The 288,358-nt window shown below is 43.2% G+C and overlaps 2 protein-coding genes, 2 long non-coding RNA genes and 1 pseudogene across 7 annotated transcripts; 3 read left to right on the top strand and 2 right to left on the bottom strand.

Annotated features, from left to right (window-relative positions):
• Positions 1-44,279: 44,279 nt before the first annotated feature.
• CLDN23 (claudin 23) lies at positions 44,280-46,481 on the top strand. The gene has a single exon (XM_003902445.4). It carries the CDS (start codon positions 44,763-44,765, stop codon positions 45,630-45,632), a length of 870 nt encoding a protein of 289 aa, XP_003902494.3. The 5' UTR covers positions 44,280-44,762; the 3' UTR covers positions 45,633-46,481.
• Positions 46,482-82,515: 36,034 nt separating this feature from the next.
• LOC116276325 lies at positions 82,516-98,613 on the top strand. Its single transcript, XR_004185735.1, has 4 exons — positions 82,516-82,581; positions 89,132-89,204; positions 97,912-98,074; positions 98,281-98,613. It is a non-coding gene; the product is annotated as an uncharacterized LOC116276325 (long non-coding RNA).
• Positions 98,614-125,762: 27,149 nt separating this feature from the next.
• On the bottom strand, positions 125,763-234,795 carry MFHAS1 (malignant fibrous histiocytoma amplified sequence 1). Of its 4 annotated transcripts, none has more exons than XR_004185734.1 (4): positions 231,241-234,315; positions 207,821-207,931; positions 139,144-139,270; positions 125,763-128,444 (listed from the first exon to the last, which is right to left on the bottom strand). XR_004185734.1 is itself a non-coding variant. In XM_031669357.1 (3 exons), exons 1-3 carry the CDS (start codon positions 234,236-234,238, stop codon positions 128,411-128,413), a joined length of 3,159 nt encoding a protein of 1,052 aa, XP_031525217.1. In that variant the 5' UTR covers positions 234,239-234,795; the 3' UTR covers positions 125,763-128,410. The 4 variants fall into 4 exon arrangements, 2 of the variants coding, with proteins under 2 accessions (XP_031525217.1, XP_031525219.1); XR_004185733.1 differs by lacking the exon at positions 207,821-207,931 and adding an exon at positions 132,356-132,467; XM_031669357.1 differs by lacking the exon at positions 207,821-207,931 and having other exon boundaries at positions 231,241-234,795.
• A 2,207-nt stretch (positions 234,796-237,002) lies between these two features.
• Positions 237,003-237,101, top strand: LOC116268707 (annotated as a pseudogene).
• A 13,616-nt stretch (positions 237,102-250,717) lies between these two features.
• On the bottom strand, positions 250,718-265,902 carry LOC110743908. Its single transcript, XR_002523696.2, has 3 exons — positions 265,627-265,902; positions 259,170-260,085; positions 250,718-250,933 (listed from the first exon to the last, which is right to left on the bottom strand). It is a non-coding gene; the product is annotated as an uncharacterized LOC110743908 (long non-coding RNA).
• Positions 265,903-288,358: the final 22,456 nt, after the last annotated feature.

Raw genomic sequence — 288,358 nt, 5'->3', positions numbered from 1 at the left:
CCAACACTAAGGATGTCTTCCAAGAAAATGATGTAGTCAGATCACCCTACAAATGAAGGCCACAGTTAGAAACCCACTCAACAGCACAGAGCTCTAGCAATCAACTTTTTAGAGCCTCAAGTATAAATAAAAGCAGAAAGCCAAGGATCACCAGACATTTGAGGAAAGCACAGAGTAGAATAGAAAGACTTAAACCAGTTTTTAGAAGTAACTTAGGAAACAAAGACTACACAGGGGATAAGAAAAAAATTATTTAATTTTTTTTTTCTTTTTTTTGAGACAGGGTCTCACTCTGTCACCCAGGTTGGAAAGCAGTGGTGTTATCATAGCTCACCGCAGGCTCGAACCCCTTGGCTCAAGTGATCCTCCCTCCTCAGGCCCTCTGAGTAGCTGGGACTACATTTATGTCCCACTATGCCTGGCTAATTTATTTTCATTTTTGTAGAGATGGAGTCTTGCTTTGTTGCCCAGGCTAGTCTTGAACTCCTGGCTCCAAACTATCCTGTTGCCTCGGCCTCCCAAAGTGTTGGGATTATAGGCATGAGCTATCATGCCTACCTTAATTATATTAATATTCTCAGAGAGACAAGACAATATGTTGAATCCATAAAACAAAAATGTGATACACACAATGGACATTTGGAATGCAGACATTGTACTTTATTCTACAATTGCTTTTTTTTTTTTTTGAGATGGAGTCTTGCTCTGTCTGTCGCCCAGGCTGGAGTACAATGGCATGATCTCGGTTCACTGCAAACTCCGCCTCCTGGGCTCAAGCAATTTTCCTGCCTCACCATCCTGAGTAGCTGGGATTACAGGCACCCGCCACCATGCCTGGCTAATTTTTGTATTTGGTAAAGATGGGGTTTCACCATGTTAGCCAGGCTGGTCTCGAACTCCTGACCTTGTGGTCCACTCACCTCAGCCTCCCAAAGTGCTAGGATTACAGGCGTGAGCCACCATTGAGCCACCATGCCCAGCCTACAATAGATCTTCATACCACAATGAGACTGAGTAGTCACTGCTGTGCATTGTGATGCATCTAACAGACAGGGTGATAAGTGAAGGAAGCCAGGCACAAAAGGGCACATACCCTGTGATTCCACCATAAAACATTCACCAAGGCCACAGAAACTGAGAGAGAAGGTCACATGTTGGTAGATGCCAGCCTCCACTGTAATAAGTCCTGCTAGACACCCCAAGGTGAGTCCTGGGAAGCTCAGGTCAGCGTCAGATCCTGGAGCCTAGAGTTGGTGATCAGAAAATTATCAACTCCTGGAAAAAGCAGAGGCCCTCAAGACTATCTCAGTTACAGTTCTCCTTTTACCAATGAGAAAAAATGACACTTTAGAATCTTGCCTGTCTATTTCTATATCCATTTAGCCTATCTGCTTTTGATGGACTCCCAGATAAATGCATGAAACGTAAATATAAAGAGACCATGTGTGTGTTTACCTTCCTGTCCTAATTGTCTTCCACTGCCTACACAGGCTGCCAAGTCTCTTATTTTGCTGCCATTTGGGATGTGAGGTTTCTGCTCATCAATTCCTCTACAGTTCCTGTGAGAGCTCTGAGCCAGAGCTGGGCAGTTTCTCCAGAAAACATTCCCTGAAATATTTTTAAAGAACTTCACAGAGCCCTTGTTATCTAACAGATAGGCCAAAACATTGACTCCAGGCATATTTTCCTTTCTGTTTCATCAAAGGAAAATAAAGATGAAAAGCCTTTTTATAAGTACTTATGCCCTATTAGGAAATTGTTTAAGTAAATCACTTTAGTCAAAAATGTTAGAGGCAGTCTGCCTAAAACAGTATCTTTCAGTGGCTAACTTTAATAAATGCTAACTTACAAATTGAGCTCACTGGTCATAATTGCTTGCAACGGTAGGCACTAAACACAGAGATTAGCATAATTGTGATTATAACTCCCATTAGCATTTGTAATGTAATTATCGCCAAGTAACGTGCCAGGATGGAAAGATTCTACTAAAACTTCTCTCGCAAAAACATGAAAAGTGCATGCCCTTCCTCCAGGAGGTAGCATCATGGGGAGAGGATGGACTGGCTCTGCGGTGAAGCCTTTAACCTCCCAGCATCTCACTTTTGCACCAGCAAAATACTTTGTGATTATTCAATACACGTGGCAAGGATACACTGGTGGAAGAATGCTGTTTCTGCTTACGATGGAGTCAGATTTTGACTGAAGGTGGATACATTTTACCATCTGCCTGAAACCAGTATGAACGTACACAAACAAAAACAGTCAACTGTATTAAAAGACAGTTTGCAAGACGTTGGTTATCAGGCAATGAAGGGCAGTGATCTCCAAGGGATGGGAAACAAATTAAGGGAGCCCTATTCTTGCCCCAGTTCACTGTCTTGACAGACTTTCCAGACTGTGGCACAGGAAGGGGGAACCCAGGTAGAAGCTGGTGGACTCCTTTAGATAAGAAGATGGGAATGAGAGCCCAGGGATAGCAAGGCAGCTGGAGTTTACAGGACAGACAACCAGCAGAGACAGCTGTACAGAGAGAGAACCTGGGATCTGGACGGGGTGCTGTCAAATATTCAGCACAGTATTGACCATGACAGCATGCGAAGATACGACTCAATGCCAGAGGGGAGAAAACATCTGAAACGATTAGAGAACAGCACCCAGTGTTCACCAACCGTCAAGACTTGTTCCCTCCCACCAGCCAGCCGGGGAGAAAACAAATTTTTGAACACTGGGCAGAATACTCATGAACATTGTGTCTTAGTGGTGGGAAATAATTAGCCCCGGACCAAACACTGCTCCAGATTCACCTCAAAAATTATGAAATCTAAACCTGAAGGGCTCCAACTATACCCAAGCAACTTAATTGCATCCCAGAGAAAAGCTTAAGAAAAGCTATAGGAAAGCAAAAAGTATCACGTATCCAAAAAGGGTAGTAACCACAATGGGTGGTATCTGATAAGGATTATGAAACATTGAAAGTATAAGGAAAATATAACCCACGATGGGGGAAATAATTCAAAACTGACTCGGAACTGACCCAGATGTTATCATTAGTAGACAAGGACATTGAGCAGTTATTATAACCATATTCCAGGTGTTCAAAAAGTTAAGTAGAGAAAAATAATTTAACAAAAACACTCAAATTGAACTTCCATGAATGAAAAACTACAATATCTAAAATAAAACAATTAATTGATGGGACTAATAGTAGATTAGACATAGCAAAAAAATAGATTTGTAAATTTGAAAACACGGCAATGGAAACTATCCAAAATAAAACACTGAGAGGAAAACAATTTTCTTTTTTTTTTTTTTTTGAGATGAAATCTCACTCTATTGCCAAGGCTGGATTACAGTGGTGCAGTCTTGGCTCACTGCAACCTCCGGCTCCCAGGTTCAAGCAATTATCCTGCCTCAGCCTCCTGAGTAGCTGGGTTTATAGGTGTGTGCCATCACGCCTGGCTAACTTTTTTTTTTTTTGTATTTTTTTAGTAGAGACAGGGTTTCACCATGTTGACCAGGCTGGTCTTGAACTCCTGAGCTCATGTGATCCACCTGCCTCGGCCTCCCAAAGTCTGGGATTACACGTGTGAGCCACCACGCCCATCTGGAAAAAACATTTTTTTAATTAAAAGAATATCAGTGAATTGTGAGACAACGTCAAGTGGCCTAATATACGTGCAGTAGAGTTGCCAAAGGAGAGGAGAGGCAACAGAACAAATATTTGAAGAAATAACAGTTGAAAATATTGCAAACTTAATTGAAACTAAAAACCCACAGATCCAAGAAGTTCAACAAACCCCCAAGCAAAAGAAGCATGAAAAAAAAGACACCAAGACATATCATAATCAAATTGTTAAGGAAATCAATAATAAACACAAAATATTACAGCAGCCGGAGGAAAATAATAAGATGTTACATAAAGAGGAAACAAAAATAAAGATGAGAATAGATTTTTTATAGGAAACAATGTAAGCAAAAAGACATCTTTAAAACATTGAAAGATAAAAACTATCAAGCTAGAATTTTACACCAAGCAAGAATATCTCTCAGAAACAAAGATGAAATAAAGATGTTTCCAAACATAGAAAAACTGAAAGAATTCACTAGCAAATCCACACTGCAAGGCATTTTAGAGTCTTTTAGGCAGAAGGAAGTAAGGGGTTTCACAAATAAGGAACACCAGAAATTGTAACTATATGTGATTTTTCTTATTAAATCTATTTACAAGATAACTGAATATTTAAACAAAAATAAGAACAATGTAGTTAAACTTTATATGTATAAGTAAAATATATTACAGTGTTAGCAGAGCAACCGGGGGCGGGGGGAAGAGAAATAGAAATATTCTATCTTATGATTCTTTTTTTTTTTTTTTTTGAGATGGAGTCTAGCTCTATCGCCCAGGCTGGAGTGCAGTGGCGCCATCTTGGCTCACGGCAAGCTCCGCCTCCCGTGTTCACGCCATTCTCCTGCCTCAGCCTCCTGAGTATCTGGGACTACAGGCGCCTGCCACCACGCCCGGCTGATTTTTTGTGGAGAGGGGGTTTCACCGTGTTAGCCAGGATGGTCTCGATCTCCTGACCTCAGCTCTCTCACTCAGGATGGAGTACAGTGGCACAATCTTGGCTCTGCAACCTCCACCTCCTGGGTTCAAGTGATTCTCCTGCCTCAGCCTCCCAAGTAGCAGGGATTACAGTTGCCCACCACTATGCCCAGCTAATTTTTTTTTTAGTATTTTTAGTAGAGGTGGGGTTTCACTGTGTTGCCCAGGCTGGTCGCAAACTCCTGACCTCGTGATCCACCCACCTTGACCTCCTAAAGTGCTAGAATTACAAACGTGAGCCACCACACCCAGCCTCTGTTGTATGATTCTTACACATAAAGTGGTAGATCACATAAAAGAAGACAGTGAAAAATTAGAATTATATGCTCTACACTATAAACTATATACACTATATTTTTCTACTAAAATGACAAAAAGATTTATAGCTAGTAAGCCAGTAATAAAAAATAAAATTATTTTAAAAATCAGTTAATTCAAAAGATGGCAAAAATAGAAAAAAGTGAATAAAGAACAAATAGGACATCTAGAAAACAAACAGCAAGATGACAGATTTAAAACTAGTCATATCAATAATCACATTAAATGTAAATGAGCTAAACATTCTTGATTAACTGCAGAAATGGTCAGATTGGATTAAAAATCTAGACCCAAATAAATACTGTCGATAAGACATGCTCTTCTTGCTCTCCTGGCCCCCACCCACACTGGCACCAGGGAAAGGCCACGTAAGCACATAGTAAGAAGGTGGCTGTTGGCAAGCCAAGAAGAGAGCCCTCACCAGAACCCAAACATGCTGGCACCCTGATCTCAGACTTCTAGCCTCCAGAACTGTGAAAAAATAAATTTCCGTTGTTAAGTCAAAAGAAGAATAAAAAGAAAAAGAAGAGGAAATGTTCTTTATATATTAAAACATGGGTAAAGTAAAATAATTTAAAAATTATTTTTAATGATACTCCATACTAATACTAATCAAAAGAAAATTAGAGTGGCAAATTAGTAACAGTGGCACATAATAACAGAGCTTCAAACTACATAAAGCAAAAATTGTTAGAACTACAAAGAGAACAAAATAAATCCAAAATTATACTTGGCGACTTCAATAATTAGCTCCCTGATTGACAGAAGTAAAAAGAAAGTCATCAAGCTTATCAAAGATTTGAAAGTCACTATTAAGCAACTTGACATAATTGACATTTATAAAACACTCCACCTAGCAACAGCAAAACACACATTATTTTCAAGGGCACACAGAGCATTTGCCAAGATAGACAATATTCTGGGCTATAAAACAAGTTACAATAAATTTGAAAGTGTTCATATCATACAAAGTATGTTCTCTGACCACAATGGAAGTAAATTCAAAATCGATTATGAAAAGATCTCTGGAAAATCCCAATTATTTGGATGATGGAAACTAAATAATACTAAATTATATACTTGTAAATACTAAATAGATTAAAGAAGAAATCAAAAGAGAAATTAGAAAGTATTTTCAGTTAAACGAAAATGAACATATTGACATTTTCAGAAGGCTGTTAAAGCAGTTCTTACAGTAAATATGTAACTCTATATGCCTACACTAGAAAGAAGAACGTCCTGAAATCAATTACCTCATCTTCAATCTTAAGAAACTAGAAAAAGGAAGACCAAATTAAATCCAAAGTTACAAGTGTTTGGACGTGCTCTTTAATAATAGCTTCTTTAACGTCCTTCTAGAATATTCTATTATCTGTGTCATCTAATCATTGGTGTCTGTTGATTTTCTTTTCCCATGCAAATGATATAGGAGTTAGAAATAAATTATTTAGGCAAATAGTGAGGGCAAAGAGTCTTCAGCAAGGCTTCCCTTCTAACAAAAAGTAGCCCAAGAAATTATTTTTTCTATCAAGGAGTAGCCTGAAAAATTAAGCTGCAAAGATAGATAAGCAAGCTGGAAGCTTGCATGCATGAATGCCAGCAGTGTACCAACAGAAAAGGGCTACCCGGGGGCCAGGCACATCCAACATGCAGGCTCCATCTTCCCTTCTCTTTATTACCACGTGTACAGTAAAAAAACAGGCAACTTGGCTGCGGCCAGGTAGAGAACCCATCCATAATACAAGATTAGGGTGGGAGAAGCCAGCTTTTCACACCCTATGCAAATGGCACACCTAGCCCTAACCAGTTTTTTTGTGCCTTATGCAAATGGCACACCTGGTCCGACCAATCTTTCGTGCCCTGTGTAAATCAGACACCACCGCCTCAAGCTCTGCACTTCGCCGTGGACTGGCCACCCGTTCAGGACCCCTCTCTCTGCAGGGAGAGCTCTTCTCTTTCTCACTTGTTAAACTTCTGCTCTTAAGCTCACTCTTTATGCCTTCATGTCCTAGTTTTCTGTGGCTGTGAGACAACGAACCTCGGGTATTTACCCCAGACAACGATGCTGCTTCACAATTAGAGGTTTTTTATATCACAAGTAATTTTGGTTTTTATCCTGAACATTTTCAGTATTATGCTGGGTCTTGTTTCTATCTGCCGGTTCTATGGCTGTTAGAATTCTGGTGGTGTTCCCTGATTTCCTACTGCAGAGTTTTCAAATAGCTGTCCTTGTACCCTGTCCCGGTTTCAGAGTTGGGCTTAGTGGGAGGTAAATGGAGGTGTGTTTTCATTTCACATGGCAGGCAGAATTCTAAGCCGGGTCCCAAGAGTCCTACCCCTTGGTTACATGCTCAGTATGAGCCCCTTCCCTTGACTGTGAGAAGGATTTGTGGGTACAGTGGAATGCCACTCCCATCATTATTTTGCTTTATATGCAGAAGAGATCTTGCAGATGTAATTAAGATCCCTAATCAGTTAACTTTGAATTAATTTAACAAAAAGAGAGATTATTCTAGATGAACCTGATCTAATCGCATGAGCCCTTAAAAGAAGTCAGAGAAATTCAAAGCCAGATAGATTTTCCAGTCAGCCTTGATGATGCAGCCTCTGTGAGTTCTCTAGTTGCAAGGAAATGGATTCTGCCAATAGCCACATGAGCTTGGAAGAGAACCCTGAGCCTCAAATGTGACCCCAATTGACACCTGATTGCAGACTTGTAAGAACTGGGGCAGAAAATCAAGCCATGTGCAGTGGCTCACGCCTATAATCCCAGCACTTTGGAAGGCCGAGGCGGGTGGATCACTTGAGGTCAGGAGTTCTAGACCAGCCTGACCAGCATGGTGAAACTCCCATCTCTACTAAAAACAAAAATTAGCCAGGCATGGTGGTGCATGCCTGTAATCCCAGCTACTTGGGAGGCTGAGGCAGGAGAATTGCTCTAACCTGGGAGGTGGAGGTTGCAGTGAGCTGGAATTGTGCCACTGCACTCCAGCCTGGGTGACAGAGCAAGACTCTGTATCAAAAAAAAAAAAAAAAAAAAAGCAATAACAGAGAACTGAGGCATAAAAGTCCCTGAAGCCTGCCGGGACTTCTGACTTAAAGAAACTGTGGCTCAAGCAATGATGTTGCATTAAACTCCTTTTTTTTTTTTTTTTTTTTAAAAGACAAGGTCTCACTCTGTTTCACCCAGCCTGGAGTGCAGTGGTACAATCTCAGCTCACGGCAACCTTCCAGGTTCAAGCGATTCTCCCACCTTAGCCTCTGGAGTAGCTGGGACTACAGGTGCACCCCACCCCAACCAGCCATTTTTTGTATTTTCTGGTAGACACAGGGTTTCACTGTGTTGGCCAGGCTGGTCTCGAACTCCTGACCTCAAGTGATCCACCTGCCTTGGCCTCCCAAAGTGCTGGGATTACTGGTGTGAGCCACCCTGCCCAGCCAATCTTCTATTTTTATAGCAGTTTATTACACTGCAAAATTTAATAGACTTTATCCTACGTGAAACTGTCTTAAAAAAGAAATTCTGCGTACTTTATGTCTGAGCAAACGTTATCCTCGAAGTGTTGATTAATACTCAATATGCTTTCTAACAAAGCTCTTTGTTGATTTTCCTTCCTCTGTGTTCCCAATATAGAATTAGGGAAATAACTCAGATTCAGATCTCCTCAGCGTCAACTTTCCAGCAGTGTTGAATCTAGCCGCTCGTCTCTGTGCAATTATAAGCTGCTTCATTACTTCTTTTCCTTTGCCCTCTTGGTTCATCAAGCTCACTGAGTTTTATGAAAGAAAAGCTAATCTTGCTATATAATTGCATTAATTATTGCCACATGAGCCACTCAGCAGGGACAAATAGCAAGCCTGGTATAATTAGTAAATTACAAGAAGTAACCATTTATAGCCACTCATCAGATAGGCCAAGTCAAAGTCACCATGAACTGATAGGTTGTTTTCTCCGAAACGTGACAGCTATCAAAAGAAAGTGTAACTTTCATTTAAGATATGCAAGGTGGCCAGGCATGGTGGCTCATGCCTATAATCCCAGCACTTTGGGAGGCCAAGGCAGGAGGATCACTTGAGCCCATCAGTTCAAGGCCAGCCTGGGCAACATAGTGAGACCCTTGTCTCTACAAAAAATACAAAAATTAGCCGGGCATGGTGGCAAATGCCTGTAGTCCCAGCTACTCGGGAGGCTGAGGTGGGAGAATCACCTGAGCCCAGGCAGTCAAGACTGTGGTGAGCTGTGATCACACGCCTGCACTCCAGCCTAGGCAACAGAGTGAGATTCTGTCTTAAAAACAATAACAAAAAGTATGCAAAGTGTCATATCCATTGAATCTGCATGTGGGGACATAGACAACATTGAAACAATGCAGCTTTTTTTTTTTTTTTTAGATGGAGTCTTGCTTTGTCGCCCAGGCTGGAATGCAGGGGCACGATCTCGGCTCACTGCAACCCCCGCCTCCCAGGTTCGAGCGATTCTTCTGCCTCAGCCTCCCGAGTAGCAGGGATGACAGGCACCTGCCATCATGCCTGGCTAAGTTTTGTATTTTTGTAGAGATGGGGTTTCACCATGTTGGCCAGACTGGTCTTGAACTCCTGACCTCAGGTGGTCCACCAGCCTTGGCCTCCCAAAGTGCTGGGATTACAGGCGCGAGCCACCGTGCCTGGCCACGAAGCAGCATATCTCTTGTGATGCTTCTTGAGGGAAAAACAATCTGTAATGAAATTGTTTGAGAAATGTTAATTACAAATAAACCCCTTCTTACAGATGCACACTTAATAAAGATGACCCAGGTGTGTGCAGGAAAGAAAACTGTTTCACTTGCATTTCAATTTCATTCCGGAATTTCTGAACTTTGTTTGATACATATTCTGTGCAGGTTTTAGAGTTGAGTTCATTGGAAGACAAGTGGAGATGTGTGCTGACTTCACACAGCAGGCAGAGTCATTTTGGAAGCACACCTATCGAAATCCCTGGAGACTCAAATGTTTCTTCCTGGAAGATATTTCGGGAAATGTGGAGCTAGAGATTTAAATTCTTTCCATGTTTGTTTATCCTGTCCCCTCTTTCGGGTGATATTCCACTCTAGGTCAAGGGTTGATAATATGGCAAGTGGTGAGAAAAATTCCAAACATAACTAATGGCAATTGCCACCCCAACCTCACCCCCAGCTGATGTGAAGCGCTCATGCAGTCCGTGGTCTCTGCAGATAAAAATACATCCTCAGGGACTCAAGAATTCCAGGCATTCTGATCAGTTGAGTCCTATCTCTCCAAAGCATTCAACAGACATTCTCTAAGCACCTATCTTGCGCTAGGCTCAGTGCATTACTAGCAAGCATCCCAGGCAGGGCACTCATTTTGCAAGCTCGCAGAAAGCGCGCTCATGTCAAGTAAGAGTCCAGGAGGGATTATCACTCATGGGCTTCTGGGAAAGAGGATGTGCAGCCAGGCTGGAAGGTGACAGAGGGTCCCAGCACAAAAACCCTCCAACAAGGTCATGGGGTAAGAGCTACCATCTCCCACGCAGGGCTCTGGATGGGCCCGGATGGATGGGGTAGCAAACTCACTCCCTAAAAGCAAAGGAAATTTGTGACAGGCATCAGTCCCTGAAAAAAAATGCCTTCAAGTTGACAGCAGAGCAGGAAGTAGGAAAGGGAGAAATGGAAGAAACTGAAAGAATAAATAACTTTCCACTTTCCATTGATTCTAAGATGTAGATGTTTTTCACCTGTTAACAGCTCTGAATTCTCTGACATTGGAATAGATCGAAAGCATCTTACAATCACGGCCCTCCAGGTGCCCACGTGACCTCGTTGTCATTACCGCATGTGCAAACTTGTTCACAGCTGTGGCTGTTGTCATCACTTCAGCGGGATTATGTACACTGTTGGCACTTCATGTGCCGGGTTTAATTGCCATGTAAAATGCCTTCGGAAAGATTACACTATGATTCAGCATTGAAAGGAAAACTTACGGTGTATTCAGAAAGGTGAGGAGACAGAGTAGGGGGGAGGCATAGATTGGTTATTTGTGAAGTGAAGATTCATGACGGGAGGAATGCTTGCAATTCCATATTCTCTTGAAGAACAAACCAAGTGCTTTACCACCTTGCTACTCAAAGTGTAGTCCACAGACCAGCAGCATCACCTGGGAGATTGATCGAAATGCCGAATTTCAGGCTCTGCCCCAAACCCACTGAATCAGGACCTGCATTTTAACAAAGTCCCGTTGATTTGTACGCGCGTTAAAGTCTGAGTGCACCGCTTTAGTGAACATAAAGTGAGGCTAAGTCACACCAAGTTATCGAGCTATAAAAAGGGAATGCCCAGCAGAAGCCAAGCAGTGCAGCTGAAGGCAGGGAAAATTGTCAAGCCCTTGGTAGAATCCAGGAAAGAAATTCCAGGGCAACAAGAGGTTGGTGTGGCCAATTCACTCATCAGGCAGGCCTGTCATTAAGACACCGTGTGGTAGTCTCATTGACAACGATGTTTCCTCTCTTTGTGGTACACCAGCTAATGGTGGAGCTTAAAATGAAGAACATTTTAGATTCAATTAAATATGGCAAGTGGTATTTCTCCAGGGCACTATAAGAGATTAAAATAAAGGCATCTCCATCAGTCAGGTGGAGCTGGGAGGCAGCAGAAGAGGGACAATGGCACTGCAGTCTTGGTAGGCGCTTCTACCAAGTGGGAGAAGCAAGGACACTAGGAAAGTTCATGAGTCACCCAAGACCTGGCCAGGAGAAGGGAGGGACACATGGGGGCTGAAGTCCCTGTGACATTGCTGGTCATGAACCATCCTGCCTTCATACTGCAGGTTCTAGGGCTACCTAAGACCCTCAACTAAAAATAATAATGATAATACTCAATTCCCTATTCTTTTCAAATAATCGTTAAAATTATTATTATTATGTTGAGGCACAGTCTCACTCTGTCGCCCAGGCTGGAGTGCAGTGGAACTATCTCGACTCACTGCAACCTCCACCTCCCGCTCAGTGATTCTCGATTCTCGTGCCTCAGCCTCCCGAGGAGCTGGAACTACAGGCCTGCACCACCACGCTCGACTCATTTTTGCATTGTTAGTAGAGACGGGGTTTTACCATGCTGGCCAGGCTGCTCTCGAACTCCTGACCTCAAGTGATCTGCCGGCCTCAGCCTCCCAAAGTGCTGGGATGACTAGCGTGAGCCACTGCACCTACCCTCAAATCATTTTTATAGCCATTATTTTATACTTCTTCCTTCAATAACTCTTACTGTGTTTTAATCCCTCATCATCTCAGTGAGCCCCACGACAAACCCTAGGGAGAAGCAGTGTGGACTGCAGTCTGAAGTGTGGGCGATGCTGTCGCTTTCCCTGTAGAGATGGGGAAATAAGTCTGGGATTATCCTGTTGGTAAATGGTGGAATTGGGACTAGAATCCCAGAATTCTGACACCACTTTCATTTTTTAATTAACTAGTTAATTAATTTTTTGAGATGGAGTCTCCCTCGGTCACCCAGGCTGGCATGCAGTGGCACAATCTCAGCTCCCTGCCTCCCGGTTTCAAGTGGTTCTCCTGCCTCACCCTCCCGAGTAGCTGGGACCACAGGAGTGTGCCACCACACCCAATTTTTATATTTTTAGTAGAGACGGGGTTTTGCCATGTTGGCCAGGCTGGTCTTGAACTCCTGATCTCAGGTGATCCGCCCGCCTTAGTCTCTCAAAGTCCTAGGATTCAGGCATGAGCCACCACGCCCAGGCTCTGACTATACTTTCGAAGTTCTAACTAGGAAGACATCTGGGGCAACTTCATCACCACCAGGTAATGGCAGAAGCCCTGACTCTTCCCTGGACCTCCTCTGATACCATCCTAGCGGGGAAGTAGAGGGACGTGTCATTTCTTCCCGTGGAGGCAGGAATCTGGGCTCCCCATGTGGCCTCTGCTGGCACTGCAGGGATGGAGCTCATTACGGGAGGGAAGAGAATGTCCCTGTTCCCTACTGAAACTTCTGCGACCCCACCTTGGCTGGGAAGTCAGGATGCCTCATTCCAGTGTCATGAGGATGGAAGCCCAGCCTCCCCATTCAGCCATGCAAGGAGGGAGTTTTTGGTGGGGTTTGTCTGGAAAAGAGCAATGATTTTCTAAAAGTTTCCCATCTTACTAGCTTGTCTCTTTCCTTGTCCTTTAGCTAGAGAGAGCAGGGTTTTGTCGATGCTTTCTTGCCTGTACAGCTTGGGACTTCTGGGTTACTGGCCTCATCAGCTCCAAATCTGAGATATATGAGGCAGAGAGAGAGAGAGAAAGAAAGAGAAGAGAGAAACGAGGGCATCCTAATTAAGAGGGTGAAACCCCGTCTCTACTAAAAAATACAAAAAATTAGCTGGGCGTGCTGGCGGGCGCCTGTAGTCCCAGCTACTCGGGAGGCTGAGGCAGGAGAATGGCCTGAATCCAGGAGGCGGAGCTTGCAGTGAACCGAGATCACGCCACAGCACTCCAGCCTGGGAGACAGCGAGACTCCGTCTCAAAAAAAAAAAAAAAAGAGAGAGAGAGAGAGAAACCAGGGCATTCACTACTGTGTTGTTCCTCGGATCCTGGGGTTTCAGGCTGGTCTGCCTTCTTCTCTTCACCTCTCAGAGTTTTACTATCTTTGACATGCAATGCCCATGATGCCCAGCTGTATTTAGTGGGAGGTATGGGAAACAGTGTGTCTACTCCATCTGCCCAGAAGCAGAAATCCTGTTTTCGCAAAAGTTTAACTGGAGTGGAGCCTTGGCCCTTTCTTTACATGTTGTCTGCAGCCGTTTCCCTGCTACAACGCAGAGGTGAGCAACTGAAGGAAATCTGTGTTGAGTCCTCCTCCACAGCCTACTTCTCTGTGAACTGCAGGTTTTGGTTGCCTCCATGTAAAGCTATTCCATTACAGCAATTCTCCATACTTCTAACGCTTCTGCTAATTTCTCATCTTCTGGGCCAGAAAGTTTCTTGCAGCTCCTTGAGGATATCCTGTCTTGGAGCACAGGAGAGATTACAGCAGAATCTCTGCTTAAGTAACTTCATTTCCTGCCCCCTGGGTTCCATCCTTAGCAACAAATGGCAGACTCTCTAATCCCCTCTGCAGTGGGTAGAAAACGGTTGCCCAAAGACGTCAGGTCTGTGAAACCTGTAAATGATGCCTTACAAAGAAAAGTCTTTGCAGACATGAGTGAGTGAAGGATCTTAAAATGTGGAGATTGTCTTGGATTATCTGAGTGTGTCCTAAATGCCATCATTGTGGTGGTGGTTGTTGTTTTTGAGACGGAGTCTCGCTCTGTCGCCCAGGCCGGAGTGCAGTGGTGCCATCTCGGCTCACAGCAACCTCCGCCTCCAGGATTTAAGCAATTCTACTTCAGCCTCGAGAGTCCCTGGGTTTACAGGTGCCTGCAACCACGCCCAGCTAATTTTTGTATTTTTTGGTAGAGATGGGGGTTTGCCACATTGGCCAGGCTGGTCTCGAACTCCTGACCTCAGGTAATCTGCCCACCTCGGCTTCCCAAAGTACAGGATTACAGGCGTGAGCCACTGTGCCCTGCCAAGTTGTGTGGGTTTTTTTTTTTTTTAAGAGGGAGATTCAACACACAGAAGAGGGAGAACAACTCCACCAGATTTCAGACTTCCTCCCTCTAGAACTGTGAAACACGTTTCTGTTGTTTTTAAGCCTCTGAATTTGTGTAAAATTACGAAGAAATTCACCACCAACCCTCTGTTCATTTCAACACCAATAGAGCAGACACCTTCATAGAATTCCCTCATCCCACACAAGACACAAGTCAGAAAAAACAAATCTCTACGCAGTTGTCCTGCTTCTGTCGCCTGGAACAAGAGACTCTCTGAGGGATGAGCTGGGTCTCATGTAACTGCAACAAAGTGAATGTCCCCGGATTCTCTAAAAGACCCTTCTCAGAGGACCCAGGAACCTTCCTGCAAACCAAGTCTTCCCTCTAGGCACCTTCTTTACCCCAATATGACCAATTCTATCTGTGCAGAAGCTGCCTATCCAGTTTTTAATATAAGTTGGGCTGATGTCAGCTCAAGAAGAAGCAATGAGGGGAGGCACTCAAAGGTGACTCTCACCAAAAAGGATTTCTTAGTATTCTGACTTCCAGAGTACAGTCGCTACCTATAAAAAGTTCGCATGTTTTATCATGCTTCACTCTAGGATGTGGGTGCAGTATTGTTCTCAGTTTTGCAGATGAGGACACTGTGGCTTGGAGAGCTTAGGGTATTTAAGTAGCAAAAATGGCAGAGGCCCTGAAAGATGTGCCCTGGTATTTAGATCACATCTTAAGGGATTTCTCAGAGATGACACTGCCTTTCTAAAGGAAGTCTAGGCAAACTCAGTTGGAGGCATTGCTTCTAAATCACTGTCAATTTTCTTTATTCCCCTCTCCTGCCCATCTCTGCCACAATGCAGTGACAAAAGACGGTGTCTTGGTACACTGCATTTCACTCCCTGAGATTTGCTGACACCTGCAGACAAATGAGAGGATTGCACTGAGTTTGCATTAAAAGGTATTAGAGGCCAAGCGCAAGTGGCTCACGCCTGTAATCCTAACACTTTGGGAGGCCAAGGTGAATGGGGATCACTTGAGCTCAGGAGTTTGAGACCAGCCTGGCCAACATGGTGAAACCCCATCTCTACTAACAATACAAAAATTAGCCAGGCCTGGTGGTGCGTGCCTGTAGTCCCAGCTACTTGGGAGGCTGAGGCAGGAGAATTACTTGAACCTGGGAGGTGGAGGTTGCAGGGAACCGAGATTGCGCCACCACACTCCAGCTTGAGCGAGACTCTGTCTGAGAAAAAAAAAAAAAAAGTATTAGAGTTGCTTGCAGGAACCCCCAGACCCAGGAAAGGCCAACCACCTCTGGAGAAGATGATGAAGACCAGGACAGAGAGCACTAGGAGTAGGTCTCCAGAGATCCGAGCAGCCCCTCCGGTCCAGGCCATGCGGTCAGGTGCACGGACTCCCACTGCACCTTATTGCCCCGAGGGTGGGCTGATGAGCGGCCTCAGGTGTTCTTTGTTCTGGGCAACGTGTAATCAGTGATTATTTCTAACAATGCAAATAGTAAAACTACCTTAGCCACTCACTGGGTAACCCTGAGCAACTCCTTTAGTTAGGAGTCAGTCTAACTAAATTCTTATTGATATAATGTATATTTGTATTAATTTTTTTAAAACCGTAAACCCATACACAAAACCAAAATCTCTTTGATAACAATTGGGCCTGAAGTCGACTATGAGGTCTGGGCTTTTAAGAGAATGAAGTACCAACTCTTTCCGGCAGGTGGAGCCAAAAGATCAGACCTGAAGCGTATTTCAGTTCGGCCTTCCCAGGCAAGGATACCAGCATTTTCTAGCTCTTAACAAGCTTTACGTTGTGGGGGGATCAGTGAAGAAGGTTATAAAGAGCTTGTATTCATCCACCCTATTCATATGTCCCCCACATTAGCAGTCCTTTTATTCATAATGTACTACCACCTGCAGCGCCTTGCCTTTCTTCCTGTAGCCATCACCTCTCCAATCTTTCTCCAATCTCAGGCCTATAATTGTCAAATCGAGGTATCCAAATGCCAAAATGTTCCCCCTCACAGATGCTACTTCTCTCTCAACATTGCTTATGAAAAAGGGAAGAAGCTAATGTCCATTGAGAATGACTGTATTTCAGGCATTTCCACATGTCACTTGATCCCAATCATAGTGGTAATCATCGTAAGAGTTGCTGTTTTGGGACATTTACTATGAACCAAGTGCCATGCTAAGTGCTTTCATATATTATCTCATTTAATTCTCTTAGGATGCCTGTAAAATGGCATTATCATACCCATTTCACAGTTCTGGAAACTGAAATTCAGAGAGCTTTGTAAGCACAGGATAGCATATGTTGGAAGGCACATCCAGATTAATTTATATTTTATGAGCATCACGCCTCTACTGCTGTTGTTTTATAGTCTCTCACTTACACCAGGGCTTTCTCTCTGGGAACATAGGGACAAGAGGGGGAGGGCAGTTGTTGGGGAAGAGGAAGGGAAGAGGACTGGCACTCCTTCCAATATGAAGGGGAGATATGATCAGGGTACCTTGTTCTAGACCCTATCTAGATGAGACCGCTGATCTGCAACACCTTATCTCCCTCCTCCTTACCAAAATAACCTAAAACTTTTCCCATAGAAACAATAGTTTTGTTTTTTTGCTATAACCCTATTAATATCATTATTCAACTACTTTATAGGTTAAATAGGATTTTTCAACTACACTGGGAATTGATCTTCACCAATAAAACTATTTTTACAGGAATGCCATTTAGGCTCCAAGTAAATGTCTTGCAATATTTTAGATTATTACATTGCATGTACTTTGAATATTCGCATCCCAGAGTCAATAGACTTTGCAATTATTTTCTGTTAGAACTTAAATGGATGGTTATGTGAATGGATAGGTGGATGGATGGATAGACGGGTGGATGAATGGATAGATGGGTGGATGAATGGATGCATAGATGGATAGATGAATGGATGGATGAACAGATGGGTGGATGGGTAGATAGATGGGTGGGTGCATGGATGGATAGATGGGTGGATAGATGGATGAATGATGGATAGATGGGTGGATGAATGGATGGGTGAGAATCTGGGCAATAAATACAGTGAGTTAAGATGTGGTGCTTATGAGACTAAGGATTTGTTCCCATGTAGACCAATCAATTTCATTCATTCCTGGAGCAATTTACATGTATTCCTATTCTACTAACCCATCTCAGAAATGTATACTATCAGTTGCAAAGGGAATTATGTGACAGTACACAGATAGAGTAAAACAGCTCATCTCTACTACTATAAAAGTAGCTGAAAATGTATACCTTATTATGATGGATCAGTAGCATCTCTTTACATTCTAGTTTTCAGAACTTCCATAGCATCCAATTCACTCCTCTGTTAGTTCATCTACAGCACAAAATGAATTGTAAACATCTATTTATCCACTGTACACCAACTTGAATGGCTATCATTTTTTAAAATGGGAAACAAGTGCTGGTGAGGAAGTGGAAGAATTGGAACCTTTGAACAGGGCTGGTAGAAATGTAAAATGGTGTTACTTCTCTGGAAAATAGTTTGGTTCCTCAAAAAGTTCAACATAGAATTGCCATATAACCTAGCAATTCCAATCCTTGATATATATCCAAAAGAATTAGAAGCGGGGTCTAAACAGATACCTGTATAACAATATTCACAGCAGCTTATTTACAGTAGCCAAAAGATAGAAGCAACTCAAGTGCCCATCGACACATAAATGGATAAACAAAATGTGGTATACACGTACAATGAAATATTATACAGCCACAAAAATGGATGAAATTTCATATATGCCACAGGGATGACCCTTGAGAACATTAGACGTAGTGAAATAAGTCAGACACAGAAGGATAGAAGGAACTGTATGATTCCACTTATATGAGGTACCAATAAATAGTATACTTACAAATGGCTGAAATGATAAATTTTATAGTATGTACATTTCATAATACTACAATTTTAAAAAATCTATTTGTGTGCCTCACTTACTCATTGGACTGTAATTTCCCAAAGTATCGGATCTAATTCATTTTTGTATCCTCAACTTCAAACACAGAACCTAACATATAGGAACTAAAATAAATGACATTGGCCGGGCACGGTGGCTCATGCCTGTAATCCCAGCACTTTGGGAGGCAGACATGGGAAGATCACTTGAGGTCAGGAGTTCAAGACCAGCCTGGCCAACATAGTGAAACCCCATCTCTACTAAAAATACAAAAATTAGCCAGGCGTGGTGGCAGTTGCCTGTAATCCCAGCTACTCAGGAGGCTGAGGCAGGAGAATCGCTTGAACCCAGGAGGCAGAGGTTGCAGTGAGCGAGATCATGCCATTGCACTCCAGCCTGGGCAACAAGAGTGAAATTCCGTCTCAAATAAATAAATGACATCAAATTAAAAATACAAAAATACACAGAGAAATCGTCAATTTGAAATTCCTTATAAACACATGCATATGTAAACTCAAACAAGAACAGGAGAAACGCAATCTATTGGATGTCTTACTGTCTGCATTTTTAAAATTTCATTCACTCCACACATACATAATGAGCATGCCCGCTCTGCCAGGCTCTGGGATATGTCATTGAAGAAGACAAAGCTTCTATCCTTACAGAGTACACACACATTGTACAGATGGGAAACATTCTAAATGACATAAATCATAAGTATAGGCCAGGCACGGTGGCTCATGTTTATAATCCCTGTGAAATCGCCTTTGCAAAAATTACAACTGAGGAAATTATGACAGTGAAAGCGATCAGACCTAACCAACTCCATCTTGCTTCTAACCTTTAAGCTGTGCTTGTTCATTCCTGTACATAGGCTGAACTAACTTTGGGAAGGAATTCAGTTCGTGGGTTGACTCTGAAACAACATTGATAACAGCCCTTTCCCGAAAAGACCCCCTTCTTGCCTGGGATCCAGTCTGCCTTTGCAGCACTAACAAATTAGCTACGAGATTGGAAATCATGGTTTATGGATCATGCAGTGTCTGGCTTCAAGAGTCTGAACCTCCCCACATTGCTCCTGGGGATAACATCACTATTGGGAAACCTAAGATCAGTGCTGGAGAGATTTGGCAGACCCCGCACTCCACCAAGACCGGTAATCTGGCTCCACCAGTCCTGCCGTCCCACCCAGGAACAGAAGACAGCAAGAAACACTCACTTCGACCCCCTATGATTCCATCTCCAACCTGACCAATCAGCACTCCCCACTTACCAAGCCCCTATCCACCAAATTATCTTTAAAAACTCTGATCTTTGAGTAATAATAAAACTGCTATCTCCTGCACAGCCTGCTCTGTGTGAATTACTCTTTCCCCATTGCAATTCCTATGTCTTTTTTTGTTTTTTTCTCTTTGAGACGGAGTTTCACTCCTGTTGCCCAGGCTGGAGTGCAGTGGTGTGGTCTCAACTCACTGCAACCTCCATCTCCCGGGTTCAAGTGATTTTCCTGCCTCAATCTTCCAAGTAGCTGGGATTACAGGCACATGCCCCCGACCTGGCTAATTTTGTGTTTTTAGTAGAGACAGGGTTTCACTATGTTGGCCAGGATGGTCTCAAACTCCTGACCTCAGGTGAACCACCTGCCTCGGCCACCCAAAGTGCTGGGATTACAGGCATGAACCACCATGCCCAGCACTCCCGTCTTGACAAATTGGCTCTGTCTAGGCAGCAAGCAAGGTAAACCCATTGGGCTGCTACACCAGCACTTTGGAAGCCTGAGGCAGGAAGATGGCTTGAGCTCAGGCATTCAAGACCAGCCTGGACAACACGGCAAAACCCCGTCTCTATTTAAAATGCAACAAAAAAGTAGCCAGGCTTGGTAGTGTGTGCCTGCGGTCCCAGCTACCCAGGAGGTTGTGGTGGGAGGATCACTTGAACTTGGGAGGTGGAAGTTGCAGTGAACTGCACTCCAGCCTAGGTGACAGAGCAAGACCCTGTCTCAAATGAAAACAGAGAAAAAAAAAGTAAATATAACCCCAGGTTCTAGAGGGCCATAGGGAAGTGCTGGAATGGTGTGAGAGACTCCTTTTGCAAAGTACAATAGGGAAAGTCTCTGAGAAGAGAACATCTGAGCTCTAAATGATGAGACAGGACCTCAGTGTGACAACCTCAGGGAGCAAATTCTAGAAGAGGGATGAGCGTCTGCAAAGGCTCTAAGGGAAGAAGAAGAAGCACAGCATGTGAAAGAGACAGAAAAACCGTCACTGAGGCCAGACCATGGTGGGTGAGGAGGAAAATGAGAAAGATATATGTGCAGAACAAGTCGGGGGGCCAGGTCATGTTGGACCGCAGGCCGGGCCAAAGAGTTGGTATTCTATTCTAAGAGTAATAAGAGCTTTCAGGCTTTTCAAGCCTGATCTGACTTATGCTTTCAGGAGATAACTATACCTTCTCTATGGCTACTGGGCCATCAAGGTACAAGACACTGGCAGGAACCCAGATGAACGGTGATGGTGGCTTGGAATACAGCTTTAGTCATGGAGATGATAAAGAGTGGCTGGGTTCAAGATAGATTTTGGAAGCTGCCCAGATAGAACCTGTTGATGCATTGGACTTGAAAAGAAAAAGAAAGAAGTCAACGGTGACTTCTAGGCCCGGTGTAGTGGCTCACGCCTGTAATCCCAGCTACTTGGGAAACTGAGGCAGAAGAATCACTTGAACCCAAGAGATGAAGATTGCGGTGAGCTGAGATCATACCATTGCACTCCAGCCTGGGCAACAAGCATAAAACTCCATCTCAAAAAAAAAAAAAAAAAAAAAAAAAGGACGACTTCTAGTTTTTTGCCTGAGCAGCTAAATAAAAGAGAGGTTCATGGCGTAAGAAAAGGAAGACTAGGCAAGAAGTGGGTGGGATGAAGACAGGGAAGAAGTTCAGATGGATAGTTTGCTTTGGATCATGTTAAGCTTGAGATGCCTCTTAGAAATCCAAGTGGACAATTCCATATGTAATTCTGGAGCTCAGATGAGAGGCTAAGGGTCTTCAACATATACATAAGATGACTTAATGGTCTTAGCAGCAGGGAGAGACAGAGGAGAAGATGTCCCAGATCAAAATCCTGCAGCACCCCCAGATTTAGAAATCCACCAAGGAGAAGTACGCTAAGGAGTAAGTAAAAGAGTTGCGTCAGTGGAGGAATTCCAGGCAACGGTGCAGTCCTGGAAGCCTGGAGAAAACTGCATTTCCAGAAAAGCAGGGTGTTCAGCTGTGTCAGATGCTACTCTGAGGACAGGAAATTGACAGGAATTGACCAAGAGATTTAACAGATATGGAGGTCATTGTGGAACTTGATGGGCTAGAGCCAAAGAACTAATTGTAGCAGGATGATGACAAGAGTCTGTGAGAATGGAGGCCTAATATCAAGTCTTTTGAGAGGACATGCTTTGTTCAGAAGCAGAGCCCTAGAGCAGTAGCAGAAAGGGGATGTGAGATCCACAGAAGAACTTTTAAAGATGGCACCACGTACAATACTGTATTATCTCAATTTTTACAATCTCACCATGCTACAGCTATTATTGTCCTCATTTTATGCATGAGAAACCTGAAACAGAAAAGTGAATTCCCCATGCATCAAAATTTTTAAAACCTAAAGAACAGCAAATGTTATTACTACACGAGACCTGAACTGTTTCCACTGGACCCTCATGACTCCCGATAAAATACAAAAGCAAAGGTTAAGTAGTTTTGTTTTCCTGTTTAACAGAATGATGCAGTCGTATGCCAAGCAGCATGAGTGGCCTTGTTTTTATCTTTCTGTTACTTGTTGACTTCGAATCTTTAATTAAACACAGGAAGCTCTCTGTCACTTTTGAGTCACTGGTCGGTGTCTGCGTTGATCGAGCCTGAATTTGGTTTCCAAGCTGGCAGTCTTTCTTCTAGCTCTACCTCTCAAATCTTTCCTATGAAATGGCACAACAAGTTTTTAGGTCATCAAAAGTTATTTTGCTGTTATTGTTGCTTTAACTCTTAAAATTGGTAACTTGGTAACTCAAGATTTCAAGATTTATCAAAGTTGGCAGTCTCTAGAAAGTTCAATTTTGTCTTAAACCATGACAGATTACCCTTAAAAGGAATAAACTCAATCATTTATTTTACTGAGGTTAAAAGACATATATGTACTAAGTGTCTGCTCTATGCCAGGAATGGTGTTAGAGGGAGGCTGGTAGAAAACACAAAATAGGCTGGGCACAGTGGCTCATGCCTGTAATCCCAGCACTTTGGGAGGCTAAGGCAGGTGGATCACCTGAGGTCGGGAGTTTGAGACCAGCCTGGCCCACATGGCAAAACCCCGTCTCTACTAAAACTTCAAAAATTAGCCAGGCGTGGTGGTGCACACCTGTAGTCCCAGCTACTCGGGAGGCTAAAGCAGGAGAATCGCTCGAACCCAAGAGGCAGAGGTTGCAGTGACCTGAGATTGCGCCACTGCACTCCAGCCTGGATGACAGCCCAAGACTCTGTCAAAAAAGAAGAAAAGAAAACACAAAGTTGCTAGTGCCCTTTCAGTGGTGTGACAGAGCAACCACTGGAGACCCTGGGAAAACAAGCCCAGAGAAATCTGCCAAGGGGCGAATAGTAACCTATTTGGTATGAGCTGAGAAAACTCTATTATTGAATTTATATGCAAAACAATCGATTCATTAAATACACTGAAGGCGATAGCATTTTTATTCATTTGCAATTGTCCTAGAATTACAGTTTTTAAAAAGCGTGTTGAAAGTTCCTGTATTTATAACTATTTTATATTAAATAATATATAGCTATTTAGAATAAAATATACACATATGCTGTGAATAGAACTAGTTACAGTAAATCATTTTAATTTTAGATAAAATTATATTATTATGTAAATGATGTAACACAATAGCATACATAATCATACTACATGTAATATTCTATTTATATTAAAGTTTTAATTTTAGATAATAAACCTAATCTGTTACTCTTAGAAAAATACACTATGCCAAAAACTGTTCGTGCTAGAATTGCAGCTGACCACGACTGCCAAATTCAGGTCCCTCTCAGCTGGTCTCTGGCTGAGGAGGGCAGTTCTTTTTTTGGGATAGAGTCTCGCTCTGTTTGCCCAGGCTGGAGTGCAGTGGCACAATCTTGGCTCGCTTCAACCTCCACCTCCCAGGCTCAAGCAATTCTCCTGCCTCAGCCTCTTGAGTAGCTGGAATTACAGGTGTCCACCACCACGCCTGACTAATTTTTGCATTCTTTTTTTAATAGAGACAGGGCTTCACCATGTTGGCCAGGCTGGTCTCAAACTCCTGACCTCAAGTGATCCACCTGCCTCCGTCTCCCAAAGTGCTGGGATTACAGGTGCCCAGCTGAGAAGGGCAGTCCTTAATTGCTCTGCACAACTTGCTGGTGTGCACTCAGAAATAGTCAACAGAGGTAGAATATGACAGCCAGGAGGCGTTTTACACTCCTGGTGCTTCAGAGTGGTTGCTGGTTCTGTAAGAAGCAGTGTACAGAAAGCTGAAGTCATTGGCTCCATGTTCCTGATTTGTTCTTATGGCATATTCATATCCAAGGAAGCTTCCTCAAGGTCAGCTTCTTTCTCCCTTTCTCTATCTCTGCTTTAACCGGAATTTTTTTTCCTTCAGCTCAAATTACCAACATTTAAAAGGGAAAGATTCTAGGAGGGATAACCATAAAATAATTTAGGGCTAGCAATGTATGTATGTATTAGTCTGCTTTCACACTGCCGATGAAGACATACCCGAGACTGAGTAATTTACAAAGAAAAAGAGGTTTAATGGACTCACAGTTTCACGCAGCTGGGGAGGTCTCCCAATCATGGTGCAAAGGGAAAGGCTCATCTTACAGGGAGGCAAACAAGAGAGAAAGAGGACCAAGTGAAAGGGTTTCCCCTCATAAAACCAAAAGATCTTGAGAGACTTACTCACTACCACGAGAACAGTATGGGAGAAACCGCCCCCGTGATTCAATTATCTCCCACCGTGTCCCCCCACAACACATGGGAATTATGGGAGCTACAATTCAAGATGAGATTTGAGTGGGGACACAGTCAAACCAATGTACCTTGGATGCATGAATGTATAAAAGTCCTCGTGTCCCAAACGGAGGGCTTTGAGAATGCTAAGATGCTGAGCTGACTGGTGGAAGTTTTCCTCTGCCCTTGGGAAAAGGAGGCAGGCTTCAAAGACAACCTTAGCTTTTTCACAAAAATGCCCTTTGTAGCTCCTGTTTCCACGGGGATGGAAATATATAACTGAGAGATGTGACGGGTAGAATTGTGTCCCCCTAGAAAGGTATGCTGAAGTTCTAACTCCCAGTACAGCTGAATGTGACCTTACTTGGAAATAGTGTCCTTGCAGATGTAATGAGCTAAATGAAGATGAAGTCAGACTGGAGTGGAGTGGGTCCTTAGTCAAATATCACTGGTGTTCTTCTAAGAGCAGGAAAATTTGGACCCAGACACAGAAGGAAAAGGCCACGCAATGAAGGAGGCAGAGATTGGAGTTATGCCACTGCAAACCAAAAATTGCCTGAGGCCAAAAGAAGCTGGAAGACACAAGGAAGGATCCTCCCTTAGAGGCTCAGGGGAAGCACAGCCCTGCTGACACCTTGATTTCAGACTTAGCCTCCAGAACTGCAGGAGCATTCATTTCTGTTGTTCTAAGCCACTCTGTGTTGCTCTGCGACAGCAGCCCTAGGAAACAAACACAGTGCTAACCAAAAAATAAACAAACTTTGAATGCCAACATTACACAAAAGCAATGTGAGAAGTAAAAGGAAAACAAAAGTCCTAAGCTATTATACAACATCCTCGTGTTTCTTATTCTAGAGAGACGTTAAAAATTGTTCTTATTTTCCACCACCTAAATGGACCCTACTTATCGGTTCAGATGGAAAAATGGACTTTGGAGATTGTGGGGTCAGTCTCCTGACTGTTTGTTCTAAACTCTGGGAACCAAAAAGGATTCACCTACAGTCCACATGGCCTCGGTTTTTATAAGAAATAAAATTTTAGCTAAACTCGGAACCATACGACAGATCGGTTGCAGTTGTTAAGCTGTTTTTTAGAGTATGGTTTTCTGTTACATGACTAGCAGTAAAACTGCTGAGTAAGAAACTGAAGCCATGCTCTCCTAACCCCATCCCGGGCTTTGTAAACACTCACTGGATTCTGGGAAATCACGAGACAGCAGTAAGCAGAATTCCATTTTACCATTTCTTAGTCATGCGAACTTGGGCAACTTATTTAACCTTTCTGAGTCTTAGTTTCAACATTTGTAAAAAGGACATGTGTAAACTCCTAATCCGCAGATTAAGTGTCAACAGAGTTTGGACCAAGGACCCAAAACTGAAAACAAGAAGCGTCAAGCACCCCCACGTTTTCAGGCAGGCTTTTGGCCATTTCCACAAGACTTGCAGAGTTATCCCCAAACCCGTTTGCTAACGTTGCAGAATAAGCCAATTACTCCTCTCAAGATATAAAAGAGAATATTAAAGATGTGCTAGAGAGGCTGCCAGGGACAGTGTCCTTGTGGAGGATTGCTGGGGTGCCATGCAGTTCACCCAAATGGGAGGAGGGAGGTAGAAAAGGGGTGCCCTTCTGCAACCCACCTGCTTCAGATCAGAGAGAAACCAGAAAATATTAGAAAATGTTGGAAAACTTGAAGTGTGGAGAGTATGCATGGACTGGGGTCTCATTGGTGGTTTTTTGTTTTGCTTTGTTTTTTAGAGACAGGGTCTCACTCTGTCGCCCAGGCTGGAGTACAGTGGCATGATCATAGCTCACTGCAGCCTTGAACTTCTGGGCTCAAGCTATCTTCCTGCCTCAGTTTCCTGAGGAACTAGGACCAGAGGTGTGCACCACTGTGCCTGGCTAATTGAAAAAAAAAAAAAATTTAGAGAGGGGGTCTTGCCATGTTGCCCAGGCTGGTCTCAAACTCCTGGCCTCAAGCGATCCTCCCACCTCAGCCTTCCAAAGTGCTGGGATTACAGGTAAGCCACCGTGCCCAGCCTCGCTTGCATTTCATAAAAAGGCTGAAAGTCAGAGGCTGTGACTGAGCTTCCCTGGAGGCAGGGGGAGGAGTGGGCTCTAGGAGGAGCTGGAAGCACCACACCAGGGGCATCACAGGGGTGATGACTTCCACGGGCCAGAGTCACCTTGATCTGGGCCAAAGAAAGAAAGAAGGAGACTCCATCTGAGAAGACCGTCTGGGGAGGAGGGGAGGTGGCAGCAGTAATCCCCACCTACAGGGTGTCAGAGTGGATAGAAGATGAAGGGGCCAACCCAGGAATGATCGTTGGTTGTGCCCAGTGGGACTGTCCAAGATCCCCACAAGAGGGACCTAGGAGACACACAGTCCATATGTGGCCATGCGCCACACTTGCATGGGCAGATTAGCACTGCCCCAGTCAGAGACAGCCTTTTCAGCCCCTCAGCACTTCTCCCCTCTTCCCTTGAATCCCAAAGGAGCACAGTAAGTTCGGGGAAAGGACTAGTGGAAGACAGATGAAGGGATAGGAAGGAAGTTAACTGTGGCCTGGCCACACTGTAGACCTCCTAGCTGGAGGCAGGATGCGTCTAAGGAGAGGAAACACTGTGGTGAATTGGATGTGGGTTGAGGCTGGGCACGGTGGCACATGCCCATAATCCCAACAATTCGGGAGGCCAGAGCAAGAGGATCGCTCAGGGCTGAGAATTTGAGACCAGCCTGGCCAACATAGCAAGATCCTGTCTTCATGTATTTACTTTTAAAATATTTTTTTAAATAAAAATAAAAAATAAATGTGTGTTGGGATTTCAACTATGTATTAGATTTTTAAATATCTGAAAGTGATAGGTAAATCAACGAACTCAGAAATTCATCCAAGGACAGACAAGAACAATTCTTGGAAAAATACATGACATGGTGTTGAGGAAGAATCAGGTTGGTTTTTAGCATCTCTCTGCAGAGCCCACCTTGTACACAGGGCCCTGGGAGATAGTGGGAAAACGGGGAGGCCACACCGTGGCAGAAGACTCTCTAGAGGGATGTCTCTGGCCTGCTCTTCCTAGGGAATTTTTGCACTTTTTCTTATGGAGCCTGGAGGTGGCTGATGAGTGATGGTGGCTGAACTGGTTCTGCAGAGATGGTCTGGCACCTGCGGTTGTTGAGCTTTGAAGCCTCTGCCAAATGCAAGGAGGGCACAGGAAAAGTCACATTTCATGCCCCATTGCAAAAGAATAGGATGAGTTGATGTGAGCTAAGTACTATGCACAATGCCTGGCACCCAGGAAACGGTATATGGAAGGTACAGCATCTTCATTTTACTACAGACAGAATGGATGCTAAAATTCATCCAAATCTTTCATTGTCTCTACAATCTGAAATTCCACTCTCTGATTAATAAAGTTGTCTTTAAGAAAGTGGTTTTTCATTATGGAAATGAAAATTGTGAATAACACACTCAAGTCCAGCCTCAGTCCCGGGCGGATCCATTATGCAAAGGGACCCTGCCTTTTGCAACATACGACACACAAACCCACAGCGGGTTCCCGTCCCAGTGGTGCACTTGTGTGACAGGATCTTCGCTCAGAAAGAAACAGTTGTCAGGTTCATGTTGTGGCCTAGCAGGAGTTTGGAAAGTTCCGTAAGGGAAAATAATGTAGACAAACTTTGAACCTGTCCCAGGTGTGTTGATTTGATGCCAAACCATGGATAGGTAACTTGATTCAGCTGAACCTCGTTAAAATAATGCTGGAAAACATTAACATTACCGCAACGTTCTCTTTTTTTTTTTTTTTTTTTTTGAGAAGGAGTCTTGCCCTGTTGCCCAGGCTACAGTGCAGTGGCGCAGTCTTAGTTCACTACAACTTCCGCCTCCTGGGTTCAAGTGATTCTCCCACTTCAGCCTCCTGAGTAGCTGAGATTACAGGTGTGCACCACTACGCCTGGCCAATTTTTGTATTTTTAGTAGAGATGGGGTTTCACCATGTTGGCCAGGCTGCTCTCAAACTCCTGACCTCGGGTGATCCACCAGCCACGGCCTCCCAAAGTGCTGGGATTACAGGCGTGAGCCACCACGTTCGGCCCATTACTGCAACACGCTAAGAAATCACTAATAACCATGTCATTATGGAGAAGCCCAAATCTTCCTATTCTATTTAACATGTACTAATTAGAAAAAGGCACTTTGATTGCTGTAACATAAGCCTATCACCCACTGAAGGTACAGTCCATCATTACTGGAATCTATTTTGATGAGCACCTGCTTTGGGGGATGGAATCCTCTATGTGAGGCCTCTTTCTATCTAATACAGGGCTCTTTACCTTTTTATATGGTGATTTGGTGGCAGATGACAGTCAACATGTCTCTGAATCATCATGAATTTTTAGCATTATACAGAACTGGTTTGGAGATCAAAACTAACATCATTTTGTTACGTACGATAGGGGTGCTGTGTAATAAAAAGGAGTCATTTGTAGAGCTGAGAAACCTTTTTTTAATGTTAGATTTTAGTCCAGGCATGGTGGCTCACTCCTGTAATCCCAGCACTTTGGGAGGCTGAAGCAGGAGAATCGCTTGAACCCAGGAGGCGGAGGTTGCAGTGAGGTGGTATCACACCACCGCACTCCAATCTAGGAGGTTGCAATAAGCTGAGATTGTGCCACTGCACTCCAGCCTGGGCAACAGAGTGAGACTCCATCTCAAAAATAATAATAATAAAATAGTGAATAATTTAGATTTTAATTCGTTCAACAAATATTCATCAAGGGCTATTACATGCCCATAGATAAGTGTTGCAATAAAAAGCAGAAATTTTTACATTTCTATTTTTTAAAGAAGGCATTTTCTGACATTTACAGGTAAGGATATCCCAAGAATATTTTCACGTATCTTGTTGTTTCACAGCTCAAGCTATGGGAATGAAAATCTGAGTTTCTAAGTATTTCCCCGAGACAGCTTGAGAGAGGCGGAGGTAACTTCCACCATCTCCTAGGTAGGCAGTAGGTAACTAACCATGCAGTGCAGAACCAATGCTCTGAAAATGATCAGGAAAAATACCCCAATATCTACTGCTTCCTTCTAAGTGGGAAGATGGGAAAAGAATATTAGAAGAAAAAATCAAAGTGGATAATTATGAGAAAATTATAACGGTAAAAATAAAACATGAAAGATAGGAAAAGCAGCAGTTCTATATTATTAAGTCTTGTTATGGCAGTTGGTTCCTTTTATTTTCAAGTGGGTTGACCTGACATTCTATTCATTTTGACTTTAAATGCTAGAAGAGTACATTTCAGTCAAAAAAAAAAAAAAAAAAAGGCAATGTGAAATTTTCATTGTTATAATTGAAAAGTTGGCCAGGCGTGGTGGCTTATGCCTGTAATTCCAGAACTTTGGGAGGCCGAGGCGGGAGAATCACCTGAGTTCAGGAGTTCGAGACCAGCCTGGCCAACATGGTGAAACCTATCTCTACTAAAAATACAAAAATTAGCTGGGTGTGGTGGCACGTGCCTATAATCCCAGCTACTTGGGAGGCTGAGGCAGGAGAATCATTTGAACCTGGGAGGTAGAGGTTGCAGTGAACCAAGATCATGCCACTGCACTCCAGCCTGGGCAACAAAGCAAGACTCTGTCTCTCTCTCTCTCTCTCTCTCTCTATATATATATATGTGAAATATGTATATGAAATAGGCATATTTTATATATGTATATATTTCATCTACGTATATGTGTATATATTCATACATGTATATATTTCATATACATATATAAATCTATATATTTCATGTACGTATATGTGTGTGTGTGTGTATATATATATGAAAAGTAACCGTAAACATCTAGCAAGCTGCAGGTGGAAAGATAGAACACCTAAACAGATAAACAAGTGTCTAAAAATGTTGGCAATTGAGCAACCAAACAAAAGGCATCAGACCTCACCCTGATCCATATCAGAGCTCAGAGTCATCTATGGAATCTTCCTCCCTGAACTTTTTAAACATCCAATGTCAAATTCCTCCCCTCCCACATCCCCGTCCCTGCCCTCCCCATTCACGCACACCCTCTTTTCCCTGTCTTGCTGTGAAACTTGGCTTTTGCCATGCACCCAGTCCCCAGGCTAACCGCCGCCCCCAACACCACATTACTTTTGCTCTTCTCTTCTGGAATACTGACGTCCAAGCCTAACATCTGTCACGTGAAACACTGCAATTAAATAGCCTCCTAACCAGCCCCCCTTTCTCTCTGTTCTGCTACAGAGTGATGGCTCAAAACCAAATCAGGGCATGGCATTACCTGGCTTTAAAACCACTCACAGTTCTCTCACCTGCAGAATAAAGACCACACCCTCCAGCATGACATTCAAGTTTTTTCTGAACCTGCCTCAGCAGCGTCACAGTGATGGCGATGGTGAGATCACACACACACATTTATACATTTATAGTGGGACACACTTCGTGATCCTCCGGAGTTCCTTTCATGTTTTAGCTCCCACCGTTGCCTCTGCCTGGATCGCTTTTCTCCTTTATCTGCCTGGTGAAGTCTCATCCTTCAAGTACCAGCTCCCCAGCTCCATTACTTCCTGGAAGAGAGCTCACGTCGAGCTAGAGTTGGGAATGGTTCCTCCTGATGGCCCAACACAACAAGGCTGAGTAAGTGTGTGTGTCTACGGGCAGGAATGGCTTCTGCTACTCAAGAAAATCAAAGAAACAAGAGGAATATTTTTAAAATAACAGAAATGGAAACAAACTGAATGAATTTTTTAAAGGTCGCTGGAATGAAAAGAATGAAATGTGTCACAAAATAAAGAGACAAGATGATTTCAGGTCCTTTTTTATTTTCAAGTGGCTTCACATGACATTCAATTTCACTTTAAGCACTGCAACAGCACAAGCCAACCTTTTATTAAAAAGAGAGAGAGAAAGCCATTTATTTCCATATTAACCAGAAACAAGTAATGCGTCAGGTGTTTAAAAAAGAACCTGATTGCCTTAATATCATCAACAGTGCAACCTCTGAATGAGGGTGCCGGCTAGTAAAAATAGAAACAATGATTGATACTTTTTTTCTATTTTCGTATCTACAGGGATTAAAAGGATTAGCTAGCTGATGGATTGGAATGTTAAAACTCTCAGAAAACATATTTCCCTAGTTACAGATACAAACAATGAAGAACACTTGTCTTTGTGTCAAATTCTAGAAAATGATATTCAGGTATATTACGAGGAAGTTAAAAGGTTTATTTCAATGCCAAAGGGGGAGCTGGTGAAGGAAACTGGTTGTAAACTATTAGAGCTCTCCTTTCCCATCTTCTGCAGGGAAGAAAGCACATCAGTTCATTTTCCAAGCACAGATCATGTCCAAACGTCATGTGCAAAATTATGCTTACCTGTCTATTAAGATAAAATGAATCGGCAGTGAAACTTACACTATGTTAAAGAGAGAACAGCAAAGATGAGACAAGGTATAAATTCTGAACCCTCTAGCTAAATATTACAGGAGGGTGTCCTTTTCACTTTGTAGGTCCTAGCGGAAACCTGTTGCAAAAAGGGTGGTGGAGAGTTAGCTGAAATCAAGATTCCTTGGAAGTCAATCCAAAATGGATTTGCAGAATGAGGTCTGCAAGGACAAAAGTCAAATTGAATCATGTCCTTTTATCACCTGGCTAGAGACTGGTCCATACCCTGACTCACCATTCCCTTGCTTCTGTTTACACTAAGACATTTCTGGGCCTTTGCTCTCCTGACTCTGCCTGAAATGTCCTTCCCCAACCTTCTCTGACTCATAAAATCTTACAGATCCTTTATGATCCAGTCCAAATGTCACTTCAGTGACCCTCCCACTTTGGCCCCATGTCCCTGGAAACAGCCCTCTGCGTATACTTTTATTACACTGTTTATCTCTTGATATCATGGCTGTTTCCTCCTATGCCTGTCTCTCCCTCTGAACTCAGCCTGTTCCATCTTTCTGAGCACCAAGCTCAGCGAGCACTCAAAGAATGCTTAATGAAAGAATGAGTAAATTAATGCATCAATGGAGATGAAATTGCTGGCCTCAGACCTGCCCATGTCACCCCCTGTCTTAAACTCTCTAGTCCCAGTTTCCAGTATCCCTTTGTTATAAGGCAAGGCCATTAGATGATTTCTAAAATAACTACAACTTCAGGATTCTAAAGCAGTTTTCTTCTGTATCAGTTAATTATTGCTGCATGACAGTCCATCCCCGAAGTTAATGATTGACTATTTATTATTTTGCTATCATTTGATGTTCTTGTCTGGGCTCATTCATGAGACTACATTCAGCTGGCTGCAAATCAGGGACCAAGATGGACTTGTCAGGAGCCTTGGATCGAGCTGGCAGCTGGGTGCCTTGGTCCTCTTCCAAGCATCCTTTCATCCTCCACACACTAAACTAGTTTTTTCACTTGGACAAGCTCCCATGCACAAGCAACTCTCAAGTCTCTGCTATGTCATACTTACTGGTGTCCCATTGACCAAGGCAAGTCACACGGCCAAGCCTAGTCATTGAGGGGTGAATTAGATTCAACCTCTTTCTAAGCAAAGTGGCAAAGAATTTGTAGTCATTTTTAGTCTACCAGAACTTCATAGAAATCCTATTAATTTTCTTGTCACCACCATTGTAAATGGGATTTTTTTTGCCTCTTCCTGTCAATATTTTTACCCTTACATTTAGGCCCTTATTTAATTTTATTGGTTAGCCCTTCCAGCTCAATGCTTAAAACATAGTTCTGAACTTGTCGGGAATGCTTGTGCTATTAAACTACTTATAATGTTGGCCATTGATTTAAGTAGATATTCTTTACCACTGAGGGAAATATCCCTCTATTTTATTTCACCATGTGTTTTTGTGGTGGTTGTTTAAATTAGTCATTCATGTTGAGTGTTAACAAAATAGAATCTCAGAGGATCGAAAAACTGTCTGTTGGGTACTATGCTTACTACCTGGGTGATTAAATAACCTGTACACCAAACCCCCATGACATGCGATTTACACATATAATAACCTCCACATGTATCCCTGAACCTAAATAAAAGTTTAAAAATTGATTTTGGCCAGGCACGGTGGCTCACGCCTGTAATCCCAGCACTTTGGGAGGCCAAGGCGGGCGGATCACGAGGTCAGGAGATCGAGACATCCTGGCTAACACGATGAAACCTTGTCTCTTCTAAAAAATACAAAATATTAGCCAGGCATGGTGGTGGGCGCCTGCAGTCCCAGCTACTTGGGAGGCTGAGGCAGGAGAATGGTGAGAACCCAGGAGGTGGAGCTTGCAGTGAGGTGAGATCACGCCACTGCACTCCAGCCTGGGCGACAGAGCGAGAGTCCATTTCAAAAAAAAAAAAAGATTTTAAATTTTACAGAAAGAATCTGTTAGTATTTTTAAATTTATTAATATAACAGGTATTATGAATAGATTTCTTACTACCGAGCATTCATTCTGTTTTTTATACAGATCCTTCCTCTCCTGCCTCCTACCCTTAGCTGTCAAGAAATGATTATTCTGCATACAGACTGTCAATGGATTTCAGCCTTCCAGTTCCAATTCTTCCCCTTCCCCAGCTGTTGGCATCTAGTTCTGTGCGGTCCTGTCCAATGACAACATACCACCTGACGCTACTGAACACTCTGAATATGGTGAGCCTGAATTGAGGTGTGACACAGTGTAAAAGACATAGACTTTGAAGGCTTAGCACCAAAAAGAGAATATAGACCTCTCAGTAATAATTTTAATATGAGTACATGTTGAAATGAAATCATTTTAGATATACTGGATTAAATAAAATATAGTATGAAAATTAATTTCACATTTTTTACCTTTTTTAATGTCACTACTAGAAAATTTTAAATTATATTACCTACATAACTATATATATCTCTATTGGACATCACTGATCTAGAGGAATTCTACTCTTTGGTTATAGATATTCCTAAGATATTTTGATATTCCTATTTAAAGATAGTTGACCAGGGATGTTGGCTCAAACCTGTAATCCCAACACTTTGGGAGGCCAAGACGGGTAGATCGCTTGAGGCCAGGAGTTCAAGACCAGCCTGGCCAACATGGTGAGACCCCCTCTCTACTAAAAATGCAAAAAAATGAGCTGAGCATGGTGGCATGGTGGCATATGCCTGTGGTCCCAGCTACACGGGAGGCTGAGGCACAGAATTGCTTGAACTTCAGAGGCAGAGGTTGCAGTGAGCTGTGCCCCTGTACCCAGTCTGGGCAACAGAGCAAGACTCTGTCTCAAAAAAATAAAATAAAATAGAGATAGTTGAACATACTTGTTTTCCATAGTCAGAGTTTCATCCTGGCTTTGTTCTCACCTCTTTCTATACATGCCCCAGATAATCTCCTCTCCTCTGGGTTTGATCACGAGACTTAGCAAATGCAAGCAGAGGGTTAAAAAGTGTTTGTGTATTAGAGTTGCCTTCTCTTGCTGTTGGAACCCTGAACTGCCAAGCGAAGAAGCCAGGCCAGCCTTTTAGAGGATGAGAGGCCATAAAGAAAGAGAGGCCGTGCTGTCTCACACATCTATTCCAGCCAAGCCCAGATCCCAGCCCATAGCTGACATCAGCCCCATGACTAAGCCCAGGCAAGACCAGCAGAAGTGTTACCCAGCCCAGCCAGAGAATCGAAAGAAAAAACAAACCGTTGTTGGTTTGTCACAAAATGTGGATGTAATTTTTATGCAGCACAGGCCAACTGACTCAACGCTCTATGTCTTTGAGATGGAAATCATGCTACATGTATGGTGAGCACTGGCCATCCTCAATTTAATTAGTGAAACTGATTGCCAACTTCTCTAGTCTCTTGCGATTTTATTTTAAACTAGTCAAACCTGTCACTGGTATGTCATTTCTTACCCATGTCCTCTCCCTTACTTTCTGTCTTCCTTATCATACAGTTCAAAATTCACATATTTGTAGGTTTCTTTCAAGTAACTTCCTTCTCTGCCAGCCAGTGATAGATAGGCACTCTTGCCTCCATGAGGTAACTTTTATTGCCTGAACAATAAATAACTTTTCACAGGTAATGTGACTAACAGGTGACACAGGTCATTACCTCTCCCACGTATCTTTCAGCTGACGAATCCTCCAAATACAGTCCACCTCCTCCCAATGGGATCAGCAAGTATTCCCCAGGCAAGAGAGGGAGCACATATCTTCCAATTAATTAAATCTGATATTTAGAGCAGAGTCAGCAACCAAGCAACATCATCACTAGAATTTACTGTTCATGAATTACTCTCTAATAGAATCAATCGTCTAAGAGATTTAAAACCTATTTAAATCAAAACACAAATAACATGTGGCTGGGGGCGGATAACAGAATAGGGCGTTGACTGGCCACTCTAGGTTTCTTAAAGAAGGCTGCCAATTCCTAATGTGTTTGCTTTCTTTTGATTTTCTATCTTCCCCATTCTATCCACTGTAATGTGTACCCTTTTCACAGCTTCATTTTATCATTCCAGTTTGAAATTTCACATTCAAATCATCCAATTACATATAAATATTCTGCTGGGTGCAGTAGCATGCACCTGCAGTCCTAGCTACTCGGGAAGTGGAGGTGGAAAAATCCTTTGAGCCCAGGAGTTTGAGGCTAGCCAGGGCAACATAGCAAGATCTCATCTCTAAAATAAATAAGTAAAATTTAAATTTAAAAATTCTACTTTCAGAAATATTCAATTACAATTTCAATGACTGAGAAAAATATTTTTGGCCTGGCGCAGTGGCTTATGCCTGTAATCCCGGCACTTTGGGAGGCCTAGGTGGGCAGGTCACTGGAGGCCAGGAGTTCAAGACCAGCCTGGCCAACATAGTGAAACCCCATCTCTACTAAAAATGCAATAATTAGCCAGGTGTGGTGGTGTGCACCTGTCTTCCCAGCTACTCGGGAGGCTGAATGATGAGAATCACTTGAACTTGGGAGGAGAAGGCTGTAGTGAGCTGAGATGGTGCCACTGCATTCCAGCCTAGGCAATAGAGAGAGACTCTGCCTCAAATGAAAATGTTGCATTGTATGTTGACTCTTTAGCTTATATTCCATAGGCACAGAAAACTAGATATACCTAAATATTGCCTTCTCAAGTCACTATAAACGTCATCAATACAAACGTACTGCTCTCTGCTATACTCTCATAGTATATATACTCTCGTTCCCATTTTTATTATAAATTTTGGAAACACTAGATGGTGAGTATAAGGAGGCTGAAATTCAATATTACTCAAATATAGATTAATCCAGCTTTGCTAATATTAATAAAAAATATGATTTTTGGCTGGGTGTCGTGGCTCACACCTGTAATCCCAGCATTTTGGGAGGCCAAGGCAAGTGGATCACAAGGTCAGGAGATCGAGACCATTCTGGCCAACATGGTGAAGCCTCGTCTCTAGTAAAATACAAAAAATTAGCCGGGCACGGTGGCACGATACCATAGTCCCAGCTACTCGGGAGGCTGAGGCAGGAGAATCGCTTGAACCCAGGAGGTGGAGGTTGCAGTAAGCCGAGATCACGCCACTGCACTCCAGCCTGAGTGACAGATCAAGACTCCATCCAAAAAAAAAAAAAATTATTTTTATGTGTTACGTGTTTTATAAAGGTTTCCTCACTCATCCTTACAGAAATCCTACTGAGTAGAAACTAATCATTTCATTTTACTTTTTTTTTTTTTTTTGAGACAGGGTCTTGCTCTGTCACCCAGGCTGGCACACAGTGGTGCCACCTCAGCTCACTGTAGCCTTGACCTTCTGGGCTGAAGCAATCCTCCTTTTTCAGCCTCACAAGTAGCTGAGACTACAGGCGCCCAACATTAGACCCAACTAGTTGTTTTTTTTTTTTTAATTTTTGGTAAAGACAGATTCTCACTTTTTTGCCCAGGCTGGTCTTGAACTCTTAGCCTGAAGGTATCCTCCCATCTTGGCTTCCCAAAGTGCTGGGATGATAGGTGTGAGCTACCGCACCTGGCTTTCATTTTACTGTTGAAGAAAAAAGGCTACCAGAGTTGGCGCTAATTACCTTCACGTCATCAGTTCGAAAGTCACTTCTGTCTGCACCGGGGTACTTACATTAGGAAAGTAAGATGTTAGAGTACATGCTCTCTAATGTCCTTCCGGCCTCAACGTTGGTTTATTTGCACATACCATAGTAGGTGTGCCCAGTTCCCTATTGCTGGGCATTTTTCCCAGGTCTTTCTGACACGTAACAGGGTCAGGAACGAAAGTAGAACTGTCCAATTGTTAACATTATATGTTGTTATTGATCCAAATGAACTGAAAACCTGATAAAATGCCTAACCCATGGCATCAAGCTTCGCAAACAAATGACAAGTTTGGCAAGTTTAACAGGTTCCGTTTTGAATGGCATCTATAAGGTAGAGGTGGCAGAGAAGGCTGAGCTGATGACAAAATGGTCTTTCTCAAAAGCTTATGCTTAGAAATGTCTCTATTTTACGACATTCACTTTATATTTACTAGACTTTAAACAACTCTTATGTCAACCATAAAGCAAGCAATATGCATATCTGCGTGTGTCTATATGATGTACTTTTGAAATCAGTATGTATTAATCAATTTTAATAATGAGTAACTCCGCTATTTCTCATATTGTAGCTGTTTCAGTGGAATTTGTCCTTTTCTGTCTGGGTAAAAGATAACTGAGAGCAGCAGTGAGACAGGATAAAGAACTTTCCAGTGCAGGTTTGCAGTGTGTTCCACTCTTAGCAATGACTGGTGAAAAATCAACTTGTCTGTCCTGCTACTCAGAGTATGACAATGTATTACTGTTCAGGGAAGGGGGGCTATTATGCCCTGAAAATATGGAAGGAGCCACTTGCTTTTATACTCCTTTTTCTTTCCCAAGTCCAGGGGATTCATCAGTCAAAACGGCTTGTTAAATTAATTAGTTTTTACTTCATCCAAAATAATAAGTCCTATGGGATGGGGCAATATTTCTCTTACAAACCACCACAGTTTTATTTGACATCTTTTGGCTAAAATTTTCCCTTTTATATAAATTAAACTTTCTTTTATTTATTTATTTATTATTATTATTATTATTATTATTATTATTATTATTGTTTTGGAGACAGAGTTTCACTCTTGTCACCCAGGCTGGAATGCAGTGGTGCGATCTCAGCTCACTGCAACCTCTGCCTCCTGGGTTCAAGTGATTCTCGTGCCTCAGCCTCCCATGTAGCTGGAACTACAGGGATGCACCACCATGAAATTTAAGCATATTTTTTGAAACAGTGGCATAGTATCACAGGATGCCTTCTGATTTGTGTGAGAGGGTGGCAAGCTGATTCCTGTTTTAGTCGCCATCTAAAGTTGCCACACAGAAAACAAAATAAGACAATTTCAAAATGTTGTATACTCTCACGCCTGTAATCCCAGCAGTTTGGGAGGCCGAGGTGGGTGGATCACTTGAGGTCAGGAGTTTGAGACCAGCCTGGCCAACATGGCAAAACTCTGTCTCTACAAAAAAATACAAAAATTAGCCGTGCATGGTGGTGTGCGCCTGTTAATCCCAGCTACTCAGGAGGCTGAGGCAGGAGAATCACTTGAACCCGGGAGGTGGAAGTTGTAATGAGCCAAGATTGCTCCACCGCAGTTCATCCTGGACAACAGAGCGAGATTCCATCTAAAAAAAAAAAAAAAAGATATATACATCACAGCAGCATTCACAATAGCCAAAAAAGGGTCCCAAGGGTCCATTGGTGGATGACTGGATAAACAAAATCTGGAATATACTGACAATAGGGTATTATTTCTTGCCATAATAAGAAGGAAGGAAATTCTGACGTATGCTACAACATGGATGAACCTTGAGCACATCACACTAAGTGAAGTAAGCCAGTCACAAGATAACAAATATTGTATGAGTTCACTTAAATAAGATATCTAGAGTAGTCAAATTCACAGTGACAGAAAGTAGAGAGGTGATTGCTAGGGGCTTGGGGGATAGCGAGGATGGATAGTTGATGAATGGGTGTAGAATTCCAGTTGTGCAAATTGGAAAGAGTTCTGCAGATTGGTTGCACAACAAGGTGAATGAACCTGACACTACTGACCTGTACCTAGGTAACCTGTACACGTAACATGGTTAAGATGGTAAGTTTTATGTGTATGTTACTATAAGTTTTTAAAAAGCAATGTATGCTATATTCTTCTATTGTGTTACTATGTAGGAACTTCACAAAAATTCTTTCATTTATTTAATAGATATGTATCAAGTACCCACTAAGAGCTAGGCACTATTCCAGCAGCTGAGATACAGCCACAAGCAACATCTCTAGTCTTTGAAACTTATAATGCAGGGTAGGAAACAATATAGATAAGTCAGTACACAAATATTAGAAAACACCTGGCAGTGATAAATTCTATAGAGAGAACAAATTAGAGTGAAATGATACCCAGCTAACAGGAGGGCTACTTTAAACTGGATGTGAAGAGTTATTGATTTATTTTCTACAACATTAGGCACTCTACAACATTAGGCACTCTCCAAAACAGCAGTTGGACTACTGGCCAGCAAGAAAAACTAATACAATATTGAAGGGGCTTGGTTCCATTCAGGCGGTTTTAATGCTATTTAAAAATAAAGATCATAGTTTAAGTTTTTTCATAGTTTAAATTTTATTCTATAACCCACTGTAGTGGATTTACCATAGGATGATTATCAGTGGTGTTCATTTCTCACTCATATTCAGAATTCTCATAGCATAACATTGTAAACAAAATTATCTTATCGCTTAGCAAACACAGGAAAGGGTGTTCAGAGTTCCAGGAAGAAAAGAGAAAATAGACTTTGGAGAAAGTAAGATAAAGACCTGGTAGAGGGACTCTGAGGATATCTTATCCTGGCACAGTGATCTAGTGCAGAGGTCCCCAACCCCTGGGCCACCAACCAGTACCAGTCTGTGGCCTGTTAGGAACTGGGCCGCACAGTGGGCAGTGAGCCGCGGGTGAGCAAGTATTACTGCCTGGGCTCCACCTCCTGTCAGATGAGCGTTGGCATTAGATTCTCACGGGAGTGTGAATCCCATTGTGACCTGCACATGCGAGGGATCTAGGCTGCCTGATGATCCGAGGTGGGACAGTTTCATCCCGAAGCCATCTTTCCCCCCATAACCCCATGGAAAAATTACCTCCCATGAAACCTGTCTCTGGTGCCAAAGAGTTTGGGGACCGATGATCTAGTGGACCTCTGTCCTGGCCAAAGTTGGTAATGTGACTTTCCAAGATGAAGCTGTTGCAGAAGGTTGCACCTCTGTGCGAGTTGGTAGCAGAGGCCCAGCTTGTGCAGGCAAACAGGGGACTCAGCATTACTCCCTTTAGACTTAATTGCTGGGGGCTCACTATTCATTTCAAAACCTGCAGCATAGTCAACAGATTCTTGCATTACCACCGGGCCCTTCTTCAGAAAAGAAATCTATGGTAGAACCTGGGTATCCACTTACACAGCCCAGGTCTTAATCTCAGCAATCATTCATTCATTCCTGCCACACAGTGACTCATGCTTTATTTCTCCCTCAGACTTCAGATGAACTCAGAAGGCCAGGGAACAGAGGTCAGCTCTATCCCCAGATGCGATGCTTAGCACAGTCACTTCTTTCCTTATTGCCGCAGAAAGTGACTCCCCACAGGCCTATGCTTATTTGTCGTAAATATCTGGAGTTATCCCATACCCATTTTTTCTATGCTGAGGAAAAAGAAACATTCAAACAAATCCACCTGCTTACGGAGATGTATGTTACAATCTGTTTTGGCCAGATGGTCATTTGTTGGAAAATTCTGTTGGTACTGTGTGGAAGAACACAGGGCAGAAAGACATAAAATTGATTTGTTGAGTGGCTGTGGTGGCCCAGGCACAAAGATGTGTTTGGAGGACAGAACAGAACAAGATCTATGTGGTCCCTGCCCTCAGAGAACTCCCAGACCAGCTAGAAAACAAGATGATTCAAGGACTAAGGAGTTGTGGTGAGTGCTGTGATAGAAGGGGGTCATGGAAGTACATGAAAGGGAAATAAACTTAATCTAGGGGATGAGGAAACCCTCCCAGAGAAAATGGCACTTAAGCAAAGATCTAAGGATGCATTGGAGTGGGGAAGTGATAGGCAGGACACTAGGAAAAGAGGAGGGCATTTGCAAAGGTCTAGAAGCAAAAGGGCACACAATGCTTGGGGAAAATGTGGGGAAAAATCCAGTTTCTTTGGGTTATAATGTGAGGAGATGAGGGGGAAGGGAGGGAGAGACAGGGCTGGAATGCAGGGCTGGGTGGGACTGGGAATGGTCTTGTAAAGCGTTGATGGAGACCAGCTGTGAGGGTGGTGTGGCTAATAAAAAGGGAGCCACAAAGCCCAGTGTAGGAGACCAGGTAGCAGCTTAAGGAGAAAGATGGGAGAATGGCCTGTACTGGGAAGAGGCAGTAGAGAAGAAAGAGATGTGGAAGGACGAAAGACAGATTTAGGAGGTAGAACACCCAGGATTCCCTTTCTCCCCACAGGTAAATAACACCTGGGCTTCACTCATTCCACAGAGATCTAAGCAAAAAGGAAACTATTTTGGAAGAGGATTCAAATCACATGAAGTGTTTATGAAGTGGCAGTGTCGCATATGATACCTTCTGTATAAGAGGGTTGGCAAATTGATTCCTGCTTTGGATAGTTCATCACCAAACAGATAGTGAAACAAGACAAATTTTAAATGATGTATAGACCAGGCACGATGGCTCACACCTGTAATCCCAGCACTTTGGGAAGCCAAGGTTGGCAGATGACTTGAGGTCAGGAGTTCGAGACCAGCCTGGGCAACAAGGTGAAATCCCGTGTCTACTAAAAATACAAAAATTATCTGGGCGTGGTGGTGGGTGCCTATAATCTCAGCTTCTAGGGAGGCTGAGGCAGAGTTGCTTACTTGAACCCGGGAACCGGAAGTTGCACTGGGCCGAGATTTCGCCATTGCACTCTAGGCTGGGCAGCAGAGCAAGACTCCATCTCGAAAAACACTTTTTTAATTAAAAAAATTTAAAATGATGTATATATCACTATTACATGAATGATGCAACAGCATTATTCACAATAGCCAAAAGGTAAAAGCAATGTAAGTGTCCATGGGTGGATGACTGGATAAACAAAATGTGGTATTTATGTACAATGGAATATCATTCAACCTTCAAAAGGAAGGACATTCTGACACATGCTACAGTACGGATGAACCTGGAGGCCATCATGCTCAGTGAAATAAGCCAGTCACGGAAGGACAAATACTGTCCGATTCCAGTTATATGAGGTACCTAAAGTAGTTAAAGTTATAGAGAGAAAAAGTAGAATGGTGATCACCAGGGCCTGTGGGGGAGGGAGGAAAGGGGAGTTAGTGTTTAATGGGTACAGTGTCAGTTTGGGAAGAGGAAAAAGCCCCAGGAGTGGATGGTGGTGAGGGTATCAGCAAAGTGAATGTACGTTGAGCTGTACACTTAAAGATGGTTACAATGGTCAACAGTATGTTACATGTATGTTACCACAGGTTTTTTTAATTTAAAAATATTCTTTTTAAAAAGGCAGTCATTGCCATTCCTAGTGTTGTCCACTCTGGAATATTCAAAATTATTTCAAACCAACGCTAAATTAACTTCAATTTTTAAAATAGTTTTAATTTTAAACAATGATAAAGGTAATACATTTTCATTGTAAAAATATAGAAAATACAAAAAAGTGTCGTTAAAGGATAATTTTTAGAAAAAATGTAAACATCGTGACTTTCACACAAATATAAAATGAATATGTGTGAAAGATGTTATTTAACTCCTTATTGAATAAGGAAACCAGTATGATGTTAAAACCAAAGAAGCTGGCCACTTGCCTGCAGTCCTAGCTACTCCAGAGGCTGAGGCGGGATACTCACCTGAGCCCAGGAGTTTGCAACCTGCCTGGGCAACACAGCGAAACTCCCCAACCCTGTTTAAAATAAATAAATAAACAAAAGAAAAAGAAAAAAAAATGCAAAGAACAAAAGGACACATATACACAGGCAAACAGGAATGCTAAAATGAATTTACAAATCAATGCCATACTGGTCAGTATCCACTGGGCAATAATCATTCCACTGGGACAAACTCATTAGCTTTGATGTTGACAAAAGTCATTTGCAATACTACCGGCTTTCCATAATGTATAGAGTTGTAAAAGAACCTACAGAGGAGGAAAGGCCACAGGACCCTGTAAAATTAAATAAACCTGCAAAAAGTGCTAAGCAGGACACCCAGGAATACCCGTCCCTCCTCTAGTCCCCTTGAAAGTCTTTCACAAGGCGGAAAAAGGAAAGGAAAATCCTCATGTAACCCTTCTGCCCAAAAATACACTGGCACGGATTCTTTAGAGACGGATTTAATCCAGAATGTGGAGCCTTTATTAAGGAAATCAATCAGGTGCAACGTTCTGGGACACGCTCCTGGACTGGGTGGGCTGCGGCGAACTGACCCAGCGCACCTCCAACCCCCGGGAGCGCTCGGCACCGCCCACTTCTCTGCGAGTGGCTGCAAGTTGCTGAGCAAACCTGGGGGCCATCGGGAACCTTCTGGGAGTGGAGGGCGAAGCTATAAGCGCAGGGTCGAAGGGCAGGCACGGGAAAAAAAATTTTAGGAACCGAGATCCGCTGCGCGGCAGGGCTGCGCAGCCACCGCGTCCCGGCAGCGCCGCCTCCTTCCCTCCCCGCCCACCGCCCGCCTGGCCGCTCTGGGCGGTGCGAGGAGCCAGGGGCGGGGCGACCTTTGCTCCGGCCTGGAGCAGTCCAGGCCAGGCGTGGCCCAGCCGCCCGGCTGCAAGTTGGGGCGTCCCCGCCGCTCGGATCCCCATCTCGCCTGACGCGCGCGAGGTGGCCCCGCTGCTTCCTGCGCACACCTCGGGTCCCTCCCTCCCGGGCCGGGTTTGGCCGCTGCGGCCGCCCCTGGGCGCCCGCGCCCAGACCCGCGGTTTCGGTCAGACCCGCCCGCGGGCTGGTTTCGATTAGGGCCAGTAGGAGGGCGGAGCGGCCGGGACGCAAGGAGGGAACTAGCCTGAGTGGGGACGGTCCCCGCGCAGGAGACAAAGAGCGTCCCTGGAGCGATCTGGGCACAGGAACCCGACCCGGAGCCCGGGGCGTCCGCGCTGACTTCGGGTCCCCGGAGCCCGGGGCACGGCAGGGAGAAGAAGACGGCGGAGAAGGCGACAGCAGAGAAAGAAGGCAGGCTGCAGGGGCGCCGTCGGCGCGGCGGGCCGGGATGCGGACGCCGGTGGTGATGACGCTGGGCATGGTGTTCGCGCCCTGCGGGCTGCTGTTCAACCTGACCAGCACGCTGGCGCCCGGCTGGCGGCTGGTGAAGGGCTTCCTGGACCAGCCAGTGGACGTGGAGTTGTACCAGGGCCTGTGGGACATGTGTCGCGAGCAGAGCAGCAGCGAGCGCGAGTGCGGCCAGCAGGACAAGTCGGGCTACTTCGAGGCCCAGCCCGTGTTGGTGGCGCGGGCACTCATGGTCACCTCGCTGGCCGTCACGGTCCTGGGGCTGCTGCTGGCGTCGTTGGGCGTGCGCTGCTGGCAGGACGTGCCCAACTTCGTGCTGGCCGGACTCTCGGGCGTCGTGCTCTTCGTCGCCGGCCTCCTCAGCCTCATACCCGTGTCCTGGTACAACCACTTCTTGAGGGACCGCGACGTCCTGCCCGCCCCGGCCAGCCAGGTCACGGTGCAGGTCAGCTACAGCCTGGTGCTGGGCTACCTGGGCAGCTGCCTGCTGCTGCTGGGCGGCTTCTCGCTGGCGCTCAGCTTCGCGCCCTGGTGCAAGGAGCGCCCCAAGGCGCCCTCCGCCGGGCCTCGCCGCAGCAGCGTCAGCACCATCCGAGTGGAGTGGCCCGAGCCCGAGCTGACGCCCGCCATCAAGTACTACAGCGACGGCCAGCACCGACCGCCGCCTGCCCAGCACCGCAAGCCCAAGCCCAAGGTCGGCTTCCCAATGCCCCGGCCGCCGCCCAAGGCCTACACCAACTCGGTGGACGTCCTCGCCGGGGAGGGGTGGGAGGCGGCCCAGTCCCAGGACTCTACCTCGTGCAGCAGCCACCCCTACGACAGCACGCTGCCCTGCGACTCCGACCTCTAGACGCCTGTAGAGCCTGGGGGGCGCCGGGTGGCAAAGGACTCACCCCCGCACAGGCGCGCCTGGCTCCGAATTGGAACCCGGACACTTGCCCCTCACTGGTGTGGATGGAAATCTTCCTTTCGTGGGACCAAACAGGACTCCTTGGACGATTAGTTGAGGGTGGGTTTGGTTTTCTTCTTAAAGAGTTTAGTTTTCCTCTCCAGAGGGATCAGGGTCCTCTTAGGGAGTGACGGGCTTTTCATATTTTTTTTGCTGAAGCATATATGAAAAGGGTGGCATTTGGGTCACGTGGACCAGAGACAGTAACAAGTGTTGAAATCAGCAGTGCTCAGAAACAATTTAACACCTTGAAACGACAATATTCTAAAGTACTGATGAATCTTGCATCAATATAATCATTGGGGTTTTTTTTTCTTTTTCCTGCTGTATAACTCGTTGCCATGCAAACTCTCAAGAGGCCAATATATTCCTGGCCATGTTTGAATGAGCCTCTTAAAATAAACTTAGAGCCATGCAAATGCCAGCAGTTTAATAGATTTCATGGAATGAAATAACGTGATTAACTCATAGCTACATATCATTGCATAAATGGGATTAATCTTTTTTCTCACTTATTTTTGCTGTGAAAGTTGAGGGCATGCAAGAGTTTCTCTTCCAGAAGCCGGGAGGAGAATGAAGGTCCTAATGCTGTACTATTCCACCCTTTGGACGCCTCGTCCAGGACACAGACGACTCTAGGTTTAACATTTTGTACAAAATGGAACCTGTTAATCACATTAAAGCACATATGTATATATCTTTTATTTATAAATTAAATTTTAGAACAATAGTTTCAGTATATCCACAAAAGCTCTCTTGTCTTCAGTACAACCTTTGGGAGTTTAAACATTCATTACTGACAATTTCCTGGCTGCCTGGGCACTTGTGTCTGAAATCTAGCACTCAAATCTTTGCACCTCTTAGCATAAGGTTACTAAAAAAAAAAAAAAAAAAAAAAAAAAAAAAAAAGCCAACGGGCCCCACTTAAGTCCCTGATTACTTTGTTTTCAGGTTCATGCTATTTCTGTGCAAAGCCAAGTCTATTGTTGAGAGAACAAGAAGCACCAGTTTCCACTTGAGGTGAGACTGGAAATCTTTTCCTTTGTAGCAGTGGTGCTTAGAATCACAGGAAGGCAGCTATGTGTTCCATGACGGGGACTGGGTCTCCAGCAGGGCTGGCTTCAATTCCAAGTGGTTAATTTAAGGGTGCCTTTAACTGAACTGAATCTCATCTTTAAAACCTGCCGGTCAGAGGTAGGAACATTCAGTTCAGCAAGCCCTGATAATAGCTATGATGGGGCTAACTTAATAGCCCATGCTGCCTGTTAGAGTGGAAGGGATGATAGAGATTCACTTCCCTTGCCATTCGGTACTAGAATCACTTGTTTCTCTCTTTCTGAAGCCAGGCTTTCATGTGTAGGCTCTATCACTTTGGAACATCTTTCAAATGCAGATTCTGCTTGGGTAGATCTGGAGTGAGGCCCTGAAATGATTTCCTAACTAGCTCCCGGGAGATGCCAATGCTGCCGGCTCATGGGCCACACTAGGAGTTGCAAGGCTTTCGCTGGGACTATGTCTCACTCGAATTTCAATCCCAACTGATGGCTGGTATTCAGACCTTTGAGTGCCTGCCACCGAGATGAGCTTGGGGACTTGCTCGAGGGTACAGAGCCAGAATGGAGAAAGTGCAACAGGGCCCTTTTCCACTAACACCTCCGAAGGCAGCAGTTAGGGTCCTGAGAAGTCAGCACCTAGCAGACACCATGCAGGTACCGGACTCCCGGGAAATGCGGAGTCTAGGCTGCGTGGTAATTCTGTCTCCAGGGAAGCTTTAGTAAAAACAAACAAAACTCATGTTTTGTGTGTTTTGCTTTTCTCCCCATCCCAATGATTCTCCACTGCCTTATATGCAAAATATTTCCACCTGAGGATTAGGATTCGGTTGCTGAGAGTGAAAACTCTACTTTTTCCCTATCAAGACAAAAAAGCTCAAACTCCCCCTTTAAAAATACAAACTGCTTTTTGCTATAGAAATGTTCAACACAGCCTGTAATCCCAGTGCTTTGGGAGGCCAAGTGGAAGGAATGCTTTGAGGCCAGGAGTTCGAGACCAGCCTGGGCAACATAGCTAGACCCCGTGTCTACAAAAAAAAATTTTTTTTTAATTAGGCATAGTGGCAACATGCCTAGAGTCCTAGATACTTAGGAGGCTGAGGCAGCAGGATCACTTAAGCCCAGGAGTTCAAGGCGGTAGTGAACTAAAGCACACTACTGGAGTCCAGCCTGGGCAACAGAGCAAGACTGTCTGTTAAAAAAAAAAAAAAAAAAAAAAATTCAGGACAGCCTGAAAAGACTCCTGCATCACTCCAGGATCCACGTTTGGCCTGAGGGTCATTCTCTGCCACAGCAAGTCTCAGGAGTTGCTGCTGTGGGTAAGAATTGATCCTAAACTTGTCCTAAACTTACCACTGACCAGCCCAGCAACTGCCCCGCAGAGAACACACTGAAAGCATTTCTGTCTTGCATCAAGCCCTTCTGACCTGCCAGACTCATGTTTAATCCTCCCCATCCCCATAGGAAGTGGGAGTCCCCATCGTAATGGATGAAGTCTTTTTCAAGATCACTCAAGCGATGCTGAGAGGACGGTGAGATCTGTGAAGGTAGGGCAGAAGCTGCTTTAACGCACCCCTGCTCTACCCGTTCACCAGTCTGGCTCTCATCTAGACACACGCCCTCACCAAGGAGGGGTGTGGCTTTGAGCACACAGCTGGTTCTCTACTGTGGAGGCTGCAGGAGGAGCTGTCAGGGTGCTTTGGCAACCATCCTCCCCTTCATTGTGTAGATCGTTCACTCAGTATGTTTTTGGGCATCTGACATTTTGCCAGCACATTTGTGGGCACCGCAGAAAACAATACTATCCAGGCCCATTCTGTGTGGAACTTAAATACTCTCCAGTGATCGTGTACAAATAAAATGAAAAAGATTAAGCCGGAAATCAAGGAATGGAGGAAGAAAGGTGTTTTTTTGTTTTTGTTTTGTTTTGTTTTTTGGAGACAGGGTCTCACTCTGTCGCCCAGGCTGAAGTGCAGTGACATGATGAGGGCTCACTGCAGTCTCAACCTCCCAGCCTCAATGCATCCTCCAGCCTCAGCCTTCCAAGTAGCTGGGACCACAGATATGCATCACATCACACAGCTAATGTTTTTGTTTTGTTTTTGGTTTTGGTTTTGGTTTTGTATAGACAGAATCTCACTATGTCACCTAGGCTGGTCTCAAACTCCTGAGCTCAAGTGATCCTCTCACCTTGGCCTCCCAAAATGCTGGAATTAGAGGTGAAAGCTCCCACACCTGGCCACAGGTGATATTTTAGGAAAAGTGGTCAGGAAGAAGGAGGTAATTGGGCAGAGAACTGAAAGAAGAGAGAGAGGAGCCTTTTAGGCAGAAGGAACAACTTCAAGTTTCCACTAGAGAAAATGTGAAAACAGGTGGGCGTCTCAGTCTCACTACAGCTAGTTTTGCTTCTCCTTCATTCTAGAATCGGGTGGGAAGGCCAAGAAGCAGCTGCTGGTACAATGAAGTAACCCTGAGTCAACCTTGTCATCTACTCTTTGTCAGGCTAACAGAATCTTTCACAGGGAATACCATCTGGAACAAATTCACCCTGTCTTCTAGAATATTTCTGTAAGCAGACAGGGAGGGTCTCTGGGGATTCTAGGAATTTAATCAACTTGAGCAATCAGCCTGTTTTGCAGCCTCGTGCCCTGCAGTCTGTTTCTTCCTAGACCCTGTGTGGTCACCCAGCTGGTTAAAAGCAGCTCCTGACAGGTCCCAGCAACTTAGAGATGAACTGAGTGAACTTTCCTCATGGCCATTCTATAGTCTCCACCCCAGGGAGCAGCAGCTTCACGAGCAACCACATGCAACCTATGTGCTGGCATGAGGACTCACTGCATTGGCGCCACTGGGACCCCTCCTCTGCATGCGATGCACCCCCTCCCCTCTCCATCACCCCTTAAAACCCTCCTGTCACTTTCCCTCTGGGAGACACTGCTTTGGAGAATTATCCCAGAGCCCTTCTTACTTGTGCCAAGGAATAAAACTCCTATTGATCACACACCTGCATTCTCAAGGAGCATGGTTTGTTATTCATCAGACCTACCCCTTTTTGGGGGTAACATTTCCAGAATCAAAAATAAGCAATTTCTTTTTCTTTTCTTTTCTTTTTTTTTTTTTTTTTTTTTGAGACAGGATCTCCCTCTGTCACCCAGGCTGGAGTGCAGTGGCATGATCTTGGCTCATTGCAGCTTTAATCTCCCGGGTTCAAGTGATTCTCCCACATCAGCCTCCCAAGTAGTTGGGACCACAGGCACACATCACCATGCCTGGCTAATTTTTTGCATATTTTTGTAGAGATAGGGTTTCTCCATGTTGCCCAGACTGGTCTCAAACTCCTGAGCTCAGGAGATTCACCTGCCTCAGCCTCCCAAAATGCTGGGATTACAGGCGTGAGCCACTATGTAAGCAAAAAGTAAGCAACTTCATGTGTGAATAGTCCTCCACTAAGTAGGACTGAACATGTGAAAACAAGGTTTCATTTGTTCAAATCAAGGAAAATATAGACAGAGCTTAGCAGGGGGAACAGTGCTGACAAGGGGACTTGATTCTTCAGTGGCATGTGGAGAGAATGGCTTAAGACTTGACTGAACCCATTTAACTCTTGTCCTACTGGTGGCCCAAGTTATACCGAGGCTCTGACAAGGTGAGCCAGCAGCACCTCTTGTAAAGCAATGTGACCAGTGGGTTGAGAGCCTGGGAGGGCAGGAGATGCCTTTCACAGGTACCAAATGCCTCTCTATTGTTTTGCATAGAGAAAGTGACATGGAGCCTGAGGCCACTGACACTTTTCCCCTACCACCATGTTTGCTATTCACAATGACTCTCAAAGAGCTGCCTCTCACCACCGGGCTAAGGGAGGCTAGACAAGATCACTGCAATTTTTCTAGAACTTTGATGATACCTGCCTCCAAAGAGGGTAAGCCTTGCCCTTGCTGGGCTTCTGTTTCCTCATCCGTAAAACTGGGGAGACTGAATTAGATATTTTCAAGGGCATCTCTAACTTTATTCTGAGGGTGACAGTTAAGAAAGGAGATTGAGAGGAGAGAAACAAAATTTGAATAGTGGCGCCTGAGGAAGCTGACTGATGTGTAAAATGTTTTTTATGGTAATTTTTTTTTAAGTTCCAGGGTACATATGCAGGATGTGTAGGTTTGTTACACAGGTAAGCGTGAGCCATGGTGGTTTGCTCCACAGATCAACCCATCATCTAGGTATTAAGCCCAGGATGCATTAGCTCTTTTCCCTAATGCTCTCCTCTCACCATTCTCCCCCGACACACCCCAGGGAGTATTGTTCCCTCCCTGTGTCCAGGTGTTCTCATTGTTCAGTTCCCACTTTGAGTGACAACATGTGGTGTTTGGTTTTCCTGTTCCTGTGTTAGTTTGCTGAAAATAATGGTTTCCAGCTCTATCCATGTCCCTGCAAAGGACGTGATCTCATTCCTTTTTATGACTGCATAGTATTTCATGGTGTATATGTACCACATTTTCTTTATCCAGTCTATCATGGGCATTTGGGTTGATTCCATGTCTTTGCTATTGTGAATAGTGCTGCAATGAACATGCATGTACATGTATCTTTAAAACAGAATGATTTATATTCCTTTGGGTATATACCCAGTAATGGAATTCCTGGGTCAAATGGTATTTCCGGTTCTAAATTTGTGAGGAATCACCATACTGTCTTCCACAATGGTTGAACTAATTTACACTCCCACAAACAGTGTAAAAGTGTTCCTATTTCTATGCAACTTCACCATTCGCCAGCATCTGTTGTTTCTTGACTTTTTTTTTTTTTTTTTTTTTTTTTGAGACAGAGTCTCACTCTGTCGCCCAGGCTGTAGTGCAGTGGCCCCATCTCAGCTCACTGCAACCTCTGCCTCCCAGGTTCAAGCAATTCTCTTGCCTCAGCCTCCTGAGTACCTGGGATTATAGGTGACCGCCACCACACCTGGCTAATTTTTGTGTTTTTAAGTAAAGACAGAGTTTCACCATGTTGGCCAGGCCAGTCTCAAACTCTTGACCTCAGGTGATCCACCTACCTCAGCCTCCCAAAGTGCTGGGATTACAGGCGTGAGCCACAGTGCCCCGCCTTGCTTCTTGACTTTTTAATAATCACCATTCTGACTGGCATGAGATGGTGTCTCATTGTGGTTTTGATTTGCATTTCGTTAATGATCAGTGATGTTGAGCCATTTTTCATGTTTATTGACCACATATATGTCTTTTTTTTTTAGAAGTGTCTGTTCATACCCTTTAAATTAGCTAGGTGTGGTGGCTCACACCTGTAGTCCCAACTACTCAGGAGGCTGAGGGGAGGATTGCCTGAGGCGAGGAGGTCAAAGCTGCACAGACAGCCATGATTGCACCACTGCACTCCAGCCTGAGCTGGACCAAGTGAAACCCTGTCTCAAAAACAAAAGATAATAAAAACAAACAAAAGCTAATTATTAGTCTGAACCCAACAAACTCTATATTCTAGTTCCTGGTTTCTCTGAATTCCATCAGTATTCCTCGGGAGTTAACATAGTAGAAACTTAGTACTACCTTCTCACCGTCCATGACTGACACCCATTTGCTTCCTAAAAAGAATGAATGTAAAGTGCTTAACCTAACTCTTAATTGCTAGAGATAGACACAGAAAGTCAAGCGTTGTGCAGAGCTCTTTAAGCTTAATGCACGAACCAATTAACTTTTCTAAAGCGTCTTGTTTTTCCAGAAGAAAACCCAGACCTATTACTGTATTACAGAACTTGAGTTTCTAGAAGGAATTTCAGATTTTACATCTGCCACAGGCTCACTGCTCCAACTATTGGGTGTAGAGAAATTGAGTAAGAAACTAACACGTAATGTAGAGATGATCACAATAGAAGACTCTTAGAGTTGATAACAAAACATTTCTACAAATAGATACAGTTACAAAACTGATGTATGAAACTCTATTTAGGGGACACGGATGGCTAGGAATTGTTAAATATAAAATATTGAGTATCTGTCTATAAGATCAAGTATTTCTGATAAAACAGACATTTGGATGTGTTTTGTAAATTCTTGAATGGAGAAAGCATAACAGGATATATTAAACTAGATTCTGGTAGGGTAATACCTAGGCATACACTCCTAGAAGACCAAAGATAGGAAAAAAAGGTATAGTATAAATAAGCCAGGGACAGAGCAAGGGGAACAGGGTACTTATCTGATATACAGGGATGTGGCTACATATCGTCAGCAACCTTCCCAGGAAAAGGAAATGGCAGGTGTTTCTTGGATCCAAGTAGGGAATGAGACCTGCAGAGTACAAGAGTGGGGCTGAGGGTGACATTTTCCACAGAGCCTGGGGAAGTCAGCTGAGCTAGCTGGAACACAAGCCCTGAAAGGCTGGTGGAAGGCTTAAGGTCCAAAGGAGGCCAAGGCACTAACTTAAACCTGTCCACAGAAAGTGATCATCCTGTAGTACATCATTTGTACATGTTTTTGAGCCCGATTCTTTCATGACATTTTATGCATTTCGTGTATAGGGAGAGACTTGCCAAGAGCAAAATGATCAGTGAGCTTGGCTCTTGGGAGAAGATAGTAAGATTCATTCTGTGCATGACAGGTTGAGAGTTCTGTGAGGCTGACGTGGTTTCTCTGACATACAGGGGAGCCTCTGGGGCAACTTAATGATGCTTGCTCTGTCCGCCGGCCACAGAGACAGAGCCCAGCCTCCTCAGGGAAGGTGGAGCCCCAGTCTTTGTTCTTCAGGCCAAATTGATCTTGATTTGGAATTTTTAATACTTGATCGCAAAGCGCAATTTATTTTGTATACGATATCCATAGCAATAAGCCTAGGACTTCTAATTATGCTTAACAATTTACACAAATTCATTCTGCAAAAAATATATATATATACATGAATAGTCTAGAAAAGATCTAGCAAGAAAAGTCTTCCAAGACCACTTAGATTTATTATAATTTGGACTCATGTTATTGAACTCAGGTACTGTGCTAAGCAGTATACAAGCATTTTCATTCAATGCTCAATTGGCCTGATGTAGGTTCTGTTAATCCTACTTTCATCACTTGGGAAACAGGATTAAGTGACTTGCACAAGGTCGTTACTACTGGATTTTAGAGCGTACTCCAGCTTCGTTACCCTGTCTCCCATCAGAGATTGAAGGCCCTTGATTCCCTATGTGGGTGTGGATAAAGCAGCAATCTGGGAAGACAACCAGAGGTGTCACTAGTCCAAGCATCTGTATGTTCCCCCAGCGAGCAAGACCAGTTGAGAGAAATCCTGGTCCACACCTATACTCTATGTTGCAGACTACAGGATACACATAATTTATTTTAAATAAGCCTTTGGCACATTACTTCTTTGAGCTTCTACATTGGTAAAGTATATTTATCAGTTCTATGAATTTTGGAATCAAATGAGAGCACAAAAAACACTTTTTATAAATTTTAAGCAAAAGGACTAGCTTAGCAGTGAAATATTTCTGCCTAAGAGAAATATACCTAAGTAGGAAACTAACATTTGAACATTTTTCTATGCTGCAGAAATTTGATCTTTATCCCAAAAGGCATAGAGATCATTACCTTTTGTAAAATGGGGGAATAGGTTCAGAACAAAACTAGCTCAAAGTTAGCGTCAAAGCCAACATTCAAATCCAGCACTTCTGACTGGTATGGAACCTGGGATTCCCAGGGTTAGCTTTGGGATTGAAAGGCTTCTATGGCTAAGCCATAACCTAAAATTTCTGGAGATTGAACTGAAATCTGACTGCACCTATGAATATTCAGCTTTTTTAAACCCTGTAAGAAAACCAGATGACTTCATTCAATTAACAAAGTTGTTATTTTAATAAGCAATTTCACTTACCACAAACCAGGAAGGAAGCTAAAACAATATACCATGAAATGTCTAAACAATTTTTATTGAAATGTTTCAGCTCCTTTTTTTATAAGATCAGTTTGTAAAGAAGTTAACAATTCCTGTGGGAGAAGAGACTTGAAGTTACAGAATGCATCTACATTAAAACAAAGTAAAAATACAGAGATGGTTTGGATTTCACAAAAGTTAGCAGATTTCACAAAAGTTAGCAGAGCAGACATATGTTTTTGTTTTTTGTTTGTTTGTTTGTTTCATTTTGTTTTGTTTTTTGAGACAGAATCTCACTCTGTTGCCCAGGCTGGAGTACAACGGCACCATCTCGGCTCACTGCAGTCTCTGCCTCCCTGGTTCAAGCGATTCTCCTGCCTCAGCCTCTCAAGTAGCTGGGACTACAGGTGCCCGCCACCACGCCCGGCTAATTTTTGTATTTTTAGTAGAGACGGGGTTTCACCATATTGACCAGGATGGTCTCGAACTCCTGATTTTGTGATCCACCCGCCTCAGCCTCCCAAAGTGCTGGGATTACAGGCATGAGCCACTGCGCCTGGTCGGGGACATAAGTTTTAAGGGTAACTCCAACCAAAACCCTAACAACATCCAAGCCCACCCCACCATAGGATTGGACCCTTTGTGGAAGTCCACCAAAAGCAAAATTTGATCACTATTTCATGCATGTTTCACTTTGCTCAATGCTTAATTGCTCAAACTGGAGTCTAAAGACAGAGTGGTTAGTGTTTTCCAGACAGAATATCACATCTCTTGTCAACCTACATATCCAGTCTTGGTGGATTTGGTAGCCTGGAGAGGCTGAAGTCAATCTTTTTCCAGGCTCTGGCTTTTTAGGTGTTAGTGTTAAATGAACAGGTACGCACAAACACAAGTAGTGAGGTATGCATATATATGCATACATATTTGTTAGTTAAGAACCATTTCAGGCTGAGTGCAGTGGCTCATGCCTGTAATTCCAGCACTTTGGGTGACTGAGGCAGGCAGATCACTGGAGTCGGGAGTTTGAGACCAACCTGGCCAACACAGTGAAACCCGATTTCTACTGAAAATACAAAAAAATTAGCCAGATGTGGTGGTGTGTGCCTGTAATCCCAGCTACTCAGGAGGCTGAGGCAGGAGAATTGCCTGAACCCAAGAGGCAGAGGTTGCAGTGAGCTGAGATTGCCCCACTGCACTCCAGTCTGGGCAACAGAGCAAGATACTGTCTCAAAAACCAAAAAACAAAACAAAACAAAAAAGAACCATTTCAGAACAAGAATTCTGGTAAGCTTAACTAGATAAGTTTGAATTTATGAAATCATTATCACTACCATTACTTTTGGTAAAACAGAAAAACAATAAAAAGTTTATATATATTTTTAAAACTGTATAACTTAAGACACTTAAAATGTTTGGTTTCAGGACCACTGCAGTCTATTTATCATACCAATCTATTTTTAAATGACCATATGCATAGTTTTAACCAAAGTTATATTCTATAAGGATTCATGTTGTAGATCAAAGTGGTGAGTAAATGGACTAGGAATACTTTCCCCATGTAAGTAGGTGTATCTGGAATTATTTTAATATTTTGAGTCCAAGTAAATTGTAGGTTCAGCAAATCTACAAATGGCAGATAGGGAACTGGATCTGGTGGAAGTGATAGAAGGTGCACACATAAGGCAGGAAGTAGCCAACAGGGTACTTCTAACAAAGAGAAACCCAAAAATTAAATTTGTGTTTAAGTTATTTCACCATATTCTTTATTATTGTTGGCACAAGAATTACTCCCCCTCGTGAACGCTAAAGGCAAAAGGACTGGGTAGGAAGACAGCAGTATTAGCAATAAAACTACATCTTGCCTCTGCCTTAAGCTATTATTACAGGGCTATTTCCACTCCTGTGCAGCTGGGGGACCACTGCGGCAGGGTATATCCAGAGGAAGCCAGCCTAACTTTATACACCCACTACCCTTCCCCTCTACTCACTCAAAGCTTTATGTAAAACTCAGGGTGACCTAATTATTAAGGAGCAGAGCCAACTCTTTCGCCTAGGCCATCAGGAATGAAAAAGCAAGTGGAAGTGCATCAGATTTCTGGTTTAGTTTTAAAACCAAGTGGTGAAGGTAACAATTCCCCACTCAATGACCCTCCTCGGGAGACAGCAACACAGGGTCTTCAACAAAAGCACCTTCATTTGCTAGCATCTAGATTCAACTCTGGGAGTCAAAATTCATTTTCTTTCCTATTTAAGATGAAGTGACTGGGGTCATAACTGCTTGGTCTTCCAGCTAGTGAAGTTTTAGGAATAAGAGAATTTAAATTGTGAAGTCAATGAGAACTATTGAGTGTAAGATTCCCATTCCAAATCTTTTTCTTTACAAGTTATGATCAGATTCAATAATGAGCTCACTGTCTCTTCTATTCTATAGCTTATAAATCTTAGACACCATTGGAGCTGGAGCTGTAGAATTAGAGGATGGTGGTTACAGAAGAATTGGATATTACAGTCGCTCAACTGACTGCCCATTACAACACCTTTCCATGAAGATGCTATTTGGCAGCGTATTTATTTTATGTTTGTTTGTTTTTGAGACGGAGGCTTGCTCTGTTGCCAGGCAGGCTGGAGTGCAGTGGCGCAATCTCAACTCACTGAAACCTCCGACTCCCTGGTTCAAGCGATTCTCCTTGGCAGGGTATTTCTGTAACCATCTGCAACTAGTATTTGAGTACGAACATGACAGTATCAAGTTGTAACAGGACAGCTTTCTCCACATTCTTTGTGTTCCTTAACAACCCTACAAGGCAGAAAGTACTGTTTCCACTTTTAAAAGGTGGAACACCAAGGCGGGTCAGTTTGTCCAACCTCCTTCACCCCGGCTGTCGTCACAATGTGATGTATTTAAATTGACTGAATCAAATCTAGATCAAAAGCATGTTCTCTGAGACAACATACAAATAGTCTAGCCCTTTGGAACTCACTATCCTATTGCCTGCTCTAAAATAGAATCAAGGCCGGGCACAGTGTCTCATGCCTGTAATCCCAGAACTTTGGGAAGGCAAGGCAGGCAGATCACTTTTGAGGTCAGGAGTTCAAGACCAGCCTGGCCAACATGGTGAAACCCCATCACTACTAAAAATACAAAAATTAGCTGGGTGTGGTGGCACGTGCCTGTAATCCCAGTTGCTCTGGAGGCTGAGGCAGGAGAATCACTTGAACCCAGGAGGCAGAGGTTGTGGTGAGCAGAGATTGCACCACTGCACTCCAGCCTGAGTCAGAGTGAGACTCTGTCTCAAAAAATAAATTAATTAATTAATTTAATTTAATGGAATCAGAGCGCACATGAATTTTCTAGAGTCCTCATAGTCTATATCTGTTGCTGATCGTTAGATATTTCATATTGTTCAGTTTAAAGAACTCATGGTGATAATGAGGTAATAATTTATAGGATGAAAATTTGAGGAATATTGCAGAATTAGATATTAGTAAAAATAAGTCATGTGTGGTGATGAATAAATTACTCCAGCCCATGTTACCAGATGCCTCCAGACAGTCAGCAGCACTATCATAAACTTGTTCCATGGAAATGCATGTCTGAGCATCCTTACAGGATGTGATGGTGCCAAGCAGCCAACAGCTCCAGTGCGTGTATTTGCCATAAGCCTTGTAGTACTCCCTGGGACATCTAAGAATCTGTCCTTCAGGGTTCGGGAAACAAATATGGCCACATCCTCCATGGTCTTTTGAGCAGCTGTTACTACCTACAGAATATCCCCACCACCCCCATGAAAAGCTTACTGAGTTAGATTAGGTTTCTTAAAGGTCTTCTGCAAACATTTTTTACAAATACATTATCAGAGTTATGGGACCCAAATGTTTTCCCCAAATTAGATGGCTCTTCAATTTAATTCCTTTTACTCAACTGGATACTGAATGACTGGCAATTCTTCCTTCATGGAAAAGGATGGTTTTAGAAGCCTAGGAGTTCAGATGTTGGATGGCTTAAGAAAAACTGAGGGGAATTCTGACTCATTCAGGGCCACATTGTGAGTTCTCTTTGCCCCTCAAGTTACACCTGGTAAAACACTTAACTTAATTATGATAAAACAAACACTCACAGATTCAGTATTCTGACATGTGATGGCTTTCATCCACATTAATTTGTCTAGGGACAGTTGGTATGATCATAGTAAACACTCAGGAAATTCATGCCATGCACTCAGAGGTGAGTCAGTGTGCCTGGACAGAAGCCTGAGAAGAGAAGACGGTGGCAGACCTGTCTGTGGCAGGACTGGGAGGATCGCTCTTTATCTGAGCCATCCTGACGGGTGCATGTGCCATCATGGAGGTGCTCCCAAGAAACATGTTCCTCCCCATTCCCACAGGGAACAGAAGATGGATGCAAAGCAGATGTGGTGGTGGAGGACAAGTGGGAGGAGCGGGAGGAGCAGGAGGGGTGGTTGGGGCTGCTCCTTCAACCCTGGGATCTGGAGCAAACAGCTGCTTCAGCAAGTCAGTCCAGTAGGTTCCAGCAATGGGCATGTGCCCCTACTGTCCCCCTCCTTCAGAAAACCACGTCATGGCTGTGTACGTACATTTTTCTATCTCACAGGAAGAAAGTGTGCAACTGACCCAAAGCCTGGATCCTTAGGTTAAGTGTGGTACATTAGCCTATCAGCAACCCACAGTAATTTGGGCAAGGTGTTTTTTCCTTTCCATCCTACTAACTTTAATCTTTGGGAAATTTCCAGAACATGGACAACTTAGAGAGAATCTCTGAAGAACTGTGGGTTGGGATCACTGCCAGTGCAAACATAAAGATGCCCAGGATTTTATCCTAGAAAAACACACTGAAAAGAGTCAGGTAAAGTGGATCTCAAAGAATAACCCCACAGAGGAAGGCTAGCTGGCCACCTCCTGGTTCTCTGCCAAGATGATCGTTTTCTTTATATATGGCCCTTTCAATACTGAGAAGGCTGCTGTCTCCTCTTGTTCCACAGCACAAGTGCGGCTTTGTCCATAGTCACCAGGTAGGACTCGTAGGTTGCTCTAATCCCATTGCTCCAGGATTTGTTTAAAGAGTATGTTCTATTTCTTAGAAGACTCAGACTACTCAAGCATGGTGGCTCACACCTGTAATCCCAGCACTTTGGGAGGCCGAGGCGGGCGGATCACCAGGTCAAAAGATCAAGATCATCCTGGCCAACATGATGAAACCCCGTCTCTACTAAAAATACAAAAATTAACTGTGTGTGGTGGCGGGCGCCCGTAGTCCCAGCTACTTGGGAGGCTGAGACAGGAGAATCACTTGAACCCTGGAGGCGGAGGTTGCAGTGAGCCGATATCCTGCCACTGCACTCCAGTGTGAGTGACAGAGTGAGACTCCATCTCCAAAAAAAAAAAAAAAAAAAGAAGAAGAAGACGACTCAGACTTTTCAACCCTAAGGTCAAGTTCTTATGAACTGATACTGAACAAGTTACCGATGATAGGGGAAAGCATGGGTACCATTTAATTGTGTCTTTTGTGTTCATATGGTGGAAATACCATGTAAGGGTTTGCTACTGCACATCCCTTCCCAACTGTATGTTTAATGATGTTACATTGGTAGCTTGAAATCTGGCATTGTGGGAGATTTGCACCCTGATAATTGGCAAACACTACAAATGGGGAGTTCACTTGGTTTTTTCATTTTGTTTTCTAGACCAGGAACTGACAAACAATGGCTCTTGAGCCAAACTCAGCCTGTTGCCTGTTTTTGTAAAATTTTAGCAGAATGAAGCTATGGCCATTCACTCACATGTTATCAATCGCTAATTCCATGAAACAATGGCAGAGCATCCACCAAGCCTAACATATTTACTATCTGGCCTTTTGGAGAAAAAGTTTGCCAATCTCTAGTCTAGACTTAAAGAAAGTGATGAAGTATTAATGAAGCAGACAAAATCTGCATGTATCGTGTCTACAACCATTAAAATTTAAATACCATAAAAATTGAGGAAATATCTCCATAGCATTTGAAATCTATTATCCAGTTCAGCAAAGAAGTCATTTATGTCACTGATGGACTAATCCCCACAAGTCTTCATTGCTTCACTTTCACCTCACTTGTTTATGGGGATAAAATCATCAAAAAACATTCATGTCAAGAATACTCACTCACTGACTTCTTTCCCTAATCAGATAGTAATCAAGCATTTATTCACAGTTTTTGTCAAATCTTGAATTGTAACCATAGATTGGCTTCTGATCTAAGAATTCCAAATAAAAAAGCAGTCCGTGAAAATCAGTTAGCTATATGAAATTTGTAATAAAAAATATCATGGCCAGGTGTAGTGGCTTGCACCTGTAAACCCAGTACTTTGGGAAGTTGAAGCAGGAGGATTGCTTGAGCCTAGGATTTGGAGATCAGACTGGGAAATATAGTGAGGCTTCATTTCTACAAAAAATAAAAAATAGAAAAATTAGCCAGGCATGGTGGCATGTACCTGTGGTCCCAGCTACTCAGGAGACTAAGGCGGGAAGATTGCCTGAGCCCAGGAGGTCAAGGCTGCAGTGAGCCATGATTGTGCCGCTGCAGTGAGCCATGATTGTGCCACTGCACTCTAGCCTGGGCAACAGAGTCAGACTCTGTCTCAAAAAGAAAATAAAACAGGCCGGGCGCAGTGGCTCACGCCTGTAATCCCAGCACTTTGGGAAGCCAAGGCGGGCAGATCACCTGGGGTCAGGAGTTCGAGACCAGCCTGGATAACATGGTGAAACCCCATCTCTACAAAAATACAAAAATTAGCTGGGCGTGGTGGCATGTGTCTGTAATCCCAGCTACTCGGGAGGCTGAGGCAGGAGAATCGCTTGAATTTGGGAGATGGAGGGTGCAGTGAGCTGAGATTGCACCATTGCATTCCAGTCTGGGTGACAGGAGTGAAACGCCATCTCAAAAAAAAAAGAAAGAAAGAAAGAAGAAAACAAAACAAAAGGCAAAGAAAAGAATATCATGTATTTTATTATTTGTACATTGTGTTACAGATCAGTAAGCTTAATTATAAACAGATGTAGGTATATATGTGCACACATTTGTTTCCCAGAGGGCTGATTGTTAAACATTTTCCAGCACACCACTAGGTATTATAGTAAGAACTCAAATATTAACTACCAGGGATGTTGACAAACAGGCAAAACATGAAAGTGGGGCTGGAGTAGAAGAATGAGGAAGCTGGTACCCCTAGGGCTTGATGTGCTGTAAAATTCTTCCTACACACTGGGTGTTAGAGTGGGAGAATTTCTTTACCTTTTTCTCACACTTGAATATGGAGGAACTTTCGTAAAATGACATTTCTGCATTCTCCCACATCCATGAAGTTACTCCTACCCAGGAAAGGAGAAGTGACTTACAAATTATGGGAAATTGTTAAGATGAGGCTGGCCATATTTGGTTTGACCCCTTTGTTGGGCTCTGCCACCTGCAGAGAACATGCGCCTTCCTCTGGAATTGTAAATTTAACCTTGGCACTGCACAGATTCAAGGTTGAAAGCTCAGGGTCACAGAATGTTCCTTGAGCAATGCTACACTGGTTCTTAAAGGCACGCACTCTAATTCTAAAACAGAATTTTGGAAGCCTCCCATTTTTCACTAGAAATTTCATCTGCATTTTCTAGCCTCAATTTTCAATATGAAGACAAGATTAACATGCTCAGGAAAAAACAACACTGACACTGGCACACTCAGTGTAAAGATGAGCTGAAAACTACATGCTGATGGCTTGTCAGAAACCCTGCCATCTACAAACGGGCCTGGATAGCAGAGAGCACAACTTTTCTACATTTTCTAATTTCACATACTACAGCGAGGGAAATAGGACACAAGGAATAATGGCCAGAGATGTGCTAAGGTGTTTCCAACATACAGAGGGCCATTAGGAAGGAGGAGGACCTTAGCAGAAACATAACCAAGGAATCCAAGAGAATCTGACCTCAGTTTTAGACAATATTTATTATAGAAGTCTCAAATCAAAATTATATATACATTTATGCTTCAGGACAGGTGAGTCACAGAAGAAGATTGTCCGGATAAATATATATGCTTCTTAGACTATGGTTATGGGGCCTGAAGAAGGTAAGGCTCTTCCTACCAGGAAATATACTTGGATAGAGGAGAATAGAGTTCAACTTCTCAAGGACAAACACATTTAAGACTTCATCCAGGCCGGGCACTCTGGCTCACGCCTGTAATCCCAGCATTTTCGGAGGCCGAGGTAGGTGGATCATGAGGTCAACAGTTCGAGACCACCCTGGCCAACATGGTGAAACCCCGTCTCTACTAAAAATACAAAAATTAGCCAGGCGTGGTGGTGGGTGCCTGTAATTCCAGCTACTTGGGAGGCTGAGGCAGGAGCATTGCTTGAACCCAGGAGTCGGAGGTTGCAGTGAGCCAAGACGACACCATTGTGCTAGAGCCTAGGCGACAGAGCAAGACTCCGTCTCAAAGAAAAAAAAAAAAAAATCCACCCAGAAGTATATACATGCTTCTATCAAGATCATATGCAATCAATCTTGCCCTTGAATTTAAAGATATGAGAATCTCACAGATGCCTGTTTGTTGATCCAAGACACTAAGCTTTCGATCTGCTGCTATAAGAATTTTAATATTATCAGCTGTACTAGAAGTAGAAGAAAAGTAGTGACACATTACTTTGAAGCTTTACTTCACACTTTTTCCTTTAACTAAAGGTGTTTTCCCATCTCCTATGTCAAAATCTACCTAGCCCTGAAGTCTGGACTGTATGTGCAGAAGAAAGCTAGTTGATCACCTTAGTACCCCCTCCTTCTTCTGAACCCCAACACACTAAAACTCATCTTTGGAACTTTATTGCCTTACTTGGTTTCAGAGTCAGCTCCTCTCCACCTCAACAGAAGTCCTCTCCATGCTTCATACACAGTACCTGAATGTAATTAAGTGCCCCAGTGGTAAAGAAACCCAGGCCAAGGTGAGATTATGTTGATTGGGTCTCTGGAGCACCTAGTTCTATAGTTTATAGATTACGTCATTTTAAAGACATTGAATAGCATCTGACACTCAAACAGGGCAAGGAATGTTATAATAGCAGCTTCCTATGGAAAGAATAAAGTCATTTCTATACTAGACTTTCACATGAATCATCTATATCACTTGTATCTAGTACTGCTAAGAACAGAGCAGGAGCTGGGCTTTGCCTCGGGTATTGAAACTTACTTGTAACTTGACAGCTGGTGCCATTGTAGAGCTGGTGACCTTGAATACAGTCACAGGAGTGACAGCCTGGGGTATCATGACATAGTTGGTTACTAGGACCACATGCCAGAGAGCACTCGTCTACATCTGATGATAGAGAGCCCTAAGTTAGAGATGACCCAGGAACAATCTCTTCAGTATGTTTGTTCTCTGGAGCCACTTCCCAGATGCTCACTGAATATGTACTATGTGAAAGTCACTGAGCCAGGGGCCGGAATAGATAGTCTCTTTCTCTATAGAGTTCCCACTCACATGAATGTAATTTAACAGACACATCAGTAGAGGGACCCCAGAAGTTTGACTGGTACAGAATATTGATTTATGTTACTTTAGCAACATTTCTTGGATGTGTCACATGTCAAGCTGGCCAGAGTCTAACTCAGAATGACAAATGTTACAGCCCGGACTTCACTACTGGTGCCATAGCACAATGTGTCCAAGATGATGGAAACAACTTAAGCTTCCCAGGTGTAACTGGTGAAATTTAGATCAAGTGTTGTCATTTCTGAAAGCTCAGTGGCAGGGACCCTTTAGAATATGAGTCACAGGACCAGGAATGATTTATTTTGGTGTTTGTTGTTTGTTTGTTTGTTTGGCAGAAAGAAATGTGGTTCCTTGGGGCATTACCAGAAAAAAAATCATTTCTCCAAAACCACTGGGTTCTAAAATAGAATGATGCTTTCCCATCCCAGGAGAATAATCAATGTATGGCTACAAGTCAAGTTCAGTGGTCAGTCAAGTCCTGCAGTGGGCCAGGAATGCTGCAGGATGCCTGCAGAAGGATGCCCCAGGAGCCCGGGCATATGCATAATACAAAACCCAGACCCCTCCAGGGTCAGGACCAGAAATCGACTTCAGACTCCTAATGAAGAATGAATAAATACATTGTTTTATCCAAAATAGGCTTCAATAATTATTCATAATGTGATGAACACTGATTGATGAATTCTCAATATAAAAATCATCATTGAGTATAACTCTCATGTTAATAAACCAGGGCCTTTTCTCTTGTATCCTTCTGATATGGCTTGATTTTGTTCCCACCCAAATCTCATCTCAAATTGTAGCTCCCATAATTCTCACATGTCATGAGAGGGACCCTGTGGGAGGTAATTGAATCATGGGGCGAGTCTTTCCCGTGCTGTTCTGGAGATAGTGAATAAGTCATGAGATCTGATGGTTTTAAAAAGGGGATTTCCCCTGCACACGCTCCCTTGCCTGCCACTATGTAAAATATGACTTTGCTCCTTGCCTTCTGCCATGATTGTGAGGCCTCCGCAGCCATGTGGAACTGTGAGTCCATTAAACCTCTTTTACTTTATAAATTACTCAGTCTTGAGTGTGTCTTTATTAGCAATGTGAGAACAGACTAATACACCTTCCCACCTAAATGGGTAAGGATGCAGGTAGAGCCCTTGTAAACAGAGTGAACTATTGATTAAGGGTAACTGATATTAAGGCTCAGGGTGACAAGACTGATCTACCCAACAGGCCAAAGCAAAGACAATAAATCCTTTAACCTCCTAAACACATTTTAACCTAAAATACCATCCTGTATTTTTGTGGACAAGTGCTACAATACAGCCATAACCTTTACACATTATTAATGAATGGTGAAGATATATGAGATTTATTTCAACCATTCTGGCACAAGAATCCCATTATACAAACAGGAGAGATGAGACTCAAAGATTTGGAGAAGCTCAGCCAGCAGAAACAAGCAAGGATAAACATACAATGGGTTCTAATTTCAGAATCTGTTCTGATGCCCAGGTGTGGACTTCAGACATGGCCATAAAGTAATAAACATCTATTTTTTTCCATGACAGAAACGCTTCAATTCCATAAGAGAAATATGCTAAATTTAATGTTTTCTCATTAGGCTACAGTTGACCAGCAGTTCCCAAAAAAAGGATGACAACAGTCATTGGTGAGGATGTGGAGACATTAGAACCCTTAAGTATTGCTTGTGAGACTGTCAATGGTACAAGCAGTACAGAAAACAGTTTGGCGGTCCCTCAAAAAGTTAAACACAGAATTATCATATGACTTAGCAATTCCACTTCTGGTTTATATCTAGAGAACTGAAAGCAGAAATTCAAACAGATTCTTGAACACCAATGTTCAAGTATCTTGGTATGGGATCATGTCTCAGTTGTACTTAGTTGTACTTGTACTAAATACTTAGTGGTACTTAGTATAGTATCACTAAGCACTTAGTACTTAGTACTTACTAAGTTGTACTTAGTAGAGTTACTCATTTATTTTTAAAAGTCTGGCTTATAAAAACCAGTACTTAATTCTTACTAAGTTGTACTTAGTATAGATACTCATTTGATTTTAAAAGTCTGGCTTATAAAAACCATTAAAAATAAAATACGTAGGCAATATTAGTTTTTAATGGATAGCTAACAACTTCGCCATCTACTCACATTCCATTCCTACCTCACATGACTTGAAGAAAACTATTAAATTGAGAGCAGTCGATGTCAGTAACTAACACAGGAGCTCAGGCTCAGTCAGCAGGCCATTTGGGTCGAAGTTTCAGTTGGATCACTTACTAGAAGCACGACCTTGGGAGAGTTCTCTGGACTTCAGTTTTCTTGTTTATAAAATGAGGCTAGTAAATAAGTGATGCTAAGAGGATTCAGGAATTAAGTTAGCACAAAACCGTTTGGTACAATACCCACCACATAAATGCTCACAAACTAGTAACTCTTTTGCTCCCTCTTCCCACAGATTCTTCCAGAAGGATCACAAGGTTGCAGTCAGCCCTCAAAGACTCACATCAGGTGAGTGACAACTTGGACAATGATGATTCTCAGTCCAGGGACCAAAAGTGCATGTGGATTCTACACATTATCTGCAGACAAGTCTCAAACCTTACTTTCCAAATTTAGGTAAATGCTTGCTGTGAATACATAAGCAATTTACTTATGAATGTATTTATTTTCATATTAAATTCCTGGTAGCTTTCTCATAGTCTGTCAACATACCAAGTACAGTGACTATGTGCTGTTCTAAAACAGACATCATAAAGGTATCTTCACACTGGAAGGTGTTAGAAATCACTGCTTAGTAGAAGCAAGAAAGATAAGTAACTTTGACTCCTGTTTCAGAACTGGTGTGGGCAGATCAGCTTCAACAGAGAGGCTGGACCAGGTTAGGCAAAAATTCTGAAGCAAAATCGGAGGGTTCGAATCCTTCCTGAAAGAGATGCAACTCACAAACCTGCACATATACCCCAGAATCTAAAATAAAAGTTAAAAGAAATACAAAAAGATGCATCAGCTACTAACACCCATTCTTCGCTATGTGGTATTAGAAGGTAGAGAGATGACTAATATTTTTGTATACTCCAAGACACTTGAAAAAAGGATATGTTCTAATCTTGTAATATTTTTAAGCAATACGATAAAAATGTGAAAATTAAAAAAATGAGTATGAGAAGAAAACCTGTTGCTCAACTTGACCTCTGAGAGCGCTCCTGCACTCTTTTGACATACCTCCATTAACGTCATTGTTATTGCTGTTCTTTGAGCATTTCCTCACTTTCTGATGCTACAGGATACTCTATGCTCATCTCCTTTTTTTCTTTTTTTTTTAGACAGAGTCTCACTCTGTCACCTAGGCTGGAGTGCAGTGGCGTGATCTTGGCTCACTGCAACCTCCACCTCCCAGGTTCAAGCAATTCTCCTGCCTCAGCCTCCCAAGTAGCTGAGATTACAAGAGCCTACCTTTTTTTTTTTATTATTTTTTTTTATTTTCAGTAGAGATTGGGTTTCACCATGTTGTCCAGGCTAGTCTCGAACTCCTGACCTCAGGTGATCCACACACCTCGGCCTCTCAAAGTGCTGGGGTTACAGGCATGAGCCACCACGCCCAGCCTCCAGGCTCATCTTATATATTTCCTGCTCAGGCCCTTAGAATCAGCCATTTCTCAAGAAGCCCTAGTTCCTTTTATTGGAGAATGAGACTAGAAATCAAGATCTGGATGCAACGTATGCCCATTGCCACTGGCAGGTTATTGCTTACAGGCCGCCTCAGCTGACAGAGCAAAGAAACATATGTGTGTATACTAACCCCTATATATACACGTATCTATCAATGTTTCCATCTACAACCATCTGTATCTGTATTAAGCTAAATGAGTTCATACTGATGTCATGTCTGCAACTCTAATCCATTACCATATGGACCATCCTAGCATTTTCCCCTTGCTTATCTGTAACATCTCACTCCAACAGTGAGAAAACTAGCTCCCACCATCTGCCATGCATTTACTTAATTGCTCAACTTCCCTGCACATGTATCGTGGTTTACGTGTTTATTAACCTTCACCCCTGCCAGGGTTTTTCTTTTTTTCAGATAAAGCAAACAGGAAACAAATAATAAAATGGTAGACCTAAGTTTAGCCACATAAATAATTACAGTAAATTATACTAATTTGCTATAGTCTGAATATCTGCATCTCCCCAAAATTAATATGTTGAGCCCTAATCACCAAAGTGATGATATTAGGAGGTGGGGCCTTTGGAAGGTGATTGGGTCATGAAAACCAGAGCCCTCATGAATGGGATTAATACCCTTATAAAAGAGGTCCCAGACAGCTGCCCTGCCCCTCCCACCATGTGAGCCGGAAAATGGGCTCTCACCAGACTTTGGATCTGCCAGCACCTGGATCTTGGACTTCCCAGCCACTAGAACTCTTAAGAATAAATTTGTGTTGTTTATAAGTCACCTAGTTTACTGTATTTTGTTATAAAAACCCAGAAGACTAAGATGTGAGCTAAACAAACTAATTAAAAGTCAGAAATGGACAAACGTGCATTTTACAAAAAGTCTGAACTATACGCTGTCTGTAAGTAATCCACTTTAAATACAACGATATTGATAGGTTAAAACGTGACAAATGTAATAAAAGTATGGAAAGCATATATTTTGCAAATACTAATTAAAAGAAAGCTAGAATGGCTACATTCATTCAGATAAATATCAGAAACAATTAAAATGATCAGGGACACAACCTGCGTAGGTGATCAAAATTAACATGGTTCATGAAGGGCAGCGGATACTGCACGTCTCCAGATAGAATGTTCTGACGAAGACACAAAATCCCTTCATGAGAATGTGTAACCTGAATCCAGTCACAATAGAATCATCAGAAAAATGCAAAAGAAACAACATTCTATTTTTAAAATGTCAGAGGGGAATGTACGCCTAAAAACTATTGATGTCATAAAAGACTAAGAAAAACTGTGGGGAGTTCCAGGTCAAAGGAGGCTAAAGAGACATGACAACTAAATGTGATACTTAACCCTGGCCTGGATCCTCCCTGGAGAGGAGTGGGGAGTCCCGTGAAAGACGTTATTAGGTCAAGCAACAAGACATGAATATGGACCTTAGATTAGATAAAAGTATGACATTAATAGAAACTTATGAAATTTGCAACTATACTATGGATATGTAAGAGAATGTCACTCTTCTTAGGAAGTACATACTAAGTGTTTAGGGATAATGGCCATGATTTATGTACCTTACCCTCAAATGGTTTTGAAAATAATCATACATGTTTGCATGTGTGTGTGCATTGTGTATATGTACACAGAGAGAAAGCAAATGAATAGAGAAAATGGTATAACATGTTAATAACAGGTAAATCTGAGTAAAGGGCATTACCAATATTCTTTGTACTATTTTATTCTACTAATTATAAAATGTTTTGAAAAAGTTATAAAAATTGACCAGGTGTGGCTCACACCAGTAATTCCAACACTTTGGGAGGCTGAGGCGGGTGGATCACTTGAGGCCAGGAGTTCAAGACCAGCCTGGCCAACATGGTGAAACCCCATCTCTACTAAAAATACAAAAGTTAGCCAGGTGTGGTGGCATGCACCTGTAATCCCAGCTACTCCGGAGGCTGAGGCAGGAGAATTATTTGAACCCGGGAGGTAGAAGCTGCAGTGAGCCGAGATCGTGCCACTGCACTCCAACCTGAGTGACAGAGTGAGACTCCATCTCAGAAAAGAAAAAAGTTATGAAAATTATCCATAACTCAATTCTTAACTTCATTAATAAAATGTGGAGATTAGGAATGGAAGACTCAATGGGAAACTGAATTCTCAATGTCTCAGTTGGTGGGGGAGTAGGAATGACGCTGAGTCTTTAGAGAGTCAGAGTGACTATTTTAGTATAGTCGCATATCCACAGAGACTTCTAACCCTATGGGTTAAAAATATACAAGATATATAGTAAAATTTATATTGCTTTATATTTTAGAAGGAGGACACCGAGAATTTTTTAAATTAATGTCCTGATTAATCTGGAAGAAATTTGAAAAGGAGAAAAGCATGAACAACAATATATATGATAAATAGTAAAATACAAAGTAAGAAGAAGATGTGAACTCAAACCCATGAGATACTGCGAGAACTGTGAATGGATTGAACACCAGTACTAGATGATAAGGACTCTCAGAACGGATTAAGACATAATATCAAACTATATGCTTCCTACAAGACACACACTTGAAACTTCACAGAAAATTAGAAACTTAAGGCATACGCAGAGATAAATCAAGCACAGGCAAACCAAATAATTTAAATAAAATGAAATTCAAAAGCAGTGACTTTTATATCAGCTGTAGGAGAGTCACATGAGTTTGCAGGTGATGAGAAATCATTTGATACCTCCCTATTTTCTTTCTACCCCGAGGAGGGTGTGCCATGTTTCCTTAGCAACCCAGTCCACCTCTTTGTTCCAGCATAAAGGGTATTAACGATGGTTTCATTGGTCATCATGTGGGGACGGTATCTCACTAACAGCCTAATAATTTCCCATTGCCGAGAAGGCAGTTCTGATTTTTTTTTAACGTATAGAAACGTGCATACGTGATTTTTTGAAGATTGTTCTAATGATCTGAGATATCTCTACTCACGCTGGAGAAAAGACTACAGCTGCGAATGGTGTGTTGAATTCACTAAAATTACAGCTGCTTCCAGCTTCCAGGTCCTTTCCATAAACCACTGAAAGCCGAACCCTCCAGGGAACAGCTGGAGCTTTGTGGGCTGGCTTTCCAAGTCTGAGTTTTTGCTGCCACCTACAGGCTCCATCTGGGCAGCACACGTTGCCCTCAATGCCACTTTTGACTCATACCAAAAGGTGCCTTAAATCGTGTCTACATTGCATTTTGCACAAGGAACCAAAGTGAGTATCCAGCCTCCATGAATATGGCAAGTATCCCCAGACAGGAGCTACAGGGACACGTCTTCTACATATCAGGGACAGCGGTAAGGCAATTAATTCTCACCAGGAATACCTTCCCTTGCCAGACCCTGAGATGACCACCGAGCATGGAATCCCAGAATCATGCCATCTTTCCAGCCTGGAAATTCATCACTTCAACTCAGTCAATCCTGCTTTTCCTCCGGAGTTAGCAAGGGCCTGAGATGCGCCCTCCCACAGCCTGAACTGGATGATACGATATGATTTCCACATGGAAATCGCAGTGACCATCACTGCAAACACCCACCTTGATTCCATGCATCCCACGTGCCCAGCATCTTCCCCATGCATTGTGTCATTTATTAGTCACAACAATACTATGAAATAATGACTCTCGTCATCGCTTTTTACAGACAAGGAAACAAACCGAGTTTCAGAGAAACCAAATAGCTTGTCCAAAAAAATACAACTAGTAAATGATAGATCCTGGGTTTAAACCCGTATCTTGCAGTGCAAACTCAACAGCTCTTTGGAGTGTGACATCCTTGATTTATTCATGGAAAAATCAACCCCATTGCCGAGCAACCCTTGAAGAAGGGTAAAATGTGTTACTTTCATGCTGTATTTTCCTGTTGCTATCAATGTCCAACTCCCAAAAAATCTACAGCAACTGAACACATGAAACTACTAAATTCTTCGGAAGAAAACTTAGTAAGAGCCCATACTAAATGGCCACAATAGCTTCAATGAGCTCTTCTGCCTGGTAAAGATACTTTCATTCGTTCATTCATTCATTTATTCCAACATGCTCCTGCAACTATGCAAGCCGCCCAAACCATCTCTCGATACAATGGAGTAGCTGTATCCACAGTGATGTAAGTGGAACCTGGGGTGTGCTATGGGTTTGATATCACCTAACAGCACTAATCCAAAGTCAGTTTCTGTTTTTTCTTCTTTGGAATCCTTTTTCACAAAAACTACAAAGAATATATCCACTGACGATGAAAGCCTTTCTTTTCATTGCTGTTTCTATTTCTTTCAAGTTTATGTTTTCAATTTCATTTAAATAATGTAACTTGAAATGCATTAATTTGATGGTATCATACATCACTGAGGGAAGGTTCAAGGCAGTTTTTTTTTCTTTTCCTTTGCTTGTCTTCACCCCGTCTTTGTTTTTTCTTCACATCCCTCACAGTAACCCCACTTATCAAAGTAAAACACATTATAAATATTATATTTTGTACTACACGTTTACACAGCCCTGTAGAGTCATATAAATACATACACATTTGGAGAGGAAAGCCCCTCCCCAAATCCACTTTATATGTGTACCCATACAATTTTCAAGGCTATTGTTTGATAACCCTTTGGCCACTCCGAATCCATAGACTGAAATCCAGGTGCAGTGGTTCATGCCTGTAGTCCCAGCTACTTGAGCAGCTGAGGCAGGAGGATTGCTTGAGTCCAGTGAGCCATGGTCATGCCCGGGAACACCCGCTGCACTCAGCCTGAGCAGCGCAACATGGCCCGTTCACTGTGATGTCTGTGAGTTTCTCGTAGATGGATGGCTTGTAACATTTTGAGGTATATTCCTTTGAGTGAACTCCCAGACTCCATAGACTCAGCCAAAAGAAATTAGAGCCCTCTTACTTCAGCCTCTGCCTCATGGCAAGTGATTGAATAAACCTCTAAGTCAGATTATTCTCCCTTAAAGATCTTCCAGACCAAAGACGTAGTGATGACTCTAGGCAGGTAAAAAACATTTCTGTGTTTTGTCTTCTAGGATAGGTAAAAAGATGTTTTCTTAAGTCCAGATAATCTCTCTCCAGCTTCTATATAAACTTTACAGAGTAAATAAATACTTACTGGATCATCTGTTCCTAAAATTGTTAAAAGTTAATTGAGGAAACAAAGTCTACCCTAAAAAAGAAAGTCAATGATGATTCCAAGGAGTGGATAAGAGTGTAATTTCTAAGGCCAGGTGCAGTAGCTCACGCCTGTAATCCCAGCACTTTGGGAGACCGAGGTGGGCAGATCACTTGAGGTCAGGTGTTCGTGGCCAGCCCGGCCCACATAGTTAAACCCTGTCTTTATTAAAAATACAAAAACTAGCCAGGCGTGGTGGCAGGTGCCTGTAATCTTAGCTACTCGGGAGGCTAAGGCAGGAGAATCGCTTGAACCTGGGAGGTGGAGGTTTCAGTGAGCCAAGATCATGCCACTGCACTCCAGCCTCAGTGACAGAGCAGACTCTATTTCAAAAAAAAAAAAAAAGTATAATTTCTGAAGTGTGATCAAGTACATTCAAATTCCAGCTCCACACTTACAGGCTATGTGGCATTTAGCAAGCCAGTTAATCTTTCTGTGCCTTTGTTTCTGTATTATAGACTTCTAAGAATTGAGGTAATACAAACAAAGCACTTAGCAAAAGCCAAAGCTCTGGTATGAGTAATAGATTTTAGAAAAATGCTACTGACCCGGTTTTCAACCCCAGGAGAGATGATTCCTTTGGCTTGACAGATAGAAGCAGAGGGCATGATTAAAAACAAACAAACAAACAAACAAACAAAAAAACCCTCCACAAACTGGGTATCAAAGGAATATACTTCAAAATAATAGGAGCCATCCATCTATGACAAACCCAGAGCCAGCATCACAGTGAACGGGCAAAAGCCAGAGGCATTCCTCTTAAGAACAGGTGTAAGACAGGGTTGCCTACTCTCGCTGCTCCTATTCAACATAGTACTGGAAATTCTATCCAGAGCAATCAGGCAAGAGAAAGACATAAAAGGCATCCAAATAAGAAGTCAAATTATCTCTCTTCACAGATTTAATGATTCTATGCCTAGAAAACCCTGAAGACTCCACCAAAAGGCTCCTAGAACCAATAAACAACTTCAGTAAAGTCTCAGGATACAAAATTAATGTACAAAAATTTAGTAGCATTTCTATATACCAGTAACATTCAAGCTGAGAGCCAAATCAAGAATACAATCCCATTTATAGTAGCCACCAAAAAAACCCAAAATACCTAGGAATACATCTAACCAACGAGGTAAAAAATCTCTACAAGGAGAACTACAAAATACTGCTGAAAGAAATCATAGATGACACAAACAAATTGAAAAAATTCTATGATCATGGATTGAAAGAATCAATATCACTAAAATGGCCATACTGTCCAAAGCAATTTACAGATTCAATACTATTCCTACCAAATTACCAATGTCATTATTCATAAAATTAGAAAAACCTATTTTAAAATTCATAGAGCCTCCCCCTAAAAAAGAAAAAAAAAAGCCTGATTAGCCAAAGTAAGCGTAAGCAAAAAAAGTGGAGACATCGTATTACCCAACTTCATACTATACTATAGGCCACAATAACGAAAACAGTATGGTACTGGTATAAAAACAGACATACAGACCAATGAAACAGAATAGAGAATCCAGAAATAAAGCTGCACATCTACAACCATTTGATCTTTGACAAAGTCAACAAAAATAAGCAATGTGGAAGGGACTCCCTATTTAATAAATGGTGCCAGAATAACTGGCTAGCCATATAAAGAAGAATGAAACAGGTCCCCTTATCTTTCCCCATACAAAAAAATTAACTCAAGACAGATTGAAGATTTAAAGGTAAGACCTCAAACTACAAAATTCCTAGGGGAAAACCTAGGAAACATCATTCTGGACATCAAGCTTGGAGAAGAATTTATTTCAGAAAACTTCTGGTTTTCTCAGTCCTCCATATGTCCTCAAAAGCAATTGCAACAAAAAAATTGACAAGAGGGACCTAATTAAACACAAGAGCTACACACCAAAAGAAACTATCAACAGAGTACACAGACAACCTACAGAATGGGAGAAAATATTTGCAAACGATGCATCTGACAAAGATCTCACATTTAGAATCTATAAGGGACTTAAACAGTTCAACAAGCAAAAACCAACCTCATTAACAAAGGGCAAAGGATGTGAACAGACGCTTCTGAAAAGAAGACAAACATGAAAAAATTCTCAACATCATTAATCATCAGAGAAAGGCAAATCAAAACCACAATGAGATACCATCTCATACCAGTTAGAACGGCAATTATTAAAAAGTGAAAAAAATAACAGATGTTGGCAAGGCTGCAGAAAAAAAGGGAATGTTTATACACTGTTGATGGGAATGTAAATTAGTTCAGCCACTATGGAAAGCAGTTTGGAGATTTCTCAAAAAACTTGAAATAGAACTACCATTCAACCCAGCAATCCCATTACCGGGTATATTTTCAAAGGAAAATAAATCATTCTTCCAAAAAGACACATGCACTCATATGTTCATTGAAGCACCATTCACAATAGCAATGACATAGAATCAATCTATTTGCCCATCAACAGTGGATTGGATAAAGAAAAGGTGATACATATACACATGGAATACTACACAGCCATAAAAACAGAATGAAATTATGTCCTTTGCAGCTATGTGGATGCAGCTGGAGGCCATTATTCCAAGGAAATTAACACAGAAACAGAAAACCAAATACCACATGTTCTCACTTCTAAGTGGGAGCTAAGCATTGGGTACTCATGGACATAAATATGGGAACTGTGAACCACTAGAGGAGAGAGGTCAGGAGGGCCTCAGGGGTTTACCTTTTAGGTACTATACTCATTACCTGGGTGATGGAATCATTCATATCCCAAACCTCAGTGTCACACGATATACCTAGGTAACCAACCTGTACATGTACCTCTTGAATCTAAAATAAAAGTTGAAATTATTTAAGAACTAAAAATACATTTCTGTTGCTTATAAGCTTAAAAAAATCCAGTCCACTGTTGATGGGCACCTAAGTTGATTTCATGTCTTTGCTATTGTAAATAGTACAGTGATGGACATAAAAGTACATGTGTCTTTTTGATAGAATGATTTATATTTTGGGGGGTATATACCCAGTAATGGGATTGCTGGGTCAAATGGTAGTTCTATTTTAAGTTCTCTGAGAAATCTCTAAACTGCTTTCTACAGTGGTTGATTTAATTTACATCCCCATCCATACCAAGAGTGTGGAAGAGTTCCCTTTTCTCTGCAGCCTCACCAACATCTTTTTTTTTTTTAACTACTTATTTATTTATTTATTTAGAGAGGGAGTCTCGCTCTGTCACCCAGGCTGGAGCAATTCTCCTGCCTCAGCCTCCTGAGTAGCTGGGACTACAGGCGCACGCCACCATGCCCAGCTAATTTTTGTATTTTTAGTAGAGATAGGGTTTCACCATGATGGCCAGGCTGGTCCCAAATTTTTGTCCTCAAATGATCTGCCTGCCTTGGCCTCCCAAAGTGCTGGGATTACAGGCATGAGCCACCACGCCCAGCCCTTTTGACTTTGTAATAGCCACTGGTGTCAGAAGGGAAGCAAACAGGAAAATGCTGCTGAGTGAACCACAGACAGGGGTATTTGGGCAAAGCAAGGACACAGCACTCAGAGAAGGCTGAGAATCTGCACATAGAAGGAGCCTGGGCCCTATTTCCTGGGTGGCCCCCTGGGAAAGCAGCAGGACCCAGCATCGTCTCCCCTAAATGAAGGAGATGTCATGAGGGTCAAACATAAATGGCAGGCCAGGCACGGTGGCTCACGCCTATAATCCCAGCACTTTGGGAGGCCGAGATGGGCGGATCACTATGTCAGCAGTTTGAGACCAACCTGGCCAACATAGTGAAACCCTGTTTCTACTAAAACTACCAAAAAAAAAAAAAATTAATTGGGCGTGGTGGTGGGCGCCTGTAATTCTAGCTACTCGGGAGGCTGAGGCAGGAGAATTGCTTGAACCTGGGAGGCGGAGGTTGCAATGAGCCAAGATCCCACCATTGCACACCAGCCTGGGCGACTGGGCAAGACTCCGTCTAAAACAACAACAAAAAAAGAAAGAAAGAAAGAAAAACAGCATCTATGTTGTAAAAAGGTATGTAACATTTAATTATGAGGAACAGTCAATTTATGTACCACTCTGAAACTCAGTCTCCTTCTCATAAAAAGAGGCAATGATACCAGATGGACCCTAAGATCCGCTGCAGCTCTCCTGGCCTATGGTTTTCAGAGTCATTGAACCATGAGCAGTGGCGTCATTTCAAACTTTACTTTCAACAACTAGAAGATGCCAGACTACTTTTATTTGCTGTGCTTGACACTTTTTTTGTCACCAAAAAAAGATTTCTAAACAGATTTATCTTTCTCATGCCATGAGACTTTTAATATCATCTGTTATAAATAATTGCTGTTGACAGCTTATACTGACAGGTGTTTGAGCAGTTGTCAATAATATGTTCATTTTATTGATTCTTTTCTCCCTTATATATCATGACTGAAATTTAAGTAGCTCAGAGTATAAATATTAATTCAGCCATTACTCTTATCTGCCTGACACATGATCACAGAACCAACAGCTGTGCCTCTGATGTCCACATGGACTAAAAGTCACAAGATAGTGAGAGAAAAGAAAAGGGCAACAATGCAGACAGGCTAAATTAGTATTAGGTTGGTGCAAATGTAATTGCAGGCCAGGCGTGGTGGGTCACACCTGTAATCCCAGCACTTTGGGAGACCGAAGTGGGTGGATCACTTAAGGGTCAGGAATTCAAAACCGGCCTGGCCAACATGGCGAAACCCCACCTCTACTAAAAATACAAAAATTAGCCAGTCGTGGTGGTGGGCACCTGTAACCCTAGCTACTCGGAAGGCTGAGGCTCAAAAATCACTTGAACCCGGGCAGTGGAGGTTGCAGTGAGCTGAGATGGCGCCACTGCACTCCAGCCTGGATGACAGACCGAAACTCCATCTCAAAAAAAAAAAAAAAAAAGTAATTGCGGTTTTTGTCATTAAAATTGTGAAAACTGCAATTACTTTTGCACCAGCCTAATAACTCAGTGTCATCAAGAAACCCGCAAGAACAGCCACACGTTTCTTTAGAGATGATTCTCAAGATTTCTCCAAAAATAGAGTGAGATGCCAGATCTAAAAATACAAGGAGTACGTGAGAGTCTACCTACCTTTCTCCACCCAGCCTCCTCCTCTGCCCGGGTCCATCACACTCGCACCCAAGCTTACACTCTCCCGACAGGAAACAGGGGCATGCTTCCTTCTCTGGGGATATTAACACTTAGGGTCACCCAATAAAGCAGCACAGTCACTTCCCAACCCTGTTATAGTAAAGACCACTAGACACACACCTCATGAGATATACAACCTACAATCAGCTCAAAAGTATGCCTCGCTCATAAATGGCTGGGCCAAACTTGCCAGATTGGGGGAAACTTGGGGAAAATGAGAGCTAAAATAAAAGTAAAGTGAAAGAGGCTGGGCACGGTGCCTCATGCCCGTAATCCCAGCACTTTAGGAGCCAGAGTGGGTGGATCACTTGAGGTCAAGAGTTCAAGACCAGCCTAGAAAACATGGGGAAACCCCATCTCCACTAAAAATAAAAAATTAGCCAGCTGCGGTCAAATGGTCCAGATAGTTTTTGATAAAGACAATAGGAGGGGCTGGGTGCAGTGGCACACACCTGTAATCCCAGCACTTTGGGAGGCCAAGGTGGGTGGATCATCTGAGGTCAGGAGTTCAAGACCAGCCTGGCCAATATGGCAAAACAAAAATTAGCTGGGCATGGTGGTGCACACCTGTAATCCCAGCTACTTGGGGGGCTGAGGCAGGAGAATCGTCTGAACCCGGGTAGTGGAGGTTGCAGTGAGCCAAGATCATGCCATTGTACTCAGCCTGTGCAACAGAGTGAGACTCTGTCTCAAGAAGAAGAAAAAAAGACAACAGGAGGTGAAAGGTAAGTAAATTAGAAGATCATTGCAGGTGTGTGAAAGGTGTCAGAATCAAAATTCAGTCACATGTTTAAAATTCTAAAATATAGAGCCAGAGAAGGTCATAAAAGGAGAATTCTCACTAAAAACATATCGTACTTTTTGGTATACTCTATATGCAGAATTATATATATTTGTTCGAATTTTTAACTCTTAATAACTTTAATTTCTAGTGAAAACCTAGGAAATAAGATGCTTTTTAGTATCTGTCACATCTCAGTATTTTGTAGATGTGAACCATTTTATCATTTTAAAAACATTTCCCCAAAACATAATTTTTGTGTGTATTAATAAACCGAAATATATTTAGTCTTTATATAAAACTCAAAAATCCAAGAACAAACTTACATATTTATGTTCAGCAATTTATGTTTCAGTATTTTAACTTACTTATAAATGGCTCGGACATTTTATGAATATCTATTACCCAATTTAACATAACTTTAAGATTTCACAAGTTTATAAATGTTTATCCCATTACATTTTCCTAATGTATTTATTTTTAACAATTTACCTGAATTACCATAGCCAAGCTATCAGTCAAGTGTGAGGCTAGGCTGAAGACTGTCTGTGACCTCAGGCAAGGGTCATAACATGTCTGCACTTCCTGTTCCTCCACACAAAAGCAATGAAGATGGTAGCACTGCCTTGCCCGTCTCACAGGATCCTTACCAAGATGAGATAAAGCATAACTTCCATCCATAGAGTACTAATTCCCTTGTAAGTCATAAGCTCCTCTGGGGCAGCGTGTAATTGTGATTTATCTTTGGACTCTCTAAATTACCCAGACCAGTGACTTACACGTAGTAAATATCAATAAATACTCTTTGAATGAATAAATAAGATTTGTACAGCAACTTACTAAATGTTGAAAGATAGAGCACTTTGTATATAACAATAAAAATTTAGAAACCTAATTATATATATTATATATATTTATATATTCATATATATTTATATATTCGTATATATTTATATATTCATATATATTTTAATATACTTATATATTCATATATATTTATATATATATATAAAAAATACTGCATTCTAGAAGAATAAAGTATGACATGGCCATGTAGTAGAATCTTGTGTATTCATTAGACTGAGTTGTTGTTGTTGTTGTTGTGTTTTGACCAAGGAAATTGTTCATGATGTAATGCTGCAGTGTTTAAGATGGGTTGTAGATCATTGAGAAATGACATTCCCCCTCAGAAACACACATTCCCATACACCTGCTATATTTCCCAATTAGGTGAAAAGAGGGAAATTAACAGAAACAAGGAGGCTCCCAGAGAGAGTGAGTGAGAGACCTGGAGAGGTTTGTCCTGGCCCCTGACTTGCCTGTAGTATTCAAGGGGCTGGTGTCATTTTCTGTCCAGGTAAGGCCTCGTCAACGTTGAGAAAACAGCTAAACCCTTGTAGTGCAACAACCCTTTTAGACTCAGGCGGGCATTGCCAATCTGGAATAATATACACTGGTAATCCATGCGCTTCCATTTGAGGAAGTATTGGAAAGCATCGGCCTCTCCTTGTTCCTGAACCTGCCTCACAATCTACGAGGCCACCTCCATTTCCAGGTAGAAAGCAGAGGCTGTGCCTAGATGGCCCTGAATGACAGCTCCGCCTGCCACTCTCTGCTGTCCTAGAAAGCCTGCTTCCCCACTGTCTACCCTACTCTGATTTCATCCTCTGTTTCCCAGATGAATCTCAAGCTGTGTTACTTTGAGACCTAATATTACAAATCCATGGAGTCTATGATCTCAAATATTCAAAAATGTGGAAGAATCACTGAGGCAGGAGCATCGCCTAAGCCCAGGAGCTTGAGGCTGAGAGTGGGAGGACAAAAGGGCAGGTGGGGAGAAGATCCTCCCTGGTGGCCCTGCAGCGCCTCTGTGGATGGATTTCACGAAATAGTACAAAGGGAAACTGAGGGTCAATAAACGAATGCCCTGAAAACCACCTGGCAAGAAACCCTTGTAAAGTTTCTCGGTAACCTCAGGGGGATGCAGGCCGCAGTTTAAAAACCACTCACTCAGAACTCCAGGACTGCAGGTGCTTGCTTAGCATCCAGGCTGCTGACAGAAGCGCTGTTTAGGCAAGATGCCAGGGGGATTTGGGAGCAACCCACCTCTCTAGGTCGATGCTTTTCAAAATGGGTTTCCTAGACCACCTGCATCAAATATTATCTGGGTGTTTATTTAATATGTTTAATATGAAGATTCCTAGGCTGTGTCTCGAATCAGCTGAAAAGGAATCTTTAGGAAGAGGGACATGTGAAACTGTTTGTTGAAGTAATTTATAGCAACGAATGTGCTTTGTTGTTGTTGTTTGTTTGTTTGTTTGTTTGGACAGGGTCTCACTCTGTCCCAGGCTGGAGTGCAGTAGCCCCTCATCATCACACCCACAGCATTCTGCTTTGTCTAAGGCTTCCAAATGTATTCCCTAGTTTCCACCACACCATGGCAGCCCCTCAAGTGCAGGGGCTGGATCTATGTCTAATTCATCGTTGTGGCCACATCCTAGCCACGTGACTAGCACATAGCTGTGCTCAATAGATACTTGTTATATGAATAAATTCGTAGTAAGTAGAAGACAGAGAAATGAAGAAGGTGGCCGGGTGCAGTGGCTCACGCCGTAATCCCAGCACTTTGGGAGGCCGAGGTAGGAGGATTGCTTGAGTTGAGGAGTTCAAGACCAGCCTGGGCAACATGGTGAAACCCTGTCTCTACAAAAAATAAAATAAAATAAAATAAAACAAAATAAAATAAAATAAAATAAGAAGGGAAGAATGTTTGAGGACCTCCCAAATATAGGATTAGTACTCAGTCACTAATACACTAAGGAGCAGATTGGCGGTATGGATCACCACAACCAAAAGGTAACCTCCAAACCACTTCTATCAGACCATCACCCATCTATCTACCATCTCTCTATATATGTAATCTATATGTGTATATATAATCTATATAGGTAGATAATTTATATATATATCTATATATAATCTTTAAATTATGCAGTGATAGAAAGGGCAGGATTATGCGATGGCAGAGGGGATTCTGCCTTGAGCTTTTGGAACTATGGAATATCAACGTGGAAGACTTGAAGACCTATTTGCTGGGGACCCTCTAAACCTCCTAGAAAACAGTGACAAGAACTTTGGGACATCTGCGGGGACACCGGATGTTCTGGCGTTTATGAACCAAGCCTGGGGGTGCTGTGAAGTTGTGGTGGTGTTTTCAGCGAGGACAACAAGGCTGCTGATTTGTCATTCAAGTGCCCTTTGGCCCGTTGCCTGGGAATTCATCTTAAAGGTCTCAGTGAAGGAGACTGTCCATTAAAGAGCCCGATTACCCACCAGAAGCCTAATTAGTAACTGAACTTGCCCCTGGGCAAAGAAGAACCCTGAAGCCTGAATTCAAGACAGCGGCAGGGAAAACAGCAATGGTCAGTTACAGCCACCAGGTGGCGCAAGAGAATGCCAAACTCCCAGGAGCGCAAGGCAAATCCACATCCTGGTTCTTCTCCCCTAGGAGACTTCCGGTAACCTCAGAAATTTGTCTGGAGGAGTGCGTGGAGCCAGACGCCGTTGAAACGGTAACCCAAGACCTTCATTTCACGCTTGCCTCAGTTTTACCCTGAAAATTACACCCAGAAAATGAACTGTCTGATAGAGCTGGCTCTTGAGAGCCAATTGCTAAATTTTTAGTCCGTCTTTTCTCAACCTCATGGTCAGTGACACCAAGTGGGTAACTTGAAATTGGCCATGGAGGAATATTTACACCATGGAAATCGGCAAATGCTATAAATTAGTTCTTAGGAGGGTTGGTTGTTAAACATTTACCCAACACTCCTGGGTGAGGAGAGACCGCCCATAAATTGTGCTGGGAGGCAAAAGAGGAAAGTTTGGCGTTACAATTTGCTTCTGATAATAACTCGGACAAAGTCAAATGTAGCAGCTAAAAACGTGGACTCTGTATTCAGGATTTAGGACTTAAATGTGTACTTTGCCATTTATTAGCTGTGTAGACTTGAGCAATCCATTCTTGGTGCCTGTCTCTTCATCTGTAAAAAAGATATAATTGTACCTACTTAGTAAGGCTACTGGAAGGGTTAAAGGAATCCCTACGTATAAGTCACCTTAAATAACTATACGTGTTAGATATTACTATTATGAAAAGGTGATGAAATTATTAATACCATTAATACAGAAATCATTACAATGTAAACAACAGAGACACACTTGAATTTTAAGACCTTAAAGCCATTCACCAATCTTGTTATATTTGTGTATTTAATTTCACATCCTGAATTAAATTTATTTTCTGGAAAGTAACTAAACACATTGCCTGATTTTAATCCAGAACAATAAGCTTTTCACTCTCATACGTTCTCTTTTGAATATTTGGGAAGTAAATTATATATTTCCAGGGTTTTGCTCTAAAGGCTTTTTATTCTCTTTCTTTAAATATTTTGTAAATATCAGAAAGTCAGGTGGGTTTCCCGAAGAGCATGCCATTTAACATGAGTATATCTTAAATTGTCTGAGTCCAACAGAGGTTGCTCAGAAATTGGGTTAATAGAGACTCCAAGTCTCATTCCTCTAATGAAAGGCGAAGGGTTTTTCTCCATGTTTTGGATGGTGGCAGCCTTTGAGAATAAATAGAGGAAATGATCTCTCATAGCAACAGAAGGAAAGTAGAACAATCTAGAACAACTAGACATGTGACTTTCTCTGAAACCACAAAGTAAATAAAAGACTCAGCTTTATGATTTAAAGAGCTTCATCAATTAGGTCTGGATTTTGATTGATAAAAAATTCAGGAGGTCTGCTTACATAAAATTGTGAAAGACTTTTCTAGAAGTTTTGAAGAAAATTGGGTTGCGACCTATCCTCTGACATCCTGACATTAAGAATCACCTGGCCTGAGGTCAGAGGAATGAATATTCAGTGACCCACCTATGTCACTTCTAACTGGCAGAAATTAGAAAGCTGTGAAATAAATTGGTCAAAGAAGCTGTCGAACTCATCGCATCATCTATACTTTAAGGCCCAGAACTGCAGTGCTTTCTGCTCCCTCCAGCCACTTACCTTTTTGACTCACTTATTATATTTTCATCAGCCAATCAGACTCGTATGTATTGATTTTCTGTTATTTCTACCCAATACTATAAGATGTGCTGTTGAAAAAATTATTTTAAAAACTACAACTACAGGGAAAATAACACTTTTTCAAGGCACAACAATTAACAGGGCATGCACTATAAATCTGTAATAAATAATAATTTTCTACAAATCAGGCCAGGCATGGTGGCTCATGCCTGTAATCCCAGCACTTTGGGAGGCTGAGGCGGGTAGATCACCTGAGGTCAAGAGTTCGAGACCAGCCTCGCCAACATGGCGAAACCCTGTCTCTACTAAAAACACACAAAAAATTAGCTGGGCATGGTGGTGGGCACCTGTAATCCCAACTACTCAGGAGGCTGAGGCAGAAGAATTGTTTGAACCCAGGGGGCGGAGGTTGCAGTGAACCGAGATTCAGCCACTGCACTCCACTGTACTCCAGCCTAGGTGACAAGAGTGAAACTGTCTCAAAAAAAAAAAAAATCCAAGGACATTTTAACGATGCAGACACACTCCAAGTTTCTCACTCTGGAATGCTTGGGACACAAGAAAGTGACAGGGTGCTTCCGCAGCAAAAAGGATGCACACTGCTGTTTTTAGAATTCCTTCTGGTGTAGGGTCTACTCAGCCCCTCAGGGGAAAAGCATGTGACACTCTCAGTAATATGAGATGACAGCTGTCTTGCTGTCATGGTCATACCCAGAACTATTCTGCCACCACCACAGCTGCTGGTGGAGCCCAGATGGGTGTGTCCATGCATAGACAAGCAGCAACAAAGACAAACAACCGTCATCACAAAGGTGCCTTTCGTGACAGGCAGAGCAAGAGCCACAGGCCCTGCTGGAGCTTTTTAAAATTTAAATAAATGGATATTTTTAAAATAAATACACATGATTGAGCATGTGTAGTATGTAAAAACATAAAGATTAATTTCAAATGTAATGTTTTTATTACTATGTAATCTCACCATCCAGATATAAATCTTATAAACACTTTTGCTCAATTTCCTTCAGTCATGTTTTTGCATGTGTATGTCTCTGTGTGTGTTTGTGGAGAGACTTTTTTAAAAAATTCTCACTGTCTCTATCATTTACTTTGAAATAATTTCAGGCTTATAGAAAGATTGCAAGAATAGAACAAAGAATTCCAATATAGTCTTACCCAGATTCCCCAAATACAAACATTGTCATATTTGCTTCATATCTCTCTAGCTTTCTCTCTCTCTCCTACATACATTACTTTTTTTGAACTATCTGATGGTAAATTGCCAACCTCATGCCCGCTTCCCTTTAAATACTTCCATGTGGCTGGGCAGAGTGGCTCATGTCTACAATCCCAATACTCTGGGAGGCCAAGGAGGGAGGATTGCTTGGGGCCAGGAATTTGAGAACAGCCTGGGCAACATAACAAAACCCCATCTCTACCAAAAAAAAAAAAAATTTAATTAGCTGAGGTGTGGTGGTGCACACCTGTAGTCCCAGATACTCAGGAGGCTGAGGTGGGAGGATCCCTTGAGCCCGGGAGTTTGAGGCTGCAGTGAGCCATGATCACACATCGAGCTACGAGGTGCACTCCAGCCTGGAGACAGAGCAAGACCCTGAGTCAAAATAAAGAAATAAATACTTCTGTGTGTATTCTCTAAAAACAAGACCAGTCTTACATATACCCCCAGATTTGATTTATCAAAATCAGAAAGTTAACATTGAGATTATAGTAGAATTTAATCTACACAGAATTTGTTTAATTTCACTAATTGGCTCACCATTGCTCTTTTAGCAAAATAAAAGATTCTGGTCCAGGATCTAATCCAAGAAAACTTATGACATTTGTACCCTTGGTATCCTTTAATCCGGGTAGTTCTTCAGTCTTTCTTGTCTGGCTTTGACACTTTTGAAGAGTAAGGGTCAATTATGTTATAAAAGAGTTTTGAGTTTTTTGGTGTTTCCTCTTGATTAGGTTCATGTTATGCATCTTGGCTGGAATATTGCAGAAGTGATGCAGTGTTTTTCTTAGTGCAGGAGGCACGTGCTGTGGTTCTGACACACTACTGATATTGTTAACTCTCATCATTTGATTAAGGTCATTTCTACCAACATATTCTACTGTAAAAGTTGCCATTTTACCCTTTGAAATTAAAAGCTATCTAACAGGGAGCAACTAGATACTATATAAATATCCTGTTAAATCCTTAAAATTGTACTTGTGGCTGGGCATGGTGGCTCACACCTGTAATCCCAGCACTTTGGGAGGCCAAGGCAGGCAGATCTCTTGAGCCCAGGAGTTCAAGACCAGCCTGGGCACCATGGCAAAACCCTGTCTCTACAAAAAAAATACAAAAATTAGCTGGTTGTGGTGGTGTGTGCCTGTAGTCCCAGCTACTCGGGAGGCTGAGGTAGGAGGATTGCTTGAGCCTAGGAGGTTGAGGCTGCAGTGAGCCAAGATTGCACCACTGCACTCCAGCTTGGGTGACAGAGCGAGACCTTGTCTCAAAACTAAAATAACATTTTACTTGCTGTTTTTACCATCCTTTGATGATTCTTGCTGCATCAGTTATTATTATGATGGTATCGAAAGGCAGTTCTCTCATTCCAACATTCCTTGTTTATTAGTTTGAATCCTGCTCTAAGGAAGCACTTTTTATTCTCTCCATCCATTTATTTATGTATTTATTCATTCATTTATATCAATGTAGATACTCATGGATTGTAATTTTATTCGATGAATGATAATCTGCTGCGCTTTTATTTTGATGCTCAAATTGTTCCAGAGTTGGTCAGTGGGAGCCTCTTGGACCTGGTTCCTATGTCTTTGTGACATGTCCCTATTATTCTTTGAGCATTTCTTTACTTACTTGCACAGCAAAATGTTTCATTTTTGGAATCAGCCAACTCTCCAAGGAGCTCTGGTTCCTTTCAGTGGAGGGTAGTGTTTAAAAACCATGCCTGGGCACTAAATGTGCTCACTGCTACCAAATGTCATTGCTTTTAGACACTCTCAGCAAACAGAGCCAGGTATTTGTCTGTGTCCTGAGATTCATATTGATTTCTATAACTACATATTTAAAGCTATGTATTTAGACTGATACCTCCAATTCCAATCCAACACTACAAGATGCTTTGTAGCTTTCTCCCTTCATGTATTTGTAATTCCATTCTTTGATAGTACAAAACCCTGGATTCCATTATTTTGTCAATCCTAGAATATACATAGTTTCAGAACTGCTAACACATAACACTGTAAAAACAAACCTACAAACCTACTAGCTACAATAATTACTTACAGTTTTTGTCTTTAACCTGAGGATATAAAGTCAAATTCTTCTGTTCAAAAATACTTGGTTACTTCCCCATGCTCCCTTTCAGGTGGTGATTGTTTAGTTTAATTTTTTTTATTATTACTTTTTAATTTGAGACAGAGTATAGCTCTTGTTGCCCAGGCTGGAGTGCAATGGCTCGACCTCGGCTCACTGCAACCCCCACCTCCCCAGTTCAAGCTATTCTCGTGCCTCAGCTTCCCAAGTAGCTGGGGCTACAGGCATGCACCATGACACCAGGCTAATTTTTGTATATTTAGTAGAGACAGGATTTCACCATGTTGGCCAGGCTGGTCTCTAACTCCTGACCTCAAATAATCCACCCACCTTGGCCTCCCAAAGTGCTGGGATTACAGGCGTGAACCACTGCATCTGGCCCTAATTTTTAAAATTTCTTTTTGTAGCACACCATCTCTCTATTCATGTATGTTGCAAATATTTCTTTAAACTTATTTTCCACATTTATATTTTGTTTTCAGTACTGTTAAATGGAACTTTTAAAAGATGCATATTATCAAAAGAAGTAATTTTTTTCATGGCTTTTGTTAGAAAATTCTACTATATTTGAAATTAGGTAAATATTCATTCTATTCATCTAGTAGTTTTGTATTTTCGATATTTACAGTTAATCTCCTTATTCTCTTCTGGAATTTACTTAGGTATGTGCTAAGAAGAAAAATCTAACTTTTTTCCCACATGTAGTCAAGCATATTTCCCAGGACATTTTTGCTATTTAAAAACTAAATGGCCATTTAAAAAAAAAAGAAAAACAAATATTTCTATTTTTATCATCTGTGTTTTCCTATCTGTAAACTGGGTATAACAATTTCCACCTCATCATTGCATTGCACACAGAAAACATGAACTCAGCTGGGTGCGGTGGCTCATGCCTGTAATCCTAACACTTTGGGAGGCCGAGGCAGGTGGATCACTTGAGGCCGGGAGTTCAAGACCAGCCTCGCCAATATGGTGAAACCCTGGCTCTACTAAAAATACAAAAATTAGCTGGGCGTGGTGGTGCGCATTTGTACTCCCAGCTGCTTGGGAGGTTGAGGCAGGATAATTGCTTGAGCCCAGGCGGTAGAGGTTGCAGTGAGCCAAGATCATGCCACTGTATTCCAGCCTGGGCAACAAAGCGAGACCCTGTCTCAAAAAAGGAAAGAAAACATGAACTCAAGTCCTGCCAGACTAGTGTTTTTTTGTTTTGTTTCGTTTTTGTTTTTGTTTTTTAGACACGGAGTCTCTCTCTGTCGCCCAGGCTGGAGTGCAGTGGCACGATCTTGGCTCACTGCCAACCTCTGCCGCCCAGGTTCAAGCGATTCTCCTGCCTCAGTCTCCTGAGTAGCTGGGATTATAGGCACTCACCACCATACCCAGCTAATTTTTGTATTTTTAGTAGAGACAGGGTTTCACCATGTTGGCCAGGCTGTTCTCAAACTCCTGACCTCAGGTGATCTGCCCGTCTTGGCCTCTCAAATTGCTGGGATTACAGGCGTGAGCCACCGTGCCTGGCCTAGTGTATTCTTACATGCAAGGAAAGCACTTTGAAATACAGATTTTGACACCTGACACCCTGAATTAATGTACCAAAGAGAGCTTCAGTTGATTATAACTTACCTGGAGCCGAAATGAAGCACTTTGGGGGAACTGTTCTCACTGGGATATTCTCGGTCTCATTCCTCTGCATCTTGTTTTTCTCCTTTTGCCAGTCCCTGGATAGGCCATTCCTCAGATACAGAGGAAGAAAAATGAGATCAACTGCAAGACAAGAAAGGGAAGGAAGTAAGTGACGAGCAAAATGTACTAGATTAAAAGAGAAACCTGCGAAGAATTTTACCCCAAATTTCTTCTCTATATGCCTTTCTTTTTTTTTTTTTAAACGGAGTTTTGCTCTTGTTGCCCAGGCTGGAGTGCAATGGCACTATCTCAGCTCACTGCAACCTCTGCTTCCCAGGTTCAAGCGATTCTCCTGTCTCAGCCTCCTGAGTAGCTGGGATTACAGGTGCCCATCACCATGCCCAGCTAATTTTTTCTATTTTTAGTAGAGATGGGGTTTCACTATGTTGGCCAGGCTGGTCTTGAACTCCTGACCTCAGAGGGTGATCCACACGCCTCGGCCTCCCTAAGTGCTGGGATTATAGGTGTGAGCCACCGTACCTGGCCTCTCTATATGCTATTTTTATTCTCACATTTATTCCTTACACACACACATTTGTTCAAGAAAGAAATACAATATTGTGGTGTACTGACTCTCGCCTTTATAGACTTATTAAAAATTGCAGACATAACCCCTCGCATGCAATACATAAAACTCCAAGTTGATATTAAATACAGACTAGAGAATGAGTATACTACTGCAAGATTATCTATTCTGTGGGTCACTTTAAAGGACTAGCTCTCCTGGTACATTTAAATCTACCCAGCTGACAAAATACAAGGTTCACAGTTGCAGAAATTAAAGCTCATGCCACTTCTGTTTGACAGCTGAAAGTCCACTCAGGGAACACTGTAATCATCTAGTTGACCTTCATCCAGAAGATATTTTATATGTGGCCTTACTAAATAATATAGCAATGCTTTACAACATTTTATGATTACACAGACTTAGGAAAAACCACTGGTTACATTAGGTACTCACAGAGTCACTAAATGGGGGTCACTGCAGCTACAGCAAAGGATCTATCCCACACAGTCAACGTTACAGGCATTTTCAGCCGCAGGGATGTAGGCCCTTTTCTTCCCTCCCATCTCCACCTACACAAGCATTTGGAAGAGTCTCTGCCAGGGCCGATGATGCTATTATTAGTGAAGCCTCCTTCTTGAAGGGCCTTGTGGTTCGGTGCCTGACTCAAGAGTGGTGAGGTTATGTTCCTTGTATGTCTAATGGCATCAGAACTGTTTTAATGATGTGGGGTCCTTTTGGTTTTGAGGCCAGTTCCTAGCCACCTACAGCCTGCAGTCTAACCTCTTCCGAGGATGTAGAACCCCTTCTGATTTCTTTGGAGTTTAAAGAGATTCTTGAGAGGAGGCAGGAGAGAAATGGAGTTGGCGGAATTCTGCCCCAGAGCGTAGCAGGGAAGGAGGTGATAGCTGTTGCCAGGCCTGAAAGAGAAGAGCTACCTAGTAACTAAGGCTTCCAGGATTCTAAGGGGCTGAGTGCAAATCCTGCCTTGTGGGCCCATGCTCTCTGCCATCTCACTTCCACTTTCACAGCTTTCAACACGAATACACCATTGGAGGTGGTCACACTGCACCCTATATACCTCTCTTTCAAGCACTAATATCGCAGTGGTTCTCCAAGTGTGAGCCCTAGGCCAGCCATAGCAGCATTTCCTGGGATTCCCAGACTGGCTGAAGACTGAGTCAGTAACTCTGGGGTATAGCCCCCCAATCTGTGATTTAAAAAGCCCTCCTGATGATTCTCATGCATACGTAAATACGTAATTTTTTTTTTTTAGATGGAGCCTCCCTCTGTCACCCAGGCTGGAGTGCAGTGGCACAATCTTGGCTCACTGCAACCTCTGCCTCCCCAGTTCAAGCAATTCTCCTGCCTCAGCCTCCCAAGTAGCTGGGACTACAGGCGCATGTCACCATGTCCGGCTAGCTTTTGTATTTTTAGTAGAGGCGGGGTTTCGCCATATTGGCCAGGCTGGTCTCGAACTCCTGACCTCAAGTGATCCACCCACCTCACTCTGAAAGTGCTGGGATTACAGACGTGAGCTGCTGTGCCTGGCCTGATGTATGCTTAATTTTAAGAACCACTGCTGAACTATAATTGTTGATTAATTAGTCTATATTCTCAGCAAGACAGAAAGTTCCTTCAGCATACAGACAAACGTATTTATCAATACACTTAAAGTAAAGACTATTATGGCTGAGTGCAGTGGCCCATACCTGTAATCCCAGCACTTTGGGAGGATGAAGTGGGAAGATACTTGAAGCCTGGAGGTTGAGACCAGCCTGGGCAACATAGTGAGCCCCCTTCTCTTCAGAACATAAATAAATGAAATAAATAAAGTAAAATAAAAAATTAGCCAGGTGTGATGGAGCACACCTGTAGTCCCAGCTACTTGGGAGGCTGAGGCAGGAGCATGGCTTAAGCTCAGGAGTTTGAGGCTGTAGTCAGCTATGATCATGCCACTGTATTCCAGCCTGGGTAACAGAGCAAGACTCCATCTCAATTTTTTTTTAAGCATAGAATATACAAAATGTATGTTGCACGAATAAATGAGTGAAACAAATAGACTAGTGCAGTCCTAGGTAAAATGCTCAGTAAATTCTTAAGACAGCATCCAGCTTGAGTTATGTGGATGTCTAATGATCTGGAGCCAATGAATTCCTCCTCCTACCCCAGAAATAAAAGAATATCCATCAGTGAAAATAAACATTTCTCTAGAGTTCATTTGGAACTTTAGGACTCAGTTACGTTTAAATAAATGTGTATTTTTCTGATGGGAAATGGAATGTAGTTCCATTAAAAAGCAATTAGGAAATGCAAAGAAAGTATTATATATATAATTTATTATAAATAAGTATATATATAAAATCTTACTTCACCACCTTCTGAGTCTTCTTTCCTATGCACCTTTTTTACATATTGCCCTCAATTATGATGTTAAAAATAAAAATTATTCTTTTCCTTATAAAAGCAACACAAACTCACTCAGATTAGAAAATACAGAAAAGCATCAAAAGGAAAGTAACACTGCCAATAACTTCATTACTGAGAGATGTAACTACCCTGGGAAATATCACTTCAAAGCACACTCGCTGTTACCCCTCAAGACAAACTTGTGGAAAAAGCTCATATGCTGGATGTGGCCCCAAAATCCAAAGCTTAAAGTCTGCTCTCTGATTTTCCTTGGCTCCACCTTGACTATTTTAGGATGGGTTAATTTAGGGGGGAAACATTGGAATCTTCCAAGAGTTTGGAGCTCCCACAGAAAAGCCTGTTTCAAAAAAGTGTGAAACCATCCTTGCCTTCCTGTAGGATCAAGTTGTGCTGGCACTGGTCTGCTCTCTCTGGTCCTTGACTTTGCTCAGGGATTCAGAGCCAGAGTTATCCATGAATGCCCATCTTGCAGTGTTTCTTTCTGTTATCCTTAAATAATCATTTGAAAATAAATAGGCTGTTGTCCTCACCATCTTGGGATTTTCCATTAAACCTGGCTTTATGGGTTGTGAGATTTGCAGTCATCACCAGCAGAAGTCAATTCTGTGGCTTTGATGTTCTGCAGGGAGAGAAGAAGCAGGTGATGAACTGAGAGACAAGGCAATCTCAAATAAGGAACAAGTAATTAAAGGATGAACAGCAGCTGTTTTTCTTAAATGACTTCTATAATTTTACAAATTTATTATTATAAAAACTTTAAGGTAAAGCTTATTGTGGGTATTTGTGAAACGGAGTGAAGTATTAAGGAGAAGGGAAAAATCACGCATCCTCCCAAATCTAAAGTAATCTCTGTTAGCTTTTTACCTTATTTTATTTTATTTTATTTTATTTTTATTGAGGTGAAGTCTTGCTTTGTCACCCAGGCTGGAGTGCAGTGGCATGATCTCTACTCACTGCAACCTCCACTTCCCAAATTCAAGTGATTCTCTTGCCTCAGCCCCCTGACTAGCTGGGACTATGGCACATGCCACCAAAGCCCATCTAATTTTTGTATTTTAAGTAGAAATGGGGTATCATCATGTTGGCCAGGCTGGTCTCAAACTCCTGACCTCAAGTGATCTGCCCACCTCAGCCTCCCAAAATGCTGGGATTACAAGCATGAGTCACTGCACCCAGCCTTATTTTTCTGAGACAGGGTCTCACTCCATCACCTAGTCTGGAGTGCAGTGGCCCGATCTCAGCACTCCACCTCCCGGGTTCAAGGGATCTTCCCACCACGGCCTCCAGAGTAGCTGGGACTACAGATGTGCACCAGCATACCTGGCTAACTTTTTTATTTTTTGTAGAGACAGGGTTTTGCCATGTTGCCCAAGGTGGTCTCGAACTCCTGGGCTCAAGCAATCCTCCCACCTTCGCCTCCCAAAGTGCTGGGATTACAGGTGTCAGCCACTGTGCCTGGCCCCTCTGTTAACTTTTTGTCTTGCATTTGTCTTCATGTGTGTTGAAAAATATTGTACATAAAACTCACAACCTCATTTCTTTACTAAGACTGCATACAAATTTCTGTATCTTATGAGAACAGTCTTCAGGAGCATCATTTTAGTGACATTTTCTATCACATACTGTACTGAATCATTTTCCTGTTGCTTTTAATTTTTGTTGGAAACATCTCTTATACATACATTTTTGACCATCTCTTTATAATGTTGGGATAGATTTCTGAGAGTAGAGTTACTTGATGAAGAGATTTGGATGCATTAATGACTTTCAATAGATATTGCTAATTGCTTTCCACAGCGCTCCACCTTCCACTGCTGCGACCTCAGTGTGCTGTGACCTGTGACTCCAAAAAAGGCAACCTTTAAAGGGATAGCGTTTGAAAGCATCTATAGCACTAGATGTCAAAAATAAAGTAGGTTTACTGACACAATCCCTCTTAGCATCTGTATCTTATAATCCTTTTTTTTTTTTTTTTTTTTATGAGACAAGATCTTGCTATGTTGCCCAGGCTGTTCTTGAACTCCTGGGCTCAAGCGATCCTCCTACCTCAGCCTCCCAAGTAGCTGAGGTTATAGGCATGCAGCGCCATTCCCAGCTACAGTCTTCCCAATGCATTGCAAATCTGTTTTGGATTCCATCTGGGCAGTTTGGTCTCAGGAATGCTGCACTTCATAGTCTCGTTGGTCCATGTTTCAAAGACATGGATTCCAAGAAGAGCATTTTAGAGATGCCCAAGGGGTAAACATTTCTGAAGGCAGATTTACCATTTTCCTATAATTGTGTCAAATCTCCTTATTTTTACAAGTGATCACCCCTGCACAGAAAATGTATCCCTCAACCAACCTCTCAGCTTAAATACTTGAACATTTAGTTCGTTTGAGTTTAAAAATAATACTGTGATAAAATCCTTGAAGGCCGATGATCACATGAATGAACTATGTATTCGAATATGCTGCTAGGGAGATAATAGCAATCCTGGAAGCTGTGCCCCTAATACCATGTATGGACACAGTGTCACAGTCCCAGCCAAATCGCATTACCCCAGGACACCATTTGAAAGATGCAGCGTTAGTCACAAAAGGAGCCAGGTCAGAACATGTGTATGAATCGGTGTAATTAGAAGAATAACACTAATGTTGATGGGTCAGCTGCAGTAATTTTGTAGATGTGGGACAACAGTCAAACCAACTGACATAGATTCAGTTCAAAACTATGGAAGGGACCTTAACCATTATTGAGCATACAGATGAACAATCTAAGATTTAAAGAAGTCCAGCAAGATGCCCAGGATCCCCTGACTGCTCAGTGCCTGAGTCTTTAATTAGGTCTTCCAATTGCGAGTTCAATGCTCCTTCTAGTACTGCATTAGCTCATCTCTGGCCCATGTCCAGGAGGTCTTGGCAAGGTCCGTGGGGCTCCACAGAAGAAGTGGTTGAAAAAAATCCTGGACACACATACAAAAGGCACAGAAGGTATCTTTTATTATTCTCCACGTTGCTGCCACCTGCACATCAGTAGTGGAATTTTCTGGTGCATCCCAGAAGCTAAATCCATTTATCATATTCACCTCTCAGGAAGAAATAAAATTCACTTAAGAATTTATTTCCCCAGCCCCTTATTTGTAGCAAGCCCCATGCATGAAGGGCTAACTCCAAAGTGAGATTCTTTTCTGATGAGATGCAAACCACTCTGCAGTAAAACATAGAACCAGGGAACTGTAATTTCCTGACCCCAACATCATTAAATGTCCGCAGTGCCATCACATTAGCTTGTTTTCATGTAATTGTATAAACACAGTTTTGCCAGTTCAAAGAACTTGGAAGTGTTTTATTATGCTTTCTTCCTAGCTGTGCAATTCTGACCACATGCCAAGGCTGAAAAACAACTAGCTTATCCATGAGCTGGTGATAATTTAGATTTGTAGGAGGGCAGCTAGACTGAAGCCTTTCATTATGCATCACCATTTCATTTTACTTTAGGAGACAGGGTGGGTCATATTCTTGGATATGGAAGCTGGGAATAAGGGACGAAGGTCAATGTCCTGCTCACTTTCTCCCTCACTGGCTCCTCATAGGTTGAACTTAATTTTAACCGATATTCATTGAATGGGTCATATGGGGAAGGTTCCATGAGAAGCCCTAGGAAGAGGGGGAATCAGGCTCATTTCTGGTTCTTTAGGAGTTTACATTGCTGAAGATGATTAGGCATGTAAATAACTTGAACTCTAAGGCCAAATGGCATAGAGCCACGATGGCCACAGAAGTGTTAAGTGATGTAGGAAAGAGGGAAATTAACCTTGTCTGAGACATTCTAGAAAGCTATAAGGAAGAAGTAGCATTTGAGCTGGACTAGGAAATCGGGTAGGATTTTAGCTGGTGAAGGGAATTCTATGATGAGAAAATACTGTGAACAGTGTGAGTGAAAAGCTTGTGGCCAGGATGGGCCAGTGCGGGGCATGGAGCTGTGGTGAGTAATCCAATAGTGAGTATCGAACATTACCATCTACGACCACAAGCAAATCAGCTCTATGCAAGGGTCTTATCTAGTATTGAATCTTCATTGCCCCAAATAGCACCTAGCACATGAGTGCCTGTCTCAGTCCATTCAGGCTGCCATGGCCAAATACCTTAGACTGAGTCGTTTAATAAACAACAGAAAGTTATTTCTTACAGTACTAGATTGTGCAAAGTCTAAGATCAGTACAAGCAGATACAGTGTCTGATGAGGGCTTGCTCTTTGCTTTATAGATGGCACTTTCCTGTTGTGATCTCGCATGATGCAAGGGGCAAACAATTTCCTCAGGCCTTTTTTATAAGGGCACTAATCCCGTTCATGAGGGCTCCACCCTCATGACCTAATCGCCTCCTAAAGGTCTCTCCTCTTAATACTAGTGCACTGGGGATTAGGTCTCCACATATGAATTTTGGGGGGACACAAGCATTGAGACCGTGGCAGTATCCAATAATGGAATGAAGGAATTCTTAGGAAAGGAGCATTGCTTCAACTGGGTATTGTCATTGCAAATAAAAGGATCCATTCAAATTCTTGCAGTCAGTGGGTTTCTGGGGAAGATGGTTCCTTTTAAGAATATATTTGGACTGGGGAGATGGATGTGACTCTGGAGACCCCTGATCGTCTTCAGATCCACTCACAGAATCTATAGTCTCTGGCATGCTTTTCTGCATTGTTCAGTTCTCTTTCAGCCAGCTTCTTCTGCCTTATCCAGGTCTGTTCCATCTTAGCTTTGACCTGGAAGTGGCCTAGTGGCCACTCTGACCCCTGTCTCCGAATCACATTCCCTCTGCTCCTACTTTTTGTTGTCTTGCCCATTTCTAGTCCTAAAAGTAGGAGTCTTGTTGGACTGGTCCATTTTTGCATGTCAGGCCAGCAGATGCCCGTGCCTACTTCAACCAGCAATGCTGGACTCAGGGAGAGAAGCAGGGGCTATGGGCAAGGGTGTCTCCCTTGGAAGCAGAGGTATGCTTGTACTCACCATCTTAAGTACACCTGTACAGGGAATAGAGTTAAGTTAGATTTAAGCCAATTGACTAAGAAATTTGAGCTGTATTCAGTAGGCACAATGTTGTGAAATGCTTTCATCAGACCATAGACTGCTGGCTCGACATTCCTTCATGACCTCAGACTCTACCAGGCCACCGGCCAGCAGCCTAACCACTTGTGACTCCAAATCTTTTCCTTTATTTCAGTCTTGTGTTTCACCTGAAAACATCATCACTCCATCCTCAATATGTCTTCATCACTCTCTGCCTATGTTCCCCAGGACTTTCTCATAGAAACCTGTGCTCTTACCTCTTCTAACAGCAGGGAAGGGGATGTATAATAATAACAGTACCTGCCTGTTGTGAGCTGAATTATTTCTCTCCTAAAAAAAATTCTTATGTAGGTCGGGCATGGTGGTTCAGGCCTGTAATCCCAGCGCTCTGGGAGGCCAAGGTGGGTGGATCACCTGAGGTCAGGATTTCGAGACCAGCCTGGCTGACATGATGAAACTCCATCTCTACTAAAAATACAAAAAATTTAACTGGGCGTGGTGGCGCACACCTGTAGTCCCAGCTACTTGGGAGGCTGAGGCAGGAGAATCGCTTGAACCTCGGAAGCAGAGGTTGCAGTGAGCTGAGACTCGGAAGCAGAGGTTGCAGTGAGCTGAGACCATGCCATTGCACACCCAGGCTGGGCGACAGAGGGAGACTCCATCTCAAAAATAAAAATAAAAATAAAAATCATATGTTGCACTTCTGACCCAAAGTACCTTAGAATGTGGCCTTATTTGAAGACAGGGTCTTTAAAGGAGTAATTAAGTTTAAATGAGATCATTAGGGTGGGCCCTAAACCTGATATGACTGGTGTTCTTATAAGATCAGGATATCTGGATACAGATGTACAGAGAGAAGACTGTGTGAAGACACAGGAAGAAGACAGCCGTCTACAAGCCACGGAGAGAGTGACGCCTTCGCTCACAGTCCTCGGAAGAAATCAACCCTGCCAACACTTTGATCTCAGAGTTTGGGCCTCAAGAACTGTGAGAAAATACATTTCTGTTGGTTAGGTCACCCAGACTGTGGTACTTTGCTATGGCATTCCCAGCAGAATAACACACTACCTCATGCAGTTACTGGAAAGATAAAATTGGTTAAGGCCCTTAAAACACTTGAATCAGTACAAGAAGGATTAGCAATTAATTTCCAAACCTCTTAATCCTCCATCTTTCTCTTATTATTATTGCAGAACTCCTATTTGTGCTGCTATATGTGACCTGACATCAAGCTGACTTTTCCAAACCTCCTCAATGTTCAAAACAAAGAAATGGAGAGCAGTGTTTACCTGCTACCTCTTTCCAGCAACATTCACACAGGAAAGAACTTCAGGAACTAAGTTCAAAGGAGTTGCCTAACAAAAGTTAAATATAAACTCTTAGAATAAATTCAAGGCAGTGTTAACAATTAAAAGTAAAATTTACTCTTTCTTCCCATGACCATATAGGATGGAAATTCTTTTTTATTTTATTTTTTATTTTTTATTTTTATTTTTTGAGACAGAGTTTTACTCTTGTCGCCCAGGTTGGAGTGCAATGGCACAATCTCAGCTCACTGCAACCTCTGCCTCCTGGGTTGAAGCAATTCTCCTGCCTCAGCCTCCCGAGTAGCTGGGATTACAGGCATACGCCACCATGTCCGGCTAATTGTGTATTTTTAGTAGAGACGGGGTTTCGCCATGTTGGTCAGGCTGGTCTCAAACTCCCAACCTCAGATGATCCACCCTCCCCAGCCTCCCAAAGTGCTGGGATTACAGGCGTGAGTCATCGCGCCCACCCAGGATAGAAATTCTTAAACAAAGTGTTTATAACACACAGAAGTTCCCCAGTGAGTTTTCAGATATGTCCAGTAATCTGTTGTAAGTAATAAACTAAAGACTATATGCAGTTTACCTTCTCATATAGTGGCAATCTTGCTCATCTATCATTTTTAAAAATAATTTTACTGCTTTTACCATATAATCTACCCTTTTAAAGTGTACAATTCAGTGATTTTTTTAGTATAATTACAGGATTGTCCACCTGTCATTACGTCATTACAATCTAATTTTAGAACATTTTTGTTCCCCCCAAAGAAATTCTGTACCCATGCAGTCATTCTCTATTCCTTCTCGCTCTATCTGCAAGCAACCACTAATCTTTCTGTCTCTAGCTATTTGCCTATTCTAGATATGTATTTATTTATTTTTGAGACAGGGTCTTGCTCTGTCATTCAGGCTGTAGTGTAGTGGTGTGATCATAGCTCACAGCTCACTGCACTGCAGCCTCAACCTCCTGAGCTCAAGTGATCCTCCCACCTAAGCCTCCCAAGTAGCTGGGACTACCAACACGTGCCACCATGCCCTACTAATTTTTTTAAAAATTTTTTTGTGGAGATGGAGTCTCCCTACGTTGCCCGGGCTGGTCTCTGACTCCCGGGCTCAAGAGATCCTCCTGCCTCAGCCTCCCAAAGTGCTATGATTACAAGCGTGAGCCACCATGCCTGGCCTATTCTGGATATTTTCTAGAAATGAAATCATACGGTGTGGTCTTCTATGACTGGCTTTTTTTTTTTTTTTTTAAACCTAGCATAATGTTTTCTGGATCATCCAAGGGATAGCATGTCATTCCTTTTTATTGCCAAATAATATTCCATTGTGTGAATACACCACATTTTATTTATCCATTCATCGGTATATGTATGAGGGTTTCTACCTTTTAGCTAGTATAAATAATGATGCCATGAATGTTTGTTGACAAGTGTTTGGATGGATATGTATTTTCAGTTCTCTTGGAACTGGAGGAGTGGAATTGCCCAGTCGTCATAAGGTAACTCTATGTTTAACATTTTAAGGAACTGCCAAACTGTTTTGCAAGTGTCTGTGCCATTTTACCAGCGATTTATCAGGATTCCAATTTCTCTACATTCTCATAAACAGTTGTTATATTTTACATTATAGTCATTATTATACCATTATTATGGGTGCAAAGTAGTATCTCATTGTGGTTTTGATTTGCATTACCTGAATGGCTAATGATTTTTAGTATCTCTCCATGTGCTCATTAGCCATTTGATATCTTCTTTGGAGAAATGTATATTCAAATCCTTTGCCCATTTTTCCACTGAATTATTTGTCTTTTATTGAATGATAAATGCTCTTTATATATTCTGGATTCCAGTTTCTTATCAGATGTATGATTTGTAAATATTTTCTCCCATTCTGTGTGTCGTTTTCATTTTCTTGACAGCTTTGTTTGTAGCACAAGAGTTTTAACTTTTAGATACAGTTCAGTTCAATGTATCTATTTTTTCTTTTGTCACTTGTGCTTTTGGTTTTGAATCTTAAGAAAACATTATCTGACCTCAGGTCACAAAGATTGACTACTGTATGTTCTTCAAAGAGTTTGATCATTTTTGGCTCTTACATTTAGGTTTATAATCTATTTTGAGTTAAACGTGTGTGGTATGAGGCAGGGGTCCAAATTCATTCTTTTCCATGTTGATTCCAGTTGTCCCAACACTATTTGTTGAAACTATTCTTTCTCACATTGAGTTGTCTTGTCACCTTTGTCAAAAATCAATAAACATAATTAAATGTAAGGGTTAATTTTGGGAATCTCAATTCTATTCTATTGGTCTATGTGTTTTTCTCCTTATACCAGTACTATAATACATTGTTTTGATTACTGTAGCTGTGTTACAATTTTTGAGTTTGGGAAGTGAGAATCCTCCAATTTTTTTTTTTTTTAAGATTTTTTGGATATTCTGGGTCTTTAGCATTTCCCAATGAATTTTAGGATCATCTTGTCAACTTCTACAAAAAAAGACAACTGGAATTTTGACAGGCATTGTGTTGAATCTGGAGATAAATTTAAAGAGTATTGCCAGCTGGGCAGAGTGGCTCATGCCTGTAATCCCAGCACTTTGTGAGTCCGAGGTAGGTGGATCACTTGAGGTCAGAAGTTTGAGACTCGCCTGGCCAACATGGTGAAACCCCGTGTCTACTGAAAATACAAAAATTAGCCGGGCATGGTGGCACGTGCCTGTAGTTCCAGCTAATTTGGAGGCTGAGGCAGGCGAAACAGTTGAGCCTGGGAGTTGGTGGTTGCAGTGAGCCAAGATTGCACCACTGCACTCTAACCTGGGCAAGAGAGAAAGACTCCGTCTCAAAAAAAAAAAAGAGTATTGCCATCTTAGCATCTTGTGATCCATGAATATGAATTGTTTTTCCATTTATTTGACTTATTTCAACAATGTTTTGTAGTTTTCAGTATACAAGTCTTACACTCATTTTATTAACTTTGTTCCAAAGCATTTTATTCTTTTCGATACTATTGAAAATTGAATTGTTTTCTTAATTTTTGGAATGTTCATTGCTAGTGTGTAGAAACACAACTGATTTTTGTATGGTCTTGTATCCTGTAACCTTACTGAACTCATAGTTAGTTCTAATGCCTTTTTTTTTGGTGGATTGTTTAGGATTTTTTATGTACAAGGTCATGGTATATGGAAACAGAGGTACTTTGTTTCTTTTTTCCAATCTGGGTGCCTTTATTTCTTTTTCTTGCCTGGCTAGAATCTCCATGATTCTATGTGCCAGTCCATGAGAACAAACACGCTTATCTTATACCTGAACTTAAAAGAAAAGCTTTTAGTCTTTCTGAAATATTATCATGTTATTAAATATTATGTCAGCTGTGGGTTTTTAATAGATATTCTTTATCAGATTGATGAAGTTCCCTTCCCTTCCTACTTTGTTGGATGGTTAGTTTTTTTTTTTTTAATTATTACTGCGTTTTAAAATCATGAATGGGTTTTAGCTTTTTTTTTTCCTGAAATCTTTGGTTTTTGTCTTTTATTCCATTGATATAGTATATTACATAAATTAATTTTCAAACGTTAAGCCAACATTGAATTTCTGTGATAAATCCCATTTTGGTTATGGTGTATACTTCTTTTCATGTGTGGCTGGATTCAGTTTTCTAGCTTTTTTTTTTTTTTTTTGAGACAGAGTCTCGCTCTGTCGCCCAGGCTGGAGTGCAGTGGCTGGATCTCAGCTCACTGCAAGCTCCGCTTCCTGGGTTTACGCCATTCTCCTGCCTCAGCCTCCCGAGTAGCTGGGACTACAGGCGCCTGCCACCTTGCCCGGCTAGTTTTTTGTATTTTTTAGTGGAAACGGGGTTTCACCATGTTAGCCAGGATGGCCTCGATCTCCTGACCTCGTGATCCGCCCGTCTCGGCCTCCCAAAGTGCTGGGATTACAGGCTTGAGCCACCGCGCCCAGCCCTTTTTTTTTTTTTTTTTTCCAGAAATTTCATCTCTATATTCGCCTCTATATTCTTTGGGGATATTGGTCTATAGATTTCTCGTAATGTCACTGTCTGGTTTTGATAATATTAGCCTCATATGACAAGTTAGGAAGTGCTCTCGTTTTTGGAAAAATTGAGAAGAACTGGTCTTAGTTCTTTTAATGTTTGGTAGATTTCACTAGTGAAGTGAAGTGAAGTGATCTGGTCCCAGTCTTTTTTTTTTTTTTTTTTTTGCAAGAAGTTTTAAAATGACCAACTCAATCTCTTTGTTTCATACAGGTCTATTCAGATTTTCTATTTCTTTTTGAGCCAGTTTTGGTAACATTTGTCTTTATAGAAATTTGCCCAGTTTCATCTAGGTTATCTAACTTTTTGGCGTACAATAGTGTTTCCATATAACCCTTTTTATTTCCGTGAGGTCATTAGAGATGTTCTCTCTTTTCTTCACATTTGAGTCTTCTCTCCTTTTTTCCTGATCAATCTTGTTAAAGGTTTTCCAAATTTTGTGGATCTTTTCGAAGAACCAACTTTTAATTTTGTTGCTGTTATCAGTTTTTCTATTCTCTGTTTCATTTATTTCTGTTCTTTATCTTTCCTTCTACTTGTTTTGCATTTAGTTTGCTTTTCTTCTTCAAGCATCTTAAGGTCAAGTTTAGATTATTGATTTGAGATCTTTCTTCTTTTTAATATAGGCATTTACAGCTCTAAATTTCCCCTGTGCACTTTTTTAGCTAGATCCCACAGGTTTTGGTATGTTGTGGTTTTAATTTGTATCTATCTCAAAATATTTTCTAGTTTCCCTTGTGCTTTCTTCTTTGATTCAGTTATTTAGGAGTGTGTGATTTAACTGATACCATCTTGTGTATTTCCTTACACCAATACAGCTTGGTTCCACCTGGCTCTTTTGTGCTCTTATTGTCAAATATATTACATTTCTGTATGTTATAGGACCAACACCACAATTAGATACCTATTGTTTTGTGCAATTGCTTTTTTAAATCAGTCAAGAGAAGAAAAATGAAGACATGTAATTATGCAGCTTTTATCATTACCTACATAATTTCCTTTATTGAAGCTCTTTGATGTCCCTGCTCATATATTTCCCCTTCTTGGCTCTGCATAGGTTACTGGTTAGTCAAAGGTTGTGTTTAAGCCGCTTAGTTAGATTTTCATCGTTTACTTTTGGATGTGTGTGTAGTTCAGAGGTTGCTATCACACATTGGGGAATTTACATTTTGTTTGGCTCTACATTCAGCCAGGGACTAGTAACTCGGAGTCCCTCTTTAATCACTCCTGAGATGTCTCAGCCTCAAACATGCACACAGTCTTCCAGACAGTCAGGAATGAGAGCAATTTTAGTTTTAAGCCTGGCTTCCTAGGCCTCACCCCTGGGTTGGAGTAGCTTATTGTTCTGCCAGTGTTTGCTCAGAGGTTGTGTTCACACCTCTTGTGCCAGTGAGACTGTAAACGACTACCCCATTTTCCTAAAACTTATCTTTATCTTTTCTCTTTTCCCTGCGTGTTCACCTCTTACTTAGCTCTTTAGGAATGCAATTCTAACCTTTACCTTCTCTCCACCAGGCACTCCCTGCACTGAGAGGTTATCTAACTACATGTTTCCTTAGAAATTCTAAGGACCAAATGTTGAACCAAACCAGGCACTCTCTGGGATTCTCCCCCACCAGGAAATTACCTCAAGATGACAATTTACGGCCGGGCGCGGTGGCTCAAGCCTGTAATCCCAGCACTTTGGGAGGCCGAGACGGGTGGATCATGAGGTCAGGAGATCGAGACCATCCTGGCTAACACAGTGAAACCCCGTCTCTACTAAAAAATACAAAAAAAAAAAAAAACTAGCCGGGTGAGGTGGCGGGCGCCTGTAGTCCCAGCTACTCGGGAGGCTGAGGCAGGAGAATGGCGTAAACCCCGAAGGCGGAGCTTGCAGTGAGCTGAGATCCGGCCACTGCACTCCAGCCTGGGAGACAGAGCGAGACTCCGTCTCAAAAAAAAAAAAAAAAAAAGATGACAATTTACAACCCAGCTCTGCCCTCGATGGTAGCAGCCAGCGAGTCGCAAGTCACGCAGACCCCGCGCCTCCTCCTCTCCATAGCACTCACTCCAAGTCCCCCTTAAAGGCTCTGCTTTCTGCCACCAAAGCTGAAGCGGTTCCCTGAAGGCAGAAGCCTGTACCTCTTCCCCTCAGCTGAGCTCTGGAATAAAAGTCGCTTTCTTTCCATCAGCCCTCACTCTTATGAACTGGACTGTGCAGGCAATGAGCAGCTGGACTTGCATTTGGTTACAAGCCTTCTGCCTTGTGTTGATTGGTGTGTGCACAGCTTGGGGAAAGCTTTCAGGTCTGCCCAACATCCTGCTCTGACTGGCCTTGAGTGGGTGAAACCTAGTGCACGTGCATAGCCTCCCCAACTCGCAGAATTGACTGGGATCCCGGAATTCATTGGGATCCCAGCAGCGCTGTTCTGGGCTCTTGCCCTGGTTCTATGAAGCTGCTCTGCCGTTCCACTCAGATTCTGGAGCTCCAGCCTCCTTCGCTGCTCTCCACGCGGTCTCCACCGTTTTGACAACACCCTTAGGCATGCAGTTCTCCAGGTGCTGTTTCAGATAAAGTCAGTTCCCTCAGGCAGAGCTGCAAAGCTCTTTAGGCTGAAGGCATGCCCTCCCCCAACCCCACCACCACAGGGCCTTTTTCTTGGAATGACATCCCTGCTCTACAGCGGGGCACTGAGGATAATGTGGCAGCCCTGGTCTTCTTGGTTTGCCTTCCCTGGTATAGAATCTCTGCCCTGTGAGAGAGCTGGCAGGGGCAATCAGGCGTCTTATTCGTGGCCTGCTGCAGAGCTTCTGCCCTTTAAGTGCAAGGAGGCCCTAGTCCTGTTAGCTCCCCTTGCTTGGAATAGATCTTCCGCAATAAGGAGCTGCGCTGGATGAGAAATGCCAGCAGCCCCTCCCTCCTGGTAAAAGAAAAACTTCAGCTGAATTCAATGTAAAGGAGTTTAATTGAGCAGCGAACGATTCGCAAATCGGGCAGCCCCCAGAATCACAGCGGATTCACTGAGACTCCAGCACAGCCACGCGGTGGAAGATTTACAGACGAAACAAGGGAAATGATGTACAGAAACCGGCAGTGAGGTACGGAACAGCTGGATTGGTAGCAGGTTGGTGTTTGCCTTATTTCAACAGTTTCAACACTTAGCGGTTTATGAGTGGTTGAAGTATGGCCGCTGGGATTGGCTCAGCCTCCCAAAGTAATTTGTGTATTTTTAGTAGAGACGGGGGTTTCACCACGTTGGCTAGGCTAGTCTTGAACTCCTGACGTCAGGTAATCCACCTCAGTCTCCCAAAGTGCTGGGATTACAGGCATGACAACAGGGCATACTCCTAAATTAGGTTTTCAATCTTGTGTATTAAGCTAAGTTGCAGTTCATCCACAGGGACTCATATATAGAAGTACGGAGGCCTTCTCAGGCCATATTGAGTTTGCTTTAACACTCCCAAGGTGAAATTGCAGCCCCAGACAGGGTGTTAAGTGGAGCGGGAATCTCTGTCTTCTTGATCGCATCTCTTGGTCACATATGCCAGAGCATGGGGCCCAGAATAGAGCTTCTGGAGCTGTAGGGGAGGAGGGGTAGGCAAGGTCGTGGCTCAAAGGCCACAGACTTTGGCTATTCCTCTTACCAGTGTTTAGTACCTTTTTTTTCTTTCTTTCTTTCTTTTTTTTTTTTTTTTGAGACAGGGTCTCACTCTGTTGCCCAGGCTGGTGATCTCCGCTGACTGCAACCTCTGCCTCCTAGGTTCAAGAGATTCTCCTGCCTCAGCCTCCCAAATAGCTGTGATTACAAGTGCCTACCACCATGCCTGGCTAATTTTTGTATTTTTAGTAGAGACAGGGTTTCGTCATGTTGGCCAGGCTGGTCTCAAACCCCTGACCTCAGGTGAGCTGCCCACCTCAAGCTCCCAAAGTTCTGGGATTCATGCCTGGCTGTTTATACATTTTCTCAAAGACTGTTTCTCCATCTGCTGTGTGTTTTAGGACAATTTCTGGAGACTTTATGACTTGTTTGTATTTTGCTTTTTACAATACTTTTCAGCTGGGCGCAGTGGCTCACACCTGTAATCCCAGCACTTTGGGAGGCCCAGGTGGGCAGATCACTTGAGGTCAGGAGATTGCGACCAGCCTGGCCAACTTGGCGAAACCACGTATCTACTAAAAATACAAAAATTAGCTGGGTGTGGTGGTGCACACCTGTAGTCTGAGCTAATCAGGAGACTGAGGCAGGAGAAACGCTTGAACCCGGGAGGCAGAGATTGCATGAGCTGATACCATGCCACTGCACTCCAGCCTGGATGACAGAATGAGACTCTGTCTCAAAAATAAAAATTAATTAATTAATTAATTTAATTAAATGTTTTTCCCCAGTGAAATGGCTGTTTTGCCGGGGAGAATTTCAATGGAGCTGCATTCTGTGTCCCTTCCATTCTGGAAGTCCTGCTCATTCGCCAGCGAGGGATGTTTTCTGGAGTAGGAAAGAGTGGCTGCATTTCTAGTTGGCAGGACATTACATAAACCCCTTGACACACACACTGGGTATGTGGCCTGTACCCAACTTCATTTCATGCCGTGATTTCTCAAGCACCGAGCATAAAATAAACCCAAGCAATTTGTTCTGTTCTATGCGTACCGAATCGGTTAGCAAGACTTGGCTTTTATTTCTAATGAGGGAAACATGCGGGTTCACTTTTTCAATTTGGCGTCAGTAAAACATTCCAAGAGAAAGTATTCTACCCATAAGGACCTCCTGAAAAACGTGAAAGTTTTCACAAATCCAATACATTTTCCCAAGTTTCAGAGTTACACTGATGTGAAAAGGCTGTGCTGAAACAAATGTTAAGAATGCACAACTTCCTTTACTTTTCAAATTTTAAAAATATTAGTTTTATAATATAATAATTGTTCTATAATCTCCCAATAAGTCTTTCTGGCAGAAATTTTAAAACTGGAGGAAGTATCCTTTTATTTATGATTTCATTTATTTATTTATTTATTTTGAGACAGGGTCTCACCCTGTTTCCCAGGCTGGACTGCAGTGGCCCAATCACAGCTCACTGCAGCCTTGACCTCCCAAGGCTCAGGTGATCCTCTGGCCTCAGCCTCCCAAGTAGCTGGGACTGTGCCACCGTGCCTGGCTAATTTTTGTATTTTTAGTAGATATGGGTTTTTGACATGTTGCCTAGACTGGTCTCGAACTCCTGGGCTGAAATGATCCACCCACATCAGCCTCCCAAAGTTCTCCCGCAGGCATTAGCCACTGCACTTGGCCATCTTTAAAAGCTTCTGTGTTCCTTCAGACTTAGGCAAATCACCTGGTTTCTCCCATGGGTTGCATTCATCAGTCAGATCACATTAGACCAGGAGTCCTGGACAGTCTAGTTTCATTATATTATGCAGACTTTCACATACCACTTTCATCATTTTTACCATATCTTCACATTTTTTTCTATACCTGTGTATCGTCTGCACTTATTAAAACTTTTTTGTAATACACTTTTAAGTATTTCTTTCTTCTTTTTTTTTTTTTTTTTTTTGAGACGGAGTCTCTCTCTGTCCAGGCTGGAGTGCAGTGGCACAATCTCGGCTCATTGCAAGCTCCGCCTCCCGGGTTCCCACCATTCTCCTGCCTCAGCCTCCCCAGTAGCTGGGACTATAGGCGCCCGCCACCACGCCTGGCTAATTTTTTGTATTTTTAGTAGAGACGGGGTTTCACCGTGTTAGCCAGGATGGTCTCGATCTCCTGACCTCATGATCTGCCCACCTTGGCCTCCCAAAGTGCTGGGATTACAGGCGTGAACCACTGTGCCCACCCAAGTATTTCTTTCTAAATGCGTTCATTTTTAAAGCAAATGTTTTATCACTCGTGCAAATAGCCAATTAATAAATATAATGAAAACAAAAATTAAACATTCTAGCTAGATACTGTTAAAAGCTCTGAACTTGAGGCCTGCTTTCTCTGTATAAAGAGAGCTATGCAATAGAATAGCTGTATTTGATTAGTGCTTACTGTCAGAAGCACTTTATACATGGTACCTCATTTAATATTTATAACCATTGTATGAGGTAGATTGTTTCCCCATTTTACACAAGAGGAAGCTAAGTGATACTGGGTCTGTGTCCCCCCTGAAATCTCATGTCAAATTATAGTACCCGAGGTTGGAGGTGGGTTCTGGCGGGTGGTGACTGGATTATGGGGGTGGATTTCCCCTTTGGTGCTGTTCTTGCCATAGTGAGTGAGTTATTTCGAAATCTGGTTGTTTAAGTGTGTAGCCCCGCGCCCCCCGCCCCGCTTCTTCCTACTCCAGTCCTATAAGACGTGTCTGGTTCCCTTTCATCTTCTGCCATGATTGAAAGTTTCATGAGGTCTCAGAAGCCATCATGCTTCCTGTACAGCCTGCAAAACGGTGAGCCAGTTAAACCTCCTTTCTTTATAAATTACCCAGTCTTAAGCATTTCTTTTTCTTTTTCTTTTTTTGAGATAGTCTCTCTCTGTCGCCCAGGCTGGAGTGCAGTAGCATGATCTTGGCTCACTGCAACCTCTGCCTCCTGGGTTCCAGCGGTTCGCCCACCTCAGCCTCCCGAGTAGCTGGGATCACAGTTACCCACCATCATGTCTGGCTAATTTTTGTAGAGACAGGGTTTCACCATGTTGGCCAGGCTGGTCTTGAACTCCTGACCTCAGGCAATCCACCTGCCTTGACCTCCCAAAATGCTGGGATTACAGGCGTAAGCCACTGCACCCAGCCACGTATTTCTTTATAGCAGTGTGAGAACGGACTAATACTCTGAGGTACAAGATAGAATAAATGGCAGAGGCAGTGGGTCAAGCAGCATTAACATAAGCAACTTCATCTTAGAAAAAGACTCCATCTTACATTTTAAAAGGCATCATGCCGACAGGGACCAGATGTTCACCTAATCAACAAACACTGCACCCAACCAGATAAGGACAAAACCAGACATACTTTTCCACTATCAGTCCTCACAGAGTACTCTGGAAAGCAGGACTTCGCCAGCTCAAAACAGCCATCTTAACAGACACTGTCTTGCTGTCACTTGTGATAAGCACCTGGCATCCACCTCTGAAGTCTGTGCCCACATAAAAGACTCTTCCTTGCAAGATCTTGATGGACAGCCTGGACAAAGCCAGGACATTCTTTTTGTCTACATTGCTCTTCCTGAACTAGTTAACCCTTTCCCTCATCCCTTTTCTCTTGATTTTTTTTTTGTTGTTGTTGTTGCTGAGACGGAGTCTCACTCTGCCGCCCAGGCTGGAGTGCAGTGGCACCATCTCGGCTCACTGCAACCTCTGCCTCTCAGGTTCAAGCAATTCTCCAGCTTCAGCCTCCAAAGTAGCTGGGGTTACAGGCGTACACCACCACACCTGGCTAATTTTTGTATTTTTAGTAGAGACAGGGTTTCACTACATTGGCCAGGCTGGTCTCAAACTCCTGACCTCAAGCGATCTGCCCGCCTTGGCTTCCCAATGTGCTCGGATTACAGACGTGAGCCCCTGCACCCGGCCTCTCTTGATGTAAAATTTACTTTATTTGATGTGGAATGTTTAATCTATAACATTTATATATCAATAAGCATACCACACTATGTATGGTTTGCAATGTTGACTGACTTGTGGAATGGTTTGACCCTCACAGCTTGACTACTGAGTGAATGGGTTATAGTAAGGAGACTCGCCTCCTTGGTAATTCTATGTAGCTCGTGGCTTCTGTGATTGAAATAGCATCAATACCAGTCTGACACTGTGGAAAGACACAAACGTGTGGACCTGGTTGTCTGACCTTGAGAGGCTCAGGATAGCCAGGATTCAAATAGAGGCAGGCAGGAGTCAGGGTACCTAGCTGCCTCCTACATAATGCAAAAGACAAGTGATTCTCTATGATTTGATGCCATCTGTGCCTCAATTACGAATGCCTGAGAAATATCTGTGAAATATTTTTAAGAGCGGGAGGGTGGGTTATAGGGTAAACACAGGTCCTATTTCAAAGATTTTTAGTGGGATTAGTTCTGCGACGATTGGTATGAAGCTGTGGTTTGCGCTACAGATTTCTGAGCATTGTCCATAATAGACGCCCGGTCGTGTGGCGGTGAATATAGTTTGGTTTAAGCATCCAGGCACTGCATCTGTTTTTAGGCCTAGTGTAGGGATAGTTCATGAATGTAATACATCTTGAGATGTGATTATTATACGGACGGGGGCTTCAATTGGGAGGACTACTCGATTGTCAACTTCTAGAAGTCGAAGGTCACCTGGGTTTAAGAATAGTGGGGGTAGTATGTAAGAGTTAAAGATTAAGCCCCCGTAGTCTGTGTATTCGTAGGTTCAGTATCATTGGTGTCCGATTGATTTAATAGTAAAGGAAGGGTTATTGATTTCGTCTGTTATATACAGGATGCGCAAAGATGGAAGGACGATTAGGACTAAGATAATTGCGGGTAAAATGGTTCAGATGGTTTCTATTTCTTGGGCGTCCGTGATGTTGATGTTGGTTAGTTTTGTTGTGAGTGTTGCGGATAGGGCATATAAGACCAGAAAGCTAATTAAAAATATAGCTATAAGGGCATGATCGTGAAAAGTGACTAGTTCTTCTATGACAGGGGACGTGGCATCTTGTAGGCCTAGTTGAACTGGGTGAGCCATATAAGATACATAGGACTTGACCTACAATTTAGCCTTGACAAAGCTATGAAATAATTTTTCTAGTACCTTATTGAAAAAGTTATAGGGGCTATAAGATTGGCTTGAAACCAGTTTTAGGGGGTTCGACTCTCTCCTTTTTCATTTAGTTTAATATAGGTTGGTTCTTCAAATGTGTGGTAGGGTGGAGGACAGCCATTTAATCACTCTAGGCTAGTGGAGGGTTGTTTGATAAGTAGTACTTTACGTTTTGAGGCAAAGGCTTCTCAGATCATATAGATTATTAAGATTACTGCTACTAGTGAGATAAAGGAGCCTATAGATGATAGGATATTTCATGTGGTATAGGCATCGGGATAATCGGAGTAGCGTCGGGGTATTCCGGATAGGCCAAGGAAGTGTTGTGGAAAAAAGGTTAAATTTACACCTACAAATATAATGATAAAATGGGCTTTGGCATAAGTCTGGTCTAATGTATAGCCTGAAAATAAAGGAAATCAATGAATAAAGCCCCCTATAATGGCGAAGACAGCTCCTATTGATAAAACATAGTGAAAGTGGGCGACAACGTAGTATGTGTCGTGTAATACAATGTCTAGGGATGAATTTGCTAAGATAATGCCGGTTAGGCCTCCTACGGTAAATAGAAAAATAAAGCCCAGGGCTCAGAGTATTGCGGGGGATCATTTAATATTGCCCCCGTGGAGTGTGGCAAGTCAGCTAAAAACTTTGACACCAGTAGGGATTGCAATAATTATAGTGGCAGAAGTGAAATAGGCCCGTGTATCCACGTCTATACCAACCGTAAACATATGATGAGCCCATACAATAAAACCTAAAAACCCAATTGATACTATAGCTCAGACTATACCCATGTACCCAAATGGTTCTTTTTTCCCAGAGTAATGAGTTACAATGTGGGAAATTATTCCGAATCCAGGAAGAATAAGGATATAGACTTCGGGGTGGCCGAAGAATCAAAATAAGTGTTGGTATAGGATAGGGTCTCCTCCCCCAAAAGGGTCAAAGAAAGTAGTGTTGAGGTTGCGATCTGTTAGTAGTATAGTGATGCCGGTGGCTAAGACTGGCAGAGAGAGGAGTAGGAGGATTGCTGTGATTAAGATTGATCAGACAAACAAGGGAGTTTGATACTGGGATATTGCGGGGGGTTTTATGTTAATGATGGTGGTAATGAAGTTGATGGCTCCTAGGATGGAGGAAATGCCTGCCAGGTGAAGAGAGAAGATGACTAGGTCCACAGAGGCTCCTGGGTGAGAGAAGTTTCCTGCTAGAGGAGGATATACTGTTCAACCTGTCCCAGCACCGGCCTCTACTACGGTTGATGCCATTAGTAGTAGGAAAGAAGGGGGAAGGAGTCAGAAGCTTATGTTATTTAGACGGGGAAATGCCATATCAGGAGCGCCAATTATTAGGGGCACTAGTCAATTTCCGAAGCCTCCGATTATAATGGGTATGACTATGAAGAAGATTATGATGAACGCATGGGCTGTTACAATGACGTTGTAAATATGGTCATTGCCCAGCAGATTGCCGGGTTGACCCAGCTCAGCTCAAATGAGAAGGCTTAGGGCCGTACCTATGACTCCAGCTCATGCACCAAATAGCAAGTATAGGGTCCCAATGTCTTTATGGTTTGTTGAGAATAGTCAACGATTGATGAGCATAGGTAGGAATAGAAAGGAGGGAGGGGTAAGATAGCTGAGTAGGCATTAGGCTGTAAACCTAAAGACAGAGGTCTAACCCTCTTTTTACCAGCCCTGAGGTGATTTTCATATTGGATTGCAAGTTCAAAGGAGCAGCTTTAAGTTTCTGCCGGAGCTTCTCCCGCCTTTTTTTCCCCGCGGCGGGAGAAGTGGGTCAAAGCCAGTTGGTTAGGGTGTTTAGCTGTTAACTAAATTTTTGTGGGTTCGAGTCCCATTGATCTAGTGAGGGCTTAGCTTAATTAAAGCGATTGATTTGCGTTCAGTTGATGCAGAGTAGGTGTTTGCAGTCCTTATGTATTTCAGAAATTAAGTAACTTTACTTGCTGAGGGCTTTAAAGGCCCTTGGTCTTGCTTAACCTAAATTTCTAGGGAATAGACAAGATTAGGGGGGAGATTGGTAGTAGGAGAGTGGAGGCAATAATAAGTGGGGGAATAAGGAGTGTAGGTTTTGTGTTTTCGAATTGTCATGTTATTTTTGTGTTGTTAGACGTGGGGAGTAGTGTTAGGGAGATGGTGTAGATTAAGCGTATGTAGAAATATAGGTTGAGTAGGGTTATAGTAATTATGATGGAGGGGATGACAAAGTTATTATTTATTGTGAGTTCTTGAATGGTGATTCACTTGGGTAGGAAGCCGGTTAGAGGGGGTAAGCCTCCTAAGGATAGGAGGGTAGATGTTATTAGTGGTATTAGACAGGTTGATTTATTTCAGGTGTGAAATAGTATGAGAGTTGTAGTGTTTGAGTTTAGGTTGAGGGTTAGGAATATGGTAGTTGTTAGGGTGATATATATAGTTAAGTAGAGGATTGTGATAGTTGGGTTATATACTAGTGTTATTGTTATTCAGCCCATGTGAGTGATTGAAGAATATCCTAGGATCTTGCGTAATTGTGTTTGGTTGAGACCTCCTCAACTGCCTACTATGATAGATAGGGTTGAGAGGGTTAGGAGAATGCAGGTGTTGATTGATGGGTGGATCTGGTATATGATTGAGATTGGAGCTAGTTTTTGCCATGTGAGGAGGAGTAAGCCAGAGGTTAGGGGTGTTCCTTGGGTAACTTCTGGGACTCAAAAGTGGAAAGGAGCTATTCCTAGTTTTATGGCAAGGGCGGTTGTTATTATTAAGGATGAGAGTTGATTGGTGTGACTTGTTATTGTTCAGTACCCTGATAGTAGGTTGTTGGAAATAATTGCTATTATGAGGATTATGGATGCGGTAGATTGTGCTAGAAAGTACTTGGTAGCGGCTTCTGTGGAGCGAGCATTTGTTTTTTTGATTAGGGTTGGGATGAAGGCTAATACGTTTATTTCTAGACCTGCTCAGGCGAGGAATCAGTGTGAGCTTAGTGTTGTAATGAGTGTGCCTGTGACTACTGTGGTGTAGATAATAAGTTGAGCTAGTGGGTTGATTAGTACGGGAAGGGTGTGACCAACATTTTCGGGGTATGGGCCCAATAGCTTATTTAGCTGACCTTACTCTAGGATAGAGTGTGAGGGGTAGCACGGAGAAGTTTGGTTTCTCAGGGGTGGGTTCGATGCCTGCAATCCTAGAAATAAGAGGGTTGGGGCCTCTATTGTTTACTCTATCAAAGTAACTCTTTTGTCAGACATATTTCTAGGTTTGAGGGGGGATGCTGGAGATTGCGATGGGCATTGAGGTACTTCATATGAGGAGTGCTAGTGTAAGTGGGAGGAAGTTTTTTATAGTAAGTGTATAAGTTGATCGTAACGGAATCGGGGACATGCTGCTCAGATTCATAGAAATAGGGAAGTTAGGAGGAGTGTTTTAATGGTAAAGCATGTTGTGAATAGTTCTGGTGAATGGATGGAGTAGGATGTGCCCAGGAAGATTGTAGTTGTTAGGGCATTTATTATGATGATGTTTATGTATTCGGCCATGAAGAATAGGGCGAATGGACCTGGGGAATATTCAGTGTTGAAGCCTGATACTAGTTCTGATTCGCCTTCTATGAGGTCGAAGGGGGTTTGGTTTGTTTCTGCTAGTGTGGAGGTAAATCATATTATGGCCAGTGGTCATGATGGTAGGAGAAGTCAGAGGTGTTCTTGTGTTGTAATAAGCATGTTGAGGTTGAATGAGCCACTTATTAGTAAGACTGATAGTAGAATGATAGCGAGGGTAACCTCGTATGAGATCATTTGGGCGACGGCTCGTAGGGCTCCGATTAGTGCCTAGTTTGAATTTGATGCTCATCCGGATCATAGGAAGGAGTAGACAGTTAGGCTGGATGTGGCTAGGATAAATAGGAGTCCTAGGTTGAAGTTAATTAGGGGGTTGGGTATGGGGAGGGGGGTTCATAGGAGGAGGGCAATGGAGAAGGCTAGAGCGGGTGTGGTAATATAGAGAGTAGTGGTGGATGTTGAGGGTTTTAGAGGCTCTTTGGTAAAGAGTTTTATTGCATCAGTGAAGGGTTGTAGTAGTCCGTAGGGACCTACAACGTTAGGTCCCTTACGTAGTTGTATATAGCCTAGTAATTTTCGTTCAACGAGCGTAAGGAACGCCATGGCGGCTAGTGTAGGTATAATAAGGAGTAGAAGATTTATTGTGGTCATGATGTTAAGAAGAGGGGTTGAACCTCTGATTATAAAGTTTTAAGTTTTATGCAATTACCGGGCTCTGCCATCTTAACAAACCCTGTTTTTGGGTAGGGTATATAATATTTTGCTAAATTGAGACTAAGTCATTTATATAATGAAGGCGCTTTGTGAAGTGGGCCTCATTTCTCTTGTCCTTTCGTACAGGGAGAAATGTAGAATAGATAGAAACCGACCTGGATTGCTCCGGTCTGAACTCAGATCACGTAGGACTTTAATCGTTGAACAAATGAACCCTTGATAGCTGCTGCACCATTAGGATGTCCTGATCCAACATCGAGGTCTTAAACCCTATTGTCGATATGGACTCTAGAATAGAATTGCGCTCTTATCCCTAGGGTAACTTGTTCCGCTGATCAAATTATTGGATCAATTGTGAATGTTAGTTCGCTTTGGCTTGTGTGGTCTCAGCATGGATTATTCGGAGGTTTAGTTGTGCTCCGAGGTCGCCCCAACCAAAATTTTTAATGCAGGTATAGGGGTTTAAAAGTCCGTAGGTTTGTATGATTCCTGGTTGCATTGGTAAATTAAAGCGCCATAGGGTCTTCTCCTCTTATTGTTTTATATCCGCCTCTTCACAGACAGGTCAATTTCACTGGTTGAAAGTAAGAGACAGTTAAACCCTCGTGTTGCCATTCATGCGAGTCCCTATTTAAAGAACAAGTGATTATGCTACCTTTGCACGGTCAGGGTACCGCGGCCGTTAAACGTATGTCACTGGGCAGGCAGTGCCTCTAATACTAGTAATGCTAGAGGTGATGTTTTTGGTAAACAGGCAGGGGTTAAGTTTGCCGAGTTCCTTTTACTTTTTTTAACCTTTCCTTGAAAGCATGCCTGTGTTGGATTAACAGTGAAAGTAGTATGGGCTTGTTTGTGTTTATCAATACTAGGCTGTTAAGTATCGGTGAGGCTTTCGGTCTGATTTAGGCTTATGCAGTGGAGAGAGTATTCATGTTACTTATACTAGCATTATTACTTCTGTGGGGTGATAGATTAATCCAATGTAATGTGAGGAGTTCAGTTATGTGTTTGGGATTTTTCAGGTAGTTGATGTTGAGCTTGAACGCTTTCTTAATTGATGGGTGCTTTTAGGCCAACTATGGTAACTGGGGTTTTTACTCTCTATATAAGGTTTTTTCCTAATGTCTAAAGAGCTGTCCCTCTTTAGACTAACAATTAAGTTTACAGGAGGATTAGGTTATTCTGTAGGTAAACTTAAGGTTGAACTAAGATTCTATCTTGGATAACCAGCTATCACCAGGCTCGGTAGGCTTATCACCTCTACCCAGAAATCTTCCCACTATTTTGCCACATAGACGGGTGCGCTCTTTTAGCTGTTTTTGGGTAGCTCGTCTGGTTTCGGGGAATTTGGCTTTAGTTCTCTTTGTGAAATTATTCCTAGCTAATTCATTATGCAAAAGGTACAGGGGTTAACCCTTGCTATTTTGTGCTTGGGTGGTTTTCTATCTTTCCCTTACGGTACTGTATCTATAGCGCCAGGTTAAAATTTCTATCGCCTATACTTTATGTAGGTGAATGGTTTGGTGTACATATAGGTCTGATGTTATTGTTGATTATGCTTAGAGCTAGTGTTAGCTCAAGGTCGTCAAGTGGTGTTGAGATCTTCTGGGTGTAAGCCAGATGCTTTATGTTAAGCTATACCTTGATTTATCCAAGTGCACCTTCCAGTACACTTACCGTGTTACGACTTATCCCCTCTATATAAATATTAGGGTGTTTAGTTAAGATGTTCCTTAAGTATATTTGAGGGGAGTGACGGGCGGTGTGTGCGTGCTTTATGGCCTAGTTCAATTAAGCACTCTATTCTTAATTTACTGCTAAATCCTCCTTGGGCTCTTAGGTTTCATAAGAGCTATCGTGGGGTTTTCTGAGGTAGAAAATGTAGCCCATTTTTTACCGTCTCATAGGTTACACCTTGACCTAACGTTTTTGCGGGAGAGGGCATTTGCGCTCACTTCGTAACCTTCATCAGGGTTTGCTGAAGATGGCGGTATATAGACTGAGCAAGAGAGGGTGGGGTGGATCGGGGTTTATCGATTACAGAACAGGCTCCTCTAGGGGGATGTGAAGCACCGCCAAGTCCTTTGAGTTTTAAGCTGTTGCTTGTAGTATTCTGGCGGGTAGTTTTGTTGTTTTAACTACTGAGGTTTAAGGCTAAGCATAGTGGGGTATCTAATCCCAGTTTGGGCCTTGGCTGTTGTGTGTTCAGAAATTATAAAGCCACTTTCGTAGTTTATTTTACATCAGCTAGGGTTTTACAGTTTAGATGGAGTTTAGCTTTATTGTATCAGATCTAAAACACCCTCTACGCCGATCTCTGTTGGCTAGGGTTAATTGTATGACCACGGTGGCTGGCACGAAATTAACCAACCCTTAATATAGCATAGCTTAGTTAAACTTTCGTTTATTGCTAAAGATTTGTCACTGCTGTCTCCCGTGCGGGTGTGGCTAGGCAAAGTGTTTTGAGCTGCGTGTGCGTGCTTGATACTTGCTCCTCTTGGTCATGGTGATTTGGAGGGCGTCTTCACCAGAGCGGGGATACTTGCATGTGTAATCTTGCTAAGAGTCAATAGAAAGGCCAGGACCAAACCTATTTGTTTATGGGGTGTGCAAGCCCATCTAGGCATTTTCAGTGTCTTGCTTTAGGTAGGTTTAAGCTACATAAACGGGGATGTGGGTGTGATTGTGGGGTGATTTCTTTGGGGTTGTGGTGGGGGTATGGATTTGGTAGTGGGCGGGGGGAGGGGTCGTGAGTTGGTGCCAAGAGTGTTTGGTGAAGTAAATTTATATTAGTTGAGGGGATGGCAGTTGAAGTCATGCATACCTAAAAGATGAAAATACGAGCTCTGGCTGGGCAAATTGAGGCTTTTGTTTTTGGGGTTTGGCAAAAGTGGGTTTTAGGTGAAGGTCAGAGATGGGGGTGGGGGGGTTTGATGGAATTTTTATTGCGGTTTTGTGGCGTGGTGGGGAGGGTTGTGGAGTTGGTTATTGGTATGTCCTACAAGCATGAATTAAATAACACCTTGCTGATGGCCGCGGGGGGCTAGAATATTGAACGTAGGTGCGATTAATAATGGCATGGACTAGGAATCAAAGGCAGGCGCGGCAGGACGGGATGTGGTGGGAGTCAGCATTCTGCGATGGGGTTGCGTGCGGACCAGAGATAAAAGATACCAAATGCATGGAGAGCTCCCGTGACTGGTTAATAGGGTGATAGACCCGTGATCCATCGAGATGTCTTATTTAAGGGGAACGTGTGGGCGATCTTAGTTGTTATGGCCCTGAGGTAAGAACCAGATGCCGGATACAATTCAATTTATAGCTACCCCCACAAGTTATGGGCCCGGAGCGAGGAGAGTAGCATTCCTGAGCGGGATATTGATTTCACGGAGGATGGTGAACAAGGGACTCCTAAGTGAGGGGGGGCATCCGTGGTGAGGAGGACTTTTCGGGAAGTATGTGCTATGTCCAGTGAACGATGTAATGTACTATGTACGATTAATGTAGAGCTGGTTCTGTTGGTATGTGTAGGGGTAATGCATGAACTTTGGAGAGATGTGTCATGTACTACTGTTGGGGTGTTCATTAGAGTCGTTGCTTGTAAGCATGTTTTTCAGGAAAGTTGGGTAAATATGTAAGAATATGTACTATGTACAGTCAAGCATGTGTAGTACTATATATTATACGTGTTGGCTAGCAGTAATGCACGAATTACATAGTGACATTAAAGATAGGTTAATACTAAAGTTGTGCTGTGAGGTTTGTACAACATAAAATACAGAAAGTAGTTTAAGTTAGAACGCCGGTTTTGGGTGTTGGTAGTAGAGTTAAGTACTTTCTTTCTGATTGCCCTGGGGAGAGTATTCCATTTCTGGTTTACAAGGCCAGTGTATTAAATTTATACTACGAGGGCAGGTTCATTTGAGCAGGTTGTTCTCGATTAGGGAGGCCAGTGGTATTAAGATTAGGATTGTGATAAAGTATATTGTAGATGCTATTTGGCCAATAATGATGAAAGGTTGTATTACTGGTTGGCTTCCAACTCAGGTAAGGGTTAGTAGAATTGTGATTAGGAATCAGAATAGGAATTGGCTGAGTGGGCGGAATATTATGCTTTGTTGTTTAGATTTGTGGAGTATGGGGATAATTGCTAGAATGAGAATTGATAGGAAAAGTGCTAGTACGCCTCCCAACTTGTTGGGGATAGATCGTAGAATTGTGTATGTGAATAGGAAGTATCATTCTGGTTTAATATGTGGAGGGGTGTTTAGTGGGTTGGCTGGGGTATAGTTAACTGGGTCGCTTAGGAGGTCGGGTGAAAATAATGTTAGTATTGTTAGGGTAAAGGGGAGGAGGACTAGGCCTAGAATATCTTTAATTGTGTAGTAGGGGTGAAAGGTGATTTTGTCTGAGTCAGAGGAGATTCCACAGGGGTTATTCGACCCTGTTTCATGTAGGAATAGTAAATGTACGGTTGTGAGAGCGACGATGATGAATGGTAGGATGAAGTGTAGGGTGGAGAATCGTATCAGAGTAGGGTTGTCAATGGCGTACCCACCTCAGACTCATTGAACAAGGTTGGTTCCGATGTATGGTACTGCTGAAAGTAGGTTTGTGATTACTGTTGCCCCCCAGAATGATATTTGGCCTCATGGGAGTACGTAGCCCATGAAGGCTGTTGCTATAGTTATGAGTAGAAGTATAATGCCAATGTTTCAGGTTTCTAGGAGAAGGTATGAGCCATAATAGAGGCCTCGGCCTACGTGTAGGAAGAGGCAGATGAAGAGTATGGAGGCGCCGTTAGCGTGGAGATAGCGGATGGTTCAGCCGTAATTTACATCTCGGGTGATATGTGCGATTGAGGAGAAAGCAGAGGAGGTGTCTGGTGAGTAGTGTATTGCTAAGAATTGGCCTGTGATAATTTGTAGAATTAGGCAAGTTGCAAGAAGTGAGCTGAAATTTCATCACATGGAAATGTTGGATGGGGTAGGTAGATCAATGAGGGAGTGGTTGATTATTTTTATGATAGGGTTGGATTTGCGTATTGGGGTCATTTGGCGCTTTTGTAGTTGAAATACAACGATGGTTTTTCGTATCATTGGTTATGGTTGGAGTCCATATGGAAGCAATGACGTAGGTTTTATTCACATGAAGTGTATTATTGGTTATGGGGTTTGTGGGTTTTTCTTCTAAGCCCTCTCCCATTTATGGGGGTTTAGCGTTGATTATTAGTGGTGTAATTGGTTGTGTAATTATTTTAAATTATGGGGGGGCTTACATAGGTTTAATGATATTTTTAGTTTATCTGGGGGGTATGATAGTTGTCTTTGGTTATACTACAGCAATGGCCATTGAAGAGTATCCTGAGACATGGGGCTCAGGGCTTGAGGTTCTAGGGGGTCTTTTGGTAGGATTAATGATGGAGGTAGGGTTGGTTTTATGGGTTTTAAGTTTGGATGAAGTAGTGGTGGTGGTTAATTTTAATAATATGGGTAACTGGGTGATTTTTGAGGGGGAGGGGTCGGGGTTAATTCGAGGTGACTGTATTGGTGCGGGTGCCTTGTATGATTATGGGCGTTGGTTAGTGGTGGTTGCTGGTTGGACGTTGTTTGTTGGTGTATATATTATGATTGAGATTACCTGGGGTAACAGGCTATATTATTAAAAGTAGGGTTAGGATAAGGGGGATGAGGAAAGAGAGGAAGTAGAGTTTGATTATGCCTTTCTGGGTGGTTCCAGCTGTGGAAGCCGTAATATGTGTTTGTGAGATTATTTTGGGTATAGATTTTTCTAGCCATGTTGAGTCTAATAAGAGGAGGGCTAAGTTTTGACTTCTAAGTAGATTTGATAGGAGGCCATACGATGGACAGTGGTGGGAAAATATCCTAATATGTTGGAGAATTTGAATATTTGTGATGGATTTTTTACTTTTAGTTTGTTGGCTATAAGGGCGAGGTCTAGGGCTGTTAGGAAGCCTAGGGTGGTTGCGCATAGGGCTGAGAGTTTGAGATAGAAGGGTATTGTTGGTTGGGGGAGTGAGGTAGGGGGGATATTACTGGTGATAGGGAATCCCGTGATTCTACTGCCTATTGTGAGGCGTTTAATTGGGTTTAGTAGGGCGGGGTTGTTTTCGTTGATGTTTGTTAGGGCTGGGAAGCGGGGTTGTCCTGTTAGGGTAAGGAGAATGGTTCGAGTACTGTAGGCGCTTGTTAGGGAGGTGGCGATGAGAGTAATAAATAGGGCTCAGGCGTTGGTATACGACGTATTTGTGGCTTCGATAATGAGATCTTTGGAGTAGAAGCCTGTGAGGAAAGGCATTCCTGTGAGTGCTAGGTTGCCAATAACTAGGGAAGTTGAGGTGAGGGGTAGTGTTTTAAACAGACCTCCTATTTTTCGAATGTCTTGTTCGTTGTTTAGGTTATGAATAATGGATCCGGAGCACATAAAAAGTATAGCTTTGAAGAAGGCATGGGTGCAGATGTGTAGGAATGCTAGGTATGGTTGGTTAATACCAATGGTGACTATTATCAGGCCTAGTTGACTTGAGGTGGAGAAGGCCATGATTTTTTTGATATCGTTTTGTGTGAGGGCGCAGATGGCTATGAACAGGGTAGTGGTGGCTCCCAGACATAGTGTGAGGTTTTGGATTAATGTGTTGTTTTCTATTAAAGGGTGAAAGCGAATAAGTAGGAATACCCCGGCAACAACTATGGTGCTGGAGTGAAGTAGAGCTGAGACTGGAGTTGGGCCTTCTATGGCAGAGGGTAGTCAGGGGTGAAGGCCAAATTGGGCTGATTTTCCTGTTGCTGCTAGGAGAAGGCCTATTAGTGGAAGGAGGTTTGAGTTGGAGTTTAGGGCTAATATTTGTTGAAAGTCTCATGAGTTGTAATGTAGGAGGAATCATGTTGAAAGTCTCATGAGTTGTAATGCAGGAGGAATCATGTCATAGCTAGGATAAGACCAATGTCGCCAATACGGTGGTATAGGACTGCTTGGATGGCTGCTGTGTTGGCGTCCGCTCGAGCGTGTCATCAGCTAATTAGGAGGAAGGATATAATTCCTACACCTTCCCAACCGATGAAGAGTTGGAAAAGGTTGTTGGCAGTAACTAGAATTAGTATGGCAGCTAGAAAAATGAGGAGATATTTGAAGAATTGATTGATGTTTGGGTCTGAGTTTATGTATCATAGTGAGAATTCTATAATGGATCAGGTGATGAATAGTGCGACTGGAATAAATATTATGGAAAAGTAGTCTAGTTTAAAGCTTAGTGTTAGATCTAATGTTTGGGTTGTTATTCAATGTCAGCTTCAGATGGTTGTTTCTTGGTTTAAGAAAATATATAGGGTTGTTGGAAGAAGACTAGTAATAAAGGCATATAGTATAGTTGTCTTTACATAGTTTGGATATGAGTGTTTTTTGTTAGGGCTAATGAGGGTGGCAAAAATTGGGAGAGTTAGGGAGGCGAGGGTTGTTATCATAATAGAGGTGCACATGATTATTACTTTTATTTGGAGTTGCACCAGTGTTTTTGGCTCCTAAGACCAATGGATAGCTGTCATCCTTTAAAAGTTGAGAAAGCCGTAATTTTAAGTACGGGAGCATGGGTTAGCAGTCCTTGCAGGTTTTCTCGGTAAATAAGAAGTGGTAGGCTTCTATAGTTAGACTCACAATCTAATGTTTTGATTAAACTATATTTACAGGGAGTAAGCCCTAGGATGGCACTAGGATTGAGGGATAGAAGAATGGCTGGGGCAAGATGTATAAATATTAATGTGTTTTCTCGTGTGAAGGAGGGTTTTATGTTGATTATATGGTGTGTGAGTGTCCCTCGTTGCATTGTGACGAACATGTGGAGAGAGTAGAGGGCTGTAATTAGTATATTGAGTCCTGTTAGAATGATAGTAATATGAGACCAAGAAAATGAAGCTGCGACTACAAAGAGCTCACCGAGTAGGTTAATAGTAGGGGGTATGGCAAGATTAGTAAGGTTTGCTATGAGCCATCAAAAGGTTATTAATGGGAGTAGGGTTTGAAGTCCTCGGGATAGTAGTATGATGCGGCTGTGGGTACGTTCATAGTTTGAGTTAGCTAGGCAGAAATATATGGAGGAGGTGAATCCGTGGGCAACTATAAGGATAGTTGCACCGGAGAAGCTTCAGAGGGTTTGGATGAGGGAGGCTACGATTACTAGGGCTATATGGCTTACGGAAGAGTATGCGATGAGCGATTTCAGGTCTGTTTGTCAAAGACAGATTGAGCTTGTTGTGATTATGCCCCATAGAGATAGTATGAGGAATGGGTAGGCTATGAACTCTGTTAAAGGATTAAGGATAGAAGTGAGTCGTATTATGCCATAGCCACCTAGTTTTAGGAGTACTGCGGCAAGGACTATTGATCCTGCAATGTGGGCTTCGACATGAGCCTTAGGGAGTCACAAGTGTAGGCCATATAGGGGTATTTTTGTCATAAAGGCTATTATGCACGCTAGTCAAGTAAGGTTGTGAGATCAGGTGGTTGTTAGTTTATGGTCTGTGAGTGTTAGTAGCGTGATATTCAATGAGCCTGTGCTATTGTAGGTGTAGATTAGTATAATGAGTAGGGGTAGAGAGCCGGTTAGAGTGTAAAATAGGAAGTATGTGCTTGCGTTGAGACGTTCTGCTTGATTGCCTCATTTAGTGATGATAATTAGGGTAGGGATGAGGGTGGTTTCAAATAAAATATAGAATATAATTAGTTCTGTGGCCATGAATGTCAGAATTAAGGTGATTTGTAGGAAAATTATTATAGAAAGGTAGAGTTTTTTTTTGTGAAAGCCCAAATTGATGTGTGCTAATTGCACGACCTTCACCAGGAGGAGGGAGGCAGTGGCATAGAGTGAGTGCTTGGGGTTGCTGGATGCAGCCGTAGAGCCACACCTCTTCCACGTGGGATGCACCTCTTGTGACACTTCTCTTTTGGAAATTCTAACTGCCTCATGGTTTCCTCTGTACTGTTGGCAGAAGGGGCTTTGAATTCTCGCACCCCACGGCTCTACCTGCCTTGTCAGGAGTCTTGCAGCGAGGCCCTCCCGGTCTGAGGCAATCCCTTCTTCCCTGTATTGGTCTGTCTTCAGGGCAGGGCTCCTCTTGTTACAGTAGGTAGCCAGACAGACATGAGCAGGGCAGAAGAAACACCCCCAGCAACCATCAGGTGAGAAGGTCAGGTGGTTGTTACACTGTGTTTCTAAAATAATAATTGGTTACAGCCAGTGCCAGGGAAAGGCAGGCTCCCAATACACAGAAAACACCTAAAACTGGTGATCAGCTGCTTTCAGATAAGTGGTCAGGAGCTGGGTGAGTGGGCTCAAGCATGCGCATTAAGAAGCAAAATGGCGGCGCTTAACTGGTATAGGACCTTCTAGGTCCTATACCTTCAACTAGTAAGGGAAGAAAACCTCAGGTGAGCATGCGCACAACTCCAGTGACACACTGCGCATGCGTCCCCTCCCAAGCGCTGGCAGGCAACTGCACATGTGGACAGCCCACCCCAGGGGAAGAATCAGGGGAGGCCTCGGAAAAATGCCAACGTATAAAACCCCAGGTCAAAGGTCAGACTCTGCACCTGATCTCTCAGGCCGCCTGCTTGGCCCTCTTCCAAGTGTACTTCCTTTCGTTCCTGTTCTAAAGCTTTTTAATAAACTTTCCCTCCTGCCCTAAAACTTGCCTCGGTCTCTCCCGCTGTCTTGTGCCCCTCGGTTGAATTCTTTCTTCTGACAAGGCAAGAATTGAGGTTGCTGTAGACCTGTTATGGATTCACTGCTGTTAACACCCTGGCCTTGGTCCTTCCTTCTCTTTGCCTTTTAAACAATATGGAGGACTAAATCCTCTGACGGGTACCTGAGGGGCCTGCTCTTCCAGTTTGCAAATAGGGCACCCTGGGGCAATATGTAGCAGGTGGTGGTAGGACTTCTGCTAAGAGCCTTTGAAAGAAAAATCAGGGGAACTTCCAAACCTACCATAAATTTAACAGCTGTGACTTAGGAATATAGTGAATCATTGGAAAAAAAAAAAAAAAAGAAACTGATTTAAGAGAGCGGATATTCAAGAGTTATATCCTCAGCCTTAAAACAGAGGCAGTTTTAAAACAGGGACTCTTTCGGGGACCAATTACCAAACAGATGAGAGCTACCACCACCCACCTCCCACAGCTCCAACAGTACCACTAAGAACTAAAACTATAAAACAGTCATTCCTTAACTGACAGAATTAAAAGTAAAACAAAATGAACAAAATCAGAAATAATGAAGCTCTGGGAATACAACTGCTTAACCATTTCTTTGTATTTTTATTGATTTTTTTTTTTTTTTTTTCTGCCCAGTTACGACAACGAAATGGGAAACCACAATTACAATTCACAAATCATGGCATGAAAAACCACACACACCCCATCAGGAATTACACCAAACCCTTTCCTTTTTATTCATTCAAAAGAGAGTCCAATACACAAGTGTCAAATATGAGCACTATTTTTTTTTTTTCTTAGAAGGGGGAAAAACATTTATTTTGGCAGTGCTTTACAATTCCTGGAAGTGGTTTTGATACCACAAGTTGCAGGAATAGAAACCCTAACAAACTTGGAGGGCATTTGTTTGAGAGGCAAGGGACGCCTTGCTTAGAAAACATTCCTCTTGTGCTTAGTGAATGGCCTGTCGCCTCGGTGGGCTGCTGTGTCTTTCCAGGTGTTGAAAGAGAAAACAGAATTTCTTGCATAGACAGCTGAAGAGTCCTGTAGAGCAGAGTGATTTTTCTATCTCCAACCCTCCTCCCACCCTGAAACAAATTCGCAAGCTTCTCTGGAGCATCTTTTGGTCACATGACCCTCTATCATGGTAACCCTTTTGCTAAGACACGTGTGACACCAAGGTTTCTTCTGACACTGCTTCTCTAGGGTTCAGATGACAGCACAAAACATCACTTGTCAAAAATATTAGATATTATGAAGGTGGGCGTTTATGTTCATAACAGCAAATACTTTGCAGGGTGTGTCACCAAAAGGAGCATTTTCGTCATTCAATATGGTCCCTCGGGAGTTAGCCCAAAATCATACAAATAAGTCTTTTTCTAAAGACGGGTCAAAGTTGGTTAATTGGACAGTTGAGGAACTGTCTCATGCCAATTAAAAAACTCTTACTGCCCAACTATTCAGTGGTCCAAAAAGCAATAACATGTTACCATTCAGTTTTACACACATGCACACGCACACACAGACGCGCACACACACACGAGAACTGTGACAAAAGGATTCACCAGATTGATCGTGTGACTGTGTTCTAAAAGAAAACAAACTCTCAAACTTCAGGTGTCCTATTCAAGTACTAAAAAAATGCAAACATAGTCTGATCCCGTTTGATTTTTATGATCACAATAAATCATTCTCTGAACTGCAGGTTCTGGAGTCAGTGACATTAACGCCTGGGGCACAAAATATTCTACAAAAATCGGTGTGTGATTTCTAGCAGGGCAGCCGCTTGCTCGTTATTTCTTTTAAAAAACATGTTGAGCCTGTGGCCTTCCAAGAGTCAATACTTTACGAAAGAAGTAAAAGAGTAGTGAGTACCAGCAACTCACTCTTTTTGTCTGACGCTGGCGAGAAGCAGTCAGTTTTATACATTTTCAATCAACCCACGGAGGAGGCAAATGTAAACAGAGTTTTTTACACTCTCCGAAAAACGTGTTACTACTGTAGCATATGCTGTTTGGCCCAATTAAAAGGAGAATGGAGAGCAATTTGTTTGGTTTGCTTTTTAAGTTTTACCTCGTGAAGATTTTAAAACGAGGGTTTTACTAGTTCTTGGCAGGAGACTGTCCAATCAGAGGTTCTGTATTTATAAATAACCCATGTGGGATTATGCTCTCCAGTGAGCATAACTGGAGTCTAAATTCACAACCTTAAGGTCTGACAGCCAGATGTGAAAGGTCTGCAAAGAGCTCTGCTAATAAGTAATATGTTTGCAAAGTGCTCTGCTAAGTAAGGTACTTATTAGGCAGAGCACTTTGTAAGATTCAGAACTGACTCCTGATTATCTTAAGCCATTAAAAGACTCAAGTTTTGCATGGACTTTTTGTCCTCTTTGGCCCCTGAGTGTGCCCCATCTCTGCCCGGCACTAATAACGTGTGGAAAGCAAGGATTTCCCACCAGCGTGCCCGATCATTTATATAGGCAGGACCTTTATTGAAAAGAAGGGAAGGGACACGGTCTTAAATGCACATTTAAGGTTCTTTCTGATTACTGGCAATCTCTATGAACCAACACTTAATCCATGGGCTAACACAGTTTTTTTTTTTTTTTTAAGCTGAGGAGGATTAAAGAATAAAGAAAAAACAAAAAAGTCTTATACTAAAATAAGAAATCAGCCCCATCTTGGCACAGTTCTCATGCAGAATATTGCACCCAGTGTGAACTAACGCTAGAAGCTTCAAACTGTATAAATTTAAATGTATTTGCATATTATAAAAATAAAGATAAACATATACATATTTTACACTAGTTATGGAACAGCAATGAACGTCAGTCGATCCCTCTTTCACATTTAACAGAACTGAAATCTGAGTGCTCTAAATACTGCCACCTGTACTGTAACTATGGCTTATATGTGCACGGAAAACAAAATCCCTGAGAAGCCATTCGACTTTTTTTTTTTTTTTTTCTTTTCTTCAAGTAGCACGCTCCTTGGAGGATCACAGTTCTGAGGTTCAGGTTGTAAAACATTTGCTCCATCTTCTCGCCCATGCTTCCCCCCCACCCCCTCCCCACCTCTTCCCCAATCTTCCAAAAGGCATCCTGCAAGCACACGTTGTCACTCAAGTTCACAGAACACGCTGGGGGGAGTGCAGAGGGTCTGCCAGGTGCAAAAAATGGTCCAGGTGTTCAGATGCTCTCTTTTCTCCATGGAAATTCCACAGCCACAAACATCACTGGTTTCTGTGCTTTTCACCAACGTTCTTCCTGTATGGGTGAACAAGAAGAAAGCACAGAGATGACAAAAAGGTACTGGACAATGCTACCCTCAATAAGAAAAGGAAGTGATGATAGAAATCTATTTTCTCACATATTTTCATTTCTACTTCTAGGACTCATTATAAATATGTAAATGTCAGGCAACTAATGTCCCCACAAAGGAAAGAGTCATTTTAGCAGTCTATTTGCCAAACATTTCTGTTAGTGTGTTAAGCTCAGTTCAGCTATAAAGAGGGAACTGTACTAATTGGCTGTCACCACTTATTCCACTGTAATTTTATAGCTTAACTAGACCTCTAATTAACAACCCAAAACTCTAACCACGGAACTGTTTCTTTTCAATAAACACGCACAGTCACACATAGACACACACCAAATAATCCTCTAGGAGAAGGAATATATACTAAAAAGTGAGATGTCTGTCCACCTAAAATGCATGATTTTACTTAAAATGTTATATGTTAAGTTGTCCACGAAAATCTGGAGTCTGATCAATATAGAATGAAGAGACTACTGCAGCCTCAGCAAATAAACAAAGCAGCATTCAGTTCCAGTAAAATGGTTAGAGGAAAAATATCAAGTGTTTTTCTCATTTTTGCTTCCCTACAATGACACGTGATGGAATGTTTTGTAAAGTGTGTGTGTGTGTTTTTTAAGCAACTTTTAATAAAATATACAAAGACATTGAAAGGAAAGGAAAAAGGAGTTACGATTCGTTTCCCCCAATCCCCCATCTCTCGTTAGAAGAGACAGTGATTTCATGGACACTGATAATTCAGCATCTGCCTAAACACTTCTCCAGTCCCTACAAGATTCAGCCATGGGCTCGTTCTTAATAATGACATCACCAAAACAAACAAACAAAGAAAAACAAAAACCTCTCATTTACTAACTACATGCCAGGAGTTAGGTTGTTCACTCTAGCGCATTATATATCTTGAACTCCTGACAATCCCACCATGTAAGCTCCGTCTTATCAGCATCTTACTAAGAAGGGAACTAAGGTTCCAAAAGGTGAAATAACTTCCCCAAGGGTGCATACTAGCGAGTGGCAGAGCCAGGCCTTTCACTAGGGTGATCTGACTCCAAAGCTAAAAGAGAAGTTGGATATTTGGAGCCCTAGGGAAGAATTTCACATTTCTACGGCACTCTGCCACGAGAATTTTTTTAATGCCTATTCATATAGTAAACTCCCAGAAGACAGGGTTTTGAAAACTGCCTCAAATTCAACCAATAATATAATCAACCTAACTGTAAGGACGGCAGTGTAAAAACACACGTTTCAACCCAGCAGCTAACTTTGGTGGTATGAGTTTTGGGTTCACGTAGAGATGTGCTACATAAACATTTTCCCACTGAATCTAACAGACCTTCGGAAATGCAGACAGTGTGCTCCCCGGCCCAGACGTAAGACTGAGAAACACAAGAATACCTAATCAAGGGCACCTAGACGGAATATCCCACTGTTCAACCAGCTTGAAAATTGTTTCACATCTATGCCTTTTTCCACATTTGGGACCTAGAGAAAACCACCATCAAAATCACCAGCCTTCTTTGTTTCTCCCCACCTCTCTATCTCCATAAACTTGTCGTCCTCCTTCAAGACCCACCTCAAATACGACTTCCTAGAACTTTTTCTCTTTCTTCCTGGTAGAGTTCCTTCTTCCCTGTGCTTATGGGACTCTATTCATACACCTATCATGGCAGGTACCATGTTTCAATTATAATTAGACTCTGACAAGTTTGTCTGATTATGGCTTTGATTCTCATCTTCTCCAAAGAGGCTATTAGGTTCTGGAGGGCAGGATCTGATTTAGTGCTTTATGTATCCTCAACACCCGGCCCAATGCCTACTAGAGGACAATTACTCAACAAAGATCTGTTGAACGGATGGGTCAGATGTGATGAAAAAGCCACAGGTAAAAAGTAGCCAAGATACTATGAGATTATTACCAAAAGAGGTATATAAAAAGTATTGAGGAGAGCCAGGTGCAGCAGCTCATGCCTGTAATCCCAGTGTTTGGAAGACTGAGGCAGACGATCAACTGAGATCAAGAGTTTGAGATCAGCCTGGCCAAGATGGCAAAACCCTGTCTCTACTAAAAATGCAAAAATGAGCCAGGTGTGGTGGTGCATGCCTGTAGTCCCAGCTACTCGGGGAGCTGAGGCAGGATAATCACTTGAACCCGGGAGGCGGAGGTTGCAGTGAACCAAGATTGTGCTACTACACCACAGCCTGGGTGACAGACTGAGACTCTGTCTGAAACAAACAAACAAAAAAGTATTGAGGAAACGTGAAGAACAGAGTGACTGGTTACAGTGAGGATGATTAGCGGCGGCTTCCCGGAGGAGCTGACCTATGACCTTGGCCTCAGCAACCAATGGGCCTTCACTGGTAGGAGAGAAGGGCAGCAGCCAGCCAGGGGACTGAGAGGTAGCCAGGGCCCACCATGGTTGACCTCCCACAGAAAGGAAGTGTCCTGTGTGTTGGCAGAGTGCCTGGGGTCTGATTGTGCAGGGCCTTGTGAGCCACGGCCAGGAGGTTTGAACTTGAGCCTGTTATCACCAGGAAGCCATCCAAGGCTTTTGAAGAGGGAGAGACATGATGGGGTCTGATGTTAAAAGATAATTAATGTTGGTTTGAAGGACAAAAAGATAAGAGAGCAGGCAGCCAGCTGAGACTCAGTCACAGGAACCTTGGCAGAGATGGGGGAAGTGGTGGCTGGGGGGGGCGGGGTCAGGCCCTAGAAAGAAGCCCGAGGCTGGAGCTGAAGATATGGGTCAAATTCATTCATGTCAGGACACCGATGGGATGGGATAAAAGGTGTTGGAGAATTACTACACACAGGGGACAAAGCAGAGGAAAGCATTGAGGCTCACGGACTCCTAGCTTGGGGCCGATGGTGCAAAGCTAGCCGTTGCCAAAGACAGGTCACAGATTGAGGAAGAACTTTGGGGGAGGAAGGCAATAAATTCAGCTGCACACCTGTGAAGCCTACAGGACATCCAGGGATGATGCCAGGTGAGACACTGGAAACAGGTCTGGAGTTGAAGGGAGGGGCCAGCCTGGGGGGCGCCCAGCCCCCGAGTCCTCCCAGGTTAGGGAATCGAAATCTGCCCTTTCAGGATGCAACAAAGAACTTATGACTCAAGGTACTGAGATGCTTAGGCTGAAACTGAAGCCATGGCGTGCTGTATTAACTATGTCTTTTATTTTCTGTATTCTGGTGCTTTCCTATCCTGGGCCTTGCAGACTCTGGAGGGACTGTCTCTCCCAGGATTAGCCAATTCCTAGAGATGGTAAAACAACTTGCCCGGAGTACACTCTTCAAATACAAACCAACCAATCCTGAACCCACACCCAGAACACCTCCTTTACTGGCTCTCACTCTGTAGGCCACCATCCACCTGCCCCTGAGCCAGGTGCCAGACAACTAAGGCAACCCCTCTGCCCCAGGGCCACTGAGATTATTCAGATGAGCCTGTCCTAGACCTGCCTACCCGGTCTTGCCCATTCTTCCCCTCATGCCCCCAGTCCCTTCCTCTCCCTCCGTGTGACCATCCCGGTACTTCCCTGTGTAGTTCCTGAAGATGTGGACCCACCTGATGTTTTATTTCTGCATAATAGTAAAATTTTTTAAAAATGACTTCCTTTTTTGAACAAGGATCTAAGATCACTGTCTATGCAATATCATAGTAAATTAAGCAAAAGAATCAAGCAGTTCCCTTCTTCCTAATTCCCATTAGCAACTTGATTCTAGAGAAGTATAAGGTTTGTCTAGGATTCCTGCTCTCCAAAATCTCTTCATCCCAACACCCCCATATCCCCTCTAATCTCTCTGAGTCCTCAAGAGGGCCTTACCTATTTAAGAAATTCTCTCTGCTTCACGGAGACTTACCCTTAAAAATTGGTGCTCCTAAAGTCACAGTTTGGGTACAGTAATAAATGATGGCATAAGGAAAAGAAGCACTATCTTTTCCACTTAATTTTCCAAGAAAGTATGAAGATACCTAAGCAGAGAGGGAAAAATTCCAGTATCAATGTGGCTGATGGGAGACTAAATAATTAAAGAAACACAATTCCTCCCAGCTTGTTAAAAGAGCAAGGCAAAGAGCTGTCTCACTCCTTGCATAGAACAAAACAAATCAATGCAAATCAATGTGAAATGCCCCACAGGCAACGTCCACAAGCGGCCTTTTCTTATCAAACACCATCCCTTCCTCACCCTCTGTATTTTAAAATTCTGCGGTCAGTGAAAAATTCTCCATTGTGACGAAGCCTAATTCATCTCAGGCCATTGCTTTTTAAAAATCTTTTATCAAGTTCATACTAATTTGTGTGCTAGTAGACATACATGGCCTGTTTATTTCGTGATATAAAGGCTACAAACTTCATCCTGCTTTTTATGAAAGGCAACTGGAACTGGTCTTAAATGTCTTTATGTCAAAACGATGTTACTGCCGAAATTCCCGTGCAAAGTCATCACGGTACTTTTGAGAATAGTTACAAACAGCAAGTAACTGGAATTTAGTGGGGATCTTGCTTGAATGGGAACTCTACAGTATATAGGCAATAATCCAAGATTTTAAAAGGGAATTTTGAAATGCAATAACTCAGCCTTCCCCTCTATTATTATTAGTACTTCCTAAAAAAGGAGAAAGCTTAGCTCAACAATTTTCAAACCACCCCCACCTTTATTTTTTTTTTTTTGGTAATTCTATAATACATGATCAGCCAAAATCAGAATCAACTTCCTTCTTCAGTCTCAGAACTCCCACCACTCCCCACATATCGGAGCACAGACAGATACGGTATCGCTGCAGGAGAAACGTCAACCATCAGGAAACGAGAGTGACACATGCCCACTTCCCGTACATTCAAGGGTCAGTCCATTAAGAAACCACATGTCAGAATGTGGGTCGCATTCCAGTAATGCCTCAAGGTAAAACATTGTCGTACGATGACCTGTTGAATTTTCTTGGTCTTTTACACAAAAATCAGTAGATAAACTGGGTAATCTGGCAGGTTATCGAAGAGTCTTCAGTTTGGTGGAGGAGGGAGTTGCTCTAAAGCTCTTTGGAAGGAGAAAGAGAAGCATTCTGTAGGATCCCTGTGAATGAAACGCAACCAGCAAGCTGTCATTTGTCCAGAGAAGCTAACACTCCCTGGGAACTGGAATATTCGGTCTCACCCTGAAGAGTAGCTGGACAGAGACAGGAATTCATGAATAAAAGCTTTAGAAGATTATGCGTTCTACTTGCTTCCTACCTTGCCCACCGGAAGTATATGTTTGCCCTCTGTTTTGACTCCTAATGTCAAGGCTCAGTACCCCTGAAATATCTAGGGTCTAATTAGGCTGCCATGAAGAAGGTCTAAAGGAGGAGCTCTCCAAGCAGCTCCAGCTCCTCTCCACCATCCAGGAAATAGGGGGCTGGCAGTGGGAGGAGCAAGACAAGCCACTGTCTTTAGACTGAACTGTGCCAAGGATAACGTGTTTATGAGAACCTCTTTAAAACTCAGAAATTGGCGGGATGCAATGGCTCATGCCTGTAATCCCAGCACTTTGGGAGGCTGTGGCGGGCGGATCACGAGGTCAGGAGATCGAGACCATCCTGGCTAACATGGTGAAACCCCGTCTCTACTAAAAATACAAAAATTAGTTGGGCATGGTGGCATGCGCCTGTAGTCCCAGCTACTCGGGGGCTAACAGGAGAATCACTTGAACCCAGGGGGCAGAGGTTGCAGTGAGCCGAGATCACGCCACTGTACTCCAGCCTGGGTGAAGGAGTGAGACTCTGTCTCAAAACAAAACAAAACAAAACAAAAACAAAACAAAGCAAAAAGCAAACAAAAAACTGAGAAATCTGCTTCATACTAACACACCAGCCAGCAAAACCATTCCTGAAAGTGACACTAAAAATATTTATTGGCCGGGTGTGTGGCTCACGCCTGTGATCCTAGCACTTTGGGAGGCCAAGGCGGGTGTATTACCTGAGGTCGGGAGTTCAAGACCAGCCTGGCCAACATGGTGAAACCCCGTCTCATACTAAGAATACAAAAAATAAAAAATTAGCCAGGTGCAGTGGCGCGTGCCTGTAATCCCAGATACTCTGGAGGCTGAGGCAAGAGAATTGCTCGAACCCAGGAGGTGGAGGTTGTGGTGAGCCGAGATCATGCCACTGCACTCCAGCCTGGGCTACAGAGTGAGACTTCATCTCAAAAAACAAAACAAAACAAAAAAAACTTACTGACTGCATGAACTAGGTGTTGGATAAGACACAAGTTAACTGAAAATAGGCAGGAGATTTCTTTTTGGGGTGAAGAAAACGTTCTAAAATTAGATTGTGGTGATGGTTGTATAAGTACAACTCTGTAAATACATCAGTAATCATTGCACGGGCGAGTTTTCTGGTATGGAAATTATACATCAATAAAGCTTTTAAAAATGTATCTGTCACAATCGGTATCCTGGAGAAGGTCAGAATTTTTCAGAGCAACCCAGGCAAATCTGCTACTAGGTGAATGTTCACCTCATCTTAAATGCAGATATCCTTGAAAATCAACTCAAGATATGGAAATTACTCACATTTCTATCTGATAATCAGCAAAGGGGACAAGAAGCCACTCAGCTCCTATTTCTCCCTGGAGAGGGAGGTGCAGAAGGCGAGGCATTTCATCCTGTTCCTGAAACCTCTTCCCAATGAAATGCTGGTGGAGACCTCAACCACCAATCCACTGAGACAAGTTACAAGAGTAAATCATGTTCTTAAAAAAAAAAAAAAAATCACTACCTACTCCTTATTCTCTGTCGCTCCCCATGGGGGAATAAAACATCTAGAAATTTTTAAAAATTAGAAATAGAAAAGCTTGGAATTCATTTAAAAAGGCCAATCAGGTAACAGTCATCTATGGTTTCTTCTTTATAAAGAAAGCATTGTGGCACCATTAGTCAAAGATAGGCAGTAAAATGACAAGTCTCTGATTTGACCAATAAAGGAGAGGGGTAAACCAGTCAAAGAAGAGCTTGGAATGTCTTTTTAAAAACCATCATAAGATCTAGATCAGCCACCTAAGCCCCACACCAGCCAGCAATCACCTAGGGTGATTACTCTGGTGTACCTAGGAGCCTTCTGGTGGGCACCCATCATCCCGGCATGATGACTGACAGCCGTCCCATCACTCTCAATCCTCTCGTGATTTGAACAGTAAGTGATATGTTCACCTTATCTGAGAGTGGCAGGGACTGTGCTGAGGCTGAGAGCTGACAGCATGGACAGTTTTGCCTTTGGGCTGCAGAGCAGGTATTGACCACAGAGCAGTCTTAAGGCCCCACTGGCCAGGGAGCCCACCCTTAGAGGCATGGACTGGAAAACTGAGCCATCAGAAAGTTGTGTACACATGTTAGAGACTCATCTGGGTGGCTTCTTTTGTTTTTTAATGACCCATGCCTGGTCCCTTCCCTGAGAAATTCTAACTTAACATGTCTGATTAAGAAAGTCTGATCTTGGCCAGGCATGGTGGCTCATGCCTGTCATCCCAGCATTTTGGGAGGCTGAGGCAGGTGGATCACTTGAGGTTAGGAGTTCGAGACCAGCCCAGCCAACATGGTGAAACCCCGTCTCTACCAAAAAAATACAAAAAATTAGCCAGATGTAGTGGCGTGTGCCTATAGTCCTAGCTACTCAGGAGGCTGAGGCAGAAGAATCACTTGGACCCTGGAGGTGGAGGTTGCCATGAGCTGAGATTGCACCACTGCACTCCAGCCTGGGTGACAGAATGAGACCCTTTGTCAAAAAAAAAAAAAAAAAAAAAAAAAAAAGCCTGACCTCTATGGTGACCTGCTTAAGTTACTTTGGCTGGAGTTGAAAGCCAGTGCAATAGCCCCGGACTTCCAATGTCTAGTGCCTGCTGAGACCCCAAGTCTCGGGTTCAGGCCCAAGCTGTGTTGACTTAACTACCTTCTTTGCCAGCTATCCTCATGGATCACCCCAAATCTCCGGCTTCCAATCCACTGTCATCCACCCATGAATGGGACCTTCCCCAGAGGCTGTTCCGGCCCCCACATGGTTTTGTTTTTGTTTTGTGTTCATGGATGTAAACTGTGGGTGCTTAAGGCTGCGAAGGTGGGGGAACACTGGGCAGCTTGAGCACAGGCTTCACATCTACGTGTGCTTTCCTATAAAGTCACACAAGAGATCATTTACCCCTTGCGGCTGCAGTAAAATATGGTAATGTCCAAGAAACGTCTTGCCAGGAATATGAAACTTTCCTATGTGGAGAATATTCCTTCATTTAGAGTTGAGAATTATATTGCAAAGCTGTCATCCATTTCATGAGACTTTCTTTTTTAACCTATTTCAAAATAAAATGATTCTGATCGCTAGGTCAAAAGTGGTTCATCCCTAAAGAGGCTCCCTCAGCATCTAGATGTCTGCCGCCACGTACCGCAGCTTATCCAAGCCTTTAAGGCTGCTTGTTCGTTCGGGTTCGATACGCTGTTGAGAGAGAAGCTGCTAACATTTGTTTCAGGTTGGTATAAATGTGGTCTTTCTGTGGCAGTACAAGAAGCCCACGGGAAAGCACTGATAAAGCTGGCTCGGTGCCGGGAAGGTTTCTCGTACAAATGGATATTTTAACTCCTACCTCTATTGCACCTATGCGACGGCATGTGGTACTGCACCTATGCGACGGCATGTGGCTATGGCAAAACAATAGGTTCATGTCTCTCATGGCTCTGGAAAGTTTACGCCAATGCAAAGTATATTTAATTTTTGTTTCCTCTGTTTCATACCTTGCTGGTTCTGTAATATCTCCTTGAGCTTTAAGAACTTACGGGGTATTAAAAAAAAAAAAAAAGAGAGAGAGAGAAGAAAAAGAAAACACATAATATCCCCTTATCCATCCTCACCCAGGTGTATCTGAAAGAAAGGGACCAATGTGTACAATTTCAAAGAAATTAAAAAAAAAACAATAAAATTTCTGTTGTTTGATATGTTCAGGACAGGGGATTATTCTGGTTATTCTGGTTAAAAGTAATTTCACAATTACTTTTGCACCAACCTAATAATAGTTACTCTGTAGTCCTATTTTAATATTTAAGAAGCACTTCAAGATTCACAATGTCTCAGGGTCAGTGATAAATTAAACTACGCACATGATAGTTAAATAGTACTCTGAACACAAGGGCATTAGATAAGAGTTTCCCTTGGGTGTTCAGTGATATTTTCCAGCAAGGATAGATTAAGGATGTTCTATGTAATGAGTTTCCCAGTTTGGAGAAACGGGGCACTGAGCCGGGTGCCTCCTACTTCTACTGCAGCAGCTAATGAATGAGAATGCCACTGGGAACCCTCGCTTTGCAGGGAGCACACCAAAGACAGGGCAGCTGCCATGTGAGGGGCGAGCCACGGACACCTGTCACACTGCCTGGAATGCGGCTGGACAGCAAGTTTCCCAAGAGGAGATGACAGGTCACAATTCCCAAAGGCACACTTTCTGACCTCCCTAAAAAAAAGGCTTAGATTCATATATAATTTTTTCATTAAAAAATTCCATGTGGCCAGCTAGGAAGAAAAAGTCGAGTTTGCTGCATGGATGTGAATACTGTACTAGAGAAATCATGGTGCTGACATCACACAGATAATGAGACCTCACCCGAGAATATTGTGGCTGCTGCTTTTCAGGATCTGAGGTAAACAGGCATCTCATCTCAGCTTAAAAGTGGCCTATTTGGTTCTTAATACAAGCAAAACAAAACAAAAAAACACATACACAAAACCCAAACAAACAGGATGAGTGTTATCTAGAATAGTAACCTAATGTTCTATCCAAAATGTACTTTGCACGTGTACATTCTCTGTCTTCAAGCCCATTTGGGGGCAAGGTGGTGGCAAACTGCACAGCCCTTGATTTTCAATGACTGACTCAAAAATCAGAACCATGCAACAAAAAATAATCTATTACTGACTTTCTGCAGGCTGTGCTCATGGAATGGGCCTGCACTGTTTTTGGATGTGAGAGGCAACTTAATTCTGCAATGACAGAGTTAAGTAAGACTGCCCATCAAAAAAATATGTTCTTTTGTAACCCCAGCACTTTGGGAGGCCAAGACGGACGGATCACGAGGTCAGGAGATCAAGATCATCCTGGCTAACACGGTGAAACCCCATCTCTACTAAAAATACAAAAAAATTAGCTGGGTGTGGCGGCGGGCATCTGTAGTCCCAGCTACTCGGGAGACTGAGGCAGGAGAATGGCATGAACCCGGGAGGCGGAGCTTGCAGTGAGCCGAGATCACGCCACTGTACTCCTGCTTGGGCAACAGAGTGAAACTCTGTCTCAAAAAAAAAAAATTTTCTTTTTGGTTGCATATACCTGCAAATAAACTAAAAACCAATGAACTGTACACTTAGGTAAGTGAACTGTGTTATGTGAATGACATCTCAAAAAGGCTGTTAAAAAAATGTTCTGACTTTATGAAAAAAAAAAATCACAAAAAAGAGGAAATAAAAGTTCCTGTTTTGCTGCATAAGTCATGATGCTGATGTTACCCAGAAGAATTATGTCTGTTCAGGAGGACTTTGCAAGGTTTGTGCAGATGCAGTTTAACCTGGATTTTTGTTGTCATATCTATGGGGCCGGGATCAGGAGCCGGGTCCGGGGGCCAGAGGGACTTTGGGAACTCACTTGGAACAGGGGCTGATCACAGTCGGCGTGGGTGGGTAAACCAAGGCAACATTCACTCGCTCGCTGCCGTTCTTGGGGCAAATGATCTCTGCCACTCCTTCTGGTCTGGGCTGACTCAGCAACTCCCCTGCAGGAGGAGAGAGAAAAATGTGTTACGGAGATGTGCCCTAAAAATGGGCTCACTTTACAAAGAAAGCACTGCTTGGGGATGGGAGCAGGGGGAGAAGGGCAGAGGTGAAGCAGCAAAGGGTCTGAGAACAAATGTGCAACCAAGAACAGCAGAATTGCCTGGGCGCCGGCTCCAACACCTACATTCTCCTCTGCGTCACCATGGAGAAAATTCTCGTGGTCATGGCAGGAAGGCCCACACTAGACAAAGACAGCATCTGTCACTGCTCTGCTCACCTTCCTTCTAACAGACTGACTCCAGGGATCTTTATCTAGATGTCACCGGCTGAGCCAGAGTCCCCAGAGCCCACTGAAGCAAGGGCTGCCAAGGAGGTGTTCATAATTAGGATTTGGGGCAGATGGGACTCAAGCAGACCACAGCAACCATTCAACAAAGCCCTGTATAAATGATCTGGAAACACAGCAGACCAAAGGTGTTAAAAAGGCAAACAGCCTAAGATGAGCCCAGCCTCCTCCGGGCAAGGGGACTGCCCTGATAGGTATGTGTGAAGTGGATGCACCAACACAACACTATCTAGACACATAATTAACCTAATGGATCACCACAGTACCTAAAGGAAGGCTATTACTCTGCATGCCCTGGATGTAATCTCTCTTCAACTAGATCACTAAATCTCTAAAAGCAGTGATGACTTCCATTCTCTCATCCACATACCCAGGGCACTGTGCCTTTTCTCAGAGAGTACTCAAGAAACAGCTCCTGGCTGAAGATGGGACACGTTATTATTCAAACTGCCCTACTTAAACACAGGAACTAAATTTTTTGTTGTTGTTTTTGAGACATGGTCTTGCTTTGTCACCCAGGCTGAAGTGCAGTGGATTAATCATAGCTCACTGCAGCCTCAATCTCCCAGGCTCAGTGATCCTCCCACCTCAGACTCCTGAGTAGCTGGGACCACAGGTATGCAGCACTACATGTGGCTAAATGTTAATCTTTTCCTTTATTTTTGTAGAGACGGGAGTCTCGATATGTTTCCCAGGCTGGTCTCAAACTTCTAGCCTCAAGCAATCCTCCCACCTCAGCCTCTCAAAGTGCTGGGATGACAAGTGTGAGCCACCATGTCTGGCTTCTAGAAAGTCAATTAACCAAATCAAGGATGTGAAATGTACGCCAACTGGGGAAAGACACTACTGCAATTAAAACTTCAACTCTATGCACCAACCACTTCTACTGCTGACTTGAAATTCTAGAGACTCCAGGCTGGGCGCAATGGCTCATGCCTGTAATCCCAGAACTTTGGGAGGCCGAGGCAGGTGGATCACAAGGTCAGGAATTCGAGACCAGCCTGGCCAATATGGTGAAACCCCATCTCTACTAAAAATACAAAAATTAGCCAGGCGTTGATGGCAGGTGCCTGTAGTCCCAGCTACTCAGGAGGCTGAGGCAGGTGAATCGCTTCAACCTGGGAGGCGGAGGTTGCAGTGAGCCGAGGTTGTGCCACTGCATTTCAGCCTGGGTGACAGAGTGAGAATCTGTCTCAAAAAAAGAAAGAAAGAAAAGAAAAAGAAAAAAAGAAATTCTAGAGACTCCAAAGAACAGCAGTCCCCTCATCCCTGGGAGATGCGTTCCAAGCCCCCAGCGGATGCCTGAAACTGAGGACAGTACCAAACACTATAAAGGCTATGTATTTGCCTATAAGTAGATACCTATGATAAAGTTTAATTTAAAAATTAAGCACAGTAAGAAATTAACAACAATAAATAGGACAATGATAATATACTGTATTAATAATTAAAGTTACATGAATATAGTCTCTCAAAATATATTATTATGCTGCATTCACATGTATTTGGACCACAGTTGACTGCAGGTAACTGAAATCACAGAAAGTGAAACCATGGATAAGGGGACCACTGTATCTGCTGACATATCATGATATGCAATTCCTTTGCCTCAAAGTACTGTATTTCCGGCTGGGCATGGTGGTTCACACCTCAATCCCAGCACTTTGGGAGGCTGAGGTGGGTGGATGGCTTGAGCCCAGGAGTTTAAGACCAGCCTGGCCAACATGGTGAAATCCAGTCTCTACTAAAAATACAAAAATCAACCAGGCGTGGTGGCGGGTGCCTGTAATCCCAGCTATTCGGGAGTCTAAGGCATGAGAATCACTTGAACCCGGGAGGCAGAGGTTTCAGTGAACTGAGATCGGGCCACTGCACTCCAGCCTGGGTGACAGAATGAGACTCCGTCTCAAAAAGCAAAACAAAACAAAAATACCGTATTTCTAAATGTCTCATCCCCCGCAAAGCCCACACTGACAGCGCATGCCCATGTCAGCACCAGGCTGGCAGTTTTAAATGTACACCTCGTTTAATCTTCACAATGTCCCTAGATGGTTTATTCTCATTTTACAAATGAGGATGCTAATGCTCAGGGAGGTTACGCGACGTACCCAGAGTCAGGAGCGAACCAGTGGCAGACTTGGGATGTGAACTTGGGAACCCACTTCTGGGGCCCTTACTCTTTGCCCCCAGGCTAATGCCTCCTCCCAAAGCAGGGACTGCTTCTTTATGCCAGAACTCATCTTTCCTAAATGAGCAATCTAAAAACACTATTTTTAATTAATAAACTTAAGTGGCATACTTTTATGAAAGACATTAATTTCCTGATGTGAACATTTTTATATAGTGTCACGCAATATTAACTGAATGTAATTTGAGTTCCTTCACCAAACTCCCGTAAACAGCAAACTGCTACAAAAGTTAATTTAGCATCATTAGCCTGTAGCATGGATATGTGGATATCAGAACTGTACTTCAAACACCAGCTAGGAAAAGATCCCCAAATATAAAAATACAAGCTCAAAATGTAAACGTTAAATGCTTATCAAAGTAATAAAATGAACCCAAGTAACAGCATGTTCCAGCTAGACTGGAACCTGGAAGGCATCCAGTCCAAACATCAATTAGTAAGTCAGAAGCTCGCTGAGTTTAACAGATTTGCTCCAAGTCCCACAGAGAGCTGCACGTCTGTAAACCAACCCACCTACCATGCACCACAAGAGCTAGGACTCCAACGAGAAGGTGCTGTGGGCACCCCAGTCTCTTAACACCCTTACTTCTGGGACTGCCCTCACCTAGCTCCTTGCCTGGTATTTTCAAGTTCTACTGTTGTCCTAAAATCATCCCCAGGGCTTGAACACAGATGGGGCCTCTTTAGTTTCCTCTGAAAACTCTCTCCTGGTTGGAATTCCACACAGGTCCCAGCTCCACCTGCTTTTATCTGCCTAGGCACTCAGAATTAACAACTGTGGATGGATGCCAAGTCCCTGTCCTCAGCACCCATCCCTGGCACCAGCCTGGTGCAGTGGGCTTCTTGGCTAGTATATCATAGCTTGCGGTGGTCAGATCATTTTGCCAGAGAATTTGAAATAATAGGCTGGGGGCAGTGGCTCACACCTATAATCCCAGCACTTTGGGAGGCCAAGGTGGGAAGATCACAAGGTCAGGAAATCGAGACTATCCTGGCCAACATGGTAAAACGCCGTCTCTACTAAAAATACAAAAAATTAGTGGGGCGTGGGGGCACACGCCTGTCGTCCCAGCTATTCGGGAGGCTGAGGCAGAAGAATCGCTTGAACCTGGGAGGTGGAGGTTGCAGTGACCCAAGATTGCGACACTGCACTCTAGCCTGGACAACAGAGTTAGACTCTGTCTCAGAAAAAAAAAAAAAAAAAAAGAAGAAGAAGAAGAAAGAATGTACAGCAGACTATTAAGCCTCAACTTAATTATCAACTCTAACTGTACCCTAGACTCTCAGTGTCACACAGAGCCAGGTAACTGGTTTTGTTTGGGTCTTATCTCTAGCAGCACTGCCATCCATGGAAACAGAGCATGAAGGTGGAAGGCATTGAGAAGTTTCACACACGTGAAAAATTCACTTGATGTTAACAAATACTGAGCAACAAGAAGAACAGTCCATAATTTCCAGCACGTTTGTATACTCCAACAACCTACTACGCAGTGCCAGTATCCTTAGGATTTAAGAAATGTGCACAGTTCCTAGATTAAGAACATAAGAAAAACAGCTTTTTCCTTTCAAAATGATCTTAATTCAAATATGAAGAATGGTTTATGTGTGTGCTATCTAGCAAAACAGAAGCTAATCATTCTCACATTTAACACAAACTTCATCTTCAAAATAAAGTGATTATTTCACTGAGTAACTAACTACTGAGACGTTACTGTGTGTGAGGACTGAAGAAGATGCAGGGGTCTGAGAGTTTAGGGCACAGCCTCCACCATGGAGGATCCCAGTGTCCACAAGGGAGGCCAGGTGTGCAAAGAACTGCAGTCGTGTACGATGAGGTCCCCAAGGAAATGTACATGAGATGCTGGAGGAGTTAGGAGAAAGAGAGATTCACACTGATTCACAGGATTGGGAAAGACTTCAGAGTGGGGAACACTTAGCCGAAGGACCCAGCAACTTCTGTTATCAGAATGGAGAACAATGCATGCATTGTACCTTACCATCATACTGTAATGTACGTCAAACTGCAAAATAAACCTAAGTTAACCCAGGAGGAAGAAAAGATGACCACAGCAGCAACTGACATTTAGCGAGCACTTTTTATTGGCTGATGTTGTATATGTACCATCCCAGTCTTCACGACAACACCAGAAGGTAGGGACAATTATTAACCTCATTATATACAGAAGAGGAAATTGAGGCTCAGATGCAAGAGGCAATTTGCCAATGGTCACAGGAAGAAGTGGCTGTGCTGAACTTCGACAGCAGGACTGACAAAACTCATCACTACCAGATATCCTGTGAAGGATATCGTGATGTCTACATTAGGTAATACATACATGAAACATACTAAACACTGTATCTGGCATCTAGTAAGTTCTTGACACTATCACTGTAGTCACGAGAAGATTCTCTAAAGGCTTACTCTTCTAAATATGCAAAGAGTTCATACACGCACATGTGAGGACACAGCAAGAAGACGCCGTATGTGAATCAGAAAGCCCTCACCAGATACCAGATCTGCTGGTGCCTTGATCTTGGACTTAACCAACCTCCCACACTGTGAGAAATAGATTTCGGTTCCTTATAAGCTATCCAGTTATAAGTAATGAAGGGTAGGGTACGGAGCAGCTCCTTGGACGGTGGAGAAGCTTGCTGGGCTGCCCTAGGCCAGACTGTCCATGATCAGCTGGCCAAAGCTAGCAGGCAGGGGACTGTCCTCTGGGTGCCAACAAAATTCCCTGGGAAGCTATCTTGCAGGGTGAGGGAGCAAGCTGTGCGGAAAGCAGTCTATAGAACTTTCTGGGAAACATGATGAGGCACCAGCTGTGGTCCCTGGAAGGCCACCCACATGGGATGCTGAATTCACGGGGAAGGCAGCTGGAACGCCCTTAAAGGGGCGGAGTTGCTGCTGAACCTGCGAGGGACCTACCCAAGGTATCCAGGCTATCGGTGGATTCGGCAACAATCTTCCTGCTGAGCCACTAACAAGTCAGCTGGGGTACCCACAGGTATATTCCAGCACTAAGCCACATACACTCTTAGGCGGTTTTGGGGATTCAAAGAGTGGTTTCCCAAAACTGTAGGGATGCTGCATTCTTCCTGTGAACAAGGTTTGCTCTTGGCTCAATTACGGAGTCAGCCCTCCTTATCAGTGAGTTTTGCATCCATGGATTCAACCAACTGCAGGTCAAAAAAAAAAAAATGTTTTTAAATTGTATCTGGGCTGGATGTGGTGGCTCATGCCTGTAATATCAGCACTTTGGGAGGCTGAGGGGTGGGGGCAGATCATTTGAGGTCAGGAGTTCAAGACCAGCCTGGTCAACACGGTGAAACCCCATCTCTACTAAAAATACAAAAATTAGCCAGGCGTGGTGGTAGGCACCTGTAATCCCAGCTACTTAGGAGGCTGAGACAGGAGAATTGCTTGAATCCAAAAGGTGGAGGTTGCAGTGAGCCGAAATTGCGCCACTGCACTCCAGCCTGGGCAACGAAGCAAGACCCTGTCTCAAAAGAAAAGGAAAAGAAAAGAAAAGAAAAATAAATTCCATCTGTACTGAACATGTATAGACTTTTTTCTCATCACTACTCCCTAAACAATATAGTATAACAGCTATTTACAGAACATTTGTATTGTATTAGTTATTACAGGTAACCTAGAGATGATTTAAAGTATAAGGGAGAAGGCTGGGAGCAGTGGCTCATGCCTATAATCCCAGCACTTTGGGAGGCTGAGGCGGGCAAATCACCTGAAGTCACAAATTAGAGACCAGCCTGGCCAACCTGGTGGAACTCTGGCTCTACTAAAAACACAAAACTTAGCCGGGTATCGTGGCACATGCCTGTAATCCCAGCTACTTGAGAGGCTGAGGCAGGAGAATCACTGGAACCCGGGAGGCAGAGGTTTCAGTAGGCTGAGATTATGCCATTGCACTCCAGCCTGGGCGACAGAGTGAGACTCTGTCAAAAAAAAAAAAAAAAAGAAAAAAATATATCTATATATATATAATAAAATAAAGCATACGGGAGGATGTTTGTAGGTTATGTGCAAATACCAAGTCACTGGCTATCAGGGACCTAACCAATCAAAGACTTTGGTACCCATGGGGGTCCTGGAACCAATGCCCCACAGATATCATTCCTTTTCAAAATGACTCAAACTGATAGGGTCACTTGATAATTGAATACATCTTAAGGTATGGTTCCAACGACAGCTACAAAAACTTACACAATCGGCCGGGCGCGGTGGCTCAAGCCTGTAATCCCAGCACTTTGGGAGGCCGAGACGGGCGGATCACAAGGTCAGGAGATCGAGACCATCCTGGCTAACATGGTGAAACCCCGTCTCTACTAAAAATACAAAAAACTAGCCGGGCGAGGTGGCGGGCGCCTGTAGTCCCAGCTACTCGGGAGGCTGAGGCAGGAGAATGGTGTAAACCCGGGAGGCGGAGCTTGCAGTGAGCTGAGATCCGGCCACTGCACTCCAGCCTGGGCAACAGAGCGAGACTCCGTCTCAGAAAAAAAAAAAAAAAAAACTTACACAATCAAAAATTATGACCCTCTCCTAGAACTGTGTTTTCATTTTTAGCACATATCTCTGCAACTCTTCACAATGTAGGAATCCACTGAGTTCTGCGCAATTTAACAACGTAAGGACATTTCCATTTCCAGGCATTTGTGGAATTCTCAAGTACGGTTCTGATTCTGAATGCTGAGACTTCTTTAAAAATAAAAATTTTTTTAAAACCCAACACTCAGAAACACCTAGCTTCAGTGCCTTGAAGCTTTGGAAACCATTTGTGAAGTCTTATCAGTCACAGAGTACAATCGGCAGGGCAAACCAAACCAGGCCAGTCGGGCCGCTCAGAGATGCCCTTAAGTCAGAATGCCCTCAGCACCTATCTTCAGTGAGTATTCATGGCCTGGTCACTAGACAACGCTAAACAAACTCAATGTCAGCACTTGGCTTCCACTTCTTCCAAACCTCCTCCAAAGTGGCAACGGTTATAGGCAGAAGGAAGAAAAAAGGCCCCACTCTTGATTACTTCTGTGACTCACACAATGGTTCTCAGATTCTCCCAATGATTCACGCCAGGGAAGCCGTGCCAGGCCCACATGCTGGGCATGGATGACAGGCGCCTTTCAGTTTTCCTTTCATGGCAGGTACTCCACCTGGAGCCCATGAGTTCAGCTTTTCCTTGTTTAGTGCAAGTCCTGGCAGAAGACAATCATCCTGACAGTAATGTTTGCTTGCTAATTACATAAAGCTTGTTAAAAATTATTTTTTGGTTTGAAATATAGGAGGGAGAAGTAGATGATTAAATGATCTCAGGTTTGCTAAACCAAGAAGAGCTGCGTTTGGTCCAAGGGCCCCTTGAGGGATCGTCAGTCAGGTCTCTTCGAGATCAAAAAGCTGTGGCCTCAGATCACAATGCCCCTTCCAATGCATCTGGCAAACGTTCAACCACAGAAAACCAAGGGGAAAAAACTGCTAAAAAACTACTTTTCAAATCTCTACCAGAGTTTAGTCTCTTTCCTCACATTACAAGCTTATACAGTTGACCCTTGAACAATCAACACCCCAAGCAGTCAAAAATCCATGTATCATTTCTGACTGCCCCAAAACTCAAACTACGAAAAGCCTACTATTGACTGGAAGCCTTACCAATAATGTAATCAGTTGATTAGCAGATATTTTGTGTGTCACATATAGTATGTGCTGTATTCTTACAATAAAATAAGCTAAAAAAAAGAAAATACTATTAAGACAATCATGAGAAAGACAGAATATATTTACTATTCAGTAAGTGGAAGCGGACCATCATAAAGGTCTTCCTCATCAGTCTGTACATTGAGGAGGCTGGGGAGGAGGGGGAAAAGAAGGGGTTGGTCTAGTTGTCTCAGGGGTGGCAGAGGTGTAAGAAAATCCTTCTGTAAGTGGAGCTGCACAGTTCACACTCGTGTGTGTTCAAGGGTCAACTGTACTTTCCTTTCATAATAACCTTTTGTTTGGAGGGTTTTTTTTGTTCTGTTTTCTGAGACGGAGTCTCGCTCTGTTGCCCAGGCTGGAGTGCAGTGGTATGATCTTGGCTCACTGCAACCTCCACCTCCCGAGTTCAAGCAATTCTCTTGCCTCAGACTCCCAAATAGCTGGGACTACAGGCGTGCACCACCATGCCTGGCTAATTTTTGTATTTTCAGTAGAGACAGGGTTTCGCCATGTTGGCCAGGCTGGTCTCTAACTCCTGTGACCTCAGGTGACCCGCCCACCTTGGCTTCCCAAAGTGCTGGGATTACAAGCGTGAGCCACTGCACTCAGCCTCTTTGGGGGTTTGTTTTGTTTAAAAACACTTCATACGCATCCAATCCTCTGTAGCATTCTTCCCTACATCTTCCTCATGCCTGCTTATTTGCAGTTCCTCTTCCTCCTGCATTCTGTTTCTAACACCTGCAACAGAAGGAGAGCCCATCTCCCCTCCTCCAGGCCACTCTTCCTCCGGGATGCCCATCTGCTGTAAAAGCGTCAGGGTCTTGGCATCTCCAGAGTCCCTGGGGCGTTTCCTTCCCCAAGTGTCCATTACAACACTGGGATGACGGGCCAGGTGGAAACTTCAGGAGGATTCCACTTTGAAGTGTGAGGCTCTACCAGACACAAAATAAATATTCCTTGGGGCCAGAATAAACATCCAGGGCCAGCAAGTGAACCTGGCTTACGTGGCATGTATTAATATGTAGGAGAAATTTCCCCAGGGAGGTTGCAGGAAGCTGAGTCACCTACTAAGAAGGGCTTTATTTTTGGTTCTAAAAGACAGAACAATAGCAAAGTAAAATATTGTTCTATACCAAAGTTCTTTAAACTTACTGTTCTCAGCATCTTCATCAGTCCCAGATGAACCCTGATACTTTACAAATTGCAGTAACACAAGAACAATAAATGATTTCTTTAGATTTTGTACGAGATTTCTCTGGAATTTCTAAAAATCCTAGAAAGGGGCGGGGTCCAGTGGCTCATGCCTGTAATCCCAGCACTTTGGGAGGCCAAGGCTGGCAGATCACTTGAGGTCAGGAGTTCGAGACCCAGCCTGGCCAACATGTTGAAACCCCGTCTCTACTAAAAATACAAAAATTAGCCAGGTGAGGTGGTGCACAACCGTAATCCCAGCTACTTGGGAGGCTGAGGCAGAAGAATCTCTTGAACCCAGAGGCAAAGTTTGCAGAGAGCCGAGATGGTGCCACTGCACTCCAGCCTTGGGGACACAACCAGACTCTGTCTCAAAAAAGAAAAAAAAAAAGGAAACCTAGAAAGGAACCATGGGCTATCACCCGAAGCTTAAATGAGGTGGTTTGATGATGTTGGGGGATATAGAAAAATCATTCCTCAAATTATGGCACCTGAGTGCGCTGGGTGCTTTTGAAAGCTGAGCGGCCTCAGAAATAAGCCTCAGAATGAAGGTTCCTCTAACCTCATCTTGTGCCTCCCCAAATCCCAAGGGCAGGGACTATTTCTCGAATGTCCTTATCTGACCAAGAAAGCTTACCAAAAGAAACATAAAAGCTTTCTAAGCCCTCCCTGGAATCTCATTATCTCAGGAAAAAAGCCTGACGAACGTGACCACACCTGACAGACTTTTTCCCAGGATAATCTGCCTCTCAGGCCCATTCAGATTCGAAAGAGAATCACTTACAAGTTCATTTAGGTCTCTGTGGTTCATTCATTCTCCCTAATCATCACTTACTGCCTCTCAAAAGAACTGTCTACATTCTCATCTCTTCCCCCCTCCTATGAAAAAGGGTATAGCTTCTGTATCCTACTGTGATTCCCCTCGAATGTTAATGAATTTATTTGCCTTAGTAATCTTCTTATTCTTATTAATTTGCCTTTCATCAGTTGATTTTCACTGAACCTTCTGAGAGCAAAGGAAAAGTTTTCCCTGCACCCCCTACAATGAAAAGAAAGCATTCGCGTGGATGGCGCGCACACTTAAAACCTCCCCATCCACAAGAAGTGGCCAGCGGCTGGTGTGAAAGGTTGAGACTAATTCATGGAGGTGAATTAATAGTGGGACATATTGTGAGAAGCTGAAACTTCCAAGGTCAATGTTGCAAAGGAGAGCTACTAAGGATTCTACAACATTATTATTCTCTTAGTAACAATAAAAAAAAAAAGTAAAATGAACTTGAACTTGTCATTCATCTGTATGTATCACTATATATAGTGACACATTTAGATATACAGTGGTCCCCATAATCTGCGGTTTTTGCTTTCAAAGGTTTCAGCTACCAGCGATCAATCTGGGTCTGAAAACATTAAATGAATAACGCCAGAAATAAATCATCAGTTTTAAATCTAGCACTGTTCTGAGTAGCATGATGAAATTTCGAGCTGTCCAGCTCCATACCCCCAGCACCGTGAACCCTCCTTCACCCAGGGTCCCCACACTGTAGACGCTCCCCTGGGAACCCTGCTTCGCCCAGTGTCCCCACACTGTAGACGCTCCCCTGGGAACCCTGCTTCGCCCAGTGTCCCCACACTGTAGACACCCCTCCCCCGCTTATCACTTAGGCACTTTCTCGGTTATCAGATCCACTGTCAAAGTGTTGCAGTGCTTAATATATCACCCTTATTTTACTTCATAATGGCCCCAAAGTGCAAGAGTAGTGACGCTGGTGATTTGCATCTGCCAAAGAGAAGCTGTTAAGTGCTTTAGTAAAAAGCTAAAAGGTCTTGACTTAATAAGGAAACAAAAAAAATTGTATGCTGAAATTACTACATCTACAGTGAGAATGAATATTCTATCTGTGAAACTGTGAAAAAGGAAAAATAAATCCGTGCTAGTTTTGCTGCTGCACCTCAAACTGCAAAAGGTGTGGTTATAGCACCTGCTAAGTGCTTAGTTAAAATGAAAAAGGCGTGACATTTGTGGGCGAAAGACATGACAGGAAACATTTTCTAACTGATGGCAACTGGGTTTTGTACCATTCGTGGTTTCAGGTAACCAATGGGGGGCTTGGAAAGTATCCCTCACAGATAAGTGTTAGGGGAACGACTCTATAGCAAGAGTCCCCAGCGCTGGGGCCATGGACTGGTACAGGTCCATGGGCAGCACAGAAGGAGGTGAGTGGCAAGTGAGCAGGCAAAGCTTCATCTGTTTACAGCCACTCCCCATTGCTCAAATTACCGCCCGAGCTCCATCTCTTGTCAGATCAGGGCAGCATTAGATTCTCATAGGAGTGGGCAAACCCTATTGTGAACTGCATATGTGAGGGATCTAGGTTGCGTGCTCCTTAGAATCTTAACACTTAATGATTTGTCACTCCCATCACCACGAGATAGGACCAACTAGACACAGGAAAACAAGCTCCTGGCTCCCACTGATTCCACATTATAGTGAGTTGTATAATTATTTCATTATCTATTACAATGTAATAATAATAGAAATAAAGTGCACTATTAATGTAATGCCCTTGAGTCATGGTGAAACCATCCCACCGTCTGTGGTGCCAAACAAGGATGGAGACAGCTGCTCTATGGTGATACAGACATACAGTGAGATGCGCACACACCCTGTCCTTTGTTGCTCTATAATGGCCCTACATGTAAGTATGACCTTAAGAAAACATGCACAAGGACTTACACCATCCTCTCCTCACTGACCCTTAAAAGGTCTGACACCGTTGGACCCAAGTCAAAGCCGCCTCTTCCCGCCACTCACTCGTCCCACCACGCCTCCCTGCAGATGCGTGTGCCACTTGGCTCCATTTTGCTCGCTAAGGGTTTATATAAATACAAATCCACCCAAGAAAGGAAAACTATTTCCCCTTTTCCTGCTCTGGATAAAGTTCCAGCAGACTTGGCTAAGGATAAGACAAGCTTCACAGATCAAAGAGAGTTGGGGAGAGGGAGACGGGGAGGAGCAGAGCCCAAACCTAGCTCAGCCCAAACCTAGCTCAGCCCTCTCCTCTCACAAAACGCAAGTCAAGATTATAAAAAGCCCACAGTGCTGCACTGAAGTGCTTTCAAAAGGTTACTCTTTATTTTGATAGCCTGTCACCTACTTCTTACTGGAAAATGGTTCCAGGCTCAGAGAAGTTACTGCAGACGGCATAAAAGCATTCAGACCACAACGTTCTCCTCCCAACATTCATTTTCCTTTCAACAGAAAATAAGAGGAGAGGAACCTTTACGACCTGACATGAGAAACACTAGCCCCCAGGGACCTTATCAAAATCCACCTGACTTTGAAGTACTAAGGGGAATCACGTGAAGTCCTTACTAATGATCAGAGGCCAGGCCGGGCGTGGTGGCTCACGCCTGTAACCCCAGCACTTTGGGAGGCCGAGGCGGGCAGACTGCTTGAGACCAGAAGTTCGAGACCAGCCTGGCCGACGTGGTAAAACCTCATCTCTACTAAAAACACATAAATTAGCCAGGCATCGTGGCGGGCACCTGTAATCTCAACTACTCAGGAGGCTGAGGCAGAAGAACCGCTTGAACCCTGGAGGTGGAGGCTGCAGTGAGCCTAGATCATGCCACTGAACTATACCCTGGGTGACAAAGCAAGACCGTCTTGGGGAAAAAAAGAAAATGACGGGAAGCCATAATAGTGTCAACTCTTGAACAACAAAGGTTTGAACCGTGCAGGTTCACTTACAGGAGAATTTTCTTCCACCTTTGCCACCTCCTGAGAGAGCAAGTCCAACCCCTCCTCTTCCTCCTCCTCAGCCTACTCAATATGAAGACGATGAGGATGAAGATCTTTATGAAGATCCACTTCCACTGAATGGTAAATACATTTTCTCTTCTATGATTTTTTAAACATTTTCTTTCCCCTAGCTTAGTTTATTGTAAAAGCACAGTATATAATATATATAACATACGAAATACGTGTTGATTGACTATTGATGTTATCCGTTAAGGCTTCCAGTCAACAATAGGTTATCAGTAGTTAAGTCAAGGAGTCAAATGTTAAATGTGGATGTGATTCCATGGGAGCGGGGTAGTCAATGCCCCTGAACCCCGAGTTGTTCAAGGGTCAACTGTACTTGCTTCTTGTCTCCTAACATTTCTGCAAATTCATTTTTCTCCAAGGAAGGGAGGAAGGAGGAGGAGTGAAGGTTGTGGCTGGGAGGTCTGATAGAGTTGAGTCCTCCCTGAAGGGTCCTAGGAGACAAGAGAAAACCCACAGGCTTGGAGCCGGACCCACAGGGCCTTGAGGCCAGAAGGAACCTTGAAATGGCTCAACTTCCTCCTTTTGCTCATGAATAGTATCGCGCGCATGCGGAAACATCTCCCACAGCATTACAGGGAGAGGATTCCAGCTGGAAGGCTCTCTCAACACCAGCTTTTCTGTATCTACTCCCCCACCCAAATGTCATCTGCAGAATAAAATCCAGCCGGGACTTGAGACCATGTGAAACTCACAGCGTCTATGATGACAGGAAAAGCACTAAATTGCACGACTAATTTAAACCCAGCACTCCTAAGCCTCTTCGACCTCTGAACAATTGTCATTGCAAACCAGAATAAATTTTTTTTTCTTTGAGACAGGGTCTTGCTTTGTCGCCCAGGCTGGAGTGCAGTGGCGCAATCATAGCTCACTGCAGTCTCACCCTCCCAAGTAACTGGGACCACAGGCACACACCATCATACCTAATTTTTTTATTTTTATTTTTTGTAGAGATGAGGTCTTGCCATGTTGCCCAGGCTGGTCTCAGACTCCTGATCTCAAGTGACCCTCCCACAACAGCCTCCTAAAGTGCTGGGATTACCGGCGTAAGCTGCCATGCCTGGCCAATGCCAGTGTTATTCTCCTTTGGGTAACTCATGTCCACCTGACGCATATTAGCTAATGCTGCATCTCCTCTGCAGGGACGTAAGCTCCACAAAAGCGGGATTTTCCTTGATCACTGTTGAATCCCAAGCATCCAGAACAGTGCCAGGCACGGTGCAGGCCCTAGATATATGTTGAAGAACTAAATTCATCCAACCCTGAATCCATACATTGGTGCATAAACACAGAGGTCTCTCAAGTGCCCTCAGGTGTGTGGTTCAGAATCTGACACTGGTGTGGCGCAGGGTTAGGCTGTGGGGACCAGAGTCCACACCCTCTTCTTCTACAGGGTACACAAGTGCCCAGCTAGGAAGCTTCCAGACTTCCCTGGGCAGTACCACCTTCTCTGCATGCCATCCAAGGGCAAACAACCCCTAAACCAGAAGCACTCCAGGAAGTGGTCACCCTGCTTTGCTGTCTTACCAGATTACTGGATCTTTTTCAAACTAAAGAGAAAACCACAACAAAGTCAAGTTCCCTTTGAGGCGATTCTAATGCCAACCTCTTAAAATATTTTCTCAATTCTGAGGATTACATGGCTCAGGGACTCTTTAGGGGAAGCCCGTAAGTGTAGTGCAAAATGTCCTCTTGTGAATCGTAGTTGCAAATGGCTTCCTTTGAGAGGGGGAAGGCAGAGATACGAAGAATCATTTAGTGGTTTGGGGGTGTGGGGTAGCAGGAGACTGAAGCTGGAGTAAGATCTTAGCATCCCCCTTTTTGTCCCCCAGTCTCGGTTACTTAGATGGGCTGGTCAGTACCCTGCTGGGTCCCAGGGTGGTGGGCACATCTCTGGAGATCTTTCTTTCTGCAGTTCTCTCCTCTGGGTTGGCTATCTAGGCCACCCTCCTGGCACCACAGCCTGGAAACTCTCAAGACAGTAAGCTGGGGCAAAGACAGCGCTTGCCTCCTTCATTTCTCATAGCTCAGGATCACTGTCCTTTGCTGCCTGATGCTCATGGTCTTGGAAATCATTACTTCATATATTTGACTGGGGTTTCTGCCCTGGGTGTGTGAATGAATATGGTTCCTGACACTGCCTTGGCGGGAAGGGGCAGTGTGGCTACAGTCATGTTTTGCTTTTGCTTTGTGCTTGTTTTTGTCATAGGTTTTTTAGTGCTTGATACAGTGAATAAAACATAGTCAGGAACCGTCTAATGACTTCTTTTTTGCTGTTTTGAGATAGAGACTCGCTGTCACCCAGGCTGGAGTGCAACAGAGTGATCTCAGCTCACTGCAACCTCCACCTCCTGGGTTCAAGCGATTCTCCGGCCTCAGCCTCCTGAGTAGCTGGGGTTACAGGTGTGGGCCCAGCTAATGGTTGTATTTTTAGTAGGGACGGGGTTTCACCATGTTGGCCAGGATGGTCTCAAACTCCTGACCTCAAGTGATCCGTCCACCTCAGCCTCCCAAAGTGTTGGGATTACAGGCATGAGCTACCGCACGTGGCCTTCATAGAATGACTTTTTGATCAATGGTGGACCCCACATTTGTAAGGGCGGACCCATAACATTATAAAAGAGCTGAAACATTCTTAGCACCTAGTGATGTCGTAGAGCAATGCATTATTCTCATGTTTGCAGTGATGCTGGTGTAAACAACCTACTTCACTGCCAGTCATAAAATGCTAGCACATGCAATTATGTACAGTATATAATAACAAACGACTATGTTACTGGATTATGTGCTTTCTATACTATACTTTTTATCATTCTTTTAGGGTATACTCCTACTTATTTAAAAAAAAAAAAAAAAAAAAAAAACTACTATAAAACAGCCTCAGGCAGGTCTTCCGGGAGGTGTTCCAGAAGGCGGCATTGTTATGACGGCGCATGACAGCTCCATCACCGCCACTGTCCCTGAAGACCTTCCAGGGGGACAAGATGTGGAGGTGGAAGACAGTGACACTGATGATCCTGACCCTGTGCAGGCCTAGGCTAATGTGTGTGTGTCTTCATTTTAACAAAAAATGTTTTAAAAGTTAAAAAACTATAAAATTTAAACAGGAAAAACACATCCAATAAGGATATAAAGAAACAATATTTTTGTACAGCTGTACAATGTTTGTATTTTAAGCTAAGTGTTATTGTAAGAATCAAAAAGTTAAAAATATTTAAAGTTTTTAAAGAAAAAGTAGCAGTAAGCTAAGGTTAATTTACTATTTAAAAAATAAAGATTCAATAAATTGGATGTAGCCTAAATGTACAGTGTTGAAGTCTACAGCAGTAGTAATGTCCTGGGCCTTCATATTTACTCACACTGACTCACCCAGAGCAACTTCCATTCCTTCAAGCTCCATTTATAGCAAGTGCCCTACACATGCGTATACCACATTTTTTAATTTTTTTTTTTTTTTTTTTTTTTTTTGAGAGAGTATTACTCTGTTGCCCACGCTGGAATGCAGGGGCATGATCTCGGCTCACTGCAACCGTCACCTCCCAGGTTCAAGCAATTCTTGTGCCTCAGCTTCCCAAGTAGCTGGGATTACAGGTGTGCACCACCATGCCCAGCTAATTTTTGTACTTTTAGTAGAGACAGGGTTTCACCACGTTGACCAGGCTGGTCTCAAACTCCTGACTTCAAGTGATCTGCCCATCTCGGCCTCCCACAGGGTTGGAATTACAGGCATGAGCCACCATTTTTTATCTTTATACTGTATTTTGACTGTACCGTTTCTATGTTTAGATACATAAATACTTACCATCCTGTTACAATGGTCTACAATATTCAGTATAGCCACACGCTGTACAGGTCTGTAGCCCAAGACCAACAGGCTAGACCCTGCAGCCTGGGTGCATAGTAGGCTAGACCCTACAGCCTGGGTGCATAGTAGGCTAGACCCTACAGCCTGGGTGCGTAGTAGGCTAGACGCTACAGCCTGGGTGCATAGTAGGCTAGACGCTACAGCCTGGGTGTGTAGTAGACTAGACCATCTAGGTTTGTGTAAGTGCACTCTGTGATGTTCACGCAATGACACAAGTGCCCAAGGGTGTGTTTCTCAGAACATATCCAAATTGTTAAGCAAGGAATCACTGTAGTTTCTTTTTAAATGGTAAGTCTGTCATCAAAGTTAAAAAAGTTAAGCTCTTCCAAAATGCTGAATGAAAAGACAAGTCACAGACTGGGAGAAAATATTTGCAAAGTATATATCTGATAAAAGACCCGTGTACCAAATATGTTAAGAACTCTCAAAACTTAAGAAAATAAATAAAAGAATTTTTTTAAACGGGTAAAGTTCTAACAGGCACCAAAGAAGGTAAACCGATGATAAATAAGAGCATGAAAAGACACTCAACGTAATGCATATTGGGGAGCCGTAAATTAAAACCACCTGAGATACTACTTCACGTCTGCTAGAATTTATTTTCTTATTTTAGGTTCCAGGGTACATGTACAGGATGTGCAGGTTTGTTACACGGATAAACGTGTGCCATGGCAGTTTGCTGCACAGATCAACCCATCACCTAGGTATTAAGCCCAGCATCCATTAGCTATTCTTCTCGATGCTCTCCCTTTCCCACCACCCCCTACACAGGCCCCAGTGCGTGTTGTCCCCCTCCCTGTGTCCATGTGTTCTCATTGTTCACCTCCCACATATAAATGAGAACATGCAGTGTTTGGTTTTCTGTTCCTGTGTTAGTTTGCCAAGGATAATGGCTTCCAGCTCCATCCATGTCCCTGCAAAGGACATGATCTTGTTCCTTTTTATGGTTGCATAGTATTCCATGGTGTATATGTACCACATTTTCTTTATCCAGTCTATCACTGATGGGCATTTGGGTTGATTCCACGTCTTTCCTTTTGTGAATAGTGATGCGATGAACATACACATGCATGTATCTTTATAACAGAATGATTTATATTTCTTTAAGTATATACCCAGTAACGGAATTGCTGGGTCAAACGGTATTTCTGGTTCTAGGTCTTTGAGGAAGTGCCACACTGTTTTCCACAATGGTTGAACTAATCTACCTTCCCATCAACAGTGTAAAAGCATTCCTATTTCTCCACAACCTCGCCAGCATCTGTTGTTTCTTGACTTTTTAATAATTGCCATTCTGACTGGCGTGAGACGGTATCTCATTGCGGTTTTGATTTGCATTTCTCTAATGATCAGTGATGTTGAGCTTTTTTTCATATGTTTCTTGCATGCCTACTAGAATTTCTAAAATGAAAAACACTCAGCATAATCAAGTGTTGGTGAGGATGTGGGGGAACTGGAACTCTCCTACACTGTGGGTGACATTTCCTGAAAAGTTGAAACATACACCTACCATGTTACCCAGCTATGTCACTCCTAGATATTTACCCAACAGACAAGAAACTATACATCCATACAAAGACTTGTAGCAGCTTCATCTGAAGTAGTCAAAAACTAGAAACTCCCTCATTTGAAGCAATACAAGCGTCCGTTAAAAGGTCGGCAGATAAATTGTGGTGTATTCATACAATAGACTACTATCCAGGAAGAAGAAGGAATGAGCCATGTATATAAACACCAACATCGATGACCTGGAAATAACTATGCTGAGTAAAAGAAGCCAGACCAAAAACAGAGTGCATACTGGATGAGTCCATTAAACAAAACTCTAGAAAATGCAAGCTAACCTGGAGTGACAGGGCAGATCAGTGGTTGCTGGGGGTGAGGATGGGAGCCAGGAAGGAATAGAAGTGAGCAAGGAGTGAGGGTGATGGGTATGTTCATCATGGGGTCTGTGGTGGTGATTTTACGGGTGTAAGTATATCTGAAAATGTATCAAATTGGACACTTAACTATGCATTTTTCTGTGTGCCAGTTACATCTCAATTACAAACAAACAAAAACACAAAACCCTGTGGTTAACCCAACACCTAAACTATCACTAAGAAATATCAATTGAGGTTATGGCATGACCAACCTCCCCAAGAAAACAAAATACTTGACGGGTTCTGAGAGGGACAAATTTCATTGACCATATCCCATGAGTTTCATGCTAAAGAATCAGGGAATCTCACAGATCGAATGCACACACAGGCAGAAATGCCATATAAGCATGCATCTTTTTGCAAAATATTTATGATTATTTCATTTGTGCCTCACTGTATTGTTTGTAAAAAAGTATGAGATGAAATTCAAGCTGAAGCTATATGCAAACATGTAGAAAGTTCTAATATTAATAATACTAGATAGTATCTAATAATAATTGGTAGATGACACTACCTACCAATGGTTATTACATCAGTAGGTCAAAGTAGTTAAAGATAGTTGATGGTTGTAAGCTTCGAAGGAGTAGCAATAGCATGGAAACACACCTACTGACTGAAGGACCCATATGTAAGAGCTGACATTTAGGGAAAGGTAAGTCAAGGTTAACATACTCTTACCCATCTCTAATCAACTAAAGACATATATAAGCTTGGCTTCTTTCTCCTTTTCTTCTTCAGCCTCAGGAAATGACTCCCTACCTGTTTACAAGGTTCAGAGAACTATAACTTAAAAGTGAGACACAAGTTTTAGTTCATCCAACATATCCCCCTCCAAACGTCAAAGAGACGCCAAGGCTAAGGGTAATTAGAGATCAGGACACTGGCTGCTTTCAGTATAGAAGCACACAGCAATCTAGTGGCAGACTCTGAAAATTAGCTCCAAAGAACACCATCCTCTCTCCATCTAGACTGGATATTATAACACTTCAGATAAAATGAGTAACTACCATCATAATCTCTATCAGCTATGAGAAAATTTACCCTGGCTTTTATGAAAGGAAAAAAAAAAGCACTTGATTTCTTGAGCTGAGAAATTACATCCAAGCTCTTTGTTAATTTACGTCCATTTTTTCAGAGGTAATTCATTTAACGAAGCCATTTGAAATAAAAAGTATGGGCAGTCGCCAACCTACAGATACTTGACTTTCAAAAATAATAAATGGCCTCATTCCTCCTCGCAGAGCTCTCTCTCTCTGAGGCTTTCAACAATTCCACCTAAGAGGCTGCCTATTGCCCTGTATCCTTGGCCACAGCCCCAGCCTTGCTGTAGCCTTCAGGGCTGCCTCAGTGCCCTTGGACTCCATCCCAGCCCACTGATGGGGGGACTCTCGCCCCTCCTGTTCTCCTTGCTGTGGCTCTAACCCAGCAGTCCCCAACCTTTTTGGCACTAGGAATCAGTTTCATGGAAGATGATTTTTCCAGGGACGGTGGAGGAGGGGGATGGTTTCTGGATGAAGCTGTTCCACCTCAGATCATCAGGCATTAGATTCTCATAAGGAGTGCACGGATCCCTAGCATGCAGAATTCACAACAGAGTTCATGCTCCTATGAGAATCTAATGCTGCTGCTGATCTGACAGGAGGCGGAGCTCAGGTGGTAATGCGAGTGATAGGGAGTGGCTATAAATACAGATGAAATTGCTCACTCCTGCCCTGCAGCCCAGTTCCTAACAGCCCATGAACTGGTACTAGTCTGTGGCCCAGGGATTGAGCACCCCCTTGAGCTAGACCTTGAGGTCTAGCGTGTACCTATCCATACATTCTCACCTATGCATCCCATTACGGACTGAGAACACCAAGAAATCATGGCCACCCATACACCATACTCTTTCAGAATGTTCTAAGTTATATGGGCTTTGTGGATCCACCTTGAAACCTAACCAGCTTTCAGAGCATCACACTTTGGGGCTGGCTCTTCTCATTTAAAGTCAGTAGACTCCAAAGAGTTTCTGGAACACAGCCCTTTGTGGTTAAAGACAATCCACATAATCCAACAGTAAATTTTCTCTGCACACCCCACAAACTTATTAAAAGCGACTTTTTAAGCACAAGCAAAGTCACACATCACAAGTCAACCTCAGGTGAAATTGGTCTTCCATGTAGTTCATGGTTCATGCATCCCCAGATCCTTCACAATGCAAGAGTTATAGAGATTTCTATTTGTGTACGAGGAAGAGAAGGAGAAGGAGAAGGACTGTAAAAAGCATGAGTGCTTTCATGAAATCTGAAAGTTGACTCTGCCATTTATCCACTGGATAACCCTGCAGAACTGACTTAGCCTCTTGAGCCTCATTTTTCTCATCTGTGAACTGCAGATAGTAAATGCCAAACATGGACCTTAGAGGAATGCTATTAAGACTTCAACGATACTTGCAACTGACTTAACCCTAGGCCTGGCACATAAAGTGACTCACTCAATGTTGATTTCCTTCCTCACACCCTTGTTACCCTGAAATATAAAAACCAAAATATGAGCAAAAATAACTTCTGGAAATAGAGGTGTCTATGAGAGAAGCAACTGCAAGGGCGACTTTCCTACTTCCTTCTCTAAAGTCCCTGTCGCTATCATTATATTTTATCCCACTTCCAACGCAGACCTTGTTCTATAAAGAATAGCTAGCACTTTCACATGTTTCTGAAGGAAGTGTATTATTTGTAGCCTCTTTTTGGAGAAAAATATTCCACTTCAAGGTATTTATTCTACGGATATACTAACACATGTCAAAGAATACAATCTCAAGTCTTTAGTGTTGTTTCTAGAGTAAAACACTGAAAACAATCAAAACGCTCATCAATAGAAGCCTGGCTAAATAAAGTTGACTTATACAATGGAATATCATGCGGCCAATAAAAAAGAATCAAACAGCTCTGTATACACCAGTATTTCGCAGTATATATATTTAACTTTTAAAAAGCATACAAAACACTGTTTCTATTCTACTGCCATTTTTGGGTGGGAAACTTTCTTTCCCTACTTATATACATGCAAATATATACATTATATATAAACAAATATCTAGATTTTTTAAAACATAGAGCATTTCTTTAAGAATACCCAAGAATCTGGCCAAAGTGGCTGCCTCCAGGAAGGGAAATACATGGCTGTGGACAGAATAGACAACTTTCTTTTCCCCACAGAGTTTTTTGTACCTTTTGAGTCACCCTGGCTGGAGTGTGGTGGTGCGATCACAGCTCACTGCAGCCTCAGCCTCTCAGGCTCAAGCAATCCTTCTGCCTCAGCCTCCCGAGTTTCTGGGACCACAGGTGCACACCACTATGCCCAGCTGACTTTTTCTATTTTTGATAGAGACGGGGTCTTTACATTACCCAGGCTGGTCTCGAACTCCTGAGTTCAAACTATCCTCCCACCTCGGCCTCCCAAAGTGTTGGGACTGCAGGCATGAGCCACCACACCCAGTCTATATAGACCATCTATGAAACACACAACTTAATCTATCCCAGTGTAAATCTGGTTTTTGTTCTGATTTTTTCCCCCAGAACAGCTCTCTCACATTTAAAAAGTCTTTCTCTAAATTTATTTAATTATAAAAATTAACAGTGCTGGTTTGAATAAGTAAATAAATATGAAGATGTGTAAAGAAAAGGATATAATCCTTTCCCTCACTCCCCCTTCCCAAGTGCCCAGCGTTAGACTGCTGTGTGTCCTTCCCTACACCTTTTTCCAAAAGCGCATGCACACATCAGGAATTTTTTGTGTTGATTTCTTTTCTTCCAAGCAGAATCATGCCATAAGCACAACTGCAACATTCTCTTCTTTCATCTGACAGTGTATTATCTGATGGTCAAGTTAGCGTGAGAACAGTATTTGGTTCCAATTCCTTTATTCACTTGATCTCAATGTCTTTCTCTTCCCCAGCCTGGCTCTCCACCCGCGCTCACCCAAACAATTTTACTTAAGTGAACTAATATCATAAAATATTTTTTTTTTCATGGAATCCCCCATTTCCTAATCAATCTCCTCGCATCCCCTTGAGGAAGCGAGTCTACACGTCCATGTTCCCATCCTGCGGTCTTTCAGAGGCCCTCCCACTTGGGGCTGGCTCCTGCTCTGAGATTCTCTCTAGTCAGGATGGGAAAAACTCCAGGGGTGCCCCGGGAAAATCTCTAGCCGCCTGGCCAGGCAGTTAAAGGTGGCCTTGACCACGTGCAAAGTGTGATTCCAGGACAAAGCTGTGGTGCCATTTGCACCGTGGAATTAAATGATCTAAGTGGAGAAGCCACTGGATGCTTTGAACAAACCCACATCACACATTTGATGAAGAAAAAATAGCAGCAGTGAGAGAGATAGAAGCTCTCAAGCAAGACCTGGCAAGGGTTTTAATTTCACTGTCCTTCCTACCCCTCTTCCTTCAAAAGCCAACAGCGATGAGAGCCTACATGAGTCCGCACAGGGAAGTGGGGAGGCCTCTGGGTCTCAGTTCCACAAATACTCCCCACTGCCTGTCCCCCGGGGTCTGCAGGCCCAGCCGCCACTCCCTGCGAGTCCCTGGGTGTGAGAGGGAGCAGCTGCCAGATGGAAACGGAATGAACTGCCTGCCGAGGGATTAGCAGCTTCTGTGCAAAGCTTACGGGATGCCTCTAAGGCCCCTGTGGCAGGAGGTCAAAGAATCTTAACAAGGAGGAGGGAAGTGGAAATACAAGGTCACTTACTACTAAGTCTTGGTTCTTGGATTTCATCACGCTGAATTTTACGGAATGCAAGTAAGTATGTATGAAGATCGGCATGGAGAATAGCACAGAAGCAGTCACCTCCCTCCCAAATTTGCTTACAATTCTTATGTCCATACAAAGTTGTTACTAATGCCAGAGGTTATGAAAATACAAGTCAATCATCACTGATTAATCACACTTTGATTTATGCCAGAGCTTCACATTTTCTTAAAAGGCGGGGGTGCTTTTTAAATATCACACCAAAAAGCCAGCAATGTTTAAATCTTCCTTTGATGTTGCTACACAGACTTGATATATATTAAATCCTCCTCTGCCCTCAAGCATGCAAAGATGTTTGCAGATACTAAACAGGTTTTCCATCAAGGTTTTGTTGGGTTTACTAAGCATAGGAACATATGGACATGTCAGGAATTCACTGATTAACTTTGGATAAGCCCGCATCAAAAGGAGAACATCGCAGCGCTGGCTTTGGGGGCTGGCTCCAGTTCTGCCACCTCCTAGCAGCAGGTCCCTCAGCAAATGGCTCTGACAGCTCTAGGCCTGAGTTTGCACATGTCTAAGGGCGAGGTCACTGCATGCCTCATAAGACTGTGGTGAAACCTGCATGAGAGGCTAGGCTATACACAAGTGTGTAGCATGAGGCCTTGAGGCCCTGGCCACACACAAGACAAGGACCGTCCACCCGGCCACGGGCAGCCAGTTCCTCTGTGTGGCAGCACCAGGCAGGCTAAGAGGAGCTGAAGCAAGCGGATCAGACTGCTCCTTGGGGACTGAAATTGGGGTGAGAGACACAATTAGTCTGTGGTGGGGGACTGAAGCCAAGAGAGGCTGGAGCGGTTGTTTGGATTGTGCGCAGCTGCAGAGGAAGCTGGTCTGAGGGGAGAGGAAAATGGAGCAAGTCCTCAGGGAGAGGGTGAGATGGCACTGAGACGTGACCATGCCTGAGGCAGAGGCACAGAGATGGGGGCAGGGGATGGAGCGGGAGACAGGGGACCACGCTGGGGGACTGAGATGGGGACAGGGACCAAGTCAAGGGATTGAGATGGAGACAGGGACCCAAGTCAGGGGGTCTGAGACGGGGACAGGGACCCAAGTCAGGGGGTCTGAGACAGAGACAGGGACTCAAGTCAGGGGGTCTGAGACGGAGACAGGGACCCAAGTCAGGGGGTCTGAGATGGGGACAGGGACCCAAGTCAGGGGGTCTGAGATGGGGACAGGGACCAAGTCGGGGGATTGAGATGGAGACAGGAACCCAAGTCAGGGGGACTGATGGGGACAGGGACCAAGTCAGGGGGTCTGAGATGGAGACAGGGACAAAGTCAGGGAGTCTGAGATGGAGATAGGGAATGAGATGGAGACAGGGACCAAATCAGGGAGAATGAGACGGAGACAGGGACCAAGTCAGGGGGACTGAGACGGGGACAGGGACCAAGTCAGGGGGACTGAGACGGTGAAAGGGACCAAGTCACGGGGAATGAGACGGGGACAGGGAACCAAGTCAGGGGGTCTGAGACGGGGACAGGGACCAAGTCAGGGGGTCTGAGACGGGGACAGGGACCAAGTCAGGGGGACTGAGACGGGGACAGGGACCAAGTCAGGGGGACTGAGACGGTGAAAGGGACCAAGTCACGGGGAATGAGACGGGGACAGGGAACCAAGTCAGGGGGACTGAGACGGGGACAGGGACCAAGTCAGGGGGAATGAGACGGGGACAGGGAACCAAGTCAGGGGGAATGAGATGGGGACAGGGAACCAAGTCAGGGGGACTGAGACGGGGACAGGGAACCAAGTCAGGGGGATTGAAAAGGGGACAGGGACCAAGTCAGGGGGACTGAGACAGGGACAGGGACCAAGTCGGGGGACTGAGACAGGGACAGGGACCAATTCAGGGGAATGATGGGGACAGGGACCAAGTCAGGGGAACTGAGAAGGGGTGGGAATGACTGAAAACCAGAAAATCAGACAGGAGGTACCGACAGGCTCGTGGCGGGGAGGGTGGGTAATAGAGCCCAGCATGGGATCCCACACAGAGGACACAGAGAGAAGACCGGGAAGGAGAGACAGAAGGACCCAGACCAGTCTTAAACTCCAGTCCACAGAGAGATTCTCTTTCCCATCCTTGGAATCTGGGAACAGCCCTCCTCCTGACTTTCCTTTTCAATTAGCTCAAGAGCTCTGACTAGAACACAGTAACTACAAACCGTTTTCCTCGGGGGTATCCACTTTTCTCATTAACTGTAAATGTGTATTTGCAAGTTATTATGTGGCTCTGACAAATTATTATAAAAACAGCTTCTGAAACTTTGGCTTTAAGACGAATAATGTTTTTCTCTGTATCCAGAGAAATGCACTGTGAAGGCCCGGTGGGCATCGCTGCTAGAACAGAAAGACCAAGGAGCTGGACACAGAGCCCCGCGCTCCGATCCTGGTGCTGCGCTAACTCCCTGCCAGTTCCCCAAACACCGAGAGTCCTCCAGGCCTCGCCCCTTCTACTGCGAAACGAAGAGACTGAATTGGTTTATCTCTAGGGTCTCTTCCTGCTTTAAATAGTCTGTTCCAGCTTAAAACACTGTAAAAATATATTTTCTACTTAATTTTCTAGGCTTCATAAAACTCCTCACAAATTTATCATGAAGTAGAACAATCTCCTAAATAGGGCACATAAACATGTCCTTGGTTCTCCCAGGCTACCTGCCACCAGTTCCCTAATTCTCCCGTCTTCAGCCTTTGACACAAGTCATGAACCCACAGGGCACCGAGAAAAGCATCATCTGTGAAATTTCAACAGACCCACGGAGGCTGTCCTCCACCTCCGACGTAGCACAGAAGACAGTGAGGGCTGAAAAAAGAAAGAATCTCTCCACTAGAGATGTGCCTGTCTCCCCGGGCTTCAAAGATCTTAGCCACGTCGTGCATAATGCATGAGTGAGTGCTCACATAAAAGGCCTGTTACTCAGTTCTCTATCACAGCAGATTTCCCTACAGGGAAGAAAACAACGGTAAATCGTATAAAAATAGGAGAGATTTAATTTTGTGCATAAATAAACATGCTTTTCATTCCCTACTTAGCAAAAACAGTTCCCTCTAGGAGCTCAGGCTACCTGCCTGCGAGCCAGCACTAAATCTATGCATCTGTACAGCTCTCTGGTCTGACACCTGACCAGCGGGGTCCTCTATGCTCCCATGAGAAGCCAATAAACAGACAGGAAACTCCATAAATAAGGCCACCTTCTCAGGAGCTCTGCGGGGAGCAGGCTGCCTGGAGGCCAACCTCTCCTTACCTTCCATCATCTAAGCATCTGTTAGAAATGCAGGCCTGCCTCCCTCCCAGCACACAGGGTACCCCGGAGTCCTTACCCACTCCAGCTCAGGAAAACCAGCCCTCACTTAGCCTCAGAAAAGATCCAGTCTCCCTTAAATGGCCTGGAACACTGCAGGCCATTTCAGAGTCTTCTGGCTCAGATGCAGTGCTGGGGTGAGGGCTTAAAGGGCAATGCAAGTCTTTCTCTCTCTCTCTCTCTCTCTCTCTCTCACACACACACACACACACACACACACACACACACCCCTTTCTGCTCCATCAGAAGAAGAAAATGATTCTTGCCAATATCTATGATAAAGTCACTCATATAACATGAGATCCTGCTCTCCAATCTCACCAACTGAAGAGAGACAGATCATCTCTAAAAGATAAACCATTTGTAGTCCAGATGGGTTTAGCAGTCAGAAGCCAGGCAAGGAATCAAGAGTGAGACAGGGTATCCATCAATTCTAAAGGTCAAGGAAACAAAATAGATTAGGGAACAGGTAAGCAAGCTGGAGGCAAGGCCCCAAGGAGTCCAGGAAGGAGGTGTGCACAGCGATCAGACCCTGGAGGAAGGCTGCACTGGCCTCACGGGAACAGACTTGCTTCTTCCAGTCGGATGTGCTTCTCTGCCCCCAGCCCACATTGAGCATTTGCAAGTTCCCAGGCTAGACTCCGAGGGGACCTGCTTTCACCAGGGAAGGGAATAGAGGCAGTAGCTAAGTCAATGCAACCTCATGCTGTCCTAGAGATTCTGCAAAATGCAGAGCTCCCCTCACAAAAGTGTAAAGGGACAGAAGACTGTATCAGCTTGCTAAGGCTATCATAACACAGGGCTACAGGCTGGAGGACTTAAAGAAAAGGGGTTTTTTGTTTGTTTTGTTTTTTGAGATGGAGTCCCACTCTGTTGCCCAGGCTGGAGTGCAGTGGCGCAATCTCGGCTCACTGCAACCTCCGCCTCCCTGGTTCAAGCAATTCTCCTGCCTCAGCCTCCCGAGTAGCCGGGACCACAGGCGCCCGCCACCACGCCTGGCTAATTTTTGTGTTTGTAGCAGAGATGACGTTTCGCTATGTTGGCCAGGCTGGTCTTGAACTCCTGATCTCAAGTGATCCACCTGCCTCAGCCTCCCAAAGTGCTAGGATTACAGATTTGAGCCACCATGCCCGGCCTAAGAACAGGTATTTATTTTCTCACAATTCTGGAGGCTGGAAGTCCAAGATCAAGGTGCTGGCAGGGTTGATTTCTTCTGAGGCCTCTCTCCTCCGCCTGCAGGTGGCTGCCTTCTCCCTGTGTCTTCACGTGGCCTTCCCTCTGTGGAAGTCTGGGTTCCAATTTCCTCTTCTTGTAAGAACCCCAGTCATACTGGACTGGGCCCAACCTAATGACCTCATTGAACCATAATTACCTCTTTAAAGACCCTAACTCCAAATACAGTCACCTTCTGGGAATTAAGATTTCCACATATGAATTTTAGAGGGAACACCATTCAGCCACAACAAAGGCTAAAAAAGAACCTGTTTAAAATGCTGGATGTCTTTTCTTGCTAAAGGAGGTGACTCTTAGTTCTCTCCTTCAGCTCCTGGAGATTGTGTAATTAACTGGAGGAGGCTCAGAGGTAAAAGGAGCCTAAGATATTATCTATTCTAGCCTCTCATTTTGCAGTTGAGGCTGAAGTCCACAGAGGTTAAGTGACCTGGTTCTGAGTAACTGGTTGGACAGCTGTACCCAAGAGGTTCTGATAATGGATTGTTGTCAGCTTCCTACCAACTTCCTTCCTTTAAAGTTAACACATATTCGTTGTTTTTTTGTTTTGTTTTGTTTTTTTTTAATTGCAGGAAAGAACACTATAAAGTGAAAAATAAATGTCCACCTTCCTCCTGCCAGTCTATTCCACAGAGGTAACTACTGTTACCCATTTCTCAGGCGCCTTCCAGAAATACTGCATGCAAACACAGAGTGCGTGGTGTGTGTGTGTGTTGCACACTGCTAGGTGCCTACCCAATATCCTTTCTCCTCTTCTTCCACATTCACAGAACTCTGGATTGTGTGCCAGGGAAGAACACGTGCCTAATCAAAATTTTTGCCTTGACAGATTCCCTGAAGGTCTGGGTAGCCATGGGATAGTTCTAGCCAGTGAAATGTAAGCAGAAGTTGGGCCAGGCATGGTGGCTCACACCTGTAATCCCAGCACTTTGAGAGGCCCAGGAGGGTAGATCACTTGAGGTCACAAGTGCAAGACCTGCCTGGCCAACACGGTGAAACCTCATCACTACTAAAAATACAAAAATTAGCCGAGCGTGGTGGTGGGCACCCGTAGTCCCAGTTACTTGGGAGGCTGAGGCAGGAGAATCGCTTGAACCCAGAAGGTAGAGGCTGCAGTGAGCCAAGATCACGCCACTGCACTCCAGCCTGGGTGACAGAGTGAGGCTCCGTCTAAAAAAAAAAAAAATGAAGTTGGTTGGACATTTCTGGAAATATTTGAGGCTTTCTGATTCCAGCTTCTTACTTTCCTCCTTACTTTTTTTTTCCATCAGAAATGAAGATGTGAGATCTGGTACAGTACAGCCATCTTGCTGCCATGAGGACAGAGGCCCACATAATTAGTACTGCACAGCAGAAAGATGGCACCTAAGGCAGGGATGGCATAGTGAGACCCTGTCCCAACCCTGCACCGCTGACATATGCAGATGTCTTGTTGTACAAGGGAAATATGTCCCCTTCATTTTTGTTAATTTATAGCTAATATCTTCCTGATATCCTGTATATCTTTTTAATTTTTTAACATAATATCCTCCTATGCATAGTGATTTGCTTTTCCATTTAGTATCCTGAATCTTTCCTAGTTAGTACATAGAGAATTTTGCCATTTTTAACACTATACTATATTTTGTTGGACACCTACAGATGGTCATATAGGCTGCCTCTATTTTTTGCTAGTATAAATGCTGTTATTACAAATATCTGTGTAGCTATTTTTGTGTACTTGCTGGAAAACATTTACAGGGTCATTAGTGGAATTACTGAGTCTAAGAATATGAACCTTTTAAATTCTGGTCTAAGGATATTGTGGAAATGCCCTTCAACAACACTGGTCAACTCAGTATGTCTGTTTTCTCAGATTTTCACCAGCACGGTGGGTACTATCAAACTGAATCACCGCCAATCTCACAGGTGAAAACAATGAGATCTCTTTATTTTCCTTTGTATTTATAAACAAAGTGAAGTTTACTGTTTTCACACGCTCACTTCTAGCAATGAACATTGGTTTAACTATTCCATTTTTCATTTTTCCTATTGACGTCTAGACTTCTTTCCAGATGAATTAGCTCTGACACATAGGCGGCAAATATTTTTCTCCAATATATTCCTTGTTTTTTGACCTCATTTATGGAATTTTTGCCCAACAGAACTTTAAAATTTTCTCATGAAATTTTTCTTTTAGGAAAGTTAGTCTTTTTCTTTACAGCTTCTGTGTTTTGTGACACACTTAGGGGGGAAAAAGTCTTCTGCCTCCATTCCAAGATATATTTAAAATGTACTCATGTTTCTTCTAATAATTTTTATGATTTCATTATTTAAGTCTAAATCTTTCAGCCAATTTAATTTTTTTAAGAGATTTTCTTTGCTATGTAGTTTATTTTTATCTAAGGAATGTTGGAGGGACCCCAGCTCCCTTTTTTGTCTAACAGCTCTTCAGCTGTCCCAAACCACATTTATTGATGAATTTACTTACCCCGGTGATCAGGAATGCCACCTTTTCCTGATCTGGAGGCACAGTGTGAAGCAGCCTCCATCTGCCAGGACTCTGACATATGCCCTACCTTCGCGAACATTTCAGTGAATGATGCTGATGCAAATATACAAGGGAACTCGTCAATCATTTGTCTGGCTTACAACCAAGAGAATAGAATTAACAGGATGAAACCAGAGATTAAAAAACATCTCAAAAGCCAGGAGCAACAGGAACTGTTTAACAAGATAATGTCTAATAGGATATAGTTTGAGCTTACACTCAGGTGTGGTGAAATCAAAAGCATCAGACACAGAAGAGAAATAGCGGAGAGGCAGAACACATGCCAAGGCCTCCTTGGGACGCTGCCAGTAGCTCTGACCTAGGGCTGTCTGAAGCTGCAGTGCTCTCACATGGCCTTCAAAGATGCAGGTCCATACTGTATCCTAGGCCATTTTCACAGAAAGAAGGTAACAGCCCAGGCCCTAGTCCACATTGCTGACACCACTACCTAGAGCCTGCAATTCAGTTTCAGACACGACCAGTTAAGGGGAATATCAACTAGACCACCCCAGAGAAGAAAAACACAAAAGCTCAGGGCATTTAAAACAATACCACGTGAAGAAAGCATAACTGGAGATGCCCGCTGCCCACTAAGCAGTGACACTCTGTAATGCGGGCAAGGCTCATGCCACCTTTATCCGTGCACTCCTCATGGCGTGCATAGCCTGGAAAGGGCTGGCCCCTAATAAATAAGCGTGGAGCAAAAGTAGAGAATTGAGGAGACAGGATTTGCTGCTTTAGATTTCTGAGGGAGATTCCTTACAGCCTGGGGCCGAGCTCTGATCCTGCGCCTAGCTCAGTCCTTCATGTCTTTCCTTTAGGCTCTGTCAATCTGCTGAGAGCACCCCTGCCTCCCTCTTCCGGCCCTTCGGTCCATCTTCCTTTAGTGCAGCCAGCAGCCCTTCTCCTGCAATGCCAATCTATTCGCCCCACCCTCCCACGTTCAAGTGAACTCCTTGGACACTGCAGAATGGGCCCTTTGTGATCCAGCCCCCGCCGACTTTTCCAGCTCCTTGCTACTTTAACATAAGGAAATCAGACTTTTCAGGGACCCCAACACGTCACCTCTCATGCCTCTGCAAAGCTCTTCTCTGGGTCTGGAGTGCCCTCCCAGAACCCTTTCCCCACCCTGAGTCTCACAGATTCCAACTCAGTATGGGTACCGGGCTGCACCCCCACCTGGAGGCCTTCTCCAGCACCCTTCTCTGTGCGACTCAGCACCCTGGACATCATCTTCTTCACTGCATTTCTCACACTGTGCTCCAGGTTCATTCATGGACATCTCTGTATCAGATTTTGAGATCTGTCCAGCGCCACGGCCCATGCCTGTAATCAGAGCACGTTGGGAGGCCTAGGTGGGTAGATCACTTGAGGTTAGGAGTTCAAGACCAGCCTGGCCAACATGGCGAAACCCCATCTCTACTAAAACTACAAAAATTAGCCAAGCAAGGTGGCAGGCACCTGTAATCCCAGATACTCCGGAGGCTGAGGCAGGAGAATCGCTTGAACCCAGGAGGCGGAGGCTGCAGTGAGCCGAGATCGCGCCACTGCACTCCAGCCTGGGCGACAGAGTGAGACTCTGTCTCAAATAAACAAACAAAAGACTGTGAGATCTTTGAGAAAGGAGATTGCATGGGGTATCCTCAATGCCTGACACACTGGCAGAACCAATGGATGACAGCAGGTTAAACTAGAAGGTAGGGCAAGATACATTTCAGATAAATACAGAAAAGAGACTTGAACAGAACTATCCACAAATGGAACAGATTGCCTCACATGAGGTCACCTTCAGAGGTGTCCAGAGGCCAGATGGTCTGCTGGGAAGACCATACAGAAGAGTCTTCACTGTTCAACTAGAACAGCGCTTCTCAGCCTTGCTTTAGAGTGTACCTCTTCGGCAGGTCTGGGGTGTGGCCTGGGATTCTGCATTCCTAATATTCTCCGAGGAGACAGTGAAGCTGCTAGTCCAGGGACCACATTTGAAACACAGGGGGCTAGATGACCTCTAATTTCTCTCCAATCCTGAGATCTGTCCCAGGACACAGATATGAGAGGTGGCCCCACACCTCTGGCCTGGGGAACCATTAACTAAGGAGAAAGCATTGCTTCGAGTTCTGTGTCAGGAAACACCAAGTAAAAGGCCCAGGGAAGGAATGCCTGTTAAAAACTCCTAAAATAAACTAGAGTCTGGTTCTACATCAGGATGTTCCTGAAGCATTTTAACTAAAAGAAGACTAAGTTATTATTAAGTGCCAGCCACTGTTTTCATCAAACGATTTGGCTTTCAGTATTGTTTTTTTCAGCTATTTTAAAACCTGAATCAGGGCAGAGAGTACAAGTAAAAGAGAAAATCACTCATAATCCATCTAAAATTACAGGTTATTAAATTTAAATAGGACACTAGTGGGGGCTATTCTAGAGTTCTCTGGACCAATTTTCTAATTTTACAGGAAAGGAAACACACACCCGAGGTCACCAAAGCTGGCCCTAAAGCAAGGAATCCGGTCCTACATATTTCTTTTTGAGATGGAGTCTTGCTCTTTCTCCTAGGCTGCTGTGCAGTGGTGCAATCTCGGCTCACTGCAACCTCTGCCTCCAGGGTTCAAGTAATTCACATGCCTCAGCCTCCCGAGTAGCTGGGATTACAGCACCACCATGCCTGGCTAACTACTGTATTTTTAGTAGAGGCGGAGTTTTGTCATGTTGGCAGGCTGGTCTTAAACTCCTGACCTCAGGTGATCTGCCCACCTCAGCCTCCCAAGTGCTGGGATTACAGGTATGAGCCACTGCACCCAGCCAATATTCTCAGTATACTTTTCTTTCCTTTAAAGTCAGCTTGCTCTTTGTCTTAGTCTGCTCAGGTTGCTATACCAAAATACTGCAGACTGGGTAGTTTAAACTATAGGAATGTAGTTTCTCACAGTCTCGAGGCTGGGAAGTTCGAGATCAGGGTGCCTGCATGGTTGGTTTCTGATGAGGGCCTCTTCCTGGCTTGTAGAACGCTGCCTTCCCACTATGCCCTCACACGACAGAGAGAGACAGTGGGCTCTTTGGGGTCTCTTCCCATAAGGACACTAATCCCCCTGAATCAGCATCCACCCTTATGATCTCATTTAACCTTAACACCTCCCTTATAGACTCTATCTCCAATATACATTGGGGGTTGGGGCTACACCATATAATTTGGGAGTCACAAATCAGTCCCAAGCAATGCCAACTTTGAAAAATGATACTCTTCATTTTTCCATTATGAGTAGAATAATGCACTTGATAAAAAGTTTGATCAAATAAATCCAACTTAAAAATACACCTTCTTGTCTACAGCCACACTACCTGATCTTGAAAGCTAAGCAGGGTCGGGCCTGGTTAGTACTTGGATGGGAAAAATACATCTCCATAACTACCTGATTTCAAAATTTACCACAAAGCTACAAGAGACAAGGTAATGTGAACAGACATACAGATCAATGGGACAGAACAGAGTTCAGAAATAGACAAACACATAAATGGTCAATTTTTTTTTTCAGACATTCTCACTCTGTCACCCAGGCTGGAGTGGTGCAATCTCAGCTCACTGCAACTTCCGCCTCCTGGGTTCAAGCGATTCTCGTGCCTCAGCCTCCTGAGTAGCTGGGATTACAGGCACCCACCACCACGCCCATCTAACTTTTGTATTTTTAGTAGTGATGGAGTTTCACCATGTTAGCCAGGCTGGTCTCAAACTCCTGACCTCAAGTGATCCACCTGCCTGCCTCAGCCTCCCAAAGAGCTGGGATTACAGGTGTGAGCCACCGCCCCCAGCCATCATTGATTTTTGACAAGAGCCCAGGCAATTTAAAGGAGAAAGAATAGCTTTTTTTTCAACAAATGGTGCTAAAACAACTGGGTATCTGTATGGAAAAGAAAATAAACCTCAACCCTTACTTCAAGGCACGCACACACACACATACAGGCGTGTGCGCACATGCATACACGCACACATACACACATGCACCAAAGTAACTTGAAATGAATCCTAGACCTAAATGCAAAAGCCAAAATTACAAACTTCTAGGTGAAGATCTTCTTAACCTTGAGAAGGACAGAGAGAAAGAAAAAAAAAAGTACTAACCAGAAGACTCTGACAAATTGAAATGTTAAACTCTTGCTCTTCAAAAGACACTTGAAGAACATGAAAAAGCCAGCCACCAACTGGGAGAACGTTTGTAATACATCCATGAGGCAAAGGACGTGTTTCTAGAATGTATTTAAAAACTCATACAGCTCAATGGTAAGACGACAAGCAACCCAATTAAAAATGGGCAGAAATTAGAACAAGACGCTTCACACACTCACACATACAAACACACACACACACAGCCAGTAACCACACAAATGGCACAGTGAGCAAAGATGCTCATCATTAGCTATCAGGGAAATGCAAACAGAAACCTTACTAAGATATACGACATAACCACTAGAATGCCTACAATGAAAATGACTGACAATACTAAGTACCGATGAACATGTGGAGCAACCAGAATTTTCTTCTCTGTTTTTTCTTTATTCTATCTTTCTTTTTTGTTGTTGTTGTTTTTTGTTGTTTGTTTGTTTTTTTTAAGACAGAGTCTGTGTCTCTCTTACCCTGGCTGGAGAGTGGTGGCTCAATCACAGCTCACCGTTGCTTTGAACCCCGAGGCTCAAGCGTTCCTCCCACTTCAGCCTCCTGAGTAGCCGGGACTAGAGGCACACACCATTACTCCAGGCTAAGTTTTTACTTTTAATTTTTTGTTGAGGCAAGGTCTCTTTTTGTTGCTCGGGCTAAGAATTTTCACATACTTTTAGTCGAAGTGTGTATTAGCCCATTCTTACACTGCTATAAAGAAATATATGAGACCAGGTAATTTATAAAGAAAAGAGGCTTCATCGGCTCACAGTTCTGCAGGCTTTACAAAAAGCATGGAAATATCTGCTTCTAGCGGGGCCTCAAGGAGCTTTTACTCATCACGGAGGGCAAAGGGGGAGCAGGTGTCTTACATGGCAGGAGCAAGAGGAAGAAAGAGAGAGGGAGGTGCCACACACTTTAAAACAACCAGATCCCATGAGAATTCACTATTGTGACAACAGCACCAAAGGGGGATTGGTGCTACACAATTAGAGACCGCCCCTTCCCCCCACCCCCGATCCAATCATCTCCCACCAGGCCCTGCCTTCAGCCCTGGGGATTGCATTTCAACATGAGATTTGTGTGGGGACACAGATCCAAACCATATCAGAATGTAATGGTACAAACACTCTGGCAAAGTTTGGCAGTTTCCTATAAAGCTAGACATGGGCTGAGTGCGGTGGCTCATGCTGTAATCCTAACATATGGAGAGGCTGAGGTGGGAGAATCGCTTGAGGCCAGTTCAAGACCAGCCTGGGCAACATAGGGAGACCCCATCTCTACAAAAAATTTAAAAATTAGCCAGACATGGTGGTGCATGCCTGAAGTCCCAGCTACTCAGGAGGCTGAGGTAGGAAGACTGGTTGAAGCCAGGAGTTCAAGGCTGCAGTGAGCCACGATTGCACGACCACACTCTAGCCTACGTGACAGAACAAGACCCTGTCTCTAAGAATAAATAAACTAAATTAACAAATAAATAAAAAGCTAGACATGCACTTTCCATATGACCTAGCAATTCTAATCTTAGAGCAAGGACAATACATGCTTACACAGAGCCTTGCATGTGTATGTTCATAGTGGTTATTCACACTGCCAAAAAATGAAAAGAACGCAAATGTCCCATCAAATGAATGAACATATTGCAGTATTTCCTAAAATGGAATACTACTCAATGATAAAAAGAAACAGGCTACACTTTGGGAAGCTGAGGTGGGCAGATCACTTGAGGTCAGGAGTTCAAGACCCACCTGGCCAAGATGGTGAAACCCCGTCTCTACCAAAAATGCAAAAACTAGCTGGGCGTGGTGGTACATGTCTGTAATCCCAGCTACTCAGGAGGTTGAGGCACGAGAATTGCTTGAACCCGGGAGGCAGAGGCTGCAGTGAGCTGAGATTGTGACACTGTACTCCAGCCTGGGCAATAGAGTGAAACTCTGTCTTAAAAAAAAAAAAGGAACAGACTACTGTCATGTGCACCATAATGACATTTTATACTATGGTGGTCCCATAAGATTATAATGGAGTGGAAAAATTCCTATCACGGAGTGACATCATAGCCGCCATAACTCAATTTTTTAAAAAATTAATTTAGTGTTACCTAAGTGTTCAATGTTTATAAAGCCTACAGTTGTGTGCAGTAATGTACTAGGCCTTCACATTCACTCATGACTCATTCACTGACTCACCCAGAGACACTGCCAGTACGCAGGCTCCATTCATGAGACGCATCCTATATAAGTGCACTATTTTTGGTCTTGTAAACTGTATTTTGACAGTCCCTCTTCTATGTTCAGATTTGAGATACAAATACATTGTGTTGTAATTGCCTGTTCATCACAGTAACATGCTGCACAGGTTTGGATTCTAGGAGCAACAGGCTTGACTATATAGCCTAGGTGCATAATAGGCTGTAACATCTAGGTTTGTGTGGGTCCACTCTATGATGTTCATACAACAATGAAATTGCCTAATGACACATTTCTCAGTATCCCCATCATTAAGGGACACATGACCATTCATGTAACAACATAAGTAAACCTCCAAAACATTATGCTAAATAGAAGAAGCCAGACCTGTGGTTCCTCAACTGTGCACAAAATCACCCCAGGGCTCCCAGTGAACTCACAGACATGCCACTGAATATTTTAACTTTTTGAGGGAAACAGCCATAATTGTGGGACACCATGTAAGCCACTTTTAATGAGTTATCTGGATCTAATGGAACTGGTAGGTATCCCTTTTAACTTTCAACACCATGAAAAAATTATGGATTCTAAAGGTGCTATGAAACAAGCAAGTTTGGAAACCTCTAAACCAGACACAAAAAAGTACATACTAAATGACTGAATGTTTATGAAGTTCTCTAAGAGGCAAACCTAATTCACATGGACAGAAAGCAGATGAGTGGCCGTTCAAGGGTGAGCATTAGGGGAGCGAAGGTACATTTGGGATAATGGAAATGCTCCCTATCTTGATTGGGAGTGAATGCATGTCAAAACCCATAGAATCTATCATACACTTACAATAATAGGTGCATTTTTACTGTATATAAAGTATACCTTAATAAAGTGTATTTAGAAATAAAACACTGCAAGAAAAGTTTAAAACACACATCCCTAAAAAATATCCTAGCCCATGGGTCTTGAGCATCTTTCTAGATGGTGGGCATCCCGGAGCAGAATTAGGAGATGCCTACCATGCAGCCGCCATCACAGTGACTACAAGATATCACAGCTCACACTCAGGAAACATATGTTCACTAATTCCCTGATTTTCCTCACGAGGAAGAGGTTTCTACAAGGAAATGAAAATTGAAACTAAATTCCAAACTTGCTATATAAGAATCTTTTATGAGAACAATTTTTTCAACAACTTAATTGTCAGCACTTATTAATATTTACAAAGCTTTCCTCTCTCACTCCCTCAGGATTCTTGCCACTGAATATGGTTTCAAATTAAAATTTTAAAAGATCCTTTACTGGGTAAGAGTATTTGGGACCCCAATTATACTACATAGAAGACTCAATATTCAGACCCACTTCTCATGTATGGAAATGAAACTTTTCATGGCCTCTTGTGATTATTTAGAACAAAATTTGGCAAAAGAGGGCCTGCTGCCTGTTCTTGTAAATAAAGTTTTATTGGAACTTAATCATGGCCAGTCATTTACATATTATCTATGATTGCTTTCCAAGATGGTGCAATTCTGATAATCAGTGCTACTACAGTGGCACAGGTAGGTGGTTGCCAGACAGACTATGGCCTGCAAAGCGAGAAATAATTACCATCTAGCCCTTCACAGAAAAAGTTTCTATAATATATCTGTTGACCTAACACAACATGCTGAACCATGCAAGACAGACAGGAAAGAAAAGGAGAAAACCAAACACCTCAATGATGTTATTTCTTTTTAAAACACAACTGAACAATTACATAAAGGCTGTGTATGCGGGAAAAGTATACTGTTTCAAATGCAAATTTCAGGCAAGGCTGTTGCTTCTGACAAAATAATAGTTTGAATAGCCTCAGGTTTTGGGTGGTGTCCCACTCAAAAAGTCTGCTTCCCTGAGTTGTAATTATCAATGGCTCTTGGCTTCTTAGAAAAAGCACCCAGCTTTCCTTTTTGTTTTGTTTTCTTTTTTAGAGACAGAGTCTTGTTCTGTTGCCCAGGCTGGAGTGCAATGGCATTATCAGAACTCACTGCAGCCTCGAACTTCTGGGCTCAAGTGATCCTCCTGCCTCAGCCTCCCAAGAAGCTGGGGACCAGATGGGTCTACCACCACACTCAGCCCATTTTGTTTTTTCTGTGGAGGCAGGGTCTTGCTATGCTGCCCAGGTTAGTCTCAAACCCCTGGCCTGAAGTGATCCTCCCTCCTCAGTCTCCCAAAGTGTTGGGATTAAATGCATGAGCCACCTCGTCCAGCCACTCGGTTTTTCCTTTTAAACACTTCCTGGCATCTCAATTCATCTCTATCCATGAACTCAAGGTTGGGGAGAACAAATGAAGTAGAGCTAAATAACTTTCTTTAGTTTCCTTTCTACTCACAGGGGTCTCAAAATTCTGATTCCCTTTCCCATCTGAATTTTGCCATTTTTTCTCTAAGTTAACTAACCTTACTTCTTTCCTTTTTGTTCCCCTGCAGTAACAGTCATCTTGCTGTTTATTTAAAATGACTCTTCAAAGACATATAAGCCTCATTCTGTCTTCTTAATGTCATGACCAAAACACAGTTTCACACAAAAAAGATTTTAAGCATTTTTGTAGAAGCTGAACTGGATCTGGACATGCAATGGGGGAACTTGTGACTCTGGCAAAACATAATAACTAGGCTCAGTGCCCACAAATATTTATTTAGCATTCTGAAATATGAACTATTCTAAATATGTAATTAGCAGCTAGATGTTCATACCACTGCAGTTCTGAAATGATGATACAAATGTTCTGCTGAGTTGAGCAAGATCTTTATATATTCTTAGAGCAGAAGAACAAAACAGTTATCCTTGCTGGGCTTTCAAGCCCAAAGATTTTAAAAAGCAATGCAGCAAAGGAGTTGAACAGATATTACTCCAAAGAAGAACATCCAATAAGTACATAAGAAGATGTTTGGCCGGGCGCGGTGGCTCACGCCTGTAATCCCAGCACTTTGGGAGGCCGAAGTGGGCGGATCACTTGAGATCAGGAGTTCGAAACCAGCCTGGCCAACATGGTGTAACCCTGTCTCTACTAAGTACTGACCCGTGCAACAGCTCAAGAGTGAATGTCAAAAACATTACACTAAGTGAAAAGGTCAGAAAAAGACTATCTGTTAGGATTTCTATGAAACTCTAGATAAGGCAAATCTAATCTATAGTGATAAAAAGCCCATCAGTGGTTGCCTGAGGCTGCCACGAGGGAGGCCTGGCTGGGAAGAGGCAGGAAGGAACCCCAGGACTGAGGAGAAGGGTCTATATTCTTGATTGTGATGGTAGGTATCTAAATCTGTCACAACTCACCCAAACATACAGTTAAAATGGTACGTTTTATTGTATGCAAACTATACATCGTTAAAAAAATTTTACATTATCCTGCTGTGCTTTCATATAGAAAGATGAAAAGAAGCTAAGCTACCCTTCTTCCCCCTATACCCCACACGTCCTAGTAAGCCTCACATAAAATTCCATATATCAGCTGGGCACAGTGGCTCATGCCTGTAATCCCAGCACTTTGAGAGGCCGAGGCAGGCAGATCACCTGAGGTCAGGAGTTCGAGACCAGCCTGGCCAACATGGCAAAACCCTGTCTCTACTGAAAATACAAAAATTATCTGGGCATGGAGGCGGGTGCCTGTAATTCCAGCTATTCGGGAGGCTGAGGCAGGAGAATCAGTTGAACCTGGGAGGCGGAGGTTGCAGTGAGTCGAGATTGCACCACTGCACTCCAGCCTGGGCAACAGGGCAAGACCCTACCTTAAAAAATAAAATAAAATTCGACGTATCTTCAACCTTCTCTTCTCCCTTCCTGAGTACCAGTTATTTTCATAGTTTAAAGGACTTTCTCTGCTCTAACATGATGACAACTAAGCAAAGGGATGTACCATTTTATAATACACACAGGGTCTCTTCGTTCCACACATGTGAAAGACTTTAACTCAAGTACAAGTTACTACTCAGAAAGACAAATGCTATTAAGAAATGAGAATAATATTGACAAACTAGACCCCTAAAATTTATGAGAACAATAAACGCATTTCCTGCAGGAACTATCTATTCTGGACATTACTTAGTATTATAATTCCACCTCTTAAGAAAATTAAACCTGGGAGGAGAGAATTAAAAAAAAAAAGGGACTACGAAAGACTTGATGCAAAAACTGACTGAGAAAGAGAAAAATAGTTATTTTTCTTCTCAACAGTATGCAAAGGCTCTAATTTCTCCACATCTTAATCCAACATATGTAATGTAAAGACATTATTTGTCTTTTTGTGAAGAAAATGTGCTAGCTATATAAAAACCTGTCAAACTGTAAAGTGTTATATATTTGAAAGCTATCCTCATTAAAGAGCCAGACTGTCCCTTTAACCAGACGGTCCCTTTAACAAATATCACAGAAAGAAAGAACGCTGGGCTGAAAATGAGATATCCTAGTTCTGGTCCCAAATCTACCAATTATGAATTTAGTGACTGTGGGTAAGTAACCACTTGCCTTAACCCTCCATTTCTTATGTCTACCAATCAATCCATGCCTTCCTCATCTCATAAGCTTGCTCTGCAGATCTGATGATGGCATATAAACAAATGGAAAATCACCAAGCCGCTCTCAATAAAAGAGAGCAGTATTATTAATTCTCAGTATTATTTATTCCTGAGTCTGGCTGAAATAATGTAATATATTATTGATTACATATATCAATGGAACACCATCATGATATCCTTGTAACACAAGCCCAAAGAGTAACAATCACCGGGCTGAATCCAGCTGTTTCTAAGAAATAATATCTCATTTCATTTAGTATTACAGTGGAAGATCCAGAACCTACCATGCCTGGACTGTCTCAGACGAGTATTTCCAGAGCTTTGATAACAAGTCAAGATAAACACAATAATTGGAGGAAAAAGAACAAAAAAATTGATACAGACTCACTAGTATTTGAATGCATTCTCTTAATTCTGGTAAATGGAGATATATATATATACATAGACACATACATACATATATATATAAAATACATATACACACACATGTATTTTCAGTGTAACTCAGTGTTTCTAAAGAATTGTTATCCATCAAAAGATATATCCAAGCACCTAATGTTCCAACCCCACTGCCATTACCTCATTATTTAGAAGACTCCAGGGACACAACAAAATTTTCATTACTGGCCGGGCGCAGTGGCTCACACCTGTAATCTCAGCACTTTGGGAGGCCGAGGCAGGTGGATCACTTGAGGTCAGGAATTTGAGACCAGCCTAGCCAACATGGCAAAACCCTGTGTCTACTAAAAATATAAAAATTAGCCGGGTATCGTAGCACATACCTGTGGTCCCAGCTACTCAGGAGGCTGAGGCGTGAGAATCACTTGAACCCAGGAGACGGAGGTTGCAGTGAGCCAAGATTGTGCCACAGCCCTCTAGCCTGAGCAACAGAGCAAGACTCCATCTCAACACACACACCAAAAAAAAAAAAAAAAAGGGTTCATTACCATCTGGAACATCTTGTTCAAATCTCAAGGACGTGGCAGCCATGACGGTGCTGGTCATTCATGGACCCTACCCAGTGATGACATATCATCAAACTCGGCACACTGTACACAAGAGCAAAAATATCCTTCAACTGTTCCGAAGGCACAATCTTTTAAGATGGATGATCACTTCTTCAACATTCCTTTAGGAACAAGTCCGCTAGTTCGATGCCGTTGGTTCTTAGAATCCCTGTCCCCCTAAATCTCACACCTGACTACACTTCTAGTCTAATTCTATGTACCTGGATGCCTAACTTAGTGATTTGCCTTGCCTTGTGTGATAAATATGCTCCTAAAAAGATGGTGTAGAAGGTTACCACTTTATAAAGTACTACAGGATTCCTGCTTCTAAATATCTTATAAATCCTTTTGTAAAATGATACACTTCTTACACAAAAGTATATTCTCATATTGGATTTGTTTTAAACAAGGCACAAAAACTTCGACATTGTATGTAAAACTATAAGCCCCATCACATGTAATATTTTAAATGTCTTCATTTAACCTTAAATAAGTAAAAAATAATAAAATGTAGGGCAATTACCAAGTGCCTTAATAAAGGTCAAGCTAAATATGTGATATCTTCTTCACATATTCTTTAACATATTCTTAATGTGCTAAAAATACTGATGGCAGGCTGTACTTCAAGACTTCTTTTTGGATCGGCCATGGTGGCTCACACCTGTAATCCCAGCACTTTGGGAGGCCGAGGCGGGAGGATCACCTGAGGTCAGGAGTTTAAGACTAGCCTGGCCAACACAGTGAAACCCTACCTCTACTAAAAACACAAAAATGAGCTGGGCGTGGTGGCACATGCCTGTAATCCCAGCTACTCGGGAGGCTGAGGCAGGAGAATCGCTTGAACCCGGGAGGCGGAGTGAGCCGGGAATGAGCCACTGCACTCCAGCCTGGGCGACAGATCAAGACTCCGTCTCAAAAGAAAAAAAAAAAAAAAAGACTTCTTTTTGTTGTTTGCTGGGAATGGAGCCACCACGTGCATAACACTCACTCCCCTCAAGCAAACATGCTGAATGTAAGAGGCCTTGGGAGCTGGCAATCGCTTGGTCAGACAGTCGAGTGGAGGACTCTTCTTTCAAACATGGCAATGGTAAGGCCAAAAGGGAGTTAAGTAGCTCCTTCCAGGCTGCAGAGAGACTGACCAGGAATAAGAAGCCAGCCCCTGGTTCTACCCTTCACTGCTCCACAAAGCCTTCCTGACCCCACGTACGCCACACCCCACTGGTGCGAGCGTTTGGGTTGAACGAGACAAAAAGACTTGATCTTCCTGCTCGTATCCCAGAATAAACCACCCTTATGTTGCTTCATAATTTTAGGAAATATGCCATCCTACTCTGGCAACCCTGTGTGAGATTTTCTGCATTTAAAGAAAGAGGGATGTGTGTTCTGCATTAGCTCCAGAAATAAAAACCCCTACTCAGTCTCAGCACGGCATGCAGTTAAAAATAATCAGGGCCGGTTTCTCTACGGTGAAAGAATGAAACGGAGAGCCAAGCAATGTGGGAGGCTGAGTGCCAACAAGGCTGTGCCTTTAAAATCATCTAAGTAACCAGACTGCCTGCTGCAGGTTTTCAAGGGAAGTCCTGAAAGAAGCAGCACAACCCACCCTACCTTATTCCGGAGAGACTGTAACTTTACATGTCTGATTTTCTTTCTTTTTTTTTTTTTTCTTGAAATGGAATTTCGCTCTGTCGCCCAGGCTGGAGTACAGTGGCGCAATCTCGGCTCACTGCAACCTCCGCCTCCCGGGTTCAAGCGACTCTCCTGCCTCAGCCTCCCAAGTAGCTGGGATTACAGGTACCCACCACCATGTCCAGCTAATCTTTGTATTTTTAGTAGAGACGGGGTTTCACCATGTTGGCCGGGCTGATCTTGAACTCCTGACTTCAGGTGATCCATTCACCTCAGCTTCCCAAAGTGCTGGCATTATAATAGGCGTGAGCCACCATTCCTGACCCCACGTCTGATTTTGAATGCTAATAGTTCCTCAGTACACAGTAAATCTCAACATCAAAGTGACGCAGGAGGCACGTGTAAATTGCACCAGAAGCCTCGTCCATACAGCCTTGCTATCAAGTGTGGTCTGCACCAGCAGCATGGCACCACCCAGGAGCTGGTAAGGAAAGGAGAACCGCAGCCCCTGCCCCAATCTCTGGACTCAGCATCATTCATTTTGAGCGAGGTGCCCAGGTGATTGGACAGCACATTAAAGCTGGAGAAGCAACACCCTAATCCTGGTAACCCATGTACCATCACGGAGAAATCCCAGACGCTGCCTCCTCTTCCTTCCCACCTGATGCTGCAGGACACATGGACGGATGCTCACAGAGCTCCCTGTGATCTCTTCAGTTTCTCATTTGGGACTTGGCAATTTGCATTTACAAATTAGCATGGTTTGAATTAATAGGAAAACAAAAGGGTAGTATCTGGTTTAGCATCTAAGAAAGCAAAAGAGGGTCAGGTGCTGTGACTCACACCTGTAATCCCAACATTTTGGGAGGCTTAGGTGGGCAAATCACTTGAGGCCAGGAGTTCGAGACCAGCCTAGGCAACATAGCAAGACCCCATATCTCTACAAAAAATTTAAAAACTCACAGATATGGTGTTGTGCACCTTTAGTCCCAGCTACTCAGGAGGCTGAAGCAGGAGGATGGATTGAGCCCAGGAGGTCAAGGCCATAGCAAGTGGTGATCACGCCACTGTACTTCCAGCCTGGGTGAAAGAGTGGGACTCCATCTCAAAAATAAATAAAAAGAAAGTGAGAGAGAAAGCAGGGAGCGGGGTCTATCTGGGAGAGAGAAAGAAGAAAGTGAAAGGCGAGCGGGTCCAGTGTAGAAGAAGCAGCTCACTTCTCCCCACACTTCACCCTGCACCTGCTCCCATAAACACCAGCAAACTCATCCCTATCTAACAGGCTGGAAAGAAAGGAGTCGCATTTCTCTTAAACTTAACTTTTACGCTAAGGTCCAAAAATGGAAAGGTAGAAATTGAAGAATTAATTGCCTCTGTTTTATCATTAACCAAAGCAGAATTACCTGCCTAAAGAGGACAAAATATAAAAAAATAGCAGAATCCTATTTTATAAGTGATTGTGGGATCAATTTAAGTAATTAACAATCCACTGTTCTCTGGGAGTCCACCCACATGGGTGTCATGCTGTAAGGCAATGGAGACACAGATTCTAATCCTTTGGAAAAGAATGACAGGTGGAGAAGAAAGAACTCTGAAGTCAGCAAGCCCAGAATGTACTGTAAGTCCTTCTACTACTAACCTAGCAGGGAAACTGTGGGCAGTTTCTCAGGCTCAACTTTGTCATCCAAAGAAACGGGAAAAAATCAGTCAACGTTGTCTCCAAAGGTCCTTCCATATGAGCCCTAAAAACTGTATGATTCTAAGTCACAATCGTTGTCTCAATATTACTACTTCTCTTTAAAATGGGAAAAATGACCCACAGTCTCACCAGATGCAGGCTTCAAATGTGTCATTTGCTCATTTCAGGAAATAGTCCAGACTTCTTCAAAACATGCCTCTATTCACACTTAGCCAGTCTTGTTGACAAAAATACAAATATGCCTAGGCGTATACACAGCACACCTGTCATTGTCTAAAGTGAGCCTGACTCTTGCACCGGCTTCTTATCTGAAAAGATCTAAAAACGACACAACTGGCGTGCTCTAATTCTGCAGAGGCAGGGCTGGCTTCTGTCCACCTTCTCTGGCATAAACCACCTTCTGGGAGGCTCCTGCAAGGTAAGCTCTCCGCTTCAGACGCCTCCTTCTCAGACAATCTCCCATGCACCACCCATCACTCTCTATCCCCTGATCCTTTCTTACATCTCCTCAAAGCTTAAATTATACATTGGCATATTGGATTACTGACGGTTCCTCTTCCCCAACTTGATTTTCAACTCCTAGAGAGGAGGGGTGTTACCTGGCACTACTACTACATCAAAACAGTGTCTGGCACAGAGGCCATAACCACTGGCCAAATAAGCAGATTTAAGTTCTAATACTCGTCAGTGAGGTTGTTGCTGTATTTTTAAAAAGAAGGCCCAAAACTATCAGCATGACAAAGCAATCCTAGGATGAAGATATCAACAAGAGCAACAAAAAAAGAAGAAAAAAAGAACTCATTTTTGTTGGAGTAAGAGGAAAACTAAGACGACCTATAAAATGGATTAAGATCCAACTACCCTCAGTATTCTGAATGCACATGTGTTTTTTCCCTTTAGAGTTAGGAACAGAAATTTAAACTGGCCCTCTGTCATTCATATGCAAAGAGGGTAAAATCAAGTGGATTTTTTACGTTCTGCTTCAACTGCCATTCCTTTTCAGATTTAATCAGCTAAACAAATAATGGTAGTTTTCTAGGTTAGTTCATATAAAAGTCAGAAACAGTCCTATGAACACTTAAAAACTTTTTTAAAAAGGTGCTTTCATCATCAATACCAACATCGGCAAGATTACAATTGATGTATCTGTGAAGCAGCAGAAAATCATATTCCTTTTTAGTAATATTAGCGTATCACAGAGCACATCAGGTAGTGAAACCCAAGCCTGGGTACACACTTATCTAGAGGCAGACCCAGGAACAGAAGATTGTGAGTGGCATCTGTGAGGCTGCCGAAACAGGTTCTCAATGAGACACTCAGAGTTTCATTAAATGGCCTTTGACAAGACCCTCCTGCTGGGGGGCTCATGGCAGGCTCCTGGGAATCTTCCTCAGTGGTCTTTTCTAGTCTTTATCCTGAATTTTCCTTTCTTTGACTTAATATTTCCCTATCTTAAGCCTAGTGTTATACTCTGAGATTTAACAAAAGCACACTTATCCCTACAGAAAAGCATAGAGAAGACTTAATGAGCCAATAATAGCTTTTCATAACAACCCCACTAAAAAACTAAACAGGTCCCACACCCAATTTTAATTTTCCCCACAAAATCTGCTCCTCTTCCTAGCTTTCCCAGTTCAATAAACAGCAACTCTATCTTTCTGGTTGCCAGGCCAAAAACCTTTGTCTTTACCTCTTTCTCTCATAACCCAGAATAAATCCATAAACAACCCCTTCAGCTTGATCCTCCAAACAGATCTAGAAATGGGCACAGTGGCTCATGCCTGTATTCCCAGCACTTTGGGAGGCCAAGGCAGGCGGATCACTTGAGGTCAGGAGGTTGAGACCAGCCTGGACAACATGGCAAAACCCTGTCTCTACTAAAAGTACAAAAATTTGCTGGACATGGTGGCATGCATCTGTAATCCCAGCTACTCAGGAGGGTGAGGCAGGAGAATCGCTCGAACCTGGGAGGTGGAGGCTGCAGTGAGCCGCAATCAGGCCACTGCATTCCAACCCAACTGACAGAGCGAGACTATGTCTCAAAAAAAAGGGGGGGGGGGGGGGAGGAGGAGGAGAATGAGAAGGAGGAGGAGGGGAAGGGGGGGAAGAGGAGGGGAAGGAGGGGGAAGAGAAGGGGAAGGAGGGGAAGCAGGAGGAGGAGGAGGAGGGAAAGAAGGGGAGGCAGGAGGGGAAGGAGAAGGGGAAGGAGAAGGGAAAGGGGAAGGAGGAGGACGAGGATGAGAACGAGGAGAAGGAGGAGGAGGAGAAGAAAATGACCACTAGTCACCAGCTCCACTGCTACTATGCAAGTCCAAGGTACCAGTGTTCCTTGCCCGAACTATTGCTGAAATCTCCTGCTTTACCTGCCTGCCTTCACCCTTACCTATTCACCACACACTCTCCAGGATCTTTTAAAACCAGTTCATTTAAAACGTTCTCAGCTCAAAGTTCCCAACCCTCACAGGATCTCCCTCTGCTGCTGGCACTCTCTGATCTCTTTTCTCCTTCTCCCCCTGCTTGCAGCCTTCCTGTCGTGCCTCAAACAAACCAAGAACACAGCTGTCTCTGGGCCTCTGCACTTGTTCTCCCTTCCTCAAATGCTCTTCCCTCACATACCAAGATTGCTCATTCCCTTATTTCATTCATGGTTCTGCTCAATTATCCCTCGCAGACAGGTTTGCCTTGGCTGCTTTATCTAAAATAGCACCCACCCACCCCGCCCATCATTCTGTCTCTCATCACAAGTATGAAAAACCCATAAAAACAATGACTTTGCACAGTGTCTACGATGACCTTTGATACGCTGCATTCAACAAATGCTTGCAGAGTGAAGGAATAAACTTATTATGCATCTACTATATGCCAGACACAATAAATATTTGTTGAATGCATGAATAAATGAATGAGTGAATTCCAACATCCCTCCTCTAAACACACTCAGCAAATCAACTGTTAGATTTCAGAGGAATCACCAAAATGAGGCTAACATCGATGAGATTTTTTTTTAATTGGCAGGAAGAATGGAGACACAGGTACTTGTATATACTGACTAGTTAGAAATATCTTTTTTTTTTTTTTCTTTTGAGAGACAGAGTTTCGCTCTTGTCACCCAGGCTGGAGTGCAAAGGCTTGATCTCGGCTCACTGCAACCTCCACCTCCCAGGTTCAAGTGATTCTCCTGCCTCAGCCTCCGGAGAGCTGGGATTACAGGCATGTGCCACCGCACCCAGCTAATTTTTGTATTTTTAGTAGACATGGGGTTTCACCATGTTGGCCAGGCTGGTCTCGAACTCCTGACCTCAGGTGATCTACCTGCCTTGGCCTCTCAGAGTGTTAGAATTATAGGTGTGAGCCACCACACCCGGCCAGAAATGTCTTAAGAAACAAAGAAGCAGGCAGGATCTACTCAGAAGCAGGTAGGATCTACTTGAAAAAAGACAGAACGGAAATTCATTATTGATAAGACAGCTGGTGGTTATATACTAATAAATAAAAACAGCCTATGCTTAGGATTGTCAACTACCAACTACCTGATGAAGACATCTCATGACAGATGTATAAAACAACTTTGCAGTAAACTCCCTGCACATTCTGGGCCTTCAAAAATGTATATGGACTAAAATCCATTTTCTCATAAACAGTGATAGAAAGGTTTCTATTCCCAACCACTTCAGACAGCAGGCGTTTAGTCAATTCATTCATTGAGGGATGCTCAGCTTAGTCTAATCAATACCTGGTATAGCCCATGTTGCTGAACGACCTCAATTTCACACCACAGTTATGCTTAAGAAAAAGATTTGTAAATATTGAAAGAGGCAGTATACTTGCTATGATGCACATAGGTAAAATTAAAAGCATTATTCAAACGTCCTTCCCTGTTAGGGGATATTTTCCCCATCCTAGGATAAAACGTGAGAAAAAATAAAGCACAGCCTAGACACTGGGTTGCAGCTGAACTGCTGGGACAATAATGTGGGATGGCTGCTTTCCACCCAGCCCGCCCAGGGCTGCACTGGCTAATCCCTTTGCTCCTCTGTCCCTCTTAGCCAAGCTCCCAGGGTGTCCCACCTGACACCACGGGGTTTGCAGTTGCCACTTGCATCCTGCTGTTCTCATCTCTTTAATCATTTCTACAACATTTATCATAATAGCCTCCTCCGAGTCTTCAAAGAAGGGATTATGACTCCAATTTACACACCGCTGAACCCGTGATAGCCATTTGGAGGGACTGCCTCTACTTTCCATTTTATAAAGGGCCAGTCAGGCCTAAAGAGGAAGGGGGCGGGGGGGAAAAGCCATGCCATCCCATTTCATTTTCTTCTCCATTGCAGGCAAAGGAATAAAAGTGAAAGCCATTAACATGAAGAGACACATGTATACGGCAAACAGCTCAGGCAGAACTCAAAAACCCCTGATCATTTAACTAGAAATTGAATTAAAATACTTCATAAGATAAAAACAAGCCCTTTTACTACTAACGGAGCTGGGCGTTTATTTTTTTTTTTAAACAACCAGATCTCGCAAGAGGTAGTTATTTTTAAACCATAAATCAAGCACTCAATGGAAAATGGACAAAGATTTTGGTCCTTACATTAGGACGCGTTTTTTAAAGCAAACAAATGAAGCACACAGACTGCTATGGCAAGCCATTGGCCCACAGACTACTTAACACAAATGAATTTAATAGCCACAGAACCGCTTTTATCAAACAGTGGGAAGCCGGCTTCCGTTCTCAAAACTGGTGTTTTCAAAAAGTGATTAAGTCAAATTACCTTTTTTCTTCTAAAGGTAGGAAGGGGGATTTACTTCTGAATTCAAAACACTATTATACTTACTTTTTTCTTAAATTGCTAAGTGATTGAATTGACCACTTCCTCCCAGTAGCAGGGTAAAGGTACACAATGCAAAGAACAGCTCTGCAGCAATTAATTCTTTTTTACTTTTTCTTTTTTTCTTTTTTTTTTTTGGAGACATAGAGTCTCGCTCTATTGCCCAGGCTGGAGTACAATGGCGCGATCTCAGCTCACTGCAACCTCTGCCTCCCAGGTTCAAGTGATTTTCCTGCCTCAGCCTCCCGAATAGCTGGGACTACAGGCGTGTGCCCCTACACCCGGCTAATTTTTGTATTTTTAGTAGAGACGAGGTTTTGCCATGCTGTCCAGGCTGCTCTTGAACTCCTGGCCTCAAGTGACCTGCCTGCCTCGGCCTCCTGAAGTGCTGGGATTACGGGTGTGAGCCACCGCACCCGGTCTTGCCGCAATTAATCCTGAAAGTTATCAGATCACTGATTTTCTGCCTTCACCAGCCCACATATGCATAATGTGTGTGCGCTTACACGTGTGTGTATTCTGTGTAAGAAAAATGTGGGGTTATTATAAAGATATTTACCAGTTGCACATTAGACTTTCAAAGCTACAGTCCTGTTCAGTCCAACTGTGGCCCCAAAGAGCCTCCCCTGGGCTGAAAATGTATTTTGTGTCTCCTGGTCAAGAAAAGAGCAGTCTAAGTGGATACTTCATTGTGGTCAAGGGAAACTATGCTTTTGTATAAATAAACTATTTCTTTGTCTAAACTGCAAACAGGTAAGGGTAGATAAGCTTTACTTTCTAGCAAGGGCAAAAGTTATCTCCTTTCCCTTTCTCTCAGAGGGAACCAAATCCTGAAGACGGTTCATGGCTCAAAGCCCTAATTGCCTGGTATGACCCAGGGAAAATTCCATTTTGAGAAAATGTACTTTCCTTTAAATATTCTGAGACAGAAAGCAACCCGGTCTCCGAAGAAGCTGCTAGACTTTCTCAGGATGGTAGAAACTTTCAGGAAAGCAAAGGAATTTAATGAAGCCTCACAGAGAGTTTGAAATCTTTACCTTACATAGCACTGATGGCTAATACTATGCTTGTTCTAATGAAGGTAATTTTGTATGATTCTTGACTAGGTTTGAGGCCACCAAAACCAAAAATCAGTGTGTATACCTTTAAATCCAGAGGCAACTGACAGCTATTAAACTAGTTAACATTTGCAAACCATTAACTCTCACCTATACCCCTTGTAAACTATTAGCTCTCAGCTACACCCCTTGGTAAATGTTAACAGTTAAAGTTCTCTTTCATTCATTAAAATGCAAATAGCTTAACACGTCTGTGATAATACACACTAATGATTTCCCACTTTTTATAAAATGTTTAATAGCAATATCAGTCTCACTGACACCCAATCTGAAAAAACTTCCCATGTTAGAGAGATAGACTGTTGTGCTGATAGCAGAATTTTAAAATTGGAATCGACTTTAGAGATCATTTAATCCATTTTCTCATTTTAAAGATTAAGAGGCAGAACCAGAGACTCTGAAATGTCCAAAGCCACAGAGTTTATTAATAGAGATAAAATCAGAACACCCAGGGCCAGGTGCAGTGGCTCACGCCTGTAATCCCAGCACTTTGGGAGGCCGAGGCAGGTAGATCACTAAGGTCAGGAGGTAGAGACCACCCTGGCCAACATGGCAAAACCCTGTCTCTACTAAAAACCCAAAAATTAGCTGGGTGTGGTGGTGCGTGCCTATAATCAGGAGGCTGAAGCAGGAGAATCGCTTGAACCCAGGAGGCGAAGGTTGCAGTGAGTGGAGATCATGTCATTACATTCCAGCCTGGGCAACAAGAGTGAAACTCCATCTCAAAAAAAAAAAAAAAATCAGAACACCCAGAAAGACCAGGCCAGCACTGTTACACACCAGTTCAACTAACCCTTCAACACTCACGTAATCTCAGCGGTCTCTTCTCTTTCCCCATCTCCAGCCAGCAGGTTCCATACTCACCCGATAGCTCCATCCATGGTACCACCCTGGACGCTAATCACCTACGCCTGCTCTGTTCTTCCTTAGTGGATCTCCTCGACTTTATCACCCAGAAGTCTTACACAGGGTCATGTATGTAAGTGTGCCTCAAGAGCTTAGGAGAAAATTCCAAGGCTAGAGGAATCACAGAAGATGAAAAATACAAAGTTTTCTTTCTCTTAACTCTTGGTGGTTTTCAGGATGCTGAATTTTACCAAAAAGAATGTGCACATTTCATTTGTCCTACAGTTTATTTAGTCTTGGGAGTCTTATAAATAGAAACTAGATTTTGTGGTTGATCCCAAATATTAACACTGAGCGTTCCTCCAGCATTTAATATGCACACAGTTTCTGCCATTTCGATGAGTCCCTACAAGTCAGTAGGACACTAGGCTTTGCACAAACATAAAACGAACAGTCAGCAAAAAACTGTCTCAGAAATGCATGGATAGGTTCAGGGAAATACTCTTAAAAGTGAGGTCTAGATACCGCGAAACAGCCTCTTCAAACTCTACCTGTCAAGTTGTTATCTTAATCAACAAGTTTGCTTGGGAGCTTAATTAAATTCATCCTACCACGTAGTACAACAAAATGGAGTTTCCATATACTATTTAAAAACCAGGACTAGAAAGTTTACAGTTCTTATCTACCGTTGCAAAACAAAACTGGAAACAAATCCTATTCTTTCATATTATACCCCTTCCTCTTGCCTTGTTTTTGTCTTTCCATTCACTGAGTAACACTTTAACTAAAGAATGTACTTAAAATAAGAACAAATACAGGAAGTTAATCCAACCAAAACACTTAAAGTAATAGTAAACTAAGGTACATGGAAAAAGAGGAAGTTTTGATTACTCCCACAAAATAAAGACTTCCTGGCAGGTGAGACTTGAAAAGCAATCATAGTGTTCTCCATTCTCCCGGTGATAGAGAGAAAATGTTTTCTCTAGACAAAGTTGAAGCTTAAGTGTAAATTTCAGATCACCAGGCGGATCCCGAATAACGACTGAGAGCTCCCTCAGGAACAGCGATGCCAAGCCCAGTTTTGGAGACATAGGGAGTGGGTGGTGGAACTCCGGATTCCATTCGAAGGAGACCCCTCTCCAGCACCATGGGAGTCGTACCCTTAGCAGATATTCTGTCCTCCAGAGAGCTGAGATTTCAGGAGTGCCAGGCAAGGTATAAACGTCATTAGCATGACTACTTAAAACACACCACAATGGCCTGGTGCGGTGACTCACACCTGTAATCACATTTGGGAAGCCAAGGCGGGCAGATCACTTGAGGTCAGGAGTTCGAGACCAGCCTGTGCAACATGGTGAAACCGCATCTCTACTAAAAATACAAAAATTAGCTGGGTGTGGTGGCATGCACCTGTAATCCCAGCTACTTGGGAGGCTAAGGCAAGAGACTCGCTTGAACCTGGGAGGCAGAGGCTGCAGTAAACTGAGATCACGCCACTCCAGCTTAGGCAACAAAGCGAGACTCTGTCTCAAATACACATACACACACACACACACACACACACACACACACACACACCCGCAAGAGGGTTTATACCTGGTGCCTGCTGATTTCAGCCACTCTTAAACCAATGGGAGGATTTTATTATTTTATTTCTTTGCAAAATAATGGGTCCTGGGGACACCATCGCCCTTCATTAAGGCTGAGATTCTGACTTCCATGGCCATTTGCCATTGATGCTTTTAATAACCATGCATTGATTCATTCTGAAGTCCAGAGAAAAAGCTTTCTATTTTTGCCTTCCCTAATAGGGCACAGCCCACAGAAAGCTTCCCACCATGCAAAGCTCTAGCTTGGCTGACATCAGAACAAAGTCCGGTGAACAGTTTCTTATATTAGGCTATCATTGTCATTAGCCCCAGTGAGTCAAATTTACATTCTGGGAGAAGGGTATGAGTCCTCACTTCTACATACTTAAAGTCAGAAGTGATTACATTTCACTTTTATACATTTTATACATTTATACCCAGATGTATTTCAGAGTCTTACTTTGTGGCTGGGAAGGTGGCCTAAAAACCCAATATAACCCAAAGGAAGCAGGAGGTCCTAATTCTGTTCTCAGCAGCAACTGTCTGACTCAGCCCGTGTGTCTGCTCTCAAGACCCCGACTCTGCCCCTACAGGCTCCATTTCTTCTACTATACAAACGAGGCTCTTGCCATCCACTCAGGCTCATTTACTTGCACTGTGTACATATACACCAACTCACACACACACTCACACACCCCACAAAAAAAAAACGGGAGGCTTAAAAGACCCCATGTTGTCACAGTTTGCTCTGAAGCTACTCCCTCTAGCTCAACAGGCAACAAGCTCCTGTCCTACCTCCCCCTTTCTACCTTTCGGGAATAAAAAGGAGCAACCAGAAATAGCAGAGAAGGCAGAAGGGAACCAGGATCTGTCACCTAATTACAGTTCCATAAACCCAGACAACTATTTTTGTTAGTTAACCTGGACAATCGCATAAGATGTCTGCTCATTCTTAAAAAAAAAACACGCAAAACTTAGATTGCAAGTGCCTGGCACATACAAGGCAAACAGTGTGGGCACACCCATTAGTTCAGGTCCTAGCTACATATTTACATTTGAGATGGAGTCTCGCTCTATCACCCAGGCTGGAGTGCAATAGTGCAATCTCGGCTCACTGTAACCTCCACCGCCCAGGTTCAAGTGATTCTCCTGTCTCAGCCTCCTGAATAGCTGGGATTACAGGTGTGCGCCACCACTCCTGGCGAATTTTGTGTTTTTAGTAGAGACAGGGTTTCTCCCATGTTGGGCAGGCTAGTCTCGAACTCCTGACCTCAAGTGATCCGCCTACCTCGGCCTCCCAAAGTGCTAGGAGCCACCACCCCTGGCTTAGCTACATATTTCTATTGTCAAGGTTATCTAGTTGTTGTAGGTTAAACAGTCCATATTCACTAACACACTGGTAAAGGAAGGTAATTACTATTTCCAATTTCCATTTTGCATTCCATAAAAGAGACCGACCAACTCCATGAACACCTTGATTAGTCTTAGTTGTGTTCACATTACACTGATTTAGGAGCAAAAAATAGTTTCTAAGTCATGGGCATTGTATAGGGTTGCCCAATTTACAAAATAAAAATATAGGCTGGGTGCGGTGGCTCCCACTTGTAATCCCAGCATTTTGGGAGGCCAAGGTGGGAGGATCACTTGAGGTCAGGAGTTCAAGACCAGCCTGGCCAACGTGGCAAAACCCCCATGTTCACTAAAAATATAAAAATCAGCCAGGTGTGGTGGTGCATGCCTCTAGTCCCAGCAACTCGGGAGGCCAAGGCATGAGAATCACTTGAACCTGGGAGGTGGAGGTTGCAGTGAGCCAAGATCACACCACTGCACGCCAGCCTGGGTGACAGAGGGAGACTCTGTCTCAAAAAAAAAAAAAAAAAAAAAAAGGAAGAAAGAGAAAAATTTGTATTATGACTAATTAAATCAGAATATCACATGGAACATATTTAGACTAAAAATTATTCATTCCTTATGTGAAATTCAGATGTAACAATAGATTTATGCATAAGACCCACCCATAATCAACACTTTATTGTTTATCTGAAATTCAGATTTAACTGGCTATCCTGTTTTTTTTTTTTTTGGTTTTGGGTTTCTGGGTTTTTTGTTTGTCTGTTTGATAAGATACAGGATCTTACTCTGTGCCCCATGCTGGAGTGCAGTGGTACTATCACAGCTCACTGCAGCCTCCATCTCCTGGGCTCAAGTGATTCTCCCATCTCAGCCTGTTAAGAAGCTGGGACCACAGTCGTGTGCCCCTCGCTAATTATTTTTTATTTCTTGTTGAGAGAGGTCTCGCCATGTCGCCCAGGCTGGTCTCGAACTCCTGGGTTCAGGGTCAGGGGATCCACCCGCCTCGGCCTCCCAAAGTGCTGGGATCACAGGTGTGAGCCACCACACTCAGCCAATATCCTGTATTTTATCTGGCAATCTTAAACATTGTAGTAGGACAAGGGGAAAACAGATGAATTAAGACATGGTATCTTACCACAGGAGCTCATTTCTGGTGAAAGAGCCAGATCTGAACTAGAATCATACAATGGAGGATGAGAGGCGTTTACCAAGCACTTTCAAGAACACAGGGAAGGAGCAATTAAATCCTAACTGAGATGCACACGAATGTCTCTATCCTGCACAATGAAAATGAACATTATGGAATTTTTTCTATCATTCTCTACACCCCACAGATTCTTTAATCCTGATTCATGAACTTGCTAAAGTGTTTTCAGCCAGGCACAGTGGCTCACACCTGTAATCCTGGTACTTTGGGAGGCCGAGGCGGGTGGATCACTTGAGGTCAGGAATTCAAGACCAGCCTGGCCAACACGGCAAAAACCCCCTCTCTACTAAAAAATACAAAAATTAGCCAGGCGTAGTGGCGGGAGCCTGTAGTCCCAGTTAACTTGGGAGGCTGAGGCAGGAGAAGCACTTGAACCTGGGAGGCTGACGCTGCAGTGAGCCGAGATCACACCACTGCACTCCAGCTTGGGCAACAGAGTGAGACTCCATCTCAAAAAAAAAAAAAAAAAAAGAAAGAAATTATGCTTTCTGCCGTTATTTGCACCTGAAGCAAGTTACTGACAAGGTAATGTGAAGGGGGTTAGAAAACACTGGCCGTAACAGATTCAAAAACACAGATGAGAAAAGACGCTGAGTTATTTCAATGCTGAATAAGCCTCCTCACTTTTGTGCTTTGAGAGCGAGTGTGGACTGAAAGTTGACCTGTTTCAGAACTACGGTTTAGAAGACAGCCTTCCCCGTTTCTGCTGAGATGAGGGATTCCCCATGAACTCCTCACATGCAGAGTTCTGAAAGTACGATCTGGGGCCCATATTTGGAAAACAAACTCTCTAGCTCTTTTTGCACCAGCAGCCAAACGAGCTGGGCAAGGTACAAGAGTCACTGGTCAGGTGGGGTCAAGTCAGGACAGTGCTGCAGAGATGTCGCAGGCTCACCTGAGTGTCTTTCTTATGGCACTGGGGCAAGCACTATCTGTACAGCCTGGCACAGAAACAGCCCTTGCCCAGAAGACACTCCTGAAGCTACTGCACTTCCCCTTATTTCAAGATCAAAGAAAGTGGGAGGCAGAAAAGAAAAGCAGCAAGGGAGGTAAGGGGTGGTGTGTACATATTTCCTGTTGGAATTCCTCTGGCGTATAAAAAAGAGGGTCTGACCATTGCCAAAAGTATCAGGTGAGGCTTTGGGATCCACTGGTGCGAAACACTGAATATATTTAATATCGAAGACAATAATTCAAAGACTTCAAACTGGAAAATTAGCTTAATAGTATTTTACTTATAAGGTCCTACATTTCAATACTAAAAATACTGACACTTTAAAACATAAAGTTGGTCTTTTATTCCTAGACTATTCATCTTTGCATTCCCAGCACAGAGCGTCACCATGGCACTTAGCAGACCCCCATGATGTCTGATCAATTAATGAGTTAATGGATGGTTTCAAGGCCATGAGCCAGATTCCCTGTCATCGGCATTTATCAGTTTATTGCTGCACATGGGAAACCTTGCAGCCACATGGCTTTGTTTATACACTGCCCTAAAAGCCACTAGGATTCTCTAGATCAGAAAAATATATTCTAGTTCTCATCTTTCAAACTTGCTCAAAACCTGACACTTTTACATCAGGAAAGTTAAAAAAAAAAAAATTCCCAAAAAAGTCATCCTGTTTATAATTTTGTTTTGGAGGCAGCGCAGAAGAAAACATCCTAGAGAGGCACTGCCAAATTCTAAAGAGAGTCTTCGAACGCCAACAACAGATTCAGTCCCCTAAGCAAAGTGGGAGGGAAAAATTCAAAGCAATAAATTCAAATAAATTCAAATTCAAAGCAATAAAGATTTAAACAGAAAGTTCATGAGAGATCAGTAAATTCCACATGTGGCCCTATTGTTTAATTATGCAACTTTCAATGGTTAACCAACACAGGACAAGTTCGCTCCTAATTTAACATCCCTTTCGGATTTCTGACTCCATAATCAGACATCTTCCAGGCCAAAACATGCCAAATTTTTCTACCCTGAAACAAACCTGTGAATTTTCTGGGCTTAGGTCCTTTCTTTTTTCCTCCATTCGGCCACTGAAATAATAATTCTAATTAAAAATGAGTTCAGGCCCGGCGCAGTGGCTCACACCTGTAATCCCAACACTATGGGAGGCCCAGGCAGGTGGATCACAAGGTCAGGAGCTCGAGACCAGCCTAACCAATAAGGTGAAACCCCCGTCTCTACCAAAAAAATATGTATAAATTAGCCGGGCGTGGTGGCACGCACCTGTAGTCTCAGCTACTCAGGAGGCTGAGGCAGGAGAATCTCTTGAACCTGGGAGGCAGAGGTTGCAGTGAGCCGAGATCGCGCCACTGCACTCCAGCCTGGGTGACAGAGCAAGACTCCGTCTCAAAAAACAAAACAAACAAACAAACAAAAAAAACACTTTTGTTTGTAAACTCAGTAGATATATAACTGTCCTACAGTGACATTGACAAGTTAACTTTCAAAATACCTAAAGCAAGTTTCCCTGTAGAGTTGGGCAAATTCCATCTGCTGACTGCCCACTTGTTGACACATTTTGCTATCAGGAACCCAATACCACCAATTTTGGGGAAACCTTTTTCTAAACAAATGAGAAAATCCCAGATGATTCAAATAGGTGAGCTGAACAAAACAAAATGCTCTAAGACAATGACTGGTGTTCACTGATCTGGGTCATCTGCCTGCCTCCATGCCTGACAGCCTTTGACCTATCCCAAAGCAACAGCCATCTGTCTAGTATCTGAACACAATCTAGGGCAGAGCACTGGGGGTATGCAAGACAGTGAGTAGTTAAGGAGCCAGGAGGGGAAGGAAGGAAATTGTTTAGTAAGTACCCACTACATGCCAAGCATTGTCTTAGGCACTTTTATATGCATTATTTTATTCAGTCCTTACAATAGCTCTATGACATAAATTTTGCTTTTTTAAAACTAAGCAAGTCCCAGATGTCTCCATGTCATCAAAATCTAAATATATAACATTATTACCCTTTGAAAATTTTAATAAATGAAAGAAAATTTAAATTTAGTATTTAAAATTCTACTAAATATAAAAAATTCTATTAAATGGCCCATCCAGTTTTAGAGGCTAGGAAGGTTCAGTAAGAATGATTTATTTTACTAAGACCTGGAGCAACAGATGAGACCTATGTTACTGAAAACCATTATGCAATGCTACGATTACAACTATATTAAAAATATGCCTTTTAGGTGATACTCTCTTGATTGTGGTGATGGCCTCACTGGTATACACACGTCAAAACTGACCAAACCGTATACTTGAAACATGTGCAGTTCACTGTATGACAAATGCACCTCAATACAGCTGTGTAAAAAACGAAAATAGACAGTCCTCCTTCAGTATATATGGGGGGTTTGGTTCTAGGGCCCCCACCCCCAGCATACCAAAATCTATGCGTAAAGTCCTGAAGCTGACCCTCGGAAGCTGCATACGAGATGAGTCAGCCCTCCGTATGCACACACGGCGTACAGGTGGACCCATGCAGTTCAAATCTATGTCGTTCAAGGATCAACGACACTCATGATTCAGACCAAAATAGAAATAAAGAAAGTGAAACTATCCATAACAACAAGGATAAAGCATTCTCAGTCAAAAAAAGACTATATAGATGAACATAAGCTAGATATCTCTGTTTTGTATTTCTCAGCATATTTTCTGCACAACACCAGCTCCACAGGATGTTACCTCTTACACACACGCGCGCACACACACACACACACACACACAGATTCTTCAGTCAGTACGTTTGAAAAAGGCTTGGTTAAACAAAGCTCACCATGGCTGGGTGTGGTGGCTCACGCCTGTAATCCCAGCACTTTGGGAGGCTGAGATGGAAGGATCACTTGAGGTCAGGAGTTCGAGACCAGCCTGGCCAGCATGGTGAAACCCCGTCTCTACAAAAATTACATGGGCGTAGTGGCACATGCCTGTAGTCCCAGCAACTCGGGAGGCTGAGGCAGGAGAATCACTGGAAATAGTCAGCCAAGATCACACCACTGCACTCCAGCCTGGATGACAGAGCAAGACTCTGTGCCCCTCACACACACACACAAAAAAGCTCAACATGCTTCCTAACTGTGGAACTTCTCAGAGGCCTTCTCATACACTAAGATACTTGGTGCTGTTCAAAGACAGCTTAATAAAATACAGTTGATCCTTTAACAACACGGGTGTGAACTGTGCAGGTCTGTTTACATAACCGTTTTCTTCCACCTCTGCCATGCCTGAGACAGCAAGACCAGCCTCTCCTCTTCTTCCTCCTCCTCAGTCAACTCAATTTTAACACGACAAGGATGAAGACCTTTACTGATGATTTACTTCCACTTAAGGAATAGTAAATATATTTCCTCTTCCTTATGGTTTTCTTAATAACATTCTCTTCGCTCTAGTTTACTATATTGTAAGAATACAGCATATAATATATATATATAATATACAAAACATGTTATTGACTGTTAATGCTATCAGTAACGCTTCTAGTCAACAGTACGCTATTAGTAGTTAAGTTTTGCAAAGTCAAAAGTTATACTCAGATGTTCAACTGCATGGGGGGTCGGTGGCCCCAATGCCTGCATTGTTCAAGGGTCATTTTTTTTTTATTAATTTTTTACTAAATTTTATTAATTTTTTACTGTATTTTTTACTAATTTTAAGTGACATCTGGTATTAACCCCATTTTCAGGTAAGTGGCAGTTCCAACAAATTAAAATAACTTGCCTACCAGGACTGCATACCTTAGGTAGAGGATTAAAAATCTGAAACCACATTTGGCTGGTTCCAAAGCCTGTATTCTCTCCCACTGTCCCACAGTGCCACAAAAAGTGGAAATAATTAATTTGGGTCTGCCTGCTCCCTCTCAGGGCTGCAAATCCTTCATCAAGAGCAAAGGTATGGTCAGAGGGAGCACACGCAGGCCTGAGACTCCACAGAAAGAGCACAGAACAAAAGATGGAAATCCCTCCCACTCACACAACAGTCCTTCTTGGGTATACCCTCTTTGGTGGCAGACGCCCAAAGACAACAGACTGTGCTACGTGTCAATAGTCTCATCCGATTGCTAGGGTAGGTCCATTCCATGTAAAAATAACAACATCCCCTGCCTTCTCAGTCCCCTGTACTTAATCATCAGAAAAAGAGGAGGAGAAAATATGCCAGTTAGGAAACTTCAAGAATGCCCTCTGTTCCTTTCCATTTTGCTGGGATGCATCTCTACTAGAAGCCTGAGAAAATATGGCATCAAGGTGACCAACCTACATACACTTGTACCAGATTCTCTAGAATGTGTCTTCAGGAATTCCCCGGGGCTCTTCCTGTGATGCTGTGTGGCTCTGCCAACGTCACAGCAAACAGGAGGCTTAAGGATGAAGTGACAGCCGCTTTCCCAAATGAAACACCATAACATCATCCAGACCATCTCACTTAGGGCTGAGGGCTCCATGCATTCAACCAATAACTAAAGGAGAGTCAGTGTGAGGTCATCCACTGAGTAATGCCGAACTACAAGACCTTTTCTTCTCTTGAAAAAGGGCTGAGAGAGACGTTTGCTCTTGGCAGACTGTTCTAATTTTCATGCAAATTAAATCACTGGTCTCATTTCCATTTCTTCTGGGCTCATATGCATGCATACATATACAAACCTACAACCACTTATTTCATCACTATAAAAGCCCAAATACCTTATTATAATTACTGCAATGGACATGACAAGAACTGGGAGTTCTATTTCACAGTCCCTATTAGCGATTATGACAGAAAGTCTACACACGCCTTTTAATTACATCTCTTAATGTTTCTTGGGCTGAGGTAATATGAAACTCGTCTTTACATTCACCCACTGTAGTTTCAAGTAGAATACCTGAAAAGTGGTAGAGATATATAAAACATCTACCGAACTGAATAAAAGCAAAACAAAACATGTAATTTAAAACAGAACACTGAGGTCTTTTGTCTTACAAAATCCTTGAAACTTAACAATCGAGATGTGACCATTGCCAAGTCTTTCCAATGAATTAAAAAGCAAACAAAATTTCTACTATACTTATGCCATGTGAAATTGTTGCTTTTGTAGGTCAAGAATGATTGGATATCAACAATTTCATGTGGTTCAGTCTAAGAGAATATAGTCAATCACACAAACTAAGGTAGAAAATCTGGATATATCTCCAACAACAATATTCCACTTACCAAAATATTCATATACAAAGGATACAATCACAAGGCATATACCAAATTAGTGTGAAGAGGACACGTTTCAGGACATCTAAGGAAATCGCTTAATCAAAACTTATTTTTTAAATTAATAAGATGTAATAAAGACATTTTACATGTAATAAAATTCACCAATTTTAAATGTAGAACTTGATGCATTTTGACAGATATATGTAGTCTTGTAACCTCCACTACAATCATGAGGGAGAATATTCCCATCACCACAAAAAGGTTCTCTTGTACCCCTTTGCAGTAAATCCCTTCCCCATACCACCAGCCCCAGACCTGCTTTCTGACACTGTATCAGTTCTGCCTTTTCTAGAATTTCACATAAATGGACTCACACAATATGTACTCATGCCTGGCTTCTTTCACTCAGCATAATGCTTTTGAGAGTCATCCATGTCGCTTTATCAGTAGTTCATCTCTTTTCCTTGCTACACTGCATACCACAATGTGTTTATCCATGCACCAGACACGTTGTTTCCAGTATGTGGCAATTGTGGGAAAAGCTGTTACCAACATTTGTGTGTCTTTTTAAAACTTATTTTCATTTCCCTTGGGTGAATTAACTGGGAATGAAATTGCTGAGTTAGCTAGTAAACATACGTTTAACTTTATATGAAACTGGCAAACTGTTTTCCCAAATGCTGTATCATTTTCCACTCCCAAGAACAGTGTAGGAAAGCTCCAGTTGTCACAGCTCCTCACCAACACTTGGTATAGTAAGTCTTTTTCATCTTAGCCATTCTAGAGAACATGCAGTAGTATCTCCTAGTGGTTTAATTTACATTTCTCTAATGACTAATGATGTTGACATCTTATACTTACCTGCCATTCATACATCATATTTTGGAAAATCTCTATTCAAATATTTTACTCATGTGTAACCGAGCTGTCTCAACTATAAGAGTTTTTTTTTTTTTAATCAGATATATATTTTTCAAATATTTTCTTCTAGACTATAGATTGCCTCTTCATTTTCTTAACAGATCTTTTGAAGACCCAAAGTTTTTAATTTAAATTAAGTAAAAAAAAAATCTTACACAGTTTCTATGCTAAAAAGAAAAAATATCTGCTGTTAAGGGGTGGAGGTGATGAACAAACAGAATGCAGAGGATTTTTAGGGCAGTGAAACTTTTCTATATGATACTATAATGGTGGATACATCTAATTACACATTTGTCCAAACTCATAGAATACCAAGCGGGAACCCTACCTAGTGTGAACTACTGGACTTCAGGTGACAACGTTGTGTCAATGCAGGTTCATTGATTATAATCAGTCCCACTCGGGCTGGGGAGGCTACTAACGGGGGAGGCTGCGCATGTGTGGAGGCAGGGAACAGATGGGCAATCTCATGCCTTCCGTGCAATTTTGCTGCGAACCTAAAAGTCCTCTAAAACATAAAGTCTATTTAACAATAAAAATCTGTGCCCCTCTGAAGGTCACTAAGAGTTTTTCCAATGCTTCCTTGGTAAGACTGTGTAGTTTTAGCACTTACATTTAGATCTATTACCCATTTCAAGTTAATTTGTGTATCTGGTACAAGGAATGACTCAAGGTTCATTTTTATTAATACAATTATCTGATTGTTTTGGCACCACTTGAAAATATTCTTTTCCTCATTTAATTATATTTATACCTTTGTCCATGATCAATTGGCCATGTATGTGTGGGTCTATTCTGTTCCATCAATCTGTCTGTCTATACTTACACCAATACTACACTGTCTTGATTACTATAGCCTGAAAGCAAGCACTAAAATCAGGCAGTGTACCTTAGAATACAGTACTGATTTTTAAATAATTTAGTAACTGTGAGACAATTCATCCCCAATGGATATATCACAGGACCTCAAACTAATGCTGTTACTCCCTCCATTCCTTTTTTCTCTGTAAATTAACAGTGGCTCCTTGCACACATGCCAGTGGGACTTCAAAGGCCTCCATCTATTTCCTGCTTAGACAGAACATAAAGAATTCCTGCCCAGTTGACCTCATCCAGAATGGACTCTTACCTATATTACTACCACGTATGTTCTTCTCTTGTTCCGCTAGCCACGACCCCTTGTACCCGTGGTCTCTAGTCTTTAGATTCTTCCAGACCGTATCATTAAAAGGTTTCTAACCTCTATTTTGATCATCTGCTTTCTACCTACTTGGACTGCCTCAGAGAATCATTTCCCTAACATACTGGTCCTTAACCCAGACCATGGCCTGTTTCACTCAGAGTCTGGCCCTTACCTCTAACTGAAACCCACCCTATCATCTCACAGAACTAATATATTAATTAATATAATATATTAATACTATAAATTACTAACATATTAATAATGAGCTTAGAAATTGACCCTCCCTGTCTTAAAACTTAAGAAAGTTACATTTGTTTTATCTGAATTCCTTTCTCAGAAAACCAACCATCAGGTCTCCCAGATATCAAGGAGCTGAAACTCACCACATCATTGCATTTGGATAAGGAGACGCCAGACCCTTCACCCATTATGGCTGCCTCAGTGACCACCAGCTTCCTGTTGACCAACTCCTCTTCCTTATACCTCCCTAATTCCTGTTTACCGGCACGTAGTTACATTGCCTTCCCACTATATAAGCCCCCAATTTTAGTCGGTTAGGGAGATGGATTTGAGACTGAGTTCCCATCTCCATGGCTGCAGTACCTGATTAAAGCCTTCTTCCCCGGCAACACTCATCTCAGTGATTGGCTTTCTGTGAGGCAAGCAGCAGGACCTAAACCAAATCTCTGGTGTTTTAGTAACATACACACAGAAGAGTAAATTAAAAAACAAAGCCATTTTCTACACCTATGCTCAACCAAATCTGCTGCTACTGGCCATGAGGGCTGTCCACTGCACAACTCAAAGGTGCCATTCACACCAAGCAACAAAATGGCCCTGCCCCGCTCCTCCTCCTCTTTGTCCACCCTCCCACATTAGTAGACACAGTATCTTCCTATTGGAATCACCAAGTAAAAATATTTTTAATGTTCCTTGGAGCAAATTCATATCCTAAATATTCTTATGTTAACCTTGACGTGTTTCAGACAAGTCAAAATGCAATCTACAAATAACTGTTTCAGTGAGATCACTTTTTAATTTATTTCTCCTAAAATCCTCATATATTTATATCATCTTATAGAACCACAATGAGCATAAAATTAGTTACTCTCTTCCTATTATTTGTACCAGTTATCTACCAGACAGTTTTGAAATTTATTATGTAAACTGAATTTTCCAGTTGCATGCCAGGACAAAAGTCCTTGAACTTTGGATCACTTGGCAGTCATTTTATCTTTAAACTCACACCTATAGGTACTAGGGAAAAAAGGAAAGGGAAGGGGGAGAGGGAGGGAGAGAGGACTCAGATAAGATGATATCATAAAGTTACATAACATGGCGCTGAAATTGTCTCATCCAAAAAATTACTTGAGATTTCTTTTGGCTTTAGGTATGAACCACATATTAGTTACTAGAAAGGATATCTAGTTTCCAACAAATCAACTAGGAATCCATCTAGATTAAAAAACAAATCAAAAACATGTTTCAGGCCAGATGTGGTGGCTCACACCTGTAATCCCAGCACTTTGGGAGGGCAAGGTGGGTGGATCACTTGAGGTCAGGATTTCAAGACCAGCCTGGCCAACATGGTGAAATCCCATCTCTACTAAAAATACAAAAAGTAGTCGGACATGGTGGCGTGCACCTGTAATCCCAGTTACTCAGGAGGCTGAGGCAGGAGAATCACTTGAACCCAGGAGCTGGAGGTTGCAGTGAGCCAAGATTGTGCTACTGTACTCAACCCTGGATGACAGAGTGAGATTCTGTCTCAAAAAAAAAAAAAAAAAAAAAAAGTTTCACTCTCAAGATGACAGGCTGAGAAATTATTTCCCCATAAAAACGTAGCTCCACTTAGTTTAAGAAACAAAACTCAAAAGGCAAAATTTAGACACTCCTGTTTACAATAATCAAAAATGGGAAGAGAGACACAAGGTACAGAGGATGGAGAGGAAGGAGACTAGGGGTTACTACCCTAATTCGATGAAAGCTAAACACAACCAGGGACTCCTCCCAGGACAGCCCTGGTGAAGTGGAATCACATAGAAAAGCAACAGATGACACGTGACATGCATTACTCTCCAGAAAACTTCATTTTAGAAAGTGGCTGTGAAGTACAATTTTATATCACTCAGCTGTCATATCCTAGTCTACTCAAGGTGAGGCTCCTATAACTTCTTTGAAATTTCTAGTAATTATGATCTGAATTGAGTTGCCACTATTAAATCAGGCAGCCACTTAGTCCAACTATTTTTGGTTCCCAAATTTGACATTTAGTGTCTTAGAAGAATTTAATTTTCATAGTCCAAAAAGGCCAGAAGCCTGGTTTATGTAAAACAAGTGGTATCTGGTATTTTTCTCAGGAAGGCAGAAAAACTAGGGCAGGGATTATTCCAGCTACAGAATGACTGTCCTCCGCACCCCTCCTTATTCAGGCGGCTTGGTTCTCCTGACAGTGAGAGCCACGGAAAAAGTGCCAAAGCATATGCCAAGCTCAAACAGAGGTGATGACAGAGAAGCTGAAATCCTGCTTTCCCTGGGGACTTGGCTGGGCAGTTTTTGGAAAGCTTTACTCCTAGCTGAAGTGGTTTTATTATTCTCTTTCTCTAAGCAGGAAGAATATAGAAGAAGAGGGCCTGGGAACCTAGGAGCACTTCTTTTTACCACTGGTCCAGTAAACTCAGTGTCATTTTGCCTGCTGAAAGCTCTCTAACTGATCCCTGTTTTATCAGATGATAAAACTCTGACACTGAATGGGAACTTAGAACAGGGATCTATGGTGACTTAGCAAGGATGACTTTTTTTTTTTTTTTTTTTTTTTTTTTGAGACAGGGTCTCACTGTCCTCTAGGTTGGAGTACGGTGGAGTAATCTCAGTTCACTGAGGCTTCTGCCTCCCTGGCTCAAACCATCCTTCCACCTCAGCCTCCCCAGTGGCTGGAACTACAGGCATCCACCACCATGCCCAGCTATTTTTTTTTATTTTTTGTAGAAATGGGGTTTTGCCATGTTGCCCAGGCTGGTCTTGAATTCCTGGGCTCAAGCAATCCTCCCACCTCAACCTCCCAAAGTTTTGGGATTACAGGCATGAGCCACTGCAGCCAGCCAGTAAGGATCACTCTTATCCTTAGTAAAAAGGATCCATGATACAAAATGGCCACTGAGTCCCTTCTCTCTCCCCAGTCTCTTACACATTCTCATAAACAGTGATTGACTCACTTATTTTCTGCAGAAGAATGAACGGCATGAATGGGATGGAAACTGTTCATGTGACTACTTGGATATCTCTCATCTTGTGAACCAGTCTAATAAGCAATTACCTCGAGGAATCTGAAAATAAAATCATATGAATTCATGAATCAAGAAAGAACAGTGTACTTGCATAATTAGCTTTCTTTAGAGAAGGGGAAATATATATCTGATACAAGACAATTTTTAAGGTATAATCCCATCATTTGCAAGTCACTAACAATAAATTTGAAGGTCACAGTGGGGAAAAAAAGAAAGAGAGAGAGAGATGGGTTGGTATGATCTATTTTTAGCTTACAGTTCAGCTACACATATTAACAAAATTTCTGATACTGCTAAGGTGCATTAATACAGATTAAAGGAAACAAGATAATAAAGCAGATGGATTGAACTCTTCAAGTCTGTGCTAGTAGGAAATGCAATTAAACACAGGCTGTGGTTTTATTAAAATCACAATGGTATTAGCATATGCAAATCCACTAAATTCTTCACCATATAAACTTTTTGCTACATTTTTACAACAAAAGTTAAAAATATACCCTCATGTTCTTCAAAGTATGCTTCTTACAGTTCCTAAGACACCAAAAATAAAATAAAACATGCCTAAAATAGCCTAAAATTAAAAGGAGGCCCATAGCTACTTCCCTATAGTGTGTCACACAGAAAATTTTTTTTATAAAAACAATGTTTCCACTCTTTTATTATTAATCGAACCCCAGGATTTTAAAAGTATACAAAGTATTATTACATGTCAATAGGCTAATAATTCAAACATTATAAATTGCTATACTTTTTCAGTAACAGGTTAAAAACCCTGCGATTTGAGGGAAAGATCATTTGTTTAACTCCATCCTTTATTCTCAACATGCCTTTCCTACCACTGATAAATGGAACTCGAGTTTCTTCATGGCCCCGCGCAGTTGGAAGGATCCTCTTTCTCGTCTGAACTCCCGCAGCACTCTGTCCAGATTTACTTTTTACCATTTATTATAGTAAGTGGTATAGTGCACAAGCCTGATCCATTTTCTAGACCAAGTTCCCCACACACAGACTCTAAGGGTGATTCAGCTGCATCTCCCAGGTGCTTATCCCTTGCGGCAAGGCCTCTGGAAATTCCTACCGAATGAATCTAGAATCAGTGAATAAGTATCCTGACAAACAGCTACTTACACATAAACTCTAGATGTTATCTCATTTCTCTACATTGCATGAGCATTGTGTTGCATCTTTCAGCTATATTATAGACAAACTAAGTTAATGATTATTCTTGCAAAGATGTGAAGTTTTTTTTTAATCCAGTATGAGCTAAAAGCCATAATTAATCACTGAGGACAGCCTCAACATTTTTAAACTGACTATAAACTGATTGCCTAGTGTCACTCTGCTAATATACTGGAACCAGCCCTTGGTAGACAGATGTGCCCTTCCAAACAGTAGGCCTGGGCTCATCTCAATTTGTAGCTACTCCCAGCTACTCGGATCTTTGCCTTGGATCAGCCCAACAAATGATCATCTTATGGAAGATGAGGCCGCTCACAAACCCACAATGAAATACACAGGTTGGCCCTTACTAATGAATTACTCATGAGTCAGTCATGACACCTGTGTCTGGGAGATTCCTCATAAAGTCGGTAGTAACCTTCACATAGAAAGAAGTTATAAATGACAACGCAATGTTACAACTGGCTTCCACCCATGGTCATCACTACTTCACATGTAAACAGTACCTCTGATGTCTCACTCAGATTCTAAAGAAATCTTTGCCAGGGGAGGAGAAAAAGGGAGAGGAAAAACAAGACATTCTCTGCTGTGTTTCATATTTCTTAATCCTCTCTAGTTTCATCTAGAGTCTAGAGAAAGTCAGTGAGAAAAAAGATCATGGGCATGTTCCTAACCATTTATTTCAATTTTTTTTTTATTACTAGGTGGAAAAGTAGTTAAGAGCTATGCAAAGCAGGTGCAGAGAGGAGAAGGAAGGCAAAAAGAGAGCCGCTTTCGAGGTGCATGAACCAAGAAGAGTCGCTGCCTGCTCTGTACTATTACGCAGCTGTTAATGCCACAAGGCTGCTCCTCCCACCCTCCCCAAAGTTGATAATGAAAAATCAAAGCACAAACAGAAGCAATGCACAGAACAGGACAGCAAAACCTGATCATCCTGCACCAACCACATCTCTTTAATGCATTTGCTTTGACCTCTTCTTTTACAAGCACTACCACTGAAAATACCTAGAACAAAAGCTGATTCGTTAGGCGTGGCCATAAAGAACTCCAGGGCAGGCTACATACATAATTCATCAAGCCAAGCACGCGGCAATCAGCATCATTTATCTTTGCGGTATTTTAAAGCAGTGACAGGTTACTAGATATTTATGAAGTATCTTATTTCTACGAGACCCTTCCAAATTTAAGAAATAAAGAAACTTATTCCTCTGCAAATGGCATTACTGACAAACCTAAGACTATAAATCTCCTGGAATTCACTTGGTATCTATCATAAGAGGGTGCCTACAAGACTAATTAAGCTAGCAGCCAACCCACATCAGTCCTGCTGAAATTAATCTTACCAAATCACTTCTGCTTCCTGTTTTCTAAAACATGCCGCAGTCTTCTTCCCACTGTGGTTAAAATTTTGCCTGAAACATACACTCAAATCAGTCATGCTTTCTGTCTGATGGATGAGAAAACCGAAGCCTGGGAAGGTTCAAGATCTCAGAGTTAGGAGGAGGCCCAGGACTCTGCCTTACTAATATCCGGGACTCAATTGCCTTCATCCCCAAGGACCTACCTGGAGGCCTCTATCGTTTATTATTGTCTGAATCACCTCTAAGTGGTCCCTCTGACTCCATTCTTACTCCACTGAAATCCATCTTCCACACTGCTGCCCTGAGCATGCTGACAAAATGGAAATTTGACATTTCCCCACCTGACCCTTCAATATTTCCCTCTCACCCTCTGAAAAAAACCAACAGGCTTTAATTTAGCTTAACATCGAGCTGCCAAAAGTTCCTTCTGGTGAAAAGTGTTAGCTAGTGAATACGCAGGCTAAAAAGTACTTACACAGGATATGTACAGTGGCTCAACCTGTAATCCCAGCACTTTGGGAGGACAAGTTGGGGCAGATCACTTAAGCACAGGAGTTCAAGACCAGCCTAGGCAACATAGTGAGACCCTGTCTCTACAAAAAAAACAAAAACAAAAAAATTAGCCAGGCACGGTGGCACACGCCTACAGTCCCAGCTAACTTGGGAGGCTGGGGTGGGAGGATAGCTTGAGCCTAGGAACTTGAGGCTGTGGTAAGCTGAAATCGTGCCACCTCACCCCAGCTTGAATGACAGAGCAAGACTCTGTCTCCTAGTAAAAAAAAAAAAAAAAAAACAGGTTTACAAAGAAAACAAAAATATTTACAGACGTGCATTGATAAATGACTAGTTAGGCTCCCAGTCATTTGTACAGCCCATCGCACGTCAGGGGCCCTGGTTTTACATAAAGTCCCTAAGCATCACCTCCCCTGGAGACCTGCCATCCATCTAACCACCCCATACACACACACCTGGATCAAGACGGATTCCATCCCACAGGCCCCTTCTAGCCCCTGGAAATCTTTTTATTTTTCTCCTGGAATTTATTACACAGCCCTGCAAGTCTCTGCTTACTGTCTACACTGCTTCCTTGGACTGCAGCTTCCCAGGATCAGGGCCTTGCTCCCCTCCCATGCTCTGCCCCATGGCTGGTCACTGCCAGCCCCCGGCAAATGTTTATAGTCCAGTACTGCAATGTTAAAAGCAAGCATGTGCATTTCACACAAGGAGTCCTTACTTTTTTTTGTTTTTTTTTTTTTTTGACAGGAGTGTCGCTCTGTCACCCAGGCTGGAGTGCAATGGCGCAATCTCAGCTCATCACTGCAACCTCTGCCTCCTGGGGTTATTCTGTTTTTCATTCAAATAACTACCCATTTTTAATGGGTGACAAGCTACTACCTTCCTGAGAAGCAGCACAGGGTGACAGCAAAGACCACAGGTTCCTGAGGACAGCCTCGACTCTGCTACGTGCTGTGTTACCCTGGCCACGTGACTTTGCCCTCCTCTGTGTCTCCGCTCCTCATCTGTAAACCAGGATGATGGTAATCAGAGCTAATGTTTACTGAGCCCTTACTATATGGTAAAAACTACTTGCAGCTGGGCATGGTGGCGCACACCTGTAATCCCAGCACTTTGGGAGGCCAAGGTGGATGGATCACTTGAGGTTAGGAGTTTGAGACCACCCTCATCAACGTGGTGAAACTCTGTTTCTACTAAAACTACAAAAATTAGCTGGGCGTGGTGGCACAAGCCTGTAATCCCAGCTACTCATGATGCTGAGGCACAAGAATCACTTGAACCCAGGAGGTGGAGGCCGTAGTGAGCCAAGATTACTCCACTGCACTCCAGCCTGGCGACACAGTGATCACAAACAGACAAACACAAAACTACTTGGGGACTTGACCTCCATTCATTCCTTTCCCCCTCACAACATCTAAGGAGACGCTGACAGCAGCAGCAAATGCTTAGGAATTGTTAGAATTATTTCTTTCTATTTATAGAAGAAATTGAGGCCCAGGGAGGTCAAGGGGCTTCCCAGAGGTCCAGGCCCCCAACTTCCTAATCCACTGCCTTTAATTTCATCCAAGGCTCAGATGCATGGGCTCAGATGGATGAATGGCATTCAAGAAGTGTCTGGGAGAGGTTAACATCCTGCTGATCAAAGATGCAAGGCCTCTTTCCCTAATGCTGGTTTAACATAAAGCAAGTAAGCTGCATGGCAATATTCATCTCCAGCTATAGCTAAGGTGACACTTGTTCTGTCACCCTCCCTAGGAAACCATTATCAACTCCCTGAGATGCAAATCTGCCCCATTCCAGAAATGAGCTAAATCAGAGGAGGGAGAGGGAGGGAAGGAAGAGGAGATAAGGCAAAAAGTTACTCACACTTTGAATAACACATGCCTGGATGGCAAGCATTATAAAATGATCTGTGTAACATAAGCTTCTGCGTCCTTGGGCGGCAAGAGAGCATGTGATTGTGCACTGATGTGAACAAAGCCACCGACACACCACCAGATTCTTCAAAAGCAAATATTTGTCTATGACCAAAGAATCGGGATTCTTTTCTAACAAAGAACAATGTACACCATTCTAATTCCTGATTCTTCCTCCTGCTTTACAGTGGGTTATGATCTTGATGGAAATCCCCCATGAATAAATGTGTCTGCAATCACAAATGGCCCCATAAATCAGAAGATTTATGAACTGTAAAAGGGGACGGCAGGAGGACTCCAACCTTGTAGCTTCCTTCATGCGGACCACCTGGGGCCAGATGCACGGCAGTTTATCAGTTCCTGGAAACAGTCATCTGGCTTTTCTTTTTAGCTAAGCAAGAAAATGTTATCAGTCCTGGAAATCAACAAGATGCAATTATCCCTGCTATTTGGGTAAGCTTTTAGTGCTGCACCACATTACACAGAGGAGGTTCAGATGCATGGGCTCTCTTGCAAGAACAGTGTTCAAGAAGTGTCTGGGAGAGGTTAACACACAGCTGATAAGCTCTGTCTGGCTGCAGTGCCTGGCCCAACAGCCCCTAAGGCAAATTCCTGAAGGGACCAAATAGAAAATGAGTGGATTTTCCCTATCCCAAGGGAAAAAATAAAAATAAAAAAGCGATGGGAACAATACAGTAACCAGGGAAAAGCACAGAGCATGCACATGTGTGTTTTTCTTGGGGAGGGGGAAATGCATACATTTCAGAGGCTTAACAAATACATTCAAAAGAACACCTGCTCCATCCCAGACAGGCAGCAGAACATCGCGTAAGAATGAGACGGAGACAACCACACAGTGCCACTCACGAGCCATCTGGGGGTGAGTGGTGTCAGGGAAGGGGACAGATGCACCCTGCAGGGCTTTGCATCCCAGTTCTTATTACTGTACCTTGGGCACAAAACAGCCCAGCTCTAGGCAAGCCAGTGAGCCATTTTTGGTATCATAGCGTTCTTTTGGAAAATTCACATTTCTATTTTTAGTTCTTCCACATGCAATTCATAAGCAACAGCCCTCCTGAATCAAAGGCACCTCAGCTATGCCACGAGTCAAAAGAATCCCAGCGAATATATTTTTAATAGCATGTTCAGGGAAAATGTGACCAGCTCTGTTCGGCCATATTTTCTGCATTGACTTGGCAGTTAGCATGAGATGAAGGATTTTAAAGACCAAACACTTCAATGAGCCCTGTAAAAAAAACTCCCAAGAACCTGACTGGGGACTTTGTTAGCTTCAAGTAAATATATATGCCATTAAGTACGTTTTAAACACAGAAGCAACTATAACAGGATTTAATTGCTTACTGGTTTTTTTTTTTTTTTACAGGTCAAACACATTTTAGTGTGCTGGGTTAGACCCACTCTTTCTTCATCACATGTACAGAAAAGCAAAGAGTGTGGGTAATCTCTTAAATTTTAAATTCTCACTTGGTATGAGGATAAAACATCCAAGAAACATTTCCTGTGCAAAACACACTAAGCTTAAGTGTAGAAAATACAACGGTGTGGAACTTAAGAGGCTGGTTATAGGATACAAATAAAAACAACCACGTGGCACAGGCAGATTTTTGTTCAGAAAGGCAGATGTTTTGAGTCAATGAGATACAGTTCATTCTTAATTATTCTTCATCGATTTCTTACATGGACAGAACATCATTCTTGCTGCCACTGTTTTGTTTTGATCAGAGGTATGTTTATCTGTAAACATGTACAATTTGTAATTATTGCTATGTCTAAACACTGCATCACGTGTAATGGCTGAATTAAGCTGTGAAACGCATAAATTATGCTGAAAACAATGGTGTTCCAATATGCATCACCAAAGCCAATTTTAAAAAAGTACCTTGTTTCAAATCACAAAGTGAAGCCTTCATAACCCTCGAGGCTTTTTTTAGGTCCCACCACTTTGATTTAGAGATTTGTCTTTTTCTAATTGCATCTCAAGAGTGTTTCGAGCATAGAGAGGGATTATTAACCCTGAAGGAAGTAAAACTGAGTATTTCTTAAACCTCTGGAAGGTAGAGAACATACTTAGCTTAAGAATCTGGAAAGGGTCAAAGGTCTGTCAGTATAGGTGTGACTAAACAGTACATCCATTGGGAGAATACTGGGCTATATTTGTAGAATATACTATAACATTCTACACACACACACACACACACACACACGCACAATCTTCTATAACAGGGTTATAGCTGTTCATATGGAGGCATCTCAAAAATATATTTTGAAGTGATCGAATGTGAGGTGCAGAACAATGAGTACAGCATGATCTAATTCCTGTTAAAATATATGCAAATACATGCTTTATTTTCCCTGGAAGAAATCAGCAAGAAACATTTTACAGAGGAGACAGTTTGGGGAGGGGTTATCAAAAAGGGGCCTTTGCTAATGAATCTACCATCCACATATGGATAGTACTTTCTTTATTTTCTTTATTTCTTTATTCTTTATTTAGTTAAAGTCATAAGGGTGAAGAATCACTATGTGACTCCTGCTATCACCTTTGTATTTAGAAAACTGTTATAAGGTTTTTTTTTTTTAAGCTCTAGAAGAAAGCACAGTGGAAGCTATTACTATACCGAATGGAATTTAAAACTTCAAAACATCAAAGGTTTTTAACGCAAAAAGGGAAACAAGCTAGAAAAAAAAAATGCCTTTAAGTATGATAGACAAAAGGTTATTATCTTTCATATATGAAGAGTTAATATAAACAGATAAAACACTGTGATTGGAAAAAAAAAAAAAAAAGAAAGAAAAACCACCCAGATGATGCCAAAAGATGTTATCAGAGGATTCAGAAAAGAAGCAACACAATTAGGCCACATTTATACAAGAAAATGTTCACATCCACTAGTGAAAATCTTTAGTCACCAGTGACATATTGTTTTCCATTAAATGTTAGTGCATTTTATAGATGATACCCAATGTTGAGGAGGTACAGTGACAAAAATCTTGCATCTGACGTGCCCACCCTCATGCGAAGCATCATAAACGTGTATTGAGATTTAATGACATTCTTTACCTTTGACTCGATGACTCTACTTCGGGGATTACTGCCCAAATAAAAAAGAGTTTTTATAAAGAAATACAGTCATCAGAGAATCACTCACAAAAAATACTGGGAACAAGAGCACAAATGGTTGGATAAACAAAAAGAACACAAAGTTAAAAAAACAAAGGTGAAAAATCACCTTGATGTACTATTATGCAAACATTTTTAATTACTGTATAAATATTAATCACAGGAAATTATATTCATGTTAGCCTAAGTTTAAAAATTGATATTGGAATTATTTACACAATTATAACTACATATTTTTAAAACCTAAGCTTAAGGAGGAAACAAAGCTAAAAGACACAAAGCAAAATGTGTAGTGATTACTTTAGACACCCACCATGAGAAACTTTTTTTTTCTTCTACCCTCCAAATTTTTTATGTTTTTTTGAGTCACTCTCGCTCTGTCACCCAGGCTGGAGTACAGTGGCACGATCTCAGCTCACTGCAACCTCTGCCTCCTGGGTTCAAGCGATTCTCCTGCCTCAGCCTACTGAGTAGTTGGGATTCCAGGTGCACGCCAACACGCTCAGCTAATTTTTGCATTTTTTCAGTAGAGACGGGATTTCACCATGTGAGGCTGGTCTCGAACTCCTGACCTCGTGATCCACCCACCTCGGCCTCCCAAAGTGCTGGGATTACAGGTGTGAGCCACCATGCCTGGCCTGTAAGTTTTTATAAAGAGGAAAAAGTATTTTTATTTTATTTTATTTTTTTTTTTTTTTGAGACGGAGTCTCGCGCTGTGTCACCCAGGCTGGAGTGCAGTGGCGCGATCTCGGCTCACTGCAAGCTCCGCCTCCCAGGTTCAGGCCATTCTCCTGCCTCAGCCTCCGAGTAGCTGGGACTACAGGCGCCCGCCACCACGCCCGGCTAGTTTTTTGTATTTTTAGTAGAGACGGGGTTTCACCATGTTAGCCAGGATGGTCTCGATCTCCTGACCTCGTGATCCGCCCGCCTCGGCCTCCCAAAGTGCTGGGATTACAGGTGTGAGCCACCATGCCTGGCCTGTAAGTTTTTATAAAGAGGAAAAAGTATTTTTAAAAGAGCATAAGGTGTTCATATGAACAGAGATCATACTGTATTCCACCTCTTCTATGAAGAAAATAGTTTTTATCCACAAACTTATCACTCTTCTAAATGTATGTTTAGACTCTTGTACCTTCTGGAATGGTGGAAACAGCAGCAAACTCCTATTGAGCTCTTGCCAGGTTCAAGCATTGTTCTAAGCATTTAACACATATAACTCAATCCTCAGGACCAACACAAACTATTATGATGCCTAAAGTCACACAACTAAGAAGCAGTGGCACAGGGTAGAGCCCAGCAGTCTACTGCAAGAGCTCTTGCAACTAACCACCATATTATAATGCTTCAATTAGAAAACAACACCAAATCCCAACTGTTTCAAGTCAAACTATAAAGCAAATAGAAACAAAATATAAACTAACACTTAAAAATATCTTGTCCTTCCTAGGATTTGGTTAAATGTAATTGAGAAAACTTGATAAGTTGGCAGGCAAGGGAAGACAAACTCAAATGACGGTAAGATGCAAGAAACCACTGTCGGACGGGTGTGATGGCGCGTGCCTGTAATCCCAGCACTTTGGGAGGCTGAGGCAGGTGAATTGCCTGAGGTTAGGAGTTCGAGACCAGCGTGGCCAACATGGTGAAACCCCATCTCTATTAAAAATTTAAAAATTAGCCGGGCATAGTGGTGCATGCCTGTAGTCCCAGCTACTTGGGAGGCTGAGGTAGGAGAATTGCTTGAACCCGGGAGGTGGAGGTTGCAGCGAGCCAAGATCCAGACACTGCACTCCAGCCTGCATGACAGAGTGAGATTCAGTCAAAAAAAAAAAAGAAAAAGGAAAAAACAGAAACCACTGTCATAGCATGGTAAGTAGTGTCCAACAAATGAAGTGCATAAGACATGGTGGTCCAGGGCTGGGCACAGCGGCACACACCTGTAATCCCCGCACTTTGAGAGGCCAAGGTGAGTGGATTGCTGGAGCCCAGGAGTTCGAGACCAGCCCAGGCAACGTGGCAAAATGCTGTCTCTACAAAAAATACAAAAACTAACTGGGCATGGTGGCATGTGCCTGTAGTCCCAACTAATGGGGAGGCTGAGGTGGGAGAATCACCGGAACCCAGAAGGCCAAGGCTGCAGTGAGCTGTGATTGTGCCACTGCACACTCCAGCCTGGGTGACAAGGTAAGACCCAGGCTCAAAAAAATAAACAAAAACAAAAACAAAAAAACTATAGTGTTCCATTAATGCAAATTTAATAAAAATGGCATTGTCAGTCAGTGAGTAGTGTCGCACACAAAAAAGCATAAAATATACATAGTGAAACTTAACAGCCCACAATAAAATGATAATTGTGTCAGATCCGAATTTGCCTTCATTGCAGGGTCTATTAGGGTAAGATTTAGAGCAAGGAAAATCGATGTTCTGGGATACATTCCTAGGGATTACAGAGGCATGCGGCTCTCTGGCTAACGTTAGAATGAATAACCAACGCTCCTCCTCTCCCTCTACTCTGACACGGTGAAAGTGACCAGTAGCACGCTTAGACATGGCTCGGCAGAGCAGGTGTTCTCTCAGCTTAACAATAACTTGATTATGAGTCTGAGCAAATCATGTAAAACTACCCTTCCGTTTTCCCAGCCATAAATCTCTTCCAAGGTCTCAAGAGAGCCCAGCCCAATGCCAAAGGGACAGGCCAGAACAATGCTTCCAAAACTCTAGTTGATGGGCCAGTGGGTCACTGGCAAGTGTCTACCAGTCCATGAATGTCATTTAAACAAAGAAGCCTCTCCCTCATTATAATTTCTAAATGCAAAACACATCTGTGCACACATGCCCACCCCTAGGCCCGCTGAAGTCTTTGTCTGCTCCCTGCCTTTTAAATGGCATTCTAACTTGAAATGCTCCACCTCCCTTCTTCAGGTGGTTAACTGGAAATCAGCCTCTGACACTCAACTGCAGTGTGGCCTTTCCAGGAACCTGTTTCTGAGACCCCTGATGGCGCTCTCCCCACCTTACCTCTACCTGACCATGACCTCCGCTGAGCTATGCACGGGCAGCTCCCGTGCAGTACCAGACCCTGTCTGCCCAGAATTTAGAATATGAAGGGAGAGGAGGTGAGTTGGTGTATTCTGGAAATCAATGGCAACCTGAGACCCACACGACGGTGGGTCAGAGCAGAGGTTCGGGGCTGATACCCCAGAGTTCTCTAACTCTGGCGGAATTCACTTAATTTCCTTTTTTTTTTTTTTTTTTTGAGATGGAGTCTGGCTCTGTCGCCCAGGCTGGAGTGCAGTGGCCGGATCTCAGCTCACTGCAAGCTCCACCTCCTGGGTTTACGCCATTCTCCTGCCTCAGCCTCCCATGTAGCTGGGACTACAGGCGCCCGCCACCTCGCCCGGCTAGTTTTTTGTTTTTTTTTTTACTAGAGACGGGGTTTCAACGTCAACTTCTCCTTCTGAAAACAAAGACAGTAATAATACCTACCTCCTAGGGTTGCTGTGGGGATTAAATGAGATCACCCCTAGGAGGCACTTAGCACCGTCTCTGCGACATGAGAAAATGTCAACATTGTCACCTCTTCTATTATTCTTCAAAAATAGGGAGACTGATATGATGATTAAAACAATAACCTTTATAACATGAAAAACAAGAATCATATGAAAACAATAATAAAGTTGGTAAGTCAAACAACGGCACCCAGGGGAAATATTTTTCTGATTTTATATTTTCCCTTTCCATTACCTTTTTAAAAATTCCTTCTTTAAAAAGAAAGGAAAACAGGAGGGAAGGAAGGACAGAAAGAGTGAGGAGTAAGAGAGGAAGGCTTATTCTACAGGCCTAAAATTCACTACTACTATAACCTAGTACTAATACAATGTTAATAGCATAGACTTCATTTTAGGAATAAGGAGGATCTAAGAAAATTAAACTCTTTAATTTCCTCAACATTTAATATGCTAATAGTAGAAAAGTGCTTCATCAAAGCATCTGTCAGCAAAGAAATCCAGCAGTCATATATTTTTATTATGATGGTATGCACTTTAACGGATGCTGTCTTTAGAGTCAGTGTTCATGTAATCTCTGGTGTTTGGAAATGACTAATTATTTGAATCCTTCCCCAAATGTGAGCAAGTCTATAAATGACAAGAAAGGTAAGGACTACTGCCAGGCAAGGTGACTCGTGCCTGTAATCCCAGCACTTTGGGTGGCCAAGGCAGGAGGATCACTTGAGGTCAGGAGTTTGAGACCAGCCTGGCCAACATGGTGAAACCCCGTCTCTATTAAAAATACAAAAAAAGTTAGCCGGGAATGGTGGCACGCGCTTATAGTCCCAGCTATTTGGGAGGCTGAGGCAGAAGAATCACTTGAACCAAGGAGGCAGAGGTTGCAGTAAGCCAAGATCGCACCACTGCACTCCAACAGAGCAAGACTCCCATCTCAAAAAAAAAAAGGTAAGGACTCCTGAAGAAGAGGCATTTCTTTTCCTCGGAAAGGCTGATCCGTTTGGAAAGTTTTTAGAAAGCCTGATGTACACTGAATTTTCTTTTTCCAGCATCCTTACAAGTTCTGCCTGAGATTTCTCGCAAACAAATAATCCAAACTGAAAGTCAACTCAAAAGAATGACTTGAGCATTACTTTCCACCTACTCATACATATGAAGGAAATTCACAGCTGCAGCCTGCTTTGCTCAGGAGGATCACATTTTTTTTCTGGAAAAATCAAAAGCCACGGTTCCCCCCAAAGTAATTTTCAAATACGCAAATGATTTTCTCCATATGAGGTCAGATTCCATATTTACAAGAATCAACGACATTAACCAAAATCCCAACACAGTTCCCCATGCCCTAGATCATGTATTTTATTTTCCTAGAACTCCTAGTTCAGTACAAACTTCTGTATAGAACAGGTATTCAACAGTGACTGATGACAGTTATCTGTCTAATTTGGTAATCATCTAAATGTGTATCACTGCCACCATCACCACCCGCTGCCACCCTACCTTCAATTGGGTCTTGCCAGTCATTCCAGAGCTAAACTTAAAATTTATATTTAAAAAAAAGCTCTATGCAGAAGACAGGAATTACACAACGTTCATTTGTACTTCTCTTCTATGTGTTTTTTACAGAGCCTGTGTATATCAGCCCCTCATTAAATCACATAAACCCCAGAACAGACCAGGAGGCCTGGATGCCCTCCTTTCTGTCCTCTCATGCACACTAAGAATCCTCACAACCAAGTCAAAGATCTCCAATCAACACTGCATCTTCAGGCCTAGCCCCAAAACCCCTACTCTTCTTAAGTCATACCTTGGAAAGAAAGTTGCTACAAAGCCTGGCAAAAGAATTCCCAGGCCCCAGAAGAATGCCACCAATGTATCTGCCCCACCCCTCCAAAGATGCTTGGCTGAGATGTGGCAGGTGCACAACACTGGGAATGTACTAAATGACATGGAATAATTCACTTTAAAATGACGTTTTCGTATTATGTGACTTTCACTCAATAGGAGGAGGAGGAGGCAGATGAGGAAGAAGAGCAGCATCAGTCATCAGGGCTTGACTCATTAAACCACATCACCCAAAAAGCAGAATGGCACACACAAAACAGAAACCTCCAGAGAGCAGTCTTAATATGACTCCGGTTTCCCCGCCTCCTCACCCTTCTCCCAAGTGTGCTTGTTCAGATTTGCAAAAGTGAAGGGAACCACTGCAATAGGCTGGGTGCTGGGGGCTGCCGGTCTAGGGCAGGACATCCCTTCCTTTTTTTTCCCCCCCAAGATGGAGTCTTGCTTTGTCGCCCAGGTTGGAGTACAGTGGCAGGATCTCAGCTCACTGAAACCTCCGCTTCCTGTGTTCAAGTGATTCTCTTGCCTCAGCCTCCCGAGTAGCTGGGATTACAGGCACACGCCACCACATCTGGCTAATTTTTGTATTTTTAGTAGAGATGAGGGTTCGCCACATTGGCCAGGCTGTTCTTGAACTCCTGACCTCAAGTGATCCACCCTCCTTGGCCTCCCAAAATGCTAGGATTACAGGTGTGAGTCACCACGCCCGACCCATCCCTTCCTAAAGTGGGTGAAACAGGCTCCAAACTCACAATGTCCCTGCAAGCCCACCACCAGTAACCCAGTGCCTCTGTCTTCCTCTGCCCCACAGTCTTCCCCTGCTCCAACATGAACTTTTAGACTCTTTGCTTCTACAAATGTACAGCAAAAGAAAAAAACTTGCTGGTGATAGCTTTTCATTAAATTTAGTCTTTTAATAAACAAAGCCCCAGTATTTTCAGCTAAGGGATTGAGGAAGGAAAAATGTTTTGAAACATTTAGTGCCAAAAATAAAAATAACTCAGAATGTTTCCTTCTTGCTCTCCACGAATAAGTCAGCCCTGCTGGCAGTGGAATCTGGGAATTGTTATCCATGCTGCCACCATCATATAGAGTACACATGCGATCATCTCTGCATTACGCCAGTCACTCTCTTATGGCCTTCCAGGAACTCACACCAGCAGGTGTAACCTGTCCACACTTTCTGGGAACCACTGAAAACATCTTCCTTCCTGCACCTATTCCACCTCCACCATCAGACCTCATGCTCCTCACCATCTATATGCACCCCCTATAGAGGCTAAAGTCAAGGGAGGGTCGGGGCTCGGTTAGAAGTAGTTGGGGCCAGGCGCAGTGGCTCACACCTGTAACCCCAGCACTTTGGGAGGCTGAGGCGGATGGATCACCTGCGGTCAGGACTTTGAGACCAGCCTGGTCAGCATGGTGAAACCCTGTCTCAACTAAAAATACAAAAATTAGTCAGGCATAGTGACAGTTGCCTGTAATTCCAGCTACTCGAGAGGCTGAAATAGGAGAATCAATTGAACCTAGGCAGGATAATTGAGCCACTGCACTCCAACCTGGTGACAGGGTGAGGTTCTGTCTCAAAATAAAAGAAAGAAAGCAGCAGCCAGGGAACCATCAGCTTTGGAAGGTTGGAGTGTTCACTGCCTCAAGGTCAGTGGCGTTCCGTGGCCAGCTCCTACATTAAATGCACAATTGCATCCTGCTGCTAAGCGCCCCTTGCCCACTCTTCCCCCATTTCTGTAAGAATTAGGGGATAGATATGGAGGACAGGAATGTGTACACCAGAAAAACCATATGGGAAAATGACACTGGTTTCCTTTAAAATGCATACTTTAAGATAAAGAACATCACAGGCCAGGCATGGTGGCTCACACCTATAATTTCAGCACTTTGGGAAGCCAAGGCGGGCAGGCTACCTAAAGTCAGGAGTTTGAGACCAGCCTTGCTAACATAGAGAAACCCCGTCTCTACTTAAAAAACATATAAAAATTACCTGGGGATAGTGATGCGTGCCTGTAATCCCAGCTACTCGGGAGGCTGGGGCAGGACAATCACCTGAACCTGGGAGGTGGAGGTTACAGTGAGCTCAGATAGTGGCACTGCACTCCAGCCTGGGTGACAGAGCAAGACTCAGTCTCAAAACAAACAAAAACAAACAAAACCATAAACAACCAAAAAAGCACTTGCCAGGCATCAATTAAGAATTAGCCATGCATGATGGTGCGAACCTATAATCCCAGCTACTCAGGAGGCTGAGGCAGGAGAATGGCTTGAACCTGGGAGGTGGAGGCTGCAGTGAGCTGAGATGGCGCCATCGCACCCTAGCCTGGGAGACAGAGTGAGACTCTGTCTCAAAAAAATAAATAAAATAAAATAAACACGAGAGTTTCTTGAGTTCTTTCAAAATAACCAACCTGCTCTGAGTCCCTTCTACCTGCTCAGCCCTGCGCCAGGCACTGCACAGAGTCCTGGATCATCACATGAAATGTGAGAACGCAGAGAGGACAGTATGTACCTGTGCAGTGATGCTGCCACTCCTAACACATGAGAGGGTCTTTAGAGTTCAACAATGACACATCATCACAGATGTTCTGTGGTTGACTGAGATGCCCGTCAGTCACTCTGGGTTCTACACACTGCACAGACTTCAAAAGCCAAGTGGTGGGAGGGACCAGCTTCATTCATGCTAGAGCAGCCTTGGAGAAGGCAGGCCAAACAGGGGCTCCTAATCCCTCCCTGTTGAAGTCAAGGCTGCCAGCCCCAAGAACAAGGTAAACCTGACAACCATCCCCCAGCAACTAATGTTGCAATCAGAAAAGCTGAACCAGGCTGGGTGCAGTGGCTCACGCCCGTAATCCCAGCACTTTGGGAGGCCGAGGAGGGAGGATCATCTGAGGTAAGGAGTTTGAGACCTGGCCAACATGGTGAAACCCTGTGTCTACTAAAAATACAAAAGTTAGCCAGGCATGGTGGTGCACACCTGTAGTCCCAGCTACTCAGGAGGCTGGGGCAGGAGGATCACTTGAACCCAGGAGGTGGAGGTTGCAGTGAGCCATGACTGTGCCACTGCACTCCAGCCTGGGTGACAGAGCAAGACTCAATCTCAAAACAAAAACAAAAGGAAAAGAAAAGCTGAACCGGACAGGCCTGAGACCTGACCGGGTCTGCCCCAAGCTGACCCTACCTGATGTGCTTTCCACAGAGACTGGAAACACAAAGCAGACCTCCCTCCCCAGGGAACTGGGACGCCAAGGCTGTCAGAGACAAGACAGGGCAGTACTGGGCCTGCACCTGCCCACTGGTTTTCAAAACAAAACAAAGCAAAACAAAATCAAAAGGCATTCTGATGCCCTAATGGATGGATGGTCAGGTGTCCTTAATCAAAAAGAGCTCCCATGGGCGGGGGCGGGGGCTCACCCCTGCAATCCCAGCACTCTGGGAGGCCAAGGCAGGTGGATCATGTGAGGTCAGGAGTTCAACACTAGCCTGGTCAACATGGTGAAACCCCATTTCTACCAGAAATACAAAAATTAGCTGGGTGTGGTGGTGCATGCCTGTAATCCCAGGTACTTGGGAGGCTGAGGCAGGAGAATCACTTGAACCCAGGAGGTGGAGGTCACAGTGAGCCTAGACAGCACCACTATACTCCAGCCTGAGCAACAGAGCGAGACTCAGTCTCAAACAAAAAAAAAAAAGGAGGGGGGGCTCCCATGGATAGAAGCAAGTTAATGGGTAGATGAGAAGACAACCAGAAATATCCAATTCCAGCTTTCCCCACTCATTCCAATCCTATATTATGGAGCTAAAGCCCCTCACCTCTTCACAGACAAAGGGGAATAACTTCAGAGTATGACATAAAATATCTATTAAATAAAAAATGCTGGTTGGGAATGGTGGCTCACATCTCTAATCCCAACACTTTGGAAGGCTGAGAGGGGAGGACCACTTGAGGCCAGGAGATCAAGAGCAGCTTGGGCAACATAGCAAGGCCCTATCCCTATTTCACAAAAAAAAAAAAAAAAGAAAGAAAACAAATTTTAAAGAAAAAGTACTTTAGAAAATTCTAAACCACTTGTGCGGGGACGGACTTGAGAACCTATTCCAGGGTTTAAAGAAAAGGCACCCAACACTTAAAATAATTCAAATACTCCAAAGGCCTTTCTAGCCTTCTAGAATTCTATTCTGCATGGTATTTGTTTATCCTAGTATCTGATTAAGGTTTTGATTTTTACATAAAACAAAGTCCCAGGGAGTTCAGAGGTCTGTTCATAAAAAGAAAAGCCAAGAAGCATCAATATTAATAAAGTTTAACGAAAGAGATATTGAATAACCTTTGTGAAATTAAAAACAATGACTAATTCAATCCAAACAACTAGGTCATGCTCAAATTCCAGTAATTCTAAAACTTAGATATAATAAGGCAAGAATTTTGCTTTGCTTCAGTGGTCAAAATGAAGGACCTATTCAAGGGTAAGACCAGTCATAGAGGCACAATGGGAATGCTGGAGGAACACTGTGAGGGGGAGGGAGTTGGGAAATGAAACAAAGCCAGATAATCATTACAGTACTACCTGGGATTTTCACTGAGTGTGTGAATAACAAAGAAAAAGAAACAGTTCTCAAGCAGGGCATGGTGGCTCAAGCCTATAATCCCAGCACTTTGGGAGGCTGAGGCAGGTAGACTTTGAGACCAGCCTGAGCAACACAGTGAAACCCCATCTCTACAAAAAAAAAAAAAAAACAAAAAAAAAAAAAACAAAAAAAAACCCATAAAAATTAGCCAGGCATTGTAGGGTATTTCTGGAGTCCCAGCTACTCAGGAGACTGAGGTAGGAGGATCATCACCTGAGCCCAAGAGATAGAGGCTGCAGTACGCCATTACTGCCCCAGTGCACTCCAACCTCGGTGACAGAGTGAGACCCTGTCTCAAAAAAAAAAAAAGATATTTCTCACAAAAGACCAAACTATCATTCAGCAAACATCTGAGAGGTTCTGAAGAGGCTACAAAGTCTGGGGTGTGTCTCTGGCTCAGAAGAAGCAAGTGAACAACCTAATCAAAGCGATATCATGACACACCCAAACACCAACAAAACAAGTCAAATATGCTGAGTGTTGTCGGAGAGGTACACTCCGTCTGCAAGAAACTGAAGGACAGAACACATTTGGCAGGAGATATAGAAAGGTATCAAGTTACTGAGTACATGAAAGACAGTAAAGCTAAAGAAAGCCACAAAACTAATTCTATCTACTGATTTGGATTGCTTTCTCATTATTTTTTTAAATGACCTTAAATAATTTGGAGAGTAGGATATTTAGTGAAAATCTGCAGTCAATACAAGTTTGACTCACTAAGACACACTTCCAATTCAACAACACACAGTATTCACTCATCTGCTTAAAAGGAATATCAAAGCACTCGAATCTTGCTGCAGGCCTATGTTCTAACCACCACATCCTAATATATCATCGCTCAACTTCAACAGTGTCAACTTTTCGAGTTTAGAGGTCATATCGGTAGAACAGAATAAAAGCATAAGCAAATACCCCACAAGAAGAAACTTGCTCTAAGACAAGTACACAGGACCAAGTAATGAGAAGGAAAACAGCAAAAGGAAGAGAATCCTGGCTACCTGCTATGAGCAGCAAGTCTGCAAAAACGAAAGGGTACCTGCAGGAAGCAGGTAAAGATTTTCTTTTTGGAGACAGGGTCTTGCTCTGTCGCCCAGGCTGGGGCGCAGTGGCACAGTCTCAGCTCACTGCAACCTCTGCCTCCCAAGTTCAAAGGATTCTCATGCCTCATTCTTCCCAGTAGCCATCACGCCCAGCTAATTTTTTTGTATTTTTTGTAGAGATGGGGTTTCACCAGGTTGATCAGGCTGGGATGGTGGCCAGGATGGAGAAAGCAGGTCAAGGCTTTCACAGTGGCATTTAGGCTTCATCACAGGCCATCTCTGAGTTTCCAAAAGAATCTCCTGTCACTCAACTCATTTGTCTTAAATAAGATGTCTTAAAAAGATAATCATGTTATCAGATTACCTATTTTAAATAAGACAAATACAGGTCATCTCTCTGACAATCTGATTTATTTTTACAAAAAACTTTGAAACTAGTGATTGCTGGCTGTGCGTTTTCCAATCATTTCTTTTTTTTTTAAAGAGACAGGATCAGAGTGCAAAGCTCACCGCAACCTCAAACTCCCATGCTCAAGTGATTGTCCCACCTCAGCCTCCGGACTAGCTGGGACCACAAGTGTGCACGCTCAGCTGGTTTTTTTTTTTTTTTTTGTAGAGACGGAGTCTGGCTACATTGCCCAGGCTGGTCTCGAACCCTGGACTCAAGTGATCGTCCTGCCTCAGCCTCCCAAAGCAAAGGGATTACAGCCATGAGTCACCGCACACTGCCCATTACTTTTCTTGTATAAACCAAAATAAGAAAAGAGAAATTTATCATTATACTTCCTATGGTCAACTACCGTAGGGCAGCTCAGACCAGAAAATCCAATAGCACAAGGCCAAAATAGACTGTTCACATAAAAATATTTTAAAAGATATTAGTGCAAATTTACTTTTTTCTGTATAAAATCAAGGGAGACAGTAATTTACTATTTACTCTTACTTTAACATCCCAAGAAAATTCAAAGTCCAACTTTTTCAGCATTGCATATAAAATTGTTATAGTTTATAGGACAACTTGACACTTTCATAAAACATAAAAGTAACCAATTTTTAATGTCCCCAAAAGCAAAATGACTTCTTAAAAAGACAGAGGTGGCCAAGCGTAGTGGCTCACGCCTATAATCCAAGCACTTTGGGAGACTGAGGTGGGTGGATCACCTGAGGTGAGGAGTTCAAGACCAGCTGGGCAACCCGGCGAAACCCCCGTCTCTACAAAATACAAAAATTAGCTGGGTGTGGTGGTACATGCCTCTAATCCCAGCTACCTGGGAGGCTGAGGCAGGAGAACCGCTTGAATCCAAGAGGTGGAGGTTGCAGTGAGCCAAGATCACGCCACTGCACTCCAGCCTGGGCAAGAGAGCAAGACTCCATCTCAAAAAACAAACAAACAGAAAAACACGAAAAGACAAAGGCTACCAATAGATTCAAAGGGTTTCTGCTGAATTAATATATATTTTAATAATCTACATATTCAATGAATCTATTTTTAATGTATGCTCTACTTAAACACTCAACATAATTCTGTTCCTACATCTAGCTTTTATTTCTAACTCATTATTTTAACTCTTACCAAGTCTTTTGCAACTGTAACTATTACTAACAAATGATGGCAATCACAGAAAAATACAGAAGAGGAAAATGTTTTTTGCATCTTCTTAATGTAATGAAAAATGTACTATAATCATCTGTTCTACTCTTCTATGCCCTCTGCTACTTTTGAAAAACAACACAATTCAAAAAAAAACAAAAAGACTATAAATAAGACAAATATTTACCAATACTTGTATGTATATATTTTATAATTGTGTTCTAAAAACAACTGATGATTTATTCCCATTCAATATATAATTTTACACTTTTTCAATCATTTGTTTTCCACGTTGAAAAAAAAATCTCTTCCTTATAGCCTTGATTGCCAAACCAGGTGTGCCTCATTTGAAAGGCAAATAGACAAAACAACAAGACAAGCGGTTTGTTTCTGCATCTCAGTACAAGCTTGTCTGTGGAATTTATGACTGGTAAAAATCAAACATAAAGAGCTGAGGTTAGAAAACAAAAAACAAAAACCAGTCTCATTCCTTACTCCTCGAAGTTCTTAGAAGATCTTTACTTGCTCAATAACCTATGTCTCTCCTTTTGTTGTTAGTAACATTTGTTTTAATTACTTTGGTTTAAGAATGGCTTCAGGTAGCTCCTTCAGTAAACTACCCTGTGAATGTGTAACTCCCAGTCACTTTATTCAATTTGGTATCACAATAAAGAAGTATCTTGCTTCCATGAATAACACACATTGACAAATATAAAACAAACTGAAGAGTCTACCAAGTCATGGACTGTGACAAGATTCCAGATAAACATACAGAATGGACGGCTCAGTTGACTGGTAACTGAATACAGTGGCTTTTTTCATGCTGAAGAATTAAATTCAACCTAGATCTAGGGCAACGGAAAGATGTCACCTTCGGAAATATTGGTATTCAATTCCTTCCTGATACTATTACCAGCTGCATTCTTGTTGTCCCCCTCTGACCAGGACAAAGATCAGAGTGGGACACAGTCTGCCATTTCGTCACCCCTCCGTGTCCCCTGGGGGTGAGGACCCAGGTGAGAAACGTGCAAGGATGCTATCGTTCTGTCTGGTTTGTGCTTAGGACACTTGGAATGTTGTTAACCAAGCCTGCTCCACAAAAAACAACACACCACAACAACAACAACAACAAAAACAGTTGTTTAAAGAACTACAAAGGATGAGGAAATGGACATGCTCCCAACTAAAAACTAGTTTGATACCAATTAACCAGGCTCAAAAAAAAAAAAAAAAAAAAAAAATCCCATACAAGTAAAAGGCAAAACTTATGGAGACAGTAAAAAGATCTGTGGTTGCCAGGATCGAGGGGAATGAATTGGCAGAGCACAGAGGATTTTTAAGGCAGTAAAACTACTCTGTATGATACTATAATGGGGGATACAGGTCATTGGACGTTTGTCCAAACCCACAGAACGCCCAACACAAAGAGTAAACCCTGTGTAAACTATGAACTTTGGCTGATACTGATGTGTCACTGCAGGTTTATCAACTGAAACAAATGTACTGCTCTGGCGGGAGATACTGATGTCGGTGAAGCTACACATGTGGGGAAGGGGATATATAGGAAATCTCTGTACCTTCTGTTCAGTTTTGCTATAAACTTAAAACTGCTCTAAGGAAAAAAAAAAAGAACTTCAAAAAAAATACCAGACAACTAGTCCTGGAATTCTTCCACTTGCTTATGATGGCTTAAAAAAGAAAACAAAAAAAAAAAAAGCCTACTGGAAAACACTCCCCAGAAAACTCTTAGCTTTTTGTCCCTTCCATCTCAATTATTAAGCACCCAGAAAGCTTCATTTGCTTAACACTTACCAAAAAACAAACCTTAAGACGTCTATAAAACTCGAAATTGCCAGGAAATTCCCGAGGAAACGCCCCTCAAAGGTTTCAGTCATCTATCTTCCATGCCCGAGTGGGCGGACGCGAGCAGCAGCCCCAGGATTTAGTCATGCATTACAGTCTGAAATTTTTGTCTTTAGTCATCCATCGTTCACTCCAATTACAAAAGATCTTCTCTGGAATTTCTTAAGAAAAGTGAGCGGTAATTTTTACTTTCTAATTACACACTCTGAATGTAAGCAGAGTGCTTAAATGCTTGAGGCAATGGATACCCCATTTTCCATGATGTGATTTCTAGGCACTGCAAGCCTGTATCGAACATCTCACGGACCCCATAAATATACACACCTAGGTACCCACAAACATTTAAGTTTTTTTAAAAATTGTGACACTGGACACTTGAAACTCAAACTCATCTACCCCTTCGAGATGTGTCTAATAAACACTTTAGCCAAGGCTCAGTAAGAAGCTAACATCAGACACTGCCCAGCATCTGTTCAATCACCTGAAATTTCCTTCTACCAAATGTGGGCTACATCGACAAGAGGGGAAAGGAGATGGCAAATGTTGTGACTGAAACCCATTTGGGAAGTTCGAGTCTATTAGGAGAGGATGACACTTGTGCCTGCATTTCATAATGCTCAGGTACTTACTGCCTTTTGATCGCCTCCAAATCTCCCTGTTTTCCTTATGCAGCTTTCCTGGAGAACCCATGAAGTTAAATAAACATAAGCCAAATGAGAACCAAGTATCTTCAAGAACCCCTTCCCTCTCTCCGCTTACCTGGAAAAGCATGTGGGTTGGGCGATCCTCTCTTAAGGCACTTAGAACAGAGAATGTGCACGGTGTAGTGCAGTCCAGGCCATTCCTGAAGGAGGACATTCAGTTCCTCTACCAAGGGGGTTATGGCTTGCCATGCGGTCCATATATTTGGTAGTGATGCATGGCTAGCAATGGACAGGGTGTCTGGCTGCAGGACTCCCTTGGCAGGTCTGTAACTCACCACCACAGGAACTTTCCCTCTATAGGCAAAGATCTGAAATTTACCATCCGACCTGTGCACCACGTGGCTGTTGATCTGGACACTGTACCGTGCAAACAACCCAGGTGGAAAGGTAAAAGGAAAGCTATATTCAATCTGCAACTGCTCAGCCACAAAAGACTGCCCAGCTAGGTTGGTCCCATTAATCCAGGCTTCTGCATGGGGCACCTCGTTCTGCACGTAGCATGGGAACTTGTACCAAGCTGTGGACCCATTCAAAGGCTTGCCCTTGGGTTTATTGAGGCAGTAACAGAGTCCCATCTTCTCCAGCAGCTCCAGCAACAGCTGCAAGTCCTGCTGGGCCTGGACATGAGGCTTAAGCAGCAACCGAATGACATGAGCTGGCAAGAGCCCGTGCAACAGAAAGCCCTCCACATATTGATGGAGCTGGGTGGCCCGGAGCAGTTCCTGGCTCGGGGTGGGCAGCGCCAGGGGCGGGGAGCTTTCCCCCTCCGCCTTGCCCTCTCCACTGGTCCCTAGGAGCAGCTTATGCAGCAGCAAGGAGGGATCCCTCTGGAAGAAGACATTGAGGATGTCGATGAGGCGGGTGAGGTTATGGAAGACGTGCTCCTTGAGGGCCGGACTGTCCTCAAAGTAGAGTAGCTTGCCGCTCTCATGCAGGTAGGAGAGGGCACTCTGCAGTCGGTCCTCGGTCAGACCCGCCTGCAGGCCCAGGCGCGCCGAGTCCCACCAGCTTAGCCACAGTCTCTGGGCCTGAGGTGGCTGGAAATGCAGTTCCTCCAGCACCTGCCAGGATCGAGGCAGTACTCTGTGTAAGTTGGGGAAGATTTCTCGGTGCTCAGCAACTGACAGCAACTTGTCCCGAAGGCGTTGTAAGTGGCGCGGGTCCCTGCAGCTAACAGGCAACACGGGGGAGAGGATCTGCAGCCGGTGGTTGAGCAGGTATTGGAAATGGGCCTTGCGCCGTCGAAGGTTCTTGTCCGAAACGCCGTAGTAGGCTGCGTGGGGGCTGGCAGAGCGTAGCTCGAAGTCCCGGGCCAGTGCCTCATCCACCACCTGGGCCAAGCGGCTCAGCCCCTCCGCGTCGTGCTTCTCCTGCAGGGCGATCTGGCGGTGAATGTCCAGACACTTCTCCTCCAGCTCGCGCTCTCCGCACAGGTCCGCGTGGGTGCCCACGATGCACACTACCGCATGGGGCACTCTCGCCCCGACCCGATGCAAGAAGGAGCCCACGGTGGTGGGAAAGCGGCGAGGCTCATAGGTGGCCAAGTTGACCACCAGCACGTATAGGGCGCCTGGGGACAGGAAGAAGGGCTGGATCACCTCGTAACTTTCATCCCCAGCTAAGTCATACACGATGAACCGCAGTCCCCGGGAGGCATCGGCCGTCCAGCTGGTCACCTCGATGCCCTTGCTCACAGGGGGAGGTGATGGTGGGTAGCACTTCTCCTTGTCCCCTCCTCCTGGACATCCCTCCACTCTCTCCTCGGTGAGGCAGTGGCGCAGCAAAGTCTTTCCTGCAGCCTTATGCCCCATCAGGAGCAGCTTGAGCCGGGGCTGCACTGCCGGCTGGGAATGAGCCAGTTCCTTCTGGTAGGCTGCGATGTAGGGGATCCCCTTCATGCAGACCTCGTAGGGTGGCTGGATCAGTGGGTTGTCCTTGATCTTCCACAAGCCCACCCGGGAGAGCTGGCCAAAGTTGTCGGGCAGCACCGCGATCTGGTTCCCCTGCAGCACGAGCTCCTCCAGTCCCGTCAGCTCCACGATGGAGTCCGGCAGGTAGCGGATGCGGTTATTATCCAGCCACAGGGTGAGAAGCCGGCCCAGGCCCGAGATAAGGGATGGCACCGAGGTGAGCTGGTTGCGACTAAGATAGAGCTCCTCCAGACCAGCCAGGGGCAGCAGCGCGGCAGGGAACTCCTCCAAGAGGTTGGAAGAGAGGTTGAGCATTTTGAGCCGCTGCAGGCGGCTGAACTGGGCGGGCAGAGCCTGCAGTCCGTTGTTGTCTAGCATGAGGCTCTCCAAACTGGCCAGCTCGCAGAAGCCGGCGGGCAGCGTGCCAAGCTCAGCTCCACTCAGCCAAAGAATCTTGAGGGCACACAGGGCACTGATATCCTCAGGCAGGCCTCGCAGTCGGTTGCTGGACACGTCCAGCTCCTCCAGAGCCACCAGCTGCAGCAGCTGTCGGGGGAAGGCAGTGAGCTGGTTGTGATCCACGTCCAGGGTGCGCAGGCGGGAGAGGCAGGAGAGGGAGTCGGGCAGGTGCGTCAGCCGGTTAAAGCTGACATCCAGCTCCTCCAGGTGGGCGAGAGCGCCCAGCTGGGCGGGCAGAGCGGGCAGCTGGTTGTGGCTGAGGTTGAGCTTCCGCAGCTCCCTCAGAGCACTCACCACCTCCGCGCCCAGGGCGGTCAGCCGGTTGTGGCTCACGTCCAGCTCGGTGAGGTGGTGGCCGAGCTCGGCCACTGCCGGGGGCAGCCGGGCGAAGCGGTTCCTGCGCAGGACCAGGACGCGCAGGCTGCCCAGCGCCGACCCCAGCCCCTCGGGTACCTCCTCCAGGCCGTTGTTCCCCAGGTTCAGCGCCTCAATGTCTCCGAGGTTGGCCGGCAGCACGAGCTGGGGGGAGGCGGGTGACTCGAGCGCGTCGGCCCCGGCCCCGGGGCAGGCCCCGGCGGCGCTGAGCGTGAGCTGGCGCAGGTTGCTCCGCAGCTTCCTGGCACGCAGGGCGGCGTCCCGCCACAGCCTCGCCGTCTTCAGGTTGCCACTGTCCATCCCAGCCATGGCGGGGCCCCGGGCCAACAGCCTCACGCGGTCGCGGGAGCCCGCAGCTACATGCCGCGCCGCGCCCCGGGCCCTCCCGCTCTTGGCGGCCAGCGGCCGCGGGTCCTAGCGCAGCCAGTGGCCGAGCGCCCGCGGCTGGGGGGCGGCGGCGGCGACGGCTACGCGAGCGGCTCTGGGGGGCGCCGAGCGCGTGCAGGGCAGCTCGCATTCTCCCTGCGGCCGGGCCATGGGCGCGCCGGGCAGCAGGGCCGCCGCCCGCGCGCCGCGGAGGATGCCTGCTCCTCCTCCCTCTCCGCCTGCCGCGCGGCGCCTCGGGGTGCCCGGCTCCGGCCCCGCTACCCTCGCAGCCGCGGCCCCGCGGCCGGCAGCAGCGTCGCCTCCTCAAGCTCCTGGGGGAGGGCGGCGCTCGGCCCGGCGGCGGGCATGCTGCGGGCGCAGGGCCGGGGCGCAGCCGCGGGGAGGGGGCGGCGGCGCCTCCTTGTCTCGGTTTCCCCGGGCTCGGGCGGGAGCGCGGGCGCCGCGTCCCCGGCGCTGGGAGGGCGCGATTGGGAAGCGGCAGCGCCGCCCGCCGGAGCGGCCCCCACGTGACCGGTGGAGGCGCCGCGTTTTCCCGGCACCGCCCCGGGGGCGGGAGCTGCGGAGGGCGCCGGGTGCGGGGTCGGGGGCGCCGGGCGGGGGGCGCCGGGCGGGGGGCGGGACCGCGCCCGGGACCGCGCTGAGGGGGGTGGTCGTCCCCGCAGTGAATGTGGGGCTTCGGGGTTCTGGTTGTGGGTTCGCCCGCGCCTGGCTCTTTGTTGGCCCCCAGTCTCTAAGGATTTCTTTTTCTTGTTCTCTAATGCGTCGGATTTGCCGGCTTCCCTTACTCATCCTTTACCTGCTCACCTGCCACTCGCCCTGCATCCATGCCGTAGTGGAACTGGCAGAACTCGGGGGCCCTGGGTATCGTCAAGGAGCTTAAGACAAGAGTGTGGTTAAACAAAAGCAGAATAGGCAACCATTCATTCATTCATTTGGTAACTATTTCCTGAGGCCCTATTACGTGTTGAGCATGAGACAGGAGTAATGCAGGGTGGTCACAGGAGAAAAAAAAATTCCAGGCAGCAGTTTCACTTGACTAGAGTCTATGGGCTGATACGACCCTGAAGACCAGGGTGTGTACCAGGCGGGCTAAGACTGGCTGGACGCAACGTGGTCCTGGATTTGACTTAGGTTTCTCCTAAGACTTCATTATATGCTCTTTAACATCCTAAATCACACCAGTGCCATGACAGTTCCGGGGACACCCATAATTGAAGTAAAAATGGGTGGCACCACAGTCCCGAAAAATCGCCACACTTTTCCAGGAATTTTCATGAGTATTTCACCCCTTGGTTAAAGAAACCCATAGAGGTAGCAGCCCCAAGCCCCGTTTGCGTGACCCTCTCTTGAGTACACCCACAATCCTTTTTCCTGAGTGTGTACTTTTCTCTTTGCAATAAATCTCCATATTGTCACTATTTTCTGAGTTGTCTTTGAACTCATTCTCTGGATAGTGTCAAGAGCCTGGACATTGGCTGGGGTCAAGGTCGCACTGGCGTTAGAGGATCTCCCTCAGCCCACCGGTATCAAACCTACTAAAACACAGGTTTTAACCCCCCTGGGGAAGGTTTTTGAGCAGGTGACCCGCCAGCCTAAAGGAGGGTTGTTAAGATGGCGGGGACACAAGGTGTTTTATCTGGGGGTATCCCGTTTATCTTCACAACAACCCTGTGAAACAAATACTATATCCCCAGTAATACAGTACATGTTGCTCTGTGGATTCAAGAAAACAGCTATTGCAGGAAACACTCACAGTCCATTTTTCAGCTGAAATGCTTACTTTTCTTGCTGTTAGGAAATGTTTTTTTGAGCTCACATCTATGCTAAGTCAATAATTTCTCCCGAACTTATGAAAGCCTGGAAACCCACCAAGACTCCCAATGTCACCCCCATCATTCCCTTCAGGTTGGTTGATAAGGAAGCAAATAGTTTTCAGGGACGAAAACTGCATTTAATTGATTAAAGGCACCACTTGACCCAATGCAGCTCTACCCGACATGCGCTATGGCTGTCATTTGGGTACCCATATTTGGTGCAGTAACGTGAGAAGTTTGTGTTTCCAAAGAGAGCACCTGAACATCTGAGGCTGGAAATCCACCCCAGTGATGGTTATCAGGCTGCAGGGACTACATGCTGTAACTGGAGGATGTTCCCCAGTTCTGCTGGGACCCGAGGCTCTGACACCACAGGTGAAATGTGAGTAAGTGAACAGTGAGAGCTGATCTGTGTTCACTCTGAAGGACTTCCCAAGAGTTCAAATGGCTCAGGGTGGCCCTACCCACACTCCCTCCCAGAGACAGTCAGAAATTTACAAAAAATATTCTGTTTTATCTAGGCTGACCTTTTATTCCCCCCACAGAGGAGGAAATGGGCTCAAAGTGACTTCTCAATCAGCCAGCAAGGTAGAGGCAGGACTGCTAACTCCCCATGTGCAATGTATTCCCCTGTGATTATCACCTGTACTCACACTGTTCTTGAGCCAGACCCCAAATTCTCCATCCTGCAGCTCCTTCTAACACAAATTTGAACTCAGCCTGGGTAAGGAGACAAGTAGGCATCATATCACCATCCTACACCACCTTACAGGATTATATCTCAATAACTGCTAACTGTTCCTCTTTAGAAGCCATCAGAAAATTATACTTCCTTCTGCAGAAGCTGGAATCAATTGAAAAAATGAAAACCCTTGCTTCAGCCGCACATATACTAAAATTGGAATAATACAGAGAGGATTAAGCATGGCCCCTGTGCAAAGATGACATGCAATTCATGGTGTTCATTTTTTAAATAATATTTTTATTTTAAAAATTATTTTAAAAAAGAAAAATGGCCGGACATGGTGGCTCATGCCTGTAATCTCAGCACTTTGGGAGGCTGATGTGGTGGATCACTTGAGGCTGGGAGCTCGAGACCAGCCTGGCCAACATGTCAAAATCCTGTCTCTACTAAAAATACAAAAATTAACCAGGCGTGGTGGTGTGCACCTGTAGGTCCCCCAGCTACTCAGGAGGCTGAGGCACGAGAGTTGCTTGAAACCAGAAGGCAGAGGTTGCAGTGAGCCAAGATCACACCACTGCACTTCAGCCTGGGTGACAGAGTGAAACTTTGTCTCTAAAGAAAATTATACTTTCCTTTCTTTCTTTCTTTCTTTCTTTTTTTTTTTTTTTAGAGATGCGGTCTTGCTTTGTTGCCCAGACTGGTCTCAAACTCCTGGGCTCAAGCAGTCCTCTTGCTTCTGCCTCCTGAGTAGCTGGGATTATAGGCATGAGCCACCCTGACCAGCTTATACTTCCATTTTAAATGTCCTTGGAAAACTGTACTCTTCCTTTGTCAGGAGATCATCTATAATTTGCTTTATGTGATAAAAAGAACTGGATAGGACCCTGCGCTAGGGCCTCAGCCCACACTGAAACCCCAAAGCCAGGTGTGAATAGTAAGTTGCAGCTGGGTGTGGTGGCTCACACCTGTAATCCCAGCAGTTTGGGAGGCCGAGGTGGGTGGATCATGAGGTCGGGAGTTCGAGACCAGCCTGGCCAACATGGTGAAACCTTGTCTCTACTAAAAATACAAAAATTAGCTGGGCGTGGTGGCAGGTGTCTGTAGTCCCAGCTACGCAGGAGGCTGAGGCAGGAGAATCACTTGGACTTGGGAGGCGAAGGTTGCAGTGAGCCATGATCATGCCACTGCACTCCAGCCTGGGCAACAGAGCAAGACTCCATCTCGGAAAGAAAAAAAAAAAAAAAGAAAGAAATGATTCATGAAAGTATCATCTTTTTTGTTTTTTCACTGAGGCAGGGTCTGATTATGTTGCCCGGGCTGGTCTCGAACTCCTATGCTCAAATGATCCTCCCAAGTATCAACCCAGGCAAGCACTCCTGCTGTGAGCACCTAACCTGGACCTCCTCTCACCATGCTGTAGCCCTTGTGCTTAAGTTTCTGATGGGCCAAGGGGGTATATCCCCTCCACCTTCTAGAACACGCATGGTATGGAGGACCCTGAATTCCCAATGCAAATAGCATCAAGCCTGAATGGGGAGCATGGGGCAGTCTCCCATAGTCATTCAAAAGAAGTTGTTGAGGTGGGCATTCCTAGGCCTGGGGGTTGTGCAGCAGCTTGACCTCAGCTGTGTGCCCACGAAATTTCTTCTCTGTGCTGGATGAAACCCAGGCTAGGGTGAGTACTGTGAGTGCGCCACATCTGTCAGAGTGATGTGACACATTTAGATATTTAGGCATGTGGCATGTGGGCCTTCACGTACACCCTTTCCCCAGGCCCTGCAAAGGATAAGCGTGGCCCTGCGAATGGTAGGGTTTTTCTAAAAGCAAAAACAACAACAACATTGTTTGGAGAAGTGGAACTCTATTATAAGTTTTCTTGCCTTAGAGGTCTATCCAGTGTCATGGATCTGATCTGTAAACTTTCCAAAACCTTTTCAGGTGAAGCCTTTTAATGTATCCTGTTTTCTAACTCTTAGATTGTTTTCTGTTTCGTTGCTGCCTTATGATAGCAAGAACATTCCAGGAACATTGACTTTCTCCCAGAATCTAGACCCTCTCTGCAAGGACAGAGTCATTTAGGAGAGTGGAGATTACATGGAAAGAGGTTGTGTCTTGAGTGAGGCCTTAAAACATGGCTGTTTAGAGGGGAGAATCCTAGATGCTCCAGACAAGTGTCTTTTTATCAAGAACAGCCTGGATTGGCCATGTGTGCTGGCTCACGCCTATAATCCCAACGCTTTGGGAGGTAGAGGTGGGCGGATCACTTGAGGTCAGGAGTTCAAGACCAGCCTGGCCAACATGGTAACACCCCGTCTCTACTAAAAATACAAAAATAAATAAATAAATAAATAAATAAATAAACAAACTAGCCAGACATGGTGGTACTCTCCTGTAATACCAGCTACTCAGGAGGCTGAGGCAGGAGGATTGCTTGAACCCAGGAGGCAGAGGTCGCAGTGAGCCAAGATCATGCCACTGCACTCCAGCCTGGGCAACAGAGTGAGACTGTGTCTCAAAAAAAAAAAGTCTGAACGGAGGTGGGCAAGAGTACTTTGTTCCTGTCCTTTGCTCTGTCAACAAGCCCCAAGTAAACGTTCATCCTGGTTTCTTTTGCTCTGTCTTCAGCATATTCAATCAACCTTCTTCCATCTTGACTGATTTCTCTTGACCTTGCTAATGCCCTAGCTACTGTCTGACTTTACTTCCTTTCTCTGTCAAATATCTTCCATAATTGGTCTATGCTAGTCTGACTCCTCTCCCCTGGCTCCCTCCTTGGACCAGTCCAGGAAACTGGTTTCCATCCCCACCATGCCATCAGCCTTTCCCTCTAAAATGTCAATTCCCCCTTTCTCCTTCCTTGACCTCCCATCACTGAAAATGTTAAACAACTTTCTTTGGAAACTTTCTCCTTTCTTGGTCTATAGGATATTTGGTGTCACTTTAAGGTTTGAGTTTTCAAAAAGAGTCCCTGTAAAGGCTAATTATTTCATTCTAGGGATCAAGTTTGCAATTAGAGTAAGTGCTACCAAATGAAGCACTGTAACCACATGGGCAGAGTGGCCAGGATTTGCCTAGATAACGATGGCTTCTTAGGAGGACATTTAGTCAGTGCTTTTTCCACTTATATTTATATTATTCTATTTCTATTAAAGATGCATTTTGAAAATCATATGAGTGCTCTTTTGCACTGAATTTTAATTTTATCTATCACAATTTAATCAAGTCTTGATTTTAAGGTGACAAAATGTTCTAATATGCACAGACTGAGGGGTTTCTCAGGATAGGAGACGTTCTGTTCTTAAAATTGGGGTAATGCTAGGAAGCTAGTACAATTTGCTAACTGACTTGGTCTTTAAAACAAACCCTTTAACTTGCTCTCCCTTTACCCTTCAGGAGTTCAGAAAGCACAGCTTCCAGGAAATGTAACACTTTTTCGGCTGCTTTAGTTCTGATGTAGACTTTAGTTCTGATTTCATTTACCTAGCTGTTCACTACCTTAGAAGACAGGATATTCACGGGCTGGAGGTTCCAACGGACTTTGGAGTATGAAAATTACCCGTCTAGTCTTGAAAGAAAAGTCGGCAATGGCTTAACCCTTCCACGCAAATGAGACCCAGGGCTGGGTTACAACATCTCATGAGAAAATGAACTGAGTTTTTGAAAATGAACTGAGATTTCTCCTTGAAGTCTGGAGAAGCTGAGGATATGCTGCCTGTGTCATGAAAAGGGGCAAAGGGCTTCCCACATTTCTCCTTTCTTGTAATTTTAGATCATATTTTGCTTTAAATAAATGACAGCAACAACAATGCTTCCTCCTATGTGGCTAAAGGTAACTAAGAAAAATCTCACCTGTGTGATTTTAATTAGGCCACACCCTTCTTGGCTTGTCTTTGGAGGAGATAGAAGTGGAAAAAGTCAAGGAAAAAACAGAAAGAGGAAAAGGAAGAGATATTTATTTATTTATGTATTTATTTATTTGAGACAGAGTCTCGCTCTGTTGGCCAGGCTGGAGTGCAGTGCCGTGATCTAGGTTCATTGCAGTATCTGCCTCCCCAGTTCAAGCGATTCTCCTGCCTCAGCCTACCTACTAGCTGGGACTACAAGCACACACCATCAAGCCCGGCTAATTTTGGTATTTTTAGTACAGACGGGATTTCACCATGTTGGCCAACCTGGTCTCGAACTCCTGACCTCAAGTTGTCCACCCGCCTCAGCCTCCCAACGTGCTGGGGATTACAGGTGTGAGCCACTGCACCTGACCAGAAAGAGATATCCCTTCAAAAGGTGTTAGGCTTAGTCCAAAGCAGGGAATTAGAAATAAAGTCTTAAAAATTGACATCAAACACTTTTGCCAAAGGAGGTCTTGGTGATCATGGCATTCTCTCCTGCCACTGGGCATCGCTCACTGAGAAATCTCAGAATAATTACCAGTCATAACAGCTAACATCTCTTAAAAGTTTTCTATGCACCCAGGCACTGCGCTGTGTGCTTTTCATGCAATATTTCACTTAATCTTCACAACAGCCCTGAATAGTAGGGTCCATTAGTCTCATTTACAGATGGAGAAAAATGAAAGCAGAGCTATTGAGTGGCAAAATTCACTCAAAACAAGGCAGACTGTAAAATTCATGTATTTAATCACTGTGCTAATTCTTGGGGGGTCGGGATGGTGGAGGAGATCGGTTCTTAACTGACTGGAAGCAGACTGTGTATTTTAAGCTGTAGAGAAGAGGGAAAGAGGTACCAGTTGGAGACAGGGCTGCCACCCAGTCTTCAGTAGAAATTGAACTGAGCTCTTACAAAATTGAAGAATATTATATTGGGCAATCCAAAGCTCTAAACAAAGTGTCCCCAACTACAAAAACTGGGCTTAACAACTATTCTTAAATGTCACCGCAGGAAACCAACAGAATGTCTATGCTAGTTGTAGATCAGCTGTGTTTGTTCAATTTGCTAGTTTTACACAGAAACGGTTTAATACCAATGTCGTAAATCTACACTCCAGTTAGAGGATGGTTCAGACTTCATATATTGACTTCATTTTTTGAAAAAAGGTGGAAGATGAATTTATTAAGCTCAGATTAGGTACAAAGAATCTGACCTCTTTTGTTTGGATTTTTAAAAATTTTATTTAAAAAATATTTAAAACATACCTCACCCCTCTTTCCCAAATTTAATAAATCTGCCTTGGACTCACCATCTGATTTGAAAGCAAGCCAGTTCCGATCAGCAATGGCTAAGAAGCCTGAGACTTGCCACTTAACTACAAGCATGGAGCATAAAGTATGTGTTCAAGACACTGACTCCTCCAGAGAGCAGAGGCAAAACTATACCCAGACGACTGTTGTTTTTTCTTTCCCTTGCTCTCCAGAAAACTCATTTATCTTGGAATGAGCAACATTACATTTAACATTGGATCTCCTTGTGTTTCCAGGTCAAGTGGGAACACATATGCTCCCTACTGGGGAAAATAAACTGCAATGTATTTTTAGCATCCGTTGAAAGCACTTTCAGCTGAAGATATTCCACAGGACCCAGGCCATTTCACTGCAAGCCAAAGGATTTGCCTCGACATCACCTAGAATTCCAGAACTTCTCCTGGGGGTCCTGAAGCAGCAGTGTCCCCTCCCAACCCCCAACTGCCCACCCAATTCTGGAGCAAACATCCTCTTTCTGAGAAAAACAAGGAAAATTAGTCCAGTGAAAGATAAATGGAAAACATCTGTGAAATAGTCATGACACATGAGGCTAACTGTAGCATACTTGGCATTTTGAAATGAAGCATGTCCAGGAGGAGGGAAGGAGGAGAATGGGTTGCAGAGAGGATGCCCTTATCATCCCCTGCTTCGTGTCTCTTGCTAAAGGCAGGCATTGGACAGGGAGCCACTCTATTGTGGGGCTTTTCAAAAGGGGCCTGCATTAGTCCGTTTTCATGCTGCTGGTAAAGACGTACCTGAGACTGGGAAGAAGAAGAGGTTTAATGAACTCACAGTTCCACGTGACTGGGGAGGCCTTCACCGTCATGGCAGAAGGCAAGGAGGAGCAAGTCACGTCTTATGTGGATAGCAGCAGGCAACAATAGAGAGCTTGTGCAGGGGAACTCCCCTTTATAAAACCATCACATACCATGAGACTTATTCACTGTCACAAGAACAGTATGGGAGAGACCTGCCCCCATGATTCAATTACCTCCCACCAGGTCCCTCCCATAGCATGTGGGAATTCAAGATGAGATTTGGGTAGGGACACAGTCAAACCATATCAGGACCTGTATGGTGCCTCAGTGAAAGGGAGAGCAAGGCATCACTCTCCACAGACCCAACCATGCTCCTAGGCATGGTGAGTGAAGCTCAGGTGCTTTCATCTTCCATGCCACCTTCCAACTGTGTGTGTGCAGAACATAAGCTGTGTAGCCCTGGGACTGGAGTTTCAGTTACCAGTCTGAACTATAATGAGATGCAGTCACAGTGAGACAAATGGTTTAAGACCTTGCTTCCACCCACAAGGTTTTGAAATATTTTCCATGTTTAAAAATAAATGTACTAGTACCTACTTTTTAAATAAAATGACCCAGGGATATTGGGCCCTCCTTTTTGAACATCATAGTTCCAAAATTTCAGAAAAGTCAACAATGACATAACACATATTATAAAGCGTAGCATTGAAAACATAAAGTCTGGCCTAGCATGGTGGCTCATGCCTGTAATCTAAGCACTTTGGGAGGCCAAGGTGGGTAAGTCACTTCAGGTCAGGAGTTCGAGACCAGCCTGGCCAACATGGCGAAATCTCGTCTCTACGAAAAATACAAAAATTAGCTGGGCGTGATGGCAAGAGCCTGTAATCCCAGCTACTCAGGAGGTTGAGGCATAAGAATTGCTTGAAACCGGGAGGTGGAGGTTGCAGTCAGCCAAGATCATGCCACTGCACTCCAGCCTAAGAAACGCAGAGAGACTCTGTCTCAAAAAAAAAACTAAGGGGGAAAAAAAAAAGAAAACGTAGAAGTCCTACCAAATGAGTATAATTATTATTAATAATATTATTATTGAAGACAGACTAAACTTTGACTTTTTTTCTTTTCTTGCCCAAATTCCTACCCTAAGCCTGGGGAGTCATGGCCTACAAACCATCAAGTCTCATCTGAGAGGTTATATTTAACCCTGTATAATGTGGCCTGCCTTCCAACCTGAATCTGGCGTAACATCACATAACAAGGAAGTAAATCAAAATATTTTAACCCCAAATATATTTCCTTGCCATACCTTGAAATTGTCCTGCACAGTCGTCTCTTGTGGGGAAAAATCTGCATTCTATAGAGAATCCCTTTTCCATTTTTCCAGACTTCTTTCTGGATCCAGGAGTGAATAAACTAAGAAAGAGTCTAGCACCCTTTAAAGTCTGGTAAGAAACATTTACAGTCTATTCCCTGTGAAGCCTGCTACCTGAAGCCTTCCTCTGCACAGGGAAAACTTTGGTCACCATAATCCTTTATCTTAATCCAGACATTTCCTTTCTATTGATCCCAGGTCTTTAGATATATGCAACAAACTGTCAACCAGAAAAATTTAAAATCTACCTATAGCCTGGAAGCCCCAGCCCCGCTTTGAGTTGTCCTGCCTTTCTGACTCAAACCAGCGTACATCTTAAATGTATTTGATTGGCTGGGTGAGGTGGCTTATGCCTGTAATCCCAGCACTTTGGGAGGCTGAGGTGGGCTGATCACTTGAGGTTAGAAGTTTGAGACCAGCCTGGCCAACATGATGAAATCTCATCTCTATTAAAACTACAAAAATTAGCCAGGCCTGGTGGCACGTGCCTGTAGTCCCAGTTACTCTGGAGGCTGAGGCAGGAGAATCGCTTGAATCCGGGAGGCAGAGGTTGCAGTGAGCCAAGATCGTGCCACTGCACTCCAGTATGGGCAACAGAGTGAGACTCTGTCTCAAAAAAACAAACAAAAAAGAATTTGATTGATGTCTTATGTCTCCCAAAAATGTATAAACCAAGCTGTGCCCCATACCTAGGGCACATGTTCTCAGGACCTGCTGAGGGCTGTGTCACTGACTATGGTCACTCATATCGGGATCCAATTACAATATTTCTTCAAATATTTTAGAATTTGACTTTTTTCATCAACATTATGAGGCCATGTATTTACTAAAAGCCAGGAAAACCAAAGTTATCATTTATTTCTGATACCAATGACTCTTATAGCAAAAACTTTTCTGCAAAACAAAACAAGAAAACCTAATTCTCTATCTACTCTCAATGTCATCCTATGAAATAGTGAGGGTCCTTGAAATAATGCCATAAGGGACTATGGTGTATAATAATGTAAGCATCACCGTTGGTCATAAGTTCATTACTAACCCCACAAATATTTATGTAAGGCTCTGGCTAAGCTGCCTGGACTTGAGACAACTTAAGAAGACTTCTATCTTTGTTCTCTCCCTCAAAGCGTACCATAAAGCGTTTATCCACTATTGATTAAGGTGCTCTTCCAAAGCTGTGGTCCTCTGATAAGTTCACAAGATACAGTCTATTTCAAAATTCTCTGATTTGATGGAAGTAGCTAACAGACCCCTCTGTCTGGTTTCTTTGTCCCCTAACTACAGTGGCTGCTCTGGTATTAAAGAACAATTTGAGGAAGCCCTTCCCTTTCTCTGTAAGATAATATTGTTCCATTGTTTCATTGCCTTGGTGGATCTTGAATACAATGATGTTAACATTTAATTTATATTTTCAAAACAATACTTGGAATATTAAGTTTATGTACTAGAGGTTTGGTTTTGTTCTAGTCTGGAACACTGAATTCACTATTATTTTTCTCAGTTGGGCTTATTTTAATAAGTTCTTATTAGCAAGTTCAACATGTTGTGCCAATTAAATGAAAATATCCTCCAAAATTATTTGGAAAAAATTAGAGAAGCCTTATCCTAGCAGCTTAGGACATAATCATATGTCCCTGCTGCTTATCGTGACTGTGTCACAGGCTGGGTCTCTACAGAGCAACTGGATTTAACTGGAATCAAACTCAGGTTTCCTCTTAAATTTTAGTGTTCACTTTCTTTCAGATGATGTTCTTAAAATGGATAGTTTATTTTTAAATACCCTCATGCGTAACATTAAACCTGACAAAAGATTCTAGGACATGATTTTTAAAATACAGTTGGTGCCATGTACAGCTTTTTTGTATCTGTGTAAATTCACAGTGGTTCTTGAACTGCTCCCTGTCTCCCCGAGGAGTGGGCTGTCAGGAGCCATTTGCGCATGTGACCCCACATCCTTGCCTTTGAATAATTAGACCTGACGTAGGTGCTTAATTGAAACGGGGCCAAAGTCTCTTTCTTAGGAATTTGGACTTGGTCATGCCTGTAATCCTAGCACTTTGGGAAGCCAAGGCGGGTGGACTGCCTGAGTTCAGGAGTTCGAGACCAGCCTGGGCAACACGGTGAAACCCCGTCTCTACTAAAATGCAAAAAAAATTAGCTGTGCATGGTAGCTGGCGCCTGTAGTAATCCCAGCTACTCGGGAGGTTGAGACAGGAGAATCACTTGAACTCAGGAGGTGGAGGTTGCAGTAAGCCGAGATTGCGCCACCACACTCCAGCCTGGACAACCAAGCGAGACTCCATCTCAAAAAAAAAAAGCAAGAAATTTGGACTTGGGGATGAGAGAAGGAAAGCCAGTCTTCCTCCGGGCCTAGATGGTAAATTTGGAAGCATGAGCAGCCAACTCCCGACTATTAAGGGGACTTAGGAACAGAGAAAAGCCTGTCCACCAAGAAAGAAGATGGCAAATATGAGAGGCCACTTTTTTGGGTTTCCAATAACATTTTGCTTTCTTGACTGGTATTCTTGAATCCTACCTCTTCTCCCTGCCTTCAAGACTTACAATAAATCTCCCACTTTTGCTAGAGTGCCTTTGAATTGGTTTTTCTTCTTTAAAACCCAAAGAATCTTAACATAGAAATTTTTGTCTGGAAGTGAGTTTACAAGTTACAGTCCATTAAAGAAAATTGTTATATCAAAGCAGATGGGGTGAGAAGTGGATAGTCCTCTAACCAAGAAACAGTATGTTTTCATGTGTGTAGTTCTTGCAGACTTTCAAGGAAGTACAGTAAGAGCAAGAAAGAGACTTCAGGCCAAGCTTGCCTCGCTGAAAGAAGACAAAGGAAAATAGAGTAAGAATACAGTTATGGGCCGGGCGCAGTGGCTCACGCCTGTAATCCCAGCACTCTGGGAGGCCGAGGTGGGCAGATCACAAGGTCAGGAGATCGAGACCATCCTGGCTAACACGGTGAAATCCCGTTTCTACTAAAAATACAAAAAATTAGCTGGGCATGGTGACGGGAGTCCCAGCTACTTGGGAGGCTGAGGCAGGAGAATGGTGTGAACCCGAGAGGCGGAGTTTGCAGTAAGCTGAGATCGCGCCACTGCACTCCAGCCTGGGCAACAGAGCGAGACTCCGTCTCAAAAAAAAAAAAAAAATACAGTTATGTACCAGAAGCCTTTCTGATAACAGCCAGCCATCTAATCTTGCTCAAAGTTAATCTAAAGAGCATCTATAAGGGCCAGTCATGGTGGCCCATGCCTGTAATCCCAGCACTTTGAGAGGCCAAGGTGTGTAGATCTCCTGAGTTCAAGAGTTCAAGCCCAGACTGGACAACATAGCGAAATCCCATCTGTACAAAAAATACAAAAGTTAGCTGGGTGTGGTGACAGGCACCTGTCGCCCCAGCTACTCGGGAGGCTGAGACATGAGAATTGCTTAAGCCTGGGAGGCAGAGGTTGTAGTGAACCGAGATTGTGCCACTACACTCCAGCCTGGGCGACAGAGCGAGAGACTCTGTCTCAAAAGAAATACATCTATAAGGACACTAACCATGCTAATTATGTATCATGCTTAGCAGCAACCAGATCCTTTATTGGAACCACTTTTGAAACTAAAATTGGGGTGTTTATTGGGAAAATGTATAACATTTATAATGAGAATGAGAATATCTGATAGAAACCAGAGAACCTAAGGACTTCAGCTTCAAAACTTCTGCTTTGATTCCCAAAACCCTGCACATGTCTGTTTCATTCCATTCATCCCATCAGATAAACACGCTGAGACCTGCCCCCTTGTAAAGCAAATCGGCTTTACAACAGCTTTGCAACGTGGGGGCACAGGTGACATTTCATGATTTATTAGAAAAAAGAAAAGTGCCATCATAAGTTAAAGAAAATGATAGAGAAAATATTTTCAGTACATACGACATAGGGTTTATGGTAAAAATATATAAGGAGTTCGTACCAATCAATTTGCAAAAGATGAGTACCATAAAACAAAAATAGGCAAAACAATTTGCATTAGGAGAAATGCAAATAGCTAGTAAACGTATCTTTAGGAGTTTAACTTTCCAGAGTAATCAAACTAATGCAAAGTAACATAGGATACCATATTTAGTCTGTCAAGTTGGAATCAATTGTTAAACATCCAATATTAATCAGAGAGTAGGCAAAAGGAACACTATCAAATACTGCAGCTAGAGGTGCAAATTGGTAGAACGGTATAGAGAACATTTAATAATACACAGCAAAAACCTAAGAAAATGTTCTACTCTTGGGAATTATTTTGCTTTTAGAAATTTCTGCTAGCCAAAAAGCTGAGATAAATTAAAAAGTTTTCTAAAAAGGCCAGGCATGGTGGCTCACACCTGTGATCCCAGCACTTTGGGAGGCTGAAGTGGGTTGATTACTTGAGGCCAGGGGTTCAAGACCAGCCTGGCCAACATAGTGAAACCCCATCTCTACTAAATTAAAAATTATGAAAAAAGTTTTTTTTAATTCTAAAGAAATAGAAATGCACGAAAGTTCTACACACAAGGATATATAGGGGGGAAACCGAAAACACTCTGGATTTCCAAATGATTAAATAACTGTTGGCATGGATATATGATGGAATTCATGTAGCTATTAAAAACTGTTTTCCAAGAAAATTTAATAACTTTAAAAAATACTTATGCTGTAATATTTGTGGAAAAGATCAAACTACAGTACTTCATATAAACATGACTGCACTTTGATAAATAAAATAGATCTATATGTAATTATATATATGTGTGTAAATATGTATTCATAGGAAAAAGCCTGAAAATGTATGCTTTAGATTATGAGTAGTTGTTACTTCTGCTTACTGAAATTACAACAATTTTCTTTTCTTTTTTATTTTTCAAATTTCCTATAATACATATGATCTTTATCAGAATAACTTATATATCCAAAGAAATTCATGCAAAAATATACGTATTGTAATAGTTAACGTTATATTTCTATATCTCAATTTATGATTGAGAGCAAGTATGTTCACAAGGAAATCCCCCTCTTTCCTGGAATATCACTCTGTGCTTCCTTCTTGGCCATAACACAATCCTTATCCAACATGTGCAGTTTCTCCAAGTTAATTGCATGAGACTCATAAAATTGGGGATTTTTAAATACATTTCAACAATGTCAGGAATCTGGTTGCTTAGTATTTCAGTACAAAACATTTCCAGAACTCTCACTTCTAGCTGAAAAAAAAAAAAAAAAAACGCTGAAGCAGATGAAGTTCTGCAAATGCTGTTTTTGCTTAACTTTAATCCTGTTAAAGAGACTCTTCTGCCCCACCCCCCCTTTTATAAACACCCTACTTCTCTACTCCTTATCCCCTGTGTAGAGCTGATCATTGGACAATAGGCAAACGTGTGTAGCGGTCAAGCTTAACAGCAGGTAAAGAGACCAAGAGCATCACAGGGAATTCAGCCTGAGAGAAAAGAGCCTGGGCTAGTGACCCATATTATACTCTAGTTTGCCTTTACCTGGCATTTGCATGGAAGATGGTGCTTGATGTCTTGTCCAAGTGATACAAATATGCTACCAGAAGACCCCACATGTGAGAATTTGAGGTATCATCAAAGACTAGGTAAGGAGGTACATCGGGTGCAATGGTACCTCTCACATTGATCATCTGAGTTAGGTGAAGTTTCGTAATCAAGTGATAGAAAAAGCCACATTGTAATTACAGTGAAATCTCTACCCTCCCTCACTCTGTGGCCATGGGCAAGTTGCATAGCCACCATGACTGTCAATTCCACCAACTCTAAAAGGAAGGAGTTGAATTACATCAGGCTCTCTTTTTTTTGTAGATGGAGTCTCACTCTGTCGTCCAGGCTGGAGTGAAGTGGTGCGATCTTGGCTCAATGCAACCTCCACCTCCCGGGTTCAAGCAATTCTCCTGCCTCAGCCTCCCGCGTAGCTGGGACTACAGGCACTCACCACCATGCCCGGCTAATTTTTGTATTTTTAGTACAGATGATGTTTCACCATGTTGGCCAGGCTGGTCTCAAACTCCTGACCTCAAGTGCCTTGGTCTCCCAAAGTGCTGAGATTACAGATGCACATCGGATTCTTAATTTGCAGTCTGACGATGGGCATCAGAAGGTCCATGAACAGGTAAAATTATCAGAAATAATATGCATTTTTCTAGGAAAAAGATTCATAGCTTATATCAGATTCTCAATTCATGAACCCAAGAGAGACTATGACCCACTGAATTACAGAACCTTCAAATTCTATTCGAGATCAACATTCCAGGATTCTCCACTGATGCATATTTTGGGTAGAACTTTTACTTGATTAGAAAACTTTATTTTATTGTATCTCAGCTTTCTGGATAACAAAACCTTTTTAAATAAAATAAATAAATAAATAGAAAGCTTTATTTTATACCATGTTTAGGTTTACTCAGACTTCAAACAGGTGAGGCCAGACTCCAGGGGGAAGAGCAAATTGTATTTCCTCTCTCATCTATAAGGAATTTTGCTACAAAAAGGGTTTGAAAATGTATGGGTACACAAGAGCTACAAAATACAGAAAATGTATTAAAAGAGTTAAACATCTGTTGTATTTCATGTCAGTGAAGGATATTTTGCAATTGTGGGAAATTAGACACAGTTTGCTGCTTTTGTTCATCCAATTAAAATATTCTAAATTTAATGTGCGTTAAGGAGAGTTATACACAGTGTTACCAGTTCTTGCAGACTTTCAAGGAAGTACAGTAAGAGCCAGAAAGAGACAGACTTCAGGCCAAGCTTGCCTCGCTGAAAGAAGATGAAGGAAAATAGAGTAAGAATACAGTTACATACCAGAAGCCTTTCTGATCACAGCCAGCTATCTAATCTTGCTCAAAGTTAATCTAAAAAGCATCTATAAGGGCCAGTCACGGTGGCCAATGCCTGTAATCCCAGCACTTTGAGAGGCCAAGGTGTGTGGATCACCTGAGTTCAAGAGTTCAAGCCCAGACTGGGCAACATGGCGAAATCCCATCTGTACAAAAAATACACAAGTTATATGATCCTGATGCCGACCTTGGCATAGTATTTTTGAAACAGAGTCTCACTCTGTTGCCCAGGCTGGAGTGCAGTGGCTCCATCAAAGCTCACTGTATCCTCAACCACCCCAGGCTCACATGATTTTCCTACTTCAGCCTCCTGGGTAGCTGGGACTACACATGCACACCACCATGCCTGGCTAAATTTTGTATTTTTTTGTAGAGATGGGGTTTTACCGTGTTGACCAGGCTGGTCTCGAACAATCCACCTGCCTCAGCCTCCCAAATTATTGGAATTACAATTGTGAGCCACCACACCTGGCCAGCATAGTATTTTTTTTTTCTTTTTTGAGACAGAGTCTTGCACTGTCATGCAGGCTGGAGTGCAGTGGCGTGATCTCAGCTCACTGCAACCTCCACCTCCCAGGTTCAAGCAATTCTCCTGCTTCAGCCTCCCTAGTAGTTGGGACTACAGGTGTGTGCCACCATGCCTGGCTAATTTTTTTTTTATTTTTAGTAGAGACGGGGTTTCACGATGTTGACCATGCTGGTCTCGAACTCCTGACCTCATGATCTGCCTACCTCAGCCTCCCAAAGTGCTGGGATTACAAGCATGAGCCACCACATCTGGCCTCAGCATAGTATTTTTACAGAGTAGGTTGTGCTACAGAGAAGACCCTGTCTCAAGAAAAGAATAGGTTGGGAAGATGTGGGGGAATGTTACAGAACTGTAATTCCAAGATCCCTAACCTCATCAATATGTAAATAATATAGCTATAATGAATTCAGAATCTCCGGATTTTCATTCCCTGCTTGACATTAATCATGTAACGTATCTATTCACATCGGTCTCTCTGACATTTACCTATTCTTTCAAGAGACCACATTAAAAGCAACTAAATGATGATACAGACGTTTAACATCTTGCGACTTTAGAAGCCAGCTAGAGATGTGCTGGGAAATTCTGTATGGAAGGAGCACTCTGGGAGCGTCTTTGCCAGGGGCCACTGAAGCATGGTGCTAGATAACAACCCTGTTTTTTGACCAGCCTCGCTGAGCATGCAGAGCTGATCTCCCAGGTTCTGGGTGATCTGCAATGACGTCAGTGTGCAACAGAGACACCACATCCACAGAACGAAACAATAGACCAGCCCTGCAACTGTGGACCACAGTCCATTTTTATTTTAAAGTGGTTAACCTTGGATTGTTAGAGCTCTTATAAAAGTCTTACAAAAGGTGAAATTTGGTCTTTTAATCTTTACATTGCTCATCTCTTTAGCTTTTTGAAAAATATTGCTACCATGTATTTTTATGTAGTTTTGTCCCCCCCAAATTTAGTCAATTTGCAAATTAAGATGAAAATAAAACAAGTAAAAAGAATAAGACATTGCAAGGCCGCGGTTGGTGGATCACTTGAGGTCAGGAGCTCGAGACCCGCCTGTCCAACATGGTGTAACCCTGTCTCGACTAAAAATACAAAAATTAGCCAGGTGTGGGGGCGTGAGCCTGTAATCACAGATACTGGGGAGGCTGAGGCATGAGAATCATTTGAACTTGGGAGGCGGAGGTTGCAGTGAGCCGAGATAGCACCACTACACTCCAGCGTGGATGGTGGAGTGAGACTCAGTCTCAAAAAAAAAAAAAAAAAAAAAAAACAATGAGACGATTGGATAAAAACAAAATCCAGTATATTCATGCAATGGGATATTGTTCAGCCATAAAACGGAGGGAAATTCTGATATATGCTATAATGTGGGGGGATCTTAAAGATGTGATGCTAAGTGAAACAAGCCAGTCACAAAAGATCAAATATTGTCAAATATTGTATGAGTTCACTAATGCGAGATGCCTAGAGGAGTCAAATTCAGAGCCAGAAAGCAGAATGTTGACTGTCGCACTGCTGAGGGAGTTGGGTGGGTGGGGGAATGGGGAGTTACTGTTTAATGCGTGCAGAGTTTCAGTTTGGGAAGATGAAGACTCTGGTGATGGATGGTGGTGATGATTGCATGACAATATGAATGAAATTAATGTCACTGAACTTTACACTTAACAATGGTTAAAATGGTAACTCTTATGTTGTGTATATTTTATGACAATTTTTAAAATCCACTGAATTGTAAAACAAACAAACAAACAAAAGGCTAGGCATGGTGGTGTACGCCTGTAATCCCCGCAGTTTGGGAAGCCGAGGCAGGGAGACAGCTTGAGGTCAGGAGTTCGACATCAGCCTGCCCAACATGGTGAAACTCCATCTCTACTAAAAATACAAAAATTAGCTGGGTGTGGTAGCACGTGCCTGTAGTCCCATCGACTAGGGAGGGTGAAGCACGAGAATTGTTCGAACCAGGAGTCAGAGGTTGCAGTGAGTTGAGATCTCGCCACTGCACTCCTGGGCAATAGAGTGAGACTCTGACTCGCGAGAAAATAAAAGGAACATAAATAAATAAATTGTGAGATAGTGAAGGAAATTTGAATACTAACTAGATGTGCAATGATATAGAGGAATTATTATTAATTTTGATCTCTTTTAAAGACTCTCTTTTAGAGCTACTTAGTGAAATCTTTACGGATGAAATAATGCCGTCATTTGCTTGAGAAAAATCTGGTGAGGGCTAACAAAGAGAGTAGAGATGAAACAGTGTCGACCATGAGTCAGTTAAATTTAAAAAGAGAGGGGAAAAAAAGCACGCCTATAAACACATATGGCTGTTAACCTTACATAAATAAAACCAGAAGCTATGATTTTTAACCAAAATGTGTTACCTATTGGAATCTAAACTTTAGTTTGCTTGCCCAAACTAAGAGTGAATGTGTGTATGTATTCTCTAAACTGTATACTTCTTGAGAACCAAGTTTGTTGTTTTATCTTTAAAAAAAAGTCCAGAAAATAAAGGGCACTAATAAATATTTGATGAACAAACAATGGACTCTATCTATTTTTGGAATTCCTATGCTGCCCTGTACACCATCATTGTTTACTTGGAAAAGAAGTCTGCCTATATTACTCTCACTCTTAGGACACACAGGTTGATATTCACTTAACGCAAGCCCCCCACTCACGCCATCCCAGCTGCCAAGCCTTTGTATTGTACCTTATAGGCCCCACACATTCTACTTATGACCCCCTTTGTTTGGAAAGCTCTCTTAAGATGTTTGCAAGAACCTCCTCTCCCTGCTTTTTCTTGTAACCTTCCCTAGAGTCCTGCTCTAGCCACCCCAGTATGGATTGCATCTGTGTCCCCACCCAAATCTCATGTTCAGTTGTAATTGACCACGTTCAAGGTGGGGCTTGGTGGGAGGTGATTAGACCATGGAGGTGGATTTCCCCCTTGGTGCTCTTCTTGTGATAGTGAGTGAGTTCTCGTGAGATCTGGCTGTTTAAAGATTGTATAGCACCTCGCTCTCTTGCTCCCGCTATGGCCATGTAAGAGGTAGGTGCCTGCTTCCTCTTCCCCTTCCACCATGATTGTTTCCTGAGGTCTCCCCAGAAGCTGAACAGATGCCAGAATCATGTTTCCTGTACAACCTGGGGAATGAGTCAACTAAACCTCTTTTCTTTGTAAATTACCCCAGTCTCAAGTATTTCTTTATAGCAATACGAGAACCAGCTAATATGGAAAATTGGTACCAGGGATCAATAGGATCCCTACTCTTACTTTGTCTACCTCTCTATTTCTTTACCCATCTCCTATCTCCTCCCTCCATGCACTTACCACTGCCTGGTATGTTTGTTTGTTGTCTTCTTCCCCTACAAGACTATAACCTCATGAGGAAGGAAATTTGACTGTTTTATTCACCACTGACTTTTAACCTAGGCCATGGCATATGGTAGGTCACAAATGAATATTTGTTGCGTCAATGAATAAAGTGTTAAAAAGGCACTAACATTAAAGAAATTCTAACTTCTAGCTAGAACAATGAACTTCACTCATATCTTTAGCAACCTCCTCCTTGGGAACTTTCATGGAATTTAATTACTTGTACTTTTCATCTTCAAAGTGCATGTAAATGATTAATTATTTTACTCCATGACACAGACGCTAATGCTGCGTTTTATAGTTGGGAAAACTAAAGCATAGACTAACTAAATCCCTAAAGATCAATGAGTGAGTCAATGTCAGAGCCAGATGAATAGGAGAATTTGGGATATTTAATTCTGAGCAACTGATTCCCCAAAGTCATTTAGCTATATTTTGTGCTTGTTACAACTCATTTAAAAGCATTTACGATTCCCCAATTTAAAAGCTTTTCAAGTGAGGAATTGGTTTGTTGTGACAGCAGGTGATTCAGTTGCTGTAAACGCTCATTCAGGAACTCATTCCTCAATCTGGATACAGTAATTCACAAAGCAAGCTAATGCTCTCCTACTAATCTCTCTGCCTCCAGTCCTTTGTTTTGCCAGGCATCCTTTGGAAAGACAAGAATGTCTTTCTAAATCCCAAATCAGGCCAGGCAGGGTGACTCATGCCTATAATTCTAGCACTCTGGGAGGCCAAAGTGGGTGGGTCAATCCAGGCCAGAAGTTTGGGACCAGCCTGGGCAACATGGTGAAACCTCATCTCTGCTAATAATACAAAAAAAAAAACCACAGCTGGGTGTGGCGGCATGCACCTGTGATCCCAGCTACTCGGGAGGCTGAGGCGGGAGGATTGTTTGGCCCGGGAGGCAGAAATTGTAGTGAATCAAGATAGGACCACTATACTCCAGGTTGGGTGACAGAGCAAGACCCTGTCTCAAAAAAAATAAAAATAAAAATAAAAAAATCCCAATCTGACTGTGCCACACTCTAAACACATGTGTGTAAAAGTTGCATAAAGGGTTAACAGAAGCAGAGTTCTTCCTTTAGAAGGTAAAATGTGTCAAGAAAATTGACTCCGTAGAAATGAAATGAATAAATGCTGAGTGAGAGCTCAGTAAATATCTAGGACTATGAATAACTACATCCAAGGCATTATTATGTTTGTCTGTATAAAATATGTTGAATTTGCTTGTAAAATTCAGGTACTCTAATAGATTCGTTTTTCTGCTACTGGAAATACTAAGGAATGATAATAGGTCAAAATTTGCATTTGCTTCCTATCATGTAGAAACTTTAGCAAAATAAATAGCATCACAAAATTAACATTTTATTGAATTCATTTGAAAGAGCTATAGTCACCTCACTAATCTCACTGAATTAAATTATCTTGTTACTTATTTATATAAGGATAAAAGAGCAAGTAAACTTAAGTGAATAAAATGTGAATTTTTAAAAATAGTAAGTTGCAGCTGGGTATGGTGGCTCATGCCTGTAATCCCAGCACTTTGGGAGGCTGAGGCAGAGAGATTACCAGAGGTCAGGAGTTCGAGACCAGACTGTCCAACATGGTGAAACCCTGTCTCTACTGAAAATACAAAAATTAGCCGGGCGTAGTGGCACACACCTATAATCCCAGCTACTCAGGAGATTGAGGCAGGAGAATTGCTTGAGCCTGGGAGATTACAGGGAGCCCAGATCATGCCACTGCATGAGGCAGGAGAATTGCTTGACCCTGAGAGGTTACAGGGAGCCCAGATCATGCCACTGCACTCCACCCTGGCCGACAGAGCAAGACTCTGTCTCAAAAAAAAAAAGTAAGTTACTGTTTTAGCAGAAATATACGGTCTGTAAATAATTTAGCAGTTAAGTTTCATTAATGTTCATTCCTCATTTTGTTTTAAAATGGATTGTGCCACCCCGCATCTACTGCAAATGTAGGGGAAACCCTTTGTGTCGTGTCTGCAAGAGAGATTCTCAAAGTCTAATTTAATTTTTAATTATTCAAATGTTACTAGAAAGTATGACCCCAGAATTCTGTATGCAATCTCATTTTTCATTAGGAATTCCCTTTTAAAATGCAGACATCTCAAAAAAAAAAAAAAAAAAAAAAAAAAGCAGGGCGTGGGAGCTGGGCACCATGGCTGATACCTGTAATCCCAACACTCTGGGCGGCCTAGGCGGGCCGATCACTGGAGGTCAGGAGTTCGAGGCCAGCCTGGTCAACCTGGCAAAACCCTGTCTGTACTAAAAACACAAAAATTAGCTGGGTGTAGTGATGCTTTCCTGTAATCCCAGCTACTCAGGAGGCTGAGGCAGGAGAATAGCTTGAACCCAGGAGGTGGAGTCTGCAGTGAGCCAAGATCATGCCACTACACTCCAGCCTGGGTGACGGGGTGAGACTCTGTATAAAAAAATAGTAATAGTAATAATCATCATCATCATAATATGAGGACAGTGGTTCTCAACTATGGCTGCACTTTGGAATCACCTGGAAACTTTATAAATAGTGATTCCTGGATTCTACCCGCAAAGACGTGAGTTTATTTGATCTGAGGAGTGGCCTGGGCATTGTGATTTTTTAAGGCAGCATCCGAAATGCAACCAAGATGGAGACCCTTGAAGAAGAGGCTCAGTCCATGGAAATCCCTACACAAGACCTGAGAATGGAATCTAAGAAGGACCCAAAGCCAGAGAACCCTGAATATAATGGTTTCTAGATTTCTCTTAATTCTAGGTGTTGTAAACAATTTTGAAGAACGCCATTAGTAATATCTTACTGTATTCTTCACTGCTGGGGCTATTTCTCAAAAGGATCTAGTTTTCAGAATCTAGGATTTAAGTTAAATTGGGCTAAGATGAAAAGGATGTCAAAATAAGGAAAATTTTTATATTAGGCCGGGCACAGTGGCTCATGCCTATGATCCCAGCAGTTTGGGAGGCTGAGACATGAGGATCACTTGAGCCCAGGAGTTTGAGGCCAGCCTGGACAACATAGCAAGATGCCGTAGTTCAACCTTTGCATCTTGCTGGGTGCTTCCAGAACCCTGATCGCCTGAATCCCTTCCTTGACTGGCAGTGGGTGTTGGGTCCTTGTCACTTGATTACTTAAGCTCCTTTAAAGTGTTGCTTCCCCCATCCTTGCTCCAGGCTGTTGGGCTTACATTCGGTATAAGTTCTCAGAAGCAAGGAGGCTGGTGTCATCATTCAGCACCCCTATTCAAACACTCCCTTAATAATTCCTCCTGTTTCGTCTGGCTCATTGGGTGTTGCCCATAAAAACAGTTTGGCTTTTGTAATCACAATTAGAGCAGGCAGCATGACTAATCAGTCAGTTCACTGCATCTCTTGTTATCTCCTGTGAAGTGAGTCAGTTTCAACTTTGGCTTTGTGCTCATGTGTCACTCCCTGCTCTCTGATGTTCAAGTCTATGTTGGTTCCAGACTCTGTTTTATTTAACCTGTTTGTTTTCTTTCTAAAAACATATTCTGTATTCCCTTCCAAGCATGGAGCTAACTTCACAGGAATTTGGGAAAATTCTGATAATTCCAGCCCATACACAGAATGGCCAGGACAAGAAAGACGCTGTTCTCTGAGGAATTGTATCAAGAACACAAGTTGTTTAAGTCAGCATGCACGTGTTGAAAGTTTACAATGTGCCAGGTACTTTCATATATTATTCTATTAAAAATAAGCAGTATACGGCCAGATGCAGTGGCTCACACCTGTAATCCCAGCACTTTGGGAGGCCAAGGCTGGTGAATCACAGGAGATCTGGAGTTCGAGACCAGCCTGGCCAACATGGCGAAACCCCATCTCTACTAAAAATACAAAAATTGACTGGGCGTGATGGCAGGCACCTGTAGTTCCAGCTACTCAGGAGGCTGAGGCAGGAGAATCGCTTGAACCCGGGAGGTGGAGGCTGCAGTGAGCTGAGATCATGCCACTGCACTCCAGCCTGGGCAACAGAGCAAGACTTCGTCTAAAAAAAAAAAAGCACTATATGCAGTATATGTTACTGCAGTTTTAGGTTTACAGAAAAATTGGGAAGACAGTACAGAGTTTCCATATATGCCACACTCAAGTTCCCCATTATTAACCTCCTACATTAGTATGATATATTTGTTATAATTAATGCAATGCTATATGAATATTGATATGTTATGATTAACTAACATCTACACTTCATTTTTATTGCCTTATTTTTTACCTGTTGTCCTTTTTCTGTTCTGGAATCCATCCCAGACACAACATGACATTCTTGTCATCCATATCCTTAGGTTCTTCTTGGCTGTGACAGATTCTCAGAGTTATTTTTCGTAAGCTGGACAGTTGTGAGGAATATTGGACAGGTATTTTGTAGCATGTCCCTCATTGACATTTGTCTAATGTGTTTCCCATTAGACTGGAGTTAAGTGTTGGTGGGAGCAAGACCACAGAGGCCGAATGCCATTTTCATCACATCCTGCCAAGGGTACAGACTATCAACATGGCTTATAACTGCTGCTGTTACCTTGATCACCCAGCTGAGATAGCGTTAGTCAGGTTTCTCCGCTGTAAAGTGACCTCCTCCCCCGCCAACCCTTCTGTTCTGTGCTCTTTGGAAGGAAGTTGCTACGTATGGCCCACACTTAAGGAGGTGGGACTTACAGCCCTTCTCTTTAAGACAGAGGATTTACATAAATTATTGGAAGATCTTATTTAGTCATTTATTTATATCAACGTGGACTCAAGGATTTTTTTTAATGCTTTGAGTTATAATTTAATTCCCTTCCCTTTCCTTCCTTCCTTGCTCTGCCTCTCTCTCTCTCTCTCTCTCTCTCTTTCTTTCTCTTGTTTTCTTGCTTTATTTTCCAGCTTTGGCCATGCTGTAAGCTCTTTCAGTTGACTTCTCTGTACCTATGACATACTCCTTTGTGCGTGCGTGTGTGTGTGTGTGTGTTTGAGCACTTCCTTAATTTCTGGCTCTATAGGATATTTCAGACATCTTGTATATTTTCTCCTCCACTCGTAGAATCAGCCATTTCTCCAAGAAGCCCTGGTTCCTTTTATTGCAAAATGGTACTAAATAGCAAGATCTAGGTGGTAGATATGGTTGTTGCTGTGGGGAAGTCTTTGCTTCTCAGCTGAAAGAGAAAGGAAATATATGTGCATATACTAACCCATGTATTTACATATATCCATAAACATTTCTGTGTGTGACCATTTATAACTATATCAAGCTAAATACGCATTCATAGGGATGTCCTAGCTCTATTCCATTACCTCATTACCTCATGGATCATTCTAGCCTCTTTCCCTTCTACCAACAGTGAGAAGTCTGACTCTGACCATCAATCATCATTTACTTAAGACCTCCTGGCCTCAAGTGATCTGCCCAACTCAGCCTCCCAAAGTGCTGGGATTACAGGCGTGAACCACTATGCCTGACCTGAATTTTAGCTGAGTTTCTATGAAAGGGTTGGTTTTGTCTTCTTGGTACTTTTGACACAAAGCTCATTTCCTTCCTTTGCCACTTCCTTTGCTGCTTTATCGCCTCCATCTTTTTTCAGCCTCCACAGCTGCCAGCCATCGCTAACATAAGTAAGGGGAGAAGCCTTAGCAACTTCATTAGACATTATGAGGTGGGAGGGCACAGCTGGGTAGCCAGGTGGTGATGGAGAGAGGGAGGGAGGGAGGGAGGAAGGGAGGGATGGATGGATGGATGGTGGATAGATGGACAAAAAAATGTATCAGTAAATAGGTGCTGACTCATCCAAGATACTAATACAGCAAGGGGAAAGAAACGTGGATGATGGGACAGGATTTACAGGTGACCATTAGTCAACTGTCATTTATATCAGTTGGGATACAGATTACACATCTCTGACTAGTCTGTGCCTTTTCATTGAGCTATGAACAAATCAATCATCAGCATGATATTGTCATCCAGTGACAGTTGGCAATTTAAAAACAAACCCATGTCCACTTTCCAAATCTGACCTGATGTCTGCACAATAGTGGATGTGTGTCATCATATATTTGTCAAAACTCATAGACTGGGCTGAGTGCAGTGGCTTATATCCGTAAACCCAGCACTTTGGAAGGCCGAGGCAGGCAGATTGCTTGAGTCCAGGAGTTCAAGACCAGCCTGGGTAACATGGTGAAATTCCATCTCTACTACTAATAAAAAACAAAACAAAAACCCATACATTGTGCAATATCAAGAGTAAATTGTAGTCATAATGACATCTCAATGTAAGTTCATTGATTGTGATAAATGTAGTATTATTGTGGTGTTGGATGTTGATAGCAGGAAAGGCTATGGCATGTGTGGGGAAAAGGAGTACATGGGAACTCTCTGCACTTTCCACTCAATTTTGCTATGAACCTAAAACTGCCCTAAAAAATAACTTTCATTAACATCTAGGCTGGGTGCGATGGCTCACACCTGTAATCCCAGTACTTTGGGAGGCCAGGATGGGCAGATCACCTGAGGTCATGAGTTCAAGACCAGCCTGGCCAACACAGTAAAACCCCATCTCTACGAAAAATACAAAAATTAGCCGGGCGTGGTGGCACACACCTGTAATCCCAGCTACTTGAGAGGCTGAGGCAGGAGAATTGCTTGAACCCGGGAGGTGGAGGTTTCAGTGAGCCGCGATCACGTCACTGTACTCCCGCCTGGACAGCAGAATGAGACTTGATCTCAAAATAATAATAATAATAATAATAAAGCTAAAGATTTCCCTAAAATATGAGCTGATCAAGAGTTTAAGATTCTTGAAAGAAGAAAATGGCATGGTGAAAGGAAAGGGGGTTTTGCAAACTCATTCATCTGAATTTGGATCCTAGCTCTGCCACTTAATAGCTATGTGACCGTGGGCAAATTAATTGCTGTTATTTATATTAAATTGATATTAAAATGTTAAAGTATTAAATATAATTTATTAAAATCATACATAAATGACATTTTCTATTAATATTTTAAATGATATATGACAAAACTCATACAATGTGATAGCACCAAGAGTAAACCTGAATGAACGCACATTTACAAATCATTCATGAGGTCAAAAGATCCCAGGATGGAATGTGGACTGCAGTAAAACAATCTAACTGTATTACAAAAGTATGAAACTACCTCACTGAAGAGGTGGAGGGAAGAGATGTTAACCTAAGTAACTCTGGAAATGAGCGGAGTCTGACAGACTAAAGCAAAAGAAATTGTCCATAAACACTGCTGTAGTCAGAAGTGGAATATGAGACTTCCACCAAGTATCTGTAAAGGAGGGGTACCTTTCTCCTCATCTCTCTCCTTTCCTACTGGGTAGAAGGAGAACTCATATAACTTGGCTCTGTGTGCCCACCCAAATCTCATCTTGAATTGTAATCCCCACGTGTCAAGGTAGGGACCTGGTGGCAGGTGATTGGATCATGGTGGTGGTTTCCCCCATGCTGTTCTCATGATAGTGAGTTCTAACAAGATCTGATGGTTTTATAAGTGTTTGGCAGTTACTCCCTCACTCTCTCTCTTTCCTGCCACCTTGTGGAGAAGGTATTTGCTTCTCCTTCACCTTCTGCTATGATTGTAAGTTTCTTGAGGCCTCCCCAGCCATGCAGAACAGTGAGCTAATTAAACTTCTTTCCTTTATAAATTACCCAGTCTCAGGTATTTCTTCTTCTTTTTCTTTTTCTTTCTTTTTTTTTCTTTTGATTGCTCTGTTCCCTAGGCTGGAGTGCAATGGCAAAATCTTGGCTCACTACAACCTCCACCTCCTGGGTTCAAGCAATTCTCCTGCCTCAGCCTCCTGAGTGGCTGGGATTACAGGCATGCGCCACCACGCCCCACTAATTTTTGTATTTTTAGTAGAGGAGGGGTTTTGCCATGTTGGCCAGGCTGGTCTCGAACTCCTGACCTCAGGTGATCTGCCCGCCTCAGCCTCCCACAGTGCTGGGATTACAGACGTGAGCCACTGTGCCCAGCCAGGTGTTTCTTTATAGCAGTCAGAAAACTGACTAATACAAGGACAGGCGCCTGACATGGAAGGAGCATCCATCTTGGACTACATGGAGTGAAACGCAAGGGCTGAAGACGATGGAACAAGAAGATGGAAGACGCCTATCTTCTTCTCATGATGGTGGTGCCATTATGCCAGCTGAATCTATGTGGAACAAAAAGTAAACTTCTCCCTTGTTTAACCCACTCTGATTTGCGGTTTTCTGTCACTCACAGATCAATCTAATCCTAACTGATATAAATTTTAGTTACGTCTTTTTCTCCCTGCCTTTTATCTCTCTAACAACTCCTGCATCCCTTAAAAAATGAGGCTACATAACTGTTCATGATATAACTCTCCTTGTGGGATATCCTAAGGTATTCTTAAGCACCTAATTCTAGTCAATAAAGCAGGGCATGAAGCCGACTCTCCCTCGCAAAAAGATTATGCCCTTACATGGAATAATAATTGATAATAAGTAGCATAATTTTTATAAACTCATCATCTTTACAAAAGAGAATTTTTTAATGAGCTTTCAAGCAACAGTATAAATTTAGCTTTTGTTTCCTTTATATGAAAATTACACACTTACTGAATTTTGGGAGAAATGCCAAGAAGTATGACCTATTAAAATGTAAAGGAACACAAATTGCTTTGGTTTAGAAGGTGGCAAGTACGGGGTTTGAATTAGTCCATTTTCACGCTGCTGACAAAGACATACCCGAGACTGGGAGGAAAAAGAGGTTTAATTGGACTTACAGTTCCCCATGGCTGGGGAGGCCTCAGAATCATGGCAGAAGGCGAAAGGCACTTATTAAGTGACGGCAGTTAGAGAAAATAATGAGAAAGAAAGAGTAGAAACCCCGGAAAAACCCATCAGATCTCATGAGACTTATTCACTATCACAAGAATAGCGCAGGAAAGACTAGCCCCCATGATTCAATTACCTCCCCCTAGGTCCCTCCCACAACATATGGGAATTCTGGGAGATACAATTCAAGTTGAGATTTGGGTAGGGGGATAGCCAACCCATATCATTCTGCTCCTGGCCCCTCCAAAACTCATGTCCTCAAATTTAAATACCAATCATGTGTTCCCAACAGTCCCCCAAAGTCTGAATTCATTTCAGCATTAACCCAAAAGTACACAGTCCAAAGTCTCATCCAGACAAGGCAAGTCCCTTCCGCCTATGAGCCTGTAAAATCAAAAGCAAGCTAGTTACTTCCTAGATACAATTGGAATGTAGGTACTGGGTAAAATACATCCATTCCAAATGGGAGAAATTGGCTAAAACAAAGGGGTTATAGAGTCCATGCAAGTCTGAAATCCAGCAGGGCAGTCAAATCTTAGGGCTCCAAAAGGATCTCCTTTGACTCCAGGTCTCACATTCAGGTCACACTGATGCAAGAGGTGGGTTCCCATGGTCTTGGGCAGCTCCACTCCTTTGGCTTTGCAGGGTACAGTCTCCCTCCCGGCTGTTTCCACGGGCTGGCATTGAGTGTCTGCAGCTTTTCCAGGCACACGGTGCAAGTTGTCAGTGGACCTACCATTTGGGGTCTGAAGGACAGTGGCCCTCTTCTCACAGCTCCACTAGACAGTACCCCAATAGACTCTGTGTGGGGGCTCCCACCCCACATTTCCCTTCCGCGCTGCCCTAGCAGAGGTTCTCCATGAGGGCCCTGCCCTGCAGCAAACTTCTGCCTGGGCATCCAGATGTTTCCATACATCCTCTGAAATCTAGGTGGAGGTTCCCAAACCTCAGTCCTTGACTTCTGTGCACCCACAGGCTCAACACCATGTAGAAGCTGCCAAGGCTTGGGGCTTCCACCCTCTGAAGCCACAGCCTGAGTTCTATGTTGGCCCCTTTCAGTCACTGCTGGAGCAACTAGGACACAGGGCACCAAGTCCTTAGGCTACACACAGCACGAGGGCCCTTGGCCTACCCCACAAAATCACTTTTTCCTTCTGGGCCTCCGGGCCTGTGATGGGAGGGGCTGCCGAGAAAGTCTCTGACATGGCCTGGAGACATTTTCCCCATGGTCTTGGGGATTAACACCAGGCTCCTTGCTACTTATGCAAATTTCTGCAGCTGGTTTGAATTTCTCCCCAGAAAATGGGGTTTTCCTTTCTATTGCATTGTCAGGCTGCAAACTTTCCAAACTTCTATGCTGTGTTTCCTTTTTAAAACCGAATGCTTTTAACGGCACCCACGTCACCTCTTGAATGCTTTGCTTCTTGGAACTTTTCTCTGCCAGATACCCTAAATCATCACTCTGAAGCTCAAAGTTCCACAAATCTCTAGGGCAGGGGCAAAATGCTGACAGTCTCTTTGTTAAAACGTAACACAAATCACCTTTACTCCAGTTCCCAACAAGTTCCTTATCTCCATCTGACACCACCTCAGCCTGGACTTTACTGTTCATATCATTATCAGCATTTTCATCAAAGCCATTCTACAAATCTCTAGGAAGTTCCCAACTTTCCCACATCTTCCTGTCTTCTTCTGAGCCCTCCAAACTGTTCCATTCTCTGCCTGTTACCCAGTTCCAAAGTTGCTTCCTCATTTTTGGGTATATTTTCAGCAACACCCCACTCTACTGGTACCAATTTACTGTATTAACCTGTTTTCACGTTGCTGACAAAAACATACCAGAGACTGGGAAGAAAGAGAGGCTTAATCGAACTTACAGTTAGTTCCACATGGCTGGGGAGGGCGCAGAATCACAGCGGGAGGCAAATGGCACTTCTTACATGGCAGCAGCAAGAGTGAATGAGGAAGAAGCGAAAGTGGAAACCCCTGATAAACCCATCAGATCTGGTGAGACTTACTATCACAGAATAGCATGGGAAAGACCGTCCGCCATGATGCAATTACCTCTCCCTGGGTCCCTCCCACATCCTGGGGAATTCTGGGAGATACAATTCAAGTTAAGATTTGAGTGGGAGCACAGCCAAACCGTATCAGGGTCTAAAACAATGAAAATATTGACAAAATAGTTATTTATGAATGGCATGTTGTTTATCATTTAAGCATTTTAACACATAGGCACTAATATCTCTCCATCTCTGTCTCTTCCCTGCCACCCTTCCTCGTTGATGTTATACTGGATCTAGGAATTAAGATTTCTGTTAATAGAAAGAGAAAAGGAAGATGGCCGTTAGTAGTTGCTCGGTGTCCATTTCCAAATGGTTACCTAGCAACAGTTCCAGGCGGTAGCTGCTAGGAGTAGCTCCAGCTGCTCATGGTTAAGCCGGCTTGAGCTACATAGTTGCTCTGCTAAATATCTTATTTGTGTGATTTTCAAATAGGAGTCACCTTTTGGGGTTATATGGGCTGATGCTTCAGCTGGCCATCTGTTTTATTTGTCTTGTCCCATTCCTTGACAAGATGAATGTGCTTGTTGTGTTTATAAAAGAAAAGAAAAAAAAAAAAAACCCGGCCACATGCGGTGGCTCACACCTGTAATCCCAGCACTTTGAGAGGCCGAGGCGGGCTGACCACCTGAGATCAGGAGTTCGAGACTAGCCTGGCCAATATGATGAAACCCCGTCTCTACTAAAAATACAAAAAAATTAGCCAGGGGTGGTCACAGGCGCCTGTAATCCCAGCTACTTGGGAGGCTGAGGCAGGAGAATTGCTTAAACCCGGGAGGCAGAGGTTGCAGTGAGCCGAGACCACCCCATTGCACTCCAGCCTGAGCAACAAGAGTGAAATGCCGCCTCAAAAATAAAATAAAATAAGTTGTGAAAAAAAAATCAGACAGTATTTGGAGCCAAAACAAAATGTCTCTCAAAGCTCCTAGGTGTCAAGTGATAGCAACTATGTAAATTCCCAAATAAATTTTTTAAATATTAATAAATAAAATATATCCCAGCTACTTGGGAGGCTGAGGCAGGAGGATTACTTGAGCCCAGGAGTTCAAGAACAACCTGGGCAACGTAGTGAGAACCTGTCACAATTTTTTTAAGTCTACTTTTAAGTAAGAGTATTAATCGTTTACTTAGGCCCACAGAATGCATTTGAAGAGTTCAAGTCAGTGTTAAATAATTTTCACAAAAGTTAAATATCATTCTAAGATCACTCTACCCCTTGCCTCTTAAGTTTTAATCTCTTCATGTTCAATTTCAGGAAACTAAGACAAGTATCCATAAAAGGAGAAACATGGGCCAGGCGCGGTGGCTCACACCTGTAATCCCAGCACTTTGGGAGGCTGAGGCGGGTGGATCACAAGGTCAGGAGATCAAGACCATCCTGGCTAACATGGTGAAACCCCGTCTCTACTAAAAATACAAAAAAAATAGCTGGGTGTGGTGGCGAGTCCCAGCTACTTGGGAGGCTGAGGCAGGAGAATGGCGTGAACCCAGGAGGCAGAGCTTGCAGTGAGCCGAGATCTCCCCACTGCACTCCAGCCTGGGCAACAGAGTGAGATTCCGTCTCCAAAAAAAAAAAAAAAAAGAAGAAGAAGAAACACAGGATGTTTTATAGTGCTTGTGGTGCTTGATTTTTATATCTTGTCATTAAGCTGTGCCTTATTTCCTTTGTGTTAAACCTCTATTCTTATTTATACCTGTTTTCTATCTGTATTTCAAAAACATAATGAATATTTCATCTATGTAGTTTCTTTGTAAAGTCTTTTGAGCTCTAACCTCTCAAAGGGCAGTCACTCAATATGGTTTAAACACACATCACACATGCTGAGGCCGGGCCTGAGCATGGGTGGCTCATGCCTGTAATCCCAGCATGTTGGGAGGCTGAGGTGGGCAGATCACTTGAAGTCAGGAGTTCGAAACCAGCCTGTTCAACACGGTGAGATCCCATCTCTAATTAACATACAAAAATTAGCCGGGCATGGTGGCACACACATGTAATTTCAGCTACTCAGGAAGCTGAGGCAGGAGAATCACTTGAACCCGGGAGGAAGAGGTTGCAGTGAGCTGAGATCGTGCCACTGCACTCCCGCCTGGGCAACAGAGTGAGACTTAAAAAAAAATTTTTTAATAATAATAAATAAATAAATACATGTCACATATGCTGAATGTGTAGAAATGGGATATCTACTAAAAATCATATTCACAAGGACTCAAACAGATGTTCATACACCAAAGTTTATAGCAGCATTATGCGTGATAGCCAAAAGGTGGAATCAACCTATCTGTTCGTGGATGGCAAAACGTGACGTATGCACACTATGGAATATTATTCAGCCCTTAAAAGGAATAAAATTTTGACACGTGCTACAATATAGATGAACCTTGAAGACATTATGCTAAGTGAAATAAGTCAGACGCGAAAGAACAAATACTGTACACTTTCACTTACGTGAGATAACCAGGGGAGTCAAATTCACAGAGACAGAAAATAGCATCGTGCGATGGGACGTAACTGTTTAATGCGTACAGATTTTCAGTCTGGGAAGACGCATTTAGCTCCCACTTATAAGTGAGAATATGTGGTATTTGGTTTTCTGTTCCTGCAAAATTTTGGACATGGCTGGTGGTGGTAGTTGCAAAACGATATGAATGTACTTAATGGCAGTCAACTATACACCTAAAAATGGTTAAAACGGACAATTTTATGCTATGTATGTCTTACATAGCTTAAAAAAAAAACAAATGTGCTTATTTGGTCCAGACAAATTTTAACAATGCTCTGATTTTCCCTCGTGTTCCAGTATTTTGCCACATAGCTAGTGGGAGATCATTACAATACTAAAAGAAAAATCTGCTATGGAGATTGTGTAATGTGCACCCATGTACTGAAAAATGAACCACAGTGTCTAAAAAGCAAAATCCTGGCCGGGCGCAGTTACTCACACCTGTAATCCCAGTGCTTTGGGAGGCCGAGGTGAGCGGATCACCTGAGGTCAGGAGTTCGAGACCAGCCTGGGCAACATGGTGAAACCCTATCTCTACTAAAAATACAAAAATTAGCTTGGCATGTTGGTGGGTGCCTGTAATCCCAGCTACTCAGGAGGCTGAGGCAGGAGAATCGCTTGAACCCAGGAGGCGGAGTTTGCAGTGAGCCGAGATCACGCCATTGCACTCTAGCCTGGGTGATAAGAAGGAAACTTGGTCTCAAAAACAAAAGAAGACTGACTTCATTTTAAAAGTATGATTTTTATCTTTATATATTTTTTTCTTTCATTTTTGTCTTGCTGTTTTTTTCTTTTCTTTTTTATTTATTTATTTTTTGGGGGACAGGGTATTGCTCTGTCACCCATGCTGGAGTGCAGTGGTGAGATTATGGTCACTCCAGCCTTGAGCCCTTGGGCTCAAGCAATTCTCCTGCCTCGGCCTCCTGAGTAGCTGGGACTACAGGCACACACCACCATTCTTGGCTAATTTTTTTATTTCTTTGTAGAGATGGGAGTCTATGTTGCCCAGGCTGGTCTTCAACTCCTAGGCTGAAGTGATCCTGCCACCTTGGCCTCCCAAAGTGCTGGGATCACAGATGTGAGCCACTGTGACTGACCATAATGTTATTTCCTATTGCAAAAGCAAAACCTGGCCATTATAGAAAAATCAGAAAACGCACGCAGACCGAATAAATCCTAGGGGCACACATGGACAAATGGCCACACATAGTTCTACCAAAGAAGTGTGGCAGGGTAGCACGTCAACCTCTAAAGATGCCGGCCCAATATGTCCATCATCTACAGCCCATTTCCCCCAGATCCATCCTTCCAACCTTCTCTGTGATGCTCTATCCCCTTACGGTTGGCCCTTGCCTGCTGTATCACCCAGGTCCTTCTGGCTGGGCATCCCAAAGGAGTAGCAACTTCTCGGAAAAAATTCAGAAGAAAGAATTCCCAGCAAGAATTTTGGAGTTCCCCCAAAAGCAGATCTTGAAAGAATAATTTGAATGCAAGCAGTTTATTTGGGAAATGATCCCAAGAAAGTGTAGTAGGGAAATGAGGAAGTGAAACAGAAAAGAGAAGAAACCAAACAAATGGTTGTTACCCAGCAACTTACCCTTGTGGGCAACTGGAGTTTAATTTCTGGCGAGATCTTGGAAATAGTAAGGAACATGGACCTGTGAGCTGTCCCACTTGAGAGTGGGGAAGTCCCAGTATTTATCACCACTTCCCATCTGTCATCGGGTGAGGACTTACCCTGGGATGGTGCACATGAAATGTGAGGTCTGAGGAGTTACAGGGCAGATGGTCGAGGGGACCACCTATTGGGACATGAAGACAAGAGAAAAATAGGGAATGGTCAAGAGGGTCAAAAAGCTACACAATAATGCTGTAAGTACTGAACTGTGCCCATCAATTTCTCAAAAGGAGTAGCTGGATGGACCATTTCAGTGGAATGACAGGAACTGAAGCCAGGAAACTTCAGAGTAAGAAGTAGAGATCATGTGTGGGGACAACTCTTTTTTTTTTTTTTTTAAACGAAGTCTCACTCTGTTACCCAGGCTGTAGTGTTGTGGTCTGATCTCGGCTCACTGCAACCTCTGCCTCCCAGGTTCAAGCTATTCTCCTGTCTCAGCCTCCTGAGTAGGTGGCATGTGCCACCAAGCCTAGCTAATTTTTGTGTTTTTAGTACAGGCGGGATTTCACCATGTTGGCCGGGCTGGTCTCAGCCTCCCAAAGTGCTGGGATTACAGGCATGAGCCACCATACCCAGCCAGTTCTTCACAATGCTTGATTCTGAAAGGAAGGAGAGAAAGAAGGCTGTAGCCAAAAGGTTGTGAGGTTAGAGCAATGCTTTTCCAACTGGGATCCTTGACAGATTCTCAGTCCGTAAGACCTGAGAATTTTAAAAGACACACACACACACACACACACACACACACACACACACACACACAGTGTCCCTTGGATGCCCACTTCTAAGTGAATATTGCTTCCAAGTTTCAGTTCCTCTGTTTATATTTGTGTTTACAATCAAGCTGTAGCTAGGCAGTAATCCTTTAAAGATCTTTTTTTCTTTTTTTCTTTCCTTCCTTCCTTCCTTCCTTCCTTCCTTCCTTCCTTCCTTCCTTCCTTCCTTCCTTCCTTCCTTCTCTTTTCTTTTTTTTGAGACAGAGTTTCACTCTTGTTGCCCAGGCTGGAGTGCAATGGCGCAATCTCCACTCACTGCAACCTCCGCCTCCTGGGTTCAAGCGATTCTCCTGCCCCAGCCTCCTGAGTAGCTGGGATTACAAGCATGGGCCACCATGCCCGGCTAATTTTTTTTGTATTTTTAGCAGAGATGGGGTTTCCCCATGTTGGTCAGGCTGGTCTTGAACTCCCAACCTCAGGTGATCTGCCCCCTCGGCCTCCCAAAGTGCTGGGATTACAGGCATGAGCCTCTGCTCGTGGCCTAAAGATCATTTTCAAACAGAAATTGTTCATGCTGTCATGGAGAAGGTATGATCTGGATGAGCGTGAACATCAGTTTCTGTGTTGACAAGAAGGAACAGAGCACTGCCTTCTGCTCTGGTGGTTCCAGCTTTAGAGGTGTTTGAATTAGAATGAGTGTTCCCCATGGGGGATGCTTGTGTCCTAGAAAAGACATTGAGGTCCGGGCGTGGGGGCTCATGCCTGTAATCTCAGCACTTTGGGAGGCCAAGGTGAGTGGGTCACCTGAAGTCAGGAGTTCGAGACCAGCCTGGCCAACATGGTAAACCCTGTCTCTACTAAAAATGCAAAAATAATTAGCCAGGTGTGGTGGCATGCACCTATAATCCTAGCTACTAGGGAGGCTGAGGCAGGAGAGTTGCTTGAACCCAGAAGGCAGAGGTTGAAGTGAGCTGAGATCACACCACTGTGCTCCAGCCTGGGTGACAGACAGAGCAAGACTCTATCTCAAAAAAGAAATCGAGGCTCAAAGAGAAAAAGGAGAAGCAGTGTATTAGTTCATTCTCACACTGCTAATAAAAACATACCGGAGACTGGGTAATTTATAAAGAAAAACAGGTTTAATGGACTCACAGTTCCACATGACTGGGGGGCCTCACAATCATGGCAGAAGGCAGAGGAGCAAAGGCATGTCTAACACAGCGGCAGGCAAGATAGCGTGTGCGTGTGCAGGGGAACCGCCCTTTATAAAACCATCGGATCTCGTGAGACTTATTCACTATCACGAGAACAGCATGAGAAAAACCCATCCCCATGATTCAATTACCTCGCACTGGGTTCCTCCCACAACACAGGAGGATTATGGGAGCTACAATTCAAGATGAGATTTGGGTGGGAACCAAACCATATCACAGAGGGAGCAACATATCGGTGAGGGTAGATTTGTCACAATACAACAGGAGCACAAGCCAAGAGCTTTATCACATATACCCATCAAAACATTCTGGTTACTGCAGGACACTTGTCCTGAAAGCATCTCTGGAAACATCCAGCGGCAAAGGACTCCAAGGCCTTAATTTTCAGAGAGGAATCTCTTTAGTGGGTATACAAGTGAATGACTCCAGCAAGACTGAGTGAGGAGGGCTCCTTTGTGGCCATAGCAGTGTTGGAATTGGGGAGACAGTGGGCAGGCCAGATGTAAAAGCCACTTGCCGTTTGGGCACCCTGAGAATCTTCCTTCCTTCATGGGAATGCAGGCCCTGAAATAATATGATTTGTTTGTATCTGCAAAGCAAGGAGAACTTATATCATAGGTAATCTCAAGATTTTGATGTTTCATAAGAAAGCTGAAGAACTTCAATGATTAGGATAAATAATCTTAGACCTATTCAGTATTTAAAGAAGTTTTACAAATAACACATACACATGTACTCATGGAGAAAAACACTGATTTAATGGAGTAACTAGTTGCAAATTGTTATGCTATTTCCAATCTTGATCTATGTACCTATGGTTTTAGATTGTTGTGGTCCACGTGTTGAATATTTCATGAGTGACCCCAGACAAACCACTTCACCTCCACTTGTCTATTTTCTTACCAGCAAATGGAGATAACTGCTTTTATTTCACAGGGCTGTTGTGAAAAACAAGTGAAGTAAGGTAATACAAAAATAACTCGTAAACTCTAAAGTATACAATTATGAGACATAATAGTTACATGTAATTGCTTCTGTTACGTTTTTCTATGTATTACTTGTAACAGTTGCATATTATTCTGAGTTGCTGTCATAGTTTATTTAACCGTAGTCTACTTGTTACTCATTCTTTCTTTTTTCTGTCATAAATAAAGTTGATTATAAACATCTCTGCATGGTTTGCATTTTCTTCTCTTTTGAAATATTTCTTTAGAAGGAATTCCTGGAAGTGGAATAAATGAGTTCGAATGGTAGTTGAGACATTCTTTCTTAGATGATATACATCTTAGTACCAACAAAAAACTAGCTCATTATGCTGTACCATAATTCAGGCAAATTAAGAAACTAAAACTAATTCTGGTGGTGTTAGCAAGCCGGTATATATAAAACCATATCATCATAATTTTCAAAAGGCAAATAGTTTCTTTGATTATGGAACATGTCTCCTGATGGCGTGAAATCCTTTTTTTGGAATGTGGCAGAATACAGTATGAAATGCAAAGACTTAACTCAGTAGCCTTCTTTTACAGTTTTAGCATCCTCTGTTTACAGGAGACCTGGTTTTTGAAGGATCAGTTCCTTCCCATGTGAGGCTTCCAGCTCCTTGGCATCAGTTGGTTTTGATTCAGAGCAAAGTCATTTTAGTAAAGGACAGTTCGCTACATGGATTTTAGATTAAAATCGAGGAGATGAATTTTGTGCAGCAGGTATATAAAATACAAAAATGTATTCTCCATGATGTGGTTCCAGTTTTCTGGAAAAGATCAGTTATTTTATTTTTTTTTTTTTTTGAGATGGAGCTTTGCTCTTATTGCCCAGGCTGGAGTGCAAATGGCATGATCTTGGCTCACCACAACCTCCACCTCCCAGGCTCAAGTGATTCTCCTGCCTCAGCCTCCCTAGTAGCTGGGTTTACAGGCATGCACCACCATGCCCAGCTAATTTTTTGTATTTTTAGTAGAGACAGGTTTTTTCCATGTTGGTCAAGCTGGTCTCGAACTCCTGACCTCAGGCCATCTGTCCGCCTCGGCCTCCCACAGTGCTAGGATTATAGGCGTGAGCCACTGCACCCAGCCAGAAAGATTAATATTTTAAAAGTATATGCAGGCCAGGCGTGGTGGCTCACATCTGTAATCCCAGCACTTTGGGAGGCTAAGGTCGGAGGATCACTTGAGACCAGGAATTCAAGACCAGCCTAGGCAACATAACACTCTATCTCTGAAAAAAAAAAAAAAAAAGAAAGAAAATTAGCTGGGCATGGTGGCACATACCTGTAATCCCAGCTACTTGGGACACTGAGGCAGGAGGGTCACTTGAGCCTGGTAAGTCGAGGCTGCAGTGAGCTATGATCCTGCCACTGCGTTCTAGCCTGGATAACAGGGCAAAACCCCATTTAAAAAGTTTTTTTAAGTATATGCAGATTCCCAGACTTCTGGAGTATAAGTGCCCTTAACATCTATTATCTGACACCATTTTTGTAGCCTTAAATTCTCAGATTGGCAAGAGGCTTCTGCCTTTTTGGATTGAAATTTTGCTTCTCTCTGGGCATTTCTTTAGAGATGATTGCGGAATCAAAGAAGAAATATCTGACCAAACTAGCATGGTTCAGTAGAAACTTTCCCTATGAAACATTTCAGAAGAATTTGACTTACACCACTTACCAAGGGATCAGGATGATTGATTATTAAGTGATTAGCTCTATTGTCCTTCTTTTGTTTCTCCAGTCACTTCTCTTTTAAATGGCTTGATGGGAAGTTAAGAGGAGGAATAACGGGAAAGCCTTGGCTGAAAGTTACATTTGATTCATGAGTGCTGCTTTGCCACTAACTAACTGGCTGACCAGATCCAACTTACTTAACCCATTTCGGCCTGAGCTTTCTCAAGTACAAAGTGGAATCTAAGGTCTAGTCCAGTTCCAACACTCTGTGATTTCATCTGGAGCAAAAGCCTTTCTCCATGACACAAGTAATCTTCTGAAGGCCAAATGACTTAAAGACTCTTTTGCAAATGTCGTGTGATTGTTGCTGCGCTGCCTGTGTGGGTGCCGGGCGGGGAAACGTGGGTGGAAGTAAATTCCTACTGTCTACAGCAACAGTTAAAAAACAGGTTGAAAAAAATACAGTGCTCTCCTGTGTTTGGGCAAACAGGAATCAGGCCACCCTGACCTCATGGTCCCACGGACGCTGCCAGGAAGTCCGAAAACTCCATCCAAAGCTGCTGAGACAGAATCTTTGGCAGAGCTGAAAGGAAGCTGAAAGGAGCCGTACCGGGAGTTCCTGCCCAAAAAGGGGTGAGCACGGCACTTGGCAAACGCGCAGCATGTATTATGTGCTGAGTTAACACCCCTTAGTGTCATTATTAGCACTTTCAGAAATAGCCAGCAAAGCTATTTAGAGAGGTGGTTTAAAATCAAAATAAAAACACCAAAACCTTTAACTTACTCCAATATTACTTCAGGTGCATTAATACTTTTAAAACCTAACCTGTAGTCTTTCCACTTGTCGTTAAGGCATCATTATTCTTTAGACTCAAATTCTGCATTTCCTTGTTGACTATTCCTTTGGTGTTTCTTTGGCATTGCTGTTGAGCCTCAGATCCCACACTGGAGGATCGGCTTCTACGAGGTGTATTATGAGGGCGAAGTGAAAGCAAACCCCAGGGTCTTGTGTGACTCCAGCAGGCTCCCTTCCCCTTCGGGTCCCCACCGTCCCGGACCTGGAGTGTTGCCTGGCCATCTGAAGGGCCTTAGTCTCACCCGGTCTGCTCACCTCTGCTAATAACCTCTGTATGATGATACTTTTTTTTTTTTTTTTTTTTTTTGAGACGGAGTCTTGCTCTGTCGCCCAGGCTGGAGTGTGGTGGTGCCTTCTCGGCTCACTGCAAGCTCCGCCTCCCGGGTTCACGCCGTCCTCCTGCCTCAGCCTCCAGGTAGCTGGGACTACAGGCGCCCGCCACCACGCCCGGCTAATTTTTTGTATTTTGTTTAGTAGAGACGGGGTTTCACCGTGTTAACCAGGATGGTCTCGATCTCCTGACCTCGATACTTTAATTTTTTACTGAAACCTCGCTAGGGGTTCAATCTGACACTGCCTGCTGGTCTAGTTCTACACCCTGCTGCCTCTTCACGCAGCCCCTAGCTCCATGGAAAGCCGTTTGCTATGGGCTTTCAAGTGCCCTTCCCTGACCTTCCTCCCAGAAGGTTCTCGCCCCTGCCTGCTGGCCTAGATTTTCCATCCTTTGGTCAGAGGCATTCCAACCAGAGCTGTGCCACCTTGAACAGGGACTGAGTAAAATAAGGCTTGAGACCTACTGGGCTGCATTCCCAAGAGGTCAGGCACTCTGAGTCATACCATGAGATAGGAGGTCAGCACAATATACAGGTCACAAAGACCTTGCTGATAAAACAGCACGTGGTAAAGAAGCCGGCCAAAATCCGCCACAACCAAGATGGCAAACAAACTGACGTCTGGTTGTCCTCACTGCTCATTATGCAGTAATTATAATGAATCGGGGTGCTACAAGACACTACCACCAGTGCAGGGACAGTTTACAAATGCCATGGCAACGTTAGGAAGTTACCCTTGTCTAAAAAGGGGAGGAACCCTCAGTTCCGGGAATTGCCCACCTCTTTGCCAGAAAACTCGTGAATGATCCACTCCTTGTTTAGCATATAATCAAGAAGTAACTATACTTAAGTATCCTTGGTTGAGTAGCTCAAGCTGCTGCTCTGCCTATGGAAGAGCCATTCTTTACTCCTTTACTTTTTTAATAAACTTGCTTTCACTTTACTCTATGGACTTGCCCTGAATTCTTTCTTGTGTGAGATCCAAGAAACTTCTCTTGGGGTCTTTATGGGGACCCCTTTCCAGTAACACTTCAAGTCTCAGCTAAAATGTCTCCTCCTGATATTTTATTGTTTCCTCTTGCAAGCTACCTCAGCACCCAGGACAATTCCAGCTGACCCTTGAAAAACTCAAGGGTTAGGGACGTCAAGCCCCTGCACAGTCAAAAATCTGCATATAACTTAACTCCTCCAAAATGTAACTAGCAATTGCGTCCAATTGACCAGAAGCCTTACTGATGGCATCCACAGTTGATCAACTCCGTATTTTGTTTGTTACATGTATTACATACTATATTTTTACAGTAAAGTAAGCTAGCTAGAGAAAAGAAAATGTTATTAAGAAAATCATAAGGAAGAGAAAATGTATTTACTATTCATTAAGTGGAAGGAGATCATCATAAAAGTCTTCATCCTTGTTGTCTTCATGTTGAGTAGGCCGAGGAAGAGGAGGGGTTGGTCGTGCACTGGGGTGGGTGGGTAGCAGCGGCAGAAGAAGTGGAAGAGGTGGAAGGAAGGGGGAGCAAGAGAGGCAGGCACACTCAGTGTACGTTTTTATTTTTTTATTTTGTATTTTTTTTGAGACAGCCTGTCACCCAGGCTGGAGTGCAGCGGTGCAATCTCGGCCCACTGCAACCTCCATCTCCCCGGGTTCAAGTGATTCTCGAGCCTCTGCCTCCCAAGTAGCTGGGATTACAGGCGCGTGCCACTATGCCCGGCTACTTTTTGTATTTTTAGTAGAGATGGGGTTTCACCATGTTGGCCAGTCTGGTCTCAAACTCCTGACCTCAAGTGATCCGCCCACCTCGGCCTCCCAAAGTGCTGGGATTATAGGCGTAAGCCACCATGACCAACCCTCAGTGTAAATTTTATTGGAAAAAAAATCCACATATAAGTAGATTTTGACTCACGTTCAAACCTGTGTTGATCAAGGGTCAACTGTATATATCCACAAGGGTCTGAGTTTCTTGGAGCCAAACATTTTATTTTCATTTTTATATTTCAAGCTTTGAAGCTTGAGCTCAGAATCTGGTAAAAAGGTGCCCAGTAAACGCTGTATAAATACATAGATCTGTGTTCTAACAGTCTCATCTTCAATTCCTACTTAGAACAAGGTGAGGGAAGGTGTTAAATGAAAAAGAAATTTGTAAACTGACATGTGGGAATTTATATTAAACCATGTTTATACTTCAACTTGCTTTATGGAGACCTCTCCGGAAACAAAGAAAAGGAGAACCAAAAAAGGGTTCCTTTCAGTTTCTAAGATGTTATGTAAGAGGAGAGTCCCTGAACACCCCTGAAGACCCCATCCCCCACACATAGGCCCATGGATTTCCCTCACACTCCAGCAACCACGGGCTCAAGTCTCTCTTTTAAAAACTTGTTAGGAAGGCTAAGCCTCGTTTATCCCTTGATGCAAATCATTCCACATAGAGATCCTCCTCCAAGAGTTCCTCGCTGGGGACAGTGAGCACCAGAGATGTGACTTTGAATGGAGGACCCTTTCCTGGCATCCGGACCACAGCTCAAATGCTAATCAGTGCTCCTGGGCTGCAATCCACTGTTGGCCCAGATTCCTGGCCCGTGGAAACAGGTCTCCACAGTGTAAAGAGCCTGGGCATTCTTGCCAGAAAAAGCTACTTTCAAATCCTGGCTCTGTCACCCACGGGCTCTATGACTGGGGAAATGTTACCTATCTTAGCAGAGCCCCTGTTTTCTCACCCATAAAACGGTGATAACAATACATGCCTCACAGTTGTTGGCAACTGAGACGAGAGGGCTGAGGTCTGGTCATGTAGCAGGTGCATATACAGAGTACTTTGTGTGTCTTTGAGTGACTCTGGGGCTCTGAGACTTGCCAGGAGTAGGTTTGGATTGGTTGGTTATTGGGTCTTGTTATGAACTGGAGATGGTGTTGGGGGTGGGTTGGTAACAGCACAGGGGGCCTGGGGGATACCTGGTGAGGTGTGGCACACTGCGGACCCCTGAGGTTGATCTGCGGTGGGATATGGTATTCCAGGAGTTCCAGGGCAACTCTAAACCCACAGCCTGCGAAAGTGAGCCCTGGGTGATTCGATTCTGACACCTACTTCCTTTTCCAGTGGAGAATTTTTTCTATTTCTAGCTCGCTGAACGAGGGTGGGCCACTGACTCCATAGAGCAGTAAACACAGAAACTTTGAGTGTTGAAAAAGAAAGTAAATATCAGAATCAATTCCCATCTGTAAATGATCTATCTCCCTGTCTGACCTTGGAAGTGAAGCCCAGAGAAGATTGTTTCTCAAAGTGAATTCAGAGCACCTACTCCCGAGAGCTCAGACTTGTTGAATCAAATCTCTGAGATGGGGACGGAGAGTCTTCATTCAACCACGTTCCCCCAGGTAGTCCTGGTGCACCTTATACCCTCACTCCTTCAAGTGTGGTCCCTGGGACAACAGCAAGGGCATCACTGGGCACTTACAAGAACTTCAGAATCTCAGGCCCAGTCCCAAACCTACTGAATCTGCATTTTTAAAACATCCTAGTAATATGTAATATACATAACATACAATTTACCATCTTTAAGTGGACAGTTCAGGAGTGTTAAGTGCATTCACATTATTGTGTAACCTATCTCCAGAAATCTTTTCATCTTGCAGAACTGAAACTCTATACCCATTAAACAACCCCCATTTCTTACTCCCACAGCCTCTGGCAACCACCCAGAATCTGCATTTTACAAGATTCCCAGGATATTCTTATGCCCATTAAAGATGAAGAAGCCCTGCCCTAAGTATGAAAACCACAGATAACAAAATCAGGAGCCCGCAGTGGGCTTAGCGAGGCAACCAGGCCATTTCCTTAGGGCAAGATTAGGGAAACCAGTGAGCAGAACAATAGCAAATCCACTAGAAAATTCTGATGCATGCTCCAGTGTGACAATCACTGCTATCCAGCAGTGATTTATAACTCAATCTACATATTAGAATCACCTGGGAACCCTCCAAACATTTTCATGCCTAAGACCCCTCCAAAATCCACTAACTCTAATCTCTAGAGGCAGGGCCAAGGCAACTAAATTTTTAAAACATCTCCCAGGGATTCTGATTACTCAGTCAGATTTCTTTTTTCTTTATTTCTTTCTTTCTTTTTTTTTTTTTTTTAACAGTCTCACTCTGTTTCTCAGGCTGGAGTTCAGTGGCGTATTCTCACCTCCTGCAATATCCTCCTCCCAAGTTCAAGCAATTCTTGTGCCTCAGCCTTCTGAGTAGCTGGGACTGCTGGCGCGCACCACTACGCCTGGCTAATTTTTTTTTCTTTTTTAATTTTAGCAGAGATGGAAGATTTTTACCATGTTGGCCAGGCTGGTCGTGAACTCCTGGCCGCAAATGATCCACTGGCCTCAGCCTCCCAATGTGCTGGGATTACAGGCATGAGCCACTGCGCCGCACCTCAGTCAGGTTTCAGAACCACTGATCTGCAGAGAGGAAGGAGGTTGGTAGGATGAAACGGATTCTGCAACCACACATGGGCATTAGAGGAAAATAATGGTGCCGGGTAAGGCCTCAGAGCTGCTGCTTTATTTTATAATCTGCTCAGCTCTCCTGGTATGAGTGATTGCCCTGGGGAGTTTAAACCAACCAACAAAGCTGTGTTTGCAAAAAGAAATTGCTATCTTATTTGATGTTCTAATGCTTTCCATGCAAACAATCCCTACCACCTCTTCCCTATTGCCTGCCATTATTTCCTATCGCAGCCCTCTGTTTATTTTCCTAATAGCATTTACCACAATTAGCAATTATTATGCTCATTGTCTGCCTCCTCTCATTAAAATAATAGCTAACTGTCTGTGTATAAAAACAAGGTTCGTAGGTCTTGTTCACCTCCTCCTCACACAGAGGCCCCTGATAAATATTTGAATAAATGAAACACACATAGTACTCAATCAACCGAGGTACCAATCAACTTTGCTATGCCATGGAATCACTGCCCCCCTTGTGGCCCCAAACCAGCTGACATCATATAGAAAGGGAGAAGCAGTCGTCTTAAAACAAACTGCTGCACTGTCGGGATTGAAAGAAGTATGGCCGACAGGCTGCGCGCTAAAGCCCACAGGGAACTGTCAAGGGTAGTGGCGGCCCAGTGTTCTCAGGTGGTAGAGACCAGTGTAGGGAAGCAGCACTGGCAGGCGGATTACCTGAGGTGAGGAGTTCAAGACCAGCCTGGACAACATGGTAAAACCCCGTTTCTACTGAAAAAAAAAAAAAAAATTAGCCCAGTGCAGTGATGAGTGCCTACTAATCCCAGCTACTTGGGAGGCTGAGGCAGGAGAATTGCTTGAACCCGGGAGGCAGAGGTTGCGGTGAGCTGAGATTGCACCACTGCACTCCAACCTGGGCGACAGTGAGACTTCATCGCAAAAATAAATAAATAAATTAGAATTCTTCAATGAGTGAGTGATAGGTTCATTGAACTAGTGAAATCTGCATATAAATGTTACCTCATCCAGAACGTCCCAGCTGGTGAGGCTTGGATTACAATGTGTTTATGCAGCTCCCCCTGTAGAATTCTGTAGTGGAAACAGCATAGATTTTGGAACACTATTGAAGACAAGTTCTGCTTCCTCTATTAGCTGGCTGTTCAACAGTGGGAAATTACTTACGTGAGCTTCAGCTTCCTCATCTGAAAACGAGATGGTCTTTCTCTCACGTACTATGCCAAGCGCCTAGTAAAGTACCTGCTGCATAGCAGCGTTTGAGGAATGTTAACTCCTCAATCTGCAGTCTAGATTTTCTTACCCATTCTTTCTCACACTTTTTGTTCCTTTAGTTACAGCTTAGCCATTACCTCCTCATCACTGGAACCACATGCAATCACTTAAAACACTTATTGTTTATAATATTTGATAGGCCGAGAAAAAAATCACATACTGTCTTGTAAATTTTCTTTTATCATTATATTGAGAGTTCTTGTACTGTGAATATATTAAAAGCTGAAGAATTTATTTAACTTATTCCTCAGCACAAATGAAAATACTTTTGGAGAACGAGGCTTTTACCAGAAAGGGGTCCTGATCCAGACCCCAAGAAAGGGTTCTTGGATCTCGAGCAAAAAAGAATTCAGGGTGAGCCCACAGAATACAGTGAAACCAAGTTTATTAGAGAAGTAAAGCTGTCAGGGCTGCTGGTTGGCTAATTTTATGGTTATTTCTTGATCACATGCTAAACAAAGGGTAGATTATTCAGGAGTTTTCCAGAAAAGGAGTGAGGATTTCCCGGAACTAAGGTCCCTCCCCTTTTAGACCATATAGGGTTATTTCCGGGTGTTGCTACGGCATTTGTAAACTGCCGTGGTGCTGGTGGAGAGTCTTTTAGCGTTCAAATGCATTTTTTATTAGTGTATAATCAGCAGTGAGGATAACCAGAGGTCACTTTTGTCACCATCTTGGATTGGTTTTGGCGGATTTGGGCCAGCTTCTTTACTGTATCTTGTTTTGTCAGCAGTGCCTTTCTGACCTGTGTCGTGTAGCTGACCTCCTATCTCATCCTGTGACTAAGAATTCCTCACCTCCTGGGAATGCAGCCCAGCAGGTCTCAGCCTCATTTTACCCAGCCCCTATTCAAGATAGAGTCCCTCTGGTTCTGAGGCCTCTGACACTAATTCCTGCTTCTTGCTGTTCTTTAGCACAGAATTTTGCAGTCAGGCACAGTTGTGGCATGAACCATCTTGATCTCAGTAAGTGTAATAGCTCAGATGAGGAACAATGGTTGCTCCCGAAATAGTCTTCATCCCTCCATGCAAATACTCTTAAAATGCAGCCCAACCACTGGTGATACAACGAATTGCTTATTTATTTCTAGCTATTATTTTATGATTTTTTATTAATACATAATCGATGTACATATTTTCAGGGATGTGTCATAATTTAATACATTCATATAGTTTGTAAAGACCAAATCAGTATAATTGGCATCTCTATCACCTTAAATAGTTGTGATTTCTTCAGAGGTGAGACATTTGAATTATTCTCTTCTAGCTATTTAAAAATATACGATAGGTTATTGTAAATGATAGTCACCCTACTGATATGTCAAACACTAACTGGGTCTTATTTCTTCTATCAAACTATATTTTTGAAATTCTAAAGATATACCATATGGATTGAAAAGGGTTTATATTTTTAAATCAGATTTTTATCTGCTTTATTTTTAACAGAATTCAGTGTTACAAAAGAGCTGTAGCATCTTTCAATCATTGTGATATTATTTATGTTAAGACAGTGGCGAGAAATACGAATTTCTTTTCTCTATTTAGTCTCTCTCTTTTCTGTAGTAACATATCTCTAATTTTTAGTGGGTGCATTGCAGTCCAGTCAAAAGATGACATTTCCTAGAATCATTTGAAGTTGACTCAGTGAGGTATCTAAGTACTTGTCATAGAGATGTGAGTCAAAATACTGCATAGTCTTCTGAGAAGTCTTATAAAGAAAGTGTTGCAGCAGGGTGTGGTGGCTACTCATGCCTATAATCCCAGCACTTTGGGAGGCCAAGGTAGGTGGATCTCCTGAGGTCAGGAGCTCAAGACCAGCCTGGGCAACATGGTGAAACCCCGTCTCTACTAAAACTACAAAAATTAGCTGGGCATGGTGGCGGGCACTTGTAATTCCAGCTACTCAGGAGGCGGAGGCAGGAGAATTACTCTAACCCAGAAGACAGGAGCTGCAATGAGCCAAGATTGTGCTACTGCACTCCAGCCTGGTCAATAGAGCAAGGCTCTGAAACTGTTCTGTGTTTATTCTTTCTCTTTTGCTGCCAGCCTGAACCATGGGAGAGATTACTGGAGCACCAGACACCTTGGACGATGAATATAAGGACCATGAGTATAAGGACCACACGCTAGAGACCGTAGAGCTGACAGCCAGAGGAGATTGAGTCCTTAATTAATTTGGGGTAAGTTGCCACACTCATCCCAAACTGCCTACTTACAAAATCCCTTTGCAAGAGAAAGCAACCAAGTGTTATACCAAGCTGAACCTAATTTGAACCAATACAAGTTGTAGCTAAATTATACTTTGTTCATATTCCATTCTTAGGAATGAGTTTAATTAGAGACAATTAATGCATTAGTTCTATGATGACCAAATAGTTTATAGCCTACTGATTGTTCTGAAGTGCTGGCTGAATGTAGCATTTTGATTATAATGTGAAACAACAATATTAAGATGCTTAAGAAAATACAGTTGACCCAAAAAGTCAGTTTTAGACAACGATCAATAAATAGGCCGTATGTTTCCCTAGGCACCAAAGATTACCCCTTCAGGAAAACATATGCCCAGAAAAAACCCCCCCCAAAAAAACCACCATAATCTGCTGAAAGAAAAAGCAGTGCCTTTGGTTTTATGGATTTTACTAGCTATTTTTATGTGTCTTAAGTTTTAAATAGATTTTAGACACATTTATTGTGCTAGAGAATTTTTTATCACGAGTAAGAAAAAAAAATCTTTCTCCTAGAAACACATAGATGTAATTTTTCAGTCTTTGTTTATTAATGAAACATGAGCACAATGAGAAAGAGGTAGGAAAACTGGGAAAAATATAAGTTAGAGGAAAATAATGACAGAGGTTGTCCTACAGATTGGCTCAGATATAGGAATGTCAGAGGCATTTGAACTAGAGCAACTCCACCTTGAATAGGGCCTGGGTAAGCCAAGGCTGAGACCTAGTGGGCTGCATTTCCAGGAGGTTAGGCATTCTAAGTCACAGGATGAGACAGGAGGTTGGCACAAGGTACAGGTCACAAAGACCTTGCTGATAAAAGGATGTGGGAAAGACGCCTGCCAAAACCCCACCAAAACCAAGACAGCGACAAAAGTGACCTCTAAGTGACCTCTAGTTGTCCTCTGTGCTCATTATATGCGAATTATAATGAATTAGCATGCTAAAAGACAGTCCCACCAGCACCCTGACAGTTTACAAATGCCATGGCAACATCAGGAAGTTACCCTATATGGTCTAAAAAGGGGAGGAACCCTTAGTTCCGGGAATCGCCCACCTGTTTCCCAGAAAACTCATGAATAATCTGCCCCTTGTTTAGCATATAATCAAGAAATAACCACAAAAATAGCCAACCTGCTGATCTGCCTATGGAGTAGCCATTCTTTTATTCCTTTACTTTCTTAATAAATTTCCTTTCACTTTATTCGATGGATTCACCCTGAATTCTTTCTTTTGTGAGGTCCCAAAACCCTCTCTTGGGATCTGGATCAGGACCCCTTTCCAGTAAAAGGAGTAGTAATAATATCCACTATTTGAATAATAGATTTCTATTTACAAAGCCCACACATTATCTGACTCAGAGATAAGACTTAGGAAACAGGTTGGATTGCCAGGGGTTATGGGTGAGGGAAGTGATGACTATAAAGGAATATCACGAGAAGGTTTTTTGGGTTTTTTTTTTTGGATAATAAAAAAGTATAAAGTGACCGGGCACGGTGACTCAGGCCTATAATCTCAGCACTTTGGGAGGCCAAGGTGGTCAGGAGTTCGAGACCAGCCTGGACAACATGGTGAAACGCCATCTCGACTAAAAATACTAAAATTAGCAGGAAGTGGTGGCATGCACCTGTAATCCCAGCTACTCGGGAGGCTGAGACAGGAGAATCGCTTGAACCAGGAGGTGGAGGTTGCAGTGAGCCGAGATCATGCCACTGCACTCCAGCCTGAGCAACAGAGTGAGACTCCATCTCAAAAAAAAAAAAAAAAATAGCATACTCCAACTGTCTATGATAACCCATAGACATATGGGTTGGCCATAATGTTTGTCATGTATGTAAATACCATGGAATGATTCAGATTTTTAAAATATCAAATTAAGTTCAAGGTCATCAAAGAAACTTATGCAAGTGAGAGCTTCTGAGCCTTAAATTTCATTAGCTCCGTAAATCTACCTCTGATCATTATTTATACTTTAAAAACAATCAAAACAGTGTTCATAGTATGCACATTTTTCTGTAAACTTTTTCCCTTCAGCTATGCATCTTGGATACCTTCTCCTGTCAATACAGAGGGTTCCAGCTCATCTTTTACAAACAATTCTGTTTTTTAAAAAATAATTCTGTGGTTGTCCAATATTCATTATATAATTCTTGAATGATATTTAAATTATTTCCACAGTTTGGTCCTCTCACTGGGAATATGCTTTATACAACAACAGAGCCTGGCATATAGTAAGCCCTAAATAAATGTATGTTGAGGCCAAGTGGCTCATGCCTGTAATCCCAGCACTTTGGGAGGCCAAGGCAGGTGGATCACTTGAGGTCAGAAGTTTAAGATCAGCCCAGCCAACATGACGAAACCCCTTCTCTACTAAAAATACAAACATTAGCCCTGTGTGGTGGTGGGTGCCTCTAATTTCAGCTACTCGGGAGGCTGAGGCAGGGGAATCACTTGAACCTCGGAGTCAGAGGTTGCAGTGAGCCAAGATCATGCCACTGCACTCCAGCTTGGACCACAAGTGAGACTCTGTCTCAAAAAAAAGAGTGTTGAGTTGGTGCCTTGTTGTGAGCTGGGCGGACCCAGGTTTGCTAGGGTTAAAAGATACTGATCTTTATTTGCAGCTCCTCTGGCTTGGAGAGGTGAGAGGAGAGAACAAAGCCCACTATTCTCTTCTTCCCCTCCTGCCTCCTTTCTGTCTGCCCCTTGTCCCGCCCACTTCCCCTGGCTGTCATCGCCCAGCCTGGCTGTGAGTGAAGCGGGGGAAACATCACTACGGAACGGGTTTGGCCAGAAAGCAAGATGTGTTTTGGGACTATGCTCTCAATTTCTTTTTTTTTTTTTTTTTTTTTGAGACGGAGTCTCGCGCTGTGTCACCCAGGCTGGAGTGCAGTGGCGCGATCTCGGCTCACTGCAAGCTCCGCCTCCCAGGTTCAGGCCATTCTCCTGCCTCAGCCTCCGAGTAGCTGGGACTACAGGCGCCCGCCACCACGCCCGGCTAGTTTTTTGTATTTTTAGTAGAGACGGGGTTTCACCATGTTAGCCAGGATGGTCTCGATCTCCTGACCTCGTGATCCGCCCGCCTCGGCCTCCCAAAGTGCTGGGATTACAGGCTTGAGCCACCGCGCCCGGCCGATTATGCTCTCAATTTCAAAGCACTTTTAACATTATAGGAAAATGTTCCTGAACTTTCTTTCCCCACATCAATGACAGCAAAATCCCAGACGTAAAACTGGAACGGGGCAATCTGAAGGTCCGGAGTGCATTTGGATAACGTGAGCCGGAGAAACAAAGCATACTCAAAACGAATAAAAATCTCACAAAATCAAGGAGTGTGAGACTCAAAACGAATAAAAATCTCACAAAATCCTTATGTTTTTGTGTGATAGAAGGGATTATAGACATATCTGCTTTAGCTAGGCCAAAAGGTGCCATCCGTTTTTTTGTTTGTTTGTTTGTTTTTAAGAGGTTCTTACTCTGTCACTCAGGCTGGAGTACAGTGGTGCAAACATACCTTACTGCAGCCTCGAACTCCTAGGCTCAAGCCATCCTCCTGCCTCAGCCTCCTAAGGCACTGGGATTACAGGCATGAGCCATCGTGCTTGGCCTTCATTTGCGATTAGAAATGTTCTTTGTCACTAATAAGCCGAATAAATGTACTGAGGAAGAAACAGTCGTCTCAAAGTCTGTCATCCCACAATGATAGAGTTTTGGTGTTTTTTTGTTTTTGTTTTTGTTTTTGAGACTGAGTCTTGCTTTCTCGCCCAGGCTGGAGTGCAGTGGCTCAATCTCGGCTAGCTGCAACTTCCACCTCCTGGGTTCAAGCAATTCTCCTGCCCCAGCTTCCCAAGTAGCTGGGACTACAGGCACACGCCACCATGCCCAGCTAATTTTTGTATTTTTTGGTGGAGACAGGGTTTCACCATGTTGCCTAGACTGGCCTTGAACTCCTGACCTCAAGTGATAGACCTGCCTCGGCCTCCCACAGTGTGGAATTACACGCGTGAGCCACTGTGCCCCACCAAGTTTTGGCGTTTTTAGTGAGAAAATGTGTATGTCTGTTTCCTAGACTAAATCTCTACATCACTCATGGAAGATAGTGGAATATTAAGCCTGCCAACTTCTCTCTTTCCAGCCTCTGCAGCCCCTTAATAGTTTAGCCTGGGACCACTCTTCCCCATGGATTTCATCATGTTCTGAGGCTCAGGAGAATCGAAGGAACCCAAGGCCAGGTGCTCAGCATGAAGTCCAGGGTCACTGCTGTCCCTTTCCGCTTTTCAGCTGTGACATTGGCTTGCCAGGATTGGGCTCCTGCTTCCTTCACAGGGCTCAGTGGCTGCTAATGGGGTTCAGGACACACGATCCCAAAATGTTTTAGGCTGAAAGAACTTGAGAAAATGGTAAAACAAGAAGGTGGCTCTCACCGTCCCCCTACCCTTCTTCCCTGAAGCGGGTCATAAACTTAGGAAGGATTTTTCCGATGTTGCTCTAAAGCAGGTCATAAGGCCTTCATTCCAGAGGTGCCCTCCCTATACCCAGAGGAGAGGAACATCCTAATCTCCGACCACACAGGGACCCAGAGAAGAACCTGAACAAACAGGCCTGGCTACGTTCTCTCTAGTTTACTGCC

Source organism: Papio anubis, chromosome 8 (genome assembly GCF_008728515.1).
Source record: "Papio anubis isolate 15944 chromosome 8, Panubis1.0, whole genome shotgun sequence".
NCBI lineage: Eukaryota > Metazoa > Chordata > Mammalia > Primates > Cercopithecidae > Papio > Papio anubis.
Note: the sequence above shows the minus strand (reverse complement) of the source record. Positions and strands in the feature narration are given on the sequence as shown.

Bases quoted from the DNA above. Each gene is read 5' to 3' on its own strand.
- MFHAS1 (XM_031669357.1), bottom strand. From the start codon at position 234,238: ATGGCTGGGATGGACAGTGGCAACCTGAAGACGGCGAGGCTGTGGCGG. The intron at 139,271-231,240 runs GTAAGCGGAGAG...CTCCTCCTGCAG, and splicing joins CAACCCACATGCTTTTCCAG to GGGAGTTGCTGAGTCAGCCC. The intron at 128,445-139,143 runs GTGAGTTCCCAA...TCACCCATACAG, and splicing joins GTGATCAGCCCCTGTTCCAA to GAAGAACGTTGGTGAAAAGC.
- CLDN23 (XM_003902445.4), top strand. From the start codon at position 44,763: ATGCGGACGCCGGTGGTGATGACGCTGGGCATGGTGTTCGCGCCCTGC.